Source organism: Agelaius tricolor, unplaced genomic scaffold (assembly GCF_023055355.1).
Source record: "Agelaius tricolor isolate 1412-34295 unplaced genomic scaffold, bAgeTri1.0.p SCAF_9, whole genome shotgun sequence".
In the NCBI taxonomy this organism is placed as follows: domain Eukaryota; kingdom Metazoa; phylum Chordata; class Aves; order Passeriformes; family Icteridae; genus Agelaius; species Agelaius tricolor.
The window spans coordinates 34,605,340-34,878,100 of record NW_027269269.1 but is presented as its reverse complement, the minus strand read 5'-3'; the positions used below and the strand labels follow the sequence as shown (position 1 = coordinate 34,878,100).

The window sequence follows — 272,761 nt, the reverse complement described above, 5'->3', positions numbered from 1 at the left end:
CCCAGACATCTCAAAACCCACCCAGCATGTTCCCAAGCCCCCCCAGGACATCCCAACTCCCCCCCTGGAAGCCCCAAACCCCTCCTGGTCTGCTCAAAACCTCCCCCAGGACTCCCCAAAATCCCCCAGGCCAGTTTTGGGGTGCAGCAGGTGCTTTATTACATTTGTACAACGGCGGCGCTGGGCCCCCCCCCCCCCCGGCTTTCTATCGCTTGTGCTGGGGGAAAGGGGGGGCCGGGACCCCAAAATTTGGGTTTTGGGGGAGTCAGGACCCCAAAATTGAGGTTTTGGGCAGGCCAGGACTCCAAACTCAGGTTTTGGGGGGAACCAGGACCCCAAAATTAAGGTTTTGGGGGTGGCCAAGAGTTATAAAACCGCAGAGGCTCGTTTTGGATTTAATAGGACTATTAAATACTGAACTACATGGGAAGGAAAACACACCAGATGAATTTTCGGGGGGAATGCGTGCCTTTCTAAGCCCAAAAGCATGTGGGGGAACACAATGGCCGGCCCTGCCGCCTCGCCTGGCCGAACTGCGCTGAATTACCTCCCTGCATCTGCTGGGGGGTAATTCAGTGCAGTAATTCAACTGCTCACAGGGTAATTCGGGGTAATTCAACTGCTCACAAGAGATCTGTGAAAAACGCCAATCACTTGGTTTTTTTTAAATTTTTAAAGTTTAATAGTAATAAAATGGTTATAAAATAGTAATATAATTGGAGTAATAAAAATTTGGGAAATTAGGATTTAGGACAATATGAGACAAGGAAAATAAAGAGTTACAGACAGTCCGGGTACCTCTTTCTAGGCAAAATAAGCCCGAAAAAGGACACCCGTTAACAGAGGATTAACCCTTAAAAACAACAGCCTGTTGCATATTCATACACCTCATACATGATGCATAAATTCCATTCAAACAAAGGATTCTGTCTGGTCAGTGTCAACTTCTTCCTCTGAATCCTGACGGCGTCTTCATGACTGAGCGAGGCGGGAAGAAGTTCGTTTCTTTTGATAATGGAGCAATAAATTCTCTTTCTCTGAAAGATTTAGGTGTCCTGTGGCTGCTATCTCGGTGCGGGTCCTCTCTTTAATAAAAGTATCTTACATAGCATTGTTTCTATTTTAACATTATGTTATAACCTAAAACTATATTTAACACACTACTTAAAAAAAATTAATACAGCACAACTTTCTAACATAACACATATAATATTAATTTTAATATTATAATTGCCTACCGCGGCAACGCGGGGGTGGGGCCCGAGGTGACGTCACTACAAATGCCCGGATGTTGGCTCTACGTCACACCCGGAAGCACACCGGAAGCAAGAAGCTCCAACATCATGATGGAGGGTCCCGGTACCGAGCCTAGCTATGGAGCTGCCACTGTCACACATGGAGCTGTCACACATGGAGCACTGTTACTGTCGCTGTCACTGTCACTCATGGAGCTGCCACTGTCACAGCACCGCGGCACCGACAGGCAAGGTCCAGCAGGCTGAGCAAGTCCCTACAGCCCTGCCAACAGGAGCTGCAGCCCCTTGGATGTTGCGAGCAGGAAACGCCCCCAGCTGAGGCTCAGTGACCTTCTGGATAGAGGCAAAACAGAAGGCTCCAGACTGTGGAGACACAGAAGGGGCTGAGCAGACTTCATCATCAGAGAGCTGGCAACAGGGCAGGGGAATGATTCCAGCATTCCCAGTGGTGTGAGGTAATGGGACAGTACCTGAAAAATACACAGCCTTTAATTGGCAAATCCTCTCAGAGCCACGCCAGCTAGCTGCTAAACACTGGCTGATGTTGTAAATATGCAAATATGCTTCGATTTATAACTACTGGTGAATTAACCCCATATGATGCGAAGCAGCTTGCAGAACTGCTTGGTACTCCCGTGCAATATATGATGTTCAATATATGTATAATGTTCAAATCGAGCAGGAGAACTTATGCAGAAGGTCAGGGACTAGAAAAATCAAGAGCTTCGCAGAAGGACCCATGTTTCATTCCATATTTCAAAAATTCTAAAAACTGATAACAAATGATGAAGGTAAAAATACTGAAAAGGTATCACATAAGAATTACAAAAATGTACAGTTGTTTGTTAAATATGCCTTAGAGTTCATAGTACAATATTTGTCACTGCTGTTTACATTTAATAAAATCAGAATTGTTAAGCCTATGGTATCTGATTTTACTGAAGTTATTAAGAAAGTATTACATTCCTGTCTCAGGCATGGGCTGCTGTGTATCAAAGAGATTATAGGATATATAATTTGTTAATAATATAGTAATAATTAGTAATTAATAATTATTTATATTAATAATTTGTCTCTTGGTATTCCTAATAGCCCTGCTTGCATTATTGCTAGATCAAACCTGAAGATTCAAAGAATATAACATCTTAACATTCTAGGTCCATTGACACATGCACAGAATATTAATTTACTAACTTCATAGCCAAATTTCAACCACAAAGTCTCTAACCAAGAATTTGCCACCTATCATCATTTTAAAGCCTAAAGTCACCTGTTAAAGTCAGTAACAAAATTTCTAACTCCTAACAAAAGGAAAAAAGTAGACTGCTTGCACTGTTATTCATGTTAACAAAATTTTCTTGCACTAGAATATTGTCCAAAACCAATGTTTTGTTCCTATTTTTATTTACTATGCAAAGAAAAAAGGGGGGAAGGTTGGGGTGAATGCATTCCCCCTTTTGAGTCTTAAGTAACATCATGTTCTCATGTTTCACAATGAATCATGTAACAGTACAATGATCCTGGTCACACTCAGACAAGGCATGGTGGCCACTCAGGAGGAAATCCTGCCATCCTCAATCTTGTGGAAAAGACAGTCCATGACAGCAGACATCAGGTATCTTCCTGCTATCAGGATTAATCTTGCACCCTTGACCCACAGTCCCTTGGAGATCTCTCTGCCCACACATGAACACAGTGAATGGATAAGCCAGCTCTGTGGTGCCCCTCGGGAGTCTCACCAGGAAAAACAAAACCAGAGATTTTTCAGGCATTAACCCTTGAAAGGGTGATGATGTGTGTACAAACTGATGTGAGCACCAGCACAGTGACAGGCAAAGGAAAAGGCACTGCAAGGCTTTCTAGAAGGGGTGATGTGTGAGTGAGACAGGGTTTGGTGGAGTCACTTGGCTCATGAAAGTGCCAGACTGTATGTGCACTCAAATTCTTTAGCCCTGAATGCTGGATTAACACTTCTGAAATAAACACTTTGAATTTAGGTTGTAATGAGTGTGGTAGGACATGTCCTTCCCCTCTACCACAGATAGCTGGTGCATAAAGGGATAACCTTGGCTGGAAGGCTCAGCAAGGGGTCATGTCTGGTACCAAAAGGGCTCAGACCCCAGCTAAGAATCAACACTTTAGTTTGGAGAGCAGATGTGGGAAGAGATACAAGAAATATTCTTGACTGAGTGACAGTTTTAAACTATAAAAGACAGACAAGTTATCAGAGAGACAGAAGTCTCTTACATCCTGACAAGCATTCAAGACTTCTTCCTGGAGTTTGGATGCAGATTCCATGGTTACTTTCCTGGGAATTGAGGGAAAGCATCTCGATGTGTGCCTCACCAACAATTAGATAAGAGAGATTGAATCCTAAATTATATTATTTCTTTGCTGGCTGTAAAATTAATAGGTACCTTTAACCTTATTTGCTTACTAGTAGTTTCTTTTTGTCTTTATTCCTGTTATTTTCTCTTAGTTTGATTTAAGTCTTTTCTCTGTTAGTTTTGTGTCTATTAAATAAATAATTCATCCTATAATGGACCAAACTAGTCATTATTAAAGAACTTGTGAACGAGAGTGGGTTTTGGGGTGCTGGCCACCTCAATGAAGCTACTGCCTGCTGCCAGAGACCTGGGAAAAAGGCAAGGACTTCTCTAGACCCACATCCATTAGTAACAACTGTAGCTTCACATTTCTCTTCACAGAGAAAAGCAAAGTACAATTTTCCCCAATAACGTTTCAGGGAATCACATTCTCTGAACCTCAGAGAAAGAAAACACAATTCTTATCATTTGCTGTGCCTGTGTTTGTGCCAAAGTAGAATGCAATATGGAGATTGTTTACCCAAAGTGATGGTGTTTTGCTTCCTTGGCTTATCAGGGCCAAACGCGTGTTTGTGTCTGGACTGTCGGCTGACAGTCACGAGATTCTGTGCAGGGTGTGCAGAGTGTGCAGGGTTGAGTGCTTGGCAGATTCAGTTTTAGATGTATAGAATAATATAGTATAATAAAGTAATTAATTAGCCTTCTGATATCCATGGAGTCAGATCCATCATTTTCTCCCCTCGTTGGGGCCATCCCAGCATTGCAATGAACAATGAGGACACGAGACACCTCAGGACCAAGTGCTTTGGTCAGTGCATCCACACTTATTACGTTGCATTAATTGCTAAGGTAGGCTGAGCCAGGTGTCACACCAGGTTTCTCTTCATCAAAAGCAGCAGCAGCATGAAGTTTCCAATGCATCTCAGCACTTATTCCTATCCAGAACAGCTTTTATATTTGATGGTTTCCCTGCTCCCCTGCTCTCTTTTCCAGCTGATTGAAGAGCTCTGTCTTATTCAGCCAGGAAAAAACTTGCTTTATTTTTTCAAAATTGAAACTCATGCACTTCCCAATTTCATGAAGTCCTGAGCTGGAAACAAAACAAAATGAGATTACAGATTTCAAGCTAATGAAGATCTTTGCTCACAGGCAGAGAAAAGGCTATCAATGCTTCTTGAGGTCTAATTATTTATTGTTGGAGAAGATCTGATTTTGAACCAGAGTTTCCTTCAGCTAAGTGCCATTAAAGTAGATTTTAAAAAAGCTGTTTTGGAAGAGTTTACAGTTGACATGGTCTACAGCCAGGTTGGAGGAATATAATCAGAGGAGAGTCATTAAAAAATGCATGGGTTTGTGTTAATGAAGCCAGAGTTTGTTCTTGAGTTGTGTAATAGTCTGCAACACTATAAAACTGAAGGAAACATCCATTACACATTAGCAAAATGTTGAAGACTTTATTGTGTGTATTACAAAATAGTTTAGTCAAACCATATGGAGCCATTTAAAATGCCATTTGCTAACACTGACTTACCTACACTGTGCATATATTTAGTGTTCATTATAATTTTAGAGTGAGACACATCTTTTTTTTAATAAGGTTGACTGTGAGATATAGGCCTATTTTTATAATGGCCTTTGACTTGCAACATTTCTTGAGTTCCGTAGTTAAATTTGAATTTTAAATATGAAAGTCCAAGGTAATGAGAATTTTGTGTCTTTTATAAAGCTCTATGGAGCTGCAGACCTCAAAGAGCTCTAAATTATTTAAAAATAGAAATAATAGCAACATTTTCCATCTTCACAAAAAACAAGAGAAATTGTTTGATTAGGTATTAACTGTGTTTGTGTTTTTACATACTGTAGGACTAAGACAGGGAATTTACTGGGGAAAAAGTGAATCTCTGTGATGCTTTCTGAGTCTAAAACCCTGATTTCTGTTGTCTTGGCTTCACACAAGCACCACATTTTGAACAAGTATGTATTTTAGGTATACCACATGCTGGGGAGGGTGGAGGTTGTAAGAAAATAACCTTTTTGAAAGGCAATAAAAGAAAAACAGTGGAAGTACAAGGCTGGGAACAAAATATTACCTCATCCATTCTCGTCTATTCCCCAACTCGTTCGCAGCTGCACCACCCCCCCAGCCCCTGTGCCAGCTCCAGCACAGTGAGCTCATAAGCTCTAATTTTTTTTGGAGACAAATACCATCTGGAGCCTGTGATAACTTTAAAAGTGGGGCCCCAAGAAGAAGAATTGGAATTTGTAATAGGCACAGGGGCAGAGAGAACCTGCCTGTTAAACATTCCAAAAGGTTACAGTGTGAGCAAACATATAGTGAAAGTAACAGGGGCAAAAAGAGAAAGTTTTACATTTCTGGTCATTAAAGATGTGGTAATTGAGAGAGGAAACTAAAATTTGGATGGGAGATGTCTTATTGGTCCCAGGGGCAGGTAGCAATTTATTGGGAAGAATCTTACAAGTGCAATTAAGAACAGGAGTTATATCAGAAAATGGGAAAACGACACCTAGAGTTTTAAAATTAGGCCAAGAGGATGAAGAAAAAAAAAATCAACAAAGATGTTTGGGCTGGAGAAGGAAATAGAAGAGGATTAAATATGGACCCCATAAGGGTTACGATTGAGAGAGAAGATTGTCCCATATCTGTACGTCAGTATCCTGTATCTTTAGAAGGACAGGAAGGTTTGGAGCCAGTAATAGAAGGACTAATAAAGGATGGGGCATTAGAACCTTGTATGTCTCCTCATAATATCCCTATTCCCCCAGTAAAGTCTGATGGGAGTTATAGACTAGTACAAGATTTAAGGGAGGTTAATAAAAGAACTCAGACTCACTACCCAGTGGTAAAATATCTTAGAAACTTAATAAATAAAAGTAGCTGGAAACCCAACCATGAGAAAATTGCAAGAATTTTATTCCTTCTCCCTCCCTCTTCAAAGAGGGAGATCAGAAAATTACCTAGATTATTGAAGTATTATAGATTATAGATTGAGGGGTACACACAGGTAGCAAAATTTGTGTATGAAAAAATTGACAGAAGGAGATGATATAAACAGACCAAAGAAGATATTGTTAAATTAAAAGAGTTAAGTTAAAACTAGCCTAAGTACCAGCTTTAAGCTTACCCTTGTTAGAAAAATCCTTTTTTATACATAAACACAGAAAATGGAGTAGCTCATAAAATTTTAATTCAGGAGTAAGGAAGAGTAAAAAAATATCTAGTAGCTTATATATCAAAGATGTTAGACTCATGTGTTACAACTGTTTTTATATTTCTTCCTTGTGTAATCCCCTGTTTTATTTTGCCAGCATAGTCCAGAAGATGCAAGTAGATAAGAAATATTGCTCAAGCCAAATGATTTACAAAGAATAAGAGGGGGAATTGTGAAAAATACATGTATTTTATGATTGGCTTTTCGCAAATATTAAAATGAATATTATATATGTTGTGTTAGAAAGTTGTGCTGTATTAATTTTTGTAAGTAGTGTGTTAAATATAGTTTTAGGTTATAACATAATGTTAAAATAGAAACGATGCTATGTAGGATACTTCTTTTAAAGAAAGGACTCGCAGCAAGATAGCAGCCACAGGACACCTAAATCTTTCAGAGAAAAAGAATTTATTGCTCCGTTTTCAGAAGAAATGAACTTCTTCCCGCCTCGAAGGCGCTGTTACGATTCAGAAGAAGTTGACGATGACCAGACAGAATCCTTTGTTTGAATGGAATTTATACATCATGTATGAGGTGTATGAATATGCAACAGGTTATTGTTTTTAAGGGTTAATCCTTTGTTAACGGGTGTCCTTTTTCGGGCTCGTGCTGCTGAGAAAAAGGTACCCGGACGTCCGTAACGCTTTGTATTTGTTGTGTCATATTGTCCAAATTCAAATTGTCCAAATTATTATTACTCCAATTGTATTACTATTTTTATAACCATGTTATTACTATTAAACTTTTAAAATTTTAAAAACAAGTGATTGGCGTTTTTCACAGTCAGAGTGACCTTGAGCAAGCCTCTTTTTCCCAGCCTGGCAGTTGAAGAAGGAGTTAAGAGTTTTTGTGTTCTCGTTCTCAAGGCTGTTTATTGTTTCTTATCTATAACATTATTTCTCTGACTCGCCGAGGGTGCAATCCCGTCCCGCGGTGCCCCGGGGCGGCCGCTGCTCGCCCGGGCCGGGCCGGGCGCGGTTCAAAGCGGCGCTGGCGGAGGCGCGGGCGGCCGAACCCAGTCCCGGCTCCGCGGCAGCGCTTCGGTGCCGGCCCCGTCCCGCCATGGCTTCCTTCAGTTCCCAGGGGGGTGGCACCAAGAAGGAGGAGGAGGGCAAGAACGTCCAGGTGGCGGTGCGGTGCAGGTAAGCGCGGCCGCCCTTCTCTGGCCGAGCGTTCGGGGCCGCTCCGCGGGAAGGCCCGGGAGGTGCCGCGTTGGTGCCTCCGGGCCTCGGGCGCAGACGTTCCGTGCTCGGGGCCCCGGACAGCCCGCGGGCCGGCGGGCCGAGGCCGCCGCCGTGCTGTTATGAATAAGAAGCTTGACTAGGCCAATATTCAAGCTGCAATCCATTTATTATTTAATATGATCAAGTATGAGCAATACACCGCTGGGTACAGTGGGGGAAGTTTCCCCTCCAACTGCACACCGATAGTTGAGGGTTACAGGTATTTATAGGGGTACTCATCAGCTTTTTCAGCAGTTTCTATTGCCAATTTTTTTACTCATCAACAATTTTTATTCCAAATTATTACATCACAATTCTATACACTATTGTGATCTTAGTTTCTCAGGATGTATCCCAGAAAAGGAGTATCCCAGATGGTGGCGGTCCAGTTTCCGAAAGAAGAAAGACAAATCCCATCTGATGGAGTCCAGCTCCCCAGATGTGTCCACCTTTTGATTGCAAGGACTATAAATCTAACAACAGTGATGTCCAGCTTCCTGTGGGATCTCAGCACATCGTTCCCGATGTCCAGAGATGCCAGGAGAACCCTTGGGAGTCTCGAAAATCCTGGAATGTTGCCAAGAGTGTTTGGTGGCTTGATTTTGATCCATCCACAGAAGTAGTTTGAGGACATGAGAATCACTTTAGAGTAAAAGGTGTAAAAGAGACACATTTAGAGGGTGAAATATAGACTTTAAGGTTTTTGGTACAGGGGGGTTATGGAGACAAGATGGAGGGATCAGGGCATGTCTCGTCCTTCTTCTTTCTTCTTCTTGTCCTCCATCTCCTGTGATGATGTTGGCACTTGGGGATTGGTTTATGGTGAAGGTGCACTTGCTAACATGGGTGAAAAGCATTGGGAAATAAAGATAAATATTATGTAGGTAGATTTTACTATAAAAAGACATGACCGCCCCATGGGTGGTCAGAGAGTGCCTGTGACTGCTTGCAGATCAGACCTCTGTTGGGCAGACAGAAAATTTTGTGGATAAGAAATAATAAACAATCTGAAGACCGAAAAGCTGAAGAGTCCAGACTCGTCCTTTGAAACGCGTGCCACCCAAGAACCACTCTACCCGTGTCAGGGCAGAGACAGACAGCCGGACCTGACAGCTTCCCTTTGGTCGAAACCATAAATCCTTGAGGTGATGTTCATCTTCCTTTCTCAAGCTGTTTTTCTCTGCTTCAATAAGGCATGAGATAAGCATATTTCCTTTATCTATATTCCAAAGCTATAGTTTCAAGGATACAAGTAATTCAAAAGGTTATTATTGCAGAGCTCTTTATGGATTAACTGCAAGCAAAAAGCAACATCCTTAACACCTTAATTCCAATGCTCTTAAATCAACCAGGGCTAATTGCAAACAAAAGATAGGTTCAAAGGCCTTTTTCCATGCTGTATTTTTCTCAGTTATTATTAGAATTCACAGCTTTCCCATTGTCGGCGTCCACACATTTCGCACTCACAAATACACACGTCGCCTGTTTGTACCCGACACGAAACACAGCTTTGAATTTCACGGTGCCACCGGCGCTGTGCAGCTCTGCCGGGCCGCTGTGTCCGGCGGCGGGAACCTCCTCCGGGGGATCGCTGCGTCCCCCCGGAGGGATGGCGGCCAGGGGAGCCCCCCGTACTCCTGAGGGGCCTGGGCACCGCTCTGGGAGCTGCCTGTCCCGGGCACCGCTCTGCGCCTGAGGCGGCCTCCTGTGCCTCCCGGGGAAGCGGCGCTTCCGCACAAGTAAGGCTGTTAGGAGCGATTTTTTAGAGCTTCAAAAGGCAAAAAGCTGCACTTTCCCATCTTCATTCAGCGCACACCCAGTAGGAAGCTGCGCTGCAAGCTTAAGAAGAGCTACGTACAATTAGTATCATATTCGAGACACACAAAACCCCAGGCTGACTTTTGCCCTTCTGTCAGCTCCTGTGGGAAGTCGCTAAGCTTTGACAGCTAAAAATGCTGCTACTTCCACTCTGGTATATCTGTCGCATAACTTCCTTGATGCAGACTTTACAGGGGACAAACAATGGGATGGGGGTATACTGCTGAAGTAAAAATGACCAAATGTCTTGCTTGATGAGATGAATTTGCTTTTTGGTATGAAATGATAAATTTCATCTACCATAAAATTAGGTTCTCTTTGTAATTCTGAGGTGGTTTTAAAGGATTGCTTACTAATACTAGATCTTAAATAATCTTAAAGCACTGCATATTAAAACTGTAATATTGGCAGTGCATTATGTATAGTGTTTAAATCACCTTTAGAAGTTGGGGTTTTTTTGAGCCAGACCTTCAAATATTAGTTTATGTATTATGTTTTAATGTCTTTTGTAGTCATAGTCTCAAGCTTACGAGTTCTGCTTTTACAGATGCACAATGAATATAGAAATTAAAATCAATTTAACCTTATGTTTGCAATGCAACTATAAAGCTTCTGAAAAAAATGTGGGATTGGTGAAAGTGTTGATGTACTCAAGGCTATTGCAAGAGAATGTTTATTGGAGCATTTGGATTTGAAATACTGTAAAGAGCAGCTGTTTTGTTTTTATCTCTCTTAATTGTTCTGGAATAGCTTTATCAAGTATTAATATTTATTTTAACTAAATATGATGCTCACTATGGAAGTAGCATTAGGACTGTCCACAGTGGAGTCTTCTGCTTTTGTTGTAGCTCACAGACTAATTGCTGTGTCAAGAGTTAGTTTCTAACCTCTTAAAAGTTCTTTGCCCATCCTTGCTCTTGCCCTTCGTGGAGTTTTTTGTTTTTTAATATCCTAAGTTTATTTGAGCTAGTAAATGTTTCTTCCACCTTTCTTCTGCGTCCAGTCAGATTGTCCTTATCTTATAGATACGAAGGTAGACGCAACTGTGTTCTTTGGTGTCCTGATTTGTTCCCAAAACCTGATGGGTCTGAGCATATAGCAAATCTTTTCAATCAGCATGCTTACTGAGCTTTGGTAAAACATGAATTTAGAATCTCAAAATGCATGCATTAGCGTTGTTAATATGCATCATGTGCTTCACACCTATGGGGATGAACTTGAGATCAAATGTCTCCATGGCACACCAGGCAGCTGCTTGTGTGGTGGTGATGCTGATGATCTGTACTCCTGCTCCAGCCCAGCTAAATTGCTCCCCTAATATCACAGCTGTGGGCTCTTGTGCCTCCTGCCATGGACTGGTTCAGTGTTTCATGGTTACACAGCAGAATGTGTTTCATTGTTCTGTTACTTTCAAAGTCACGAGCCCGAGGCTGTGACTTGCTCCTCTGCACAAGATTTTAGTGATCTTGTGTTGTCATCAGTCAATCTTGCACCCAAGTCCCATGGTCTGTTTAGAATCTGACACTTCAGCCTCAGTGATGCATTGAGGGAAAATGCTAGCCACAAGGTTCAGGAAACTCGAGGTGCCATGTGCTTGTGGTTTTCTTGTGTTTTGTTTTTCTTCTTTAACATGATAATTGAAAGAGTATCTGAAGTGTCTCGAGAGTCAAGATATTTTAAAAAGAGTTACAAGATTATATTTTCAAGCTGACTGCTCAGGTCACCTATATAGGTAGCATAGACATTTAGTGCAGTAGCACTACTAAATGAAGAATAAAATAGGATTTAATGCTTTTTAGGGCATTTCCATACGTTTCAGGAGAAATAGTGGCAAATGTCCCTTTAAGGAAAATAGTGTGCACCAAGTTTGAATTAACTTAGTGGTGAAACAAGATGCTCACCATAAAGTTCAAAATTTTTATTGTTGCTCTGTTAAATATTATACTATTACTTTTTACTAATCCACTTTAAATTAATGTGGATTCCCCTCCCCCCCCCCAAATCTGATGTTTTATTCAGGTGCATCAGTACCTGAAGGTTCTGGTATTGCTGCTTACTGTCCTGCAATTAGTAGGGTCTGTTGGTATTTTTGGTGCTTTAGAGTGTTTTGTTATCAGCATTTGATTCACTATTGCATTAACTTGCACATTTTAAGTGTTTTTTGGATTTTTTTTAAGGCTCTTATTTAGATAGTTGTTTGATCTGTTTAATCTTCTGCCCCCTGCAATTGAACATGTCCTGATGCCTGTTAGCTATGTGAGCATCTATATGATCTTGAAAGTGGTTCTAGGCCTGTTAAAAATATGTATATAACAAACAAAAAGCTGTGGATGCCTGAATTGTAAAACAGTGGAAAAAAGGAGAAACAGGGTAACAGATAAAGTTAAAAACTTTGGGGTTTTTTGCCCAGTTTTACTATTCTAGATTCTTAAACTGAGTGACATTACTGCTTCATCTGTTTGTGTTCCTGTTAGCAATGATTTCAATCTGATATTTCTGACTCCTGTCCTTTTAGGCCTTTTAATGCCTCAGAACTGAAAGTGAGCTCCTACGCTGTTGTGGACTGTGATCAGGCAAGAAAGGAAGTCAGTATCCGCACTGGAGGAGTGACAGATAAGTCATCAAGAAAGACATACACGTTTGATATGGTTAGTAACTGCTTGGGGACTTGCAGAAACAAGCTGGTACTTAGTGTGATGTTCTGCATTATTGTATGGCTGAATGGGATGTGTTGTCTTTGTGCCAATAAGTTTTTGGAGCTCAGGCAAAGCAGATTGATGTATACTGGGGTGTCGTGTGTCCCATTTTGGATGAAGTCATTATGGGCTACAACTGTACAGTGTTTGCGTAAGTAAACCAATAATTAGCATTAGGAAACTTTATTTGTATTTTGTTTTCTTGTTTACATTTTTATTTTTATTCTCACAGTTATGGCCAAACAGGTATTGACTGGTAAGACCTTTACACTGGAAGGGGAGCAGTCACCCAATGAAGAATATACTTGGGAAGAGGTATATTACCACTTCTGAGATTCCTCTTGTCTGTACTGTAGTTCAAAGTTGGAAACTGCAGAAAGCTAAAGAAAACCAAAAGCTGATGCCTTTCAAATTCTGAAGCTGACTTTCCTTAAATGTTTGTAGATTATCAAATAATCTCATTCCTTCCTATGAAAAGGACAATTTAACATCTTTAATGTATTGCACTCAACTCTTGGTGACCTTTATATGGAAGGTCATCTTTATTCTTATTTCTATCCAGTCAGACTGTTTAGTTGAAACTCTACACCCTAGCTCCAAATCTCTTTCAGTACATTTATAAATTAATTTTTTCTTTTTAATTTATAGGATCCACTAGCAGGTATCATATCCCGTACATTGCATCAGATATTTGAAAAACTCACAGAGAATGGGACTGAGTTTTCAGTGAAAGTCTCTCTTTTGGAAATCTGTAACGAGGAGCTTTTTGATCTTCTGAATCCTACTCCTGATGTTGGAGAAAGACTACAGCTGTTTGATGATCCTTGAAACAAGGTTAGTGCTACAAAATTTGTTGTCTTGAGGCTTTTAGGATTGTTGAGAGATGTATAATGAGCATGTATTAATTTCTGACAGAGGGGTGTAATTATTAAAGGCTTGGAACAAGTAACTGTACACAACAAAAATCAAGTTTACCAAATCCTGGAAAGGGGTGCAGCCAAAAGAATAACTGCAGCAACTTACATGAATGCATAGTCCAGGTAAAAGTCTTCCCCATTTCAGAAACCTTGTTTTGTTCTTTCTTAAAAAGAATCTTACTGAAGAAATAAGCAGATAGTGCAAACATGACATCATGTCTATCACAGTGTAGACTATCAAATGTGGGTTAGAAAGCCAGAGTTACAATATCTTCCTTACCACCTGCTGTGGGATGATTGCAATAGGTGTCTGAAGGGGTGCCATGGTTTAACCCCAGCCAGCTTCTGTAAAATTTGCAAATTAGGTTGTGGAAACTGGCGATGAGATTCTATGGCAATAAGGGCTGCTTCATATGGTTGCAGGTCATAGAATGTAATAGGAGCACCTGGGTCAGAAATAGCATTCTTTTTATTACTGCTTTCACATTCTTGAGCTGCAGATGTGAAATCTATATCACAAGTCGTACTAGAACAGTAAGGAATGTACCCTGTCTGTAGTATATTTTAATTTCAATATATACTGAGCATGTCTGTCTACTGGTGGAAGGAAATGGGTATTTTCTAGCACTGATTGGAACACAGAACTCATTTTGTCTGAGATTCCAGGGAATTTTTGAAATTAACGCGCCTCAGGTGTTGTTTTATGTATGGTCAAACTGGTGTAATTTGATATCTATGGCTTTCTATATATGGCAGCTTCCTGTAGTAAAAGCTTATTAAAGGAATAAACTCAACCTAAAATCATTATTACTATGAGAATGGTGAAACACTGGAGCATGTTGACAAGAGAAATTGTGGGTGCTCCATCCCTGGAAGTGTCCAAGGCCATGTTGGATGGGGCTTTGAGCAGCCTGGTCTAGTGGAAGGTGTCCTTGCCCATGGTAGCGGGATTGGAGCTAGATGCAACCATTCCATGATTCTATGATCTTAAACTGTATTACTAATTTTGATTGAAAAATTAATTGAACTTCTAAATTTTTAATATTGGAGTCAACTAGTTGGCTGAATTTTCTTAGCCTGCATAAGGAAAGTTATGTTCCTTAATCTCACATTCTGTGAAACTGTTCTTAGGGTAAGGATTGAAAAAAAAAATCTGCAAATCAGTTTTCCTGTGATGCTTGTGAGTTGAGAATACTCAAATGTAGGCAAAACCAAGGCATTTCTCTTGCTTTCCCTTGAAATAAGAGAAAATCTATAGGATTGAAGAAGTCAGATGTCAGCCAGTTGCCTCATCACTGGTTTTAAATACATATTCATATACGCACACACAAAATTATACTTAGCAGAATAACTTTGTGTATTGCAAATGTAATTTGTAGTTCATGGGCTAAATGTATTCTCTATAAAGAGCACAGAACTTGCAGCAGTCATATAACTACTAGATATTTGGCTTTAATGGAACATCTGAAACTGGTTTCTTTTGCAGCCGTTCCCACTCTGTGTTTTCAATCACCATCCATATGAAAGAAACAACAGTAGATGGAGAAGAACTTGTTAAAGTTGGAAAGCTAAACTTGGTAAGTATTTGAACTAAGTGTCATTGATTAACAGATTGTTGGAATTTTTAGCCATGTACTAGAATTTATTAGAGTTTTTTTCCTGATAAAGGAAAAAATTATTGTTCTCATAAAGTGGAGTATGTTTGTCACTCTGAAAAATATCAGTCCCATTTGTCACCCCAGTGTCTCCTGAAAAACTAGTAAGCTCTTTTATTTGTTCTGCAAGACTTTGGGGCAAGCATTCTTCAGGGTGATTGAGACTGAAGTGTAACCTGCCTTTCAGGTTGATCTTGCAGGAAGTGAAAACATTGGTCGATCTGGGGCTGTTGGCAAAAGAGCTCGTGAAGCTGGAAATATCAACCAATCTCTGCTGACACTTGGAAGAGTTATTACTGCTCTAGTGGAAAGAGCCCCTCATATTCCATACAGGGACTCTAAAGTCACAAGAATCCTTCAAGACTCTCTTGGAGGACAGACAAAAACATCAATAATTGCCACAATTTCACCTGCATCTGTAAATCTTGAGGTAAATTTAAAGTCTGAAAATCTATTCCTAAAATAAGTAATGATACAAAAATAGGAGTTAATTCATCAGCTTGACCTAGTGTTACATCTTTCACAAGGAAACATTGAGTACACTGGAATATGCCCATAGAGCAAAGAACATCATGAACAAGCCTGAAGTTAATCAGAAGCTAACAAAAAAAGCTCTTATTGAGGTAACTAGATATATGTCTTAAAAAATGAAGTTACAGGTTAGGCATGACTTCTTGTTAATGTAATCTTTGCTGTACAGGAGTTATGAGTAGGGGAGAAACTGTAACTAGTAGCTGTCTTTCTCTGAAATTATTTTAATTAATGAACTGATGCTTTTAAACTAAAGCTGCACTTACATAGCCACGGTCCCTGCAGATACTGGCACTGTTAATAAGACTGAAGGTGAACAGAGGGCTGTTGCTACTAGCTATGACTGTGGGGATTATATGTTTGCAATTTTGCACTTTCCCTAGAAAGTGCCTGAGTTAAAGGGAACTTGTCAGTAAGTACAAGTGAAGAGCCAGTGTAAAGTAGCTCTGCCCCTAAGGAAGCTGGGATTCCCTTTGTAAGCTGCTAAATGCAACCAAGTATGACCTTCAAATGGAAAGTTTCAGTGCTCTACATACAGCCAATGATGTGAATTTAAATGGTGCTATATTGAACTTAGAACAGATGTGTAGTGCTATGCTCTTGTGCTTATGCAAAACTACCTTTGTGAAGTATCTGTTAAGCTGAATATCAAAACCAAAATAGAAATGTTCATGTTTACATGTGGTTGTTTCTTTATGCAGGAATACACTGAAGAGATTGAGCGTCTGAAGTGAGACCTTGCTGCTGCTCGAGAGAAAAATGGAGTCCATATTTCTATTGAAACCTACGAATATGTCTGTAAAATTTTTATAAAATAATTAGCAGCAAATCTCAGATACTGATACCTATACTTATACAGAAATACTTTCAGATATATTTTTAATCCAAGAAGTTCAAGATAGTTAGGAAAACTGAACTGTTTGGTCAACTTGTTCTTTCAAAATTAATGGTTATACAGGTAAAATCTAAAAGGCTTGCAGTGAGAAATTTTTGTATGTGTGGAACTTACCATAAGCATTAGCCAGCATGCAGATTTACACATGCAGCCTTTTTTTTTCAGTGGAAGCTAATACAGGAAAGTAAACTTGATATACTTCACTTTTAATAGGGCTAGTTTGCACAGAAAGTTTACAATGGAAAATTGCCTTCAATCTTCTCTGCCTTAAGTGAAAATCACTTGCTATTCATATAGAATTTTCCAAAATTACTGAAAATGTAGTGTAAATCTTGAAACTACCTCTTACTTGACTAATTTGTTCATTTATTTTAATCCTTGCTTGAGAGCCCTTAATGGAAAGCTGACAGTCCAGGAAGAACAAATTACGGAGTATATTGCCAAATCAGTGTCATGGAGGAAGAAGTGAAAAGGGTAAGTGATATTTTTCAACTGTGGCTTAAATCTGCCAAAAAATGGAAGAAATTCATTCCTCCTGTCAAAAGGAGGAAAAAAGTTTGAAGAAAGAACAGTCAGAAGATTGTTTTTGTTGGTGGTGGTCTTAAAGTTCCCCAATTAGTCAAGAATGGAAGCTTCCTAGTCCTTGAAGTTAGGAATTTGAAATAATGTATGTGAAATTGCATGTTGCAGTACTTATTTTTAAAGCTGTTTTCATGTCTACTACTATATTTTTTTGCTGATTTTTCAGCACAAAATCTGCTTGAAAAATGGTATCATCTCAGCTGACAGGTATCTATCAGGTATCTATCTCCTTAGGAACAAAGAATAAGGGGAGAGAGGTCATGAGCTTCCTTTTAACAAATTACACAAAAATTGGAGCTCCTTGTTTAAGAGAAATGTAGATATGAATTTGCTGGTATATGTAACTCCTCCATGTAATCAGCTTTACTGGCTCTTCTCAGTCTATCTGGTTATGTGTGTTCAGTGGGATTCTTTTCCTTGTGCTGTAATGGTAGTTTGCTCTTAGGTTTTGAGAGGAGAAGCAAGCAATTATTACAGTGAGAATGGTGTTGGCTTGATATTTTCAGTGATTACAAAGACTATACAAACCTGTAGTTTAGGTTTAAGACCAGCTGAAGTTACATTGCTAGATGACAATTTGCCTCCTGTTATTGTAATGTAATGTGAGGGATGTGAAATGAGACTGTCACATTCATAAAAAGTGGTGTTACCTTTTTGATTATTGTCTTCCTGTTTAGGTCACGGAACTATTCAGAGTCAGTAAAAATGAACTTGAACAGTGTAAAACAGATTTGCAGATCAAGGAGAAAGAACTGGAAGAAACACAGAAAGATCTGCAAGAAACCAAGGTTCAGCTGGCGGAAGAAGAATATGTGGTTTCAGTTTTGGAAAATACTGAACAAGAGCTTCATGGCACAGCTAGCCAGGTTGTCACAGTTCTTGTACCTAATGTAAAACATTCCTATTTTTGGGAATTTGGTGGGCTATTGTTGCTAAAACATGATGTGAGTGAGACATGACCTGAATTTAAGATGGAAAACTAGGATTCGATTGCAGGACTTTCTCTGTGGTAGTATTGGCAGCTGACTGCTAAGCACTCTGTTTGGTCTGGAACTAACTTTCCCTCAGGCCAGTTTGTCATGGGAGTTCCAGTGCTTTGCAGTGTCTATTATCATGAGCTTTTTTGCAGAATAAGTAGTTTTCTTTAAAAATCTTGTGACTGCTCCTGCAAAACAGTAAGTCATACATACCTGAAGGACCTGGTCTAGTGGAGCATGTCCCTGCCCATGGTAGGAGGTTTGGAACTAAATGCTCTTTAATGTCCCTACCAACCCAAACCATTCTATGAACTGGGGTAGGAAAATAGCAAAAAGCTTTGAATAATGTTGTCCTGTCACCTCTGTGTTTTAGGGTATGGCTTTGATGTGTTTGTAGTTTAGTCATAATTATCAAAACACTTGAGGTAGGGAGAGAGTGTGTCCTGCTATTTAAACTGCCAGGTGATGAAACTTGTATCTTCAGGCACCATGACAATTTCTTTCTATTTGGATTCCTGTAAGATTAGGAGGGAATGCCTGGTTTTTACATGTGGCTTGTGGAGTGTTTGAGACAAATAGGTGCAGAAATTACTTATGCTCACTACAAACCAGGACTTCACTATTTTTATGAATTCTAAATTGTTTATCACAGGACTAGTACTAAAACCCTCTTGTTTTAATTCTATATTAAAGAATATATTTACTGTCAGATTGTTCAGAAAAAAGTTGAAGTGCTCAGGTGTTTTTCAGTTACTCTTCTGGGATAAATGATACCTTTATTCCTTAAATATTGGGGAAGTCATTATTAATGCTTTGATTTTAAAGCAGAAGAAATGGTCTCTAGTAGGTAACTTTTTCCCATGTTCTAAAAGCAGAAATGACATAACACCAGGGTCCAGAACAGTTGTAATTTGATGGTGTAAAGGGAAATACCTGTTTTCCTAGAGACATAACTTCTTAAACTCAGAACTGTTGTTGCCTTTCCTTATAAAATATATGCTTGACTTCTTGTTTAAAGACTTACTGAAATAACTTTTAAAATTCTAGTTACTAAGTACAGTTGAAGAAACGACAAGAGATGTGTCTGGGCTCCATGGGAAACTGGACCGTAAGAGGGCTGTTGATCAGCACAATGCTGTTGTCCAAAATACCTTTGCAGGACAAATGAATGCTTCATTCAGCAAAATACAAGATTCAATTACTGAAAACAGTTTGAAGCAGCAACAGATGCTGACATATTGCACAAATTTTATAGGTAAGTGTAATACCTGTATTAGTAGTCATCCTGTAGTAATCTCAAAGACTACTTCCTAAAATGTATCTGTTTTAGGAAAGAAATGGCTTTATTTAAGTGACATAATGATTACAGTTGCACCAGTAATGATGTGTCTGGGATGATCCACAGCCTTCCTGTTAGGGGCAATAAAGTGATGAGTAATAAAAAGAGTTCTATCTTACAGGGGAATTTTTAAAAAGTTTGTAATTCTGGATTTCTTTTGCAGGTGACCTCCTGTCTACCAGTTCTTCTAGAGCAGATATTCTTGCATCAGTTGTATCAGCATCTTTTGCCTCTCTTAAAGAATTGGTGTCTACTGAAGTTTCTCACATGTCTGAAAAAATAACACAGCATGAGAATCTATCACTTGATTGTAAAGCAGAGCTGCTGAGATTAATTGTTAGTACAGTTGCATACTCCTACTTAAATATTTGAAACCGGTTTTGATCAAAAGGGGGTCTGTAAATGCTATGCATTTTTTCTGATGCTCTTACCTGTATCTGCTTCACCACCTGACCATGACTGTCTGTCCCATGTCACCCCCACAAGCTGTAATGTACTAAATAGCATATACTGCCATAATAGAGCACATGGATTTGTACATAGTAACTTCTTACAAATGTAGATGAAGGAATAGCCATGTTCTGGTTTAATTTTTTTTCCGTCTTCCTAGGAAGAGCATGAAGCTGGATTAGGAAGAGCAGTAAATAGCTTGACACCAATGGTAGAATTCGTCTTGGGGTTAAATTGTCATTTCCAGAGTAACATGAAGATATATTCAGCTGTGGCTGACCAGGTAATGCACATGGCCTGCCTCTTTGCCTTGTGCTCTTCTCTTCTTTATTTAATTTACAGATAACATGTTCTTTGTTTTTCTGCAGTGTGTCAGAGTGTTTCCACTTCTTGTCTGGCCTTTTCCCCTTTATCTTGTCCTATGAGTTCTGTCTTTTAACTTTCTTTCAGACTTTTTTCCTCTCCTGGGTGTGGTAAATTTGCTTGTTGTCTATATTGGCACAACCACTTGCCTAAGTGCCGCAGTAGAATGGCAAAACACGGATGCTTAAATCTTTATGTAACAAATATTTGATGATACATTTAATATACTCTCCCCCTGTATTTCAGAAATCTAAAAAAAAAAAAAAGTCAACTTAGACAAGTCCTATCACTCCAAAAATCTTCTGCCTCCATACAAAACTTTTTCTATAGTCCCTTTGGTTCCTGTGGAATGTGATGCTTTATCTTGTTAACAACCATAAGTGCAAACAATACTGCACTTATTGAAGCCCTTTGCTTCAAGTTAGGGTTCTAGTCTATCTCATTATGCTAGGGAAAAATATCAGTTTCTTATAGTTACATTTTTATATCTTGATTTAAGTAAAACTTTTGTTTTTTTAAGATGGAGGACCATAAAAAGGAAATGGATACCTTCTTTGGAGATCTTTTTCTCACTCTGAAAAAAATACAGCAACCAACAGCCAGCCAGTGGCTTTGCTCAGCTCCAGCATAATTGTGACAGCTTAAAAGAAGAAGTGGAAATGACGAGGTTGGCACATAGAAAGGTATCCTTAGAGTAAGAAAACATCCTAACACCAAGGGTGATTGCTTGCTTTGATTTAAAATCTGATGTGGTAGTAAACCATTGTACTTGCTTCAGAAAAAATGTTAGGAGGACAGTAACTTGATCCTAATTCTATTCAGCTTTTGTTAGGCTTCTGTAAGTAGTTTATGTAGGAATGTAGCAAAAACCCCCTTCCCCTTGCTGTATATCAGTATATGTGCATTTACATATGTCTCCAAAAAGAAAATCTCTGTATCTTCACTCCACAAAAATTGTACCTTCTGCTTTAGAATTGCAAAACCCTGCCTTTTCTGCATTTTTAATTCAGGTATTCAAGTCTACTTTAAGACTGTTAACAAGTGCAGAATTAACAGCGAAACTTGTGATAATATTCTCGATGGAGTGCAGCTGAATGGATGTCTTCACTGCAAAGCCAGCTCGACCTGTTTGCTCAGGAGACTCAGAAGAACCTAACTGATGTACTCACAAGAAATGGAAGCCTGAAGACCACCATCGCTGCTGTGCAAGAAAATGTTCACCTGTAAGGGGCACATTCTCTTTGCTGTACACTTACACAAGATAAACTGTATATGAAGAGAACTTCAAAATTGGATGCTCTCCATCTTGATGTGCTTATAAAGCCTGCTGGGCATGGCCTGCGTGTTAGAGCTGGGTTCTGCCATAGAGTGTAGCTCACAGTTGGCCTTTCTCCAGAGTAAACAGTAGTTCTAGAAGGCTTGCCCTTGAACTTGTCTCCTGAGCATGTTGAGATAAGAAAGTACCATCTTGGGAGCAATATGCTAAGGAGTGTCCCTCAGTGTCTGACTTCAGAACATATTATAAAGGTTTAGCTTGAAGCATAAGAATGTATCTGTTGCGATATGTTTCATTCAGTTGCAGACTGTATAGCTGAGGTCTTGCTGAAGCTGTTTTTAGTTTGTGGTTAGGGTCTTTCTGTTCTCTTCTGGGTTTTTTTGGTTGGTGGGGGTTTTGTTTGTTTTTTTAGCAAACCTGCTGCAAGTGTTGTGAATTTACTAAGTAGAACAAAAATTTTATAATTAACTGGCTTGATAGAACTGTGCTATTTTGCTGGCTCTGGTTTCATATTTCTAAAAGTATACTGCGTTAAAATCTACCTTTCAAAGTCTCTAAACTCTTACAAATACGTTGTTGCAGGAAAACTACAGACTTAGTCAGCAGTACAAATTCCAATCACAGCAAATTTACTGCATCTCTGGATAATTTCTCTCAAGAGCTCAGGAGCATAAATGCTGAAAACAAGGCAATGCTGGAAGAATCCAGTGACCACTGTCAACATCTTCTCACCAATCTCAAAAATGTGTCTCAGCATACCAATACATGGGGTGAATTTACAACTGCTCAGATGGTCAACTTTACTAATCAGCACCTGTTGTCATTCGAGGATGAGAAACAGCAATTTCAGTGTTTACAAAAGGTTCTTATAGTCATTTGTAGTCTAATGGAACATCCTGAGACAAACTTTACTGCAGAATTTGTTAAGGGGAGAAGAAAGTTCTAGTCAAAACAAAACTATGATTTTTTTTTGATAGCAGACTCATGTTACTGAGCTTGAGAGGATGTAATTAGAGGAAATCAAAAGCCTAAATTAAGAGGAAGACTTTGAACTTCAAGTGCCCATAACCTCAAAATATGGTGTCATGGCTCATGCCATACAACTGACTTGTACATGCAGTCTGATGTTCTACATCATTTTGGTGGTGTTTAATTCTAAAGCTTTATCTACAGTACTGTCCTTGGGAGATGCACAGTGATCAAATGCAGGCTATTTTCTGGAGGATGCAAATGACTTTATTGGTCAGATTGAATCAATATGGGAGAAAGTATTCCTTTTAAGTATATACAGATTCTGGCCTCTTATCTAAAAGTTTCTCTCTCGTATTTTTGGGGTTTTTTTTTCATTTCCATCACAAATTTCACATCCACCCTGGTTTTATTATTGTAATAGGCAATAAAATAGGCAAATCCAATATTTTGCAAACTTTCAGAAGGAAAAACTCAACTAGAAACTTCCTTCACACAGAATATTCTGAGTTGAATCTCCAAGGATCAAGTCCAACTCTAAACTAAAAACATTTGTGGTCTCAAGACTGCTCTGTATCTGTTGCACCTGCTGAACACTTCAGGAGTTTCATTTCAACAGGAGTGGCTGAAAACACAATTGCCTTTTCTCCTACAAAGGCATAAAAGGTTCTAGTACTTGTAGGATGTTCATGTTCAGGTGAATATCCCAATTCTGTGCAGGGTTTGTGCACAGAAGCATGAGGAGTCTGGTCTGAGCCAGATGGCATCATCTTTATTCTTGTGACTAGCTTTCTAAAGTGATCATACTTTCTAAGAAACTGACTCTTCTGAAGATAGCTCTCAAAATGAGAGTGTAAAACTGGCACTGAAACTTCTCAATTTGAGCTCTCGGTTGTTTATGTCACTAACCATGCACCACATCTTAGAAAAGAGGCCATAGTCTTACCTTTCCTGTTAACTTGGTGTTTTTAGTTGGGTTGTTTTTTTGTTTCATTTTCAGAAAAATGAAGAAAACTGTGATAAAGCAATAGCAGAAATTGCTGACCACATTGGCAGCCAAAAGGCTGCTGAGGCGAAGGTGCGAAATGGCCTTCTGGATCAGATAAAGGTGGATCAGGGGAAACTTGTGGAGCAGAAGCTGGCACTTAAGGAAGAAGTACAGCATGGACTAACTCAGGTTAATGGTTTCCTGCAAGAGGATCTCAAAGTGGATGTTCCAGCAGGTATTTAATCAGGTCAGGGGCAGAATGGTCTTAAAGAAAACAACCTGAGCTCCAGAATTCATAAGTGAAGGTTGATGGGGACATAAGCTGGCAGCCTTACACCTTTAAAGATGTATGCAAAGAATGGTGTGTGAACATGGCATGATTTCTGTAGTGAGTTGATGTAAAATTGAGGATCTGAAATTAAAGCAAACACTGAAAAGTGTATCATCTTCATTAAAGGGACAGCTCCACAGAGAAAAGACTACTTCTATCCTGTCACCCTTGTGAGAACACAGCTCCGGCAGCTACTTCTGGAGCAACTGAGGCAAAAGCAACCAAATCTTGATGCTATGCTAAGCAGTGTGGGAAAGGAGATGGAGGATAATGCAAGAAAGGTATGTATACAAATGGCAAATGAGGCTCTTGAGTGAATATTTCACATCTTTGAGGTTTTTCTGGGCCCTTTTGGAGAGTTGACTGAAACCCCAGGGCTGTTACAGCCTTTGTGTTTTACAGTGTACTTGGACTCAAAAGTGCTGAGCTTTTGACAAAAAACATCTCTTAAAAAATAAGCAATGAAATTAATAATTTAGATTTCTTTCTTGTTTTTCAAAAATAGAAGTTCCATGTCTTTTATAGAACTGATCATTCTCAATACATTCCTTAAGGAAATTCAGACATTAAATACATCTTTCTGGAAAACTTCTGTTTTACGACCTGTTGGAAGAGGAAGGAGCGTTGCAAGAACCCTGTGAAAGCCTTGCTTGTGACAAATACTTAATGGATACAAATGTATATTGTCACACAAATGGTGGCATTCCTTTTTTCCAGGTAACTTCCTCAGATAAGCAAAAGAGATGTGTATTTGAGAAGAAATATTTCTGATCCATAACAGTGCTGTAGTTTCAAGTCACTTCTTACATTTCTGGGTAGTCTCACAACTTTTTCAAATCCTGTAGATAATGCTTTGTTAGGCTTGTGCTAAAGTAACAGCAGATTCTGATAGCAGTTAATAGTGGATAAAATAATGCAGATTTCTGACAAGCTGAAAACTCATCAGCAAATAATCTTCCATAAAGAAAATTGTCATAATTTGCTAGACGTGTGTTAGTGGAAAAGTTGAAAGTATAGGAGGATTTTCTTAGAGGCCTGACAGAAATACTGGCATTCTTAAGTCTTCATGGGGTTGAGTTAGCATTTTATGTATTAATTAGCTGTAAATAAGTGTTCTGCTTTTATACCTTCTTTTTATTCCAGCTCCTCTGTTTTTACTGTAATACTTCAACTAAATTAATACGTGGAAAACAAATGTACAAGCACCTTGCTCAGAGTAAAACTTACCTAATTTTCTTATGGTGCCAGGTCTAATTTAGCTAAAATATCAGCTATGTCATCAGTCTTGTGCTGTCAGAAGAGGATGGTTCTCTCCCTTGTTTCACAAAAGACAATAGTTTTATTTCAGTGCCTCTTCATTCTGTGAAGTCTTACTGCTGGGTCTTGGGCTTTTTGTTTGTTTTAACCCCACTGTTCTTCCTCTTAACTTGCAGATGCAAATTTTGGCGCCTAAAACTTAATGGGCTTGATTCTCCAATCTCTAGGTTCCATTTTCTTGCACTCTATGCCTGTTAACACTGACTAGATATTAACATAATCTTCCACAGTGGTTCAATAAATCCTTGATTAACTAAAAATCAGCCCCAAAAGTTGATCCCATAGCTGTATTGAGTAGCCTAAGCCAAGTGGGAGGGGTTTGCACAAGCCTTTCACCCTACTACATTTTCCCTGTGGAGTTGACAGGATTAGTATGAACCAACAAACTGGAATAGTCAGTGACAGCAGGCTTGCATCCACGAAATCATGCCATATTTTGTGTTCCCTGTCTTGATCCTCTTTGAAACTCTCTGCCTTGACTGTTTGGTTCCTGCTGCATGGGGACAGCCTGCTTTCCTTAGCAGCTGTATGAATTTCAGGGGCTGCTTCACATTTTCTCTTTTTCTAAAGCAGCCCTCAAAGTCGTGTTGTCCTTTGTTTGCAATGCTGGCAGCGATCTGCTGATCATTGTTCCACTGGCCCAGGTGTCTGGAGGCCACACCAAAGCCGAATAGGATGAAAAATCCTGATGCAGAACATGTCCTGGCCTCCCTGTCCGTGCCTCCTCTCCCACTAGATGGCCCCAGCACTAAAGGTTGGTCTGAGCTCAGGTGCCGGCTGCTAAACAGGACTTGGAGACGCAGCTTTTGCCAAGCTTTTCCTCAAGCATCTGTCAAAAAAAAAGGTTTCAAAATCTAATATTGAATTTATGCTTCCATATGTAGAATTCTATACTCGAGCTTCAGTAGGGGCTTGCTTTATGAGGAGCTACATTGGTGTAAAAGATGATCTAGTGCATGTCTGCATTACTGCAGGGCCACTAGACTGTCCTGGTGACCAAATTCTTGTCCTGGCCTGCTCTCTGCTCCCCACCACATGGGCATTGCCCAAAGCAGAAAGCAGCAATAATTTGCTTTGCTGTATTGTATGGTGTATGACAAGGAGAAAAGAAGGGTAAGAAAAACAAAGCAACACTTGTTTCTTGTGTGTACTCATTGTAATCACAGATCTTACCCAAAGGGAAGAAATGGCACTGTCCAGACTAATTTACTGGTAGTTTGATTTTATTCTGTGGGTACAAGAAGGGTACAAAGCCATTTCCACAGAACAATTTGCCAGGTCACACCCACACTGCCTCAAGCCAGCTGAGTGTGAGGGAGAGTTGTAGTGACTGGGGCTCTCGTGGATGGGCATGTTCTAATTAATCTAATGAGTACTGTTTGGGTTCTAGATTAATGGTTAAGTGAGACAGCTCTTGATTTAACAACAAACTTAGATGCAATGTGGGGAAGTGAAATAAGGAAAAATAAGTTTAAATGCATGTGAAATACAGGCAACAGTAAGAGGGCCACAAGAAGCACAGACAATTGAGAGTCACCAGCTTCCTCTTCAAGTGAAAAATGAGTGGTCAGGAGGAAAGTGAGGAAAGGGAAAGGAAACATCCTGCTTCCTCCTGGAATTCAGGGAGCTGCTGCATCAGATTTGTTGGGGGATGCAATGTTTATTTGAAGAGAGAAAAGAAGACTGAGCTGACTGGCTGCTATCGATGACTGCCTTTTATTTTGGGTATCAAACAATTGCATGGGGCTAGAGAGGAGTGAGGAGAAGGTGCAGGGTTGCTAGACTGCTTTTCTTTTTTTCTGTTAGGTGTCAGTCAGCATTGCAATTAGCTGTTAAAAGGGTAGAGGAAACAAGAGGAAGCCTTTAACTCTTTAGAGTGATAAAAGAAAAAAATTAATCCAGGAAGAACTGGAAAAATAAAGTTAACATTCTTTTTTCATCAAAAAGAGATTTAGGGGGAAAAAAGAAAATTCTAATGTTTGAGAGCATTAAAAACAGGAAAACAAGTATATTAGCTAACTATGTATTTTAAAATTTATGCATTTTAAACAAGTGTTTACAACCATTTGACTATTTTTTTTTCATTCCCTGTTACAAACTACTTTTTATGGTAGAGGGCAATGCTCCATAAACTGCATGCCCACCCATGCAGTTACTGTATAAAGTGATCTTCAGACAGATAAAAAGGAACAAATGCTTGGCCTAGCAGTCTCCCATCAGGGAAGAGGTTAGAAATAAGCTGCCTCTTTTATATTAGGTCTGAAAATTGTACCATTTTTCCAGCCTTTTACAGCTTTATGAGATAATTGTCAGGTTCCATGTGGCATAAAGTTAAATTTTGTAAAATAATGAAAGTTAACTGGATTGCTTTCTTTTTTTCCAAAATATTAAACCTATATAAATATTCCTTTGAATTCCTTAGTTATACTTGAAATGCTTTTGTTACTCTTGACCTGTTTATAACCTAATCATTGTACTTCAGAGAATGAAGTACAATGACCAAAACTTTGAACTTGAAAAGTGCATTTCCTTCATTAAAAATTATTAAATAAAGGAATGAAATAAACAGAAATATCACATAAAAGTACACTCAATTTTTTTCAGAGCTTCTCAGTTCTTGTCAACATATACATATATATATTAAAAAAAATAATATAATATAATATAATATAATATAATATAATATAATATAATATAATATAATATAATATAATATAATATATATAACATATATTAATATAACATTTTATTCTGAGAATGTCCAGAGCACTAAAGCTACTTTTTTATGTCATAAAGGATTTTCTTTTTATTGCCAGAGGTTAATTTAAAGATTTTTTCCCCTAATTAACATGGAAGTTTTGTGAAACAAAATAGAACAACTAGCAGGAACTAATATATACTTTTTTAGCATTTTTAGAACAGATTAAATACACTGTAAGATACTTCTCTTCCTTCATTCAAGCAATAATAATGACTGGTTCTTCTCCAAGGGCTGATTTCCCACTGTACAAGTCCAGTCTTGCTAATTCTGCTGCAATCACTTGACCTACAGTAAAGTAGTAAGATGAAGGATCAGAATCTCCATTTTCCAAAGCATACATTGAGAGTGAAAATGATGTCTAAAAAGCCACAGAAAATGAAAGGCCCAGTTAGGTCTCCATGGCCAAAAGATTCCATGGCATTTGGAAGGGTTTGTCTGGGCAAGGGAGGAAGTAGTTTTCATGCCTAGTTCTGGGTGCTCTGTCACAGGTGCTTCAAGCATACCTGCTTTGCCTACTTTGAATTACTGTGCAGCAGCTGAGCTTCACAGGAACAAGCTGTGCCTCTTTGAGGATGGAGCACTAAGCTCTGGGTTGAAGTGCAGCTGCCTCTTCCCAGCTCCTGTGTGTCCCCTGTGTGTCTGCTGAGGATACTACTCAGACACCTATTTACATCTTTGCCTATTAGTTTTGCTGTAAGGTTTTAAAGTAAACAAACAGAATATGGTTAGAGATCAAGATTCCAATTAGTATTTGTATCAGGTTTGACTCTGGTGTCATGGTTTGACTTCAAGAGAACATCTGGGCTATGGTTTAGATTCTACTCAACACTAAAACCTTCTATGTCTACACCTACAGCTTCCAACCCCAGTAATGAGATGAGGTAAATTTATGAGATGGACAAACTAAGGAAGGATTAAGAAAGAGCAGCTCTTCCAAAAAGTTAGTCAAGTCCAATGCTTAAAGTATTTGGAAGGTACTGTAATGTTTTGAATACAGATTATAGATATATACAGATTTTATACTGGCATATTTATTTTCATGTCAAGCATAACTTATTTTTTCTTTGCTTTTAGGAGAAGTAGTATAAGAAGTGGAAGTTGTGTTGTCTAACTCTCCTGACACCTGTGGCATGAACGAGCAGTGTCATTGAAATGATGAGGTCTCTGCACTCAGAGACTCGAGGCTGGCTGCTGTCTGTGACTGATGCTGCTGTGTTTTGCCAGTTGATTCTGGGCTAAGCAGTTTCCCCTGCAGGGAGACCTCAGGGGCAGGAGCAAGAAGGGGAGACATCTGCCTCAGGGAAAAATTATTCTTCCTTTCCTTTCTGCTACTTGATGAGATATTTTCATGTGCAACCATCGAGGCAGATTCTCTCAGTCTGTTATGAAAAATAAATTATTTGCCTATGAATATCATCAGCTTCAATGGACTCCAAATCCACTGCACGCGTTCTGAATTTTTCTCTAAGGTAATTCCTCCAGCTTTCTAGAGCCAATTCCACCCAAGTATTTTGGCTTCTACCTGTGAAAATGAAGCCTTTTGAAGAGTTTGTTCCCCTGAGAGTCTAACAATCCATTTTTCACGTGAGGACAGATTTCAGATCCATCCTTCTAAGCCCACTGTTAAACAACCATTAATAGTTAGCTAGATGGTTATTGTAAGCTTCTGTATTTGACTATTAACAGCAACTGCATGTGTGTGTCTGCTCCATATAGAACAAACAAATCTAGGGATTGATTTTATGATGTCAAAATGATAGAGTTTGCTAAAAAATGTAGAGTGAATGTGTAAGCTCTGGAAAACATTAACAAAAATAACTAAGTAACACTCCTTATTCATACCTAATTCCTACTGACATCAAATTTAACTGTGTGTGCTTTGGACTCACTGGAACTGTTACCGTGAAAAATCTTGCTGCACAAGTCCTCTTTGAAACATATAATATTTGTGTTCTGATTGTGCTGTTAAAAAAAAAAAATTGTCATCACCATAGTTTAGGCAGATTCTCCATTGTCTGGTGTCTTGTTATAGTCATTTATACCAACACAGAGTGGGTGTACAGTAGCCAGCAGTCTGTGTTAGCAGCATTTTAGATTCAGTTTGCACTTCCGTAAATGATTGTGCAAGATGTGAGAGGCAATCTAGCCCCTGGGAATTACAGATGGTTTTGGGCATAATCTTTATGTGTGTAGCCAACACATAAAAATATAGAGAAGTTTTAACACGTTACTGTTGCCATCACCCCAAATAAATAGAATTAAACAAGCAGCTTTCAGTCGCACTTATAGGCAGGATCCAGAATAGCTCATGTTTTGGGTGGCAGATCTATAGGAAATATGAGCCTATAAGGAACAATATATTGCTTTGTTTTTCAGAGCATTTTTCACCACATTCTCATAATGGTCAGATAAGAAAGTTTCTAACCCAAGGAAGGGTTAGAAAAGTGCATTTCAAAAAGTATTACAATTTATGTAGTTTAATAGGATGCCTCTTTGCAATTCTGAAAAAAAATTAAAATAAACTGCTCTCTTTTTTTCATAAAGCAGGTTGAGGAACAAGGCTGTTGAAAAGAAAATAAACCCCACTTCCTCAGTATTTATTTGGTTTAGGTTTGTGAGAAACAAAGCCCACTACTCTGTTAAAAGTTAAAGAAAATTTAATAAAGGACAAGAGGGGTCAAAGTCAATAAGGGAAAAAGAGCAGTGCTGGGTGCTTAGCCACAGCCAGAGGCACACCAGTGAACACAGCAACCCCCCCATACACCCTGGGCATTGCATCAGCCAACTACATATTTATACAATGGTCACACGTATTCAAACATTTTAACATGGGTCCTCCTCTGTCCTGCCTTTTTGGAGCATGTGCAGTGGCCTCAGTCAGGGTCATTTGTTACTTTTCAATACATTCAACAAGTTTCAGTTGCTTCATTGGTTAAATGTTAACAATCCAACGACGCTTCACCAACGCTGCTATTACAACACAACATTCACATTAAAAGAACTCGAAACTTTAGCAGGACTTCTTTTACAAAAGTCAGCATTATAAAACACATAGTATTCACTCTAATGAAAGCCAACACTGTAAGATATTTATCACAGGTTTGGGGTTTTTTTCTTCTCAAGGGACTCTAAAAGTCAAATGAAGGCTCTGGAGCTCAGTTGCCTTCCAGGCAGGGACCGCTGCTCGAGTTTGCTCTCATCCCGTGCAGTAGCTGGAGGGATGCAGACCTTTCTTCATAAATCCTTCTTAGAGGAACAACATATGGGGTAAATAGGATTTTGCCTGTTTCTTCCAAGCCCTCTCATCCTAATGAAATGGAAAAAAAAGATCCTGTGCTTGAAACACAGCCAGAGCTACAGCCTAAAGTAGTGTTTAGACACAGATGGAGTTGGTGTGGGACTCAAAATAACCATAATTACCACAACCTGTTTTGGACCAGCAGCAGTGTCACAGCTATTTCAAGTATCTGCTTCCTGCAGGTGCTGGTCAGCCCCTGCTGACGTGTGTCTGCCCTGTTCCAGCTAGTTTTCTTCCTCTGTCTCTCTCTTTCATTTATTTATTAATTAGCAATGTTTTAAAAGACCAATTGTCTTGGTTTTGGAGACAAATTTCTGGAGAAAAGTCCCAGGAATGAGCATTTCCTCTAAAGAGAAAAGAGCTTCAAAAACTCCCTCCCTTTTCTTCTGCCAATGAGAGAAATTGATACCAATGGGTGAAAGTGAAAAAAAAAACCCCCTAAATAAGTTTATTAACAAAAAAATAAAGGTGGGGGGAGGCGAGGGGCATGTGCCCACAATGCACAGAAAAGGATTGAATAAATGCTAGGTATGAACTCCCAGAATGCTAGATATATACTCTCCACCCAGCCACCCACACATCCCCACATCAGAACAACAACAAAAAAAAACCCCAAAAATGCCCAGGGAAGAAAATTACTTGGCCTGACCATGTGGCCTGGAAAACAAAATGACAACTGGTCCCTTTTTTCTCCAGGAAGGGGAAGAGGAGTTCATGTAGCAGCTCAGAGCGAAGCAAATGGGAAATCTGTTGAATTTCTGGTGTGGGTCCCCCCCTCACAGCAGCCAAAGTTAGTGGATTTTAATGTTCTTTCTCCTGTTGCTTCAGGTCCTCCTAGGTCTTGGGTTCAGGGCTGTCCTGCTGGCTCCCCGGACAGGCCAAAAAGGAAAACAAGCCAAGCCAAAAAGAGTTCAAGGGAACAAAAACCCAAAAAGCTGCTGGGAGGATTCCCAGTACAGCCTCCAGGCCAGGGAAAGTGTAGGGAAGAAGCTTCTTGCTTTAAGCAAGCAAAAAGCCCAATCCAACAGAAGTAACAATGCAGCGTCCCTGGTCCGCTCTGCCTGGGGAACACCAGAGAGATTGAACAGGGCCATGCCCTGCATTCCCAGGCTTCATCTTAAAGATACCCCAGCCATTTCTGGGCATAAAGCAGATGATTAGGGAATGAAGTACCATCATAAAATCACCCCAAGACACCAATCACCCTTTGACCTAGGTTGTATTCTTTCTGAAACTGCTTGGATGTTTTTCTGGAACGATCTTCCTTAGAGAAACTAGGTTACAAACACAGAACCATGGAACTGTCAGGGTTGGAAGGGACCTCTGGAGATCATCCAGTTTAACCTCCCTGGAGCAGGTGACACAGAAATGTGTCCAGGTGGGTTTGGAATATCTCCAGAGAGGGAGGACCCAGGACCTCCCTGGGCAGCCTGTTCTAGTGCTCTGCCACTTTCCATGGAAAGAAGCTCCTCCTCATGTTCAGGTGGATCTTCTTGTGTTTTAGTTTATTGCTATTACTCCTCATCTTGTCATGGAGCACCACTGAAAAGTCTGCCATGGTCTTCCTAAAGACCTAATTTGAGGTATTTTTATGTACTGATGAGATCCCCTCTCAGTCTTCTCCAGACTAAACAAGCCCAGCTCCCATGGGGTCTCCTCACAACTGATGCTGAAGACCATACATGGGAGGCACTAGTTAGGGAGACTTGCTTTCTAATTCAGTGTCCAATTTCAGCTTTAACTAAGAATCCTATTAAAGCCAGAATATTTAATTACTTCAATATAGATCTCAATACTTCTATTGGGAACCTTGAAAGATTTTGCTGTATAGTCAGCCAAATAAATTTTGCAGGACTGTAGAAAGCTGTGGGGAATATTCAGTGCTTGCTTCTTGTAGGAAGGAGGAGGAATAGATAATTGGTGGGAAGCAATGAGAGAAAAGAGCCATTGTAGCTTCACTTAATTGAGCCACTCATTTTCAAGTGATGGAAAAAGTGCAGAGAAATAGAAGCAGACAGTGTTATTTGTAACCTGTTCTTATGTGTCATTAGGCTGTTTTTATGCACGCTGCCTGGAGGCACTTGAACAGCAGCTTGCCTACTGCCCACAAAATCCATTCCTTTAAACAATAAAAATGAGCCATTTGGCCACACAGTGAAGGCCCTCAAAAATTGCTTTGGTAAATGCAGATACAATGAGGATGGAGACTTTGGAGCTGTGCAAATATCACAAGAGACCTAAAGGAAAATACAGCTGCTGTGAGGTGCTGTCTGCAGTGGCAACACAAAGCCTTGTTTGCTTTTCCTAGATAACCATGTAGTCAGAGAAACCCAGCACCATCAAGGCTGGAAAGACACCCTCAAGGTCATTTGTACAACTCTCAACCCAGCACCACCATAATCACCCCTAAACCCTGTCCCCAGCTGTTGGCTCTCCAGTCTGAGTTGGAGGCAGACACTGAGTGCAGAGCACGGCACATTTTATGGTGGCTCCACCACAATGTGCCTAAACATGTCTGAAGCTTCACCCTGCACCTGGGACTCATTAACCTGAGCAAGCCAACACAAGCCAGCCAAAGCCAGACCTCCAGCACACCCCAAGGGCTGGGGAGGCTTGGGCTGGCTCCCATCCCTGCTGGCACCACTCTCCCTTGCCAGGGACCACCACCCTCACCTCTGCTGATGAGCCTGCAGTGCAAACACTCTCTGTGTTCTGTTGAAATGGACAGGCTAGAAAACTTCTTCCATGTAACAGATCAACTCAACAGACAGGGATATTTTTATTTTATTTATTCCCCCACCCCTCCAAGAGTAATTTCCTCAGGGCTGGAGAACAGCATTTTGTTTCCAGCCCATGGCTGCATCCAGTGGCCCTGCCTGGTTTATTGCTGAGGAGGGTGATACCAAATCAATCCCACACTTAGAAGCAAGGCATGATTAGAAGCAAATCAATCAATCAATACCAAATCAATTTCACACTTAGAAGCAAGGCACTCAGCTACTGTCCTCAGTGAGCTTTTCTACTTTGTGTTTGTTCATACCTAATATAATCTTTCCACAATAAGGAGCTTGCATGGCTAGAGATAGGCAGGATGCTGCCACTTTTACCTGGGAACATCAGCTTCCAGAGTTGGAGCAGTTGTGGGAGCATTTCTCTTGAAGTTTTGGGAACTTTGTTCACACCTTGTGCTTTCCATGCATGGCACGGTGTGCATTTATTGCCTTTCTTTCAGGAGAGTGTGTGTGGAGGGAATCATAAAACCTGATCACCTAATCAGTGCATTAAACAGCAATTTATTAACAGCTCATGCACAAGTAGCAAGAGCAGCACCAGCATCTCACTGGACACATCACCCCACACCAGGAGGCTTGATTGTCTGGGAATTGGTGTTCAGAGCAATTGCATTTTTCTATAACTGAGATTGCATGGGATTATGGTATTATAAATGAAATTTGCTCTAAAGGCCACTGGTTCTCTGTATCTTATGGATTACTCCAGCTTCCTCTCAAAGGAATTTTGATAATCCCTCTTTAATGAGACTGGGCTAAATTGAATTACATCCTGCCTTCCCCCAGAAGTGGGATCATCTTCTATGACACTGGACATGTGCACAGAAGACAGTCTTATGTGTTCCTTTCTAGGTGGTACGTGTGACCTATATAACAAGACCTACACAAATAGACATAAGCTTAAACCTAAATAGTTGTAGAAGAATTTTTTTTAAGCAGCTTGGGGCCTGAAAGCCTCTGCTTATCATCACACATTATTCTGGCCCAGCCAGTTCAGTTTTAAAACTGGAGAAGGTAAATCCTCTGGGGCTATTTTGTAAGTTTTTTGTAACACACTGGTACTCCAAGGCCTGCAAATAACACCAACCACTTCCAGTGTTCTGATCCCTTGAGATGAATTCCCTTGACACAGTAGAGATGGAAGAGCAAAAGGAATAAACACTTGGTTGGTAACAGGCAATGGGAAGCTCTGAAGTTTTTCCCACTACTGATTCCAAGTAGTAGGTGCCACCCCATCATCCTGAATCCCCAGAGATGGCTTCTGAAACTCCCTGACCTGGCTGTTCCCTCCCAGGGAACATCCCTCCTGGCCAGTGTGACAGCATGGCTGTGTTCCAGGCCAGCAGGTGAATTACCTGAACAGGTGAGGTTTTGTGTAAGATCATGCATGGATGGGGAAGGACTAGTGAGTAATAGGACTGGAAACTATTATTTTCTCCTAGTTGAAGTTGGGAGTGACTCAGCCATTTGCCTGAGCTGTGCAGCTGCTCTGCAGCCAAGCCTCATCTTGCTTGCTGAGACAAAACCTGCCAGTGATGCTGAAGAAGAGGCTGCTGTGGCTTGCACACAAACTGAGTTACAAGAGGCTTTCCCTGAAGAGATCATGCTGTCTTTATTTGCTCCTAGATCTTCCTTCAGTCCTGCTTTATCTAACCCATTCACTGTAGAGAAACAGAAATTCACTTTCTTTCTCACAAATCTCACAAACACACCCCTCCAGTTTTATTCCAGAACCCATTTCCCAGTTTGAACAGAGAAGTCCTTATTTTGGACTGGGTATAAAACCTATCTTGAAGATCCCCAGGTCCACTCACCCTCTGTGGTCTCATCTCTCTTGGCAGGAGAGCCCTGTGGAGAGTTACTGTGCTCTCCCTGTGCCACAGGAGTGCTCCTGGAGGGTCAGGAGCTGAAGGAAGCTCTCAGGCAATGGAGAGAACATGCTGGGCTGGGGGTTATGTATCCCAGCTCACCAATGGCTTTGCCTTCTTCCTGCAGAAAAAAATTCCTGGTGCTGCTGTTCAACCCTCCTGGGCACTTGCTGTGAGGCAGCAGAACCAAGCTGGGTGCACTCTGGGAGGCTCCTCCTCGCCTTCACCAGCATATGGCACATTGCAAGGCACAGATCTTGCCAGAAAGCCAGCAGAGGTGTGGGGAGGAGAGGGAAGATCTTGCTGTTAAGTCATGCCAGGGGATGGCCAGGAAAGTGGGAGGTGGGTTAAGCATCCATGTCATGCTCCTCTGCATGAGCAAGGGTGGCTGGTTGGCACAGAAACGCACTACCACAACAGGGCTCCTCCAGGAATGTATTTATTTACATTAAAACACTGTTATACAAACTGAAAGTAAAAGAAAAGGAAAAAAGGAAAAGACATCTCAGAGGGTAGCTGTGCCAAAGATGGCACTTCCCACTTCCTGCCCTGTCTCACTGCTGCCTTCCTTCTGCTCCAGTCCTACTGTCAGTGCCGCAATCTCTGTAGGATCCCAGCTCTCTCTCAGGGTGAACACCCTCATATTCTGTTTAAATGGCTTTCAGAACTCTTGTTTTCTGCCTCCAAAGAAAACTCTTGCCCACACATTCTTTTCTTAATTTATTTATGTAACACAGTGTAGAAAGCTATCAATTCAATAAGCAATGGCTCTGTACAATCATCCTGCAGAGGACCCCTGTTAACTTTTGGCCAGCAGGCACTTCGTCCCCCAGAAGTGCTCACAATTAACAGGGACTCTTTTTAATAATTTTTGTAAGATCAAAAAGATACATGGAAAAGAAAATAAAGTTTACCTTTCAATGCCTAAAGTGTGCACATAAAACAGGCACAACAAAACAAATGTGTATTCTCATGATTTCTACATCACTAATACAGCAGGAGCAACAATTCGTACAATAAAATGCAGTTGCAGAGAAAAAGAATTTCAATAACTCGTCTGAAATACTTTTAAAAAATGTTGGTTTACTTTAAAATGCATAGTGATCAGAAAAAAATGCTCAGCAAAGAGAAGCAGCTAAACCCCACAGACACAGAAAGCATCCCCCATCAATTCTTAAAGCATGTTTCAACTAGGACCTAATTTTTGTCACAAATCACAAGAATAATATACAACTGGCTAAGGAGCTACATGATAAATAATTGGGAAAGAGAATCTATCCATGCACTAGTTAAATACAGCTAACCTCTTTACAGTACACAAAAAACATTCATTAATAATGTAGTGTAAAGACTGAAATGTAAAGAGAAAGAGAGAGAAAATACATTACCGATTTTATTAATTCAAGTTCAGGCATCTACTTGTGTTACAGCACAGCTGTCAAAAGGCGAGAATGAGTAAATAATAAAGCAGAGTGTTTTTCTTTCTTTCCACATTATAACTGAACACCAATGGGCAGTGAAGCAATTATTCTTCCATTCAACTCATGAGGCTGCTATGATGTCCTAGTTCTGCATCTGTTCAAAGAACTTGTATGTGGGATTTTCGTAGCCATTTTGCTGCATCTTGGAAAGGTGGCGCTCCTCTGGTGTCACTGCAGCATCGACCTGTCAGGAGAGGGGACAACTGGGGTCACATTCCTGCTTCATTCACAGCATACCCTGTGTCTTAATTTTCCTATTAAGTTGTAGTTTGTTGCTGTTGTTTTTTTTTAATTTATACATACTAGTAAGGAACTGTTATTCCTATCCTCAATATCTTTGCCTGAGAGCTCCTTAACTTCAAAATTACAGTAATTCAGAGGGAGGGGGTTTACATTTTCCTTTCTGCCTTCCTTAGCAGACACCTGTCTTTCAAACCAAGACATCCTGCAATAATGGCATGTCTACATTCAATGTCTGATCTGGGGCTTGGCCTAACAAGGTTCCTGTTTTTTCCATTATTACTAAATTCACCCGAAGGAGAGTCTCTGGTGGCACAACTGTTGGCAGCAGATATCCAGATATCCACCAGCTTGGTGGATTAATACTAAAATCTGCTTCAATTTTCTACAAAATGTAGATAGCTGAAAGCTATCACATCAAAAGCTAAAGCTGAGATTCCTGTTTGCTATTTTCTGCCTCTTGGTCCAAAATTCTGCACAGGTTGCTATCTGTGCAAATCACCCCACACTGTGGGTGATCTCCTGACCAAGTCTCTTTGGAAAGTTTCAAACCACATGGATAACCACAGTGTGGACACAAGGATGCACAAGCATAGGCTTAAGACAAAGGTTTACATAAATAATTCTTAAGACCCTTTGTAATCCCAGACAGTGGAATAAATCATGTGTGTCTCCAGCAAGAACAAAGCAAGGTTCATTTGACTCAAGATTAAATCAACATAAACTATGGACTTGATCAAGACTTCAATTTCAGTCAAAAATGTAAAATTCCAATTCTAAAAGGCAAAAATAAACAAATGTCTCAATTGCTTACTAATACAAGTACTGTCTGCAAACCAGACACTTGCACAGCAAACTAAACAGGAAGGAAAAGAGTTACATGAACCTCTTCCAGTTCTCATAATGAAGTCTTTCTACTTACAGAGATCTTATCGTAAAGCCAAGAAATAGATAAAATATTTTAAATTACTGTAAATTGACCACAAACCTCCTTGGCAGAGAAGAGAGACAGATTTTCATCTTGAAAATCTTATATAAGAGTCTTACATACTATTTGTTTCTCAAAATGATGAGTTTCAGATTAGCCATAAATCCAAAACTGTTTGTGGCAACAAAAAAATCTTGTTTAGAGAACAGAGAACAACAAAATCCTTCTCTAGGGAAAATCCTTGCAGTGCATAGCACAAGCTATGGGAGGGCCAGTCTAAACATTACAGCTAAATAAAAAAATTGGTGTATGATTTCCCAACAGTAAAACCAGATTTTTCCTCTTGCACAGTATCTTCTCATTGGCTACTGTCAAATTTCTTATAAAATGAACTTTCACATTATCAATTGATTGGTCTGAAATAGTTGCAGAAGAAAGTTTTGTGGTTTTACACCCACTTTAACATGGTTTACATTGTGCTTGCATTTACTAAATAAAGCAAATTGATTCCACACTGCTGGATGTAACAATGCCAACATAGCTAAAACCACAATTTCTTCCTTCATAAATTAATATTTATGCAGGGTGTTGACTGTGTTGCACAGGTGACACCAGTTGTGCTTGGAAGTCTTTTCTTACCTCCACAACCCCATGATGAATAGATGTGTACTGCTTCTTCTTCAGCATCACCAAAGTAATGACAATCACTGTTGCTATGACAACACCTCCCACCATTAGTCCAATGACAGCACCTTTATTTGAGCCCACATCTTCAGCAAAGAACACCTACAAAAGAAATATAAAGGAAGATAGCTACTGAAAAGCTCACTGAACATTTGACTAACCTGCCAAGCTGCCACAGCAGTATAAAGGCTGTTGAAGCATCAGTAATTAAATGGCATTGCTTCTCTTGGGAATTACTCAAACCTGGACCGCTGTGCCACAAAGCTCTGAAAGCTGGAGAGGAGCAATCTGGGACATGTATGGCCTGTGGTGCTGTGCTCAAAGGGGGACTCAGCTCCATGTTCAGCTTCACACAGGTCTTAGACAGTAGCTCCCTTTTTCCCTTGAGTAAGCAAGTCAAGCTGATTGCACGAGCGATAAGCTTGAGTGGAGCAACCCAGGAGCACACACATTTCTTTATTTTCAGAATGCTAATCATGAGTGGGGTCATACATTTACATCTGTGTGGCCTGTTTGGACTATGATGCATTTTTTCTATGAGAGTAGTGAAGGACCTGTGAACTAAGTGAAACCTGCACACACCCAGCTGGGAGAAGATCCTCACACCAAAGGAGATGAGCCAACAAAAGCTATCACTGATTTAAGTGACCACAAAGGAGTGCTTCAAGATCTTGCAGGGTAAAGAGAATAAGCTGTATCTGCATGATGTACTTCTGTGAGACCTAGGAGGTTATAGCTCTGTGAAAACCAGAGAAAATTCACTTGAATTTTATGCACTGATAAGGCAAAACAGAGGACAGCAAGATGCTTTACTGTGCATGTAATAAATCTGGCTTTTATAAGCAGGAGCAGGTATGAAGAATGGGTGATTGCCTTCATTGCCTTGTTCCATATTCAAAGGATACATAGGATTATTTCACATATGAGCATACATTACAATTCTTTTGTCTGCAGACCAATAGCAGGCTATTTTAATTACTATAATTATTATTAATATTATTGTTGTTGGTGGTGGTGTTATTATTATTATTTTAAACCAAAATGGGCAAAAATAACCGGAGAATAAATTACATTCACAGAATTGTATGACTATCACATGCTGAAAGAATAAATACTTTGACAAGTATTTAACAAAAACGTAGAGGGAAGCAAGAAACCAGCTGAGAATTATACTGAGCTGTGTAACATTTGCACTCTTTAATAAACACAACCTTTGTCAGAAAGGTATTAAAGCATGCAGCATAAATATTTATATTGTTCCTAGTCAAAAGCAAGAAATGTGTTATAACAAAGTTAAAAATTTACTAGAAAGTACAAACAATGGATAGTGTTGGCATAAACCAGTGAAAAGTAGTAATTTCTTCCATGAGTTTTACCTGCCTAGGACTGAAATTCTGTTACTGTACTATTTCAGGAGCACTGAAATGCCCCAGCTAGTATACATCTGCAAGAGAGGAAGGCCTTAAGCACTTCAAGCCATGAAAATCAACTTAATGTACAGTTCAAACATGGACCTCCATAAAGGAGAAAATAAATGCAATTTCAACCCAATTCAGAGGTCTGCATGTAAAATACAATGTGCAGCTGAATTCAAAGCAGTATCTTTAGGAGACTGTTTCAGGAAATTCTGCCATGGCATAGAATGGATGCACAGATCAAAGTGTTGTCTGCTCCCTGCTTTTGAATGAATGCTAAATGTAGAGGGGCATTGGGCAGGACATGGTGTGTGGCAGGGAAGCAAGGCCTTGTCAGCATCAGTCCAGTGTTTGCTCAGCAATACCAGAATCCCTGCTCAGCCTCAATTGAAAAGATAACCTAGAAGACAGCTGACTAATTTTTAAATAGTGGTTGTAAAGTATGTAAGAAGTATGGCAAAAACACTGTGAAAAGCCAGAAAGGTCCCATTTTAAGCATGACAGAGATTACCATGTGCAGGGACTGCAATGCCCTCCCCATCAGCCACCATGGAATGGGGAGTTCCCAGCACCAAATTCCCTGAGATGGTGTCAAACCACTTCCACACTAAAGGCTGCTGCTGAAAACTATGACAGCCAGTAACTACTGTGTCTAGCCCATGTTCCTGCAAATTCCTTCCCTTCTGCACCCTGCACAGGTTTGCTCCATTGGCATGTTTCACCCATCTGAGCTAAGCAAGTCAGACTTTCCCAAATTAGTGCTAATGCATTTTGGATTAACTCATCAAATTGGTAATTGTCAGTTCTTGGCATCAAAGGGATGGCAGAATATCCTTTCACACAGTGACTGTCTAGTTCAAATGCAAATTTGAGTCCCGTGCTAATTTTGGTTTTCAGCACTACTTAGCTTTAAAAATATATTAAGGAAAAAAAGCTTTCAACTTTAATATCAGGATATTGAAAGCCATGGAACTGAAACCTCATCACATAATATACCCTTACAAAGAAGAAACAGAACAGGATTATAGTCAACATTGCTGTCTGGGTTCTTCATTGCTTATTAAGCGACCAAAAAAAGCTTTTAGAAGATGTTTTTCTTACCTACAGTGCTTTTGGTTGTCATTTTTATGCTCTTAAGAAGCACAGTTCAAATGGGGAACAATATTTTGCTCCTACCTGCCTTTCCCCTGTTAATAATAATTTCATACACCTTAAAGAACAAAACACACAGATATAGTCAAACACAAACTAAAATTAAGGCCAGTGGGGAATCTCCTTTCATCCCAAGGAGCCATTCTTGTGAAAGGTTATGCTCCATACATACACCATTGCCATCTGTTTTGATGGGAAAGGACTATATTCCTGAAATGGTATCATTTTATTTCTTGCTGAACCATGCTATGTGTCTCAAACTCTTTTTCTTTTCTTTAAACTCAGCATTTTCCATCCTCTGTATCCCTTGTATAATACAGAGAGACTATGAGACAGATGGACTGTGGGACAAGTATTCTCCATATAAGCACATCCAGTGGCATGGCAGTGTGTCACTGTCATATTTTCTGGAAAAATCCCTTCACCAGGATTTCTTCACCTGGGAAACTGAGAAGCCTCAGAGAAAAATGAAAGCAATGATTATCTGATTGCTTCTCCTGTGTTTTGCTGCTTTGGAATGTGGTTGGAGATTGTTATCCAACAGGTGGTTGCTTGATTGGTTTCATGTGAATTGTTTTCACTTAATGACCAATCTCCATCAGGTTGTGTTGGACTCTGAGGAGTCAGTCACAAGTTTTTAATTAGTATCTTGTTAAGCCTTCTGTCTGTATCCTTTCTCTATTTAGTATAGCTTTAGTATAGTATTCTTTAACATAAAATAATAAATTAGCCTTCTAAGAACATGGAGACATGTTCATCAATTCCTCCTTCATCCTGGGGATGCCAAAAATACCACAGTAGTGCAAGGACAGGAGCTGTCAGAATTTCCTCTCATGTGAGGCTCAATGACTTTCCATCCTCTCTGCTGACATTGTTCCAGGCTTACTCTCATCGAACAGAGACGCAGAAAAATCATAATCTTTTCACATGCTAACTTTTTGTTGGTACTTTCAGTGTCCACATCACTCAAGCAAAACATGGCCATAAGTGACTCAATAGGTCAGGATTGAATCAGCATCTCAAAATGCATGCATGGAAAGCACTGCTTGGTCACTCACCAGCTTTTGATGATGAACTTCGTATCCTGAGTCATGCCGGAACTCCGCATCCATCTTCACCTCAGATATCTCTTCTGTCTTAACATTGGTCAACCCAGAACCTGCATTGCACCATAAGGACAATTCATTAAATTCAGGATTCAGATTCAGGAAGGTTCTGCTTAACCCCATTGCTGGAGAGCAGGAGGCAGCAGTGCCATTCACACGGAGGAGGTGTGATGCAATGTGAAAAGGAACTGGGAGCAAAGTGAGGTACATCTGGTGTTTCAGTCCCACTGAGGTGACACAGAATGAGGTAGTAAAGTTTCTCCTATGTTAAATGATCCTTAGTCCTCAGCAGCTATATCAGTACAGGCATTAAAGGCTTCCAGCATGAAACACTGCATGAACAAAGCTGTGAGGGACCAACAGAGGCCTCCTGAATTGGCTCACAGGCTGCACACAGATCTGCTCTGGCAGCCTCTTTAGCAATGTCATGAAAATTTGTTGTTTAGGCCAAAATCCTCCTCCTCCCTCAGCTCAGGCTGCTGTGAGGAAAAAACAAAATACTCATGGTGTGCATTAGAGAACTCCAAATATCTTATTTTCTTGCTTCCTGCGAGTCTGTACCTTTTCCACAAACATGCACAAGTTACTAAAATGTTTGTGGCGTTTACAGAGTTTTCAGATTTCATACTGCTCAGAATTAATGACTCTTCTTGTCTTCAAAGATAACTGTCTCTCTGTTAGAAACATCCAGAAAAGCAAGTGACTACAGCTAGCAATATTTTAATTGTACAGTTTACAGTCCTGCTCTCTTACAGGTGAGAAGGGGAGATGCTGCACTCATCTAGCTGGAAAGAAGGCCAAAATTTCCTCCTGGAAAATAGCATTAGGAGAATGAGTGGTGAATCCTGTATATGTCTATGAATCCTGAAGAGCTGGCTCTGGCTTAGAGAGACTGTATGGATATTCATGGAGCTGATTGTTTTCCTTCTCAGTTCCATGTACTTGACATTTGTAATTTTCGGAGGTAAAACACTGCAGAAGAATGGTGTTTATGAGATGTAATTTCCTCCCTTTACTGAATATAGTAAGAACAAACTAGTTCATATTCCTTGTTTGTGTTTATTTCAGCATTTTCTCACTCCCAATTCCTCTCTCCAAGGCTAAATTCTTAGAATCTTGCACTGAACTTAAGTTTTGATTCAGAGGAAGAACCTCTTTTAAAATTCTCAACACTACTGACTGCTCCTGTGCTCCACTGTCTCGCTGGACTCTCAATAATAATTCCTTAAGAATTCCATGTGCCAATGAGCTCCACAGCCTAAAATAGCACTCAATCCAAGAATTATTTTTTATTGCCTTCAAATGTGCAATTTCTTTTTTCATTAAGTGGTGGTTTATTTTTGAATTATGAACCAGGAAGAATATATCTTCCTTCTCTGGACTGTACAGATTATCAACTCTTTATTTTCATAGGAAAACATGCAAAGGAAAGAACAAGAATCATCCTCAGGCTGTAAAGAATTTATGGTTATTTTTTTGAAGAGTCTGACTGCCCCATAAATTTTACCTTACTTTTTTTCTTTTTAAGGAATCAAGCACTTCAACCCCTCTAATCTATTAAATTCCTGATTTTTGATGCTACACAACAGTACACAAATATATTATGACATTTATGGGAGACATTTTTAAATGTAAGAATTGTAAACTACCTAAGGAATTGCAGTCTGAAAACAATGATAGTCTGTCAAAGAAATGCAGGAGGAAGTGGAGCTGCAAGAAATAAAGCTCACGTGGTAGCTGAAAACAAGTTTAACTTTCTATCCTTGAAGTAGCTGTGGCTAGTTTTCCAAATTAAGAGCACAATTTACTCTCTTTTGTGCATCATCTCAAAGTACCCCCTACACCTGCACCAATGGGAAATGAGGAAAAGTATGTTGGAGACTGAAATGTTACGGTTTATGGCTTAAATATTTTTACAAAGGACTACCGCCTATCTTAGCAAAACCGTGTAACAAAAACTGCACCAGAGACTCCTGACTGAGGCCCTGTGCTGTAAATTGCTTTGAAGTAAGATAAAGTGACACTGTTCTCAGGTCTGGGAAGAATTTGGGAAGAATACTTTTACAGGAGGATTAAGCCCAGCACCTTCAGGGGTGGAGGCTATAGCGCCAGGCTTATCTGCTGCCAGGCTTGTGCAGACCCCTCCATCAAAGGGATGAGGAGGAGAGGTTTCCTGTGTATGGGGAAAAACCCTCTGCTTAGAGGCAGTGAACCCCCATCCTCCACTGGGCAGACTGGCCCAGCTGCAGGGCCTCTCACCCCTGGAAAGCCACATCTATGGGACATTCACAGGGGGCACAGCTGAGGGGGTGTCATGGCCCATGGGTCCCCAGACCCTGCACCAGAGCACTGCACATGATCCTGCATGATGCAACAGATCCACAGTCTTACCAGTGTCCAACTGGCCCCCCTCAGGGAGGTACCTGTGTGCTCCCACCTGCCCAAAAGTGTACTCATCTATTGGATTCTATACTTTTTGGCAGGGGACCCTCACCAGCAAGACCAAATGGAGAGAAACAAGGAGATGTCATTGGTGGTCTGCTTCTACTTAATCTGTCTCTGTCATTCTCCCTGTCCTCCCTCCTCCTACCCCCCATTTCTATTTCTTTCTCTCTTTTCTTTTCCCTTTCTTTCTCTTTGCCTCTCTTACTTTAAATGAAAGATATAATTTTTTTTTCTGTATCAACATCTAACTCCTTTTGGTTTTAATTGCATTTTGGGGATTATTGAAACATCCAGGTTTGTTCCATTTAATTCAGAGAGTTAGTTCTCTTTGCTCCTCTATGATTAGAGCAGATTGCAACAAAGGAGAACAAGGAAGCAAGGAAGCTCGACCTGTCAACCCCTTGTGCCTTTTTGGTTTTAGGATTAAAAGGGAAGGGGGGAAATTACAGTAGTGGAGTACCAGTGCAGTAGCTGGGGGGAAAGGGCTTTCCCAGGACTTTTTACTGTCCTTGGCTGCAGAGCTGAAGAGGTGGCTGCTCCCAGCTGCTCACTGCTGTCCATGGCCACACTCGCTGCCCTTGCAGATACCCTGGCAAAAGCACCACATGGAGATTCCACCAAGGCAAAGGCCTGAGGAACTGTACAACTTGACTGCTACAGCTGGCAAATCCACTGAAGCCATAAATATTGATTAGAACATATCCACACACACGTAAGATAAATCAGTGAAGAATCTGCTTGTCTTTTGTTGAGGGAAGTCCTACCTCCCAAACTCATAGAAGTCACTGGAAGAGTTAGGGATCACATGGGAAACAGGGATTCTGGTTAGAGTGAACCTGGATTTCCAAAAAGCTTTTGAGAAGGTCCCTGATCAAAGCTCTGGCACAAGCTAAGAACCAAGGATTAGAAGGGAAAGTCCTACATTACTTTCCATAACTAAGAAAAAGGAAATGAAGTGCAAATACACATCTGTTTTTCACAATGAAGGAATATTACCCGTGGGTCCCAAAAGAATCCGTGCTGTGCTGTTTGCAAAGTGATCTGGATAGGAGAGTGAATAGTGACATGACAAAGTTAACTGACAAAAAATTCAAGAAAAAAAGAGGATAGTTAAAGTAAAACCAGGTGCAAAGAACTGCAGAAGGATCTTACATATTCCAAGAGCACAATAAAAGGGAAATTATATTTTGTGTTGATATAATGCAAAGTGGTGCTTGTGGGGCTACACAGCCCTAACTACACATATAAAGACTCTAATTTAGCTCTGTTCTACCTGGGACAGAGACCTTGCAGTCACAGTGGTAACTCTATGGCACTTGGTTCAGTAGCAGTGAAAAAGGCAAAGAGAAAGGTAGGAGCAATGATGAGAAAATAGAAAACATTGTTACACCACTTGATGCATCCTCATTTTGAATCTGGCTATTTGCTCTGGTCACCTCACCTCACCCAAAGGCAGAAGAACTACAAAAGATATAATGCAGGGAGACACAGATGATCACAGGTATGCAATGGCTTTTGTACCTGAAGGACTGAAATCGTGAGTCTTCACACTAGAAGAGGCAAATGAGGTGAAACACAACAGAGTGTGTGACTGTGAATGACAAGGGGAAAGTCTACAGGAAATGGTCATTCATTCATTACTTCTCCTAAGAAATACAGGACACTAACATGGCTATGATACAGCAGATGGAAAAGTAACACAAGAAAGTGTGTGCACATATATATATATATATATATATATATATATATATATATATAAAAAATTCAGTACAATGCAAAATTGGACTGTGGAACTCACCAGCACAAATCACGACGATGTTCAAAATACAAATGAACAAATGCAAAGAAGAAAGGTTCCTTCAGGGTTATTAAACACAATGGTGAAAATACAGTTTTCAGTCCTGGAACCTATCAAATGCTAGCTGCCAAATGCTCAATAGATGTGCTGGGATATAAGGCAGAGGTGAAATCTGTACATATTCTGTTTGTACCACTGCTAGAGGTAGGAAAATGGACATGAGCACTTCTGCTTTTGACAATTCCAATCAAACAGTAGCATGGGAGCCATGCTTTCAGCATATAGCAGGGTAAAACAATGGCTTTTTGCCTTGGGATTAGGCAGAAATCTTTTTGTTTGAGCCCAGTGACCAAGACCCCACAAAAATGCCATGGAATCTGAACACAAAGTAGGACCTGATATTAGGAAGTTAATGATGCTAAGACTTACTTAAACTTATTTTTGGCAACTTGCACCAGAAAAAAGTTAGAAACAGAGAAATTTTTTTTTTTTTTAGCTGTTGCACTAACAAACCCGATAGCAACTTTTTCCTTCCTTTTAACTCCCTTAGAAGTGAGGAAAAAGACTTCAACTAGGGTAACTTCTCATCTTCTGCAAATAACTGTTATATAGTAAGGAGAAGTATGACATTGCACTGGAATCAATTAAATACCTGGTATGAGATATAAATACACCTAGGGTTACACACACCTTTCCACAATGTTATAGAATTGAGACTTTTTGTTGAAGAGATTCTCTATATTACTAGTTCATTCACTTTACTGTCCTAGTGACCACACATTTAGACTTGCATGCTAAAATCAAAGATATACTGTTCAAGGGTAGTAACTGCAGCAGGAAAAACTTCAGGGTCTTTCTCAAACTTTGATCAGAGGTGAGATGCAAACAGACAAGGGATTCCTAATACCTCTTCACCCTTGCACCGAAGACAAGCACACAAAGAACAGTTCTCTCTCTGACAAGAACTTTAATCCTGACCTCGGACAAAATAATGTTTTTTCCATTACTAATTCTAAAACACACAAGCCAAACATAAAAGCCAATATACAAGATGAAAAGTGAGAGCAACAGCCTCATTACAAATTCACAAATTATGATAATTGCTACCAGTTTTCTTTTGAATTATATACCATCTTTAGGGAGCTGCAATCCTAATCACTTCAATTTAAAAATGCTTCAATTCAGCTGAAAAATACATTAACTCACAGCTCCTTAGAAAAACTGACAAAACTCTTTTGTTATAAAAACCATGGGCTTTTTATTGATATTGCTTTTACTTAACAATATTAACTGCTTTTATATATACATGTGTACACATGCATGTCTGCACACATACATTTCCAAACATCAAAAAATGGAGAGTATGAAACTCCAATTTTTCCTTGTCCTAATGGGAAAAAAAAAATCATATGGAGTGAAAAACTACTCATATGAAATAAAAACCAAGTAGCTACTTTGAAGAACACTCTTCACTAACACTGATGAGCTCCTGTGTTTGTGTAAATATATTTCTGCTTTCAGAAGACTAAAAAAAGAGGTTACAGTGAATCCCACCAAGGATATAATGAGATGCACATCATCTACCAAATGCTTGCAATTACTTTGTCTACTGGTTACATAAACAGCTAGAAAGGTTTTGTGATATTGTTCTGCACAGACAGAAGAGTGTTAGCTGTGCCTGAGGTTACATCCAGAGTTAAAAATTAAATCTCCAAGTGAAGCACTGCTGAAACAACTAGACCTGGGTGTTCTCTACACAGAGAAAATCAAAGTAGCAGTTTGAGTGACTACAGTACTGACTGCATTCAGGAAAACATTCAGCTCCATGTCCATGAACTGTGCTTCAGTCATGACAAGAACAAGAAGAGAGTTGTTGAATCAAAGCCTGTTACACATGTGGCAGACAGCTTTATCTGGGTTAATCTTCATCAAAGATAAAAAGGGTGGAAGGGAAGGAATGCAGTCTTCGAACAAACCCCTGGAGTAGAGAGCTGCCTGTTGTAATTAGAAGTTCAACTGTTGCTTCCATATGACTCTGTTTGTAAACTAATTTTGATGAGTTTTCATATTGTAAACTCATAAAGATGAAAATGAAGACTATATACCCTTTTTTGTATGGTTAACTCAAACATCTTTGAGGGATATGCACTTTTAAGACTGCACGGAGATAAAACTTTCTGGTCTCTCCTAAGATGTCAGTGAACTGCTGGTTTACTTTTACTTCATGGATGATTATGGGGATCTCAGATTGAAAAAATCAGAAAATAAGTGCAATAAAAGTGTTATCTTTTTTACAAAAGAATCTTATTGGAATGAAGTATAAAATAATTATTTCTCAGAATACATGTGTGTAGAAATGTATAATTAAAACAAGTAAAATCTGGTTTGATAATCTTTCTGGCATGTCAATCCAGATGCTGTGCCTATGTACCTATAATTGCATTCACAGTTAGCAACGATGTCATAAAACAAACCAAAACAATCTAATGGAAAAAAATTATTATTTTTATTTTGTTTAAAGCAACTGTATTGAACTAACATCACAAAGACAGGAAAAAAAAATGTTGGCAGTTTCTGACAAGAAAATCATAAATAACTGAGCTGCTCTATGCCCTCACCTCATACAGACCACAGCATATGTGTCAATGATTCTGCAGAACAGCCATTAGGCTTATAGAGCCTCTGCATGAGGGAAAAACCCCTCAGTTATAATGTAATGTAATGAAGATAGACATGTCAGGATTTATTAGCAGAAGGGCCGAAGACACAGAAGCAGCTTTATGTGCAATGTTTCCCCAAAATAATTCAGTGTTTGCAAAAATGATCCACTGACAAAGAGCTGGAATAACACAAGAACTACCAAGTCCAAACTGTACTACATGGAACAAAGTAACATACTTAATAGCAAAAATCCTTGCATTGTGAACTATGGGCATCCTGTAAGTGATGTATTTACAGCTGTGAGTGTATAATTACAACTGCAACTCTGTAAGATATGAAAATATGATCTGTCCTGAACAGAGCATTTGCTGTTTATCACTTTGAATTACAGAAAATATGCTAATACTAAGCAATGTCCCTTCTGATAGCACATTTTTTAATCTTCACTCAATTTCCACAAATCAAAGCAGCTGAATTAATGTTAAGTAAAAGGTGCTTGCTCATGATCATCTAGAGATGTTTTTATATGTATTTTTATGTGCATTTGTCTCCGTATGTACATGTGCACACACACACACAAAGAAAAAATTACTAATAAACAGATACCCAAAATTCAGTTGCAAGAAATTAAGTGCTCATCATAAAAAAGTGACTGCTGGAGCACAGGAGAGAAGGAAACACTACTGAATAAGTTGTTACAGTGAGGTTATCAAGAAAAGAGGTACTTGTTCTATCTGAAGTTATTTGTATGGAAGTTCTCAGGCTGGACTGCAGCCTTCTAACATCTAACATCTCCTTGTATAAAGCAATTTATAAATAGCAAGAAATATGTCATAAATCTGTTATAATTTTGTGCTGTATTAAAAATAGTGCATTGATGACTACTTAATATATCTAGATATTTTTCTTCCCTCTGACCTTTTACCATCTCATTTACTTCCTTTTTTAGGAAGAAGATGATAAGAAACAGTTTTAGGCATAATTTTTATGTTTGTTTGCCCATTGTGAATTAGGAAGGGGAAGGACAGTAAGTTAAGGCAGTAGAGTCCTTGTTTAATGCCCCTGTGAATTACACACATGTTTTATCCATACTAGAAAATGGCATTCATCCAGACAATATTATTTTCCTAGGACTGATGTAGATCAGATTCCAATTCAAGCTTTAATTGTAGACAGTCAAGGTGGAGCACAACAGAGGTGGGGGTTTAGACAACTGGCATAAATTTCAACAAATGCTTTAAACTTGGTCCTTACTCATAAACTTTTCTACCCTATGAACTGGACAACTTCTGACTATTTCTGGCTTGGCTCACAGACTTCATATTTTGAAAGAGGATGATGTGGTGAAGGAAAAAGATCCCAGGTATATATAAATACAAATACTACTACCATCTAAAGACTTGTTGGACCAGATGGTCGTTGAGGTGCCCTTTCAAGCCAGTACTCTGTGAGTCTGTGACTCTGTTCTGTACTGTGACCAAATGATCTCTTGTAAGAAAATGACAAAGATGATCTGCATGATTTTGATCTGCCTGTAAGAAAAACATACTGATCATTATATGAATGATGTGTGAGCAAGAAGTAAATAAAATGGAAAAGAGAAAAAAAGGGCACATGTTTGCATGTTTGTCTTAGTCCTTTCAGAGCTCATTTTCTTCAAGAAATTCAAACAGCTACAAAACATTCATTTGTTCTACTTCAGGCTTGGAGTGTTACAGACTGACATGACACCAGTATTTCCATCCTGAAGAAGCAGGTCCCTTGAGCCAAGCAGGTAGAAGCATCAACTGGCAAGTCAGGCCCACAGAAAGGGCAAATCTTTCAGGAAACCAACAAGAAATTGGGCAATTAAAACAAAAAGTCACAAGCAGCTGGATGCATTAATCTGCAGGTCTTTCATTAATACTTTTTCACTCTACAGTAATCTACTATATTTTTAGATTTTTTTCTTCAATAATAGCCCCGAATTGTAAAAACAGACTAATCCCAGAAGGATAGTTACTGCACAAAAGGTAATCATTTTCCTTTTTCAACCTCCAATACAGAAGTTTTGTTTGTAATTAGCAAGTAAAACTGTTTTAAAGCACACACTTTTAAACTATCAGAATCCCTTCTGTACTTCACAGTCAAAATAAGCATCTATTTGCTTTCCTCTATTCCTAGTTCATGAAGATATTCAGATTGGAATAATTTCTCTGTTAAAGTGCAATTTTGTCACACAATTTGCTTTTGAATGATGATGAAAAAACACATGGACATTTATAGACAGAATCTGTATGACTAAGAAAAATTTTTTAAACCTATAAATGGTGATTAAAGACATAGGAAAGTTAAGCACAACTTTGCACTTTAGCAGAACATTGAGGAAATATCCCATGCAATTTTCACAGTAGAAAAGTTACAGCATCTGCCATCTGCCAAATTTCAAGCCACAATGGTCAGATGCTGAAATATTTTTGACCTATCCTTAGTAGTCTATTGCACACATTCACCAAGATGACTCATGATGTCATGAGGCTTATAGACTTCAGTACTACTTGCATCAACACAACCAACAAAGCACTCTAATGCACTTGACTAAAACATACAGTAATGCACTTGACTGCCACAGACACATTTAATGAAAAATCCTTTCCTTAGGATTTTTTCTCCTGAGAAGCTGAGAGGCCTCAGGAACAAAATGTAAACAATGATTATCTGCTGCTGTGGAATGCAACAGGTGCATCTTTGATTGGTCTCATGTGGTTGTTTTTAAATAAAGGCCAATCACAGTCCAGCTGTCTTGGACTCTCTGGTCAGTCACAAGATGTTATTATCGTTCCATTTTTTTTTTTTCCTTGCTAGCCTTCTGATGAAATCTTTTCTTCTATTCTTTTAGTATAGTTTTAATATAATATATATATATATCATAAAATAATAAATCAAGCCTTCTGAAACATGGAGTCAGATCCTCATCTCTTCCCTCTTCCTGGGACCCCTGTGAACACCACCACACTTGACTAAAACACACAGTTTCATTCTGAAACAAGAGAGTGGCATTGAGAGAAAATATTTTTTCTAGAGAAGGGACACTAAGGATTTCTGAGATGTGTGTCTATGTGTGAGGGAACAGAAGGGAGGAAAGAATAACCTGTGGTAATAAATATGGGCCTCGTAACAGGAAATATTTCAAGAGGACTGAAATTAAAATTGCAAATAATAATAGATTTTTAAGAAAACTGCTAGACTGAAATAGCATTACAAAATTTGGATTAAACCATATGCATGTTTCATCTGTGATATTTCTACTGCTCCTGGGGAAGAAGGTAGATAATGCAGTACTGAAGGGATTTTTTCCTGATCTCAAGATTTCTGGCATTGTAGCTCTGTACCAGTTTCCAGGATCTCTTCATGGATTGAATTAAGACTCTAAACATAAGTAAAGATGGCAGACTCCTAAAACAGTGCTAGAAGCACACTACCTTGCCAGTTCTGACACATGTCCCAGTTGCTGCAACATATGAGCTTATTTTACCTCCCACAGTAGCAATTCCTGTAGTTGCCAAACACGGGTGAGTTAAGATTTTAAAAAATTAGGAAGATGTTGTCCACAAATGCTATCTAATGGATTTTTGGAAGACAAGGTAAAGGGGAAAAGGACACAGATCAATCATTTTAATATGATCTGAAGGAAGAAAACACAATTATGATGTGACACTGAAATAATCCTGACCCTAAAATATATTCTCACTACATCAAAGAGTCAGAGAGTAGCCTCTTCTGAAATAAAAGGCTGTTTCCTCTTTTCCTCTCAATGGCTTTAACAGTTTCAGATAATTCTAAAAAAAAACCAGAGGAAAAATAACCCCAAAAGCAAAAAAAAAAAAAAAAAAAAAAGTATGAAAAGCTAAAATAATTTTTCCTTTTGGAAACTAGATTGTCCCATTTTAACTTCTCCAAACATTTGCAGCCTGACTCAACCTAGTGATCTGCTACTGCTCTGAAATCAATACAAAGACAGAGGTACCTACAGAGTAGAAACAATTACCCTGCTCTGTCCTAGAATGAAATGAATAGTTGTGTCCTCAGGCATCCTCAGGGAATCCAGAGGGATAATACCAATTTTTAGGTATTTGGAGGTAAGAAAGATAAGTACCACAGCCAAAAATATCAATTCCCCCCTGCAGTTCTGAAACTGTACGCGTTAATTCTTCATTAGTCCTGCTCACTCTACATAAAGGATTTGACATTTCTACTGTACATGGCCAAATTAGAAGTAGTGTCTGTACAGGGTACCAAGTTTACCATCTCCTGCACCTGCTGAAGTGTTATTTCTGGAAAGGATGAGACCTTTGATACAAACCAGTTCTGGGTCTGGGACCCATTCCCACTGCAGGCACACATCCCAAACACCCTCAATATGGACAGCACTCAGATGGGGATTATTTGTGAGGGAATGATGCTTCCACCATTCAGGGAATAGTATTAAATTTTGTGAGCAGGGTACAACAACAAAGCAAAGGTAAATCATTTCAGCACCAGCAGACCATATGCATGCCAGAAAAAAATACAGGTTAGGTAAAAGCCATGCAAGTCATATACCTGGTCGTGTGGTGAGTCCTCTGTCTGCAGCTGGGCGGGCATCAACGGGCTCAACTAGGCACGTGCAGAAAAGAAACAAAAAAGCAAACAAAAATAAACAAAATCCCCATAAATCACAAAGTCAAGGGCTCTTCTGTTGGGACAGTGCAGGAGAGACATACTGCATTAATAGTTACCAAAGCAACAACTAGAAAATATCCGCCTTCAGTTAATCCTGAAAGTAAAAGGAAGGGATGGGTAAGACTTCACAAGGAAAGCTTCAGCGTTGAGGCAGCATCATTTTTACATCATATTACTGCTTCAAGTCAGAAACCAGTAAGACTAAATAATTTCTGTCAATAGAACAAAACCATATTCATTACATGCAAACTTTTCCCCATTATCTGATCAAAACTGGCAGCCAGAATGGACATGATGAGTTCTTCCTGCTGCTGCTCTTTATCAATATTGACTTAAAAGCCTCCTGAATCCCTCCTTTTTCCTTTCAACAGGGATTCTTTACAGCACCATCTATAATGCTTAAAAAAAATAAAGTGCATTTTGAAAACACAATCTATATTCCTATATGTTCTGATTTGTGAACTACATATTTATCTTCCAGTTTTTGGAAGGGAAAGAAAGAAGAAACACAAATTTCTATCCAAATGTATGTCATATACAGTTCTATAAAACTCTTTTATTACCCTACTAAGGTTTTATCAGCTGAAACCTAAGTTGAAGTAGCTCACTGACACTAATAGAAAAACAGCATTTGCAAAACTTAGAGCTATTTAAGTCACTGCCAACTGCCTCAGAAAGTTCAAACATACTGGAAATGTTTATTAAAAGATTCAAATTTTTTTGGTTGTTTCTCTCTTTTGCTCCAATTGTGTTGCTTTCCTTATCTACTCAGTCTTTGACAGTGTCAAAAGAACCTAAATTCAGAAATGAAGTGTTATATTGTTCCTTAGAATTCAGAATTTTTAACATATCTTCGTATTCATTTGAATGTCTGGATTCAGCTATGAGCCTTTATCAGCAGTAAGTGAGATAACACAGGAACACAGGAAATCTGATAGACCCACAGTTTTCAATCAAGAAGAACTGCTCATCAGAAAATCACACAAGCCTGATGATACTGTTGATATGAGAAATGGAACTGCCCATCTTCTCAGGAAGCCTGTGTCACTGGCTTAGTGTTCCTGTGGGTTGGACAAACAACCCACCATGCTTGCAAGTGGGAGCCTAGGTGGCTCCCATGTCCTTTGCACATGAGATGACTGCATGAGCTCCTGTCTCTGAATAAAACCCAGTCACTCAGCTTTACACTAGCTGCAAACTAAAAGCACATCAGCACATCTGACTCACTTGTGTCTCCAGAAAGGCAGACTTTCACTGAGCTTGCAAGTCTGGTGCTGCAGAGGCACCTTCCTTCACAGCAGTTCAGAGTGGCACTAGCATAGCACGTAATTGTTTTCCTTACATGGCTCTTCCTGTGGGAAGGACTCCATAGTGTAGCAGGGGAGACTCCTCTCCCAGAGTGAACTGAAGAAAGATTCTTTTTAGAAGTGATAAACTGACTGAGAATCCCAGGTTTTGTCTCTTTGCATTGTCAGTGGGAAGGAAAGAGGGGCTGGGGGGAGGAAAGGTGTGCTAAAGGTTTATTTTAGTTCTTACCATTCTCCTTTTATGGTTTTAATAAAGTTTTCTTTATACCTTTTGAAGTTTTAAGCCTGTCTTGCCCTAAAGTCTCTTCTAAAGCTTATCTCAACCTCATGAGCTTTATTTTAACTGATTTTTTTTCTCCTCCTCTGCTCAGTTACAGCAGAGGAAGATGAGTAGATGATTTTTGTGAGTGCACTGGCGTTTGGCCTGCGGTCAAACCACTACACCTCACTGGACCACATCATCACAACAGCTAATGAAGAGGGGAAAAATTTAAACCTACCACAGCATTTATCAACAATCAAAACTCAAACATGTACTCTATGTTATTATACAAAGTACATTCATTTTGAAGCTCCAGAATTGTATTTCTCTTGAATACGCTTCCATGTGCACAGAAGTAAGACTGAAAATGCATTGTCCAAATAGACTCATGAAACTAAACTGGTAAATGTTTATTTACACTGACTGCTCAGGCTTCATGGAGGCCACACATTCCCACCTTTTCCTAATCCTAACAGATCTCAGAAAAGCAAGAGAGAACTGGTTTACTTCTCTTTTCAAAAGTAAAAGTAAAGTACATCAAAAGCTGGTACAGACCAGCAGGAGAGCAGTGCTATGTGATGCTCACCTATCAAGAACATTGTTGAAGGGAGTAACTGAACAAATCATAAGGATAACACAGTACATTTACAGGAATCTCGCTTTAGAGAAATACTAGATACAGACATTAAGGCTCCCTGTAACCTGCAAGCTAAAACACAAGGAGTACACCACAAAACCCAGTTGGTCACTGGCAAAATGCACAGAGGGCTTGGCAGTGTCAGAGCTTCACAGCTGGGGTGGGTTTGTTGGGGGTCACCTCTGAAGATGCATTTTGCATTGGTGAAGTAACAGTTTCCTGACATTTTTCATGTCCCTCTGTACAGTTCTCAGAAAATGTTTTCTTTGTTAACCTAATTTGTGTTGCAGCATGCTGGACATCTCTACAGTATATTATGTGCTGCTTCAGATCAACTCCTGTCAACATTTCCAGGGAAACTGCTTCACGGTAAAACAAGTGAGAACATACTTGCAGAAAATACTGAGTCATGTTAGACTTTCAAAGTCTATTTATTTTTAGACTGTTTTTCACTTACTAGTCAGTAAAAGCAATTCTAGGAAAATGAACTATTTGCATAAAACCTGTTCTTAAAAACATGCAGTTTACATTGGGAAAATTTCAAATGGAGTTATGAAACCTTAAGATTACATGGCAAGATATCAATCCAAAACATTATTAATATCTGTGGGTGAAACCTGGGATTAAATCGTGGCCATGGAAGGAAACAGGCATGGGAACTAATAGTAACAAGAAATGTTAGGGGGAAGGGTTGTGGTATTTTAACTTCATCAGTTCATCAGAGGGAGAAAAAAAGGAGGAGAAAAGTATGTCAATTGTTATTAACTTTTTGCTACTTCCAAACCATTTTATAAGAAGACAGAAACATAATTTTGGAAGCAAGGTAGACAAGCCTGAAGTAACACCACTATCAAAGAAGAAAACAGGCATGGAAAGTGAAGACAAATGGCACAGTCAGTCCTGGGGTTCTGGAACAACGAGGTGGGAGACAAACACAAAGGAAATAAAGCTGTGAAATTCCTCTTTGATGCTATGGACAAAGGTATAGAAATGGCCTCTAAAGAAAGAAGGTATTCTTGGCATGTTCACATCAAGAACATTGTGGTTTGGGTAGAAGATAGAGAATTATAACGGGAAACAGAAAAGACTTGAAGAGGTTTAAGTCACCAAATGATTTCCACTTCTAACTGTGCATACTCAAACAATTATAATGGTTGGCCTAACTGAACTGACTGCTGCAATAAGTTCATGACAAGTACAATATAACCCTGGTATAAAAAACCAAAACTAAACCCCAACAACTTGGAGGCATGAAAGAATAAGTGCTGCAACAAACCACATACTGCATTGAAACACACAGACCTAATAATTAAGAATGGTATTCCAGGCAGGAGAATTTTATTTCTTATTTGCTGCCATACATTTTAAAAGGAGAACCATGCTCAGTATAGTTGCCTGTGGGAATTCAGTGTCACTTTGAAGTACCTTTCATTATTAGATCCTGAGCTTAGACAGGTTTCTGAAGGAAAAATACACTTGTGTGAATAAACTATGGGTATGTCTGGGGGTACCTGTCTACCTAATAACTTCTAAACCTGGTGACTGAAATCAATAGATTTTGGAAGCTAGGAGGAAAGACATCGAAAACAATTAATCCCCACCATGTTTTATGAAAGCAGGCAAAAGGTATAGAAAACTGAAGCCCTGGATGCCTCAGCTATGGAAAAAACTGGAGCAAGGGCTGCAATTGAAAATTCCTGCAGGACAGACGTGAGCTAGACTGCGACCTGCTCCTGGCAGACAGCCTTGATACATACACTAGGGTTAGAGCAAGCTGCAGCTCGTTCCCCAGGAAAATGAGGTTCAGCCTGGCAGCCTGTGAGCCATCTGTACCCCTTGCCAGTGCCTGACGTGCTCCAGCCAGCTGCTCTCACTGCCTGGCATGCCACCTGGCTGCAAGTGTCCTTCAGACACAGCTGGAGTCCTTGTCACAGTCTCCTGCCTTCTGGTTCTTCCTGCCAGCAGGTCTGTTGAGTTTGCTCTGCCTCTGCTCTTTTACTTGGTCCCTAACTCGCAGTGCTGACTCACTGGTACTCTGATTTTAGCCTTACTCCTGACCAGCCTCTCCTCTTCCTCTCAGATCTGCTAAGTATCTGCCTCACTGACCTTTGTGCAGGTCTTTTCTTTTGCCTGATGCTAGGCTTCTCTGACTCCTTGGGACAAACTTTAATTGTAAATCTATTTCTGATTCCACTCATTTCACCTGGCACCAACACCAGACCAGGCAAATCCATGTCCCACACACCCAACTGCTCACAGTCACTCACATACTGTGCTGCAATGAGACTAACTGCATAAGGATGATCTCAGAACTCATTCTGAGGGCAGGAACAGCCTAAGCCAGTGGTTTCAAAAGACTTGAGGAGGATGTTAATGTCTGTGCAGTTTAGCTACAAATCACAGATTTGCCTGAGAAGACTTCTGCAGTTCCAGGCTCTGTATGTACTGTGGCTTGGCAGTATCAAACTTACTGATGTGATTAACTTAGCACTAGAAACAGTGCTAAGTTAAAGAAAGGAAAACAAAGGCAAGAGGAGGAACTTGAACTGACATGACTGAAATCCCTCAGGTTTCTGATTTATTGGCTCCAACACTTAAGTGAATGACCAATTCCAGATGCTATATGGATTATTCAAGTAGCATGCAGTCACTTCATTGAAGTAGTCCATGAACAACATATAATATTCCTCAGGAAAAACATTTTCACTAGCCAAGTTGTACTGACATGCATGTAGGAGCATTTCTGCAGTACATTCCAGACAACCAGTGTAGGGAGTGAAATAACATTATCTGTCTGCTAGGATTATGCTGGAACTGTAATAATTTTCATGCCAGCAAATAAAAAGCTCTACCTTAAATAAAACACTCATTTCATCATGGCACAAATCTAACAGCTTATCTATCTATCTATCTATCTATCTATCTATCTATCTAATCTATCTCCATGCAGTCATTGAGTCATTGTCATGTATCTTTTAAGACTGTTACTCATAATCTCCTAGACTTTATTATGGTTTGTTTCTGAAGGCAAGTAAGCTCAACTCTGAAATTTATTGTGTGTCTAAATTAGAGATTTGAGTCAGGACTTTCTATTCCATCAAAGAGACACAACTGACACAGCAGACCAGTTCCAAATGTTCATTTCAGAACTTCTATCCCACTTACACTTACTTACAAGAAAAATATGAATTTTCAGGGAATAATGTGAACAGAAACCACAAAGCTCAGCTCAGAAAGATCTGTGGTTTCTCCCCCTATTGTACTTACCTTCATTTTCAGTATTGGCTGGAACAGAATCAACTCCAAAGGGATGCCATGGCTGAAGGTCATCTAGGCTGAAGTCTCCATCCACTGGAAGAAGTTCAACTGTGGTCTTTGTTTCCGTCAATGAAGGCATAAGAGCATCATTTCCGTAGCTGATTCTGGGCTCGCTGATCATATTGGCCAAAACATCATCAGAGTAGTTTTGTTCTTTCTGAAGTAATTCATCTGCAAGGAAATTTCAATGCAGAAACTATATGAAAGAGCCAGCATATCTAAGGACCTATTTTCAGTGCTACTCAAGTAAGAATTCACTGTTGTGAGATTCTGTTTTTCCTACAATAAATAAAAACAGTAAGGTTTGGAATAGTCAAAACCCCATGATAAGCACTGCAGCTAAGGCATTTTTTTGAAACATCAACCACAATTGCTCAATTCTATTTCCTACACACATTTCCACTACAAAACAGATCATAGGTCTGTGCTACTATATACATTCCTTGGCTCTTCCCAACCACTTTGAGAGGAGGCACAAAACAATTCCCTTCATCTCAACGTGCTTCTGTAAGTCAACTGGTGAGAGCTCCACAGGAAGGAATGTCTTTGTAATTTTTCCTTCTTCTTAAATGCTCACTGCCAAAGCTCATCACAACTCTTAAATCCTAAATCTACACAACAGTCACTGTATTAAATTGGGTTTACTATAACACATCAAATCTGAAGAAACATTTGATTTTTTAACATAACTTCATTATAACTGAAGCAGTTCTTTGTTAAAAAGCAGTAGTAGACATCTGGTGGTAGTAGTAGTAGTAGTAGCAGGCAAATTATTTCACAAGCTACCAGCACCTAAAGCTATGCAGTACTATCTATGCTGTGGAGTTTTTTTTTTTTTTTTTCTTGAAGCAAAGGTGAGAAAAATCAAAGCACTTTTCAGTTCCATCAGGTGTACAGGACAGACAGTTCAACTCCGTGTGAAAAATAAACCCAGAGGTTGCATGTGCGCATTTTTCCTACTCCCTTCTCACATCAAAGTTCCTCTACTCTCAGCACAGAAAGGACATGGACTTGTTGGAGTGAGTCCAGGGGGCCACAGAGTTGATCAGAAGGCTGAAGTACCTCTGCTATGAAGACAGGCTGAGACACCTGGGGCTGTTCAGCCTGAAGAAGATAAAGGTCCTAGAAGACCTTACTGTGATCTTTCAGTACTTAGAGGGGGCCTATAAGAAGGAAGGGCCAAACTTGTTATCAGGGCCTTTAGCAATAGGACATGAGGTGATGGTTTTTAACTGAAGGAGAGTAAATTTACATAAGATATAAGAAAGAAATTTTTTCCAAGGAGAGTGGTGGTAGATGCCCCATACCTGGCAGCATTCAAGGCCAGGCTGGACAGAGCTCTGATCAAGCTGTTCTAGTTGAAGATGTCCTTGCTCATTGCAGAGAGGGCTGGACTAGATGATCTTTAAAGGTCCCTTCCAACCAAAACTATTCTATAATTCCATTCTTCATCCACCCTGATTCACTGACATCTGTTTTTGTAGGAAAAATATACTATTTGCAAGTATTTTGAGGGAACCTGCTGCAAAGAGCATATTCAAGCAAGAAATTGCAATGCAGACCAATAATTGCTAATAAGGCACCAATAGTGAGCAAGTGCCACAGAGTTAAATAGTTCTTAATAGGAGACTGTAGCAAGTGCCCACATGAGAACACACATGGCAGCTGATGATACAACAGCTTTTATTAGGACTGTCTCTGTGCACTTCATTAAGGACCCCCTGACTGTCACTACTTCACACCCACATCTCTACCATGTAGCAAGTCAGGGACATGAATCACCAACCACTCTGCTGCTAAACCCTTTATGCCACTCCATAGGGGCTCACCCATTTCCCAGTAATATCAGTGATGAGGGGCATCTGAGTTTCTATACACACCACAGCTCTAGAAAACCTCAGCAGAATCTTCTGAATGTTGTGTTTCTCCCAGCTTTACACCATGAAGCTTCATACCACAGAAGTACAATGGAACCATGCAGCACCCTCAGAAAGGCCCCTGACCACCTCAGGAGCATTAGAGGTGCCACTGCTTCAGTGCCTCTGTCAGTGATGATGCAGTAGGGCTCTGCTCTGGAATTCATCTCTCAAAGGCCACCTTGAGATAGCTGACAAAATTCTCTGCCACCCTATTCCCATAACACGGAATTCAGATAATCAAAAATAAAAAGAATGTTGCAACCTCAGTTCTGGGGCAAACACGGGTTCTGAATCTTACAAAATAACGTTTTAAAATAAATTTTCCAGTTTAAACAGTAATTACTTGAGCAGATGGTAAGACTAATGTGAATACAAAATTTAATTCTGTGATTGAATTTGCCCATTAAAGTGACTTACTAGGACAATATAGAAAGCCTTTGTCAATTACACTGAATTGTTTTTCTTTTCATGTTCATTTTACTGAAACCAGTACTATTTTATGACACTTACTAATCTTCAGCATTGAAGTTAAATCTGATTTTGTCTCCAAACTGCACTTACACTACTCCTTTTTCAAATTAAACCACGTCCTTTCATCAGAAGAGACAGGTGAAGTACCTCGATATTCTGAGCAGACATTATCACATGACATGTTAATTTTCATTAGATATGGATGAAAAGACTTTACAAAAAAGAGCTGGATTTTAGTGGCCTGAGGGAGGAATCTGGTGTCCATGTACCTTGCAGGGTGCCACAGATGAGAACACTACTACCATATCATCATGCACCACATCAGAGTGTTACAGTATTGAGCATCTTTGTGACCACAGACCTTTTAAGACCTGGGCATTGGAATGGTTTTGGGGCACAGCTCCCCTTGTTCCCGCTGCTCTCCCCATCCCCAGAGGATGGTGTGGGGCAACTGTAGAGACCTGGAGCTCAGGCAGTAGTGGCAGGGGATGGAGGAGCTGTGCCCCAGCCACTCCTTTGCCCTGGGCAGTGACTGTCCTGTACAACTCCTGTCCATACTCTGCTGCTGACATACTCAGTGTCACCTGCAGACAGCTCCTGCCCTTGGAAAGGGACGAATGGTGCACAGAGGGGAAGGAAGGACCTGAGCTCTGGCAGTGCAGGAGCAGCATCAGGACTGGTACAGAACTCAGGAGAGGCCACGGTGCAGGCATGGCTGTGCCTGCCAGGCTGACAGAGAGGGGTTGCAAACTCCCATCACGATACCATCATTATACCCAAATTTCTGAGGGCTGGGAGTGATCACACACAAAGTCTCTCTCAAGGCTACCCAAGTGGGAGCACATCGTTGCCAGCTCCATTGTTTTCCACCCAGCTGTGGCAGACAGCATGGAAAGGAACTGACCTGCACAATAGCTCAAGTGAGGCAGACAGATATTACAACCAGCAGATTATGATCACATCCATTTTACAAACAGGGAAACAATGGCTACATGAGTCAAGCCCATCTGACAGGATGAATCAGACACTGAATGACAGTGAGAAATTGGAAGTGCCTGGCATAGAAACTGCTGGAATCCATCACACTGAGGCAGCTGTGTCTGCACTGAGTAAATGATTCACAAACAATTGCTTCAATCGTTAAACTGCTAAAAAAAGTTTGCCTTAGGATTTCCAGTTATTGATACTACTGGCAAAGTCCAAGATCAATTTTTCAGGGCTGATTTTGTTCCAAGTATCGATGGCTACTTGAACCATCAGTTACACTAATGGAAAGCCATACATCTTTTCATTGACACAATATTTCCTCCATCTGCAGCTGCCAACTCAACTCCCCCACCGTGCAAAAGACAAATCCCTAAATAAGCAGGGAGTACAGACACAGCTAGAGGCTAGGATGTGCATTCCACATTGTTTCAGGGGATTTATTTGTACTGTGTATATCTTATCATTAGGTGGTGAATATAGACAGATCCTAGGTTGCTCCTCAAAATTTCATCTCACATCAAACCAACAGGACAAAAACATTCTGAGGATCTTCCTATAATAAATGTTTTTTTGCTTGGGTTATTATCTCCTTGTAGCATTCTGCTGAGCCTTGCCATTGAGAAAAATAAAGAGGATGGCAAATCTTTCTGTCCCTCTGAGAGCATGTGCTCAAAAGCGACCATGACCTTAGGAAGGGACCACACTCAGCTGGGACCTCAGACCTCCCACTAGCTCTGAATTTGGTGTGAGGGCACACAATTGCTGCTTCTCCTCCAGACACTCAACATTCTCCTTAAGGCACCTAAACTACTTCTTTCTCAGGATGAGTGACAGGCTCACTTCTAGTATTTTAATAAGATGCTTCTTGGACTTCTCATAGCACCTAAGCAAGTTTCACTAATTTTTGGACTCACTGCAGGCCTCCTCATGGGTCAATAGTCCTCAACAACAGCATCTAGAAAAACTGAAGTCAAATACTTTTGAGGAACTGGATAAAAGTGTAATACCAACCCAAATTACTTTCAATACTATTCTCTTATCTCACAAAGAGGCAAACGGAGCTAAAAGCAAAGAAAGAGCTGAAGAAAAGAATAAAATTTACTACAAAATCTTCTGGTAGATACTGTATTGTTAGAAGCTATTTGTCTACAATGTCCCAGGACCACAGTTCTATTTGCAAATCTTTGCAGATAGCACTGTGCTAGAAAAGATATCATGACAAATCCCAAAAAAGTTGATGGAGTCTCTGAGTGGCAAACCCATGTTATGTTAAAACCTTATCTAATTTTACTGTCACACAACACTGTTTCCAATATTGAACTCTGGGATATCCTTCCCAGCCCTTAATTGGCCCAGCTACAATGACAAGAATTTCATATGGAACAGCTTCTCTTGCTGTCCTGGAGTGCCAACAATCCATCAGCTATCTTTCAAACCATAACTTTTACTTAGTTCATAGTTTGTTTAAAATTTCAAAAAATAATTATAACATTTGTTGTGTTTTCAAGGAGCCCACCTACTAGATGAAAAGCTCTGCAATCACTATTAAGTGCCAGAACGATAGAATTTAGTTGAAAAGCATCCTTAAAATCAGCAATTGTAATTGTGGAGTTCTAAGAAACAACTTCTTAAAACAGATTAGAAATGAAGTGTACACAAAACACCTCTAATTAGGACTAGTTAAAATACCACCAAATGACATGCCATAGTTTTGACCCAACATCTAACTTGCTTTGTAAAATGTCATTTACATGGTAGAACATATATTTGATCCAACAGAGATGGGCTTGGAATCAGCTCAAATAAACTCATACAAATGCAGAGTCTTATTGCCTCACTTATCATCAGTGACCACTCAGTCTGAACTGAACATGTGTTTTTCCCAAAGTTACTTGCTTTTGGGCATGTGCTTTCAAAATGACAAAATTAAAAAGTGTCAGCAACCTCCCTGTTCTTCTTAACAGCAGAAATTACAGAGCAACTGAGTCACAGCAACAGCTTCATCTGCACTGGCACACATAACTGCCTTAATCCAGTCTGAAGGCAATTTAAATCATGCACATGTTGGATGTCACAATTAAGATTCACTAAGAACACCAACACAATAATTTATTACAGCACATGTGGGAAGAGGTAACATGTTTAGCTGCAGATTTCAATCGTATGCTTACTTTATGGGCTAATTCAATGTTATTTTCTAAAGCAGTTGCATTGATGTAATGCAGTCAGGTTTGAACTAACTTTGAGTGTCTGTATCTTGTCAGCTGTATGAATCAAAACTCTCCCAAACTGGTAAATAGGAAACAAGGCCTCCTCTGCCTTACCACAAAGAGTGAAGCTCCTCTGAATTTCAAGTATTTTGTTATTTTTAGATGTTTTGCTGAATCAAACACTGAATGATCATGATGTTGCATACTGCCATGAGTCATAATAATAACATTATCAAGCTGCAAAACACAATTCTGTGGTATTCAGCGCTGAACTAATTCATTTGTATAGTACAAATCAAATGTAATGTAGAGAGACTGATGAGAATGTTACTGAAAGTGATCTGCCTGCTGGATGGTGGAGAAGTGCCTTTGTTGCCTGCATGCTTTGAGGATGATGAAAGAGGAGTGATGTGGTGGATCACTCTTGTGAAATACTGGAAATGAGCCCAACCTTCAGTGCTCAGATCCATACTGACAGAGAAATGTGACCATACCATCAAATCCAAGTTTTCTTCTCACCTCCTCGACAGCCTGTGGAATTATGCCACAGGTCTTTTTGTCTGGAAACTCTTTCAGTGCAATGTGTCTCTCCCTCACAGCTGAAGGGAGACAGAAAGAGCAGGAACCATGGAAAAAAGCATTTCATAGTTCTTATTTTCTGTCCTTCAGAGATACCACCACTAGGTATGAGCAAGTAGCAGCCAAAACACTCCACTTTTCAGAAATTTCCTATGTGTATGAAAACCTTGTTCAATAAGTTGGAAAGTTTGCCCTTTGTAAATTCTCAGAAAATGAACATTTAATGTATCGTGAAACAGTTGACCTAAAATATTTTTTCTAGAAGTTAATAAGAGAATAAGCATCCCATAACCTTAGACAACACCTTGATGGCTAAGAAAACCTAATTTTAGAAAAAAAGAAAACTAACTTTAGAAAAAATACACATTTGAACTTGAGAATAGCTGCAATAATTAGAACCATGCTAAAAAGAACACGCTTCTACTAAATTTTCAAAAAAATTCACAGCTTTAGCACTTCCATGTCTTTCCCATTTTTTGCTCCTTCTATTTCACCACATGTAGATTTTGCTGTTTCCTGAATCACATCATAAAAACAACCCAAGTGAGTTTCCTCCTGTCGGCTGGCACATGGAATAATGTTTCAGTTAAATCTACCTGGCAGACATTTTGTCTTATATCATTAAAACCCCAAAGATATTTAACTAATATACAGAGATATTGTCCTTGTGCAGGTACATCACAGGTTTTCTGGTACAGAAGAGTCTTTAAAGCTTGGGTAATCCAATTCAGGAAAATTCAGTCTTTAAAGCTTAGGATATAAACTTATCACCAAAGAATTGATTGATTTCAAAATGACCTCAGTGTCTTTTCCTTAGGGATGGACTTCAACGCAAATTTAGTTTTGTACGCAATTCCTGAGCACTCTGAGCAAAGGTTCATGACAATTTTCACACCACTTAATGAGCCTGCTATGAAACTCATGGTCTGAAACTTTGTCTAATTTTCCTAGAAGCCTGGTATGACATTCTTTGCCTTCAGTGACAGAAGCTTTAATTACTACAGACCCATAATTATCTGACAACTACACAAACTATCTATTAACTAAAATTAAATCTCAACACATGGCTATAGCTAAGTGGACATTAATAATTTTTTTGGTATTTAACAGCCAGTCATCTGATTAATAACTGCATTTCCGCCTCACTTCAAAGCAGAGAGTATTGAAGTTTGTATCACCTCTGGGAGTTATTAAAGAGAAATGAAAGACCCTGCTCTTCCCTTTCACAAGATGCCTTTTTGTCAATTTCTGTTGTCTCTTTCCCTTCTTCTCATCCCCTCCTCATTCAATTTGGTTAAATTAGACAAGTCTCTCCAAGTAAGACATGGAAACAATCCAGTATGAAGGTAGACAAGATAATATCAAAAAACACTTGGGGAAAAAATTTAATTTACACCATAATCCAGAACATATATTGTATATCATCATCCTGATCCACAGAAGGCACTGTGACAAACTCTCCAAGTTTAAATTTAACTCCACGTTTAATTCTGAATTAACATATCATTAAGTGCTTTAAAATAGGGTGAAGAATCTAAATTAAAACAAATAAACAGCCTGACCAATTGTCACTGATATTACAGTCAGATGAAGCAGCAATCATTATTCCTGCTCAGGCTTGTGTAAAGTAGAAAAAGCCAAGTACCTTCCCTCTTAAATACCTGAAAAGGCTTATAAGTGAAACTACTCTGCAAAAAGCATTTACATGAAATATTACTACAGAATTTTATTGTCTAATTTTCTGAAAATAATTATTTACTTTATTTATTAATTATTTTTTGGTCTAATTTACTGATGAAAATAATTACATTTACTTGCCAAACTTACAGTACACAATACAATTTAAAACTACAGTAGGACCTAAAACTACCACTTTCTGACACCTGAAACAAGTCAGTTACCTATCATTTTCTACAAACACTTCTCAAGGTCAGACTGTGACTACCACAACCATTTTTGCTGTGTCATCTTGGAAGCACTCAATAATCCATAAAAAATATAAAAATCTGAACATTAAGTTGTTGCACTGATGCTGTAAGATTTTAGCTTTTGTATTTTTCATATACTGTACTGCATTAGTGTATAACTCTGAAGTCCATACAGAGTGTTAGTTAATTCTCTTCATATTTTGGTCAGACAAAGCAATCATTTTAGGCCTGAGATCCAAGGACACTATCTGCCTCAAGCCCCAAAAAGTATAAACAAAAGTGAATTTGGGCCTCAAGCCCCAAAAAGTATAAACAGAAGTGAATTGGAGGAGAGGGGAGCAAACGGGGGGAATATGACTTCATTACCTGAAGCTGTAATTGGAGGATTAACACCTGATATGCTAATAGACCAAACTTGTATCTGTCTGAAAAACTTGTGACCATCATCCATTCTGGGTGTAGTCCCTTGGGGAGGCTTCATCTGCCCTTAATGTACCTGAAGGCCCTTCATTAAATATATCTCCTTTTCTCCTTTTAACTTTGTCTGGCCTCTGTTTCTAGGTAAGCCCAAAAGAGGCATCAGCAGTTGATACCCTTGGTCAAAAGATAATACTTTTCAATTTAAATCCAAATTTACAGAACTGAATTGTGCAGTGCTTGCTCCAGATAATAAGTATTTATTAACTGCAGTTTTAGTGTTTGATAGATCAGCTATATCCTAGGTTGCCAGAGTAATCTAAAGAGATGCATTTATTAAATTTACCAAATATATCTATGAAGTGGGATGTGGCCAGTTCTGATGCCTTTTATGCTCTTTTTCATACACATGATCTAAAAGGAGGAAGCAGAACAGAGCAAGAACTGGAACCCTGCCCAGGCACCATTATTCAGAAAAATGCATTTTTCAGTGAAGTTGGGTATATGAGAATCACAGGCAGGAGAAAGCTGCATTGATGAAAGATCATTTGTAATCCCACGTGCATGGGAACTGACAGAACATTACTGCAACATCTCCATCAACCCAGCAATTCTGTTAAATCACATATCCTCTGTAATTTTTTCCTTTTTCATCCCAACAGTAACAACTTTGCCAAAGAGGAACACCACAGATACTCTTGACCATAATAAACAGCTGTGTATTTTCCCTCTGCACTTCTGAAAAGCAAGCTATGCTTCACAACAAAATTTAGTACACCATTGGCATCAGAGGCTTATTTTGCCATCCCCCTCAGGATACCTGCCCATAGTGATGCAGTTCAGACTTTAGTGTCTAAATCCCTTTGGATAACAATTCTAGAGACTGACACACTAGCTCTGTAATATATTATATATAAAACTATATTACCTTGTGCTAATATAATCAGTCTGTAACTGGTTGTCAATGGAGACTTGCAATTTGCCAGCAGGTAAGAATTAGGATGATTCCTTTGTTTCTTTCACAGTCCAAGACCTCCTGCTAGGAATCTGATCTTAGGGTGAATCACAGAGAATGACACAACTGTGTTTCCAAAACATGTTAACTGGGAAAAGAAAATCCATCATTCAACAGCACAAATGAAGCAGAAGATGTTGGAGTGTTTGTGATCCCACAATTTTGGGCTGCTTCAGTAGTCGTGGACATTATGAACTTGATTTAGGATGACATATTTATGAAAAAAAGTACACATATATTCAGTGTATCAAAAAAATCTCCAATAGCTCAGTATAATGAGATTCCTGTAAGCAGGCAACATTTTATAAAGTCAGAGCCTCCCCTCTGACTGGAGCTATGCATTTGGAAAGTGACCTGCTCTCAAACCATATCTGAAAGCTGGACAAAAATGGAAAATGGGAAAAAAAAAGAAAAAAAAAGAAAGAAAAAAAAGAATGACATCTTAAATTGGGTATGTGATGAACAAACATATGAGCTCCTTAAAGCATAACACCAGAAGCAATTATCAGGAAATACTAATGAGAAAGAAGCAGAATAGCTTCTCAGCCTAAGACTAAAAGCAGACTTAAAAAAAAGTCTTTAAAAAGAACATGTTGGTTCAGGCTTTAAAGAGAACATGTTGGTATCACCACATGCTTTATCTGCATCATCTCAAAACTGAGTGCTTGGCTTTAGACATTCACTGAAGACACAAAAGAACAGGAAATAATTCAACTGGATGTTTATGAGAAAATCTGTAGCTATAAGGTAATCCTGACCTCTAATGCTTCTTAAAATCAAATATATCCAGTATGCCAATGTAAAATAATATACACAGTCCTTTAAATGCAACATTTTCATATAATTCTAACCCTACTCCCCACAGAAACAAGGCTCTCCAAGAGAGAGAATTTCCCAGTCTATTGTATTCATGACACCAGAAAATGGCTGGTGATTAAGGAGAAAATCCTGATCAAATCCACATGTATCCAATAAAATAAGAAAAAATAGGAAAGAATACAACCCATAACTGGACAATCATTCAAAGTCTAATGCATTTTTTCCATTGTGCACAAGGTGACTGTAGATTCCTCCAGAGGGGTATGAAAAGAAGTTGTTAAGTGGACACTGTATCAGCCTCAACCTGTTGCCACTGTGAGCCCAGAGTGGTCTCATGGTCACGAACTCCCTGTGGGATCTGTAGTGAGGATGGCAACTTTCTATTGAAAGAGAAATGTCTACAAAAAATTACTTCAGGCTAAAGTAATGGAAAGGTCACAGAAAAAGGTCGTCAAGAAGGATCTATCAATGCAGGGCAGAGTGCTCTCACCATCAGCTCCTGAAAAAAAACTAAGGCAACACCTTTAAACCCCTCCTTGTTTAGGAGCAAATAGATGAATTATTTAGAGTGAAAGATTTAAATACTCACTGAAACAGCAGATGCTCAGAAAATTTAAAAATTACTTTGTTTATAATTTACAAGTCCACAATTATTATCAGTTTTCAGTTCTAACATGTGGATCATGAGACCAGATTTTTTAAAGGTGCAAGTGAAACAGAACAGCATTATTCAAACCAAAGGAAAATATTCTCTCAATAAACTTAGTCACTTCTATTAACTTTTTATTCTGACTATATTTCTGAACTGGAAAACAAGATGTCCCATATCTTTCCTTTAAGAAAAAGCCACCTCAATCCAAAGCCACCTGAAGTAATTTATCCTTTTCCCAGTATCTGTGCACCCTGGAGGAAACTGGCTCTTTTACTCACTGAAGTCATGCTCACAATATTTATGAGATGGAAAGAGGGCTTGTGCACACAAAAATCAGGATTCATGTCTTTTCTGGAGAACATTAGTGCCCATGAGAGCACACAATAGCCCATTTAGCTATAAAAAGATGGGGAGGATAGAGTACACTGCTAATGAAAGCGCTTCAGAACATCAGCGTCAGTGATGTGCATTTATATCTATTTTAATCATCTACAATTCTCCACCATTTCTTTGACAGTTAAATAAATTTGACAAAAAATAAGAGATGCTTAGAGAAAGAAAATGTTGGATTTATTTCCAGGATTTTTTTCCTTCTCTCCTACGCTGAAGCAAAGGTCATGTCTTACTAGCAGACAGAGCTGAGTCTCTTAAAAATGCTTTTTCACTGTGAGAGTGACCAAACACTGGCAATTGGCTCTGGGTGGCATTGCTTTAGCAGAGAGAATGGAGCACATGTGCTCCAGAGGTTCTGTCCAACCTCAGGCACTCTGTGCATCTGTGACATTGGCTGATTCCCTACATAAATGCCATACATCACCCAGCTCCAACAAATGGCATCTTATTATTTATGGTATTTAAAGAATTGTAAGAATATTTTATAGAGATAACAAAGTGGCAAAATGGATAGCTTAGTCAAGGCCATAGGCTTGTGATGATTAAAGAAAAAAAACACCACTTGGGAAAAAGAAAAGCTTCAGAGTGTGTGTGTATATATATATGTATATATATACATATATATATATATGTATATATATATGTATATATATATGTATATATATGTGCATATATATATATATGCATATGTATATATATATGCATATGAATTAGTCAAATGCTTTAAGAGCAAATGTCCTTGGGTGGAAAAGGTCTTAACTGCTCATCAGGCTCTCCACCTGGGCCATATGTCAATATTTAAGCATACAAAATCTATCTCAATGTTGCTGTGGAAAGTTTAATACAGAATTCATTTGCTTTTGTGGAAGGACTCTGCTATTTTTAAACACTGATGCAACAATATATATTTTGCTAGAATCCTAACAAACCATCTTTTTGACTGAATGCTATAGGCCTTCAAGGGAGAATATTAAAGATCGATAACCACTTCACAGAAAATTAAAATTTTTCTTTGAAAAGCTGAGGTTACTGGATACACATAAATGTGTCAAATCAATATGGGGAGAAAACACAGGTGTAGTTAGTGCTGGAAGTCACTTCAGCATACCTGTGCAAATACACATTCTCTGAAGGCTGCTTTTGACTACTCGTTCCAGTTGCATTACACTTATGACACAAAGGGCAGAGCAGAAGGGCAGGAACACAGGCTTGTATGATACAGTCCAGACACATTAAACAGGCTATTTAAAACTAGAAGGCAGGTTTTACAGAACCTTTGGTAAGACCTACACACTATTGTCTTACTTCCACAAACTGTTTAAAGTTTGCTGAGAATTTTCTCTGTGGTGTAGATATCAACAAATCTCAACGGAATACTTGCTGTCACAGAAAAATGTGCTGGTTTTAAAGAGATGAGGGTGGAAATTCAATACTTCTGCTTTGGCAAAGATGATGTTTTGTTGTACCCAATATTGAACACTCCCCTACACAGTCCTAGCCAAAAGCCTGGGGCAATTTAAAAATGACAATTCCACTGATCTCCAGAATGGCAGAAAGTATAAAAACTGAACAGAAATTGTCCAACTTTCCCCAGGTTTTTGCAACTACTGCAAATGCTCACTCTATTTACAGTCTGGATGAAGCACATTTGTCAACTAGTGCAAAACCCAACTGCCCTGATGATGATGACTATTCTTTATTTTTCTCTATGCCAGTTCACTGAACATGGTCTGTCTCAGTGCAGATAAATCGTGGAGTGCTAATTCATTTGCCCATGCCTCAACAACATTGTTTTTCTTTACCAGAAAAAAAATATTAAGGCATTATAAGCACTCTAATGCATGACAACATAGCATCAATCAGATGCAACCAGTATTTTTGCTCTAGTTTTAGAGGAAGACTAGAACTGGTTCCTATTAAGCAGCCTAGAGCTGCCACCTCTACAAACAAAAAGCAATTTTAAGAATTTTCTGGTCTAACACTCTCAAATTGAGTTACAAGGTAATTGCTGTTCTTACTTGATATGAACTACACCATTCTGTATGATCCCATTATTATACTCTTGTAAACCTTTAAACAAGCTTTTGACACAGTCAATGTAAGTCAACTACCCTTAATTATTCTGATACCTTGATAGCACAACCCAGCTTCAAATAAAGCTTCAGAAATCCTAAGTATTGCTTCAACATCTTTAACATCTTTGAAGGTGGAATTCTTCCCATCAGATAAATTTTAAGACAGAATGATAAGGAAGAGTTACAGACAAAAAAGACACTGAGAAGTCCCATTGCAGTCTGACAGACATTACTAATTACATATTCAAAACAGCATTTTAAGGGAGGGGAAGAAGAAAACAATCACAAAAGGAACAGCACCAAACAAGACAAGACACAGAATTTGCTTTTGCAAAGCCTCCAAGAGCATGTTTTGGTTTTGCAGTATCAGTCCCCAGATCACTCTGGTTGTGGTTTTGAACTGTCAGCCTGTGGCAAGAAACTAATACCATTAAACCTCTTAAGAAGGATACCACAGAATGATAGGAAACAGCATCCTAATTCAACTAATGGCAAGAAATGCAAAAAGGCTGTGGATTGACTACAGGTCAAAATTACAAACTAGGAATAGAGAATCAAAAATCTGTCTAATAAATGCTGAAAGACCAGAACCAGCTGAGGTAGTGCTAACTTTGCCCTCCACTCAGATAGGTATTGGGCCAGATTATTAAAGAGGAAGTGTTAAAAGAAAGGAAGTCTTCAGACATCTTGAGTCTGCAGCTGCTTCTAAAAACACTTACAAAAATCTTCAAAGGAACTTGCAAGGCAAATGTCAAGAGGCAAATGTCTCTTGTTTCAAATTTTTTCATACTAAGTTGGAGGACACAAATGTTTAAAATAGCACCTGACCCACAGTACACTATATATATCTGAAAGCAGGCACTGATTTGGGGTCAGCCTGGGTTTGCCTTCTCTTCCAGACAAGTAATGTGCATGTGGCACCCAGAAAATGCTGCAGAACAACAGGACAGGCAGAGTGGAACAGAATAATAAAATAACAACAGTTTGATTTTATTTGTCAAGGGACAGTTGAAATAATATTCTTTTACTTATTGCTCATAACTGAATGTTTCTGAGCTTAGGTACAATACTGCTGTGGTATTACTACAATGCTTAATATTTCCTCAGTGGTGGGCTAGAAAAGTTGAATCTGAGGACATCAATTTGGAAACAAGAATTAAACTGCCTGCCCACATGACTGATGCACAAAGCTCTGACGTAGTTTCTGATTCAGAGGCTATGCCTGCTGTGCCACTCTCTGCAATAAATTGCCTTTTACATAGATGGATAAGCAATCTAATCAAATAAGGATTTAAAGCAGGACGCGCTTGAAGGAACTGCTGATTTTGCTTAAAGCCTACTATTGCTTTTTCTGGGTTTCAATACATGTTAAATAGTATATGAGATTTATCAGAGAGAAAAGGTGAGTACAAATACCTAGGCAGGCAAATAATGTGCTCAGATTTCTTTTTGTGCCACTCTCCTATTCGTGGGGCATACTCCTGCCCATAAGAAACTTCATTTATCACCAAGAACTACATCAATTGCCAAGAGCAAACTCTTTTTAACACATTTGCATCACTGTCCCTTGTGAAATCATTTGCAGCCAGAATGTCAGTCTCCTACCCAAATGACCTGCTTATTCTTTCCAAGCTTTTTCAGAACAACCATGGTCAGGTGACCTCTTTCTGGAACTCTCAGACTGGCTCCTTTTCCTCTGCCCCAGCATGAACAAGAGACAGCCAGCAATATCCTTTCTCACACATCCGGAATTTGCTGCTACATTACAGTGCCTGAAACCCTTATGGGGCATTTGCACATCACACATTGGTCAAATGCTTAGGATGAAAGCCCTCACTTAAATTAAGTGCTGTTTTCTACCCTCTGGAATGCTGTGAGTCTTCCAACTACCTATATGCTCCTATGACACCCACTGTTAAAGCTGGTGGACATCAGCTGGTGATGGACACCTGCAGGTAAGGACTAAAACTCAGTTAAATTTTACCCTAAATTCCTACCATCATCTTTGCTGGACTTACAAAAATAATAAGAAAAGGCTGCTCTTAAAAGGCATAAGAGCCTGTTTTAAACACAAAAGCTGGATTTTTTATTTTGGATTTTGCACATTATAACAATGGCTGTAAGCCTGCCTTTTAAGGTAGAAACTTCAATCATGGTCTGTATTTTAAGGAAACTCCAAATGTCCAACAGCTAGACTGTGATTTATCAGATTAACTGTGCAAAAATAGGTCATAATATTTTTAGCAATAGGAAAAATAGAGTGAAAAACAGCACCACATTATCTGTAAGAAGAATTAAACCCATGGGACAAATTCATAGCAAACTGGATCTCATTTGTATTGCTGCTTACAGAGCTACTTGTTTGATTCAGGGAAAATCTACCTTTGTCAGAGCTCTGTTATCTAAAGCAAAGATTAGCCATTCCTCAAGGTAGAAACTTTTCATGAAGAACTCTACAGCAGAGTGGAACTAGAAACTAAAACTATAATAAAGAACTCTACAGCAGAGTGGAACAAGAAACTAAAACTATAATCAAGAAAGAAAATTAACTAAAACTATTTTCAACCATGTCTCCTTAGATGTAGTTTATTAGTTAGACACTCTGTGTGAGATGTTCTTACCTCATTTATTTTTCAAATTTTCTACTGACTCAGACTTTCTAAGTCAATGGTTCCAACAAAAGGTATTTAATCAAACATCTGCCTTTTTACTGAGAGTTGTAGTATTTCTTGGGAATGCTACAAAGTGAAATTTTATTAGAAGTTTACTTTCCCACAGATTTTGCAGCTGTAAAAGATGTCCTTTTCCATGGGTTTAGGAAGAGTACAGAGACTAAGAAATTCAGTAATTTCAGAAGAGAATTTGAAACAGGCTGATCAGAGTGAGAAGGCTCAGAGCTAGGAGGATACTGTATTCTTGAACACATGGGAATGAGCTCTGCAAACTTCATTAAAACCAACATGCAAAACAAAGTTTAGAGACAGTATTATCAACAAGAAGAACATTGATACTGAAAGACATTGCATTATGGAAAACTATTTTATCTAGATCTAATATTTTACCCAGAAAAGATAGTACTTTAATTTGTGTTGCTTAGGAACTCCGAATTATGAGAACTTTAATTGCTTTAAACTTTGCAATGCATTGAACAGTTTTTAGCACAGCATAAACCACAAAAAGAAAAAAAAATCAAGGTAAGGAAAAGCTGCTCAAGAGACTGCAACAAACATTTTCATTGTGATTTCTTAGCTGCTCTCAACTTATTAGGAAAGAATACCTTAGTAATTTTAGGCTCTTTTTTGCCCCTAAAAATTAGTATTACATTTGAGATTAGAAGTCAGATTCTTGTAAACGACTCAGCAGTTACTAGACTTTTGGTCTCATGCCACTCCAAAGATTCTGGAATTCTTGTTCCACTTCAGTACATAGAAAGGAGAACAAAATTTACAAGAATACCCTCAGCAACAAGCATTAACATTACCAAGAATAGAAAGAAGAAATTGAAGTTTGAAGCAAAAACCCCAAGGGAATGGTAGCAGTGCAAAAAGAAAACTAACTGAGCATCTCAAAGACCTCACAGTACTGACATCTTCTTTCTACAGAAATGATATGCTTTCAAATTATCAGTAAGATGTTGTTCCTCCCTGAATGACTCTACATCCACAGACTGAGACCGTGGATTGTGCCTAATAATTGTGGAGCACAGAAACACACAGTTAAGGACAATTACTAACCAGTTATCTTCTGGCTGCCTCCCAGTCCCTTCCACTATTTCTTGATCTCATCTCCAGCCCTCTCAAGCAGAAGCATATCTCTGTCATAACTCATACTTTGGGCAAATGAATCCACCACTATTCCCTGCCCATCCCTCCCTGTGTCTTAAATGCATCCTAATCCTTACTGCAGTGACACACCTCCCTCCCTCATGTTTTGAAGAAATCAATGACTTATTTATTCAGCTGAACCTGATTACTAGTGAAATTAATACATTAACTGCTACTTACTGCTACAACTTGTGCAAAAATGACTGTCCCATCTCTGACCTTTACATTTAACCATGTGTTATTTTTTCTAAAGACAAACATTAGCAACATGATGTCCAAAACTGAGTGCAGCTGCCTTGCTGCAATAGCAGCAAACAGCAAAGTATGAGTGCTGTACTGGAGATCTCTGTGCTGCAGCACTGCCACAGCCAAGGGCAGGAATCTGGATGGAAGGAAAGGCCATTATCCCTCACAGCTGTCTGTCATTCCAGCTCTCAGGGAAGAGGCAAACATAGGTCTGTTGCTACTGGATTCATCCACAGTCCAGCTTGGATGCTGGAAAAAATGGGAGGAGCAGAGATATCAATTTGATAACTAACCAAGAACTAAAATGCATGACTACTAGGATACTGCCAACTTGATACTTACACTTTTCTCAGATCCTTGCTTCTGCAACCAATTTTTTAGCTGTGGGATTTCCAAATGGTCTATATCATGTAAATACTTACCAGGTAAACTAAATATCCAAAGGATAGGGTTTGCCTAAATCTCATTGTCAATTGTTGCATCCCTATAGCATGGAAGGCTCCAAATGTCAATTAACATATTTCAGGGAAGACATTTACAGCAGTATGATGATGCCACTGCACAGGATATACCAAGGGTTCATTATAATTTAATTCAAAATTTAAGAATGTTGCCAGGTTTACTCCTCTATTTTTCAGCTGAGGAGTGTATCAATAGGAAAAGTGAGATGATGTATTTTTGCTTTTGGTGGTAATTTCTCATCACAGAAATATATGTCTTTTTCTACATAAGTAGTTTGCATACCAACTTCATCCTGGATCTCCTCTGCCACAGCAGGCACATTGTAGAGGAAGGAGAGAGACTGGTTCATGCGTTCGTATATCACACGTAGATGCGTCATAACCTACGGAAACAAAAGTGTTCAAAGGAGGGCAATACTATGGATAATTTGACATTATCACAAATTTCACAGATTATAGGAAGCAAGACCATTTTCACTTGTGCAGGAATAAGATTTCAATATGCCCTACATATCAAAATTGTCAAAGCTATTACAAAACTCACCTCTCTCCTACAGCTGCTGAAAAATACCATTCTAGATGCTCTTCCATAGCCACCTGAAATCCCATGGAAATGCAGTAATTTAAAGTAAGGGTTTACATTTGCTGTGGGGCAGAACATGCACACAAGCAGCTGTTGTGGCAGAAATCCACAGCTTCATTCTTCTTTCAGCAAAGTTTACATTTGCCCCTACTCATAAGTTTTCACATAACATGTAAACCAAGTGAGGCACAGTGATTGCTGCATCAAAATGTTTCAGGTGTTTGGATTTATTTATTTATTTACTTCCTGATCCAAATACTGCGAAAAGAAACAGCTCTCCAAAGAAAAAGAAAAAAAAAAAGTAGCATTTACAAATTGCAAATATTTCAGCTGCAAACATAAATATTTCTACCCAGAAGGATTACTGTACCCTCTCATTTGATTACAGCTCTATTGCCTCAAGTGCCCTCACATTGTTATGGGTTGAGTTATGACATTGTATGATACGTGCTCCCCCAGGCTACTCTTCACAAGTATCACCTTTCTTCAGTGGAAGGAGAAATTGAGGTGCATCTTAGAAGACTGACAAGATAATTAGGCCTAACAAGTAAAAGGAGTTGCAGACAGCAATTTTAGTGAAATGGCAGCATGATTTCTTCAAATCTAAATATTTATGCTATTGAACTAAATATTTTGTCTTCCATTTTTCACTGAAAAACATTTCACTAACAGAACTCTCAGGCCACATTTCCCCAGCCATCTGACCAATTCTAGACACAGAGATGCTATATCAATACTCATTCCTACAATGACATGTTAGACAATACACTGCACTTCTTGTATTTATATATAAGTTTCTATTCTTCACTATTGCTGCCACACAACCTGCACTCTGCAAAATTTCACCGATTTTTGTCATTAAATAACCCAATGGGACTTGGAAAAAAAAGTTAGAATAGATGCTTAAGACAAGGCAAAGACAATAGTCACTGCAGAAGACTTTTAGAAGTGTGCATTTCTCACTCAAGCAATTTCAAGACAGCATGATCTCAATGTACACATTTGGCTGAAACAGATGTTTGAAACTCTAATCTGCTATCCAGGGAGGTACATGGTTTTGATTTTTCTTTTTGTGATGTCTGTCAGTCAGTTCAAAAACTGGCTGGAACAGTGCCTGCCACTGAATCCTACAGAGGGAACAGCGGCAGATTCCACAGATTCCAGCACACTGTTTTTACAGCTTATCCATTGCAACTCCAATAATTAATTGCTGTTTTGAAAGCCAAATACATCTTCAATCTTGGGTGTTTTCTTTCTGCTTTCTTGCCCTCTATGATTTATGAAGACAAGATAAAAGATGTTCCAAAACATATGCATTGAGGTCTATAGTAACATTCAGCAGTTAAATGCCATGAAGGACAGTGTCTGTTTTAAAAGAACACATTAAACTTGAGTGCATCACAGTAATCACATTTATAGACATTACAAGTTCCTCTGCAATGACTATAGAAAGGTTGGTCACAATCAGATGGCTACACCACTTCTGGTTCTGCCACTTCAGCTGAGAGGCATGAAGGCTCCTCAGAACATGTCCATGACTGACTCAAGGTCCAGACAGACAAAAACCCTGTATTCAGCTCTTCTCAGAAGAAAAATCATACTTCCATTACTCTATCACTTTGTCTTCTGATGAAAACAGATTGTTTATGATTGCATTTAAAGCTGTCCATGGAAAGGAGCTGGGTATTTTATAAAAAATAGTTCGACAGAAATTTCACAATAGCTATGAACTAACACAACCTCACTAACCATCAGTGGGGATTACCTGAGATCTGATTTGGGCAGCTTTCTTTGGGTCTACCATGCGGACATGTTCAAAGTGTTTGAGAGTGTGCTGTCTGTCCTTCTGCTCAGCACGCACATACTTCTTCAGCATGTTGAATACATGACGAGGCTACGGGGAAAGAAAAAGAACAAAAAAACATCAGTTTAGAATGACACATGTTTTCATTTTTCATTTCTTGCACTGGAGATGTTTCCCAAGCCAAAAGCCCTCGGTGCTATCTTCTGAAGACAACTCTGACTACTATAAGGAAGATCTTCTCAACTGAACACCATCAGGATGCACCATTAAATAGTAGTTGTAGGCAGTAGATAATGTTCCTGAGAAGGGTGTTCAGATTTCTATGTTTCTATGAATAACCAATCCCCAGACTTGACTGCAAAACTTAAGGAAAAAAAAACAACACAATGTTCCTGCCCTGTCACTATTGCTGCACCACCAGAGGAGAAAACAGAGGAAAAGAACTACAGAGTTGAGGTACAGAACATACACATCCAAAACACACAACTGACTGAAAACCCGTAAGAAAAAAGAGACATCTGCCCAGTTTTCTGAAGTTTCTCAGCTTACATGCCAGATTTTGCAAAAATATGAAGTCTATTGCAAATAATATTAATTAGTAAAACCTAATGGATATATGCCTTCAGGCATGTAACTGAATACAAAGAAAGAAAAAGAAAGGAAAGAAGTGGCGGAAGGAAGTGGCGGAAGGACGTGGCGGAAGGAAGGAAGGAAGTGGCATGAGGAAGTGGGGGAAGGGAAGGGAAGGGAAGGGAAGGGAAGGGAAGGGAAGGGAAGGGAAGGGAAGGGAAGGGAAGGGAAGGGAAGGGAAGGGAAGGGAAGGAAAGGAAAGGAAAGGAAAGGAAAGGAAAGGAAAGGAAAGGAAAGGAAAGGAAAGGAAAGGAAAGGAAAGGAAAGGAAAGGAAAGGAAAGGAAAGGAAAGGAAAGGAAAGGAAAGGAAAGGAAAGGAAAGGAAAGGAAAGGAAAGGAAAGGAAAGGAAAGGAAAGGAAAGGAAAGGAAAGGAAAGGAAAGGAAAGGAAAGGAAAGGAAAGGAAAGGAAAGGAAAGGAAAGGAAAGGAAAGGAAAGGAAAAGGAGCTGAAGGGAACTTGAAAATATACACAGTGATGGCAGAGCACTGAAGGCTAAGACATGTATTCTTATGTACTTTCCTGCACTGCATAATAATACAGTGCCAAAACAGGAAGTGATCTCCAGCATCCAGCTAGGACACCCATCTTTAACTCTGAGATTATATGGATTCTGGAAATGCAGTCCCCCTTCTCTCCATTCCCACTTGTGGTGCTGTGCTTGTGCATCCTACCTGAAGCTGCCAAGCAGTGAGAAGGAACAGAAAGATGACCTTACTGTGCAGCAGATTAAAGAACGAACAGAAGTGATAAAGAGCCTGTCTAGGCACTGAGAATGACACAGGGAAGAAGGTATGGAAGTGATAAAAAAAGTGTCAGAAGCTCTGTGCACAGCTTTCCAAAGCAGGAAGAACTGTGGGTGAAGGTGAAGTTTTAAGAAGATTTAGATTCATGGACAAATATAGAGCACAAACTGATTTAACATTTACACAAGAGATGAATACTAAGATATGGAGTCCAAAAATTTCAGAACCTCTTCAGTTTAAGAGAAGCAACAGATTCAAAAATGTCTGAGGAAAGCAAACCAAAGGTTATTTGAAGAAGATATGTCAGACAGAAATAGAGATGTGAAGCCATATCTTGCCAGAGAATTAAACTTAGTGTCTCCATTGCCTGAGAGAAATAACTCAAAGTCCCCAATGCCAAGTACTCTCAGATGAAGTTTCAAGAAACCCTGGACAAATGCTGGAAACCGAGTAATCCTCACAACCTTGTGGGAATGGCCAAACAACTGAAATGCCAACTGTAAAGCTCTATTGAAATGAAGGCTAGAAGACCAGGAAGTTTAATAACAAGAAGAAAATTTTGAAGACAGAAAATTTAACTACCTTTCCTGATAATTCAACTTTTCTTGCCCCCAAGACACGTCCAGATAACAGGCTAGGGTTATGTTGATTAGTTAGGAATAATATGGGTACTGTGTACTCCAAAACTCTGGACTGGCTGGCAAGAAGCTTAAATCCACAGTCTCATGGCACACACTATTCAGGCAAATGCAGCAAAAAAGACACACCTGATAAGATGTGAACCTACCAATTATTTTAAGCACACACTGTAACACCGTTTGCTCCCATCCAACTTATTCCAAAGCTCCCCCTTCTCAGAAGATTCAAACACCTGTTTTTATCTACAACTGACGTTGATCGTGGCCCTTCTTACAAGCTATTATAACCATCCAGCAGATGTGCTCATGTCTTTGGGTATTTAATAGTTGTTAGCTTAAAATCCCAATTATACTGGAGAATGTTGTTGAAGTATTATTTTATATAGCTTTCCTGAGTACCTGGGGACTTGCATGCATTCAATACCTGTGGATAGGTTCACAGACAATTTATCTGGGCTACACAGACTACCTAGGGTAACAATGCACCATTAAGAACTAATGTTCTGCCTAGAACTGTAGAGAATATGCCTTGTCTCTTATTTGAAAGATGAGTCATTCTGTGGTCTTGTATATTAGATCTAAAATGCCCATAATCCAGTTTCTAGCAAGTTATATATAAACATGCAGATGTCCCTATACTGATCCTAATCTGCTATTTCAGATTTTAAGGGAGTGATGAAACAGTGCAGTTTCATTGAGCTTGGAAAATGGAAACATCACATGTAGTTTGCACGGCTAAAATCTCTCCTCTTGGAAAAAAAATAATCTCTTCTTGTGGAAATCCAAAATATTTACTACAAAGAAACCACACTAAAACCATTAGAAAACAGGTCTGTGTATTGAAAATACAATTTCCTGGCTTTGTGCCATGGAACTTCCATGGGAAATTCTAAGCTGGCTTGTCATTTTGATCAAAATTCACTCTAAATCAAAGAGGAAACTTTCACAATGCTATTTAACCTTGTCTTTAGAGAAAAATCAATCATCAGTCCCTTCCAATTACTGCTCTTGCAATGTGCAACAATTGCTTCTTTTCATTCACTATTCTGAATACCTTGTGTATCATATTCAGTACATATTTCACTCACTACATTATTAACTTGCAGGTTTCATCATGGAGAAGTACTTCATTTTAGAAACATTCAAGGAAAGTTGAACTGAATGACTGCAAACACTTACTCATAGGCAAGACAAATAAATCCCCATCCAGATACCTATTCTTTGGAGTTAAAAATGCCTTCTCATAATTTCTACTAGTTTGCAACAAAACATGTTATCTCACACATCAAAATCACAGTGCTACAATGGTGCCCAAGACTTACATTTGCCTCCTCTCTCAAGGACTCCTCTGGTGACCAAATAAAATGAAAACCATTTGAATCAATCTCATTATTTGTTTTTCACTATTTCAACTTACTGAACTTCGACAAATTAAGACAAATTTTGTTTCTGCTCACTATTTTAAAACTCTTAATTCTAGATACAACAAACCTGCCAGGGTTTAAAATGACATTTTGGAAAATGGAATTAGCTGACCACCTTTCTTGAAATCTGACTTTGTATAAAAACAGAGCTGAAATCCATGCTATTTCATAAAAAACCTACAAAATTAAGTATATGTGAAGAATTCCACAGCTGGAAATTAATGGGTTTGGAGAAGCAGAGCTGAAGGGTAGAGTATTAGAGCTGGACTGCTGTTTCCTGCTGCACAGGAGGATTTTTATCACCAATTCAGCAGCAACACTTTGGCCTGCCTCCAGCTGCATACTTCCACAGCAACCTCCTTGGACTCAGGAAATGCTTTGAGCTTCCCAAACTCTGAGACACTGAGCATGGGCCCCCCTGCAGATTCCTCTTCCCTGTCCAAACAGCCAAACCAGACTATTTTCAGCCTGCCCTGTGCTCTCTCTGTGAACAGGCACTGCTCCCAAGAATAACAGGTACCAGAGTAAGTTTTGAAGAAAAAAAAAATGGGGAAAAAAAAATCAGATTGATTAATGTACATTACAGGGTTTATCTCAACAATCCTGGTCTTCTAAGCAAGAATTTCTATTTCAGTAAAATAGTGCTGAATTAGAGGAGAAGCATTTTAAACTGATTTTAAGGATTATATGCTCATTTTAATTTATGTGCAAAGTAAAGAGGTTAATTAATTATCTTTCAAAGTTTTCCTGTATGTTTCCCTCATCTAAAGCCCTTTATTTCATCAATTTTCTTTTCTGCTTGTCTTTGTCACCCACCACCACCTTCCCACAGATAATGTGCCTCTCTGACCATCAAAGATTAGAAAGGAATACATAAATCCACAAAAATTTGACATGCACATGAAAGAGGGAATAGAAGCAAATTACAGAATCAGTCTGCTCACAGAGAATGATGGATTTGAATTCCCCTTTTTAATGTAAAAAATTAAGGGGAAAATTTCCAAATATTTTAAAAACTAGAGGCATATTGCTTCCAGATGCCACTAATCCTCCTTTCCTGTAGTAAGCCCACCAAGGATGATGAAACAATATACTATTTTGACACTGGATACTGAACAGCTGCACCTCATTTTCAAAGGCAGCAAAGTACAACAGCACAGCTAAGCTGCATCAGGAATCAAGAATGAGGATCAAATTTTGAGTTTCTGGGGAGACTGCATGACAGTGCTTCTGAGAACAGAACAAGAGTATAAATATTTGGTTTTGCTTACTTTTGTTTTCTTGTACACCTTGAAACAATTTCATCTCTGTGTGCTCCCTCTCTCCCTTGCTGCCCTGAGTGGTACTCAGAGGCACACCTCTGAAACTGCACTGGGCAATCATCCATGTAACACATGAAAAAAACCTGCAGTTAGTTTTGGATCCAATACAGGAGCTATTCACAAAGGATTCATGGACTTTTGAACCCTCCTAACTGCATGCAGCACTTCCATAAAAAACTCTAACTTCTTTTTAACATTTCAATCCAAATTCTTCCTCACAACTTTAGAGAAAGAGAATCCATCACTTAAAATATTTAGAATCTATTTTTATAGTAAACATACTAATAGCAAACCATGTAACTTGAAGCAGGCAATGAAAGGGGTTCTTAAAAATAAGTTGAGAAGTCCAGAACTCCCCACTCCCACAATTTTTCTAATAGTACTTAACAAGTTATCAGTAGGGTTATGAATTACTCTCCCAAAGATAACACAACTGCATCAAATGCACTTTTAGTTTACTAGGAAACTGCCAGAGTGAAATACAGCTAAGGTATCAAAGTTGCATTTTCCATTAAGCCCATTTTCTCCTTGGCTAGGCAGCTGAAGTTTGGATTCAGAGTGTATTCAAACTTCTGGCTCCATATCCTGCAATGCAGTTAGTTAGGATTAACTCATTAGGTCATTCAGTTATCATCAATCACTCCCCAGGTTTCACCCTCACAGAACCACTAGGTTGGAAGAGATCTTTAAGGTCATCGAGTCCAACCCATGCCCTAATACCACCTCAACTAAACCATGGCACCGGGTGCCACATCCAGTCTTTTTTTAAACCCATCCAGGGATGGTGACTCCACCACCTCCCCAGGCAGGTCATTCCAGTACTTTATCACTCTTTCTGTAAAAAACTTTTTCCGAATATCCAGCCTAAATTTCCCTTAGCTCAGCTAAAGACTGTGTCCTCTCATTCTGTCATTTGTTGCCTGGCAAAAGAGATCAAACCCCACCTGGCTGCGGCCACCTTTCAGGAAGTTGTAGAGAGTGATAAGGTCACCCCTGAGTCTCCTTTTCTCCAGGCTGAACACCCCCAGCTCCCTCAGTCCCTCCTCACAGGGTTTGTGTTCCCAGCCCCTCACCAGCCTCGTTGCCTCCTCTGGATGTGCTCAAGCATCTCAAGGTCCTTCCCAAACTGAGGGGCCAGAACTGGACACAGCCCTCAGGGTGTGGCCCCACCAGTGCCAAGGGCAGGGGAAGGATGACCTCCCTGCTCCTGCTGGCCACACTGTCCCTGACACAGGCCAGGAGCCATTGGCCTTCTTGGCCACCAGGGCACACTGCTGGCTCATGCTCATGTCAGCCAGTGCCCCCAGGTCCCTTTCTGCCTGGGCACTGTCCAGCCACTCTGTCCCCAGCCTGTAATGCTGCAGGAGGTTATTGTGATAAAAATGCAGGACTCAGCACCTGGACTTATTAAACTCCATCCCATTGGACTCTGCCCATCCATCCAATTGATCCAGGTCTCTCTGCAGAGCCCTCCTTCCTTCCAACAGATCAACAGATGTGCTCAGCTTAGTGTCATCTGCAAATTTGCCAATGAAAGACTCAATCCCCTCATCCATGTCATCAATAAAGATATTGAACAGAGCTGGTCCCAGCACAGAGCCCTGAGGGACACCCCTGCTGGCTGCCCCCAGCTGGATGTGGCACCGTTCACCAGCACTCTCTGGGCCCGGCCATCCAGCCAGTTCCTAACCCAGCACAGAGTGCTCCTGTCCCAGCCCTGGGCTGCCAGCTTTTCCAGGAGTGTGCTGTGGGAGACAGCATCAAAGCCTTGCTGAAGTCCAGGTACACAACATCCACAGCCTTTCCTGCTTCCACCAGCTGGGTCACCTGGCCACAAAAGGAGACCAGGTTGGTCAAACATGACCTACCCCTCCTAAACCCCTGCTGGCTGGGTCTGAAACCCTGCCCATCCTGTAAGTGCTGCATGATGACACTCAGTACAAACTGTTCCATAACCTTACCAGGTACTGAGATCAGACTGACTGGCCTATAATTACCAGGATCCTCCTTTGTACCCTTCTTGTGAATGGGCATCACACTGGCCAGCTTCCATTCATCTGGAACCTCCCCAGTGAGCCAGGACTGTTGGTAAAAGATGGAGAGTGGTTTCACAAGCTCATCTGCCAGCTCCCTCATCACCTTGGGATGGATCCCATCCGGTCCCATAGATTTATGAACATCCAAGCAGCTCAGCAGTTCTCAGCCTGCTTCCTCCTGGATAACAGGGGGGCTGTTCTGCTCCCTGACACCATCTACCAGCCCAGGAAGACAGTTGTCCTGAGGACAAGCTGTCTTTCCACTGAAGACAGAGGCAAAGACGGTGTTAAACACCTCCACCTTCTTTCCGTCTGCAGTCACTAAATTCCCTCCCACATCCAGTGGAGAACTGAGGATGTTCTTACCCTTCCTTTTGTCATTAATATATTTGTAAAAACATTTTTTATTATCTTTTGTAAAAGTTGCCAAAATAAGTTCTAACTGAGCTTTGGTCTCTTTAATTTTTTTTCTACATGCCTATCCTGAGGTGACTTTATGATGCTGAATTACAATTTATCCCCATTCATCTGTTTAGCCCAGAAATAAGTTTTGCACCTTTAAGACTGGTTCTGAGAATGAAGAGGGAAGGGGAGAGAAGAAATGCACAGTTTGTTTTCAGACACTGCACTCACTCCTACACATTCCTGCTCCTGGACTGTGTTGTCTGTGGATGGACAGACAGCAGGACAGAGCTCTTCTTTGTTTTTTAGATAGTTTTTAGCTAGCTAAGGCAGAGGAGTTCCCTGGACTGTAGTTTTTCTTCTTCTTGGACCTGTTCAAACCTGCTCTGGACTGAACACCAGCAGAGCACCAGCAGCTCACACCTGTGGCCCACTGGGCTGAGTCTGAGCTGCAGCATTTCCAGCACCAAAGGGACTGATAAGAGACTGAGTGAGCTGAGCTACAGCCCATGGAGGGACTTTTTGAGTTTGTCATCTCTTTTGGAGCAGCAAGAGGTTTTATTGTTTAATATTGTTCATTTTTTTGTGCAGGTGAATACTTTGCCTGTTAAATAAACAGTCTTTTTCCACTTTTCTCCAAGGAAATCTTTTCCTGCACCAGTTGGGGAGGAGCCACTTGAATCTGCTTTCTAGAGGAACCCTTTCAGAAATTCTCTCCCAAATTTGTCCTAAACCAGGACAAAGACAATTTTTGGCACCCAAAGTGTGGCTTGAGAAAGTGGAAAAAAACCTGTACTGATTGCATTTTGGTTTTACTTACTCTGTATTGGGATAAAGCAGTCAGTAACCATGTTGCTTGAATTCACAATGTCTCTCTGGGCATAGGCCTTCATGCGTCTGTGGTCTCTAGGCATTCTTGAGGTTTTCGTACCTTTCTGGTCCCTAGGCTTATTTTCTTATCCAGAGATAGCTCCAGTATTGTCCCAAATATGTAGTTTTTACAGGAGAATGGCATGGATTACAATAGCTATTGTGCTGGTCTTGGTGATAATGATTTATAGGGAGTTTACAAAGGTACTGGAGTCTGTTCAAGATATGTATGGTATACAGTTTTTTCATCCTACCCTTCATCCTAGTTCTAGTTCCAGTTCCTAGTAGTTTTGGGGATTTATTAGTAATTGCACCCAGCTTGTTAGAGGAGGAGCAGGGGATAAGGCTTTTCAGCCTTTCCTTTCCTTCTTCCCCTTTGAATCTGTTAAGTCACTTTTTGAGAATGTTCAGTTTCCCCTGAATGTTAAAGATACCACTGTCCTGGTATTTAATCTGGTAAGCATCCTCTATATGGTCTGCAGCTTCTCTAGCATGAGGGCTGAGATGCCCAAAGGAGCTGATGAGACCCCTGACCCAGAAATAGACCCAGGTGTGGAAAATCTTGAGTGGTGTGGGAAATGGGAGGAGATGGGCCAAACCCTGAAGGAATTTTCTGACCCTACAGCCTGGCACTTGCCACATGAACAAATACTGAACCCAGCTGAGGTGGGGAAATACTTGGAAGAGAAGTGCCATGATGACTAAGGAGAAAAAGATCATTGCAGTAAGCTGGGCCCTGGCCTATGCTTATCACATGCTGCTAGATACTGTAGGGCAGCAGACAGAGGCAGGGGGGCAGGCAGATAAATCAGCAGCTACCCCAGTCACTCAGGCTGCACCTAACACCCCAGCTACTCAGGCTGCAGCTAAGGCAGACAGTAAACCTAAGCCCAGAGCTAAACCAGAAAGTGAGCCTGAACCAATGGCTGCTGCTGCTACCACAAGAAGCAAGAAACACACAACCAATACTGATCAGCCAGTGGATGATGATGATCCTAGGGAAGGACTCTCAACACCAATTACTGATGTAAAATCAGAAGTCACTGCTGAGTCCTTTTCCCTGAAGGCCCTTCGTGGCCTGAGAAAATGCCCTAGGAACCTGTCGCAGACACATTTTATGAAAAATCCTTTTGCTAGGATTTTTTCTTCTGAGAAGCTGAGAGGCCTCAGAAACAAAACATAAACAATAATTACCTGCTGCTGTGGAATGCAACAGGAGCATCTTTGATTGGTCTCATGTGGTTGTTTTTAATTAATGGCCAATCACAGTCCAACTGTCTTGGACTCTCTGGTCAGCCACAAGATTTTATTATCATTCTTTTCCATTCCTTTCTAATCCTTGCAAGCCTTCTGATGAAATCCTTTCTTCTATTCTTTTAGTATAGTTTTAATATATAATTTTCTTTTAATATAATATATACCATAGAATAATAAATCAGCCTTCTGAAACATGGAGTCAAGATTCTCATCTCTTCCCTCATCCTGGGACCCCTGCGAACACCACCAGAGGAACACCCTGAAATATTTCCTGGGATACCTGACCCTCCTTCCAAAGATGATACATCCTCTTTTTATTCCTAGGTTCCTTCAAAACCTCCTCCTCTCTTTCAATAGAACTAGACAATCATCCTGCTGAATTCAAGGTCAATGTTTTCAAGTGCTTTGGCATGCACCTGATCAGCAGTTCAACACCTCAACTGTCATCAGCTACAGGGCATATAACCAAAAAATGCTGAGGCAAGGACAAGACTATCTACAAGACTGAACAAGGACTTCTTTAAGGACATTATTTTTTGAATTTTTTGAAACTGTTTGTCCCTGTTATTTTGAGATGAGTCCCTGTCTGGTAGCACTTTCAGCTAATGTTACCTCCATGCTTGCTGCCTGCTCCTTTCGGAATTATTAGATTTTGTAGGACACATATAGGACATATACTCAATATAGGATGCACTTCAGTCTTTCAAACAATACCTTCAAAACTTATTTTTACTGGACTAATGTCACCTTTCAGGCCTGGTGCTCCCTCCCTGACACAGGAAATGCATCATTAATTTAAATGTCCTGAGAGCTGATTACAAGCTACACAAGCACAAAATGCAAGTTTTTCTGGTCCCAGAGTCACTTAACATTTTTTCCCCTTAGACAGTTCTGCAGCTGAAGTTCACTTTGTGTCCTCTGCATTTCACATTTTGTCACCTGTGGAGACCTTTCTGCTGTTATGTGTGGTCCCCATCATACCCTTCAACAACCACAGATACCTGAAGAACCAGGCTTCCAGCCTGACGCACACACGGCTTGAAATCAAATAATTTTACTGGGGTACTTTTCAGACAGGATTACATTTGTACAAGGCTGAATTTCAAAGCAGGAAAGCTTGGCTCCAAAGCCAAGTGTGGAACCCTACCTTTGGTGAACTACCCAAACCCATGGTACAAGAAAGCAAACATGACCTGCAGCCAGTCCATACACTTACCTCAGTTCTGAGCCAGACTCCAGCTACTTAAAGGAAGCCACATTCCAGTTTATAACTCACTAATCCATCTCCTAATGAGTTCAAGCCTTTCACTACCCTCACTGTGGTAAGAGGTTATAACATGCAACTCACACTCAGACCAAGTAACATTCTCTATCAATTTAACATCAACTAGCTTCATTTTCCACAAATTACTACTGCAAAATACACAGAAACTCTTCCCACAACTATCCTGAAGTCACCCCTCAACACTTTTACTTAAGTGAAAGATTTTAATTTTTTTAAATTTAATTTTTACTTGGCTGACATGGTAAAAGCAAGAGAGCTTTGTACCACAGGATGGAGAAAAAAAGTTCAATTATGACAACAATGATAAGGAACTAAAAGAATGATCACTTTTCCAAATACACAGGTTTCTCCTCAGAAGGAAATTCACTGAAAATATGAAATGCAATCATGTTAGTCATATTGGTATAACTCCCTTTAAGGTCAAATTCACTAAAAGACTCAGCAGTGTAACAATGTTTTTTTCCATCTAGGAAGTGTTCAAGAAGCCAGAGATACATAAAACTGCTTTCCCCCAGTCTTTTTGCAAATTCTCTTCCTCTGGGGGTCACTGACCAGCTATTGTGGTATTGAAACAAATATCAGAGATATAAAGTCATTAAATTCTACTCAATCTGCATTCTGAATGTACATGTTTACACCCATCAAAAGCAGACAACTTTGAATTGCTAGTGTGCTAACTTCATGCCATCCAACAATCCTCACAGGATCCTTCACTAAACACTTCAAAAGTTCAACAAACAAAACAAAAAATCACTACCATCCTATCTTTAAGCTCCATGTTGTCATGATCAAGTATCATAATGTGCATTACTTGGAGATTACTTGGAGGGGACACCATTCTCCTGCAAGATCTGCTGCAATCTGAACTGCTGCAATTTCTGACAACCAAATCACTTCCAAGTTATTTGCTGAAGTATCTTTACTATGCATCTATCCACCAACAGGTATTCACATGGGGAGCTTGTGCAGGCATTGAGGCAAACTGTCTGACTGCTGTCACAGCCCTTGCACAGTGAGCTCCCGGCTCCAAAGCTGGACTGCACCTGGGCACATCTACATTTCCCCCAGGACAACTGCAATGATTTTGCCACAGCTGGCAGAGCCTGTGTATCCCACTCACCCTGGGTGGGACAGTCTGCAGGGCTGTGATGTAGTTCTCCAGAGCAATGCGCCGGCGGTCATTCAGCATGGCTTCCACCCGTGCCATGTGAGTCTCCACGAGCTGCTGTCTTTCATTTGCTGCTTCCTGCTCCAGTGATTCCACTTTCTCCTGGAAATGCTGAAAAAACCATCAATCACAACAGAAACAGAGAAGACATCAGCATAGATGGGCAAAAAGAGTAGAGAATAACATGAAATCTCCATCAAGTAGATTATTAAATTTCATCACACCCAGCTGCCCTTGTATCTTAACTGGGGCTCCAGATGGTAAGGTTGTGGTTGCATTTTCCTTTACCTGGATGACAGCTTTCTTGTCGGCCTTTGGCAAGCTCTTTGCTTGGCGCTCTGCCTCTTCCCACTCTCTCATGACCTAATGAATAAAACAAAAAGTGTGACTTTGCTGTTTTCCTCTCATGTCCCATGGCTTAGCAGCAGCCAAGCACTGCAGCTCCAGGAGTCATATTTTTACATTCCTATCCCTCCTTTTATCTCTAAATAAAAAGGCAGTTACAACATTTTATGAAGGTAGGATCCTGTTATTAAATTAAAAAAAGACAGTACTTGTGTGTCTGAACACTGTGTCAAGCTCTCACAACTCCACTGTGAGGGAACACATTAACCAGTCCTCAAGCAAGGGAAGTGGAGATCTCCATGGGTAAACACACCAACCCTTTTTCATCTCAGACAGAAAGAAAACAGATTCCATTCTTTTTGTCCAAGGGTGTAAATTTCACACCTTGAACTCATTCCAATTGAATCATGCCACCTTTTTTGGCACAATGAAAGCTTTTCATTTACTGAGACTGCATCACTGGCCTGAGTAGGGCAGATCAAAAATTACACATAATTTGTGCTAGTCCAGCTATTTGTCCAGAAACGGGTTGTAGAAACACTTCCAAGAACTGAATATGTATCTCAAGTACAACACTGTCAGAAAAATAACACAGGAGATCTTTCAATGTCATTTCTTTCAGCAATGTGAGAAGCTTCCTCTTCTTGTAATACAGAGCAGTAGTATTTTGATAGTCAAGGAGTGGGTTAATTTGTTGTCCATGAGATCTGAAACCTTTCTGCCATCTGTAGGCATCTCTCATTTCACACCTAGACAGCAAACTCCTCAGATAATACATTTTATATAGGAACAATTGTTTCCACTGAATGAAGTGCACACAAAGAGGTGACTATTTATGTGCAGCATTAGCATGCTAAGAAACCTATAAGCAATTACTCACAAAGTGCATTTCCTTTCCTTCTCAATAAAACACACACTTTCACACCATTTAATAAAAATTGCCAAGATAATTTTTTAAAAAGCTCAGAGTCCACATGGACAACTGAAATTTTACCAAGACCAATACTAAAGGCATGAGAAAAAAGATCTGCTGTGTCTCATGCTTGCAAGTTGAGCCTCCAACACTCACCTCCTGTCTCAGGCTTCCCAGTTTTCCCACACACCACACAAGACATTGCTAATCAGGCCCTTTGATGAGCAGACTGGAAAGTGCTGGTGGTGCCTAAGGGTACCTGGTTGAGCCTGTGCCTTTGAGAAAAAACAACCCACACAAACCTGGGCTCAAAGGAGACTTTTACAAGTCCCAGGCCTTAAAATGTAGTATCTCTCAGTTCTATACAGGGTTGTAGGATTACCAAGCAGGTTGAAACCTGCACTCCAGAACAACTCAATGTATGGGATTTTGTTGCCAAGTTTTAATCTTCCTTTTAACCTCAAACCCTAGAGTGTATCTCAAGACAACAGTACATCAGTTATGGTAAAACCAGATCAACTCATTGTCAGCAAAATTATTTATCTGTAAGAGATGCTGGCCTCAATAACAGCCCAAAAGAATGGAGACTTAACTTTTGGGAAACTAATAGGGTGTTGTAAACTTAATATTTTTTTGGTGAAATTTGAGAAATTGTTTTGCCTGCTTTTTGGCTTTACCAGGGGCATGGTTAGGCAGCAGTTAAAAGCAGAAACCAGAAACTAAATAGTTAGAATCACAGTCTTTATCTCACCCCACTCTTTTACTGAAACCTAAGCTGAAATTTAAGTCCCAAGAACTGTACTCCAACCAATGTAACTGTCAGCCTAAAACTGCCTCTTCAGTTTACATTATCTTCTCATCAGACAATACCCATTGATGTTTAAATTGAAGCCAAGCTCTAAGGCAGCAGGAAAACAAAATTTACAAGGAGTTGTAGCAAGGAAGCAATGACAGAGAACATGACGGGTAGTGCACTGAAGTTACAGGTCACCCCTGCCCATGCTACTATTGCAATACTTTGGCACAGGAGCTTTCACTGATTCTCTGACAAAACAGAACTAGGTGACAATAACTGACACCACAATTTAGAGCACAGTGATGTGTTCTGGAAAAAAACCATGTTAATTCTCAGAGTGCTGCTGTGTATTCAGTGTGCATTAAGCACTCAGCTCTTAATTGTGCTTAGGCCATATGACTGTGGGGGCTGAGAAAATAATTTGTGTACATCTTTCCAGAGACCTGAGATGCCACTGATGGCAGGATGTGTCAGAGACTGAAATTTTATGGTTTTGTCTATTATAGCAAAAGTACATAACAAAAACTGCACAGAAAACCATCCAAGCCCACCCTGAATGGGCCTCCTGACTGAAACCCTGAACTGTGAGTTAAACCTCCTAAGGAACAGAGATAAGAAAAGTGACACTATTGTTCAAAGCATCTGGAAGAGCATCCACTGCAGGGCCCAGGCAAGCACCTTCAGGGGTGGAGGCCACAGCCCCAGGCTTATCTGCTGCCAGGCCTGCAGAGTCCCCCACCTAAGGGGGGGAGGAGGAGGGGTTTGGGTGTATGGAGAAAAAGTCTCTGGTGAGAGGCAGTGAATGCTCATCCTCCACTGTGCAGGAGAACCCAGGGGCCCCTTCACTCAGGAAAAGCTACATCCACGTGAAGGACAGCTGAGGGGTGTCATGGCCCATCAATGGCACCCCAAAGGGGTCCCCAGACCCTGCACCAGAGCACTGCAGCATGATGCAACAGATCCACAGTGTTGCAAGGGACAGTGTCAAAGCTATCACCCTTAGGGGAGGCACCTGGGCACTCCCACCTGGCCCAAACATTTATTAATCCTGTACTTTAATTAATCCTATAATTCTAAACTTTTTGGTGCCGCCACGGCAGGGGACCCTCACCACCAAAAAGATGGGATGGAAGAGAAGAACAAGATGTCATTGGGACCTCCAGAAGGGTGATATGTTTCTACCTAACCCCTGTCACTCTCTCCTGGTCCCCTCACCCCCCATGCACAACTCTTTTTCTATTTCTTTCTTTCATCTTTCTTTCTCTTTGCCTCTTTTACTATTAAATAAAATATATCAAGTTTTTTTGGAAACAACATCGAACCTCGTTTGGTTTTAATCACATTTTTTGGGTATATTTAAAACTGTCCTGGGTCCAATCCATTTTATTCACAGAGGCTTAGTTTGCTTTGGTCTCCTGTGTTATGCCAGATCATGACAAGCCCCAAAGGAGTCCCAAGACCCTGCACCAGAGCACTGCAGGTGATCCTACATGATGATGCAACAGATCCACAGTCTTGCAAGGGACAGTGTCTAACTGGCCCCCCCAGGGAGGTTCCTCTGTGTTCCCACCTGCCCAAATGTATATTAATCCATGGGACTCTATGCTTTTCAGCAGGGGACCTCACCTCCAAGACAATCAGATAGAGAGGAACAATGAGACATCACTGGGACCCATGGAGGGTGATATGCTTCTACTTCATTTCTGTCACTCTCCCTTGTCTGCCCCCCTCTTTCTTCTTTTCTTTTCTCTTTTCTTTCTTTTCTTTTCTCTTTTCTTTTCTTTTTTTTCTTTTCTCCTCTTTCAAATAAAATACATCAATTCTTTGGCATCAACATCTAACCACTTCTGGGTTTTATCCTGTTCTAGGGAATATTTGAACCAATATTTGAGTGAATATTCAGGGTTCTTTCTGTTTTATTCACAGAGTTAGTTCTCTTGGCTCCTCTGTGATTAGAGAGGATAGCAACAGGATGTGAATTTACAGAAGGCCCAGAAATTATGGCATTAAGCCAAGTCATAAACTACAATGATGTGCTCAAGCTTGAACATTGGCCTAGATTAACAACTTTATGATTTTCTTCTTCCTCTTCTCCCTTTCTGTCTTAAAATCACATCTCTGACATCTGCCTAATTTTTTTACTCTGAAAGAGCAGTTAGGGATTTTCAGAACAAGAGTTGCCTTGCCATCTTTATCCCCCAAACTAACCCTCTGCTAATCTGCATGACAAAAATAAGCACTGTGGGTAATGTGATTAAGAGGACCTTTGGCTACACCAGGTCTGTCTCTGTCCATTTTATTTCATTAAATCTTTTAAGGCTTGGAAGGCAGGATGATAAACTGACAGCCTATACCAGCTAGTTGGGAGGGATGTAAATTAGTGGCCTCAGACTTCAGCTCTGGTGCCACAAAACTGAAAGGTTTTGGAAAAGAACCAGAATGACATGGCTGTTTGCAGAAAGAATATTCCTGTAAAGACTGCTGTGACCTGAGTGACAGATTTTTGTAACTGAGAAGACTTCAATGCTTGAGAGCATCTGTATGTGTGTGCTAACCAACTGAAGGTACAGATATCCATGGTCCATGCTACCACCAAAGTTCATCACTTCAGGGATTTGTGAGTGAGAAATAAGCCACAGTGCTACAGAGAGCCCCAAAGAGCAAGGAGGAGAAAAAATTCCTAAGTTAAACAGGTGCAGAAGAAGGCTGAACTTGGCCTCTGCACTTACAAACCTATTCTCCTCTGTTTACAGCACAGACCTATGAAAAACATACAGATGTAGGGCTCTTCAAGGGTTGGAGGCTTTGCACAGGGAAAGTAACAGCTTCTGTTTGAGATATAGGCAGCAAGCCATTTCAAAGTCAATCTTCTTCAAAACTCAGGCCTTAGAGCCTGACAGATGCTTTTTGAAATTGGGCTTCAAGGGACAGTAAGAGAGAAAGAGGCAGTATGGAAAATGTCATTCATTATTAAGAGATGCTAAGTACAAAATGTCATTATGTATTGAAGCAGCAGAATTCACTCCCATTTTTTACACTAGGGCAAAAAAGCATATCTGCAAGAGAAGAATTTATGGCAGGCATTTGGGTAAGAACAATCAGGCCAGCAGAGGTACTTGCCTGAAGGCTGGCTTAGTGAGAATGGTCACAGACGTGCCAAAAGGGCGTATGTCTTTGTCAAGGGCTTTTTTTCCACACTTAAGTCTTGACCTTTGTTCTGATAATATCATTAAACCTCTCCAAAGAGTCCTGACTACAACTGGACAGTTTTAAGGAAGGGAACAGGCTTCCCACACACTGTAGTAGAGATGGTGGAATCTAGGGAATACATGAACAGGTATTATTTACATCTTTGTTGAGGACATGAGAGCAGGAATGAGAGCAATCTCAGTTAGGTGACAGCAAGGTCAGTGGTGTGATTGACACTCTACAGGGCAGGGATGTCATTCAGAGGGACCTCCTGGACAGGCTTGAGGGGCAGGCCTGGGAAAACCACAGGTTCAAGTTCAACAGGGTCATGTGTGGGCTCCTGCACCGGGGCTGGGGCAATCCCAAAATCAGTATGGGCTGGGCAATGAATGGACTGAGAGAAGCCCTGGGAAAAGAACTTGAGTGTCCTGGTGGATGAAAAACCAAATATGAGCTAGCCATGTGTGCTCAGAGCCCAGGAAGCCCAGTGTATCCTGTATCCAAAACACCATGGACCGCAGGCTGAGGAAGGCATTCTGTCCCTCTGCTCTGCTCTGGTGAGACCCCACCTGCAGTGCTGCATCCAGCTCTGGGGCCCAACACAAGATGCACATCAACCTGCTTGAGTGGGTCTAGAAGAGGACCATAAAGATGACAAAGGATTGGAGCATCTCCTCTGAGGCCAGGGGTGAGAGATTTGGGGTTCCTGAGTCTGGAGAAGATTTCAGGGAGACCTTATAGCAGCCCTACATTGTCTAAAGGGGGCCTTCATGAAGGCAGGAGAGGGGACTTCTCAAAGTGTGTAGTGATAGGGAAGAATGGTTTTAAACTGAAAGAAAGTAGATTTCAATTCAATATTAGGAATTCTTTACTCTGAGGGTGGTGAGACCCTGGGACAGGTTCCCCAGAGAAGTTGTGGATGCCCCATCCCTGGAAATGTTCAAGGCTAGATGGGATTTTAAGCAATCTGATGTATTGGAAGGTGCCCCTGCTCATTGAGTTGGAGGGACCTAAATGATCTTTAAGGTCCCTCCAACTCAAACCATTCTGTGATTCTACAGTGTCACTGGGACTAAAAATCAGCTGAAGATGTATCCAGGACGTTAGATAACTGGCATGCAATGATCAAAAAAAAAAAAAAAATCTTGAACAAACACCAGACCTGTTCAGGCTGGTTGAGAACTGCAGTATTTTTAGATGTTTGCTTTGGAAATAAACTTCCAAGAAGCAAAACTATTCTAGGACACAAGGTATCATTAAGTTGCTATCGTAAGTATTCTACGTGCTACAATTCCAAAAATATCATAGACAGCTAAAGGAAGAGCAAATTTAAGACATGAGGATGTCATAGGATGTCTTAGGAGAGAAATGTATAAATATACTGCTCCCTTGAGTAAAGTTTGGTATCTGGTTCATCAGGCTATTTAGCAGTGACTAATTAAGTAAGGGAGCTGTACAGCCATTAACAAAATGAAAAGAGAAAGAGAAAAAGGGGAATTGTTCCAAAACAAGAAACAAGAACCATGACACCTTGGAATCAGTTAACATAACCTCTCCCTGTTTTCTTTTCAAGAACAGCAAACATTTAAAGGTTACACATGCATCAATGATTGGCTACCCCTGTTTGCATGGGAATGCAGTTTTCCTGCTATTGAGGCTGCATTATTAATTCTTGGGAAAAACTTAAAATTTTGTATGAACATAATTCTCCTTACAGTACTTCTTGTAAAATAGGGAAGTTTATAAGCCTTGTTGCTTCAGGTGTGGTGCAGAAACTTTCAGGATCTGTAGTCTAAAGAGATGGACACTTTAGAGCACAAGAGACTGAAAGAGTCTGAACCAGAGGTGCATCAGGTCACCACAGAGTCAAACTTCCCTACTAAAAGTCTTTCATGAGCTGTGAACTATGATGTGACATAACCACTGACACAATCTTGGTCTCTGCTTGTGTGAACATCTTTATACAAGAGAAAAAGGAACACAAGTTGTCAGAATTTCATAGTCAATTAAGGGAAATCTCAGAAAAAGAATATGCAGAATATTTACATTTTCCCTGATGACATGTTTTAAAGTATTTCACTTCAAGTTTAGTGATAAACTTCCCTACTCCTTAGATGATTACATTTTTCATGTCAACTAGAATGCATCTGGTTTTTTTCTTAGTTAAATGACTGTTGCAAAATAAGGTGTGCACCAAACCCAATACTATTTTTAAACTAGACTTTCTATTAAATGAAACAAATTATCTGTGTTTTGTGAACAAATCAATCTATTTCAGATTATGACATTTATGAGGATTAAAGAATTACTTGATCATATTTTCTTTTTTTTATTAGAAGAAAAATGGGCGCTTCTGCTGCTTTCTAAGCCTCCACTTTTCAGCTTTGAAAGAACTGGACTTTGAATTAAAAAAAAAGTCTGGTGCAGCTGGAAGACTTGGCTAGTGACTCTCATTTGTTACCTCTTCTTTTTACCGAGAAAATCACTGACAGCAAAGATTAACTTATTCAGCATTATTTTTAACATAACAAGTAAGAGCTCCACATTAATTTTCAGCTACATATATATTTGGATTTTATATTAAGAACATACCTGATTTTAAATAAAATGTAAAAAGCCATTTTAAAATAAATTGCCAGAAGAGGAAACCAGTGGTATTGGACATAGATGTTTATGTGAGGAAACACAGAATGGTGAACTAGCTGGCTTTTCTACTAGCATCTATCATCTTTAAAACATTTGACATGTTAACATGGAGAGGCTAGTTCAATATTGTACAAATCATAACTTAAGTTTCTAAAAATTTCCCTTCTAGATCTTCCATGAAGATCTTTCTGATCTTTAAAGCTCTGCATAGGGTCTGTGTACTTCAAAACACGTGTCCTTTAAGATGTGATTTCATAAGCAGCTTAGGCAACTTAAAGATTAATTTTTTTTAATGTACCTATCATACTTCTTTTTACCAGGGCTGACATAGGTTGTTGAACTGGCCAGAGTGTTTGACTTGTTTTTGGAGGACTGACATTGCAGGAGGGGGCAGCTGAACGGCCTCACCCCCGGTGTGCCCAGTGAGGACAAGAAGAATGGCTGGAAATGTGCTAATGAGGGCCCCAGCTCCAGTTTCAGTCAAACCTCTGAATCACACCCATCAGTTGAGAGGGTCCTCCAAAAGCTCATGGTAAAACAGAAATACACAGTTCACCCAAATACTGCCCCTAATTATGCAGCTTAACCTTTACATACTGGGATTTTGGAGAAAAACATGGAACCCAGTGAGAATCTGAAGACTATGCCAAGGAAATCTGCACAGATTACCCTTTGCTTTCAAGAAACCCACCTCAACAGCATTTTTTACAAAAAGGATGTTTCAAGGGGAACGAATGATGGGGTGGTGACTGTATTATTCACCAACCCTCTGCATGCCTAGCTAAGGCAGGGTCACTACTCTGCTAGGCAGGCTATGTGCCTTTTTTTATTCTCCAGATTCTCTCTCCATTAAATTGTCTCTATTTTCTCTGTTTAAAGAGGAGACAGATTGTTTGTGCTTCAACACTTCCCAGGCAGATGAGGAGCACCTACCTTCCTATCTATGACATGTCATATTCTCAGTATGTGGCTTGCACCAACTGGATGAGTGCTTTAGGTAAGATGAGCTGCCCAATTTATTAGGGAAGTGCCAGGCACAGCTACGGTACCAATAGGCATGGATGTATAATAAGAGCTTAATTTAATTTCATTCGCAACATTTTATTTTCATTTTTGGAATAACATTTTAGCAGAGAACTAAAGGCTAGTAATGTATCAGTAACAGACAGACACACTGAAATCCCATCAAGGGAACAAAGTTATAATGAAAAAATACAGAAAATTAGCTGCGTGGGTATATGAAGTGCATCTGAATTATACTACATTCATTTTTTGTGGATTTTTCATTCTCAAAATATATGCTTTCCTTTAAACCTCTTATATTTTTCTTTGTTGTTATTAAAGCAGAACTATGACCATTTTTATTGGCATTGCTATTATAAACCCTGTTTCTGAGAGAGTGGGTAACTCATCTCTCACTGGATTAAAACATGGGTACAGTTTCAGGCTACACAAATCTCTTTGGTTGAAGGGAAAGAAAAGGGTTGATTCAATTTGGATTTTTAGTTCAAAAGCACCAGCTTTTCCTCTTTTCTTTGACTTTAGATGCATATCATGTTACCTTGAGGCTCAAAACCATTAGATGAACATATGTGATCTTACACTACCCCCCAGGGTAAACAGAGAAAACGCTCAACACAAAGCACCTTCCCTCAGCTGCTCCAAGGGAAGGACAATTAATAGAGAAACCAAGCTCTGTACTTTGAAACATGAATAATCTCACAAGACAAACATTTTCCCACAAAGATGAGAGACATTTTTACACGTTTTTTTTTTCTTTTAATCTTTCTAGTAACTGTAGTGACTTATGATCGCAGTGGTGACACAACCATAAATGTGTCAGACAGCTGAATTCTTAGACAAGAGTCAGAAAGGCAGTAAATGATGTGTTTACAGCATTGCAAACTGGCAGAGCACTGCAACCTGGATGAAGCCTTGGGAAATAAGAAGATGAAGGATCACTTATCACTTGACAGACAAACTCACACACTTAGGAATAAACAAATCTCCCCTTACCTGAGACATTCTTTCGCGATGTTTAGCTTCAAGCCTCTCCTTGGCCTTCTGGAAATGGGCATGTTCATTCTCATCTCCAGGTGTCTCCAAGTATTTGTCAACAGCATCAGGAGTGCTAGCAGCTGTGGTAGGGACTGACGTAAAATTTGAAGGTGGAGACAGGGAGGGGAGGAAGAAGAAAAGAAGAATTTCTACTTTAGTACGGGAAAATTTTAGATGGAATAATAAAGAAGCATCTGTTCTAATCTCCACTGGAATACAGCCATCTATTTAGCCTCAGAGGAAGACACAGAAACAGGGTTTAGATGAACATGTTACACAGAGCAAGTACATAAAAATGCATCAAGATTTCTTCCCCCTCTCTTACCCCATTTTATAAACCGTGAGAAGCTCTGCAGAGTGAACAAAACAATGTTCTTGAAACAGGTTAGAAACTGCTGCCAAAAGAAAAATTCCAAGTATGAAAAAAAGCCTGGTAATGAATAAAGTGTGTTAGCCACCAAAACACCCTTTGCAAAGTTACATGCTGTGTACATAAGTTTATTTTTAAAAGATAAATTGTAACATATAAACGTGAATGCAAATCCCTTTTAAAGCACTTATGGACCTCACAGTACCTAATGAAATACCTTAAATCCTTCCCTTAGCAACAGTGTGGCTTCACAGATAGTTACTTCATTTGTAATAACTTTGATTTAAAAAATCCCTACAAAGGCTGGAAATAATCAGCGAGCTTGCACTAAAAGCCAGCCTTCCTGTTGAGTAACTAGGAGGCAGCTGTGAGAAGTGGAAAGGTTTGCATTTAGGGTAATTCAAGCAAAGTGAGCAATAGTCCCCTCACTATGCAGTATATCCAACCCCTACTTTGCAAAGACTGATTCCGTTTTCCTTTAATATGTTAGAATTTAAGTAATTGGTATGGCATCAAACAACAGGCAGCTTGAAAGAGTTTAGTGAAATTCCTCAAAAACTCCTTGGAGAGAAAAAACCCACCCAACAAAACATATCATACTCTTATTGTTCCCAATCCATTATTTTAACTAAAGGTGCTACTTGCCATCTAAACTAGGTCTAAGTTGAGTTTTCTCATATAAAATCCTCCTGAGTAAGAACTTCAAGACACATTTCCTACCCATGCACAGCTAGAACTTGGCAATTAAACCTTCCATGAATACCCTCCTTTTCACCAACCCTGACAAATACAATTTTGCTTGGCTGATATCCATTCAACATTCATCCATTAATGGCTTGGATCACACGTCTCCAAGTTCTTTGATGCACTTCTTGATTAGAAGGAGGTCCCCAAAGCAAAACCTCCTCAAGTATCTTTGCAATACTCGAGTGCAAGGTCATTCTCTTTCAACTTCTCATAAGTTTAAATATTTATGAGAGGAAAAAAACCATTACATTCTTCACATGTGGTTCAAATGAGAACAAATACAAGACAAAAGTATTTTGTCTTGAACATGACTTCTGCCAGGGTTGTAAACAAGAGTCATCAAGTTCCACAGAGTAAAAAGAACCAAAACAAAAAATGCTGTGATTAGACTCAGCAAAACAAGTCACAGCAAACATTGCCCACAGCAATACCTTATACTAATTAAATTACTTGTGTTTGAAATTAGTAGTAGTCTAAGTTTTGAATATGAAAACGTTTGCATTATTTCCTTTTTGAATCCTAAACTTCACCCACTTATTAAAAGGTCTAGTACAACATCTGTGGTTCAAAGGTTAAATAAAAGTAAAAATTTATATAGATGAAGAAACTGTGGAAACAGAAATTAGTCACTTGCATCCACTAAAGGTCGTAGTCAAAATGAACAATTTATGATATTAGAAGTCACAGTTCTTTAATGCCTTAGACACTAGAAGTTGGCATGCAACTTCAGCTGCCAAAACATTTCACTTCTTGCTAACTAGGGAGATGTCAACATCCCAAACAAACAAACAACGGATAAAGGAAATGACTGACAACAGGAGTATCTTCTTGTAAGCTGCTGCTAGTAAAAGGTACAGATCTTTATTTGCAATACAGCTCTGAAGAAAAATTAAAGTGGACAGCATCTGCCCCTTAAAAATCACTGAGATTTAGCAAGTTTGAAAGTTCACAGTGTTTAGTCTAGAGAATAAATACTATTTTTACCTAAATTCACCCAAAAAACTGTGATACTGCTCTAAATGATCAAAAGTAAAACCACATGTGTCATCATTTAAACTTCCTACTAAGTTTCAGGGTTTATGCAAGGAAGTAGGGAACTGAAAACACTGAACCCTGTTGGTTCCCTCTGCTGTGAGCCACAGAAATTCAGTACTGTCATAAAATTTAAAAAGCCCATTTATAAAAGGTCATTTTAATGATAAAAATTTTCAAAAACTGACTGTGCCACCAGAGTTCAACTGACTCCCACTTTGAATGAGGAAGAAATGAAAAAAACAGTGAATTCACTGACATCAGGCTCTGACAGCTGCTGGAGCTGCTGAGAGAGCTGTCTGAGAAATGAAGTACATTTAGGAAAATGTATTTTCCCAGCTTTTAAGTTCCCAAGTTAAAAATTAAACATTAACATAATATCAAGACAGCACTCATTTAAAAAAATAGACTTCCCGTAACTTTAAGAATGTTTATAATTCAACAATTAACAGACAAGTAAAAAAATTCGTACAATAGATTACTTTTTAGTAAAGACAGAAATCTTTCCTTTGGTAACAGCAATATGTTCCCTTATTCTTGTCAATATATACTCATTCTAAGGCCATTTAATCCAAATTAAACACCTGACAGATTCTATGACTTCAAAGAAGCCACTATGGACAGCCACACAGTAGAAGTGTGAATCATTATATTGAATGGAAACCACAGACACTACTGAACATTCTTATTAAGAATCTGTAGAGACTGAGCAGGTAATCTGACAGGCTGAAGGAATTGGTAACACCAGCCTCAAAGCCTTCTATTTCTAAGGTAATTATGTATCAATTTCTATGGAGTTGAATGATAAATGAGAAAAAAAATGACACCAGTAGCTCCTACCCTAAAGATAAATCATTTCCATCAGACCTCAGAGCACCAGTCAAATTCACTCAATATGGAGGGTGGTTTAGGGCTTTGCATGACAGGACAGACCCACCTTTCCAGAGACTTAGCAAGAAGACAGAATAAAACATACTCTTTTAAACTTTTTTTTTTTTAAGAGAAGGTCTTCAGGATATTAGTATTGAGATTTCACAGTGTATGGGTATTTGTGACAACAGAACACCCTCACATTTTGGTTGAGTCCAATTCCAATTCATTACCAGAAAATCTGACTCACATCCCACACATCCCACACTTCCACCCTTTGCCCACTATACAAGAGAATCCTAATAGTGAATCCTATTCACTATTTCATATTACTCTGTAAAATCTTACTAGTTTATCCTGAAAAGCAAACTACAGCTAGACAAAGGAAAGATGTGCTTTACTATCCATCTTTCCTCCTGACTAAGAGAGGCTTGATTTTTATTTTGTTTTAATAGGACACAAAGGAGCAAGAACAATCTGAACTTTGGAGAGAAAAGAAAGAATGGAATAAATACATTAATAATAATGAAGTGGGGAGGAGAAGGCATAAAAATCAAATACAAAGACTAAATTAAGAGTGATGGTGGGAGGAAAAAAACGACAGGAGAGAACAGGAGTGGCCTTGATGAAAACTATTCTCCACTGTTTTTCTTTTCTTCTTTAAGATTCAGGTGAAAAATGGTGTCCGTTCTACCTCCTTCAGCAACATTAGATTAGTACTAAACACAAGACATCATTTCAGTGATGAAACTTATTATATTCAGCACTTCTAATTATTTTCATGACAATTTCTATTCTGCAAAAACATGAAGAATAAGGAGAAACAGCATGGTGAGACAGAAACAGTACATGAAACTAAAAGAAAAAGTTACTTCAGGAACAGAAAATACAGGTGTATAGATGACGGTATAGAATACACTGTCATAACATTAAAAGCCACAAATAAAAATATAACTGAAATAGCTTAGAAAGTGTACCCTCATAGACTCAACTGCTGTTTGAGAAATTTCTGAAGGAAAAAAAAGGCAGAATAAAACCCCTATGGGAGATAAAAAAATCAGTTTGAGTTGTGCAAATAGAGTAAAAGAAGCTCAAATACTAAACCGAACTCATTTGTCCTTAAAGAGAAAATTACTTAGACCAAAAAATTTTGACTTCCAGAATAAACCAAGAGAATAATGGAAATGATAATAGTCTTATTGTTTTATTGAAATGAATGTGAGGAAAAAACCACCCACAGCCAGACAACAACTTCCATGAGACAAAGCAGAATCTCCTGAGAAGAAGAGAAGATAATTTACCTTCCCAAAGAGAGGCTGCAATCAGAGACAAATCGTGTTTTGGACCTCTGGAAACACCTCACCTAACACAGGAATTAATGGTTCAAAATGTTCCTCTGTCAGTAAATGCATTAGACCTCAATCCAACCTCCTGCACGGATCTCTCCCTTCACTACATCTTCTGTCTGGTTGCAGGAGCTGATCACAGTTCACAAAGTATCCTCCTCACTCCCATCATGGCAGATTCCTCCCTGTCCCTTCCCTAGAGCTTTGCCATAAACAGCTCTAGAAGACCCTAAGATTTAGAAGACCCTAAAATGCTGCTGGAGCACCAGTTCAGCAATCCTGGCTCCAGGAGTGCTCTTGCTTCTGCTCCAACAAAATACAGGTCAGCTCCTGTGCTCCATGACACACATAGTACCCCTTCATTTGTTTGTGTGCATTTTTAACCCTTCTACTTACTGGAAATGCTCCTGAAAAGGCCAGGTTTGGAAAACCTTTTACTAAACGGAGCCCTGAGATGCTGTTTGTGTTCTGCTCCTCCATGTCCTGCGAGCAGACAGGGCAGTGAGACATGTAGTCACTCTTTAATGTCTCAGGTGTAAATGTCAGGTGATGCTCTCCCAGGAGTAGGTGCTTGCAAAGCAGACTGGGGGGAGAGTGTACAAGAGGCTCTCAAAACAGAACCCATCTGATTAAACTAGCACCTAATTTATCAGCTTCAATGGTGTATGGTAGAGAAAGCCACCACTCTCAAACAGTGCAAACACCATTTTTTCAGCAAAAACAGCCATTATAACATATGGTTGAGTTAAAGTAAGTGGGAGGTGATTCACATCCATGTTCACCACAGCCCTTAGGGAAACATAAAAAAATCAAATACCATTTCTCCCCTTTTCATTGCAAACGCACACGAAGAATTCAACCAAGTAAATCTGCAAATACACATTTGGGAAAAAAAAGGTCAGAAATACTTGAGAATACACTGTTAAAAATAGGAACTATTATTTTTAGACTTACCTGATGCTTCCCTAAAGTTAGTGTTTTTTTCCTGCACATGCATTGTAGGTGCACACAGACACATGAAACATCAGTACATTTTGACAGAGAATAGAGAGAACATGGGTGTGAAAGCTCTCACCCGAGGAGGTGTTAAAGCTCTCAGCCCCCAACTCAGAGGGCACCTACAGTGCCAAGAAGTCACCCAGGTTAGCAAGAGGCCGAAGGAGGAGCGAGTGGTGAGCAGAGGTGTGGACAGACCGCGGCTGGGGTTGGTTAGTGTGAGCCCAGCGAGGCGGGCGCCGCGGAGGGCACTTACTGATGCTGCCACAGACCGCCATGCAGTATTCCTCCGAGTCAAAGTTGTTCCGGTTCCCGCCACAGCCGCCGTAAAAGAAGGGCGCGCACTTTCCTTCAGCCAGGTCAAAGTACCAGCGGGAGATCATGGCGCGGCACGGCCCGGTCTCGGCTTGCTCAGAGCACACCTCTATTCACAGGAGACCCGGAGGAACCAAGTTTAGCGTGGAAATAGCTATGTCTCAGCTTCTTCATTAGGTGTTTCTCTGTGTCCAGGAAAGGACATGCACCAAGGTGGTGCTTTGGAAGGAGATGCACCAAGGTGGTGTTGTGAGGAATAGGAAACCTTTCCCCAGGGATAATGAAGGTAAATTTTGAACTGACACAGGTTCCTGCCACAAAGTCTCCTTAGCCTGCCTACATGTTATGTTTCTAGCAAGTTTATCTGCACATTAAGAAGTGCTTGCCCTGAAAGAAATGTGGAATTTCATCTGCTTCCAGGCCAGAGGGGTACAACCACCAGCTGACTGGGGGTTTTCACAATAGCCCTGGGTGGATTCCTGTCCAAGCAGCTTACTTGGTACCTAAAAGCAAACATCTGGAAGTAGGAGATACATTTTGTCTTGTTCTTTTTTAGCTCCATAAACCCTCCCTGACCAAATTATACAAAACCAACCAACCAACCAACCAACCAAACAACTGTTAATACATTATAGTGGAAAACAAATTCACTTCAGACACCTATTTAAATGTAGCAAGTGATGAAGAAATTCCCTTTTGCAAGCCATCCAGCAAAGAAAGGGCTTTTAATTGAGTTTGAGGGCTCACATATAAAAAATTACTGCTGTAGCTTGAACCATCCATGGGAGGAAATCTCACCCCCAGTAAATATACCTACAGGAAGAAAATTAAAATAATTTATGCTTGTGAACTGCTACACAGTCTCTGCCTACATTCTGCAACACGGGGAAATCTGAGGGAAGAACCAAACCACACAAATTAAAGGAAGACAAAGCAAATTCTGCCTGCAATTTGGAGTTCAGCCAATTACACATGTAAACATATACCCTTTTAGCAATAATGTTCCAAACAGACAAAAACGGTTTTATCTTTCAACGTGCTGCACAAGTCATTTCAAATACACATAATATTAAACTAATAAACCCCTCATTTACTTTCATCCCACACACTACCTGGCAAACAAACTGCTACATTCAACTAGAGCCTTTTAAATTCTCTGCATAAATTTGAATTTTGTGGAAATCACATTCCTAAGGGTTGAAAGGTAAAAAAAAAATATCACTGCACTAGCACTGAAAATCCCCTGCATGTTCATCACCTCTCAAAATGTTGGCTGCAAAGAATCCTGCTTTTCAAGTGTCTCTCCTGGTCCATCAGCTCACTATCCTCAGAAGCACCACTGCTTACAAACAGGTTTTTATTGTCCAATTGTCACTAGCAAAACAACCTACATTTCCTTAAATATACAATACAGGTACAATTTTACATGCATTTAACTTATTCACATATTCGAACTATAAATAATGTCAAGAATCAATTTCAGGAAGCATACATTTAGTGTGAGAGAGATCCGAGAGTGTGCAACCATCAAGGATGTGCTAAAAATGCTGCACTTCTGTATGAAGACATTAGGGGGAAAAGAATACTGAGTTTTTTACTTGAAGAAAAAACAAAATAAGTATCATTAATTGCACGGCACATGAACTACAATTAATTGTATATTACCATATGATTAATTATAGATAATTTTTAGTATACAAGTAGTTCTCTTGATTTATTTTAAAACCAAATCCAGCCACGCCACCTAATTATACAGTCAAACTTTGACAAAAAGATAGCTTTGCACAGTCTTGGAAAAGCTGTCACATGTAAACTAAAAATTAATAGCGACTTCTGATATAAAACAGGCATGTATAATCAAGAGAATTTTTACTGACAGGAAATGTAATTTCTGAAAATACAAAGGTCTCAACAATTCAGCCTTTCTTATTTAATGCTGATTGTGGGCTAGCCTGTAGCCACACAGTAAGCCCCTTCTACGTTTCCCTCAAAATATTTGTTTTGCTATACAGATTGATTGGTTTTGCACTGTTTTCTGGTTGGAAGCTGCTTACAGATTTAATCTGAAATTTCCTATACGTACCTCTCCCACAGAAATAGCAACAGAGATTTGAATGTGCAAAAGCAAAGGTAATTGTCCATCAGATTGACACTGGAATTGTCTCACTGTCTCACTTATACACACAAAGATGCACTTGAACAAGTGCTCAGTAAACCACAGAGTAACTAACATATGGAAAAGAGCAAGCCAGAAGCTTTGAAGCCCACTATTGTGGCTGTTGACAGGCCCCCTGACTGACCTGTCATCCCATCAGGGGAGGGACATCCTTCCCTCCAGCCTGCACTGCCAACCCTACGGCCCTTGGTGAGACCTGCATGGTACTTGGGTCACCACAGAGAGAAATGTTCTATTGTCTTCTAATGTTTATAACCTAAATGGAGAATAAACAAGAGAGGGGGAAGTGCTCTGGTTTACTGTTTCATGACTGCTCTTTTTGAGGGAAGTGTGATGCCAGTTCAGTCTAGGAAACGTGTCACTGCGGTCATTCATCCCTGTCTGCCATTTTCTGTAGAGCTCAGAGTAGCATTCCTTCACCCCTGCTTTGGGGCAAAGGTACATTTTTAAACCAGCTTCTATTACTGGGCAATGGTCCCATCACTCCTGTTTGTGGGCCAGATACTCCTCCTGTGCCCCCCTATATCCATCACTTGTCCTTACAAGAAAAAGCCACTGCATTTGGTTCTCATCTGCAACACCTCAGCTGAGAAGATAGGGAAATGAAGTGCTGAGATGCGAATTTTAACAGGTTTTCTTGGGCTATTAATCCAAACACCGCTTCCCCTTCCTTGTGCTGCTGCCAAGTATAGCAATTAATGTCTACAGGAGGTGAACTATGGTATTTTAGCAGATATTAGGAGCAGGTAGGCAGCATGCACTGCTGTAGTGGGTGGGTTTAGCTAAATGATTCATCAAAAAATTAAAAGCTGTCTTTGCTTCATATTTTAATTCTGCTGCTGAAAACTGAGGCAAAGATGAGTTACTTTTTGCAAACATGCAATTCAGTTTTACTTGATACCACCAATAATTTGTATGCAGTACAGCATCAACAATGAGCTTTGCTTTGTTTAAGGAACTTACTCACTCTTCCTGTTACATACAGATAGAGGTATTATAAAAGAAAGGCCTTATGGAATCAGGCCTTGCTCTGCTGAATTACCAGCTGGCCTGTTACTTCTTCTAAGTGCAGCTAGCTAAGTTCCCATGTGAAGAAATCTTAAGAATAAGAATCCGTTCACATAAAAACCTATACTTATAGAAAAAAAAAAATTGCACCTGCAATAAACAAGAAATCTGTCCCCTGAGAATCAGATAAGAAGATAAGTAAACAATCCAAAATTAGGGAGATTTGATAGGCAGAATGCCAGTTACTAACCAATGAATCGAGTGGCAAGAAGACTACTAGCCATTTGGAGTAAAAACATGAGGTCTGTGAAAACTGTATAAAAATGAGTTATGTGAATAAAGAATAGGCTTTTCTGCATAAAGAAACTGAGTCCCATCTGCTTACTAATGCAATGCTTCCCCCTCCAAAGACAAACTTTTGCCTTTAGCTTCAAGAAATTGGATACAATTAAAGAGGACAAGCCTTTGCAACAACTCAGGTTCATGAACAGTTCTTTTAGAGAGTTTTCAAACCATTCTACTCCAATAGTCAAATTTCTGTCATCCTGTGTTCTAAACCACAGATGTCAATATTTCTGTTCTCCAAAACCTTAGACATGAGAAATTACTTTCGAGATAATCAGGAAAATGTAAGTCAACTTTCCCCATTCCAAGCTTCTTGTACTTATTCCAGCATGTCAGGGCAAACCCAGTTGTTTCTAACCAAGCAAGCACCACTCCCTGAAGGACAGGGCTATGGCAAAGCTTGTTGATTTCCTTTTAAATTAAATAGTTGAATACTGAAAATGAACCAGTTATATTAAACATTGGCACAGACTGTCTTATTTTTTCTTTGAAAAGCACAGACTTCAGCACCCTAGGAAATACAGTCTTTAAGTATGTGGACATTGATTTATACTGACTTTGTACAAAGTACTTCCATAAGCACTCATTTACCAAAATGCTGTAAGTAGAGCTCATTAGAATTTATGTGCAAACATCTTAGATATTTTTGATTATTACTTTTTACAGAGGGAAATATAAAATATGGTTCTGAATGTCAGTTTAAAATTTTCATTACCATTTATTTCTACTGCTACTTGAAGAAAACCAATTTCAAATCAAAGTGAAATTATAATTTCTGTATTTCAAAATCTAACTCCATGCTTTTTTTTCCCTTATGGGACTTAAATTCTTAACAACATTTTCAATTGAGAAAATGGAAATAAAACATGGACTTCTAACAGGGAGAATAATTAAAGCTACATTTACATATTTCTATTACTGTAAATATCAAGTTTATTCAATATTTTTTCAGGATTTGAATTTATTTACATCATCATGAGAACTAAGCTTATTTAATACTGGCAGTCAGCCCCAAATCTTAAATCGGAAATTAAATTTGAAGAGATCTAAGAAAAAAGGGACCAACAGGAGGAGTTAGATTACTAACTCTGACCTGTCTTGGAAGTTGGTTTCCCATGTCTAGTTTACACCTCTGAGAAACCTATTTACCTTAATGCTACAGAAGAAGGGTACCATTATGCTGACTTATAAATACTGCAAGGTCTTGATAAATATAAATATAACCATGGTAATGGAAAATATATTGTATTGACGAGCCTTTCTGTACTACCAGCCCTGCAAGTTTGAAGCTGATATAATCAAATACACACAACAAAATCATACTGAGGGTCTGAATGAGCCCATTAGCACTGGTGTGTGTTCGCTGTCCATTCAAACTGTGTCCTGAACACCTCTTAAATGAGGACCTCAAACCGTTGTTTAAGTGTATGGGACCAAATCTTTTATTTTACCACTTATATCTCGCTAAAGAACAGAGTAAGTAACCGATAAATTCAAGAGAGGCCAATAAAGTAAACCTCTGAAATGTATATCATGAGGTATATGCTCCCCTTCTTCAGGCATTAGTATATAAAACATCACAATTGGAGTAATTTTGGCTCTCATATCTTCAGGAATTGAGCTATAGTTTGAAGATATTAATATATATGCCCCTATATTAGTTCTTTGTTTTTCAAACTAGCTGAGAAAAACTAGGCAAGAGCAAATGCACAGTTTTCCTTTCAGTTGTACTCTTTGTGTTCTAAAAAGGCACAATTGTTTTTACTCAATGAATCAATCAAAAGGGAATATGTGAAGATAATTTCACTGAAACAAAACTTCCTCATTCTGAATATATGGTTGGAAGAGGCAACCAAATTTTAATTTGCGTATTCAAAGACAAGAGCTAATTTCAGAAGAGGCTTTTGGAATTAGGAGAAGACAGCTGTGAAGCTGGCACATGCACTGGGCCTAAAGTTGGTGCACAAGCCACACAATTGCTAAAATGCTTTTTTACAGAGAGAAGTTAAAAAAACCAAATTATGACTTCTCAATGCAATACTGAGGACAGTTCCTCTAAAGCTGTTAAATACCCTTAATTGTAATTTCCATCCTGTGTAATCAAGATGAAATTCTCTCTATAATGTTTATTCTTAAGCTACTGCAAGGGCATATTTAGAATATTAAAAAAAATTAATGGTATACTTGGCTAGAATACAAAGCCTTATAGTTCTGAAGCGGAACAAATATGTGAAAATATATTTTTTATTTCTTGTGCACAACAGAACTATATTTGGAACTAAAGTGCCATAAAGTTACCACTGATGGCCAGAAAGCAAACAAAAAACCCAGCCTGACTTTAAATCTAGGCTAATACAGTTTAATGAATTTATGTGTTTTAGAAAAGGTAATCTTTCCACATAACATCACAATTCTGCTAACATGGCATGACAGTGGGTATTAGGATTAGCTTGGAAGTGCATTCCAGTCTTTTTACACAGCAAAATCTTCAGAAAAAAACCCCTGCAATTAGTTACTGCTTCAGTATAATAATATGACATCTTCTCTAGGGAAACAGATTCTTGGTAATTTTTTCTGGCAGGATATATTTCAAATGAAACTACTCTCCATCTTCCAATTTACATAAAATAACACTATTAGTGTATTTAGTATTTCAGTACTTTTGCCCTCGACCCAAAAAGGTAGTACTGTATTGATCTTGATCAACAAGATCAACAGATTACAAAAAATATTTTCTCCAATTACAACATATAATAAAGTATTATATTATGGGAGAATAGCTGTGCTTTAAATTAAAATGTCTAATTAAAAGCAATAAAATGCAAATCCATTAAGTTAATTTTATCAGCTCTCATTCCTAAATTACATTAGATGATCATTCTGAATGAAGATCTCATAGCAAAAAACCCCAGTGGATTTATATGAATGTGTACTATTTATACAGCAACCAATCATGTTTTCTTGACATGAAATGCAATCACACATCATCCCTCTCCAAATAAAGCACACTGCATAGCCTTGAAGGCAAGGAAGAAGAGCAGGGAACTACTACTGCACTACAAAGATGATAACTTTTCGAAGATGAAAAGTTGCTCTGGTAAGCTGTGGATGCCCCATCCCTCAGTGTTCAAGGGCAGGATGGGCAAGCCTTGGAGCAACCTGGTCTAGAGTGAGGCATCTCTGCCCATGGCAGGGGGCTGGAACTGGATTCCAAATATTTAAGGTTCTTTCTAAACCAGGCCATTCTATGATTCTGTAAAAGTGGGGCAAAACTATGGAGTGTGGAAAAAAAAACCCAACCCAGTTAATGTAGCATACACTACTAATATTGTCACCAAATTCCCAGCTGACAGGTCTGGCAATCAGGGTTAATCTCTCTTGATTTACAATATATAGGAGGAGTCACTGAATGGATTTTAAGTCTTTCAGTTAAAAATCTTCAGCAGAAAACCACTCATGATGGATCAATGACACTAAGACCTACCATACCAACATCAGGCCACTTTCCTCTTGCTAGGAAACTGGCATATGGTCTCTCACTTGTAACTCCAGACAGTAAATACAGTCAAAATGTCACACGAAGCAGCACTACTCAGATTGTTTCCTAACTACCTAAAGAAATCCAGCTGAACTAGAGAAAGCAAAACCAACTCATAAAGGGCAATATTACACTGCTGGAGGATGCAGATGAGGCTTATGCTGCTGATTCCCCCACGTCTGTTGGCAGGTGTGCAGAGAAGCTGCCGCATGTTTTGATCCAGGCTGCTGGGCTGACCCCACTGCTCTTCTGTAAAGGGATCTGACTGAATATGATGACAGGCCTTTGATGCTGTCTCCCCACAGCACACTCCTGGAAAAGCTGGCAGCCCAGGGCTTGGACAGGAGCACTGTGTGCTGGGTTAGGAACTGGCTGGATGGCCGGGCCCAGAGAGTGCTGGTGAACGGTGCCACATCCAGCTGGGGGCAGCCAGCAGGGGTGTCCCTCAGGGCTCTGTGCTGGGACCAGCTCTGTTCAATATCTTTATTGATGACGAGGGGATTGTGTCTTTCATTAGTAAATGTGCTGATGACACTAAGCTGGGAGTGTGTGTCAATCTGTTGGAAGGAAGGAGGGCTCTGCAGAGAGACCTGGATCAGTTGGATGGATGGGCAGAGTCCAATGGGATGAAGTTCAGTAAGTGCCAAGTCCTGCATTTTGGCCACAATAACCCCCTGCAGCATTACAGGCTGGGGACAGAGTGGCTGGACAGTGCCCAGGCAGAAAGGGACCTGGGGGCACTGGCTGACATGAACATGAGCCAGCAGTGTGCCCTGGTGTCCAAGAAGGCCAATGGCTCCTGGCCAGTGTCAGGAACAGTGTGGCCAGCAGGAGCAGGGAGGTCATCCTTCCCCTGCCCTTGGCACTGGTGGGGACACACCCTGAGTGCTGTGTCCAGTTCTGGCCCCTCAGTTTGGGAAGGACCTTGAGATGCTTGAGCGCATCCAGAGGAGGCAACGAGGCTGGTGAGGGGCTGGGAACACAAACCCTGTGAGGAGGGACTGAGGGAGCTGGGGGTGTTCAGCCTGGAGAAAAGGAGACTCAGGAGTGACCTTATCACTCTCTACAACTTCCTGAAAGGTGGCTGCAGTTGGGGGGGTGTTGGTCTCTTTTGCCAGGCAACAACTGACAGAATGAGAGGTCACAGTCTTTAGCTGAGCTAAGGGAAATTTAGGCTGGATGATAGGAAAAAGTTTTTTATGGGAAGAGTGATAAAGTATTGGAATGACCTGCCTGGGGAGGTGGTGGAGTCACCATCCCTGGATGTGTTTAAAAAAAGACTGGATGTGGAACTTGGTGCCATGGTTTAGTTGAGGTGTTAGGGCATGGGTTGGACTCGATGATCTTGAAGGTCTCTTCCAACCTTGTGATTCTGTGATTCTGATGGGAAGCACTAAGCCAAAACTGCTTATTCTTTGTTGTATGCCAAGAGAGATTGGTGTATGCCAAGACTGATTTTTCTTGTCACCTCCAGTGTCCTTCTGCTGTCCTGTGCAGAAGGACAGCAGAAACAAACACCCAAACAACTGCACATGATGGGGGAAGCAGTGCTCCTGCTTGCCTCCATCACATGCTAGAAAAATCACCGGGAACCTGGATCCTCGGGAGCAGCTCTGCGACACCCGTAACACCATGGCAATGACTGCAGAAATTAAACCACTCCCTTACCTAAATCCGGGCCATCAGAGTCACCTTCCTTGCTCCACATAGAGACAAAAATCAGGAGCAGGGCTTCATAAATGAGCCATATTTTCTTCATCACAAATTCAATGCTAACCTCTCCCCATGACCAGAGGTGAAAAATGTGTATTTCACACTAATTTCACCATCTGAATCCCTGTAACCTCAGACCCACAATCGTCCGGATTTAACATCTGAAGCCCAGCAAGAGCATACCCAAAAGTTTAAACTGGGTCTGCTGCTATACACCATATGAATTCAGAGTAAAGATCATCTCTCACAAAAGGTAGGAAAGTGAATAGTGGCAAATACTGCCCTATGGAAAGTTTATTAATATTTTTGAATAAACACATAGAAATGTGGTTGCTGCAGAATGAAAATACTATCCTCCTGCCAATGGACCTTTTTCATTCTCTAGGAAAGATTAATTTCCTTTTCACTGAAAATAAGTTTGTAAGTGGTTCTATTATTACTATTTTGGTCACAATTCATTAAAATATGCACAGAAATAAAACTGCCTGAAAAATTGATTCTACAATAGCTCAAGTATCTTTAAAGTATAAAACTGCATTTACGCTTTTTAATTATTTATGGCTGATGGCAGCCATTCCACTGAATTGGAAGAGAAAGGGCTCAGTACCAGCCCACAATTAGATCCTAAATTATGGCTTTACAACAGTTGTCCATTTGAAAAGCAGCTCCTCTTAAACTGTGTTCTTTAAAGCTAAAGACATAATATTAGTTACAGCTTCATAAAACTGGGTGTAAAGGGCTGTGAAGAACATCCTAGGATGTTTTATAACTAGTGCTTGGGCAAGGCAGCCTGGAACAGAGCTCATTCCACATCAATGAAGCTCTGACACTTCAATCCTTTTAGAGAGGCTTTCAGGGTATCTCCATAGTAAAGACCACTTTTTAATACATAAGTTCTCAACAAGGTCCCTCTGCCTCTTTCATTTACAATGACACTGCCATTTACAATGACACTTGCATCAGCAAGATGGCTCACCACACAAGTTCCTATGCTGGATCTGCTGCCTGCACCAGGAGGACAGGGACCCTGTAGGAAGCTTTCTCTTGTGTGTAGGAAGGGAAGCAAAAGCAAGAATCAAGGCTATGTCATTTGGACACTTTTACTTGAATAAATAAGCAAGCACAGATAGCACACACTCTCCAGGACAGTCCCTACACCATGTGTGCCCCAGCAAGGCTGAAGGTCAGGAAGCCCAAAGGCTTCTGGCAGAACTGTGCTGAAAACTTGTATTGGTAACAGATTGTCCTCATCACACTTGAACCAATGCATATTTTCCTCACAGTCACACAAGGTGGGAAATATTAGACTTGGGAAAAACAACATGTGATCATTTCATGATCAGCAAATATATACATTTCTAAAGGGCTTCTGAAAGGTTGTTTCAATAGCTTACCTCATCTTTTATATGTTATGTTTTATATTCAGGTGATTGTATGCTACTTTCCTGAAAGCTATAAATCTTAACCTCTTTGAAACATCACCCTCAGTAAAGAAACATTTCTACCAAATTTGTCCTCATTTCCACTCATCCCAAATCTCATTAAAGTCAAGTGTACTTTTTCTTTTTTCTTTCCCTTCAATATTCATTTACCAGTGAGAACACGGCATTTTATCCCCAGGGGGTAAAAGCTCACATATGGAAATATGTTTAATTGGTTTAAAGATATAAACTCCTCCTACCCCCTCCTCACTGAAAGGGCTCTCCAACAACTGAGCAAAACACTCAATAGCTATATAAGACAGAAACACACAAGACCAACTTGCCAGCCTTAGAAAGAAACATTTGCTGGTGATTTTAGCAAAGCTTTAGTGCTCCATGTAGACTGAACAGAGAAATATAAGCAAGTAACTCTGCTTTTCCCAAAGCATCCCCTGGGGATGCTTCTGTATCCTGGTGTGATAAACTGCAGCCAGCACACTCTCCTCTGACAAACACTGGAACCAAGGCTCAAGAGGAAGGGCCACTGCCACATGCAAAATGTGGGACTCCAATCCACTGGAGTCCCAAGAATACCCAGAGGCAGGGGATAGGGAAGCATGGGGAGACAGGCCAGATATTTTCTTACTCATTTCACAATAGCCCCAATTTCTATCATTTTCCCTCTGCCTCCTGCATTTCACAACTCCTTTCTTTTCAAATGTAGTCTTTAATCTCATTTTTAATACCATCTGCAGCATTTATCAGCAAAGATGTAAGCATTGTAGAAGAATTGGGATCTATTTGACTTAGATTTACACCACACTGAACTGCATTATTAAAATAGAAAAATAAGGATAATTAATTCCAATATGCATTGTAGGAGAAATGAGGCATTTTAAAAAACTATGTTGCTATGCTGACCATGAACTAGTGTAAAACTCAAATGTTAATATGCCTCTGTTAAGATTTTAAAATGCCTCTGTTAAGAACTAAAACATATAACGAGAATTCAATTTTAGAAAAGAAGAGCTCTTTCTCACTCCATGTATTCTATTTTTTCCTATTTCTTTCTTCCCCACACATTAAAACTCATTAGTTTAGGTTCATTTTTCTGCATAGTTATTTTAAATTTGTCTAACTTTACTGAATTACTAATTCATGGAGAAACATAACAAACAAGTATCTAACAGAATCACACAAAATGACCCATCACTGATGTTAATATGAGGGACCAAACCAGCTCATGATACCTCCTGCTTGGAACTGATACTTCATATCCTTCTGAAACTCATGTGCACGATAAATCATACACACTTTCCTGTCCTATTTGCTACATAGGACAGTTGAATTTTATTTAATGCTACTTTAAAATAAAATCAACTCTTCTGTTTCTGAACAAGAAATGTTGTGAACAACACACACAACAAACACAATTCAAGGACAGACATCCCTGTAGCATCTGCGCACCAGGAGGACTGGAGGTCAGAAAATCCAAAGGGTTGTGGCAGAACTAACCCCACAGAAAATTTGTAATGGGAAAGGGAAAGGTGAGGGGATTAAACACGTAAATTACAGGAGCCAAAAAGCACAACAACACTGCAGCTTTGGGTATTTTGCTGTTTGGAACATTTTTTTGTTGTAAAGTGCAAATATGCAAAGCAGCCCCAAGCCTGATGAACTTACCTCTGACAACCTCTTCCACAGACTCTGTAGTTGTGGTGGTAGTGGTTGCAATACTGGTAGTTCTTTCAGTTGCCTCCTCATACTCTTCTCCCGTCTCTTCAATTTCATCGCCATCATCATCGTCGTCATCAGCATCTTCATCTTCCACAACAGTTAGCTCCTCATCTTCCTCTGCTTGTTCTTCTGCTGCCTTATCATCGCTAAATTAAAAAAATTATCACATGTGTCAGCAACAAAATTACTTCAAGGTCATATGAGAGAACATTTTATTTGAAATCTCTGTAAGGAAAACAGTTACCCGTTTCTTAATCTCCCTCCCTTCCCTTTAAATAGAAAAGAAAAAACCTGGGACTCTGGAATGTCCCAAAAAGTAAGAAATACTTAAGAAATGTCTGAAGAAAAAAAAAAAAGGCCAACATTAGCATCCCATATTTTGATAGCTGAATAATACTGTAAACATGCTCACTCCATTATACCATCAACCAAATTTTATTTTGAAAGATCAACTTTGCACAAAATGCACTCAGTTGATGTGAAAGAAGCAAGAAAGTTCTTAGTTCCTCAGGAACTTTTCTTCCTCTCTCAGGAGACAGCTTATCTAGAGTTTCCCTGCATGCCTTTCATGAGGGCTACCAAGTGTTGAACTGACCTCGAATTACTGACTGCAGAGTTTCTCCTTCTGCTGTTACAAGTGCTATGTGAAAGGAAAGGACACTTCCACAGGACAACAGGAGGAAATACTGAAGTTGACTAGCCAATGCATTTGGTGGATTAAACGTCAAGAATCTTCTGGGATAATTTTTAGTTCTGTTCTGAGTGATACAGACAAACAGGTCAAAAAACATATGTTCAGCTACTGCTACTGTTGCCTTCAAAATATTTCTTGAACTTAACGCTCTGTTGTCACAAGGTTTCAGGTTTGTTTCTGATCTTCTACTTGAAATTTACTACTAATGAATAAATGATCTTTAAATAGGTAAATACGTAGTGACTTTCTGTCAACTTCGAGCACAAGTGGGTGTGAATCTTTCTCATGGCATCACATATGGTTGAACAGCCTTCTAGGTGAAGTTAACAACTTCTCCAACTCATTTCAGAGACCAAGCCTTTAATATTTCATTTTATATTATGCTGCCTACTACAACTTTGAAAGCGACCTTGGCAAAACAGAAGACAGTATGATTCCTTTTTAACAGGGCATTAAGAAGTTAAAACATGCTGATAAAGTTTTCATATGCCACAAACCTGACTCTACTAGGAGTTAAGCCTCTATACAAACAAAAATGATTTCCCTGTTTCCTTCTCCCCAAAATACCTGGCCTCCAGAAACACAAGAGAGACTTCAGATAATACTGCAGCATTCCCCTGGGGAAAATCCAGGTATGTTTTATGAATAGATGTGGTTAAAGCCACCTTGCAGAAGAGTCTGCATAAAAGATGACTTGTTTCCATTTACACAGGAGAAAAAGTTAAAAATGGCCACAAACCCACTTGGTTCCTCTTTAAATTTTTCTTGATTTCTAAAAACTGGCTTGGAAATTTCACCATCTCCACTGTATCATTCATCTGCAATGACATCATTGTGTGGAAGAATACGGCAATGGAAGTATTTGAGAAAGGAGACAGGATCATCCAGATTCTGCTGGAAGCCAGCTTTACCATTGAGAAGAGCAAAGTCAGGGGACCTGCTGCAAGATCCAGCTCCTGGGAGTAAAGTGGCAAGATGGATGGCGTCAGATTCCCACTGAAGTTATCAACAGGATCACCACAATGTCTCCACCAACCAGCAAGAAGGAAACACAAGCTTTCCTAGGCACCATAGGTTTTTCAGGAATGCACATTCCTGCGTATGGCCAAATCGTGAGCCCTCTCAACCTGGTTACCCACAAGAGGAATGATTTCCACTGGGGCCCTGAGCAGCAACAAGCCTTCGCCAAGGTGAAGCAAGAGATCGTTCATGCAGCTGCCCTTGGCCCAGTCAGGACAGGACCAGAGGTGAGGAATGTGCTTTACTCTGCAGCCAGGAACATGGCTGGTCCTGGAACCTTTGGCAGCAGGTGCCTGGGGAGACTCGAGGCTGACCACTGGGATTCTGGAGCTGAAGGTACAGAGGGTCCAAAGCCAACGACACTCCCACAGAGAAGGAAATCTTGGCTGCCTATGAAGGAGTTCAAGCTGCCTCGGAGGTGACTGGCACAGAAGCACAACTCCTCCTGGGATCCCAACTACTGGTGCTGGGGTGGATGTTTATAGGAAAGGTGCCCTCTACCCACCATGCCACATGGAGCAAATGGATTGCTCTTATCACTCAGCACTCCCATGTTAAAAACCCAAATTGCCCTGGGGTTTTGGAAATAATTACACACTGGCTGGAAGGTGAAAACGTTGGTCTTACTGATAAAGAAGAGCAGAAACAAGTGACACATGCTGAAAAAGCTCTACCAACTACTGTACAACCAACTACCAGCAGAAGAAAAACTCTTTTCCCTGACAGTTCCTGTTTCATCCTAGGGATGAACCAGAAGTGAAGAGCAGCCATATGGAGCCCCACACAACAGGTTGCACAAGCTACTGAAGGAGAGGGTGGATCAAGTCAACTTGCTGAACTCAAAGCTGTTCAGTTGGCCCTGGACATTGCTTAAAGAAAGTGGCCAAAGCTCTACCTTTATACCGATCCATGGATGGTAGCCAATGCTCTGTGGGGCTGCCTGGAAAGGTGGAAAAAAGCCACTACTGGCAGCATAGAAGAAAACCAATCTGGGCTGCTGATGAGTAAGAAGACATTGCCACTTGGATAGAGACTTACCACATTATTCACCTGCCACCTGTGAAAGTCTGTCATGTAGATGCCCATGTCCCCAGGAGTTGGGCTAATAAAGAATATTGAAATGACAAGCAGACAGACCAGGCTGTGAAAATAAAGGTGTCAAAGATAGATTTAGATTTGCAACACAAAGAAGAATTATTCCTAGCTTGATGGGCCCACGATGCCTCAGATCATCAGGGCAGAAATGTAATGAAATAAGTAGGCATGAGAGGGAAGAGAAGATCTAACCATAGACAATATTTCTTAGGTTATCCATGACTGTAAGACATGTGCTGCGATCAAGCAGGCCAAGCAGGTAAAACCTCTATGGTATGGTGGGCAGTGGTCCAAATGTAAGTATAGGAAGGCCTTGCAGATTGACTATATCACACTGCCTGAAACTTGCCAAAGGAAGCGCTGTGTGCTCACAATAGCAGAAACCACCGCTGGAGGGTTGGAAACCTACCCTGTGCCTCATGCCACTGTCTGGAGCACCATCCTGGGCCTTAAAAAGCAAATCCTTTGGAAGCATGGTACCCCTGAGAGAACTGAGTCTGACAACAGGACTTATATCAAGAATAGCCTTATAAACACCTAGAGAACATAGCATTATGTGGGTGTATCCTATTCCATGTCATGCACCAGTGGCTGGGAAAGTTGAACAATGAAATGAACTTATTAAAACCATCTTGAAGGCACTGAGTAAGAGGAGCCTCAAGGACTGGGAAATTAATTTAGCAAAGGCCACATGGTCAGTGAACACCTGAAGTTCCAACAACCAAGCAGGCCCTGTCCAATCTGTGCCCTTGCAAACAACAGATGGAGATAAAGTTCCAATGGTACACAAGGAGTACACTGAAAACAACTGTTTGGGTTAATTCTGCCTCCAGCAAGGACAATCCCATCCATGGAGCTGTCTTTGCTCATGGACCAGGTTGCACCTGGTGGGTGATGCAAAAGAATGGAGGGACCTGATGCATATCTTAAGAGGACCTTATTTTAAAGGTACTACCCATGACACTGTGCCTGTATCCATATCTGCTTATAGATACGTATACAACTAAGGTAGTGCACGTATGTATATAATTTGAAAGTTTAAATTTAATGTACCATGTTGGTACAGGAAAAAATTTGGGGTGGATAATGTTGAGGGGTTAGGTTTCTTTCCTTCTGTTGCTTTTTAAGTATAGATTTTTTCCTACAAATTGCTAAGAAACGCTAACAACAGAGTACTTAAAAAAAAACCAAAAAAAAAAAGAAGTGGCCTAACTTGGGAGAAGGCATCCGATGGCACTTCTCTTATCTGAGAGTTTCTCTCTGAGAGACAGAAGATGGGGCTAAGACAACTGCTACTTCTCGCTCTTGGCTTCAGAGGAGGATGGTTGGAGCTGCTGCTTGAAAAAGCAATTGCTGCTGCGGCCAGAGCCCAGCCTGGAGCTGGTTCTTCTGCCGTGGGGTGAGCTTCTACTCGTGAGAGCAGCCACTGAGACCTTATTATCACCTTCCTCACTAAAAGAGGGACCTATCACCATCTGCTCAGGTGCCTGTGATCCTGAGCTCGCCTCTCCCTGCCCGGCTGGGAGCCTGGCTGCCACCACCACACCCCTGCTGCTTCCTCAGCACTGCTCTGACTTTGATGCTGGTGTGTAGCCCCCCACCCCCTGCCTGACATCCTGCCGGCCCAGCTTGCTGCTTCTGAGTGTCCTGCTGAGGCACCGGCATCAGCTGCCCCAGGGAGTTGATGAAGCTCTTCCACAGCAGCCGCAGGGGAATCACCGCACCCGCCCTGCCCACCGGGAGCCAGCAGCACCCCTGCCAGCTCTGACCATCACTGCGCCAAAGAGCAAAGTGACTGCAGCTGAGAAGGCTGCTGCTGGGTTTCTGGTTCTGTTTGTTGTTAATGCTGTGGTTGTTATTGTTGTTTATTTGCTTTATTATACATACTAAAAAAACCCTGCTATTCCTATTCTCATATCTTTTCCTGAGAGCCTCCTTAATTTCAAAAATTCGGAGAGAAGGGGTTTACATTTTCCATTTCAAGGGAGGCTCCTGCCTTCCTTAGCAGATACCTGCCTTTCAAACCAAGACAACAGAGAAAACCTGGAAGTTTCCAGCTTGGCCATCACTCCTAAAGACGTTCAGTTTTGGACATCAAGGACACCAAGGCTTCCAGCTAGTTCCCACACACAGGCAGGAGGGCCACCAGGCTGTGCTGAGTTGCAAGAGCAGCCAGAGCTTGCAGGTCACTTGACTGAGCTGTAGCTATTCAGGGAGAGGGCTGCAGTTATACTGAAAGGCAGCACCTACATCTGACTGTCCCCCAGGCAGACTTCAAGGTAAATTTTAATTAAAGGTGATGATAGCAACAAGGAGCTCCACTGTTTAAAAATGCTTGTGACCTCTTTGTCAGAGTTAAAAACTATTTCAGGATGAGCATGACAAGACAATTTCAAAAGCACATGTGGATTCTGCCTCTTGGCCTCATGAATAAAATGGGTACATGTATCACCAAAATGTACCCTCCCACCTTCCTCCAAGTACTGCCAACAAGTCACATTCTTTTACATCCAGACCCAGGTGGTGGTCAGATATTGGGTGGGAAGGACACCCAACTATGAGGCACTGCAGCCCAAGCTACCTCCACATCCCCTCTAATAGTGTGGCTACAACATGCAGCTGAACTTTTCTTCCCCTTGTGGAGAAGAAAACACCCTTGACAAAGCAAAAAAAAAAAAAAAAAAAAAAAAAAAAAATATATATATATATATATATATATATATATATATATATATATATATATATATATATATACACACAGTGCCTCAGGGACAACTGTTGGAGGCGAAAACACAACAGTCTGAAAAAGGGCATTTATTAACTGAATGGCTGCAATGTGCTTCCCCTACACACTGAGAACCACAAATGCAAGTATTTTAAAATTTTAATCTGATAGCTTGGGATATAAAATCTCAAAACAGATCACCCACATTTGCTGGATTCTGCTCTGTCATAGTTTTGAGAAACAAGAATATAATCATCTGCTTTTCAGCTTGTCACCTCCACCTCAAACATGTCACCTTCACTCCTTCACTTTGACTTGGGAACCCATGTGAGGTGACAAATGTAGACTTGAGTAAGCACTTTAAACAGATGTGCTTTAATAGCAGAGAATATTGGCAATTTAGCATTAGCAAAGTGTTCTCCTACCTTACACTTCCTTTCTCCTTCACAATCAGTTTAAGACTAAGGCATATATGTATCAATAGCCACACAAACATATGCTCAGATATGAATAAATATACACACACAAAATATTTTAATTATCACATACTGCCATGTAAGATTTTTTAAAAATATATACATATATATAACTAAAATTCAAGAGTATTTCTAGCTGCAATACACACAGCTTAAATGTACTTGGCTTAAGAGGCAGCAAGAAATGGGTGAGTCATTCTAAAAGAACTACCAATTACTTGGCTCTTCATCTGCAGATGAAGGACAAGTGCCCCATAGAAGGGCACTTTCATTTTCCTTTTGCAAGCACTTCTGAGGGAGGGGAGGGTAAAAAGAAATCAGTATTCGCTTGGAATTTCAGAAATGGATTGAAACTCAATTACAGCTCCCATTCCTAGAGAAGACAAAGTTCATGAAATTATTCTTGAACTCATCTCTTCAGATATTAAACTGCCTTATGAGGAAGAAAACTGACTACAATAGTAAATTAAAATGTTCAGTGAAAAACACAAAGAAGACAGAAATACAGCAGATATCTGTCTTACAAACAAGTACTCTATACCCCTGTAAGCTCTTTTATTTAAAATATTTTGGCATCTTTGATCTTGTATGTATAAGACATGTACTTTATATATAGGTGTATAAATATAATAAATATGTTACCTATATATTTAATAGATATTTAAGATAGATGGATAGATCTTTCTTGTGTGAATATATTTTTATATAATGAAAAAACCAAACATTTCCATGAGAACAAAGTCTGCACTCATTTCTTAGGATAAGAGAACATTTAAACACCCAATCAAAATCTAAATTAAATATACAGAAATGACACAGCAAAAGCCCAAAAGCAGCTTTACAAATCCTACTGAAAGGGTTATAAATTGTGACACTGACAGTTGTTAGGACTACAAATCAGAAGAAAGTCCAAAGATATCAATATGGAATATGCAAAGTTCTTTGATGTAGGCTTTTGCACCAAACAGTCTGACCATTAACTCCTGTTTATGACAGAAAATTGGAAATTACCATTGGGAAGTATTTATTTTAAACTTATTCCATTATTCACAAAGGACTCTACCTTGCAGCACTTACCAATGCTTTGTCAGGAAAGATTTAGTTGCCCACCATTATATATGTTCTCATTATTCTAGGTCTTAATGACACCTAGAATTGCATCAAATTACAGCAATTCAGTCTCTGTCCTTCATCTCTGCACTGTTCTTTGAATTGTTTCCATCTAAATTATTAGCAAGTCCAAACATAACACAATTCAGACCTATAAACTTTCTGCATTATTCACATAATTTGGTCCCCATTTATTTTCTGGTTATTTCTTGAAACCACTTGCAATCAGCCCCATGTTTAAGATTTTGTGCATTATTTATACAAAAAAGAAGTAGAAGCACTGCACTAGCACAGTGTAAAGTGATGAAAGCCTGGGGAGCACAAACAGAATTTGAACATTGATCTTAGTTTATGAAGAAAGCCATCTTTGCAAGTTGCTGACATCCAGTTGCAAGGACATGACTTGTGGTACTCTGCTCTTCCAATTGCTGTCTGACATGCTCAGGAGAGTGATATGAAAAGGCTTTAACAGCATTAGACCACTCAGTTACCACTGAGTGTTACAACAGAGTTATAACCCATGTCTGGCTCAAAATTAACCTATGTGCACAGGGCATGGGAAGGGTAAGGACAGGGATGGTATCCTCTCACCCATCACTGCCTTGCAAAGGACACCTCCAGGTTCCTTCTCAACAGCAGCAAATTAACAAATCTGTCAAAGGCTAGATACTAAAGCACATTTTCTTTTAGATCATGTTTAGAAACTAATTGTCAGCAGAAAAATGTTCTTATATCAATAACAACATATAATATAATATATAATTAGCACACAGCTAATGCCTATTATGAATGAAGACATTTCAAGAACTCCACTGGTTACGTTGGCTGATAGCTGCTGCAGTACCCCAGACTGCACGTGAAGCATCTTAGGAGTACTCCATTTGTCATTTATTTGTCAAAAAATATGAATTTAGGCATTTTTGTTATAAATATGGCAATAATTCTCGCAGAAGAAATTATAAAGGCACTAAAAAGTGTGCCTTAAAAATGTATCTTTTAACAGTAACCTTTACTGTAGAAAGCTAAAAATAAAAAGAACACCGACGTTTTCAACCACTGTAAATGCAAGTTCATGTATAAGGTGCAAAGACTCCTCTATGCCAAGGTCTTTTAGACAGATTTTTGGCATCTTAATAACAAGTTGAAGGGTACAAAGTCACTGTACCTTCCATCTGCATAGTCTGCATCTGCACCTCCCCACCAGACATCTGAATCATCATCTTCAGCATCAGCTGAATCAAGATTGTCACTTTCCTCTGCTACGGAGCAGCAGACAAACTCCACACCACGAAACTTGTCAATTCCACAGGGCAGCAGCATGCCATAGTCGTGCAGATTCATGCTCTTCTCACTACAGGACTGCAGAAAAGAGGGGGAAAAAAACCAGCAACAATATTAGCACGGAGGAAAAAATCTCACAGACCTTGAGAAAATATGAAGGGACTACATACTGCCTTGGGAAGTCAAAGCTGGTGAACTGCATCATCTCTGAAATTTGAAAGACAATTCAGAAAGATCACACTTGCATTCACTACTTTACTGTAAGCAGCTCCCTACCCTACTGCAAGCAACAAGCTCTCCTATCAGTCTTTCTCAGAACAAAAGGCTTGTCTTCTCCTATATACATGAGAACTCCTAATTTTCCTGTATAAAATCTTCACAGGCTCTGCCTCAAAAACAAAAAATATGATGACAGAATAATTATTTGATGTGTTAATCCCAATCCTGATGCATTATGCTATTGAAAACTTCGCTTCAAGGTAAATCAACATTTGAAACACCTCTTACAGTAGAAACACACTGTGTCTGGTCTGACATCACTGCCAGTACAGTATCTCCTAGCTTTGTTTGCAAAACAGTCAGCTGGGCATAATCATACCTTAAAGATACAGTGATGTGTGACAGATGAAAAAAGGAAAATGGTTCAGTGTTGCACAGTGATGATGTCCTTCCAGGCCACTGCCATTTCAAGTTTGCAAATAGTCAAAATGAACTAGAATTCCTTTGTGGAAAGGCTGGTGCCTTACATGTTTTATTAAAGTATAATTCAAACAAGAACTGAAAATTTGAAAAGCTGCTGATCCCATTTCAAATTTCATCTCCAGAAGGTGGAATAACGTACAAGCTAAGAGGATCCAAAAAAAACAGCAATCAGAAATGCTGGAAATTCATCTCAGTTTTTATTCCTAAATCTCTCTGTGGAAATCTCTCTGTGTTTTGGAAAACTCCAAAACACATTAGCAATTGTAACACTAAGTTTATTTCTATTTTCAGTAAAGCACTGTTAAATTGTAAAATCTCTGTGCCTGCAAAATGCCTTTGGCTGGTCCTTGTTTGATCAGCTCTCCTACCCTTTTCTGCTGAATTTCACATAGTGCATTCCCTGAGGCCTGTTTGATCTCTGTGGGCATCTGGCATACCAGTATCCATGATAATTACTGGATAATATCCACCCAGGATAATTATTCAAAATAAATCCTAGGCATTTAGTTCCAGTGCTAACACAGGAAAGTGGAGGAAGTAGAAAACACAGTGAGTTTGTGAGTGATTGCGAAGAAAAAAATAATGCTATGAAAGAGGGTCAATGTTCAAAGGTCAGTGGTAAATATTCAGTCATGGTCTCTATTGTGCTCTGACTCCCATTTCCTACCTTATAAAAAAATCCCAAAATGCTCCTCACTCAAACATTTGAAAGTACTGGTTTTTGTTTTCCATGTTGCTGCTATATTTTAAATCATCCTCAGAAGAGTGACACAGCTTTAAAGAAGGAAGGTAGGAAATTTTAAGACAGATGAATGTACCTCTTTAGCAACAGTATGCCAATGCAGGTGAGTTTCACACACATCCATTCTTTCCTGGTGAAGGAACTTGCACTTGTCTGGCACCAGAAGGGCATCACTCACAAACTCGCCCACTGGAAGGGAAAAGAAAAGAAATTAACACCCAAGAAATATTACTTTTACTTCCAACATCTCATCCTGTTAAACCTCTAGCTACTCCTAGCAGCTTTTGTGAATGAGTGGCAAGTTTGCAGAGAATGGAACAGTTTCTAGATGGTGCTTCAAATTATGACCATCTTTCAACTCCCCATTGGAAAGGAGCTCCAGCCTTTGATCTCATATATATTTGTTTATTAAAACCTCAGCAGAATAAAACTTGCAGGACCCATTGCAGATAGGTGTGGTGCAACATGAAGTCAGGAGTTGGCAGGTCTAATTCCAGGAAGGGGACTACAGGGGCAGAGAGGGACAACTACATTTTGCTTCTTAATAGCAGTAAGGAAGGGTATGAAGTGTTCTGAAATACTTTGGTGTTCTACATAAAAGAAATGACACCACCATCTTGTTTCACAGCAATTGAGAATATTTCCATTGATATAGTGCTAACAGCAACACAGTCAACTCAGTTATTTTTGCTGCTGCAGCCTCTTCATTGCATCCTCATTTCATCAGCCAGATGAAATTCATGTTAGCCCAGAAGGCTGATAAGCAAGTAGAGCTTATCATCCAAGAAATAAGATGATTCATGATCACCAGAATATCTGGTCAGATCAAACTGGGTGAAGAGCCTTTTTTCTCAAGGACATAACTGACCAAAGAGATTGTGCCATCTTCAACAGCAGAACAAAAATTTATTTACATGCTTAGAAAATGAACACTGCTCACAGCACCAGTACTCAGAAACTCATGTGCTAAGTAACATGATTTATTTAAATCATTTATTAATGATTTAACTAAAATCATTGTAATTCTGTACAATTCTGATGTTGCAAATTAATAACCCCAAACCTTCTCAAAGATATTTTTTAAAGGGAAAATTACATAGTACTTTAGAGAAGTGTATATACTGAACATATACTAAATTGTGAAAGCACATGACTCAGCTGGCATAAATCAGCTCCCTAAAGCCCACTTGTCTGTCACCTACAAAAAACTACAGTCTGTGCTACAGGAAAGAATCAAGATGGTCCAATGGCTATTAGGATGCAATAACAGGTTAATTGATCAAAATTAAATGACTACAAGTTTACTGTTGAGTAGTCATCTCAGAGAGCTGATGAAGTGGCCGGCCCCTAAGGCTTACAATTAAAAAGTCAGTTTTAAAAATAATCAACACCAATACATAGGAAAAAAGCAGAATTCAACAAACAAACCTTTGTTATATGCCACAACAAGATGTGTATTTCACACTAAATTCCTCGCTCTATTTCAGTACCTTTGATCTGAAGCCCTAAAGTCAATTAGTCAACTAGGAAATAGCAACTAGTTTCTGTAACTTAGTTAACTAGGGGAAAAAAAGTTATTTTTATGCTTCCCTAGCACACTTTAATGCCTGCAAATTAACAGAAGCATTTTCTACAAGTGTCCAAAATTACCTTGCAAAATTGAGTAAGTACACTTTCTGGTAACCCTGAATACAAAATTTGCATTTTCATTTAACAAAGTCTCAGTTCCCAGCAGTGTCACACACAAATCCTGCAGTGAAAGTCGCACAAATTTGCAGCTTTTTGGAGACCAGTCTGGCATATACCTGAACTTTCCCAGGACATAAGTAATTGACAACTATTAAAGCTTTAATTTAGTCAAGTGCCTGAGCAGTGGACAAGCACACAGAGGCTTTGCTGAAGACTTAAGAGTATGATGATTTCATGCAGAACTGCATTGTGCTGCAGCTGGGGAGGAATAACCCTGGCCACCATCACAGGCTGGGGGCCAACCTACTGAAGAGCAGCTCTGCAGAGAAGCACCTCAGGGTCCTGCTGGACAACAAGCTGTCCCTGAGCCAACAGTGCCCTGGAGACCAAGAAGGCCAGTGGGATCCTGGGATGCATTGGGAAGAACATTGCCAGCAGGTGAGAGGAGGTGATCCTGCTCCTCTATTCAGCCCTGGTGAGGCACATCTGGAGTGCTGTGTTCAGTTTTGGGCTCCTCAGGGCAAGAGAGACATGGAGCTCCTGGAGTGGGTCCAGTGCAGGTTACAGAGATGAGGAAGGGGCTGGAGCTTCTCTCTTGTGAGGAAAGGCAGAGGGAGCTGGGGCTGTTCAGCCTCGAGAAGAGACAAGTGAGGGGGAACTTCATCAGTGTCTGTCAGTGCCTGCAGGGAGGGGTCAGAGCAGGGACCAGGCTCTGCTCAGTGCTGCCCAGCAATGGGACAAGAGGCCACAGGAAGAAACGGATGCACAGGAAGTTCCACCTGAACATGAGGAAGAGCTTCTTTCCTGTGCACTGACCAGGCACTGGAACAGATCACACAGAGGGTGTGCAATCTCCCTCACTAGAGATATTCCAGAACCACATGGATGCAATCCTGTGCCGTGTGCTCTGGGATGATCCTGTGCTTGAGCAGGGAGGTTGAAGCAGATGGCCCTCTGTGGTCCATTCTAAACTGACCCACTCCATGATTCTGTGAAAAGTAACACAATTGGATGTACCACCGAGTTACATCCACCAAATGGAAGATGGAAAGCTGTATGTCCAAAGTTCTGGGCAAGGCAGTTTGGGCTGCAGTGTCATTAAAAGTATGCATGAGTGTGCAATAATTTAAAATAAAGCACATTAATTTTTGAGCATCTAATTATATCAACCAACTCATAACAATAAACTACAGAAATAGTAGATGTTCAGATGTCAGTGAAGATACAGTGTTAGGTTTGACTAGCACACAGAAAATGTGCATTGCTTTATAGAATCATATTGCTTGAAAATAAGGCAACAGCATCCTCACAGTAACCCAAATTCTCATTTCAGATGAGGCTCCATGTTGCAAACAATTGCTGAATTTCACAGCATCCAACGGAACAAGCCCTCCTCTGTCTTTTCGAAGGAACAGAGGACGTGGGGAGAAGGATGGCTGCTCATGGTAATACTCCTTCAATATAAAGAATTATAGTAAATTAGGTGTGTGAAAATCTAGGCAATAGCAATCACTTGCAACTTTACATATGATTTCTATTGCCTTCAATTCTATTTTTATTACAAATAAAATTTAACTCTATCCATTATTTAGACATACACAGAGCTAATGTTCTAGAAACCTTTTTCATTCCTTTCATGATAATTACTACTGAAGTTTAAATGCAAAGCTTTAAACTTCTGTTCTATTTTTTTGTTGCTTTTTAAAATAAATTAATGTTCAAGTAGCAGTTTGACAAACTCAACTGAAGTAATTTGACAACTGCAATGTTTAATTTGCTTAGAGTAATCTAATAGAAACATAAATCCATCAGAAAGAAGCACTTCTAGCACTTTAGCCTTGCAGGCAAGCTTTAGCCTGTATTGTTCCTGTACTTGTTCAACTTTCAGTTATGCTGAGTCATAAGATTTCTAGGATTCTTTGCTTTTTTGAGTGAGTAACCCACAGATTACACTGGGAAAACAAGCACATATGAAGGGAGAGCAATCCTGCACATCTGAAGAGAGGGTCTAAAAATAAGTAAAAACTGCAATACTACTTTTCTTTGCCCGTGCATACCACGACAGAGAGAGCTATGCATTACACATTTCTTTGACCGATGGAGCAACCCTGACCAGTGCTGGTTGTAATTGCTACCATCAGCTGATGGAATTGCCAAATTCAACTCCAATTATTTTTAATTCCAACACAGCAATATACTGACTTTGCATCATATTGGGCTGGTCCTCAACACCCTGCTTGTTTTGCTTAAGCAGGATCAGCACTTCCCTAGGTGGCAGCGCTGCCTTAAAAGCCTCCCTGGCCTCAAGCTGTCCCCTTGTCCTTACCAGCACCTTGCCCCTGATCCCCCAGCAAGTCAGGGTAAACCCTGACCAGACCATGGATGGGGGGGGCTTGCAAAATTTGTACCAACCACAAAGCATTGGTATCATTACCACCAACACCACTACCTCTGCCTGCCTTATATTTATAACTATTTCACAGTACTTTTCTGCCTTCTTCAGCATCTCCTGTATTTTGATTACAGCTGGAAGTGTGTCCTGTGCAGAGGTACTCTAATAATAAACCATGATGGCACCATTTTTCTGTTGATGAGTTTATAAATCCATACATTCTCTCAGGTAATCCAACACACCAGTGTTACAGCTACTTCTGTTCCAGTAGCTGCTCACCCACTTTTGCAGGGAAGGGCTGGTTAAAGCCAGACCCTGCTGGCTAATGGGTGTCTGGCCATCTGGAGAAAACAGCCCTAAGGGTGAATTCTGAGCAGAGGTTGTGTTACCACATTAAAACTCACCATCATGTGCCCATCGCTCATTTAGCTGAAGGCTGCCAACATCCTGCAAAGTGGTTCTTGCTTAACTTTCCACTTTTAACTGCACATCACCACAATATGTATTGTGTCAACATGGTAAGTCACATTTTAATTTAGTTTTAGAAATATCATCTTTGCCCCCATAACGCCAGTAACCCCCCTCCTGATGTCCAGTTGTCCATTGTGTTTGTAGCAGGCTTCTTTTATTGCCCCATACTGGTGTATCACAACAGGTTACCAGCTCACATTGTTCAAAACCAGTTTTGCCGGATATTATAATGCTACATTTTAATATTAAGTAACTTTATTTCAATCAAGGACATTCTATCATCTGAAAAATACTCTTGGGACAACAATGGATATTTTGCTGTAAGACCAGAAGTTCTGGTCCAGAAATTTCATTTTTCAATACAGCAAATACTAAGAATATTATTAAGAATCAACCTCTAACAAAATAATTGGAATTATAGTTAAGGCTACCATTGACACAATCTTTAAAATCTTCTGTCTTGGTTTAAAAGACAGGTGTCTGCCAAGGAAGGCAGCTACATTCCTGGGATGGAAAATATGAACCCCTTCCCTCCAAATTATTGTAACTTTGAAATTTCAGGGCTATCGGGCAAAGATATGGGAAAAGGAGTAACAGTTCGTTACTAGTGTATATATGTATAGCAAGACAGACAAACAGCAGCAATGGCAGGAACAAGAAACTAACCCAGAAACCCAATAAACAATAAAACAATAAACATTAAAACAATAAACAATAAAACCCCCTTCTCCCAGCTGTCGGGTGCTTTCCCTTGGGTGCAGTTCCGGTCACGGCCAGCAGGGGCGCTGGTGGCTCCCGGCCGGGCAGGGCAGGTGCGATGATTCCCCCGCGCCTGCAGGGGGCGCTGTGGGGTGCGCTCCGCCACCTCTGCGCATGGCAATGGCAGCTCCAGCAGAGGGAGAGCAAGGAAAGGGCCTTCCTTTCCAGGGAAAAGGCCCTTCCTTTCCAGGGAAAAGGCCCTTCCTTCCCAGGGAAAAGGCCCTTCCTTTGCAAACTGTCAGGCAGCAGTCAGTTTCAGGGCCACTCTGCATGGCACAATGGACTATGGCAGAACCTCGGAGCAGCAGGCTGGAACAGCAGAGGTGAGCGCACCCAGGGTGGCAAAACAAAGTGTAGCAAAGACTCCAAAGCTGTGACAGGAGCTGGGGGCTCTGGGAGGACATGGAGGACATGGAGTTTAAGTGTAGCAAAAGCCCAAAGCTGCAGCAGGAACAGCAGAGCTGGGCAATGGCAGACAGGCTTCTGCAAGCAGCTGGGAGACGCTTCCTCCAGAGAGGGGGAGGGAGCCAGGCCCTGTTCCCTGTGAGGCCGCGTCTTGAAAAGGTCCCAGTTCAGCTGCTGCTCCTGCAAGCAAAGGCTCACCCAGAAGAAGTAGTGAAGGACAAAAACGGCAGTGGCAGTGAATGCCCTGGGCAGCAAAACCACAACTGACTCCACTCCGATCCAGAGAGCCAAACAGGGAGAGGGGACTGAGCCCGCCCAACCCCTGACCCCCAGCCAGAATCTCATGGTATCTCTGCACTTTCCAAGGGAAAGTCCCCCAGCTACCAAGCTCACTCCTCAGCTAAGAGACTGCAACCAACTGCACCTTCTATCCCATGGCCACATCTTTTTTCTCTTAAGTACTCATTGTTGCAATCTCTTAGGCAACAAATGGGAGAAAATTTCCGAGCGAAATAAAAGGAAAAAAATCCTGACCTCCAACATCTTCTCTAGGAAGAAAAAGGTTCAGCAAGTCCACATGCTCCTAACAAGATGATTGCCCTCTCTGTATAATGGAAGGTATCAAAGCAAAGTAGTACAAAATAAAAAGCACTGTGTGAGATATGGTCCTGATCAGCAGATTTTCCAGCCACTCCATAAACTAGATGAAAAGTGAAGATCCCACCAATACTGAAGAGGAAAAAAAGCAAAGATAAGATGATAAAGGTAATAAAAGAAAACCCAATACAAAACCAAACACCTTCTAGCAGATGGCTGGGCTCCAAACCAAAAATTAAGCATGTTCAGATAAGTACTTTCAAACAAAGCCTGTTTTAAATTTTGCATGAAGAGGCAGTGCACATGCTGAGGGTCTGGGGCTCAAGGCTTCATTTTCATGTCACCAATGAGAACAAAGGCCTTACTAAAACAAATTTACAAGCTCAAGTGCCTGCACAGTACATATTTGAGAACATTCAGAGAAATGTGTCTCTTCCCTGTGACTTTGTATAGATTATCCAGAGCCATCCCACACTTGGCATGATGCCAGCCAAGAAACAGATCAACCCTCTTCCTGTATTGCTGTCCTGGAGCTTTGCTCTGCCCTGCTCCCCAGCTCCATCACCTCTTGTGCTCACACAGCCACATTTCTTTGGTACGTATTATGTTATGCATATAGTACTACATCTATTTAAGCAGATACATAGCTTTGGGAATTTTTACTAAGTGTCATGTTTACCTAAATCTTTATGTTTTCTCATTTATAACATTGGTAATTAAAAGTAAGCTGGAATGAGAGAGCAAGCCAAATGCACTGGCCTGAAGTTCAAGGAAACAATGCTTTCTTGGAAATGATTTTTCTTCTCTTCAGAAGTCCAGAAAAGCAGAGAAGATGCAAAGCACCTAGATACTTTAAATTGTTTCAGTAAAATGGCTTAGCAAGCACAATTATCTAGCAATAAAATGAACCAGCCATAGTGCTCTTCACTGTATTAAACTCGGTACCTATAGATGAAGAGGCTGTGACAGTCAAAATGTGATTTGAAGGAGAGTTTGCTGCTGTGCCCAGCCCCCAGCATGGCTGTCCTCTGAACTTGGGCATGACACATGTTAAGGCATACACTTAAGGATCTTCATTCTAGTTTGAAGGATTTAAACAGCCTATAGTAAACAAAGGATTTGTAGAGTTCTTCAATTTCAAATTTATTTTTAAATGGAAGTTACAGGCCTCTCCACAAACCCATCCATCAGCCAACATGAATGCAAGGTAGTGCTGATAAAGTGTGCCTCTGCCCCAGCAGCCTGAAACAGCTGTATTTTTCTGATGAGAAGAGGCTTAACTCCTGCCCATAACACTGCCTCCAAAAACAGCTCTGTAGCAAAACTGCTCCCACTCCCTCATTTTATCTGTAGCCTGTAACATGAATTTCAGTTAGAGACCCACAGCAATGCAGACCCGAATTAGAAGGGCAGGAGCAGAAGTGACAGCATGACCTGCACATCCACCTCTGGTGCATAGAGTGGGAATATCTGCAACTCTTCTGTCTTCCAGGGGCTTGGCCAAAACTGTGGTGGTGAAACAGCAAGGCCAAAGGCCTACAAACAGAATCCTGACTCAAGCCATGAGAAAGCTGACAGCTCTTTGTGAGAAGAGAGTTCTGCAGCAGTGAAAAACAACTTGTTTTCCTTGAGAAAAACTTTAAGACTCTGGAAAACAACCTGCTTTCCTTGAGAAAGAGCTCTAGGGCTGTGATAAACACTAGCCATCTGTATAAACTCTTTCTACACTGTTAGATAGAAAAATGAAAACTATCTCTCACAAACAACTTTTTCTGCACACACACACTGTGAACAACTGAGTGAACAATTAATACAGGGTAACAACTTGTTACTGACCAACTGGGGATAGACAGGGGATGTTCTTTAAAAACCTTATAAATAGACACATGTGAAATAAACCAGGATCAATCTTTTTCTTCTTTGCACCATAAAAGCGTGTCCTGCATCTTTCATTATTGAGTACCACAGTGACACAAAACCAACACTAATCTCAATATTTACCCTTCATCCTTGAAGTACCAAGAATTTTTTTTTCCACAACTATAGTTAGAGGGTAGAGGGGAGTGCTATTGTTCTATTCCTTAGCAGGCATAGTACCAACCCATCACACATAGCAAAAAATACACTCTGATACAATGACTCTCAAGCAAAATACCTCCACTGTTCTAGGATACAAAAGGCAATTATTTGGGATTAGTAAAGCCCTCCTATTAGATTAAGAACTGACTGATAATTCTAATTGTACTATACGGTATCATCTTGACGCTCTTAGAATGGTGCTATGAAATCATGGCAATTAAGGTACTTTCCACAAACACTGAGATGGCACACAACATGCAACATGCTTAGGACACAAGATCAAGGTAAAGGGAACCCTTCTGGAATGGACTCATTGACATCTAAATATCTACATGTGCACCACAAGGAGCTTCAGTGTTGATATATCACATGATCTACTGTGATTTTTGGCAGCCCCAAATACCTCACACAACCCTAGAGTCAAAGGGCTAAAATCCTTTAGGTACAATCCATCAAAGTACATTTGACTGGACTAAAACAATGAACTATGTATGTAGAAATATACATATAACTAATTCGTGGTGCGTACTATGTCTTCATTTTCATAGGGTACCATACATTAAAAAAGGCTATTTCTCAAACCTTCTTCCTCCTTCCTCTGTAGTTCTTCCATCAGAGACATAAATGGAATTTCAGCTCATTTTGCTATTTTGCTGCCTGACTGAATTTTCTGATATAATTGTCTTACTTCCCAGATAGAACACAAGATCAGATTTGATGCATTATGCCACGAGCAGATATATGTGTTTACATGCAAGAAGATTCAAATGCACATGACCACACACTGGCATCTTTAGAAACAAAGCAAATAAACATTCTTCAAAAGTCCACAGCACCTCAACAGTTTATTGCAATTTTAAATTAATTTACTTCTCTCGTCGTTTTTACTTGTTTCCCAAATCTTTGAGGAACAATTTTGCTGTGAGTTCAGTAAGATGCCTTTTCTGTCCCTTTATTGCTCAGTAATGCAACATCAAAGAGCTGTGCTAAAGCCCATTACCATAGCATCATGCCACTTGGATTCCTGCTCCTGCCCCACCTTCCTTAAAGGCCTACAAAGTAAAAAACCACCATTCCAGAAGTTATCACTGTGACCAGCAACAAAGGTCACCTCAAAAAAGGCTTCCTGAGGGATTTTCCCTTCACTTTTCTTCCTCTAGGTAGCCACCGCTCATGCTAGCAAACTTGCTTGCTCAAATCAAGAGTTTGCCTCTCAAACACCATTTACCAAGAAACAGGCCCAGAAGCAGGCTGCAAAATTCACCTTGGGAAGATGACAAATTTCTGGACTGAGTTACTCTCCCTTCTAATTCCTTGGCACATGTTACATCTGCAAATGCTTGTCCCACAAATGAGAATCTGTTGCAAGCACAACCCCTTCCCCCACAATTACACAATCCTGCCTAATTTATTGGAATTCTTGAGTTAGAAAACAGCAGGAATAACGAAGTCTGGATGGCCTTACTCCATCCTGCCTCAGTCACAGAGCTTTTACATGATTCTGCCCAAGTAAAACCCTTTTATTCTCCTCCCACACTGCACTTAATTGCTTAATGCTTCTTCCCCTCTCTTTGTACAGCCCCAGCAGACTCTTCAGATCCACTTTTTCCTTTCCACTCCATTCTAGCAGTAATTCTGCCTGACAAATCTGTAAGAGAACATGCTCAGCTGCTCTGGAAGGCTGCTAAACACATCGGTGACTGAAGCATAGCTGCTTACAGTGGTAAAAAAGATTATAAAGTGAAGGATGCTGTGAGTGGATACTTGCTGCAGAGTAATAAATGGCAAGTTTTGGTGTTTTTTCAAGTAGGGAGGTTGGTTTTTTGAGATTCCAGGTCCCACCCTAAACTGACAGCAGCATGTCTGGCTAAAACAGGTCTACTGCAGTGCTATAAATAAAGCCAGCCATAAGAAGCTGGAAGGTGCTGAAAGCCAAGGTAAGTTAGAAAAGACTGCTTGATCCAGAATAAGAGGGAATTAACTGGGCTACTCAAATGGGAGGGCAGATTAACCAAATAACTACTGGAAATTATTTGATCTTCAGAAAAGTCAGTAAAATTCACATAAAAGAATAAGCCTGAAAAAAGAACAGTACCAGAAAACTCTAAGGAACAGATCTGAAACATTAAAGCAGTGACATGGGAAAACAAAAAACTGCTCTGGGGCTTTGCAAAGTTTACAAGCTATCAAATTGACAATTACCTGACAAAACAACACTTTGCTCTATGCAAAGCAAAGCCTTTACCCATCTCTTAGGAAGAATGACAGTGTGGTCTGGCAGCTCAGCCAGGATGGGACAGCTTGGGGGAAAGAGGAGAGCCTATTTGCACATGTAACTCAAGGAAGACAAAAGCAGTAGCCACGCAGACTGAATGCAATATCACAATCAGCATTCAGCCAGCAACACTTTTTAGAAAGAAAATACTATTTCCTAGAAACAGACAACTAATAAACACTGCCATTTCTTCATGTTAGGACAGTTCTGAATGATTAGTATTAGAGTATTTAAGTATTAGAGCAATAGAGAATTTGAAACTTGTCTATGGCTACCAGTTTTCAAAAAAACACCTTCATGGTTAGCAGTTTTAAGTTATCTGATTTATAAACCAGATTAAAATACAAGGTTTAAAGCCAAACCTGACTGATTTACATATTCTAAGACACAGAATCTGAGGGAGTTTTTCCTGATGCCTGGAAAATGCAGAAGCTGCAACCACATTGCAAGAAAGATGCTTTGGGGAATTACAGGCTGCCTCACTTCAGTTTCTGGGAAAATCATTAACCAAGTTCTACTGAAAGCCATTTCTGGGCACATGGGGATGATGATGATGATTAGCAACAGCCAAAACAGATCTAATCAAGGTAAATTGTGCTTGATCAACCTAACTTGCCTTCTAGGATGAAACAGCAAACTTGATGAGTTAAGAACAGAGCAGTAGATACCACCCAACTTAACTTTAGCAAGGTATGCAACACCATCTCCCTCTTGCAACATCTTTGTATCCAAGTTGGAATCTTATGGTTTTCATGGATGCAGTCCTAGTTGGGTAAATGTTGGGGTTGGGTTTTTTTCAGTTTTTTCCTTATTATTACTGTGTTGCTAAGAGGCACTGATGGCTGGGTACTTGAGATGGGCGGGGAGGGGAAACTCTTTTGGTTTTTGGGAGTTTCTCTCAGGGGGGCAGACATACCTCAAGAATGGGGGCAGGTTAAAAGAGATGGGGTTGGGGGCAACCAGAACTGCAACAAAGGGGAATGTGCCACAGCCAAAAAAGGCCGGGACTGGATTCCTGGTTCTGTTTGTTGATAATGCCGTAGTTGTTGTTGTTTATTTTATCATACATACTAGTAAAGATCTGTTATTCCTGTTCCCATATCTTTTTGCCTGAGAGCCCCTTAATTTCAAAATTCTAATCATTTGGAGGGAGGAGGTTTATATTCTCCATTCCAAGGGAGACTTTTCTGCCTTCCCTAGCAGACACCTGTCTTGTAAACCAAGACAGTGAAAAACTGTGCTCTGGAGCTCTATGTGTAATGGCTCCTGGCCGTACTGTACTCACAGCTATACTCTGCCTGGAAGGAAGTGAAAATACCACACCTCAAGGCTTCTTTTTGGCATTGGTTTTGTTTAGCATATTCCATCAATGAGGAGAAGACAGGCTGCCTAATGAGGAGGACAGTATATTCTGGGTATGCAAATTTTTGGACCCCCTCCAGGTATTAAAAAATAGTTTCTAAAAGAAGCACAATGTAAATACAACCTCTGGCTTCTATCATTAAACACAACAAGAGAGGAAAGGGGACTGGATTCTGTTCACCAGGACTCTAACTCTTCTATCTTCAAGGGTAGGATGTCAAAGTTATAACTGTTACTAATGATGGGGCTGAATTGCTCTGAATAACTAAGAAACAAAAGCTCTGTATTGTCACTAACCCTCCCATGAGTGCACTCAATAATACAGAAGTCCCTGTAACATACTTTCTGCATTCAAGGAAAGTCAGCAATTTCTGTGAATGTGCAATGCTACATAAATATTTTATATAAATATTACTATCTACAAAAAACTCACCCTCTTTATAATAAAACTGTTTCTCTCCAGTTCGCGTTGTAAGAATTAACTCAGTGAACACAACAGTAGTTATCAAGAGAAGATGTTACCTGGTAGAAGATGTTCATATTTTATCAAGTTATTAATTCCAACCTGTTTCATTTTTTTCTCTTTGCTGTAAATGAGTCATTATGGACAAAAGCCAAGTCAGAATTAACAGGTAAGATCATGTTCTGTTGAGAGCTGAATCCTGACCTTAATGAATCATATAAACAATATGTTCCATGCAAATACTGAGTGACATATAATAATATTTGCTACTTGCATGGAAATTATGCTCAGAAACACTTCATAGTGTCATAGTCTAATCCCCAGTATCAGAATGAAGTTTTTTTTTTTAAATTCAAGTATCTTGTATCACATCAACAGATAAAAAATAATTGAGAGAGTAAATAGATTTTAGAGTAAGGTGAGCAACAGTAAGGAATACATCAAACTCTACAAGAACACTAAATATATCATATTGTAGGCCTACAAAAAGGATGACTAAATAAGAGGAAATAAACCAAGGTAAACCACTGGAGTGGAACATTTTGTAATGTATCTAAAAGGTCTACAAAAACTTATTTTTATAATTAAATCCTTTGCAGATTTCTGCCCCTAGTCAAAAGGGTCTAGTTGAACCATCACTGAAAAAAATGTAATGCCAAAGCATCTATCCCAAATGCGTAATACAAAACAAGAATGATATTAAGGAAGATCAGAGCATTACATATTCTTACATACATATTTGACAATATGTATATGAGCTGAAATGTATCTTATGAGTTTCCACACAGAAAACATTAGGCTAACAGAAGTTAGCTGAAGTGGGCACTGCTCAGGAGAACCCAAATTCCATTTGGAGAGTTGCACACAACACAGGGAAACAAAGAGCTTTAAATAACAGGTTAGCAAATCAAGAGCAAAAACTTTTTAAAGAGCAGATGAAAATTGGCATTATGCTGTGCCATTCCTCTGACATCAGCAACAATGCAGCATTGCAGATAAGCCTCTAATGGCATTAATAACTGAAAGTGGAGAACAAATATTGCTGGCTGGGGCTTATGTACAAATTACCAACGGGACAGGACTGCTGTGGAACATGCCTTGAGCTGTTTTATTTTCCAGTATCAGTTTCATTATGTGGTTATGACAATGGGAAGATGCCAGCAGCTCACATCCCAGGCAGCAGACCGAGAATTCAATGTTACAACTTACTTTATACATTTTTTGACTCATCACACAAAGCAAAAGCACACTGACAGTAGTTCCATCCAACCACTATAGCACACGTACCTTTGGTTAAAACAACGCTTGCTTATTTCAAATACAATACCTGCTTGTAAGCCTTAAAACACAATGCACAGAGCTCCATTATTAAGCTTAGAACTTTTTAATATCTTGCTAGATAAACTTTTCTGTAGCTTAGAGAGTTATTCTAGACAAGCATTAATACACAGACCATTGTTCTATTTGTCCTTACTTTTCTACTTTTACGTAATTTTTCTGCTGACCTATCTCATGGCTACTGCTTAGCTCTAATCACAGTTCTGCTGTCTCTGATGCCTGCCTTTTTCAGCTTTCCCAAAACCCTCTGATTTTATGAATTCCCACAATCAGACACAAAATGTGCCCCACTGCAACATCTATTGGTGGTGCTGCCTCTTCCTCCCATGTGCCTCTGCCCTAATTGCCCAGGAAGCTGAACTACTCTCTCAATGCTCCTCTTAAAAGTCACGTAGAGGAGACACCTTGCCAACAAACTCATGCTCAAGCAAGACTGGCCCAACAGGACAGCAAGAAGCCTTGATTGCTTTTGAGGTCAAATTGCTACCATGAAAAACTTCACCTATTAAAGGTGATAAAGATGATGAGGGGACTGAAGCATCTTCCTTATGAGAACCCTCAGAAAGACTGAGGGATCTGGGACTGTTCAGCCTCATAAGGAGATGACTGAGAAGGGATCTCATCAGTGTCTGTCAGTGCCTGCAGGGAGGGGTCAGAGTAGGGACCAGGCTCTGCTCAGTGGTGCCCAGCAATGGGGCAAGAGGACACAGGAAGAAACAGATGCACAGGAAGTTCCACCTGAACATGAGGAAGAGCTTCTTTCCTGTGCAGTGACCAAGCACTGGAACAGATCACACAGAGAGGGTGTGGAGTCTCCCTCACTAGAGACATTCCAGAACCATCTGGATACAACCCTGTACAATGTACTCTGGCAAATGCCTGAGCTGGGAGGTTGGACCAGAGGATCCACTATAGTCCCTTTTAACCTCAACCAGTCTGTAATTCTGTATGTAGTATTTAATTATTTAAATAAGAAGTTTGTTTGGACTGTCATGGTTAAAAAGTCTTTTTAAAATATATTGCCTAAGCTTCAGACAACAGCTGCCAAAACAGATATTCAGGTACTTTATTGCAGCATAGCCCTTCCTGCTCAGAAAGAAATCTGAACTTGCCATGTCAGACAAGAGAGTCAAACAAATTGATGTTCCAGTTCAGCAAAACAAACACTTTCCCTTCTAGCAGTACTTAAAAAAAACCCTCTTTGCCAAATGAAAGGCCACACCAGTGAGTTCTTCAAGTTTTCACCAAAGGTGCTATTGTATCCCATTTCACCCTCAGCTACAGTTGTCATGTGATAAAAAAAAAATCTTGAGAATAAGGAAATTCTATGGCAGAGAGACAGATGGAAAAAAAGGGTAGTTCGAGATATCAGTACCACAATAAGGTACCATCTACCAAGACCCAAATTTTAAGAGGAATTTTTGGGCATTCCACATCTCCTAGAGTGGTACACAGGCCAAAACACAAATAAGACACTTCAGATTTTCTCTTGTTACATGCAGTTGACAACAACAGGATTTTTGGCCAATGAGCAGTATCATAGACACCTTCCTTACAAGCCATATTGCTGGAAGAAGGGAGAGGGACAAACAGGAAGAGGTGGCACCTCGAAGCACTTGGGATGACATGAAAGGCATCCTCCCAGTTCTCCAACATGGACACAATACAGTGCAGGCTATGTTAGTGAACATTTCACCTCAGAGCTGTAGCTCTGATAACATGCAAAATCCTGTTGTAAACTGGTTCTGTTTTAACAGACCAGATAACAAAACCATACACAAGCAATTGCTCATACATAATAAAATGGCATAAAAGCTTAATTTGAAATTACGCCTTCCATTCTTATTAGAATATAAAAGTTTATCTTGAAACAGCCTGACATAAGAGACATTTCGAGGGAAGTTACATTTGTGAAAAATTGATATAAAACACTACAGCTGCCTATCATTTCAGAGAATTTCACAAAAAAGAAAGATGCATGGGAATTCAGTATTACTCCTTTATGACATGTCAAATTAACTTAGGGTATCATTGTTACTTAATAAAGGAGAACAAATGAAGCAGTAAAAAGGTTCTGGATAGGCTACAGAAAAACATTAGATTAAGATTCAATTAGATATTCATTCTAAAATCCTTGCTTCCCAGACTAACTGAAACAAAGTAACATATAAAATGTTTCTTATTTACAGAATGGAGCACAAGGACATGTGGAGGGAAAGTTCACACTGTAACTAGAATGAAGTTTAACTTTTTTTTTTTGCCAAAATCTGAAACATGAAAGACTGGTTACTTCAGTTTTGTACACTAACAGTGCAACATTCGTCGTGATTTACACATGCTATGTCTTCTATATTCAAAATCAACCCTGGATTTCAGACATAAAATCCAAGAGAACTAGAGAAAATCCCACACTGTGTAGCCAAATATTTAATGGATCATTGATGAGCCTGGGAGCTTGCATTTTTGATTAACTGCGAAATAAATTTCAAAAGCTTCCTTTTCAGCCATAGGAAGCTGTGTCAGGGGAGGTTTAGGTCAGATACTGGGAAGTGGTTTTTCACCCAGAGGGCTGGGCCCTCAAATGGGCTCCCCAGGGCAGTTGTCACAGCACCAAGGTGACAGAGCTCAAGTGTTTTGTTGGGCACATGGTGGGATTGTTTGGGCTGTTTTGTGCAGGGTCAGGAATTGGACTCAGTGATCCTGATGGGCCCTTTCCAATTCAGGATATTTATGATTATAGGGCAACACATAAAATCTCTGTTGGGTGGATCCAGACAACTGTGGTTACAGGAGCTCATGATAAATAGTTAGTAATCTTCCAACGGATTAAGAGCATTCACATGCCAAAGATAATGACTTGACAAAACAACATATTCAGAAATCATGCCCTAGGTTAAACTATAATAAAAAGGAATAAAAACATATCACATGTAAGACCAACTCAATTAGGAACAGCTAAAACTAAATGAAAACCAGCCTCCTTCAAAGCATGGAGGCTCAAACTTCCTAAGAAGACACTGTTTATGTATTCACCTGAGTACCTTCTAGAAAAAGAAGTAAAAGCTAATATTACTACACAGCCAATATTATTTTACCAAAATTAACTTTGATATCAAGTAGTTAAGATTCAATTTTCTGTTGACCTAGTTGCAATGACCTAATAGAAAAACGGGGTAATTTAAATATTTTATACATCAAGAACTCACTAACAAAGCCACTGGGAGTTAAAGATCAAATACCATAATGCATAAAGTAAATTATTTACAATAATCATGACCTTCATTCATTATTCCTAATACGGTTTTTTGCTATTCTTCAGTATTTTAAACTGAACAATTATGAAACATTTTTAATGGCTGGGTTAAGTACATCAGCTTGGCTACAAAACTAAAAACTCTTAAAATACAACCCTTACCTATCAATTCTGTGGTTTTTAGGTACATTCAAACTCACTAGAAAAAAAACAACTGAAAGTCAGGAGGATAAGAAAAAAGATTACTACTAAAGTTGTTTTTCTTTTTTGAAGCACATTCATATGTTCTACTAAAACTGAAGGACTTTGTATTAGCTTAAGTTTCACATATTTAACTGGAACAAATTCCCCTTTAAGCTCCCTAAGTTATAATTAAGAAAGTTTCCATGTGATTCTGAACATACTGAAACACCCTAATATTACTTCTCAACTTGAAGGTCAGTAAGAAACTTCAAAAAGTCAGAATAAAGCTTAAATCAAAACAATGCAGAACTGCTTATACATGCATTAATATAGATGCAGTCGCTCATCAGGAAAGACTACACTGCCAACAGTAAAACAGCAATCCTTCAAAAGCTAACAGAGTATTAAAGCTATTGGGTTTATTTTGTTAACAAGGAGGCTCTGGGTATCATTAAAGGTATGAAACCTCACGTTGTCCATTCCCAGCACCAGCAGTATTCCTATGAAATGACAAGCTGGGATTCCAGGGCTGATATGATCTATGTATAAACAGATCAAATCTAGGAAGTTAAAAGCCAAGCTGGCTGTGGACAACTGCTCTGCAGAACCAGATTTTTCCTTTCCATCATTTTGTGACTCCCCTACACAGGCATTTTTCCTCCCCTTTAGCCCAATGAAGGCAGAAGTAGAGAAGAGCAGAGTACAGTCCTTTTCAAATAAACCAATGCAAGTCTTCTCATGGAGAATAAATAAATAAATGCAAGCATAGGATTAAACAAAACCACCCAAACATTGCCATCAAATGCTTGCTTTAGTAAATGAATGCATTCCCACGGCTGGGTACCACCACTGTTCTTTCTACAGCTTCCTGTGACAGTAGGGATGAGTAACCCACGGAACCTTGAGACACAGCCTGTGCTAACAGGCAAAGACTGGCAGGCAGATGATGGTGGTAGGAGGGAAACAAGAGCTTGCTCTGGAGGGGACAGAACAGCTACCCATCAGCAGTTCCCTACCTTCCTGGGGCCTAGCTGGTGGCTCCTTAGAACATCCACTTCCATCCCAACCACTTATCCCCTGCCTGACCTTCACACAGGTTTCCGAGCACAAAAATTTTACACACAGTCAAAATGGTTCCTTAAAAAACACACACTGCTGTTCCACTTGTTTTGGCAGAAGACCTGGACAGAGGGATGGTAGTGTTAGCGTTCAAAAACACAATCACATATGCAATTATATGTAGTGCTTTTTATTTAAGAGCTCTGGGAATCAGGGTAGTTTTCCACCCAAAATTTCTGACCATATATTCAAGGTGAATGTGTTTTATACTCTATTGTTATATAACTTTCATGTTAATTATTAAACTTATATTGTTCTATTGTATACACAGATTTCAGCTAAACATAGCCCCCCTTTAAATTTCCAACATAGTTTCTCATGATTCTTCTTATGGTTATATAATAATTATATTTAATTACTAAACAATCATCACATCTAACAATTATATCTTTTATCATACTGCTTACACAGGTGCAGTGATCTGAGAAAACACAAAGCCTAATATTTTCAAAGACTATTTTTAACATTTCCCAGGGCTTTACTATCAGTAGCTGTAAGTCTACTCAGCTCTCAGTTTTCAGTGCTGTTGGCAAACCACATGGCCAATTTTAAAGACCTTCAAGAGAAGTAAACTTAAAAAACCCAAAAAAAAAAAAAAAAAAAAAAAAAAAACCCAACAAAAAAAACCTCAACCCTGAAGAAATCACAGCCAAAAAAATGTTATTGAATGTATGAATTGATGGAATTTGGAATGGATAGAATTCTGTTTAAAAAAACCCAAAACACCAAATACACCTATTGTGTTTGCTGGGAATGTCCTGATGAAGGCAGGAATGATGAATCTGACTCCATGTTCTCAGAAGGCTCATTTATTATTTTATAATACTATATTATATTAAAGAATACTATACTATACTAAAGAATACAGAAAGGATACTTACTAAATGCAAAAAGATAATAATGAAAACTCGTGACTCTTTCCAGAGTCTTGACACAGCTTGGCCCCAATTGGCCAAAGAGTCAAAACAACTCACACCAGAATCCAATCAAACAATCACCTGTGGGTAAATAATCTCCAAACACATTCCAAATGAGCAAAACACAGGAGAATCAAATGAAATAAGAAATGTTTTCCTTTTGTCTGAGGCTTCTCAGCTTCCCAGGAGAAAAATCCTGGGCAAAGGGATTTTATCAGAGAATGTGAATGCCACATACACCTGCCTGAGAAAGTTCATGAGTTACTGTTGTTACTCATCCCATGACAAGAATATTAAAAATAAAGATTGTGCATAACCATTCTCAACTTATATTTTCCATTGCAGAAGGTTTTTGGAAGAAAGTTAGTGCCCACAGTTCAACACAAAATGCCTTCTTGCTACACAGCCATTCTTAGTATCAATCACAAGTGTAAACTTTCATGTAAAAGACAGAGGAACCTAAAGGGAATTTCTTATTGCACAACAAAGATGCCTGTGCTTGTGAGCAAGGGAGACTGGAAGTGTTGAAAGATGTTTGACCTTCAACTGCCAGTTCAACTTGCAAAGATTTTGGATGTTTACACAAGCATGAAGAATTCTTTCCCCAGGCACCACAATCTATCCAGCAGGAAGGTGGCTGATATTGTCTCATCACAGCCCTGCAGCCCTGGAATCCCAGCTTGTCATTTCATGGTTACACTGCTGAGTCTGCAACGGGCCAAAGTGAGGCCATTCCTCTTCTTCATCCTGACTATGTCAGTAATGGAGTCTGATGAATGAACGTGCTAGAACTAAGCGACTTCCAGTACTTGCAACACAGCCCTGTAATGCTGCCATTCTTCCCCTTGCCAGTATGGACAACTTATCCTTTGAGAGCAGATAAACACTGAGGCACTGCACTGTCACATCCCAAGTACCACCTTTATCTTTGCCTGAAGGGCAATGTGCCCTAAACGAGAAATCCTTGACTGAAAATTAACCAAGCTCTTTCCTACACTTACTGAAGGTCAAGGTTACAGGTGAGCTCTCTGACACAAACCTTCCCCAAAGCCCAGGCTATCCACCAAAGATGAGAACGCAAGAACATATTTATAAACAATAAACAGTCTCTCCAGCTCCTTAAGCACTTCCCCTGGGGTGCAGTTCCGGTGCCAGCCGGCAGGGGCGCTGGCAGGCTCCCGGTGGGTGGGCACGGCAGGTGCAGTGATTCCCTGCGGCTGCAGGGGGCGCTGCGGTGCGAGCCTGGAGAGCGCGCAGTTCATGGCGGCTTGGCCGGGACAAGGCGGGATGGGAAAAAGACTCGCTTTGCAGAGCCCCGGGGTGAGATGTAAACTTTAAGGAATTTAGGGATTTTAGAGGAGCTGAGGTTTTAGTTAGAGATAAGCTTTATTAGAGTTAATCAGAATAAATGGGTAGGCCTTGATGAAGTTAAGAGTTAGTAGTTAACTAACAACTGATTGCTTGTCAACATAACGTTTGGTTAGCTGGGTTTATAATGAAGAATATAGAAACTGATAAATAGTTTTTAGGAACATAAGACAATTACAGGCCTCCTCTGTTCTGAAACTAATTGAAGATGGGAATGGGAATTCTACCAAGGGTTCATTTGTCATATTTGCTTTGAAAAAGTAGAAAGGTCAGAATGAGGAAGACGACTTCATTTACTTCCTCATTTTGGGACCCCTCCCCATGAAGGGGACAACCGACCCATTTCAAGGAACAAACTACACATGCTTAATAGCTTTTGAAGGAATTACCATACGAAGCGGGGAATAGGATGTACCAAAGTTATGAATATGCATTTGTATTTTGGGTATTCAACACTTGTATAGATAAAAGAACTCTGTAATCACCTGTAAATTGCGGTGTGTATTTGGGAGGATCCCACGTGCTGCCCCACGTTGCAATAAACACACACTTTCTAACTATAAACTGTTAGAGTCTTTGTCTGTCACAGTTGGATATCAGTACTAGATCAATATCCATATTTTTAATAAATTAGGGGCATCTGATCGATGGCAGTGCTCCAGCATGACCCTTGGATCTAGCAAGCTGGAATGGCATGAATGAGCAAAATCTGAGGTGTATCAGAAAGTCCGGAGCTGTAGCTGGAACCACAGGGGCATCCCGGCAGGCAGGGTGTGCGGGGTCTACAGGGCAACAGAAAAACCCCAGCAGGGCTGAAGGAACAGCCCGGTTTCCCAAACACAGCAAAGAGAGGCTCCCTTGAGGAAGGGAGGTAGGGGGGAGAAGGGGCTTGGGGTCCTGGGGTTTCCTCTGAGGCACCCCAGCAGATGGTGAAGGGTCCCCTGTTTGGTGAGGTATGGTGTTGTGGGAATTCATAAAATTACAGGGGTTTGAGAAAGCTGCAAAAGGTCAGAGACAGTAGAACTGTGATTAGAGCTAAGTAGTAGCCATGAGATAGGTCAGTAGAAAAATTATTTTAAAAGTAGAAAAGTAAGGACAAATAGAATAATGGTTTGTGTATTAACGCTTGTCTAGCAAGCGCTGGTCTGCTGCCTGGGATGTGAGCTGATGGCATCTTCCCATTTTCATAACCATGTAATGAGACTGATGCTGGAAAATAAAACAGCTCAAAGCACATTCCACAGCAGCCCTGTCCTGTCTGTGATTTGCACATAGCCCCTGGCTGGCAACTGGTGTTAATAAGGTCCCAGTACAAGAGCTGCTCTTATGAGCAGAGCTCCACTCACCATAGAAGAAACCATGCTGGAACAGATTGATCTCATCACTTCCAGGAAGGATCATAGAGCCCTTATCTGCTTGCTCAGGTAGCATCAAGTGAGGTGTGAAATAAGATGACAATAGATGCATGGCAGAGCTGATGAAGAGCTGGGAAATGGACGCAAACAAAACTGGCTTGGATAGCAGATGCTGACAGGAAGAAGAGAATGTGCTGAGAGGAAAAGGCAGATGTCAAGGTAAGAAGAGGATTACTCAGAAGGAAAGGAGAGGTGAAGAAACATCGTTGCCTAGGAGACTTGAGTGGAATAGTGATGGTCAAGACACTGGCATCTGGTAAGCCGAAGAATAGACAAGGCTGGAAAATCTGGAGCAAGTGGCTCTGTAGGAAGAGCCAGACGGGGGCAGCACCCTCAGAGATAAAGAAAGGCAGGAGAGCAGCAGGTTAGAAGGGAAAGGAGTAACTAGTCTGATGGCAAGCACTTTGATATGGCAGAGGAAGCCACATAAGCGTGACAATGTCTATCTTAGTCCACGAAACATTTTAGCTCAAGTGGTCAAAAGCAGGTCAGCAGTGCATCACAAAAGGGCACAGGGTGTATGCAGAAGAGCATGCAGCAGTACTTCCCCAAGACCCTGTTTCACCACAACTTCTACAGACTCAAGACCAGGGTCCCTAACACCTTATGAGTCATCTTGTAATGAACTGCTGGGTTTTGAAACTTTATAGACTCTCAGCATCCAAAAGACACCGTGGTGGCAGATGAATGAGGAGCTTACATACACATTGTGCAACAAAATTTATAGCCTTTCAATTACTTGTTTTGCTTGAAACCTGAAGCCTGCAAGTTTTACTTGATAATCTGAGGTCTTCTCATGAAGTGCAGGGCGAATGACCATTCCTCATCCATCCTCTCCAAGCTACTCATGACTTTGCAAAGCGCTATCAGATCTTCCAGTCATCTTCTTTTCTAGAAAGGAAAGATCTAATCTACTGTGTCATTTCTTTTATGGGAGCCATGTTGTATGTACTTCAAGCACTCCTCATCACTCAACTCTTCAGCTTCCACTCTACACTTCTGAAAACAACCAGAACTGCACAGAACGTTCACAAGTACAAGAAAGTCCACAGCTGACACAGTGGTGCAGTTATGTTCTATGCCTTGTTCCCCATTCCTTTCCTAATAATCCCTATAACTGTTGGGTTTTGGCACTAATGAACATACTTTTCACAGAACTATTAATCCCCAAGGTCTCAATCCTGGGAAGTTTGAAGCTAATCACAGTCTCACCATATACACGAACATAAGATTATTGCATTTTGGGATTCTCCAAAGAACACTACCTTTTACTACATTAATTTTTGCTTCCATTTTACTTCCAGTCACTCTGTATCAAACACACTTCTGGAATTCCTCGTAATTTGCCTTTATTAACTCGACCTTGAATAACTTAGTATCCTCATCAGATGGGTCACTGAACAACTTACCCTTTTTTACATATCACACATACTTTGAACATCACTGGCACAGGAACTGATCCCTTGAGATTCTGTTGATGACCTTTCTCTAGTTTGAGAGTGGACCTTTAATTCCTGGCTTTTCTTATCTTTATTTAGCCATGAAGAGCTTTCTCTTTCATACCATGGTAGATTAAATTCTTTAATAGCTTTTGGTAGTGGACCTTGTTAAATATCTTCTAAAAAATCAAAGGAGGCACACTATCCATTTGTTTAGATACTCTTAAAAAAAAAAAAACAACACTCTTGCTCAGTTATCATACTCACTGACAAGTCCAATATTCCTGGATGTTCAGCATATCAAAAAAGCATCCCTTCCTCCCAGACAGGCTTACTGAACTGTATTTCCAGAATATTCCCTAGCACCTTTTAGAAATACCCAGTGAGTCCCATCACTGACTGTCCCTCTGCAGTTAACTGCATCAAATCTACTGGCAGCATTCTGTTCTACTCCAAAACCAGAATGTATTTAGCATGAGAATTTACAGCTACTTTCAGTTAGGTGAGAATTTTTTTAAAGATGCTACACATGTAGACCAATTTCATGACCAAATGGTAAGAGGGATGCTTCCTTTCTGTTCCTCTCCCCATCCTTCCTTCCTAAGATGCTAAAACAAACAACACACTAATTAGCAGGATGCTCCCACTACAAAATTAAGTTCTTTAGGTTGAAGGAAAGTACAAAAAAACCAAAAAAAAGGATCAGTCACCTGTGTGGCACTACAAAGATATTTGGATAAAAACTTCCTGCTCTGTTTCAAAACCTGGATGTGCACAATGAACAAGCACAGAACTTACACAGCAGGTTCATGCATGACTCACAGGCTCTGTGTGTGTGAATGCACCCATCTATGAAAACCAAAGGTACATGTTTCATAAAGACTCCTTGGGTACATACACTCACATACACACTGAGACTGTTTCAAGCATTTTACAATTTGGAGCCCAGCTATCAACAGATACTTATGGTTTTTAAGCTTCTCTCCAGCTTCCAAATAGAAATTAAGGATGACACCCCTCTCCCTTATGACATTTATGAAATGAAACCTATGATCTCTGAAGTGTTTGGGTAATATTAGGGAAACTTCAGAGAGGAAAATTAGTTCTTTGGGCAGGATCTGAGTGGTGAACAGTAACTTGGGCGTGGGAGAGGCTGGACCAGGAAAGAAACACAGAATAGCTCATTCAAGCACCCACAGTGGAACAGCGCAGGCAGACAGACCAGCCTCACAATCACAGCCTCCCTGGAACCCTCTGCACAGAAAGGGTCAAACTATGATCAGAGAGGCACCTTAACTTCCCCTTTTTCCCATTTTTTGAGCTCTTTTTAACCTTACTAATAGTCTTTTAGCACTAACTTTTTCAGGGTGACTGTTTTTATATAAAGCACTGCAGAAAAAGCAGGAACACCTGATTTAATCCCTGATACCTCATCCTGGGCAGAGTTACAAGTGACAGAAAACTCAGTCCAACTAGCTTTAGTCATCATTCAAGAAGGAAAACTGATTTTCCTTCTTAAGCTCCTTGTGATCACTTCCTGTTGCTGAAGTGTATACACTACTTGTTTTGGTTTCCTTAGTCCATTCTAAAGAGACAAATAAGCATATTGTTTTCAATCCTTACCTATAAGACATTATTCTCCTACTTTAGGAGTAGATCTGCAGAGCTGTGATGTTCGAGATTTCAAGACGTTTTTGTGTTGCGGCCTGTCCTTATTAAAACCTTACTGCAACCACCAAACAAATAAAACATATGTACAGCCCAAGAATGCACAGAAATACACATGTTCAAAATTCTTTCTTCTTCTGGTCTTACTAGACAAAACTTAGATATTTTACATTAGTCATATATAAAAGTACATTCTGATATTCAGCAGAACGTTGATTTTGTTTTTTCTCTGCACTTCAGTGTTTCTATGCCTTCAGCTACAATCTGGCTAACGCAACAGCTGAACCAATTTTTGGCTCAAGTGAAGAGGTGGAATTATCCAGAAACAGAGTTGTAACTGCCTGAGGAAGTTTTTGTGCTGCTGGAGGGTGATCTTATTCAGGATTTCTCTGCCAGCTCCCTACCTCATTGTCAAGCTGATAGGATTTTGTCCCCTGAAACATGCCAAAGGCCACTTTAAATGGTTTATACAGGCCTGCTTTGAAAAGAAAATACTTGAAATGACACAGTTATAAACCATGAGGCAATAGATCTTCTTAGAATTATAATAAAACAATAACAAATTTATTGGTTATGTGAGAAACTGCTCACTTTTAAAAATTTTAAAGGTTTATTAAACTTTAACAAAAAATATTACAAAAGACTGAAAAAGGAAAAACTGTAGCTCTGTGAGCCCTGCCCCCCATGACTATCAGCCTCCTGCTCCCCTACAAAATGGATGCTCTACCTTTTAAACTTCCCTAAGTTTTATCAGTCAACTCCTGCTCTGCTGTCTATTGGTGGAGATTTTATCAAAATATCTAAATGCCCTGACTACTGAGGCTGTTACAAGGGGGAGGGGAAAGGGGACTGTGGGGGACATATTACAATAACATCACTATACATCTTAACATACACATAATATCTATCTCTCTAATTGTGAGAGCCAACCATTACATTACTCATCTAGAACAGATTATCTGAATGATCAGTGACTCCTCTGCTTCCTGTCAGCTAGTGCTGCCAGAAAAACTAGACATGTTGTAGTTGTGTAGGCTGGAACTAAGGGAATTTTTTTTTTATTTTAGGAACAGTGTGGTGTGAGGCTTGTCTGCATCACTCACACGGCTGACTGAAGACTGAGGCAAGCTGGAGGTGAAAAGCTAAACTAACAGGGACAGAAAAATTCTGGGACAATTATTTAACGTCTTTCTGTTAATTTGGCACTGCATGGAAAAGCCAGTGCAAAGTGTTTCCAACTACTCAGAGGAGAATTTGTATTGCCAATGCAATGCAAACAGGTGCAATGTGAGTTCAGAGGGGGTAAAACCAGCAAGTTTTGCCATGTATACAAATATATACAGGCACTTCACATTCTTGTGTGAAAAAATTCCACCATTAAAACAGCAAGTAATTTTAGAAAAACTACCACTAGAAGAACTGCCAATTACATATATCTCTATTTAAATTATTCATTCCAGGCATCACCGTGGTGTTTTCTTTGATATAATTGGCTAGGCATGCATATCAAAACTTGAGTGTACCTTTTCTTCTGACATCAGGTTGAAGGTTAGGAGTTTTCCTTTTTTTGTCCTTTCTCTCAAGCAATGTAGCAATTTTGTCCCATTTGTTGCCTAAGAGACTATAAAGACCAGTACTTAAGAGGCAAAAGATGTGGTTGGGAAGGGGAGAAGGGGGGAAGAGTGCAGCTGGCCTTTCTCTTAGCTGGAGAAGGTTTTATCTTTGGAAGGGTAGATGTTATAGATGGATAATGAGATGACTGGCTCTCGCAATTAAAAGATAACTATTGTGTGAATATCAAGAGAAGCTTTAGTGATGTATAGTTATGTTATTGTAGTTTGGATGTCCTCTGTTCTCCCCACAGTTCCTTTTCCCCCCTGTATTGCTGCCATCAGACAGCCTGGGCTGTCTAGGACAGGTACAAAGAAGGCTGCACATGTGTCCCTGGCATGGGGCAGTGGGGAATGGAAAAGCTCAGGGGGTTGCTCAGGGGGTGCAGCACGGCAACACCTGACCCCCAATCAAGTCACAGGAGAGCAATCTCCACTGATAAATGGCAAAGAAGAGCTGAGTGACAGACTCTGGGAGGGCTGGGCTGGCTGATGCAACCCCCAGGGGTATAAAAGACTGAGCATCCATCCTGAAGATGAACTGGCCATGTGGTATCCACGAGGGGCAGTTCCCAGCACTGCAGCTTTTTCCTTATGTAGTCCTATGTTGTATTTTTGTTAAGGTTTAATAAACCTTTCTAAATTTTCAAAGTGAGCAGTTGTTTCTCACATAAAGATAATGTAAGATTTTGGCTGGGGGGGTCAGGTACTGGGCTCAAGCTCCTCGCTCTCTCGGGATCAGAAGGGAACAGTCAAGTTGTTGCTACCATGGGGAGAATTCGCTGCTACCGATGAGTCCAACTCTTTAGTGCTTCTTCCTTACCCTGGGTGAGCCTTTATTCCTAAGAGTGACTGTTGAACTGGGACCTTATTAACACCCCTTTTCGCACTGGAAAGGACCCTCATCATCTGCTCAGGGGAAAAACCGGGACTCCAAACCCTTTCCCAGAAGGCATCTCCCAGCTGCCTGTGGCGTTGCTTGCAAAAACCCAGCTGCAGCTGCCCAGCCCCACTGTTTTCTGCCACTGCCTCAGGCTTTTTTGCAACACGTTAAATCAACATCAGGTGCCCAACAGGACACCCCAGGGTTCTTGACAGGGCTGTGAGTTTCTGCTACATTTTGTTTGTCACCCATGTGTGCCCACCTCAGCCATTCCAGCTCCGAGGTTCCTGCTACTGCCCATTTTGCCATCTGGAAGGGCACAGGGATTGGCTTCCTGAGGTGAGTTTGTACAGGAATCCCCTTTCCTCTCTCTCCCTCCAGCCTGCCCTCCATTACCGCATGGAGGAGTGGCCGAGCTCACGCCACAGCGCCCCCTGCAGGCGCGGGGGAATCATCGCACCCGCCCTGCCCGGCCGGGAGCCACCAGCGCCCCTGCTGGCCGTGACCGGAACTGCAGCCAAGGGGAGAGCGCTCGACGGCCGAGAGACAACGGCTGGTACTGATTTTATGGGTTTTGTTTGCTGCTGCTGCTTGCTTGTTTGGCTTGTTATACATATGGATCTACACATAAGTAAAGAACTGCTATTTATTTTCCAATATCTTTGCCTGAAAGCCCCGTAACTTCAAAGTTATAATACTTTGGAGGGAAGGGGTTCATATTCCAAGGGAGGTTCCCACCTTCTTTGGCAGACACCTATCTTTCAAACCAAGATACTTCAACAAGATGATAACTTTACAAACTGCTAGAGTAATAAAGCATGAAAAGCTTAAAAATATTTTCAAAGACTTTTTTTTTAAAAAAAAAACAGGTGCAGAAGCCAGTTTTTCACTATATAACCAAGCAGCAACATGTACTTTTCATATAACCTAATGTGCTGAGGTGACTTTATGATGCTGGTATCCCCATTCACCTGTTTAGCCCAGAAATAAGTTTTGCACCTTTAAGATTGCTTCTGAGAGTGAAGAGGGGAGGAGGGAGAAGAGTGCACAGTTTGTTTTCAGAAATTGCACTCACTACTCCACATCCTGCTCCTCGACTGTGTTGTCTGTGGATGGACAGACAGCAGGACAGAGCTCTCCTTTACTCTTAATTAGTTTTTAGCTAACTGAGGCAGAGAAGTTCCCTGGACTGTGGTTTTTATTTTTATTTGGGCCTGTTCAAACCTGCTCTGGACTGAACACCAGCAGAGCACCAGCAGCTCACACCTGTGGCCCACTGGGCCAGGCCTTGGCCATGGCATTTCCAGCACCAGAGGGACTGATAAGAGACTGAGTGAGCTGAGCTACAGCCCACAAAAGGGACTTTCTGAGGCTGTCATCTCTTTTGGAGGGCAAGAGGTTTTATTGTTAAGTATTGTTCATTTTTTTGTGTTGGTAAATGCTGTCTTTGCTTGTTAAATTAACAGGTTTTTTTCCACTTTTCTCCAAGGAAATATTTTCCCAAACTAGTTGGGGGAAGGGCCACTTGAATCTGCTTTCTAGAGGAACCCCTTTGGAGGTTCTCTCCCAAATTTGCCCCAAACCAGGACACCTCATCTACTTGTTTATGAACCAACATTCTGACTGACAGAGGCTGTATACATAATGAGATTCCAACACACCTGGATCCTTCCAACACTGTGAATGCAGTGTTTAGCAGCATACATTAATGGGATAATGAGGCAGAGCCACTCCTGATCATGCACTTCACACAGCACAGTTAATCTGTAATTCCCCCCTCGCCACACCTTGCTATATCCTGTATGCCATGCCCACATAATAATCCACAAACACCCACATAACTGAGCTTCTCATCTCTATCCAGGGTTCAGGATGTATTCCACCAACACAAAATGAAATGTCATCTATTCAGAAACTCATAGCCACACATTTATCCAAGATATTAAAAGAATCACATCTCTGGGACAAGGATGCCTGCTCCCACACCCAGCAAGGAACATGGAGCGAACTGCTTCATTTCATGGGCCACACTGCACAAATTAACCAGCTGCTTTTCCTCAGCAACCAGTGAAGAGAGGAGACAGTGCAAACTAGAAATGCTTATTGCCCATACTGCCCCAACAGAAATCCTGTCCTCCTGCTGTGACCACCAGCAAGGCTCCCACCAACACTTACATGGCCAGGTTGGTGGCCATGGTGTTCTCCCAAAAACAGTTTCTGTAAAGCAAAGAAGAAATCATTGGTTTCTTGACACTGTCTGCAGCAACCCTGCAAGGTGTGCCACACAGCAAGCGGCGCAGGCACTAGGGTGGCACACACACCTCATACCAGGAGAAGGGAGTTCTGCAGATCTTCACTCTTCCACCAGCACATCCCACAGCTCCTCATCTTTGCTGTGTACCCACACACATTTGTGGCTCTATGTCAAGCACCACAGTCCTCACTTAAACAACGTAATTTAACTCTTGAAGATTAGATCCAATTAGAGCATTTTTAGGGAATATTTCTGTGGTCAATGCAAAGACACGTGGCTGACTCAAATAAGGGGCTTTCATTTTGTCTTGTTTAAACCACTGTTTTTATGCTTTAGTTGCATTCTCTTAAGAAAATATGAAGCTGTGTAACCTAGTAAATCTGATGGATGTTACTGCAATACACAGCTAATACAAAGAACTGCTGTAACTACTGCCCTGCACAAGTCTCAAAGAGAAAAAACTCCTGGAGCAAGCAAGGGCTGTAGTGAAATGGGGTCTACACATTTGAAAGCTTTGGCTGAAGATTATGATGCAAGCAGACTGTACATCAAAGATGATCTGGGCTGAAAGCAGCCAGATTTCTGTCACTTGCTGTTTCTCAACTGTGAAAAATACTGTCAAGATGGAAGAAATTACTGGGCTAGTAGGTATGCTCAGAGCAATGCAAAATTAAGACTCAACCCTGCAATCAGCTGCCCACTGACAAACTTTCTGTTGGTATCTTAATTCTTACCAGATGGATTTAACAGTGGTCTAGGGCAAAGGTCCATCTGCACTAAAATTACAGAGGAATGGGCACAGGCAATGCCCAACTTCTGACAACGTCCACTAACAGCTACCACACTAAGAATAGCTGAGGCACACACAGAGCTGACAAGCAAGATGCAGCTTTTCAGAAAATTAACTTTTCATACTGAAGAAGTACTAGGAGGAGAGAAAAAAATTTTAAAAGCTCTCTGGACTCCTTAGTTCTGTACAAAAACATGATTTAAGAGAAAGTATTCCAAGACAGACATAGTACACAACAAATAGAGGGCTGGTTGATGAAGAAATTGCAGATTATGGCTACTGCCACCATTTTCCTCCAGAGGAAGTAATTATGTATCCATCTATCCCCCAGCAGACCCTTGGGAACATCAGTATCTAAGATTTATTCTAGTCAGGGTCAAAAAATGAATGTCAGCATGTGAAAATCGTAACAAACACAATATGTCAGACACAACTAGATAAGCTTCAATTACAAGGAAATCAGAAAAAAATAGTGTATGTGGGGATTTTAAAATAAAAATAGAGGGCTAAGGGCTAATAATAATGAAGAGCTTAAACATCTTTAAAATTTTTGCAACTAAACCTTGCTACCTAAGATAGCAACCATACACCTTGCAATGATTTTTCTTTCAAAACTGCAACTCAGGGAAGGCACCTTAGAAGTCCAAGTCCAGTTCCTCACTCCTGCAAGGAGCTGCATATTGTCCTGTCCACAAATTTATGAGCTTCCTTCCATGTGATTAGACTTCTTACTCCTTAACCAGATGATTGTTAGAGCTCCTTATGCTTGCAGATACTTCCTTATAATTACAGACTACATGTATTCATAGCCAATTTATATTCATTTGCTCTTAAGATGACATTGTCATTTTGCTTAAATTAGGCTGTAAGACCTCCAGGGCTGTGACCAAATCTACATAAGGATAGAGAGTCCTGAACCTAAGAGTTCCCTTTCCTTAATTTAGAGCTTTGCTTGTGGTGACAATAAAATAAATAATAAAATTTAGTTTTTATAGTTCCACTAGCCTGATGTTCTTCGACTGTATCTCTAATTAGTGCAAGCACGCTCTCCTGGAGTCTGATGAAACATATTGTGATGTGTTCTATGTGAGACTGCAGCTCTGCCTCATCTCTGACAAGTTGCTCATCTGGCTTTAGACATACATTAAGACTACAAGCTGATATTTCTCTCCTGACTATAAAAAACTAAAGAAAACACAGCAACAAATGGGTAAAAGAGCACGTCCCTTTTAGCAGTAAAGCTTGTGGTGGAACCAACCAACTCAACTCATATCTGGAAAAAGACAGAAGCCAGCAGGTTCCTTCCCAGAGTCGGAATCTGTAATTCCTAGAGGCAGGTTCTTCTCCTCTCCAAAAGTCTTGAATTTGGGTTCTCCTGGAGGACTTTTGCTCAGAATAAACTAGTCCTGCAGAGCCTCAGTAGCATCAACAATGATATACTGCAGGTTTAGAAACACTGATTTTACATCTGTACAAACAAACATCAGATCTAGAAACTTTGCCAAGCAAAAAAATTTCCCTGATACTTATCACAGATTTTAGACATCTGCTGTTTTGGCACTTTTGACCACACAAGGTAGCATTTCTGCTAGTTCCTCTTCAGTCCCAGCTTTGCTAAGGGCAGATTGTGCCCTGTGTTTTACCTACTCTACACAAATGAACAAAATTTCTAGAAACATTGCATCTTTTAAAAAATTTCTTTCATTATTTGTTTCATGGAATAACTGGTCTGAGTTGGCTTCTATGCCTTTTAGCTGTCCTGGCTTACTAGAACAGCAAGTTCTAACTCTGAACTCCAGCATTTATCACAGTTCAAATGGCAATGGTAAAACAACATACTTAAATATGGAACAATATAAAGAAAATGTCGTGCCTAGAATGTTAATGAAAATGGCAAATCAACAATTCTGTTTCCTAACGCAGACAAAAGTAAAGGTTAGCAAAAAAAAAACGAGGGCCCAAACATCCCTTTTAATTGATTTAAAGCACCAAGGACATAGGAGAGAACAGCAAGCAACTGCTACAAAAATAACATTGAAGGATAAAATGGGGGAATGTATAAAGTATCTTTTGTTTTGCTTCAACAAATACAGATTCCCACAGTCTTTCATGATAAGAGTCCAAGTACTAGATATTCAAAAATTAACATGAAAAAATAAGGGTTTAATTAGGGAAGAGCAGAAGTACTTTCTTTCTAGATAATGCTGTTCCAAAGGACTGAACAACTGGACAAAACTCCCTTCAGAAAACACAATAATACTGAGGTATAGAAGGCATTTATGTAGGTTCTCTATCTTTCTCATGAAGAGACCGAAAACAATAGAGCAGGAAAAAACAGACTAAAACTGAGTCACTCACCCAGACATCTGTAGGGAACCACGATATGTGGATGACCATTGCACTGCTTCCATCCCCTCTTGCACCAGTTCTGTATTGTAACTGGCTGGTTGGCTTCCACAACATTGGTGATTTGCAATTCAGGGTACACCTAGCATTAAAATGGGAGAAAAAGACAAATGTTATCAGAAGTATGTACTCTGGGTCACTGTAACACATTTGTAACAGCACAATATTCATCTTCTCTCTTCTCCCTCTTCTGCTGTGTAAAATATTTATGTCATGGTATGACTGTGTGCATCTATCTGGAAAGCTAGTATGTCTGTTCATCAGTAAAAATATGCAGCTGCCAGTTCAGAAAAATTATGGTGGTAACTGCTGATTGTCAAAACTGCCAAAACTGCTGATTGTCAAAAAATTGCCCAGTTATATTTGACTAAGTTAAAGATCAGCTAATCATAGGTTAAATACCTTCTCCTCCATGTCTAGGCAAAACTCCATATACACGGCATATTCTCCATACAACTAAACTTAATAGTATGCATGCCTTTATGTTCATCTAAACCATTTTAACAAACATCATAATTCCTGCATGCTGCAGTCTGCCTAGTAATAAAAGTCTGTTGAAAAAGTTATTCATATTTGGGTCTACATTATCAATTTCTAAATTGCTGAGATCAAAATTCTCTCTGCTTTAACACCACAATACACTTCTACACCCACAACCATCACACCAGCAAATCTGTTGATGAATTTATTGGCAAACCACAACTTTGGCTTTTTATCCCACCCCCCCTTTTCTATGCTAACAAAGCCTATAGCCCTCACTTTACATTTTTCAAATTGGCAGTCTACCAGCCCTAACATGAAACTCAGAAGGTACTAATTTTCCTTTGCCTTTCCTCAAGCAGTCCTTACCAACTTCCAGCTGTGTGAGATCTGAGGATTTAAGTGCTCTGAAAACTACTGTCTACTCATATCTACCAATGGAAAAGAAAAACAGAAATAGGAACAAGTCTGAAGTAAACTGGAGATGGTCCAAAAACATCCTGCAGAGAAGTAACATAACTCCAAAAAAAGAAAACTAGGTTAAGATGGGGTAAATTCTGAGTCCAAAACTGGTGCTTGGAAAAGTACTCTAAGAATCTTGACAGCCCCGCCTCAAGTAAAAAAGATTTGTCTCAATCATGGATCTCCACTGAGGTCATGGCATCTGAGAGACAGCACCTCCTGGCACTCTCCTGATTGAAGGTTTAAAAGATAATGATGGCAAAAATGAAGAAAGCAGCTTGAGCTAAAGCCTTGAACTTTAAAAGATGCTAACAAATGACAGTACAGCCTTGTCAAATTTGAGATCAGTGGTCTTTAAATCAATGTGGCCTGGTCCATACACATGGGAACAACCAGAAAGCAATCAAAGCATAACTGGAAATACTTTCTTACTTTTAATTAAGAGACATGAAGGGGCTGTTACAATTTTAAACTTGAACTGTATTAACAGCTTAATGCACAAAACAAGGGCAGATGCAGTAACAATGCCACAGAAATGACTACAGAAAGAAACACTGCCTACTAAACAACGCACTTTATGCTAAAGAGCTTGAATATCAATCCTGCCTTCTATTCAAAAATAAAATTTATTAATCAGATACTTCTTTCCTTGTGCAAATCCTTCATAGAATACCATCACCACTAGGTCAGATGTGACATACACACACGTGATCAGGGTCCAAGAAGAAAAAAGTTTTTATTCTGCATGTTGTTCAGCTTATATACTCTTAACAAACCGTAATCTTAAGTCATTAACTACATCACAATAACTTATTCTATTCATTGGTGCAAAGCAATTAGCATCAATATAACTGGCAAAAGTTCCACAGAAATTTAATAAGGCACGTTTACACATCTACTTAGGCACGTAGTCTGGCTTACAAAAATTTTCATGTATCTTTTCTAATCTGTTCCCATGCTGGCAGCCTTATCTTCTTCCTTGCTATGGATACACTCGAAAATCATCAATTGTTATTTCTTCTATTAACTCAGCTTTGCTTGCAGGCCAGCAGTCAAGCCCCTCCATAGAACACATCTGTCAGATCTTTGCCAATTTCAACAGCACCCTCAGCTCACTACAACTGATGGCTGAAGAAATACAGAGGCTGAAGGTGCAGCCGGGGATGTTAACCCAGCACACAAGATACAGAGACCTCAAGAAAGCCCACAGGCAGAACTACAAAGTGTGAAAGTTTCCTACACTTTGAAGACTGAAGCTTTACTTTCTTTCTTTTGTCAGCAGGTGGCCAAGGCTGATGGTCATCATCCACATTACCTACACTGCCCATTTTCACACTGCTTGCATAAAGTGGCTCCAGAGGAACTTGCTGCTCCCCCTGCTCCATCAGTGCTTCAAATACTGAACTCTCCACTGAAACAGCAGGTTCAGGGAAAGCCTTTGCACATGCTCATGATCCCTGTAACAGCACTGCCAAAATGGATTAGTAGGAAACTTCACCCTTTAACTGCTGTGTAAATATTACCCTGCAAGGCTCCATAGCTGTCTCAAGACAGCTAACATGCATGATGCAAGAGGAAGATTTGTTCTTCTTTGGGTACTTCCATTAGCATTGCTATGCTGAACTCTTCCAGTTCATGCCTCTACAAATGTCACACTCATGTAATTAGAACCCATGGTTAGATAATACTGGGTGCTGTCACAAGCCATGTGCTTGATATATCAGTGTCCACTGACATGTTCTTATCAGGGACCCCAGGGTTAAGTGTCACCTGCCATTGGCAGTGGAAATAAATGCCTTAAATGAAGACAACTAAGGAAATTTCAAAATTGATAGACTGGAATGTTTAAAAAAGGAAATTAAGATGAAAAAGGCCATTTATTTACCCACATGAATGTGTACATAGCTTTAAAGTGACAGAAGATAGAATTCTGAGCCACAAGAACGAAGATACACTTAGTTGTTTTCCTGAGATGAATTTCTAAAGGGTAAGAGTGCATTATTACCATAGGGCCTCAATGAAAGAGTAATATTAGTTGGAAAAATAAGTTCATATATTATTTTTATTTTTACTATTACCCAAAACCACTATTTTAACTGCTAGTTAGTAAAGGGGACCAAATGCTAAGTAGTTAGCAGTATTTGTCAGAAGTACACAAGGACAATGAAATACAAACAAACCTCTTTTTTTGTTACTACATCAATTACTAAACTCCTAATTTCCACTGACAGCTCACACAAAGCCCAGTCCACCCTTTAGGAGAGAAAAGAGGCTTTGAATTTCATTAACAATGGGTTAATGCCAGTGTATGTGCCAAGGAGAACTCTCCTCACTAGACTTATATAATGCATTTGCTCTGAATTGAAGTGGGACCTACTTAGTGGCACAGAAAAATGAGCCTCATATTTATTTATAGTGTCCCTAATGAGCTCCTTCTACAGTGTCAGTGTAAAGCAGAGCTAGAAAGTTGCCAGATAACCAAACTTTCAACATTATAACTTGATATAGAGAAGTTCCATTAATTCATCTTAAAAGAAACAGTGGAGAAAACAGATGAATGTAATCTAGAAAATTTAACTGGCAATCAAGAGTTACAGCTACATCTTCATTTACTTCCATTTTCATTAGCAAGTCTCCTTATATACTAACTGCAGAAAAAAAAATCTAAAAAGCCACTCAGACTATTCAGAATTTAATATAATCTTGCTAAAACTCATGTTTACCATTACCAGCTTTGATGCCACATAGATTTAGGACTAAAATGTAGACATCCTTAATAAAAGGAGATAAAATGGGATGAGAAAGCTTTTGGGTTGAGATAAGAGAGAAAATATTTACCAATTACTATCATAGGCAAGAGAGATTCAACTTGGGGAAAATATTTTTAATTCCCAATTAAAAGAATTAAAAAGGAGACATAATGAGCCAAACACTGATCACTTCTCTCTGACCAGTAGGAACAGCATGAAGCTGAGTCAAGGAAGGTTTAGATTGGGTATTGGGAAAAATACATTGGGTATTCCCTGTCCACTTTAAGCACAACTACCCAGATGGTAGTTGGGCACTGAAACAGGCTATTTCTATTCCTTTCTAAAGTATACACAGAATCTAAAAAGTTTCTGCTTTCCAGAATTTTGCATTGATGAGCTGAAGAGCAGCAACAAGCAGACATGCTACATTCATTTCCAACTGTCTGCATATCCATGAAGAGGAAACAGGATAATAATTTCTGTATGTCCATGCAGTGTTTCTGCAAGCTTTCCAACCTACAACTTGGGAAGCAGCAACAATGCAGAGTCCCAAATTAGCAGCAGCAGGTGGGGTGTCACATGAGTAGCCATGACACAAGCACCATCAACCCTAAAAGAAAAGTCCTGTTCTCAGTCTTGCAGTCTGTGTCCAGAAAATAGACAGCTATAAGCAGAATAAAGTTACTAAATGTCTCATGTAGCATATCCTAATTTACTCCTGGTTTTTAAAACTATTCTACATTACAGTAGCTCCATGGCTTTCCCTGTGGCAGCCCCCTGCCCAGGAACCATCACCCCCTCTGATCCAGAGCACTCCCATCACCAGCAGAACACCTTTCCTTCTCTTCCACATCTCTGTGGCTTCAGCTGTGTCCTGTCACGTCTAACCAGACTCAGCCACTTGCTCCTGGCTTTTTCAGCCATCAGGCCCTTCTGCACACCAAAGGAAGGCTACAGGGGTAGCTGAAGCGGGCACCCAAACTTCTTCTGTCACTCTCTATAACCCAAGCAAAGCCTTCACTTGCTCAAAGAGAATTATGAGAGTCAAACCCAGCATTAGCAGCATTGGAGCCATTTTGAAATTCTCTGCCATGAGCCAACATGAGAAATAGCAAGGAAACCAAGAAGGAACAGCTCTGCCCCTGTACCACAAGTTCCAGGCATCTACTGCTGCAGGTTAATCAGTATAACATCTCAGGTATTTGCACTAATTTCTAGCAGCCACTTGGGAAGAGTGTATGCATACACCCTTTTAACCCCACAGTTTTAAAGAAAAAGTTTAACAGTAATCAATTCCTAAGCTAAAACCCACACCAAATTACTTAGGATAAATAAATAATCCCAGGTTGAATGTCTTCCAAACCAGCCAGGGAATTTTTCTATTAATTAAATCCTGAGGACAAATTTCCAGAGACACACTACTTTGTATCTTCAGCACATCAGCTTGTATCCATCCATAACATCATTTCAAGTTTAATAGCTCCAGCCTCTAGCTGGAGTCAATCCTCAGCCTCACCTAGAGGTTTCACATATTACTCTTTTAACTACTTCTTTAGGCCCATCTAATAAATCACCCTTCTTTCCAACATCTTAGCTGCTTCACTGTTACACACAGAGTCGCTCTTCAAGAGTTTCCTGCCACAAAACTCACCCAGATTTCAATTCCTTTCACCCCAACTCCTGCCTCTCCAGTCCACTCATCCTGGCATTTTTTCAATTCTCCTTTCAAATCCCTCTGCACACTCAGAGACTCTTAAGTTCCATGCTAAGACACAAAATGCTGTCCTCTTTTCTTTAGTCCTCTTCCTTTTTGTCTCTAGGCATGCAAAGTCGGCAAACATTTCAACACTCCAACTAGTTTCCTTCTTTACTGATCTTATCCTATGGAAAAGAAAGCAAAGCAAAACTAAACACGCAGGTGTGAGTGTATGGGTAAGAGTGAGATGGCAGATGATGAACCTTTGAGGCACTAGCCACAGATCAGGTAGAGATGGGATCAGAGATCAAAATGTTGCTGCAATTTTTACTCCTGGTCATGACAACAAGCACTTAGTGCTTTTCTCTGTGAGCAGAGTACATACAACATCCTGATACATCATTCCAACTGCCTTGGGTATTGAGAGTGCTAGAAACACGAGCTGGTTTTAGTGCAGTGACCAATTGGGTTGGTTCACCCAATAAAGCTTCCTACAGACATGATCTCTTCTCTTAAAATTCCCTAATGTGCTTTTACCTGGAATTTCATGCAAGACTGCCACTTCCCCTGTAATTCAAGTGTTCAGAAAGGCTGCCAGCCATGAGGCAGCTGGCTCAACCCTAATCCATGCACTGGACTCCATAAATTGAACCCTCTCAGTTGGCTTTCTCCCCACTTTTTTTTCTGCACATGGGGAAGGCAGAAGCCTATGAAAGCAGAAATAAGGATGCAAGGTCAAACATATCTGTCTCACTGCCTTTCAAGTACTTGATTTTATAGCACAAATGTCTCTGTGCAGTAAGAAAACCAAAACTTGAGCCTTGCCAAGAATTTTCTGTTTACCACATCAGGTTTTCTAAAGCCTCTCTTGTGTAATTGTAGAGGATATCCAGCTTTTCATACTGTAAAACCTCAGAGTAAACAGGGCTGGGCTTATAGTCTCTTCTAAGGTGCTTCCCTGTCCACTTTAAGCACAGCAAGCACTTCTACTTCTCCATAGGCAAAGTATTTTATTCACAGTCAACGAAGTCTACTTTGTCATGTCACAACTACCCTGTTCACACATTTGCTCTCCTTGGGTTGAAACCTCATCTGCCTCCTACTCTACAGCATCTACAGAAGCAACTAACAGTTTGGGGTTTGCGGCGTTGGTGGTTTTTTGCATTTTTTTTTGGTTCTGTGCTTCCAATTTTTAATAAAATTTCTGCATGAATAAGTTTAAATATTCGAGCAGCGAGACAGAATAATACCTAATCAAGCCAATTGGGTATTTTTATCTCTAATTAATATATTTTGTGCAAAGGACAAGGACTATTGTCCTCCCAGAAAGGGGATGGAGGGGAAGGAGGAAAAGCAGACAAAAGTAATTTAAAAACAATAATAAAAATCAACAATAATAAAAATCTCCTCATTTAGGCATGATACAATATTTTATCCATCCACTTCCCTCTCTAAGGGTGTGATAGGTTAATCTGGCTTTCAGCAGGGGTGAAGAAAAAACCACAGATGCTGCTTCTGGAGGAGAAGCTCCTCAAAAATTCTATTCTGTCCAGCAGAGCCAATCCCTAAAGGCTCTGACGACTGAGATATTGGCTGGCCCAATATGAACCACGTGACTAGCAGTGAGAGTCATGGGGAACAATTCCCCAGTGCAGAGCCCAGACAGGATCAACTTTTCAGTTCTGCAGAACTCTATAAAAACTTTTCAACTGATAGAACTTGAGAACAAACGAGCCTACAGACACCAATTCTCTCCTGATTCAGAGAAAAGGAAAAGGTGAAGACATGCGAGGAAATCAACATGGCAACGCTAAGGTCAGTGCAAAAGACAGAGGGGGAAGAGGAGGTGCTCTGAGCGTCAGAGCTGAAACTCTGCTGTAAGCCATGGTGAGGACTATAATACAACAAACTGTTTCCCTGTAATTCATGAAGTGCATGGGGGAATGCAAAATTCACTTACAGCCCATGAGAAAAAGGTGCTCACACTGGAGCGGGTGGAAGTTATGAAGCTGTGATCTGGTGAGAGTCTTGAACAGAGAGAGAGAAAGAACCTTCACTTCCAGAGATAGAGGAAGAGGACCTTTGCTTTTATACTAGAACAGCTCATCCCTGAGAGACTGCACCCCATGAACAAAATGGCTCACAAGAAAACAGTTGTAGGAAGACTGCTTTGCCCATGGGAAGGATCCACACTGCAGCTGGTTCAGGCAGGACTGCTACTTGTGAAAATTAAAGTTGGAAAACCACACTGGAAAAGTGTTGTCATCTTATTGCAAAAGTTCCATACCTTCTTGGTGAGTTCTCATGGGCAGCTCCTCACAGCACTGACTCCTCCTTCTTCACAGCACAGCCCACAAACTCCAACTCCCTTCTCACCCAGCTAACCCACTCTTTCATAGCACTCATTCTCAATGGACACAGCTGTGGCCTGTTATGGGCAGGCCTGTTCCTAATCTTAGGTAATTAGTACAGCTGCAACTCCTCAGGGGTGAGATTGATTATCTTGAGCACTAGCTTTATTTTCTTACATTCTATCTCCCCACAGAAAAGTTCACAAAGAACTGTGTCCCGTGGGAAGGACCCCATGGCATAGCAAAAGACATTCCTCTCCCTAAATGAAGATTTCTTTTTTTAGAAGTGACAAACTGACTAAAAACCCATATTTTGCCTCCCTCCGCTGAAAGTGAGAAGGAAAAAAGGGCTAGCAGAGGGAAAAGGTGTTCTAAAGGTGTACTTTAGTTCTCATTACTCTCTTTTAATTCCCTTTTTTTTTCCTTTATACCTTTTAAAGTTTAGAGGCTGTTTTGCCCTAAAGTGTTTCTTCCCAATGCTTACCTCAACTCATGAGCCCCTTTGATATTTTCTTTCCCCCTCAAAAAAATGAATAATTTTTTTATTAAAATAAATGAAAAAAAAAATTTATTCATTCTTCTTTGCTGCTCAACAACAGCAACGGAGAATGAATAAATTATTTTTTCATGAGTCCACTGGCGTTTGGCCAGCATCAAACCCATGACAAAGGGTTGCCTCAGGCACTGTGGCACCAAATCAAGGAAGGTGGGACAGTGTAAGCAGCCAGAGAGCCTGGGTCTGGTTTCCTGGCTCTCCTGCAGGCTGCCATCCCTCCAACAGCACACACAGTCTGTTGAAGGAAGGTGAGGCATAGTGCTCTCCTGACAGGAGCTCCTCAGTCACACATCAGTACAGGAAATGCCAGTGATCCACATAAGACAACGAATACACAAGGAAGATGCTTAAGCAAAATTATTTTGGTTATTGCACCAGCATCCTGGGGACTGCAATAAAGGCTCAGCTGCCTGATGCGGATCTGCAAAAGCAATGCTTACTATTCTTTGAAAAAAGCAAATATGAGAAGAAAAAAATAAAAAGAAGGGGGAAATAAACCCAAAAAAACTCCACAACAAACCCCCAAGGAGCTAAACAACATCTGACCTTTCTTTTTGTGGTATTATCATAATGAAGATGAAATGCTGCATTTCACCTTAAGCATGATACATTTCAAAAAGGGCTGGCAGGGAAAGAAGCAGATTTTATGCCAGCAGTTTCTGCATAAGGATGAGGTACCATTCTGGAGGCATGAAATAAAGAATGTAACCACTTTGTAAAAGTCACTACATGCACAAAGTTATTATTTCATTATCCCCAGCATTTCAAAGAAAACATTAATGAAAGTGGGCTATAATATGCATATTTTAAATCATCCAATTACCTACCTGAATTACTTTCACAAACCTTACTGAAAGGAACTTCCCACCTTTCTATAGAACAGAAAAAATATGTGGCTGAGTTGTTGATTATGTTTGTTGAGGAAATCACAGTCAAAATTAATCTAAGCTGTAGCAGAAAATCTGTGAAAATATACCAGGAAAAACCTAATTGCTCTCTATTGAAGTATTTCCAAATTCTACTTTTTACAAAATTATGTACTTGATGTCAAAGTTGTCTTTGAGGCCATGCAAAAACTGTCACAAAGCAAGAGGCCCATTATGATTTTTCATATTCTAATTAATTTATGCTTTCTTGAGTTAACTGCAAATATAGCCAAAGGGTAATTTATTAATCTAAGAATCTAGATCCATTTGTATGTATGCCCTAAGAGACAAACAAGGCTGTGATTTCCTTTTTCATGAAATCAACTTCAGGCTCTAGTACCAAAAATGTGAAGTGGTATTACAAAGTCATTTTCTAAAACAGTGGTTGTACCCCATCATCTAGGACAGAAGAAAACCATGCATGGTTTAGTCCAGCAGTGAAAGCTATACAGGAAAAGTTGGGGAAGTCTGCTAATTAAAATGCACTACCTAATATTCTGAAATATAAGTTGACCTCAAAAGGAGAAAAAAAAAAAAAAAAAGAAAAGAAAAAAAAAAAGAGGGAAAACTAGAAATGGAATGCAAGAATGAAGAACAGAGCTATAGGGAGTATTTCCATCATGTCCTTCAATCAAGATACCTACAAGCAGTTACCTGAGCAGCTGTAAGATGACACTGCATTTTTCTTTCTTTATAAATCAACCAGCAATGTTTTTTTCATGATTATTGCTCTTGTGAATGAGATACACATTATACAGACTATAGTTTTTACACTGAGAATATTTAGTGTCAGGAAAAAGATAAGATAAAAAATTTCCTTTCTAAAGAAAAAAAATCAATCCTTCCTTGACAAACATTTAGAAACATATTTTTCTCCAATTCTTTCTCATATTTTTTTTTTTTGTCCAGAATAATCAGAATTGCCTCACCATTGCCTTGCACAGATAACAATTCAGCCTGAAAACTGCCCTCTTAGGACACACACAAGCACAAGGTCTGTAATGGCAGACTGAGTAGGCCCTAAACCTGAAACAGAAGCACACATGAAGCATCTCCCAGGGCAATTATACTGTTTAACACTCACTACACACTCTTTTTTTGTGAAATACACTTTTTCTTTTTTCTGAATGGAAAACAAGCAGCAAAGTTCCCCTCTGTTGCTGCACTACTGCATCAGACCCACCCCCCTTGGTTTATTTTCCAGCAGTGAGAACAGGCTCACAGTTCACCTTTGCACTTTCTCAGCAATCCCCACTACTCACAGGGTCCAAGCTGTGCACAGAGCACAGCAGAAGTTAGGGGCCAAAGTTTTTGGGTCACTTTTTCCACTTACAGGTAAGAAACACTGCTGTAGAGATGGCTACTGAACTTAGTACACATAAGGAAGGAGAAAGGTTCTGACAGAAGCTCTCAACAACAAACTCACAAACATCAAGTCTTCTGTGCAATAAGTTGCCAGTCACTGGGCTGCCTATAGGCATCTTTGCACTTACCAGAAGCACCTCAGAAGCCTGCAAATCTAAGAACATCCTCTCTTAGTGCTCCATTCCCCACCAAAAAAGAAGCTGAACATTTTCTTGCCAGCTTTCTTCCTCCAGCAGTATGCTCCCACACAGATGGCAAAACGTTTTTTGAAACTTGGTACTGCATGCTCCACTGAAGTCAGTAGAAACCCTATGATGCCTTAGGATTTAGCTTTCATATTTTTCAGATCCTGTACTGCTTTAGTGTATAACTCTAAGACTCCATAGCCTATCAGCTACTGTTCTCCCATTTTATTCTGACAAAACAATTTCTCTCTAGGCCTGAAACTCAAGGACACCTTACTGTCTCAGGGCCAAAAAAAGTAACAACAGTGAATTTAGGGATGGAGTGGGGGCACAAACTTGGAGTAAATTACTTCATTATCCAAAGCTGTAATTGGAGAATTCACCCCTGATATATAAAATGGACCAAACTTTTATCTGTATGAAAAACTCGTGAACATCTTCCATCCTGGGCGTAACTTCTCAGAGGCTTCTGACTGCTCAAGTTGTACCTATTGAGGGCCTTTAATAAATACCCACTTTTATTCTCTTTATCTTGTCTAGCCTCTGTTCTAGGTAGCCACTCTAAGGCATCATCTGGTACCAATTTCTCTAACAGAAAGATTAAATACAACTCCAAGAAAACTTGAAATATGAAAAATTAGTTTCCTCCTTCCTCAAAAGGCCAGTCCCAAAAGGATTAGGATGGCTGCCAAATGGAGAAACCACTCCAGATTGCTCCCAGTGACTCAACTGACCACAGAGATGTCAATCCCAAGAGAACACTCTTGGGGTGCAACGAAGTCCAATCATATCCCACAAAACTTCAACACCAATATATTTAAGATATCATTCTCAGAAATGGGATATTAATTTCCAACTGCTCAAAGGCACAGTGAGCAAAGGAAATATCAGAATAAACTGAAATCCAAGTAAATTATGAATATTCTGAGATGTACTGATCCTGAATTTCAAAGGACAGAGTAAGGACTGTAACCCTGCATCTGCTTTCCAATATAAAACACTGTGAAGCTGCAACATCCCATGAACATGTCCATGCATCTTGCCAGTAGATATCCCAGCCTGCAGCTGGGATATCACAGCATCATCAACATGGCCATTTCCTCAAAATCCAGAGACAACTTTAATATTAAAAATAATTATGATAATTTATTGCATGTGTCTTTTTTTTTACTGGCAAGGCTGGCAAACAACACATTTAAATTCATATGATCTTTGGCACCCTTTCTCCAACAAGAATTAAGTTCACTGAATTGGACTGAAGTAAACATAAATAAATCAAATATGACCATTCAAATCAAGGACTCCTGGACTGAAAGGATTTAGAAATTGCTGAAAAAACCAGCCAAGAAATCCTTAACATTCCATACTGCTTTGGCTCATCCTGGGAGAGAAACTACTTCTTGCCTCTCAGAACTGCACCTACACTTCTCTTGAAACTTTCAGAAACAAACAAAAAAAGGCAGATCAAAATTTTAAATGCTCTTATCTTCAGGATTATGTTTTGATGCAATCTTTTACTGTGCTCAGTGGCTTAGCAGTTCCTGTTGTTTAGTTGGGTAACTGAGATAAGCTTTACTTTAGCACTTAGGAAAGTTAAACATTAACCTAGAATGAAATTCCTTCTCCAAAGATTAATCTAAGCAGCAAGTCAATGTAAGGATTGCAGAGATTTCTGTTTATAATTTCCAGCACAGTGCAAGCCTTTGGCACCACTCTGTTGCTGAAGCTGAGTGAAAAACACCAGGCTGATCCTTTGACAGTCTGACACCCCAATCAACCAGAAATCCTGCCACAGCTACACAACGTGATAAATTATTTTGCAAATATCAAATCCATTTGTGCTATGAAAAAGGCAGTATTTTAGTTTGCCAAGCAGCAACAAAGAATCCTTATCTTAGAAACCAGCAGGTGATACTGATGCTTCTCCTGTAACTCCAGCTGCCAAAACCCTGGCAGAAACCAAAGCTACAGCAAAATCAGCAGCAATTGGGATTCTGCATTTGGGATGGAGGGTCCATATGCTTTTTCTCCAAATCTTTATGGCAGGTCTGTGGAATCTGTGGAACTGTTCAGCAACTGACCCAAAAAAACTAAATTTCAGATCAGATAATCACTACAAGGATACTGAATCACATAAAATTTCTCAGTCTTTCATTCACCTTTCGATTCTCCTCTGTCCTTCCTGCTGTCATCACGCTGCCTAACACCAACCTTTTCCACATTTCTTTATTTTCACCTGCCTCTCATTTTCTGCACAGATTCTGGTATTTTTGAATACATTTGCTCTCTGCTTATGTTTTCTGCTGCTAAAATGAAACTGTGGATCCACATTTTCATCTCTGATTACCATGTAGTCTACTCTTCATTACAGACTTGATTTGATATCTGTCTTTTTCACCTAATAATATTGGGACTTTCTCTATTGCCTGAGAAAGCTTGCTGGCAGAATTCAGAGATAAACAGCATGTGTTCTTCTGAAAACACATAGAACCAAGTGGCAGAAAGATGTAGTGCTTTTAGAAATATCTAAAAAGGTTCTCTTCACAGGCTGTTCAAAGACCACAGCAAAGCCACCCTCTGGTCAGTTGTCATGAGAAGAAGTCCTGCCCTCACACCTCCTCCAACACTACCAATCCAGCTCATCTGAGGAGAGGATCAAAGAGGAAACTCATCCTTTTTCTGTTTGCTGGGGTTTGCTTTGTGCCATTTCAGCTCCCTAAACTTCCTTGCTGCAAGATCAGACATCTACTAAAATTTAGCGGAGAAGAAATGAGGAGGAAGGAGAGAAGAAAACTGACTGTTTCTTCAACAGCATGTACTGCTTAAGCTCAATGCTTGTGCCAAACCACTGTGTAGCATCTCTCCTGCTAAGAAACTCTTAAAATATCAGCTTGCAAAATCTGACCATCTCAGATCTGGCTACAGATCCTAAGCTACAACAGCTCAAAATGTACAAGCTGAAAGTCTGCAAAAGCAGGATTATTCAGGAATTTCAAGCCTGGCTGAAAATGGGAGACTCCTCAGTCCCCTATGTTACTCCAAACCAGAGCAATGTCTTGGTTAAAGGAACAAAATTGCTAGGAACACATCATACTCAAGAGTGGCTCCAAAATACTAGAAGTCATCTTCCAGATTTAAACAAGTAATTGTCTGTTAGCATATCCACAGATGTGCTGTCAGCAATAGCTTAAAATTAGCTTCTATGACAATCACCTCTAAAATACTTAAAAAAATACACGTTAACTTATATGGTATTACAAGTTTAGCTTTAATAAGACTATTCTAATCAAATCCTCTTAGAGTCCTTATTTAGAATAATAAATGCAATTCCTGTTTCTTAGCTGAAACTTTTTTTTTTCTTCTGTCCAGTGGAGTGTACAGACTGGTGAAATTGTGTGGGAACTTGGAAAAGCAACATTACCTGCAAAACTTTACAGATGTTTGAGGAAACACTCATCAAAATAATTTTTTTTTTAAGTTTGTAATTGGCTCAAACAAGGAAAGAAAAAAATATTAAAGGATCTTTAGAGTGCCTTAAAACCTTAGAATCTGGATTTACAAGAAAGCCATTTATTCACCACAGCTCTGGCAGAGATGTCTTCCCAGGCCAAGTGGAAACAAGTAATGAAGGGACAAATCAGATGTTTTATAAATGCCTAATTATTACTGTTCTTCAACAAAACATGGGACTTGGGATAAGAATTAAAAAAATAAATTGCACTGGCTTGGAAACATTGTGTGGTTTCTTCACACAGCTGGAATGGACATCTTAAATATCATTACATTCCCATGGGATTAGTACTTTCCAAACCTACAATCATACTTACAGAAAAACTATGTGGGTAAAACAAACATTACATTGGATAATATTGGATAATATTTCCTTACATCCAGCATTCATGTTTCAATATTCATGTCTGGGCAGAAGAAAAAAAATTAAACACAATATTGTCATTACTGCTCAAATAAGTGTTCTTATTTTCTGTTCATATATGCAACAGCTATTGGCACTCACAAAATACAAAGCTAATGTTTAAGAGATACTGTGATGCATCTTCTAAACACTACAGTGCCTTTCTAGTAGAAGCTCCTATCTCAGCTCAAGAGAAGGAAGAGTTTCCCTTTCCATACAAGAATTCAGAACAATTTGGAACAGTCTTAGGAACTTAAATGCAATGTTGGTTTTGGCTTCAGCACTAAGCCAGATACCTGTTGTGAGTTGATACCTGTTGTGGGTGCCTGGCATCTAGCCAGATGCCAGGCACCCACAAAAGCCACTCACTCACTCCCCTTGGCTGCTGCACAGAGGGAAGAAGTTTTAACAAAGGGTTCATGGGTTGAGATAAGGTCTGGGAGAGAGATCACTCATTAGATACCATCACAGGCAAAACAGGTTCAGCTTTGAGATAAAAGGTGAATTTATTACTAATGAAATCAGAGCAGGATAATAAGAAGTAAAATAAGCCCTTAAAAACACCTTCCCCCCTACTCCTCCCTCCTTCTACCCAGAAGGCAGGGAATAGGGGTTGTGGTCAATTCATCACCCATGGCTTTTCACACTGCTCTGGGAGAGGAGCTGTTCCCAAACTGCACCATGGGGTCCATCCCATGGGAGAGTTCTCCACTAACTTCTCCAATGTGAGTCCATCTCTCAAACAACAACTCTCTGTGAACTGCTGTAACGTGAGTCCATCCCATGGAAAGAGTCCTCCCAAAACTGCTGAGGTGTGGGTCACTCTTCCATGGGGTACAGTCCCTCAAGGACAGGCTGCTCTGGCATGGGAACAGGACCCCTCTCTCCAAGGGTCTCCCACAGTTTCACAGCCTCCTCCCAGGTATCCACCCGCTCCAGTGGGGGCTTCTCCATGGGCTGCATGGAATCTCTACATCCCCGTGGATCTCCAAGGGGAGACAGCTGTTCCACCATGATCCTCACCCCAGCCTGCAAAGGAATTTCAGCTCCAGCCCCTGAAGCACCTCCTCCCCATCCTTCTCCAGTGACCTTGGTGTCTGCACAGCTGTTTGTCTCACATATTCTCAACTCTGCTCTTCTCTGACTGGAATTAAAACTGTGCCACAAACTTTGTTTTCCTTTCTCCTTAAATAAGTTATAACAGAAGCATTATCACCACTGCTAATTGGCCCAGCAGCATGTCCATCTTTGGAATCATCAGGGATTGGCTCTGCCAGACATGGTAGAAGCTTCTTGCAGCGTCTCATGGAAGCCACCTCTGTGCCCCCACCCACTACCAAAAACCAGGCCATGCAAAACCAATGCAATGCCTGTTCCAGATGTTTGCAAGGCAAGATGTTTTCCATTACCATCTGTATGGCCGTTGTCTTTTGTCAAGTGGGCAGTTTGCCTTATGTCTCTGAGTGATCACAATCACTCTTCCCTTGGGAGGGGACATCTGCTGATAACAGACTATTGAATGTCACTGCATGACACTATATGAACTATAACATCCCACTGGGAGATGCTCTGCCCAGAGGGAGGGGCCAAGCATTCCTACCCAGATATAATCCAGAGGTTCTGAAACACCATCATGGCTTCTCCACTGGATTTCCCAGAGGAACAGCAACTGCCTCTTCCACTGGATCTTCAGAGGAAGAATACATCCTTTTCTACACGATCCCCTGCTCCAGCAGAATCACACCTGACACTCCAGGAGGACTGCAGCCACATTTCCCAACTGGACTGCTACCAACACCCTGACCCACAGTGTGTCAGGTTGGGTTCTGACTCTGTCAGTGTTGTTCTAGTGTACTGCATTGTTTTGTTTTATCCTTTTATTTTCTTCCCTATTACAGAACTGTTATTTCCTGCTCCCATATTTTTGCCTGAGAGCCCCTTAATTTAAAATTCATAGCAATTTGGAGGGGTGGGGAGGGTTTACATTCTCCACTTGAGGGGAGGCTCCTGCCTTCCTTAGCAGGCACCTATCTTTCAAAACCAAGACAATGCCTTAAGAATTCTAAAAAAATAATCTAAAAATCAAAAATCCTCACCTTTCAAACTTTTCTGTTAGTAATTTGAAGTAACATCCCTCCAGTGAAAACCTTGTCCCACTCAAGTAAAAAAAAAATGAACAGCTAAAATTCTGTTTAAACCATTAAAAACATCCTGTATACACTTATAAGGAGAAAAGGTGGATAAAAACATTATTAATTGGACAGATATTCTGAAACCTTTCCATGATTATAATTAATTCACCACTATCTAGAACAATTTTTTGTAAGGAACACACATCTATAAAAAAAGATTATCAGTGGGATTTTTTATTAGCCAGAGGCATACAGTATTTGGAAGGCACTCAGTACAGTGCTACATAATCATTTTAATTGGATAAAGGTTAACTGGATGATAATGCTGATGTATGAATTAGGAAATAGAAAGCAGCAGTTTAAAACTGCTTGGGAAAAAAAGGAATGTCCCAGAAATCAAGAAATACTTCCCCCATCCAACCTGGGGCCATTGCCCTGCTATGAATTCAAGCAAACATACTTCCTGACAGCTTCAAAGCTATGGAAGGAGAGAAATTATCTTTCCTTTTTTTTTTTTTTCGTTTGCCTGTAGAACCAGCAACAAACTCTGTGAGTTCTTCCTTGCCAAGAGACCTCTGAACACAAACCCATTTCATGATCCAATCAGTGCTCCTACTACAAGCTTCATACACTGGTATGAGGAAGCAATCACCACTGTAGCCAGTATTTTTTGATTTCCATATCTTTCAAAGTAGATGGACAACAGTGAAATGGGAAAGGAAAAAAAAAAAAAGAAAAAAAGAAGCTTGCCTCCACGAAAAACCCCAAAACCAAATCAGAAGCCAGTAACAACACTTCCACCACAAGAAAAAGCAAGGTAAGAAGATAATAACAAGGTAAAACAATAACGAGCTATAGCACAGGAAAGCTATAAAGCCACCCAAAAGGGATGGGGACAATAAAAAAAAATATGGAACATGACACAAAGTTTACTAGCTATTCATACACATACAATCATGGACAGAGATTTGTGGAAGACCAGAAGGAGGTGTAGCCCCTGTATACTCAAAACCAGTCAACCACCCAAACCCTGCAGGCAGGCTTCCAGGTCTCAGGAGCACCCTTCCCAGGAGGCATCACTCACCCATCTGCAGAGGTACACTTGCAGATGCTGGGGCTGTGGGTTCAGTGCCTTGAACTGGACACAAGTCTGACATTGCCAGGGCACAATTCCTGCATTATTCCCTCTCTTGCCCATTTACTGCTAAAATCTCTCCAAGAGTCACTTCTAGCAAAGAAGTTGGATCAAGGAACTGACCTATTTCTGAAAACATTCCCCTAAGAATAAAAACTGCATCACAGTGGAAAGTGCCAGGAGTTCAAGAGGACCCAGACTGATCTTGAATAAAAGTGGGATAGATCTGTGCCAGAATGAAGCATCCATGTAAACATGGTCTCAAAAGGTGGATGACAAAAATCACAGAATTGCCTGGGTTGGAAGGTACCTTAAAGATCATCTTGTTCCAACCTCACTGGCCTTGGACACATCCAGGGATGGGACAGTCACAGTTTCTCTGGGCAACCTGTGCCAGTGCCTCAGCACCCTCAGATGTCTAATATAAATTTACTCTGTCGGTTTGGAGCCACTCCCTCTTATCCTGTTACTACACACTCTTGCAAATCGTTTCTCTATCCTCTTCAAAATGGCTGAAACATAACAGCTGTATATTTATAATAGATTTTTCTTAGGGTAACCATCACACTTTATGCCTATTATGTCTTAGGTTTATTATTTATTAAAGGAACAGCTGCTACCAGTCCATCTCAGAGTTACTCAGTGAAAGACTGGGAGATGTGTGTGTAAAGAAAATGGCAGACCATATATGATGAGAAGTCTGTATGCAAGACAAAAAAAGAGAATGTGAAATGCAGCAGTAAATGTCAGCTGTGCTGTGCCCACCAGGATACCATGGATATGGGAAATGCAAAGTCTCTACAGACCACATCCAACACTACACAGCCCTCTCAGAAGCATCTCAGGTTCAGGAGTTGGGTCAGTTGAGCTTTGCTCCTTTGGCTGGGCATGCTGAGCATCTAGTGCAAGTGTGCCTGGTCTTTTTGTAACCTGAGGGAGCAAAGCAAAGCACAGAACACAGATTGCTGAGGATAATGAAGAGCTTTTTCTCAAGCACATGCCAAGTGATTGTCTGCTAGCTCAGCTATGAACCAAACAAGGTAAGACAAGACAGCTTCCCTGCATACAGCCATTGCATTTGAGTCTTTTAGAAGACAGAATAAACTACTCTACTCTTGGCACAAACATTATCCTGATGGAACCCATTGATTAATCTTGTCCATCATATCTGTGGAATTAAAAATTAATCTACAGGAAAATGCAGCATTGCAGTTTCATTAAATTCTGCAGTACATGCTTACCTAAAATATTTATTTATGCAGACAATCCTCATTCCTTTTCAACCTTTTCCCTCCCTCAGCCTCAAAGCAGAAGCAGTCTTTGAAATAGTATTTTTTTCATTTCATTTCTTTTTAAGACATACAAAAAAAAATCAGTACAGGGAAAAACAAGAGGGAAGATTTTTTTATTATCAGCAAAAGAAAGACAGGAATCATCTTGCAACATATGCTCCAAGTTTTATTAGTCACTTAATTTGAAATATATTTCCATGGTAGACTACAGTCAGGGCTAAAAATCCAAGCCTTCTTTCTCAAGTAGGTGAGTATACTAAGGTTTAACTGCAGGATAAATATACCATCAGTATAATCCTTTATTTCCAAGCAAGTCAAATTTAAGCACTGGCATAAAGTAAACTAGTTCAACCTTTGCTGTGGATGAAAAGTTAAATAAAACCTAAGACCTCAATAATCAATGCAAAAAGTGCTAAGATACCATTGAGTCAAACTTTTAGGCATGACTGTATACATATCAGAATGTATTTCAACACTCATTTCTGTTGAAAATGTCATTTGTTTTTAAGGACATTCTGTGCTGCCAAAAATCCGTGTTTCCCATTTCATTAAATGGATCATTTTCTTCAGAGCAAAATTTATGGACTCTTTAGACTGCTGAATTTCAAGTAGTGCAGGTTTAAAATTAATTTTCACCTTCAATACTGTGGCAATTTGCTTTGAGAAACTAGAAAGGGCACATTATGCAGCCTAGATAAAAACAACAATTTCTATTACAGTGAAAATGACAAGGTGGAGAGAAACCATTATCAAAGCAGTAAGACCATTGTCATTGTGTCTCAAATTTTCAATAAAAACCAGGCCAAACAATTTTTCTCTGTTCAAAAACCTTGTCATCCCTGGCAGTTTAACAAACTCTTTAGCAGGAAGACAAAGACTAGAGGGAGGGAATTGCTGCCATCAGTGCTGCCTGAAGTGGGCCCCAGGACAAGAAGCACAGTAGGATTATCAGATATGGTGACAAGAGGAAGCTAAGCAAGTAAATAAAAAAGAGATGGGCCAGACATTTGGTGGCCCATCTACAAAACAGGGGACATCTGGGGATTTTGGGGTGAGATAATGTCAAAGCTTTAGTATGGTCATACCCCAGCTTGTACTGGGCCTGCCAAAAGTGGTTTTTGGGTTTCACAAGTAACATACCTAAATACATGGCACAAAATGCCATGTATTTAGGTATGTTACTTGTGAAACCCAGGGGATTTGAGAAAATGACAAGATAACAATTTCTGGAAGCATTATGGTTAGAGATCAGAAATGTCAACAGTGTTCTGTCAACAGTTCTAATTAATTACCTATAACAGGAATTGACCCTACTATTTCCTGCTCCATGTTACACAAAGATAACAGTGAGGAATGTAGTAACATGTATTTATAATTTTGTTATTTCTGGGGAGGATTTTTGTAAGAAATACACACTGGCCACAAAATGGTCACGCATCCCAGTGATGTTTAAAAAAGAAAGTGGACACATGTAATGGCTTCACAAAAGAAATCAAGCAGTCATGAGATGCCAAGTGTAACACCTTCCAAAGCCAACATTCACTTTACATTTGAAAGCTGCTCTGGGCATCTAGCTAAAGATTGCAAAGCAAGCCAGCTGCTGATTACAAAATGCATTAGACCTCCAAACTCACAGGTTTTATTTCATCATCACAATATCTAGACCCAAACTTACTTTATTATAGTTGTGGTTTGGTCTTCCAGGAAAGGAAAAAAAACAAACAGTTACATGTATACTTAAAATGGAATTAGGCATCTCCAAATGAAACTAAGTGGGGGGAAAAAACATGCATTAGACAAAATAATTTTTTGCCAGCTGTGACTGTTTTACAATTCATTTTGGACAGGGAGTTCAACACAGATGGTAAAAAAATTTCAGTCCTTCAAACAACTCATGTATGCTAACTACTAGACATAAAATTCTGCACATAGTAGCTGCTCAAAACTGCTAATATAATAAACATACACCAGTATCTTCCATCTGAACACTCTTTCCCTTCAAACAGGGAATGAAGCACACCTAAATTAACTTCCTACTCTGCATATTCAGTAACTCTGAAAGCACCCTTTGGCAACGGGCAGGCTCCAGATGGGTTTCATGAACAGTCTGGAAGCCAGGAGCTGATTGACCTGCAAAAGCACCTTCCCATGACAATAACATGCAGATGGGGGCAAGGGTTTTCCCAAAATTCCCCTGAAACAGCTGGTACTACAGTGTCAGCAACAGGACTCACTGACCAGTGGCTTGATCTGAAGTATCATCTAGGTCACTCCACATCTTAAGGATTCTGGCACACAGAACTGTAAACCATCCAAATTTACATCAGTGCCCCATTGTTCTAGCATCTGCAGCACTTGCACTTCATAGCTGTTTGCAGATCAGGCCCATGCAGATTTACTTCCCAGTAACAGGTACAATCCATACAGCAGCATGCTAACTGGTTTGACATGAAAAGAAACCACTAATAAATTGCACTTATTTATACAGCATTTCATTCCACCCAAGAAAGTTTCATTTTGTGATACTTAAAAACAAACCAACAAGAGAATTCACCAGCTTACACTGAACACAAGAAAACATGGAAATATGCTTCCAGTACCACTTCCTATGAGTTCAGTGTTAAACTGAAGTCAAGGAAGCTTGGGAGGCAGCATTCAAGTATCTTCCACGTCCTTTCAAAATAAGCAATCTACTGTCTGAGCTTTGCCATATTTAAACTGTGTGATGTGTTGTCCAAATACGTATTCTGACAGATGCACTGAGCTCCCACTCAGAAAAAGTAAAGCAAAACCAAGCAACATTAATCTTTAAAACACGTAGGTGGTTCTGCTTATTCCCTGTTCTTCCCTTCCTGTTCTGCAATGCTCCTCTACTGCTAGTTCCTGCATCAAAACTTCAAAAGCCAAGCTGGCAGTGGACCACAAGAGGAAAGAATGAGAATCTCAAGGTTCACAGTACATTTCTGCAGGAGAAATACAAGTCCTTCTATAGTCTGTGCACCTCCTAGACCTGTGCTCTGCCCACTACTCAGACATCTAGCCTTGCATTGTCAAAAAAAGCTCTTTTTTTAAAAGAGTTAACAAGGAGGCAGAGGAACACATCTACTTGTAAGTATTGATGAAAGGAGAGGGTATTTTTTATTTTTTGAAAAATACCTTCAAGAGCCAGAGAATACATGAAGTATCTTTTTTTTTTTTTTATTAACAGTGAGTAGAGTTTCCTTATATATTAAATTTGTATTATTTTAGAGCCAAGGAGCCACAGAGCAAGATCACTGCACTTGCACATTGGGTTTCCACCCAAATAGCTCCTTTTGGTATGTCCCTTCTGGTCTTTCCCAGGCTGGAGGAAGAACTGGGTGCATGGGCTAACTCTACAGGTTTTACAGAGGAGTGCATCTCCCCTTACAGTGCAGTCATTATCACAATGCCTGGAACAGTGCTCACAAGAGATCTGCAACAAAAACCATATGGAAGGATTTCTCAATAGAAGAAAAATGGAAAATCCAAGTCTTCCCCTTGCTTGATGTGATTTCAAGGTTCTGTTTGGATCTGGGTAAAAACCCCAGTTCCTCAGCAGATGGTACAAAGAGCTGCTGCTACAGCAAGAGTGAAGAACCAAGAAAGCTGCCACAGAGCCAGGGAACATGAAGGCAGATGCAGGAAGAGTACCTGCCCACTGGATTAGCAGAGCATTATACTCAGCCTCTACCTAGAGCAAGAAGTAAAGCCCACAGGAAGAAGCAATCCTTCTTTGGGGGGACATAAATAGCATTAAAGGAGAGAAAAGAAAGGAAGGAAAAGATCGTATTTAGCAAAAGCAATCAAAAAGGAGATTTTTACTTGCGTACTATTCCAACACAAGAGGTACCACAACTCAACCTTGCTGCTTATTGCTTCCTGCTAATGGGAAAATGCAAATTTGTCCTATTCCCTGACAGCAAGTACCATCTTGCAGCCAAGCTAAACAGCAGAAAGCAAGGAAAATACTAGGTATATTTGGAATATCAACCACAATAACAAGGAGTTGCCCAAAGCTAAGAAGCCAGTTTGAGCTGCATTTACTAGCAATCTTCTACAAAGTAATTTCTTTGGTAGGAGCAGGTGCTGTTATCCAACTCTTCCGTTTCTCTTGTTAGGGTCATAGGCAAGTTTAATAGCAAACATTAAATAATATTTGCTATAAAATATTATTTAATATTTTAATAGAAAATATTAAATAATATTAAATAATAGCAAAGCATCAGTGCCATTCCCTAGCCAAAGCCCAACATGCCACAGAGCTGGTCAAAGGCGTGTGAGGAAGGAGAGAGGACCATGGGCAAGAGTTGTACAGAACAGGAAGCTTTTTTCCCATGCTGCTGAGTTGTATCAGCTTCCATGTGGCTTTTTGTTTTAAATTGCTGTCAGCAGATCTGAATTTCCTAATATTTGCTATCCATTTCTGAATTTATTACCAGCATTCAAAAACCTGGGGCTCACATGAATCCACCCTACCCCATAACACCTGCTGGCAGTGACCCCATTGCTGCCACATGCTCTTGCACCCCAGACCACCTTGTCCCTTCTCCATCAGCAGCCTGCAGCAGCTGCACTGTGCATCTCAAGGGGGTGTTTATGTGATTTTTAACCCAATCATTGTAGTGAAACATTATTAGCCTTCCTAAAATACCATATAAGCAGTTGTACTTCACAATAAATTCGGATTCTTTGACCATCACACCAAATCCCTGTGTCTCTCTCTCTTCATTGCCGATACTTGGCAAACAATTTTTTTCCTTAGGGAGTCAAAATTTTTCTTATTAGTCTCTTTGTCATTTAACAATCTATGTCTATTACCTTCTGACTGCTTTTGCTTACCTCTTCCCTTTACTTTTGAAAGGGCTTTTTTTTTAAATGCCACCCCAAATTTCAAAATCACCCAACAGTCAGTTGAGAGTCACACCCTGAAACCTTGTTCCAGAATCCTTCCCTGCCTGCAGCATTTGTGGTTGAATCCCCAACCTACTGAGATACTCATGCCTTAAAAGCTCCCAAACTTCCCAGTCTTACTTCCATAATTCACATATTAATTTCTGTAACTTCAGATAGACTTACTACCTCTTTAGTCACTGATGCATTTTTACTTACTGATGGTCTTTTCTTTTCTAATTCCTTTCCTCACCCTCAATCATTTCATTATGCATAAATCAACTTTCTTTAGATAACCAAAGAAGACAACAGAAAACCAGAGGAAATCTTTGAAACAGTAATAGTAGGATAGGTTACGGTAGGCTAGGTATTTTTGTTAGTGATAAACAAAAATATGAATTTCACAAAGCAATTTTCTTAGTAAAGAGTCAAAGCTACTGAAGAAGAATCCATTTCAATTGCCATTACAATATCACCCTTAAAGTGAATATTTTCCCCAAATGCAATAAAAACCGAATAAAACACTGCAAAACTTAGAAAGAACAATCAGTGAGTGAAAGGACGGGGATGAAGATGCCGAGAGAGCAAAGATCTGAAAAATAAAATGATCTTGCTTTCTAAAGAAATAGTTTCACAGGAACTGGTTTGACATTTAGGAAACAAAGCAGTTACTGCTATGGAAATATGCAATAGCCCTCACTTAAAAAAAAAAAAAAAAAAAGGAAAAAAAAAAGGTGGCATAGTAAATGTAAGAACTAAGGCAACTTAAAGCATGCCCTTTTGTTCCACTGCATGAAATAACACATTTTCTTTACAAATTGTCACACACTGCTACAAGGTTATTGTACTATCACATTGGGAGACAAAATAAAATTAGATCCAAATGTTCTTAGTATCTAAGCAAGTGGGTAAGAAGTTTCTGCTCTCAAATATGAAATCAGTGATTGTGACTTCATCTGTAGGGGAAGCTTTTCTATTAAGAAACTGTGAATGGTTCTGTGTGCAGCAGAGGCCATTAACTCTGGACTGCAAAAGTGCATTTCAGTATCATGGCAGAACAACAGAAGTCATGTTACAGCTGACCTTTCCAAATCAGCGCAAAAAGCCCAAGGGCATTTTAAATAATGAATTGCCACCTCAGCTTTATTCAAAACACTTTATAAGAAAGAAGTTTTTGCACACATACTATACAAAAACTATCCCCCAGGGGTAGAAGAGAGAGAAAATTTTCCAACAGTTCCAGTGACTCCCTCAGCAACCAATTCCTGAAGCTGTTTAAACAGGTGCTGGAGAGAATCTCTTCAGAAAGGACAAGAAGGCAATGGAGCAAAAGAGGGAAGATTCCCTACAGACTGAGCTCTCCAGCACATGGCTGCACTTATGCTTTTGAAAGAGCAAAAAAAATAACTACAGTAATTCCCGAGACAGCACTTACTTCCTGGCAGTACTGAAGAATTCCTTCTTTTGTCCCAATGCAGGTCTTGGTGCCAGAGGGGTCTGATTCCCACTTTCCATTCTGCACATTCATATGCATGTTGAGTTTGCCACAGAACATGGCAATCTGAGGTTCTGCCAGCAGCCCTGCATTTCCATCAGCAGGCACCTGGAAGGAGAAGAAAAGTTTTAATCTCACAGTTGACATTTCAGTCCAACCAAAGCAGCAACAGGTCAAGCAAGTCTGAGACAAACTCATTCATCTATTGCAGCAAAGACCAAAATTTTTTATTCAGGGAGATGTGAGAAATATAAATGGGGTATTCATAGAAATCCAGATCAGAACAGTATTAATTTTAAAGCTTAACTGTCACAATGGGCCCCTGGCCCAGTAATAATTAGCATTGACTCCATTATTCACAGAAGGCTGATCAATCTCTTTATTATATTATTATTAAGAAACCCAATGCTTTTGTAGACAGTTATGATACACCTAGACCTAATTGGTCCACCAATCCAAACACCATCACCATTGGCTAATTAAGAAACCACCCTTGGGTAAACAAATCTCTATAACGCATTCCACATTTTCACAATAACAGGTGCAGCAGGTGAAGATAAGAATTGTTCCTCATTCTTTTCTCTGATCTTCTCACAGCCTCTCCCAGAAACACCTGGGAAAGTTATGTGTTGCTCTCTGTGACCAGAGAGCTGCTGCCACACCTAACCAAACTGTTTTGTGGCCCAAAACTGTCTTACTAACTTGGGCTAAACATGGGACAATGAGCACAGTTGGAGCACAGTTACAGAAGTTTAATTTCCCAAATATAGCTGTTATAATGTGGGGGAGGGGTTTACTAGCAACTAATGGAAAAGTAAACATGACTTCTGTTTTAGCATGAGTTTCCTAAAAACCTCACAGTGCATCCTTTTCCAGGCCCCTTGGAAGCACACTGCCTCTATTTTATCATGTCTTATGAAGATGGCAGGTTAAAATCAGCTTCCACCAAAGCTTTTCTTGGATTGAACTTCAAAATGCAGAGGGGCTGGGGAGGTATCAAAATGGCTCTGCTGAAGGTTTAGCTGACAACCAAGAATTACAGAATACCACCTCCCCAACAAGCATTAAAATACCAGGCTCAAGACAGATGCTCCTCCTCTTGAACCACAGACACTGCCCATGACACCAAACCAAGCACTGCTGGGGCACACAGCCAGACATCAAAGGCACCCTCAGCACAGGTTTAAATCTCTCCCATGGTACCACAGCACTGAAGACAACCCCTGAAGGTATGAGGTGAAAGGACTAGCTTTTTGTTTTACATCTGAGGAACATGACACAAAGAGAAACCTCCTCTCTGGGTTAGGGACCTCAAGAGACAAGTCTACAGCTCTCCACTGCCCCTCACACTCCAAAGGCCATTTGGTTGTATTCAAGGTGCAGCAGAGTATTAATTTTTGTTTAAATATCTATTTTTACCCTTTAATCTCTTAGCTTGAAGGTTTCTCAAGAGGAAAATTAAAAGCATTTTAAAAATTCACAAGAAAGAAAAGAAACAGAATTATAGCATCATAGGAGATATGCAAACCCAGGATATTAGTTTGACTTTTTGTTTAAACACAAGAAAGATTTCATGAATTTTATATGCCTATAGCACTAAAAAAACCCCCGAAGTCCACATAAGAAACACTGTGAGAGTGATGATCTAACTATCCACTGGATTTGCACTGAAAGTGAAAATGTCAAAATCAAACCAAAGCTTTGTTTGGGGGTTTTTTAAGAGAAAAGAGAGAACATTTCTTGTCCTGTTTTCATAAGATGTTATGAATTGTTATTGCAATTCAGCTCAATTTCTCTTCTCCTGTGCAACAAGCACATTCTGTACAACTGAAGAGCCAACTATCACTGTTGTTCCACTGGGTAATTAGAGAATTTTCCAGTAAGTGGGATGACACCTTGTCTTGGCTTGCCTTAATCAGGAAAACTAATCACATGCTTACTCCTTCTAATACCTACAGAAACTTTGGAGAGCAACTCAAATGTAACACAACTATAACAATCTGCAAAATAGCCTCCAAGTTAATTATTTTATTTTTCTTTATACATGCAACATAACCCTATTAAAATTTCAATAAAAATAGACATGAGTCATTCTACAGGTGATGTATGGATGAGAACTCTACATTCCCAGTCTGCTCCCTTCAATTGAGATCTTTAGTAAATTAATCAAGCACACAGTAGTCCCACTGTGGCAGATTTTAGATTTTTTTACTCAAAATCATAAATCAAAACAAAAGTATTTAGATCGTAGAATCAAAGATTCATTTAGGCTGAATAAGACTTTAATATTGAGTCCAACTGTAAACCTAACACTGCCAAGTTTAACCAAAATAAAAGCCAAAAATGAAAGCTAAAATTTAGCTAACTAATTTCAAGGGATCTCTATATGGTGCAAGTTCCTGATAACATAAAATCTCATTAAATATTACTCATTTTAAGAAACATCAAACAGTGGTTTGATCACAAAGGGGACTGAACATTGGTATTTTGGGGGAAATGTAGCACTTTCTGTAAAACGCATACACTTATGAAGATTAAATACTCAAAAAAAAGCAGGAGACTAAAACATTAATAAAACTTACACAGTGATAAGTGATTTGTCCCACACATACTATCATAACATTTTAAATATGTGAATGAATTAATCACTGGTCACATCAAGGGTATATCCAGCTAAAATATGTGAGCTGGTGATGAATTTTATGCATCATTAAAGTTTTCTTCATAACCAATGGTTTAATTCATTTACATTCATTCCATCACAAGAAAAAAATATCAGCATTACAATGCAATTAAATAATCTAGAGCCGCCATCTACACTGATAAGCAGCTTCTATAGAAGAATGCTCAGTAACATAAAGCTACAGTCCAGTTTGTTACAACAACACCTGTAGTGGCAAATCTCTCCTTGACTAATCCTAGAGCTCTTAGGCAGACTAGTCTCCCAAAGAATAACTCATGGGACATAAACATAATTACATTAACAGCAACTATTTACTTTATTAGTATTCTGCAAAAGCAAAAACTCAAAGCACATTAATGGAACTGTAACACATCATATTTTTTCTTGTTTGCCTATGTCTGTGAGCTAGCAGTATGGCTTTTTTCCCTACTTCTTAGCAAATCATTAAATAACAGATCAATCAGCACAGCATCTCAAGGTAACTTCAAATGTTATGCTCAGGTCTTGTCAGTTTTCAAAGACCAAGTAAGAACACTACTCATCACTTCCACAAGACATCTGTAATATGATTTTTGTAATGTGAACTACATAAATTTGAAAAATGGCATGTACAGGACTCTGAAAAAATTATCTCAATTGATGGTACACTATTTAGATCTCTATATTAGTCTACTATGTCACAAGACATTCAAGCATCAGCTTTTTGATATAGAAAATAAAATTATTGATTTTTACAAGTGTGAGGGCACAAGTTCTGAAAGAAAGGTACCATGGCTGTGGTAATGCTCAATGCTCACAACAGGTTCTCTCTTATAGAATTCCAGCATATCAGAGGTCTTGTGTTTCAGTTTCAAGACTCATTTTACCTCCAGTTGAGTGCATGTCCTGGTTTAGGGCAAATGTGGGAGAAAACCTCCAAAAGGGGCCCCCCCAGAAAGCAAACCCACACGGCACCGCCCCCCCAAACCAGTTTGGGAAGAATTTCCTCAGAGAGAAGTGGAACAAACCTGTTTATATAAGAGGCAAAGCACTCCCCAGCACAAAAAGAACAATACCAGATGACAAAACTCATTCACTGCTCTGAAGAGAGGACAAATTCAGGAACTCTCTCCTGTGGGTGCTCACTCTGTTATCAATCCCTCTGGCACTGGGAAAGGCTGCTGCCCAGAGCAATCCCCACTGGTCACAAAGTGCAAGCTCTTGGTGCTCCCCAGCTCCCAGAGCAGGTTAGAACAGTTCCAAGAAAAGGGTAAGAAAAACAGTCCAAGGAAAACTTCTCTGCCTCAGCTAGCTAAACTAACTAAAAAACAGCAAAGCACCATGTTCTGCCCCATCTGTGCCCAGACACCACAGGGGAGGACTGAGAGCAGGTTGATAACAAACTCTGTGTTTCTTCTTCTCCCTGCTTTCACTCTCAGAGCCAGTCTTGAAGGCACAGAATATAATATCCAGCATAAACAGAACACACAAATGGGGATACAAGCATCATAACATCACCCTAGGACAGTGCACCTTCCTGCACCATCCTCTGACACATTTCCTTCTTACAAGCAGATAAGTTATGAAGTGCTTAAAATATTGTTTTAAAGAAAACAATTTCAAAATACCTTTCAAGGATAGGCTTTCAGTATTTTGCATACTCTCACGGGTGGGGATACTAGAGAAAAGCAAATCTAACCAACACTAAAGACTGAAATCAGAAGACAACGCCGTACAATGAAGCCCACTGGGTATGTAACTGCTTTGGATATGGAAAGAAGAGGGATATAATTCAACTGCTTTCTCCTCAGATTGGTCAACAACAAGGTCAGTCTTAGCAAGGCCACCTGAATGGCATCATTTAATTGCTGGAACCTGATGTCATAAAGTAGGTGTTTCATAGTATTTTTCCGTTTGTTTTTAGAGAAAATAGTAACTACATGTATTTATTTCATGTCAAAATGTTGAATGACATACAATACAGAAAAAAATAAGAAATCATGTAAGCATTAGGAGACTAAAATGTAGGGAATCTGTTTCCTTTCCATGCTAAGAGGTAGTAGAGATGCCTTTGCTTTCCTGTCTTTCAGGCCTGGCAATTTAACACATTTATTTGAGGAGAGATGCACATCCACATGGCATGCTGGATGCCATTTATACTATTTCTGAGACACTCAAACAGGATTTTGATAGCAGAGTACAGAGGACTGAAAGAAGTTTATGCAATTGCAAAACTATAAGGAATACATTATGTGTGGAGTTTTTTAGCTCACTGCCATTCCATCATAATATCAAAAAGCCTCTTCCTGTCAAACACTATCATTATTTAAGACAGAAAGCATAGCCCTCTCCCTGCCTCCACTCTCTCTGTCATTGCAGTTACCAAGACAATCAGTATATTTGTTAATTGCACTTCATAATCCCTACTTAACCAACAAGTGTCGGCTTCTTTCACAATTCAGATTATATTCAGAAAACACAGGCTGCAAGGTTTTACCCTCAAGAGGTTTTCCATCAACAAACCAAAGTAACACCACCTCAGATAGCTCTGCTATTAACTTATAATTAAGAACTACAAGAGAATATGGAAATAAGCCTCAGATCTTCTATGTGCTGTTATTAACCATTGAAACATCTAAAGCCATTCCCCAGAAGTCCCTCAGTCAGCTTCTGTGATTTATATTGCTTTATTCTGCAAATACTAACCTGAAGCCACTTTTATAAACATTCAAAGTGTACTTAATGTGCAATAAATACTTAATTTGCAGTTACTTTCAAGGAGAGGACATTCAGTAGCAACCTCCATAACTACAACTTGCTCAAGAACAACTGTCCTCCTTAGTTTATGAGATGACTAAAATAATCCCTCCCTAATTTTAATGTTTAATGCTAACACCAGTTCAAATCCCCAACCAAGAAGTCAGTGACTACAGTTTTAAGGTTTAACAACAGTAAAACTGGTTCAAATAATGTGGACAATTAAGCATATCCAATCATAACATATCACCCTTCCAACCCTTGGCTGTGCTTCCTCCAAACTTTTATACCATATTCGGGTTGAAACCTGAGGTTTCTCATTAACTAAAGCAGCACCAATTTGCATACATAGCAGTTTACTTCCTCTATGACAATTAACAAAAGAAAACAAATTTTGCTTTTGAAGTGAGGCCACTCATACCCTTTTTCCTATAAGGAACAGAAGTAAAAATAGAATGAAAGGACAAAAATAGAATAAAAGGATTCTCTGCTTGCCTTACACATTCAGTGAGCAAAACATAATACAGAGACTTGTTATTCCCAGTGGAAAGACCAGGGGTTTTTTTCACTGAACTGTCTGGTCTGCTGTACCCTACAAGTGAAGATTGTTGCTCAGCTCTTGAAGTCTATGGTTCAAACTGGGCAAATGCCATGCAAATCCAGGCTTATATCACTGGACACAAATCCATGCTTTCTTGCCCATCAGTTAGCCATCAACTTTGGCAGACTGTAATCTGTTACACTCTGCTCTAGACATCTTATTTAAGCCATAAAGTATTTCTCCTCCTGGCTTTGTTAAGGATTTTCTCAGAACACAAATACTTTAAAGACTATTTGTATTTAAAAACCTGCACATGTAGATTCACAATGAAGAAAATCTCCTTTCTTAAAAATGCAATCAGGACAAAAAGAAAAATTAAAAACTAAGCCACCTTAATTAGAAAAGGAGGAAATATCAAATTATTGTCTTGTCATAATTTTAGGATATCTGTCAAAACCAAGGAAAATTTTCCATCTCCTCACTTTTCTTTAGAGATGAAAAAGGCTAAGAGGTTGTCAAAATCAACATGAATAACCTAGAAACAGTGTTTTATTGTATAATGCTTGCATAGAAACAGCAGCAGCAATTACTGTTGTCAACAGTGTATAGAAATAGGTCAGAAAATCATTCTACTGATTATGCAGTCAAATTGCTCAGTACAGTTGCTCCAACTGGAAGACAAACATTTAGCACAAACAGTCACAGAAAGAACCACCTTCCTAACCTGCAAAAACCCTGTGAACATCCATATCTAATTTACAAAAAGCCATAATCCAAAATTTGGTTGAGAAACAGGCTCCATCAAAAAGCAGCTGGAAAAGAAGTTGATTTGGCCTGACTATAACCTATGTAACCCAACTGCAAATATCTGTCTGCCTGGCCTGCTTCATAAACAGTGATGTCAAAATGCATCATAACAGTGCAATACCCACATCTCCACAGCAGCTCAAGGATAACTAACTGCTCACCAAATCAATTAAAAGCAAGTTTTCCCTCATGCCTGCAGAAGAAAATATAATATTCTCAAAAGTATCTTCTGGCAGCCAACCATTCTCCTCACCCACACCCTTTACAAGGTCCTGAGAAATAGGTTGTATTTATTCCATACATATCAGTTTTAGTGCTTCCCTCAGGTCACATTCCATCCAAGTACTTGCAGAACAACACCCCAACCCAGCCCTGGGCATTTGTTTACCCTGAAATCAAGTATTAAAATCAAACCAAAGAACATATCAGGACTAAGCTCTAAGTTCACAAGGCTATCTTGTGGAGCAACAGTGAAGTGAGTGCTCCCCTCCCCAAAGATCTGAGTGAACCAGCAACCAAATGTATATGAGATATTCATAAGATTTGAGCAGAAGAGTCTGTATAAACAGCTGACCTCCATGTGCATGTGTGAACACACACAAGAGCAAAGGCATTTCCCTCCCTGGAATCACTAGGAAGCAATGAGGCAAATCCAAAGAGCAGCAGAAGCCTAGCACCTGTGCAGAACCTGTCTAGCATATCCTGCACACATTTCCAATGCTCCTGTGAGAGTGACTAAAAATTAAAATTTAGCTACAAAAATCAACATCTCTGAATGTCATCATAAATGTGAGGAGTTATCACAGGGGAGTATCCCACCAAATCAGAGAAGGTAGATCTTTGCATCAGCTACATAAACATAACAAAAACACATTCCTCTGTAAGTGCAGTGTCAAGAGCTTCTTACCTACCATCACCACTACCACCAACACGTCTGCTTCCAAAAAAAAACCCAAAAAACCACAAACTCTAAAAACCATACTTCCACAACCTCCAATTTGAGTGTCTTAATTTAAGAAGATGTGAAGGTGCTTGAATGCATCCAGAGGAGAGCAACACAGCTGATGAAAAGGCTTTAAAAAGGAATGACATCCCACAAGAAAAGCCCAGAGTCCTCAGGTTTATCTAGCTGGATGGAAGGAGGCTGAGGAGTAACCTTCTTGCTCCCCACCGCTGCCTGAGGAGGGAATCTTCTCTGTGGGATCCAGTCATGGCATGCATGAGAATGGTTCAACCCTGTGCCAGGCTCAGACTGGACATTAGGAAGCATTTTTAACCAATAAGATAGTCAAACACTGGAACAGGCTTCCTGGAGAGGTTAGCAATGCCACAAGACTGTCAGTAGCAACTGGGCAATGCCCTTAGTAACAGGCTGTAACTTGGTCAGGCAGCTGGACTAGATGACCACCATAGCTCCCTTCCAACTGAAACAGAGCATTCCATTCTAGCCTCTATACCACCATGGTCACAACCAGACCAGGAGTGCCAGCAGTTTGCTATGGGTGATGATGTGCACCACCATGGGCAGGAGGATAATGGGAGGAGCAGGGACAACCTTCACCCAAGCAGATCTTCTCTGGAGTTACCTTCAGAGTCCATACCAAAATTTACAGACTTTGAAGTTATCCATTGATAGAACAGGAACTGAAAACCCTCACAGCTAACAGGTATCCCCAGCCTGCAGGTACCAACACACAGTTTAGTCACAGTCTTTTATAAAAACTGCCATTTTGGGGGGAAGAAAAACTATAACATGTAGGCACACAGTTTGTGGAAATTGGGAGTGGGGCTGTGGCCAAGCCTCATCCCTAATGGGCCACAGCTGTGCAGGACAGGTGAGCAGTACTGAAGGTAATGAGACATGGAGTGCCAAGGTGCCCTGACCAACCACCAAAGGGTACAGGGGGCACACAGGTGTAATGCTCTGTAAGATGAAGGGTATAACAGGTTGTACTGAAGACCAATAAAGTGCTGATGCTTGAGGCCTTCTTTGGTATCAGTCATACCTCCACCTTCAATAACAAACAGCATGACCAAAATTACCCAAGACTAGAAAGAATTTCAGGAAGCATTAAATCTAGTGCAGCACCAACTAAACATTAACATAGGGTATGAGGAGGTAGAGGGAGTGGAATAACATCAAGATTTTATGAGCTGAATAAAAAGTGCATTAAGAAAGGCTTAAAAAAACAAACAACCTAATCTTGCTCCCAAGCTCTTCATTTAGATTTTGAAACAGTCTTTGGTCATTTACATGGCTATATGTGCTGACTAATAGCAGTAGGGTAAACAAGAAAAGGACAAATCCTGTCAAAATTAATGATCTTTTATTCATCTAGAAAAATAGGAAATAAAAAAAGATGAAATTCAGCAAGTGTGCAAGTTTGAAAAAGAAGTGTTTAATGATACCAATAAATATGACAAGTGTTATGGTTTCTTTTGGTACATCTACACATACAGGAATGCTAATGATACTGCATTTAAATTTCATCATCTGCAGGGTTTCACTATTCCAAAACAAACATAAGACTCTGCTTTACAGGGCAAATCAAAGTTTTGCACTGAAATAAATCACTATAAACCATCTAATTCCAGCATTGTGTTTTCTATTTCAATGTTCAAAGCCACTATCACTTAAATAAATATAGGAAGTAGAAGAAAAATAAGAGTGGATTCCACAGCAATGCAATAGATCACAGAAGTACTCCAAGCTCAGTAATAATTTCTAGGGTCCTATCATATCCATGAAACTCAGTGCTGTAAAACTAAAACTACAAGGTGAAAGCAAATACTTAAAAAAGACCTAACTTCTAGTTTGCATTTACATTAAAGCACTTTTTTTTGGTGGTGCAATTTTTATATTTTAAGCCTATTTCACTGCACATGTACCTTGGAAGGATGTGAAAAGGAAAATTACTATATGCAGTGTAGCAATGAGGGATAAAGACAGACAGACTCCTTTTTAGCAGTCATAAAGAGAAATTGTTTATTGCAAAAAACCAGGCTTTTTAATGCTCTGAAATTCAGCAAAACAAGCATGCATTGGCTGCCTGCCACTGCAGGTGTTGCTGCTCACATGACCTTCTAGCCAACCACCTTGTTGACCACCCAGTGTGTCCCCAAGCAATCACTGCCCCACGCACGAGGTGACCACACCCTAGTTATACAATTTGTTCTCTGGTAATAGAACCTGTTTCCTACCTCACTGTTAATTGAGCCTTTCCCAGAGTCCTTTCTGCTGAGCAAGAGTGAACAGAGGTGAACAGGATTTAACAATGGTGAAAAAGGCCTGTATTCTGTTAGGCTTTTCTCATCTCCCACAATGCAGAACCAAACTCAATAATATGGAACAATTCTGTCTGTCAATAATATGGAATATTCTGTCTGTCCAGTGAAAAATTGAAGAACAATCCTAGTTCAATTAACTTGATAGAGAGTTTAACATTTGAGCAATGTCAGCTTCTCAAACAAACTTTATCCCTCAAATGTCAATGCTCAGTAATTTATTGACTTGTTTTTCATTTGAAGTAGCTGATAACTGTAAGATAGCCTAGCATCTCGTTCATTACATTTCCACTTCTGTGCTGGTTTTGCATTGGAGCCATTCACGGAAGTGATGGAAGTGATGTTCTAAGAGAAGTTCCTGGCAGTTTCCTCGTGTCTGACAAAAAGACCAATCCATAATTAGCTTTGAGAATTGACAATCTGTTAATCACTGAGAAAGCTGAGCACGCCTCCATGCATACACATGTTGAAGATGGAAAAACCCCAGGGGAGGTATCTTTTCCTTCTGGCCTGGAAGCTTGTAACAAGCCCTGTCCTGGCGGGCCTGGGCTGGGCAGGCTCTGCCATGGGGCCAGGCCCCATCAGCTGCCGGGCAGGGGCCAGAGGGGTCACCGGCCCCCAGAGTGCTGCAGCTGAGCCCCAGCCTGGCTGCTGAGATCCTAGCCACCCCCCAGTGTAGCCACTGAAGAAACCTCCACTGTAAAACACTTCTGGCCTCGAGCTACGAGCCCAGCCAGGGTCACATGGCCATCTGCAGGCCCTGGGTGATATATTAATTCTTTCAGTGCACAGATGAGACTTGTAGACCTTCAAACATCCCTCAGGTGAGAGAAAAAGGCAAAGTGAAGATACGTAGAGGAACAACATAAAGACACCAGGGTCAGAGAAGAAAGAGTTAAGTCCCAGGTGGGAGGGATGAGGAGATGCCTTTTGTTTTGGGCTGAAATCCTCTTGTAAAGCTATGGAGAAGAATAATATTCCTACTGTAGGAAGACAACACTAGATGACTGAAGTAATTAAATCTACAGAATTATTACTGCAGTGCAGCAACTATACAATGCATTTGTAAGCTTCTCCAAGAAAGAATGGAAGCTGAAACCAACCTGCTCAGAGCATTTTTCCTGTGTTCCAATCTGGAAAAAAGCTTTCTCTACCTGAGCAAAATTCACCACAGTCAAAAGAGCTGTAATTTTCCTTGTGAAACAGAACCTCCACCCTGCATCAACTGGATTTCAAAGGAAGCTCTTAGATGGCTTTTTTATTCTCAGTATTACTTGCATACAGTTCTTTATGTGCCTTTGATACAGAGGCACCATCTACACTGCTAAAACAATTCTTCCACAGACTGCATCACTTATGTTATTCTCCAAATTATGCAGGCTAGAATCATTCTCTGCTGCCATTGGTCTGAGCCACAAACATCTGAACAAAGCCATGTGAGAAGTCTGATGTAATACACCAGTTTTAACATGAGGTGTTTCAGCTATTTTGCACTATGACTGCACTCCACGTGTATGCCAAAGGTCCCTCTCATCTTCCTTTTGATGTAGACTATTCTTTGCTCAAGTGGCAAGTCTGTGACTCAGTCTGCTCTGCAAGCCATCTGACTAGTTGGGTTACTAGAATTAATATTATATTTAGAAAAAAAAAATCATTTCCTAATTTCATTCCATAAACAATGTGAAGATGAATTAAGAAAATATTTCTGGCATTTGCTGACTTTAACCACCAAGTGTTTGGCATGATGAGGACTTGATGACTGCTACAACGAGGAACATTCCCAGAAGATCCTTCCTGAAATATTTATGCTGCTCAAGATGCCAAGACATCTCTAATTAGACAAACCTTTTTTTGGCACACAAAAATACCACTATAAGCAAGCCAGAAGGAACTAATCTGTCAACAGCAGGATTAAATAACATAACACATTACCTGGATTACTTTCAAGTCATATAAAAAAGCTGGACAGAGTCAAATAGATGGTTGACAGACTTAATTCATTTTGAGTTGAAGGTACAGTTCTTCAATCCTTCCTCTATAAAAATCTATGAATTTTATCTCTCCACAACAGAACTGTGATGAGGGAATGAATACAGCATTACCAGATACCCCATGCTGAAACAGATCCTGCCCTGTATCTGTTTCTAGGGTACTTAAATTACCTGTTACTAAAAAAAAAAACAAACAAAAAACCAAACAAAACCACCCCACCCAAACTTCACTGTCCCACTAGATGCAAGCTATTTTCATATCACTGTACACCCAGTTGCTGATTTTCGAGCAGCTACTCCATGTCCTTGAGGTTTTTCATAATAATAATTTCAAAAGAAAGTCTGGTCTTCAACCTCTGATGCTGTGCACTCTGTTATGGACTCCACTCCCAGGATCTCCAACATAAAGCCATTTCTCCATCTCTCTGCTTTCTTAGACAGCTTATTTATTTCATCCACCAAACCAAAGACAAGACCATCATTATTGCATACATAAAACATTAATAAACATTTAATAAAGAAAAACACCTTCAGAAGTGCTTAGCAGGAAAAGGCAGAAGATTCCTCAGTTTAGGGAAGAATAAAAATATTCCTTCTATCTTTCAATTGGGCATATTTCAGGTTTCAACTCTACAGTTTGAATTCTGCATGTTCTTTTACTGATTAAATGCTACTGTGCATGACATTCATACAACTGTGCTAATGCTCAAAACCAAGAACCTTTTCCTTTTCAAGATCTATGAACAAGAAACAAAAATAAGGAAAAAAACCAAGCAAATGAAGACACAGTGAAGCCCTCAGAAACAACCCAGCAGCTTCGTTCAGCAGACTGGGCAACAGTAACACACAACGAGCCCCAGCACCAATTCTCCCTTCGGCAGGGATCACACACCAGGTACGTGACGTACATACATACACAGCCCTCTGCACAATCATGATCAACTAACAAAAACATTATTACTAGAAACAATGAGCCAAAGAGGTACAGGTTTGACCATGTATTGACCAGTTATTCTATGGAACGCAACTCTTCAGCTCAAAAAGCTAAGCAAAAGTACTGAAAATTGGATGTGAAGGAATTCAGTCAGCCTCAAATAAAATAAACCTCTAATGACAACAATCAGAAAGATAGTTATGGCCTATATATTTCCAAAAATCCATTATTAAAGAGATTCAAGAAAACAACAGGGGAAAAAAAGCAACTAGTATCCAGGAAGCAGTATGGGACGAGATGAAAAAAATGTCCAAACCCCTCTTGCCAATACATGAAGGCCACCCTACAGAAGTACACTAATTTTTCCAATACATATATTTGAATTTTCAAACCCTACCTCTGGTATCTTACAGCAACTGCTCCCTTTAAAGACACAGCCTACATCTGAACTCTTCTGCAGATGGTCTTTAGCAAAAGCTTTACTGATTTCAATATTTGGAATGTTAACCAAATAGACAGTAGAGTACCCTGTATATGTTCTCACTCTTTCTTATTTAGAAGGTATACTCCCACCATGAGTTCTGGATTTCTGATCTTATTGAATGCTACGGAATACTCCAGCTGTTGGTTAGGTCTGGGAGCCAGGGAAACTAGAATCTGTCAATCCAAAAACTTTCTTCCACTGTGGTAGTCCTACAGTAATTTTCTAATAATACAGAAATAGGTACCACATGCAAGTTTAGTTATGCAAAACATTGAAACACAAGAAAAACTGTGCTTGAAAACTCTTGCTCATCTATGGGAAGACATGTTGTTATTATGGTTGCCAGAACCTTACACAAACACCTCTCATTCAGACAAGGATAGAGAAAGCAATTGATTGAAGAGGTGAACCTGAAGCCAAAAATTCAGAGTTTGAGTTTCTGGCTTTTTCAACTATACCAAGACCTCAGAGTCCTCTTCCAGGTCCACCCACTAACAGCAGCTCCTCTGTCTCTACAACAGTGATAGCAGAATAGACACATTCACACACATTTGGTTTGAAAGCTCATGAGAAGTACTGCATTCAAATGCAGCATCCTTAAAGACTATATTTCAAATTCACATTAATTGAATTTAACAGATTTTCATGAAAGAGACTAAGATGAGCTTGGAGGCAACTTTCAGATCTTCAAAAGATAAAGATAAATTAGATTATCCATTGTTAACTATTACAGCCAGGTCCAAATAAGATGACATAATAAAGATCAAGTGCTGTTGCCTTACCAGTAAGTACACACAGATCATTAAGCATAAAAAAAACACCAAAGCATTATCTCTCTGCTAAGGAGAAACCCTCCAGGTTTTTTAATCATGTTGGAACCTCATACTTGAAAAGTGAGCACTTTTTGTCTTAAATAGCTCCATTGTATTTAGAACATGTAAATCCTTCAAACAGTGAGTTACTTTGTTGGTTTTTTTTTTTTCATTTGTCTTTTAAATGAATGATCTGGAAGATTAAAACATCATCTTGCTTTTGACAGTTGTCAGCTAGAGCATCCTGATAAACCATCATCACAAAAGAGAAAACAGTACTATGGTTTTCCACCTCCCACTTGTTGCTTTATTGAGCTGTAATAAGAATGAATTATACCATGAAAGATGTCACACACGCTACGACAATGGAAGGAAAAAATTTTTATTTGGCTCCTGAGCCTGGTGCTCTACTACAGAAAATCCCACTGAACACTAATGATGCCTTGAGCAGAGAGTACAAGGAAGCCCTATTTCCAAACACTAATAGAGAAACAATGGCTGTCAACTTTTATTTAAGACTAGCTACGTAACAGTGTGCAGTGAAAGCAGAAATAACATGCATTTTATTTCACTTGATGCAACATCCAGGACTATAAGCAGGGATGCTGACCCCGACAGGGAATTTCACCAGAGTACTAAATGTAGAGCACAAACTCTCTACACAAGCTGCCCACAATCCAAACACCACAGAGCAGCAACATAACAGTTTATATCTCCTCCAATTCTCCACACAGATATGTCTGCAGATATTAAGAAGTACTTACAAACCACATTGGCAAAAGTTGCCCCAAGCTGCAACAAAGCCTCTTCTATGGATGTTTCTTCCTCTTCTGAAAGAATGTGCTCTCTGAAAGATGCCCACATTAATTTTCACACTCAGGGCAAGAAACTTTTAAACCCAAGATGTCTTACACAGCTAGGCTTCATTTCAGCTGTTGTACTGAGAGATTGAAAGACACAGTACCACTGAAAATATAGTGCCAAATACAGGCCACATCAGTAACTACCTTAATAACTGTTCTTATTCCATGTATTAGCTAAGGTAATCCAAGGCAACCAACACCTGCCTTCTATTCCCACCTTCACAAGACTCCCTTCATGTTCCACTTCCATTTACAACCCTTTTCTGCTGCTGAAAAAGCAGAAAAATGAGCAGCCATTCTCAGCAGCCACAATAACTTGGACAGGATTCCTTGAGGCACAGCAAAAGTAAGAAAATAGTAAAAAGATGGAAAAGATACCACAGAGATGAGAAGTCCATGTAGGGATGACTCCATCTTCATGGGAGCCTTGAGACCATCTCAAGCACTCCCTTCAAAACAGAAAGAGACTAGAAATTACTTAGCACTTTCAACCCAAGACAGGTGAAAAGGCCAGAGATCTACGCTGGAGCTTACATCGAGGTGGCAACAACCACCTTCCAGCAAGAGACAGACTTCTCAGTGAGCTATAAGCAGGCTGCCTTGCCCCAGCTGGTCCCTTCTTGTCCACAAGCTCATGAACGTGGTCACAGTTCCCAGCATTTGCCAAGATGTCAAGAGGGTTCAGCTTAAAACAGCACAGCAGCAGTGCTGGGCTCCAGAGGCTCTGGAAACCCTCAAGAGAAGATGAAGCAATTCCCTAATTTGTGCCTAGCCTAGGCTTAGCCAAGGTAAGTGTTCTTCATCACACAGTCTGGAGTGGTGAGGCTCTTCCACACAATGCAGAACCCCAAACTGAGATGTATTCAAAAGAAAGCAATTCTCAGTATTAGATTCACAGTGTATACCTCACATATCAAGGGGACTTTACTAATAGTGTACTTCCATATCAGCAAATCACTCACAACCATAATATTTTGAAAACTGAGTATTATTAAGAGTTCCTCAACTCATTCCAACTGGTAACAGAGTTCTTCCTTTTGATAACAGAGCCATAGGTCATCCTTACCCTCTGCAGTCAGCCAGTGTACATTATGTGGTTCTTCCTTTTGTTAACATAATAGGGAATACCATCCATTAACACCAGCACTCTTTTTGCTAGCATTGTAGAACCATAAGGAACCAAAGAGTATCATGAGAAACACACATACTTATTTTCTAGCTTTATGTAGCAACAGGAAATTAAGAAATTGCTGAAACTTAGTATCAAATCCATACTAACAATGAGCTCATCCCAGGCACCTAAAGAGTAAATTGTCACAAAGGCATTTTTCTTCCTCTAACCATCCCTTACTTTGGCAAACATCTGTTCACCTTACTAATTTACAAATGCAAACTACTGAGACAATTTTAGTACTATTCTGCAAGAATTCCTCAGCTTTTAACAGGGGAACACAGTTACTGTTTTTCTTTCACATTCACAGTGAATTAGATCCATACCCATGCTTTTCACCATGCTGGTAAATCTTCAGAATATGTTTGCCTGACAAGTTTAGAGTCTACAACATACATCTCTGGCAACATTATAGAGAAGAATAAATTAAATGCAGATTTGTTTTAAATGTCAAGCCATCAGTTTGTAGCCTTTTCAAACAAATGAGGGAGTGAAAGTATTTTTCCTAGTGCTTGCAAGGTTTCAAGGTGGTCATGTCATCAGACAGTTCAGCCTGTTCTCACAGGACTTGCAAAACTCTCTTCCTCACACAGATACTACATGCTGTCTCTAGCTCAGAGAACCTTCTGAGATATTAGCTATCTACCCACTGTGATTCAAAACATTTTATTAGAATCCATCAAATTTAATTAGCCTGATGTTGGGGTTTGGTTTTTTTTTTCTTTCTTCTGACTTGAGAATTTTTTTCCCACATAAGTTGCTAGGAAACTAACTACTGGGTACTTATGGATACTTAAGAAAGAGAAAAGAAAGTGACTGAAGTCTGGAGAGGAAAGTAAGCTTGTTAAAAATAACCAGAGCTTTTACCCAACATTGGCTTCACTTCACTCCAAACACACCACGGAGGAAGCTAGGAACTTTAGAGACTGAAAAATCTGAAGAAAACCAAACTTCTGTAGCTCTGTATTTGGGGATATGGAAGTATTGTTACTGTGCTATCTGTATATTAAGCTGCTTACAAAGTCCACCAGAAAAAAAAAAAAAAAAAAAAAATCAAAGTTATGATGCAATTTCCTATTACTAAAATTTGATGAGAGACTCATTTGAGAGTTAATAGCAAATTTTTAGAAAAGCAAACACCAAATCAACTCTGTTTACCAAATACCTTCTTCAGGCCACCATTGAGCACTCCTTCTCTCATTCTTTATTCTACTGAAAACAGCACATGGCTACAAAACCTGCACTGTCCCAGCTGCCATTCAGTCTTCCATGAATTGCAGATCTCCAGCACAATACAAAAACACTTAAGAATTTATTCTTGAAAAGGATCAGTGTTACATGCATAATGTTTTCACTCTGAGCCTGCACAGGCAATTTGTTTAGTACATTATAATGTAAAAAAATGGACACGTGCAAATGCAAGGTAACAAATTCTTCCTCTTCTTTTGCCCAGGACAGCTCACAAGGGATGGAAACCAGAGCCTTCTAACACAACAGGACATCTCTTTCCTTGACATTAGTAAAATGGGACAAGCTGTAACTGAAATACACCCTACAACAATAGGTCCCTTCAGAAGAAACTAATTCTGTTTTTTCTGAGAGAACAAATGCAGTAAAGAAGAGGGTGACAAGAATAAGGGGATGCCAAAGGAGGACAAGGACTCCCACCTCTTTCACCTATATTAGCCCACACCACCTGCAAACCTTACCCAGACAGTTCTGCTGACACTTGAAAGGTGGAAATATAAGATTAAAGCATCGCAGAAAACATTTGCTTCTACATTCAGTGAAAGCAGAAATAACATGCATTTTATTTCACTTGATGTGACATCCAAGCACTATAAGCTGGGACACTGACTCCTGACAGGGAATTTGACCAGAGTACTAAATGTAGAGCACAAACTCTACACAAGCTGCCCACAATCCAAACACCACAGAGCAGCTACATTCAGTTTTGGAAACTGAATACTACATTTGGTTTTGGAAAATATTTGCAAAGACAGTTCCAAAGTAAATGCCTACCAAGTTTCAAGGAACACAAAAACAAATTAAAGAATGCAAAGCAGTACTACACCAATAAAAATCAGTACTTAGGCTGTCTACAAAATCTATCTCTGAATTCTGAGCAAATGAGAAGTAAACAAAAGGAACCTTTTATTTTTCCTGCACAAAAAAAGACTGCAATACTGTATATTTGGTATACTCTGGTACAGCAATGACAACTCCATTTCATACACCAATTACATCCACTAGGGAATACAAACCTCTAAGCCAGTTTGCCAAGGACACAATTTAAATAGTAAAATAGAGATTTATTTTCTCACAAACAAAACACACAGTAAATTCAAGATAGTGTCTCGCAAAGACCCACAGGTGAAATGTGAAATGCTCCTCACCCAATTAGATCAAGGCACTGGAGAGGAACATCCTCACTTCCCCCAAGCAGAATGATGCTTCCCTGTGAAACCCATTACCACTGAAGCTACAGATACTGCTTATAAACCACAATACTCATAAGACAGACCAACACCAAGAGGATGTTCTGATGATTTCTTGTTTTGAAAAACAATGTAGATTACTAGAGAATCCCAGGGAATGTCAGTTTCTGAAAGTCAATACAGTGAAGAACTGGGCCACCAACCCAGGCTCAGAGCCTGGCCTTCCTTCTACCAGCACAGTGAAGGGCCAAGATAACGCTTGATAATTCAAGACAACCCAAGATAATTCTGAACTACCACATAAACCTAAATGAAACATAACTGAAGTGCACATGCATATGGATCACATAGGGTTTAATTTTTTAACAGAAATGTTAACCCTTTTTCTAATTCGCCATTCAGTTTATCACAAACAAATTACAAAAATCAGATAAATAAACTTGTGTATGGTCAGGAAAGCACCAAAACACTCAAGGTAAGCTACAGAATGTGAATGTAACAAGATCACAGAGTGCAACATTTGATCTGGGTCACATTGAGGCCAAATGGATTCAGAGGAATTCACAAGCACCCAAACTGGCAGCACATGACATTGAACAGCCCCAGCACAGGAACACACAGCAGGAGCCTGTGTGAAACCTGTTTGTCAGCAACAATGACAAACAGCCATGGTCTAATTATCACCAACTGGCAATGAGGACAATATGCAGGAGAAAAAAGTATGCACTGATTAATATGCACATTCCAAGTTTATTTTGCTACAGAAGAGGGGATGTGTGGAAAATCAATTAAATCCACCCATTTAATGTAAGGATAGGCTTCCAGACAGTAACAGAACTAACTGGCTGCAGCATCATCCCTTAACACACCGGCATAAGATGGAAGTGCTTATAGAATCTCAAAATCATTTAGGTTGGAAAAGTCCCTCAAAACCATTAAGTCCAACCATGCCCCCAGAACTGCCAAGTTTACCACTGAATTATGCCCCCAAGTGCTGCATCTACCTACATATGTTCTTGTTTCAGTCAGGACAGGATTTATTTTTTACAGTAGCCAGGAAGAGGGCATGGCCAGACTACTGTTATTTGATATCATCTCACATCCAGGAATAGTCTGGTACTGTTTCACTTTCCGCATAAATCATTTATCTTATACCTGTTGTTACTAATATTGCTGCTGTTACTGTTTATTTTTCTTATCTTATTGGTCTTTCCAGTAAACTGTTCTTCTCTCAACAGTGATTTTCACTTTTTTGTGCCTCCAACTCTCAACTCCAGCCCAGAACAAGAAGGCGGGGGAAGGTGGAGGTGGGGAGCCAGTGAACTGTGTCTGGTTTGGGAGAGCCTTGATGGGAACACTAAACTGGGGAATATAATTCCTAAAGCACAACAAAAGATCTTTTAAATCCTTCCAGGGATGGTGCCTCCACCACTGCCCTGAACAGTCTGTTCCAGTGCTTGGCAGCCCCTTCAGTGAAGAAATTTTCCTACATCCAATCTAAACATCCCCTGGTGCAACTTGAGGCCATTTTCTCACCCACCTTCATACATTTCCCCCTTGCTGAAGGTCCATTATCCATTAAGGTTTATTATACTTCTGAAAACATAGCTTGCTCTCTGCAAAAGTAAAGCCTGCTGTTCACATGTGAGCTGCCCTATCCAGCTGTTCCTCTTCATATCCTTAACTCTGAAACCTTTCCTTGCTTCTAAGGCCCTGACACACAGCAGAGCCCTGTCTTGTGACATCTCTGTCAGCCTGACTTATTTGCAATTACAGGTAAGCCAGAGTATCTCTTCCAGCTATTAAAATGACTGAGGACGACGTGGTGGCAATCAGTGCTGCAGTGGCTGGAGAAGTGCATGTACTGTACACAGTCACTGCTTCTCTAAGTACATTCAGCTTCCAGATATGCAAAATGCATAGTCAGCATAGTATTTGCTTCAATTATACATCGTTATTTATTTTATCTGCAGGACCAGATTTGTAACTGGCATTCATTTAATTTCACTGTTTTAAAATATACACCATTGGTTAACTCAATAGATAATCAGCAAAGAAATACTCTGCACTGAGAGAACAGTGTCCCACATAATGCACTTTTATTCCTTATTCCCAGCAGACTAAAAAGTGAAGCTCCCCAGGTAACCAAGAAAAAATGAGCATACCAGTGAAACATCAAACCAGGACTATCACCTATATGACAATAACTGACCACAGTTTTCTCTTTATGCATTGCATACCTTGATTATTTTTGCACTTCCAAGAATCACATTGGGAAATAGCTACAGCAGTAGCTGAAAGAAGACAATGCAGTTCTGTCTAAACCTCTCCTTCCAAGATTGTAAATTTTTTTATGTAATGCTAAAGAACACTTATAATACAGGGCCATAAGTGAGCTGCTCACTAAAAGTTTTTGAAATTACTGAAACTACAATAGTTATATTTCTTCTTAATTATTATTTTAATTAAACAAATCTAAGAGAAAATAATAGCTGCGAACTCTTAACAGACTGTTAAAGAAAAACATAAGAATAGTTGAGTAACATTTAAATTAGACTGATAAAAATTCTGAAAAATACATGATGCTAGGTCATTAGCCTTTCTGCAAGTCACCTGAGTATTTAACCATAAATTAATTATAAATAGGTGTTTCTGATAAAAAAATTATTAAGAACTACCTCAACTCAAGCATAACATCTGAACTCTGCTGCTAAACCTAACTGTATTATTCTTAGGAAGAAACAAAGGATGAAAGCTGAAAAATAATTCAGATGCTCAGTGAAGAAGAATGAACAGCATAGTACTGGATAATAAAGTAACTTATCAGCATTACAACTTTCAGCAAAAGAGCATGAAAATACAGATACATTCTTTGAAATCTTTACTGACCTATATACAAGTGTCAGAGTGGGTTCTATTTCTTTTCTAGTTGTGTAACATTGTAATTTTCTAGAGATGGTTTTGTTTGTTTGGTTTATCACCACGAGCTGGAGTGTTCAACCCTACACATGCACTGTCACTACTGTGATTTTGCCTGATGCCAGGGTGCTGACATCACACTTGCTTGTGCAGACACAACCAAAGAAAATAAAGTCAGAACTCAGTACTGCCCAACCTGCTACACTCCATCTTTCATTCTGTTACTCTAAACTTCAGCATAATATTAGTGGGATGAATTTAATATAATATTTATTAAAAGGGAAGACAACCCCAAGCTAATATTTTCTACCCAAGCAAATACAAATTCAGAGGTACTAATGAACCCTGTCCATCTGACTCTCTCCTCAGACAGGCACTATACAGCTAATCATAAGTAGCATTAGTTATCTTTAACATGCACACACAACACACAAGTACACACAATCTGCTACCTCAACAGCCTGCAATGCCAGTTCAGACTTGTATTTCACCTCTTTCATATTTACACTCTATGATCATTACCCCTTTTAGCAAGGGTCATTTTGACATCTATAAAGCTGTATCTTCACCAAAAACAAATCACACAAGAAAATTTGACCTACGCTCCATGTCTGAAGTAATAATTTCTCCGACTTTCATTAGATTCTAAGTACTCAGCACCTACGAATAAAAAAAACAAAACAAAAAAACAGAAACGAAAACCCAACCAAAATCACACACACAGGTTAGGCATCAATCTTTGCCAGCTATAGACTACATTCAACCATTGTACACAAACCACATCCTTAAAACACCACTTCACAGCCAGAACAGAATGCAATAAGTACCCCAAAACAGGCAACTGTTCTTTGTTCTTGCACTGCTCCTTTAAGCAACAGACAGTCTCAAAGGCCCTGAGGCTCAGAAAGGATGCCTGGGGAGCCTGGGTTCCACACACACTGCCCAGCTTAGCACATTTTGTTGGTTCGAACAGCAGATGTGACCATCCCAAATTACACAAAGGAGTCACTAAGTAAGAGATGTGGATTGCTTTAGTCAGTCTTCCCCAAATGGCTGCATACCATTCTCCCCTATAAAAAGGGGAGTGATGAAAAAAAACAAACCTGAAAATCAACACTCTCCTCAAGCTGAACTTCTTTGCAAACACTATTTATTTCCTCACCCCTTTATTTGGGGCCTTAGCACAAGGCCAGAGATGTCTAACCACAGGTTCTGACCATGGTGACAGCATACCCAGTGCCTTTATTGGACAGGTAACACTGAGAAACAGGAGAGCCAGCACCTCCTTACAATAACCAACCCATCAAAAAGAAATTTACAAAGGAGTTTGATACTCACATTTTTCTTTTAGCACTCACTGTAACATTTCTGACTACAGCGTTGCAGGTACACCACCTTAGAATCCCTACAAGCTGTCAAGCATTGGCCCTCCCACCACCTCTGCAGCTACAACTGCATTAGAAGTGGAGAGGACATGCAAAGCAGAACTATTTCCACCAGTCCTCAGTGAGCTTCATTTCCAATCAGGATTAGTCCAGTTATGTGCCATTGGCACCTGTGAGAGGGCAGCATGTTTTGGATGCATTCCTAGAGAACATTATCTAGTTGAGTTCCACTGTGGAAGATGTCATTCCAAGCATTCTGCAGTACAGCTAAAGCCCAGCACACCAGCCCAACAGCACCTTCTCCTCACACATGCTTGTGATTTGAATATAAGTGCCAGTATAGGCACAGCATAAAGCAACTAACTTTAATCAAAAGGAAACACCAAATCCTAGAATCATCAAAGTTCAACTACTGTCTGCACAGAACAACCCAAATAAGGCCATGTGCCTAAGAACATTATCCAAATGCTTCTTGAACTCTGGCACCCTTGGGGAAATGACCACTTTCTTGGCGAGTGTGTTCCAATGCCCAACCACGTCTGGGTGAAAAACCTTTTCTTAATATCCAAATGAAACTTCCCTTGAAACTCCATCCATTCCCTTGGGCCCTGTCACTGGTCACCGTAGAGAAGTGATCTTCTCCTCCTGAGGAAGCTGGTGACTGCAGTGAGGCCTCTGCTCAGTCTCTTCTTCTCCAGGCTGGCCAGATCAAGTGCCCTCAGCTGTTTCTCAAATGGTTTCCTCTCCAGGCCCCCCACCATCTTCACAGGCCTCCTTTAGATTCTCTCAAACAGCTTTAGATCTTTCTTATATTGGGGTGCCCAAAGCTGAACACAGAACTCAAGGCAAGACTGCAAGAGTTTCAAACCAAAGCACTGAACCAATCGTCCCCGTACCACAACATTGACCCATCTATCCTCTATGGTCACTGTGCTGTCTTCCCCTTTCAAGGCTTCGTTGTGATGTTTTCCCCTTCAAAGCTTAACAGGCTTTTTCACTGGTATTTATCAACTGATAGCAGCACATGCCACACAGCCAAACAAGGCTCAGCATGACTGCTTCCAGTTCACCTTCCAAGAGGTTCTAAAAACAGGTGTACAAAATGTACATCCTAGCCTAGAAAGGCTGTGCTTTTTTTAAGCGGGTCTTTTTTCCTCATTTACTTTGGCAGTTACTAGAAATAACCTATTAGTTACTAGAAATAACCACTGACCTATTGAACCTGCTGGCAGACTGATTATCACTGACTTGAAGCATTAACTCATTCAGAACGGGTATCAGTTCCAGGACAGAGGGGGGTATATCTCTCAAAGCCATAACTGTTCAAAACAAGTGCCTCACTTCATAAAGGTATGGGCAAAGCTGGCAAAAAGATGTGGTTAATAGGAGAACTGTAGTGACTTCCTGTCACCACAGGCCCCCAGCCAGGTAATAATTAGCATTGACTCCATGATTGCAGAAGGCTGATCAACTGCTTTATTCTATTATATTACACTATTCTATACTTATTAAGAGACTCATAACCCTTACAGACACTCTGATACAGCTTTGACCTAATTGGTCCATCCATCCAAACACCATCCAGTATCCAATTAAGAAATTATCCTTTGGTAAACAAATCAACATAACACATTCCACCTGTGCACAACAACAGGTGCAGCAAGTGGAGGTAAGAAATGTTTCTCATTCTTTTCTCTGATCTTCTCACAGCCTTCCCCAGGAAAATGTCTGGGAAAGTTATGTGTTGCTCTCTGTGGCCAGAGCTGCTGCCACAATTTCCCCAGGAGACAAGGGCATCAACACACACTTGCTCCCCCCCATTCTAAAAGATCATCTCAAGAGCTAAATTTCATTCAGAGAAAATGGTTTCCTTCTGACATCTCAGAAAAATCATCTGTGTAGGACCTTCTGTATGCTTGCACACTGAGAAAAGAAAACAACAACCCAGGTCAAAACACACCCACATGCAATTATAAACCAAAACTTAAAGGAGGATGGCAAACACCATCCAAGCAGAGGATTTGGAGGAGGTGCTTCTGGAAGAGAACCATCACATGTAGCTGAACCCTGTGTCTGGCACTGCAGCTTCAAGCATGAGTGAAGGAGGGTGGCAGAGACCAACATGCAGAGGTGGGGGGTACAGCAGTGATGGGGTAGAGGACTCACTAAGCACAAGACCAAATATGTGTCTGTAAGACTTTCCACCATCAAAGCCAATGGGGGCACTTAAGAAGCATCACCTTACCTGGGATTAATCATCGCAAGCAAAGCGTGTAATTTTAATTCACCTTTCTTATCGCCTCCCATCATTAACTGGGAAGAGAGAAATCCACACAGAGACATGGGTGTGTCTGCTAAGCCAACATTCATAAAGTATTTGATGTATGCATACCTTCAAGTACAACTGGGCTACATATTTCAAACAGTTTCAGGCAACCAAACCCATTTCCTAACTCACAATTAGTTCTGCAGATAACTCCAACTATTGAATGTGTCAGTGGCAGGAAGGTGTTAGGGATTCATGTAGTATATGGATCTAACAACCTACATGCAGAAAAACAAACAAATAAAAAAACCCCAGTAACCACCACCATTACACAAAAGCATATATTTTTATTAAAAAGAAATAAATCTGTATGTATACTAAATGTTTCTTCACACAAGTCATAATATACCTTGCATTAGCAAGGAAACCAACTACAAAACGAAAAGGTTTACTGAAAATTGAGGGGACACTGAGATGAAGCACTCTTATGCTAAATGACAATCTCTCTTTCGTTAACACTGCATTTTTAGCTATGTCAAAAAAAAAATTCAAACATTCCTGTGGTATGCTCTAAGTGAGCACTTTCCTAAGAACCACAGCTGTGTGTTGTGAGTGCCAGTGATCTAGCAATTATGGTAAGCATTTCTGAGTACCTAACAAAAACAACACAAGCTGCAGAACTGCATTATTGACTTCAAGCACAAATTTATAACCATATTGTACATAAACCTGCTAATACCTAAAGTAAAAAGACCAACGGTTACTATTCCAGGCACCAAAAAATGGGAGACTCAGTATGGGATGTTGTCATCTTATCACAAGCGTTCCATACTGTTGTCTCATATCACAAAAGTTCCATACCTTCTCAGTGTTTCTTGTGGGCTGCTCCTCAGAGCACTGACTCTTTCTTCTTCACAAGGCAGCCACTGACTCCAGTTCCCTTCTCACCCAGCCACCCCACTCTTTTACAGCACTCTTCTTCTCAATGGTTACAGCTGTGGCCTGTTAAAAGTCAGGCCTGTTCCTAATCTTTGATTATTGGCCCAGCTGCAACTCCTTAGGGGTAAGATTACTTACTACACTATCTTTATTCTCTTATATTCTATCCCCCTACATGGGAAGTTTCAAGAATACTTTTCAAGTATATTGAAGAGGGAGCTACCAAGGGTTCTGTAAAAATAAAAAGAGAAACATAAACACACACAAAACCACTCCAAAAAAAAACAAAAACCAAAAACAACCCAAGAACCACACCCACCCAAGAAAAAAAAAAAAAAAAAAGCCCACCAAAATTTCATGGTTGGTGGTTTTTTAATTAAGAAACTAAGCATCATTTGAGGTCTGAGACAATAAATAACAGAGGAAACAGAAAGTTTCCAAGCAGACTAAAACAAACCACCAGTACAAATCTGAACAATTATATTTAAAAAGACACGTATAATTTTAGTAGCTTAACTCTGCTTAGTTTAACTCCTATTTCACTTCTACATTCTTTTAATCTTCTGGCCTTGATACTCCCTTAATGACTAAAATGAAACCTTCTCTGAAAAGTGAAGACATACTGAAAGACATACTTGTGTAGTCAGAATTCCCCATATGGTGTTAGTGACACCCACCTCATCCCTACCTACAATTTAAATAAAGTCTACAAAGTAACACAGAAACAATAAACATTATTTTCAAGGAACAGCTCCAGAAAGCTGTGACCTCCCCAATTCCATAAAGGAAAAGATAAAATTCATACACAGCACAGCATCTCCTATAGACTTCAAGATCTACATCCAAGAAGGCAGGCAGGGCACTACTGCCTGCATGCTCTTCTTACCCCAGGTGCACCTTCTCCTTTCAAAGCACAAGCAGAACAACAAGGGGAATGTGGCCCACTAAATTCAAAGCTTTCTATGTTTTTGACACCATGCCAATTTAGATGCCATTAAGTGATCTGGCTGCAGAGGTCTGAAAATACTGAGACACTTTCCAGTGGAATTTTTACATGCTTTTTTATGATATGTTGTTAGATTGCAGGTAGGGGGGTGAGGGGCAAGGAGACAAAGACACAACTCACCCCCAGACGTCGGTGTGGCAACAGAGAGATTTCTTTTCCATGTCCCATCCCCTTATAAAAAGGGCATTTTAAAAGACCTGGTCTAGATATTCTCATTGGTCTGAACTCCACTCCTGCCCCCTCAGGACCTGGCCAGTGAAATGTTTGCAGCTCCAGAAGGGATCTGATTGGGAGAAGCCCCTGTCAGTCAATCCTGGGGCTTGGTATTTGATATCCACTAACAATATGTAATTGAGGTCACGGGAACAGTTGACTCAACATTCTCCCCCTTTCTTTTCTGAATACTTTGACTCAAAAAAAACCATACCAGTTTCTAGATTTCTGTACCACCTGACTTAGGAAGAAAACTTGGTATTCTATGACATATACTGTTCATCGAAATAAAGCCAAAGGATGAATCTGCAAGGTAGATATGCCCAAAATCTATAGGGTTTTTAATTAGGAAATGCTAAACCACATAAAGATTTATTTGTAATTATAGGGCTTTCTCTCTATTCTTCCCCTGGATTCCTACAAGAGAATCACTAGCTTTCCAAAGACACTCAGTAAGTCAGTAAGTTGTTTATTGCCCCTTCCCATCAACTTGGGAAAACTATTCAAATCTGGTTCTTACAACACCTGCCACAGAGCAGCAAGTAAAATCTACCATTTTCCTACCCTCAAAGAACACCTTCAGACAGACCAGCAATTTGACTCCTGACATGACCAAAAGCAGTCTCTGAGTGACAGAAAACAGAGTCAAGAGTCAAAAGTCACAAAAACCAGTGACACAATGTTTCTCAAAGATGGCTAGAGTGAGAAGTGTGGGTGGAAGTGGTGCTTCTTTGGGGTGTTGACGGGTGTTTTTGTTTTTTTTTTTTCTTAAGTGAACCTTATATTGCATTGCTGCTCCTTAAATAAGAATTACAACTGTTAGAGCACGATAAAAGAAGCTGAACACCAAAAAAGACAACACTGAAATGAAAACAAATCTCACAAGACTTATGAGTTTACTGACTGCACAATAAGTGAGAACAGGATTTTTCATTGGTGTAGAAGACACAAGCCCCTCTGGAGCTGGTTTGATGGATCCTGGCAACCCACCAGCCCAGAGAGGCAGGAGAATCTCAGGGGAGCAGCACCAGAACCACAGAGCTTGGCAATGGGACAGAGATCCTGGGAGGTCTCCCCACCCACACTTCTGCAAAGGGCAAAATAAAAGCAAGAATTCAAAGCAAATCTTAAGACTCTGGACAAGCACAATGCAAACAGAACAAATGATACTCTGATGGAGTGGTGCCGACACCCAATTACTTCTGTTTCCTTTCAGCCCCCCCGGACAAGCTTATACCTTGCCAGAAGCCTAATTCCAGGGAAAGAGTAGGGGCATCTCATGGCAGCCAAGGGAACGGTATCACACCAAAATTTAACTTGCAGATTTATCTGGAACTATTCTCTGGAATTAAAAAGTTTAAAAATTACTTAAAAGTAAGTAATGGATAAACATTAAGCCTGGGCTCCAGCTTAAACACTGTATTCCCCAAAGGCTCCTGTGGCCTTGTACACCAGCCTCAGCTGTCACAGGAACACAGGAGCTATTGCTCCTAACCACATTATTTCATGATCTTCCTCACAAGGGTTTTTTTTCTCTGCAGACTCAGTCATCAAAAAATGAGAAGATGCAAAAATGCATTAAATACTCCTCATCTCTCGATGTGAACCAATTTCTTTTCCTTCTTGAAAATTTCTGTTTTGAAGAGCCAAGGAGCAGGGCTGAATGCATGGAGCAAAGACAACCATAAGCAGATACAGTGCAAACTTGCTCAGCACTACCCAACAGCTTCCAGGATCTTTAGTTTTTCACCAGTCCTGCTGAAACAAAATCTTTCAAACGGTTCAAAAAACTTATCACTCACTTTTTATCACAATTCAACACCAAGAAAAAACACTTTCCAAGTGGCTCCTTTATTAGTTCTGCAAATTTGATTGCACTTTTATCTGTGAAATCCCAAACTACAATAACCAGTTTTTCAAAGAAAACACTTGATCACAACAGGCTTAAAAGATAAAACCATCAAGTTTAAGGCTTAATTATGTTTTGATAACAGCAAATCTCATATCCTGAAATCAATAACAAAATAATTTCTATTGTATTTGCAGCCAGTCTTTTTGTCTACAAAATATGGTATGACCACACACTAGTGTATTCCCCTCAGGGTGTGTGGTTAAGGCATTGAGAGTATTGGGAGTAGCCAGTGCAAAGAGAATTCAAATTCCATAATTAGAACAGAGAAATTTAATCTAACCCCTTTCACAGGTTATTATTACATTTCTCTTGTTTACAATGATGAAGCCATCTTGAATTTACTTCCTTGGAAAATTAGTTCTGCAGTCCTCACATCTGAAGGCAAAACAATCTATTTATCTTTTCAGCTTTTCCCAAGCCTCTACTGATAAAAACATGTCCCCAGTTTCCATCTGCAAAGCCTTTCAGATAGGATACTTGGCATGTCTTTCCTTGCCTGGTACTTCTTCTTTGAGGAGGCAAATAAGGCACTTTTCAGAGTCTTCATTTTGATAAATTAGATTGTTCTTCACACCTGGTTTAACCTCCAGAGTTGGAATTTTTTTTTTTTGGTTTTAAATGACTTCTATCCATCAGAGAACCAACTGCTGCACCAGCTCTCCCTTCCCTATACCCTTCTCAGAGAGGATGGCATACTCCCAACATAGGATCCAGGCCCCAACATCCCCTCTTAAAAAGGAGGCAGTCACTTGACTGATTATCAGACTCATGTCAAACACCAGTTTTACACCAACAACAGAAAACTCAAGGCTTCCATCCACTACTGTTGAGCCTCACAAGTCAACAGCACTTTGTAAGTCACATTTTCTCTCACAGCTCATAAAAGGAGTACATAACAGCTTTTTGTTACTTCAAAGTTTTCTTTCAAGTGACAGATTAACTAAAACTTTATTCATCTTATCAGTCAAGAGATACAATTTCCTTAAAACACATTACAAACATTTATGCATGCACTGATATTCAAGCATGTCCAGCCTCACTCAAATAAAAGTGGATGTTTCAGATGAGACAAGCAACCTAAGCCAGTCCCAGTTTTTACAGCCTGAGCGTTGACATCCAGTTTCTTGCCACTACCCACGGCAGTTCTGTACACAGTTTAGCGTTTGTATTACAGCTACTGCCTCAGTTTTGGAGACAAATTTCAGGAGAAAACGCCCTGGAATGAGCATTTCCTCTAAGGAGAAAGGGCATCAATAACTGATATCCATTTTCTTCTGACAATAAGAGAAATGGATATCAGGGGATGAAAGTGGAAAAAAAGTAGAACTGTTTATTAACAAAGCAAGATACCTGCAAAACACCGGGGGAAAAAAATAACTGAACCATACACTTCACCCATACCTCACTGCATGGCCAGAAGGCAAAGATGGCAGCTGCCCTTCTTCGCCTCCGGGGAGGGAGGAGAAAAAAAGAGTTTACACAGCAGCGGGGAACCTGTCAGATTTCTGGTGTGGGTCTTCTCCTCACAGCAGGCAAAGTTGGTGGAGTTTAATGTTCTTCATTAAACCTGTTGGTTCAGCTCCTCAGAGGTCTTGGGTTCAGGGTGGTCCCCTCACTGGCTACCCAGAGGGGCCGGAAAGAAAAGCCAAGCCAAAACCAGTTCAACCAAGCCAAAACCAGTTCAGAGAAAAAAAAACAAAAATACCCAAAATACAAATTAAAACAAACAAACAAACAAAAAAACCCCAAAACCAAACAAAAAAAAAAAAACCACACTGAGGGGACTTCCCAGTACAGCCTCCAGGCTGTCTGGAGCACACCAGAGAGAGAGAGAGCGATTGAACACAGCCTGTGCCTGCATTCCCACGCTCCAGCCCTGCCCCCAGTTCATCTCAGATACCACAGCCATTTCTGGGCATAAAGCAGATGATTAGGGAATAAGATACCATCATAAAATCATCCCAAGAAAGTTATGGATTAATCTAAAGGTGTTTGACTGTGGCGGTTTCAGTTCAAAACTGGGGAGAAACACCAATTTTGTGTAGTGGTTTTGGTTTGCCAATTTGAGATTTCCCAGCCAACGCACCAATTAATGTGGTGCTGGCCAAATGCCAATGCACCCACTAGCATATACTTACTCATTTCCTGGGGTGAGATAAGAAGGAGAAAGGAAAAGCAGGAAGAAGGCAAAGCAGGGTCAAAACTTAAAAGGACATAAAGAAAGCTTTATTAACAGTTACTAAAAAAAAAAAAAAAAAAAAAAAAAAAAAAAAAAAAAAAGAGAAACAGAAAAGAATTTTAAGAACACTTTGCCTCCCACTACAACCTTTTCTTTCCCACTCACAGTGCACAGAAACAATTCAGTCAGTTTATCACTTCTAGAATAGTCTTTCTGCGGTTCACTTACAGGAGAGGAGTCCCCTCCTCATCCCTCCCATCTGGGACTTGACTTCTTCACCAACCTCGGTGTCTTTATGTTGCTTCTCGACATGCCTGCACTTTGTCCTTTTCTCTCACTCGAGGGCGGATTGAAGCACTGAAAGAGTTGATATCTTGCCCAGGGCTTGCAGACGCTCAGGTGGCCCCGGCCAGGCACAGCGGCTTGCGGTGGGAGCTGTGCGGGCTGGGCTGGGCTGGGGCGATGCCTGGGATCTCAGCGGCCAGGCCAGGGCTCAGCACCAGGCCAGAGCTCAGCAGCCAGAGCTCAGCAGCCAGGCCAGGGCTCAGCAGCCAGAGCTCAGCAGTCAGAGCTCAGCAGCCAGGCCAGAGCTCAGCAGCCGAGCCAGGGCTCAGCAGCCAGAGCTCAGCACCAGGCCAGAGCTCAGCAGCCAGAGCTCAGCAGCCAGAGCTCAGCAGCCAGGGCTCAGCAGCCAGGCCAGAGCTCAGCAGCCAGAGCTCAGCAGCCAGAGCTCAGCAGCCAGGCCAGGGCTCAGCAGCCAGACCAGGGCTCAGCAGCCAGGGCTCAGCAGCCAGGCCAGAGCTCAGCAGCCGAGCCAGGGCTCAGCAGCCAGAGCTCAGCACCAGGCCAGAGCTCAGCAGCCAGAGCTCAGCAGCCAGAGCTCAGCAGCCAGAGCTCAGCAGCCAGGGCTCAGCAGCCAGGCCAGAGCTCAGCAGCCAGAGCTCAGCAGCCAGGCCAGGGCTCACCATCAGGCCAGGGCTCAGCAGCCAGGCCAGAGCTCAGCACCAGCCCAGAGTTCAGCACCAGCCCAGAGCTCAGCAGCCAGCCCCTGGGTAGGGGGACCGATGGCTTCTCCTCCCCTGCCTGGTGGCTGTGGGTGAACCCCAATGGCAGCAGAATCTTGGCCAAGCCGGCCGGGCCCTGTCTGCTCCTGGGGCCTGTTGGAGCCCGGCTCAGCGGCGGGCAGGGCTCAGCAGCAGCAGCAGCAGCAGCCCGGGGTCAGCAGCCACGGCACAGCCCAGCCTTGGTCCTGCGGCCTCCCCTGCCCTGCCCTGCCCTGCCCTGCCCGCCAGCCCATGGGCACAGCCAGCCCATGGGCACAGCCTGCCCGGGCCGAGCCGGCCCAGCCGAGACAGCAGGGCCGGGCTGGCCGAGTTACCTGCTCTCAGGCCAGAAAGACAAGGCTGAATTCCCAGGATTTTTCATTTTTAACATGGGAGTTCACAAAGGTGTATCAGCTTTCTCAGTGGTTTAACAGATTGTCAATTCTCAGAGCTAATTACTGATAGTTTTTTTTTTTTTTTGTCAGACATGGAGAAAACTGCTAGCAGCTTCTCTTTGCATCACCCCCATGAGTGTCTCCCATGTAAAACCACCACAATGACAAACCTAAGTCTCATTTAACTGTGTTTTTAGGAATAGTTTAGACTGATTTCAAAGTAAAATGCTCTGATTTAATTTATCCTGCTATTCATCAGCAATTACGCTTTTCTTTCCAAGCTCAGCTCTCCACTGGATTTTCTTGCAAACATTTTCAGAAAAGCATCAGTTCCTCTGACCAAATGAACACCTCCTGAACTGGATCAGGGATGTTTTGAAGACAGCCAGGGCAAGCCAGCAATCCTCCTTCCCTTACGGCACAACAGGAACGGCATCTGCCCCTCTCCCACTCACCCATCTAATCTTGGCCATTCACCAAAGAAAACCCATGCAGGCAAGTGCTGACTTTTGTCAGAAAGATTGCTTCAGCCTGGATTCCAAGGAGGCTGGCAGGGAAAGGTGAGTCAGTCACTCCACCTACACTGCTCAGAGACGTGACCACGACTAGGAAGAACACTTTGCACATGAAAAAGGAGAAAGTGGCTTTTCAGATGCTATGGCTGGCTGAAAAAAGGAAAAAAATCCTGACAACTTATATTACCACTGTGAGAATAAAAGAAGACTATGCCAAAGTAGAAACTAATCTGGACAAAAGTGAAAGAAATTGCCAGTGTTTAGGTCTCCTCAGAAGCCTTCACAATCCTCTCATTCATGTTTGTGTTTTGGGCCTCTTACTTGGTCTTTTAGGCTTTGTAATTCCCCTTCTAATCCTTCTGCATAAAATTTAAATATTAAATTTTAATTTGGGGTTTTTTTTGTTGTTTCATTTTGTTTTGTCTTTTGTTAAAATGAAGTAAAGCTGACATCCTCATGATAAATCTGCATGTTGGGATTACAAATTGTCCTCTGCAAATTGCTGGCAATCAAGCACTAGGAGAAAAGTAACACTGAAAGAAAGATAATTTGGAGTTCCAAAATTAGTTTAAAAAGCTTGTTTTTAAACAACTTCAGCATCATCATCCTTTTAAGACGTAATGGAACTCAGGACAAAATTGGCAAAAGAAAACAATGAAATCATGATACTGCAAGATGAGTCATTACAAGCAATTTTATTCCACTTCATAATTAAGAGAACTGGGCAGAGGACAGACAAGGCACACACAGCAGAACTGCAAAAAAGAATCAAACGAACTTCAAAACAACTCACCAGCTTAATGCATGTGACAAGTCCATATGCTCACTCATACTATGCATGTACAAACCCCACACGTTTGCATACTGGAAGCATTCAACAATTAGACAACAATCCATCAACATTTAGTACATTTAAGTTTACAACACCTTTAAAGAAAAACAAAAGAAAACACCCAAAATAATGAATGCTTTTTTAAAGCCACAACCTTTTTATTGTATTTTCTTTCCTTTCTCAGTTTACCTTCCCCTAATAATGTTGTATTTTCCACTGTTTATATAAACAAATATGTACACATTATATGGGATGTATACTAAAGAGAAGTTTTTCCAAGGAAAAAAACCAAAACAACTAGAAGCCATGACTTAGTTCATGAGGAGCTTTAAAAATAACTACTATGAAATCAAACCTTTAACAACAACAACTTAAAAAAAATCTACCTCCCCTTGTTTTCAGATAAGGCACAGAGATCAAATAACTTGTAGTTACATTTGAATGATGGGAAAGCAGAATGCAATAATTCTATCAGTTCAGGATTCTGTATTTCAGATCCAAAACTGCAGCTACAAATAAATTTATATAACTAAGCATAGACAAGAGAACAACTTAGCCATTAGTTGTTTGTCACAAAACTGTATTATGGTATCTGACCAGGGGGAAAAACTCTCCCCTTTCCAGAGACTGTAACTTGGAGAAAAATCTATTTAACAGGGTTAAATCTTCAGAACGAGCAATCTCTACTTTAAACTTGTGCTGATAAGGTAAGAGAAGGTTTGCTACAGGCACAAAGACAATGCAATAGTATGACATGGAGATTGGAAACAACTCCAGAATCCTGGCCCATCTCTATGTTTTTTTAATGTGTGTGTCCATTGGACACTAATTCTAACTGTTGGAGGTGGATGAGGCAGCAATTTTCACTTTCACCACAAGTTAACGGTATACTTCAACTCTACTGGAATCAATTAAATGTATTACCTAAATTTAAGCTGTATTCCTGTTTCATAGTTTCAGAAACCTTCAAGTCCAGTATTAACACAGTTCCACAAAAATATAAGAAATTTCCCAACCTCCCCCCATCTTGAACACCTATTAAACATGTGCTTTCTTTGATTAATTGTAATCCAAACAGATTTTGTAAATCACATAAACTGTCATACTGGATCACTGTGGTAGCCTCCTCTGAAAAGGAACCACTTCTAAACGTTTTTACGAACAGGCAAAACCAGTTTTGCCCCATTCCTGTCATATGTTACCTGCTGTGCTTGAATAGGTAAACTCTGCTCTGGGAAATTATGAGACCAGATGAAGAACAGAATGTTCCTATTTGGATTAACTCCAAATGGGTCAGTGGGAACTGAGTGGAGTCATCCATCCCTAAATGTACTTCCTTGGAGATTTCTGCCTTTTTGCAGTGACTTGACACTAAGCTTTAACAACCATACACTCAAGAGGAGTGATACATGAAAAAACTTTCATGCCCTGCTGCAAGTCACCAGAGGGAGGCAAAGGAGCCAACACCTTAATTAAATGTTATTGCACAAACTTCCATAAATGTGGTTTTGGAGGTTGCTCTCTTCCCCAAAGAAGCTGCCTGCTCTTTTAGATGAACCAGCCCGACTGCTTGTGGCCAGTTTCCAACTCAGGCCTCTGAAATGTCTGCTACAAGATTACCACCTACCAAAAAATGTCCACCTCATTCCTTTCAGCACAGCACAAATTGTAAAACCAGCCTAGAGAGGGGTCACAGAGCACCTACAGAGTGGTGGCCACTGGAGAAGCAGCTCTTTGCAGCCAGGTCCTGAGTGAGCTCAGTTGCCAACCAGTGGTAAATTACTGTCTGGAAAGAACAGCTAGACCGCAAAACCACAAAGCACCCTGGCCCATGAGCTCCTCTGTTTAAAGCCTGGCTGTCCCATGGTAGTTACATTTGAATGATATACAGATTCATACAGTAATGTTAAATGTAACACATTATATATGCAAATATGTTCAGGGGTTAAAAATATTTGCATACATTATCTTGATACATAAGGTGTTTTAATTCATGGAATGACATCACTTGGACAGAAGCTTTATTTCTTTTGGAAAGCCTCAATCTATACTTACTTAGCATTTAATATTCAATCCCCAAGAGAGGATGAAGTTCTCCTGAACGTGCTGGGAGGACTATCAAGAAAACAAAGCCACAAGTCCTGCTCCCCAGATGTACAAGTCAGAGCACTCACAAAGTTGTTAGACTGGGGTCTCCAGTAAAGAAACCAGCAACACCCACACCTACTGCTCAGCCCTGTTTCTGTTAATCAATGCAGGGCAAGAAACCTGCAGCACACAACCATAGAACAGTGGTGTCCTTACTGTCAGTAGCTGCTGTAAGGTTTTCCACCCTTCTAAAAAACGTGACTTATTTGAACATGTTTACTTTCACACTCCACAACATGCTTGTCACCTGGAAAGCATGTTTTGCAAGCTACTTCACTGATTACAACCTTAGAGCGTACTGGCACTTACACTAATTTCCCTCACATGAAATTTCTGGTTTGTAATTACCTGAATCATTGTTTTGCTAGAAAAGACAGAATCAAAACAATCCTATATCCTCCAAACAGCAAGGAGCTTGAGGTGAGGAATTCATATATATAGATACAGATATATGCAAACATACTAATTTGCTGTAATTCAAATTGATGTCCTTTAAGAGAGGCCATTATCCACATCTATTTTGTTTCTCTTTTGTTCTATGAGTAAACTGTCATGTGGAAAGATAGATAAATATTTTTGGTGACTGGAGACATCTGGAGAGCTTTGGAATCTACATCAAGATTTAATAATCAGGTAGCTCTCTAACAGTTTTTTGGTCCAAATGAAGAAAAAACCCCTAGGTTTCAGAAGCAATATCACATTAAAATCAAGGGCAGAAACGTGACTTATTTAGGGCTTAAGACTCAAAACCACACAGCCATTTCTTGCTGATATTCTCAGCTAGCTCATATCTCCAAAGAGGGCAGAAAATGTGTTTTCAAAACCTCAGCTATAGGTTGAAGGAGAATTAATGGAAGGCAGGCAGACTCCAGAACAGGTTGTGAGAATGAGGACTCATCAGACTGCATTCAGCTTTAAGCAAAAAACAGATCTGAGTAAAAGTTTAACTTCTCTTAAGAGTCCTTTGACTCCAAATTATTCCAGGCTCAAGCCTGCTATCAACATTGCTCCTGGCATTCCTCAGCCTGGCAGCAACTGTTGTAAACTCTCATCACAAGAGCACGTTCTAAGAGCTAGCCAAGCTTACATAAAGTCTTCATTCGGTACCTTTCAATTTGCTTTACGTTTAATCTTCTTATGCCACAGGAATTTTTTCAAAGTCCCCGGAATTTAAATCCAATAAAACACAGCTCTAGACTTACTTGTTAAAACCACACCAGACATCTCACCTAACAACTTCAATAAACCTATTATGATATATAAACCAAATTACATTTTTATCAGCAGCAGTCTTAATCTCTTAATTGCCTCGATGTAAGGAGGTATGTAAATGTCTGCTGGTTTAATACACTCTATGCACTAATAAAATACAGATGTATACATACAGTAATGTTAAATGTAACACATTATACATGCAAATACATTCAGGGGTTAAATTTATTTGCATACATTATCTTGATGCATAAGGAGCTTTAATGCATTATGTGTATGTGTTGGCAATGGAGAGAGACAGGGAAGGCTGATTTGGTGATCAGAATCCAATTTTATTGTGGAATACAAACACTTATATACTATTTCAGGGAGACTACTAACGTGTACTACAGTGATTAGGTTAAAATCACATACACAAACTTATGCATATCACAACATCTCCTGCTTGCAGAGTTTAATGAGATTTGCTTTTTCTGATAAACCGGTCTGATTGAATCTTCTTGCAATCTAGGTCTAATTTTCAAAGTTCCATTTGCTTTTGCCAAGGCATCCTGTTATCAAATCTCTTATGCTAACCAGGTCCAAAGATCATCATCTGTCTTGTGTCTCCTAATATCCCAACATCTCCCCCTTTCCTCTCAACCAAAAATACTCTTTCAACGGCCTTATTAATTAATCTCTGCATACACTGAAAGGTATCACGATTAATACAATTATTATCAAAATTACCGCATACATACCTATCCTAAAAATAATCTTTTAGTTAAAAACTCCAGCCACTAAAAGGTTCAGGCTTGATCTTTATAAACTAAAAACATTCCCAATGGCAGCTACATTACTGGATTTAGAAAGGCTGCCAAAAGTGTAATTGTACCAAAAGGTTTGATTCTCATACACAGGGTAAATAGGGGAAACATTTTATGACTGATTCCTTCCCATGAATTCAAAATTAACACAAAAATCCAATTTCACAGAACCCAAGAATTCTAATTTTTGGGGTTCCACCAAGGGTGCTTCAGGAGAGCAAGGGATACAATTTGATATGATGTGGTTTGCTTTCAAAAACTTTTAGTGTAAATATTAGTGTAAAATTATGGAGGAGATCTATTCCCCCTAATTTTTTGTGTAAATATCAGTGTAAAGTTCTGGAAGAGCTATATTCCCCCCTAATTTTTTGTTTTTTAATAACATGTGTGTGTTTCTTATTATGAACCTGAAGGTAACATAAGAGCATAACAATACATAATAAAACAATAAACTTATACTAAGTAAAAATAAATCAGATAATAGATACAATTAGTAGCATGTGAAAAATAAAATGGTGATTTAAAACAATTTAAATCAATTTCTTAGATATTGCATTATTACTTAGAGTCTGTAGTAATTGGCAAACTTTATTTTTTAAAATGAAGGTTTGGAAAATCATTTCCAGGTAAGATTTCCAAGTTCACCTTAAAAGGAGGTTTAGGTATTACAAGTCCAAATTTGGTAAGTCAAAATTACTTGAATATAATTTTGGTGCAGAAAATTTTTTCTACTAGTTAAGGCCAGGACGTGGCCAGGGTCCAGGCTTTTAACTGGAAGAGTTAAATATATTTTAGAAACCTCTTAGTAGTAGTAATTAGTTAGAATTCGTTAGAAATTACTTAGTAACTAGTTAGAAAACTAATATATGTCTTATAAATAGCTATACAACAGTAAGTGAAGGTTTGTAAAGTAAATGGCTTTCTCATTCATTGTTAGTTAGTCAATGGTACCATAGAGAAATAGCAAATGAATAAAGTAATGCTTGTTATAAAAAGCCAGTGAATTCACATCATAAGATTAACAACATAACCAAGGTTACTAATATATCAGTAGAAACTGTCTTAAGAAATTGAAGTATATTTTCCTAGACATTTATGCATATATAACAATAAAGTAAAAAAGTAAGCATTAAATAATTCATAACTAATAATGGTCATAATATGGAACTGTTTCTCATTCTTCAGTATTACTTATAAAAAATAAAATAGCAAAAAACGTTCTTATTTCTATAACAAAATTGCGTTATCTTGTAATTTAAATGAGCACATTTTGACAAAAATTCATTCAGACTTTACGTCATTCACTTGTATAGCAAAGGAATTATAACTCAAACAGGTATACTTCAACAAAACTTAAAATCAACTTCACTAAAGCTTAACCTTAATAAAGTACCTCTAAAAGAATTTAAAGTTAGCATCACTGAGACTAAAAAAAATCAATCTTAACAAGAATTAGCTTATTTAAAACCTATTATTACAAAACAGTTACTGAAAATTTGTCATATAACAGTTAAACAAAAATAAACAACATGCAAGTAAACAACTGTACTGAAATCTTTGCAATAGAATTACCTTGTTAGAACTATGGGTAAAAAGCAAGCACTTAATAAAGCTGACAGTGGAGTTAAGTCTCAAAAAACCACTACAGATAAAGTTCACAGTTTGTCTTGAATGCAAGCTAAAGAATCTTGAATTTAAAATTTATCTAATTCCTCTTAATGAACTATGTAGTTTTGCTATTTTACTAATATGTAAACAGACACCACCTGTATACCAAGACCTTTGAATTTTTCTAATAACAATCCTGTTAAAAATCACAAGTTACTAAAATTACAAGGTAAATCTCAACACTGGCTGGTGCCAGGCAGGGCCACAACCCCTGCAGCAGCTTTAAAGATTGCTTGTAGGACAGATTTAAGTTTGGCTTAGTAAGAGTAATGATATAAACACTGAAGGCTAAATCAAAAAAAGATTTAGTTTGATAGTACTAAATAGCTGTATATATGCTTTTGTTGTGAAAAATTCACAACAAAATATATTGTTACTAAAAGGCAAGTAACTGGAAAGTATAACCTGCTTGACCAGGGCTAGGTGTCCCTCAGGGCTTTAGATCTGTATCAAGTGACCCTTTGGTAGCTGCTGCTCCTTCCAATGCTTGAAAGCACCTGGGGCACTTCAGCCAGGGACCATTGTGGGGGTGTCGAGTGTCCCAAATGACTCCTGGACAAAATCTGAATGCATAAAAATTCCCCACTGTGTTAACAAATCCCTCCCCGACAAAACTAGGGGGACAGACAGCACCAAACGTTTAACTGTGGAGGATTTGCCCATCAGGCCCCGTTATTTGCAGCAAGTGTTGGCTTTGCCTGCTTTAGCTCCTTCCACCCATGGGGGTGAGTCCCTGAGTCGATAATGGTCAATCACTGGGCTATTGGCTCCTTGAGATAACAGTCACACCGGCTCCCTGATCAATGACTCCTCTTAGGAGCATCTCATCCTTTCAGACTCACTTTGCATTGGCATGTCCGATGCTCAGATGTAATACAGCTGTGTCCATAAAATCTGTGGAACACCTGCGGAACCAAAACCCCCATCCCCCTGTATCGGGCATGCAGACAGGGGTGCTACAGGAAAGGGTATAAGCTGAGCTATATTGCCCTGGCCAGGACTGCACAGGGCAGCTGGGGAATCCATGCTGTGAGTCAGAGTCAATAGCTCCAGGGAGAACAAACAAAGTATGCGTACGCTGTCCAGGTGGTCCGAAAACTCCTGTGGGAATCAAATGAACCGATGAATCAAGCAGCATTACTGTGTTGGAGGTTGCCAGGTCCATTCCTGCACTGGGGTGGCTGGTCAGTGATGGTCCTGCCAAGGCTGCCTGCGGTCTGGTGAAGGCTGCTTGCGGCGGCGGCTGGGCTGAGGTTTGCTGGGCTGAGGCTTGCGGTGGTACACTCTGAGGCTGGGGAATCTGTGTCTTCTCGTGGTGCCACTCCGTGCTTCTGCTCCGGTTTCCCGATATTGGACGACCTTCAAAATCATACTTGGACCGACACTGATTACGGCACAGAGGGCAAATACCCAGAGTTTTGGATCTGGCTTCCCCCTTTTCGAAACAATCCTTTTTCAAATGCCCAGATTTTCCACAAGTTTGGGAGTCCCCCTCCTTAAGGGCCTTTTTCTTTAGTTGCATCCATTTTTCACGAGAGTCAGGAGGGAATGGATCAGTCTCATAATCTGAGCCTATTGGCCCTGGATCGAAGGGCTTCCCCTCCGCGCTGCTAGAGTTGCAGTCAGCAGTCAGCGATATACACTGCTAAAGACCACTAGAAAGGATGCCTTCCTCTCTTTGCTCTGGGCAGAGGCGAGGTTGATGGCTGTGGCTGCTCTTCAGTATGAGAGGTATCAGTTTCAAGCGGGCAGGGAGAGTCAAAGTGAGGATAGTCAGAGCAGGGTAGGAGGCTGGCAGCATCCGGCCACTCTCGCTTTTTTAACATCTTAATAAGTATTCTCCAGGACAGGAGTAAAAGTGACTTAAGGTCCTCCGTTAGGATGGGAGAGTCATGCTCGTCCAGAAGGGCAAGCATGGTTTCATGTCAATGTGACAGCCTGGTCAGAGAGTGAGAAAACCAGATAAGGTTTTTCACAGCCAATTTGTGAGACTTTAGGGATTTGTAGAGAAACGATGCTAGCTTGTTATTATAAACAACCTGAAGGTGGTGTTTTCCTAATCTCTGTTTTCCTTTTTTCTCAAAGATTGTTTACAAGAAAGGTGTTTTTGTTAATTAGCCAATCAGGTGAAATGGATTGACTAATTGACCAATCTGTTCTGTCTGTATTGGAACAGTCTATAAAAAGAGAGAATTTTCCCAGTAAAGCTGCTGCTGTGCAAACCAGCCTTCCAGCGAGTCTGTGCCGTTTCCCACTCCACAGCGACAGTTTCATAGACATCTCTCTCTTTGGGCATTTCTTTCCCATTCCTTTAGTTCCCCTGGCTCACCTGTCAGTCACAGCACCCAGGAGATTGTGGGCCCAGATGCGATTCTCTCACTGTCACGATCAGTTCCAGGGACTCCCCAGCCAGGCTGGTTCATTCCCTCGCATGGAAGTACCAATTGTTGGCGATGGAGAGAGACAGGGAAGACTGATTCGGTGATCAGAATCCAATTTTATTGTGGGATACAAACAGGTATATACTATTTCAGGGAGACTACTAATGTGTACTACAGTGATTAGGCTAAAATCACATACACAAACTTATACATATCACAACATCTCTTGCTTGCAGAGTTTAATGGAATTTTCTTTTTCCAGTAAACCTGTCTGATTGGATCTTCTTGCAATCTAGGTCTAATTTTCAAAGTTTTGTTTGCTTTTGCCAAGGCATCCTGTTATCAAATCTCTTATGCTAACCAGGTCCAAAGTCCATTGTGTGTCTTGTGTCCCCTAATATTCCAACAAGTATACATACACGTGCATATATATAGATATATATATATATATGGACATTTGTGAAATATAATTTTTATTTATTAAACCAAAACACAAACTTTTCAGCTTTTGGTTATTGCATACCTTTTTTTGGAAGATGTCAAAATTACATCATTCAGAGTATTCAGGACTAAGGATGTCAGTTAAGCCTAGAGAATTCCAACACAGGTGAACCAACCAAACAGTGGATGGGGCAGGCTACCCAGAGAGGTGGCACAGGCTCTGTCCTTAGAGCTCCATTTTCAAGACTCACTGCAGAAAGCCCCATGCAGCCTGATCTGCTTTGGGCACAGGGTCAGACCAGAGACCTCCTTCAGGTGATGCTATCTACCAACTTCTTGGCCAAGCCTCCACACCCAACAGCTTGTGTTAATTATTTTACTGAGTCACTAAAAATAATTATTCTACTCAGAGAAACAGCTGTCAATTTCTCAAGCAATTAGAGAAGTTACTATACTCTTCAGCTATTTTGCTAAGCTTTGTTTTGGAAAAGAACTACTAATTAAAAGAAATTGTCATACCTTTTCTTCACAAAACTTATAGATCAAACTGTTTATTATCCTTCACAGTTTACTAAATTCGTGCAAATCTCAAGTCGTGAAGAACCAAAGGAGATCCATGCTTCTTGTGGATTTGCCCTAAAATTCAGCACTGATCAATTAAAAATGAGTAAGGGACATGGCTTACATCTGTCACACAAACAGCTCATGGGGGAAAAAAATTAAAATTTAAAAGCATGAAGATCTTGTCAGCTTCCTCAGGTTTTCATGCACGATTCGTGAAGAAGCGCAGCGGTTGATCGTGTTTTTTCCACAGAAAAGGCATCTGAAGATCATGCAAGCCTCAAAATTGTCTGTTAATCATTAATCAAACAAAAGACCAATGAGAAAGCAAAGGAGAAGCTTCCTTTCTTTACTCTCTCATTTGTTCACCTGACTGCCAAGGATCCTGATGATCCCCAGAGAGCCTGCTCTATGTACCCACTCAGCCACCCACCCCCTGTCAGCATCTTAAATAAAAGTGCAAAAGGGTTCCTGCAACAAATGCAAACTTTTGCCAGGGAAATTTGGGAACAGAATCGACAGAAAGAGGAACTGAAAGTCTGTAATAGAAGCAAAGTAAAGCCATTGCTCCCCCTCCCACATTTAAATGTCATTTCTTGAAAGATCTACTAGGAAACTAAACAATGAAGAAACAAATATTTGGAGTCTTCTCCTAAAAACAAACAGAAAAACCCCAAAATAACAAAAATAAGGGTAATAACATTACCCAGTTTAAAGAAAAACACTGTCAAGAAACATCCTTGTTGTCTTTTTTCTGAGGGTCAGCTTATGAGATACTGATACCTCAACAATTTCATTTCAGTCCGCTGGTAAAGGAGTCTTGCTTAGAAACAGGGAGTAAAATAGGCATAGCAGAAACCTCAGCGTGCTAACGAGAGGAAATTATTTATAAACTGAGATCATTGACACAAATTCATGAGGATAGTTACTGTCTGTTGCATTTTTCTACTAAAACCAGACAATTACTGAAAAAGATTAAATGCAAGAACAGCTACTGCAGAATATGGCAGTTTCACAAATCATGACAACTCTCAGCCAATGAGAATGATTCACATGAGGGTCAGAAAGTAATATGCTAAGCAACCATGGCATCACCAGGACATCACTACAGAATATTTTCTTTTAGGATGCTAAATCATTATTAATCTACCTGTAATTTTGGAAAGGAATTCTTCATGTGTAAAATAGAGAGAATTTGTTTTGGTCCTGTTTTCTCTTCCTCATACCACTTCCCAAAGCAAAAGTACACTACAAAGCAAAGTACAGATTCTTTGCTGCATTCCAGAAAATACTTGTTAAAATAGTAGGAAAAACATTTCATTTCAGAAAAGAGATCTAGAGAAAATCTAATTCAAACATAAAAATTTCATCCTTTAGCATAAAAAGGTAGTTCAAGAGCAGAACATGCACATAACACCATTTCTATTATATGAAATATTTAGTGTTATAAAAACAAGTGGCTTGCTAAAACAACAACCTTACAGAATCACGACTGACAAATACCTTACTACAAGATCACCAGATGTTAAAACCTACTTCCTCATCAAACATAAAGAAAAGGAATAAATGTCAAGCCTCAAACATTCACATGGAACGACAGAAGACAGAAAGCTTCTGCAGAAACATCAGTGCCCATTTCAGTAAATGTTTCCAGACAGAGGATGTCTCTCAAAATTCTGGCCATCACTAAGGCAGACACCATCACAGAAATCCCTGAGCATACACATTCAGTCCTCCTGAACAGTTCTGGTACAAAATTCAAGCCTCCTTTCTTCCAGCACCTTCGCAGTGCCAACACCTACACACCTATCATTAAGGTCAGGGCTACAAAGAGCCAACAGAAAAGTCCATCCTTCCATGGTCTATCTTGACGCATGGTGTCAATCATAAAATCTCATTTTTTACTTAAGCTACACACCCAAGGCAGACATTTCCTTCTGTTGCATTCAGACAAGAAATGGTTGAAAGAAGCTCCTTAACTCCAACGAGTGCTATAACTGGAAGCTTTAAACATCTGAGCATCTGCAGAACTGCTCAAATTGATACATCCTGCTCAATGTTGGCAAGATCATGCCTCCAAGCAAGAGCCTGTGGCTGGCAGCCCTGGCTGCAGGGACGGAGGGGACTGGTATGAAGCTGTCTCCTCTTATTCATGGCGTACTGGGGTCCCTCCCGGGAAGAGCACCAGAGCCATAGACCTGCATCCCCATGCCCTGGGGAAGCGGGGCGGGCACCGCGAGCATCCCTCTCTGCCATCAAGCTAAATATTGTGCACCACCTCACCCCACCCAGTCCTTGACCCCCCCCAGGAGAAGGGGAATTGACACAGGAGAAGGACAGAAGCCGAAGTCTTCAGGCCGAAGTATGGCAAGCCGGGAGCGAAGGAGACCTCGAGGTGACTCACCCCTCCCACACCTTCTTTTTTGAGATCTGCCGGGGGGAGGGGGGGGGCGGGAGAAGAACGACACCCAGTCGTGCTAACTCCTCCTCTGGGATCCAAGCTTTCAGCCGGCCCACCCCGCAGCCACTGCGGTGCGGCACACCCCCGGACGGGCGGGCCCGGGGGACCCCCAGCCCCCGCCCGACCCCGAGGGAGTGACCCGCGGAGGTGCCGCCCGGCCGGGGCGGGCGGAGCCACCCCGGGGAAGGAAGGAAAGAGGGCGGGCAGGGGCGGAGGGGCGCGGGCTGTCGGCGCCTCCTCTCTGCTGCACTGCAGAGGCGCCATCTTCCCGCGCCTCCGGCCCGCGGGGGGGCTCGGGCCGGCCCCGACCACCGCCCCCCCGGGCACCGCCTTCCCGCGGGGCCACTGCACCAGCCGCCGGGGAGCTCTGGCCGCCGTCCGCACACCTGCGCCGCCCAAGGCCCGGTCCCCCCCATGGGAGCATACCACCGGCTCCGCAGCCCGGTTTCGCTTCCCTCGCGGGGAGACGCCCTCGCTTCCCCCGCTCGCAGCCTGGCTGCTCGCCCTGGCCCCCGCCCCACCGGGGTACGCCACGGGGCCATCCGCCTGCGGCGTGCCTGCTCCTGGGGAAAGTTCCCCTTCCCGAGCCCCCGGCGGAGCCAACCCCAAGACAGAACCGGTGCCCCTGGCGTAGGGGGCAGCGCCCCGGCAGCCAGACACGCGCAGCGGGGCTGGGGGTGCCAGCCCCGGGAGCTCCCAGCCCCGCTCCCTCCCCGAGACCTCCACCACCCCCGGCTCGCCGCTCCTATTGTTCGGCGGCAGCTAGGGATGGAACACCCCTAGGAAAGCAACGCTCGCCTGCCCCGCCGCGGCCAAGCCCACGCCGCGGGGGCGGCTGCGGACAGACAAAGCTTCGGAGAAGGGGTAGAGGGTGGCGGGGAAGCCCCCGCCCGCTGCTTCCTGCCCCACTTACCTCTAGAGCCCGGGCGGCGCCGGCGGCCAGCAGCAGGACGGCTAAGTGGGGCAGCATCGCGGCGGCTGGGAGCGGGGAGGAAGGAGGGGAAGGAGGGATGCCGTCCGGCGAGACGCGACGGGGTCCGACTGTAAATCCTCGAGGCCGTGCCGCTGCCGAGGAAAACGACTGATGTGCGGCGGCTCCGGCAGCGGCGCGGCGGGGCCGGTCAGCTGATGGCCCGGCCCGCCCCCGAGCGGGCGGTGCGGCCGCCCGGCCTGCGGGGACCCCTGGCGGCGGCGCCCGGGCGGTGCGGCCGTGGCTCGGGGCGGGCGGACCGGCTCTACCTGCGCTCGGTGGGTCTCCGAGGCAGCTCCCGTGCCCTCCTCGGCCGCTCGGGTACCACCTGCCACCTTCCCCGCACTGCCTGTCCGCCGCCCGCGTCTGCAAGGGACCGGGAGGGCTCCATGCGCGGTCCCCCCTCGCTGAGACACTGCGTTCAGAAACGCAACCCCCACCTTTGCAAGGTGCTCAAAAAAACACTCAAATCTAAACGTGTTGTGTGGTTTAAAGGCTCTTTAACGCATTCTGCCTTTGCTAGCAAGGTTGCACACCAGGCCGGGATCTCCTGTTCCTGTCGAGGTGCAGGTGATGAGTCAGCACAGCCGTTTCACATATGACACACCACACACACCATTGATAACAAAGATATGCAGGAACATCAGAAGAGCTGGGACTTAGGGCAGATGAACAAGGAAGAAATCAAATTAAATTGTAGGACTTAATCAAATACCATCAAATCAGGAGGCCATCATAATCTCACCGTCTCACCCTCTGAACTGTTACGATTGGTATAATAAACCTTTAAGAAGAACTTGAAAGTGAATATTAGGAGCTTCATGTTGAAACAGCTGCTATTATAGCCAAAATTCAGTGTGACAGAGCCTGACCCATTCTGCCACTGATGTGTAAACTCTGTGGCAGGATTTCTGCTCCCACTAAGGCTCCCAAGACAGCAGCTGATAGATCCACCCAGTAACGGGGACCTGCAGCCAGGCCATGTGAGGGGCAGGTGATGGAAATCTGGAGCATGAGTCTGATGAGGAGCAGCTGGAGGAACCTGAGGTGTTCAGCCTTTAAAAAAAGGAGCTTCAGAAGAGATTTTCTCACTTTCTATAACTACCTAAGGGGAGGTTGCAGAGAGGTAGGGTCACTCTCTTCCCCCCATCATAAGTGATAGGATAAGGGGAAATGGCCTCAAATTGCAACAGAGGAGATCTAGGCTGGATCAGGCTTCCCAGGGAACTGATGGACTCATGAACCCTGGAGATTTTTAAAAGGGGTATGGCACCTTGTGACACTTTAGGGACGTGGTTCATTGATGGACTTGGTAGTGCTGGGTTATTGGTTGGACTTGATGATCTTAGGATTCTTTTCCAACCTAACTGATTCTGTGATCTGATTCTATGACACTCCCTTGGTGTATGGCTCACTACAGAAGCCCAGTGTTGTGCTCACTGCCTCTCACACTCATCTTCCCATGAAGTCACAACTGCAATCCACTGAGATTCTTGGACAAAGTTATGTTCCAGATGTGGAAGGATGCTTTGCAGGTGAATCCAGGTTGCCTGCCAGGTGGGCTGCAACATGCAGTGAGGGACTGGAGTGCATTTCACCCCTACAGCCAGGCCTTAGAAGAGTGTTCTCATACAAACATGAATCTTCTCACACAAGCTTATGAACTGGCAATGTATGGTGGCTTTTGGGAATTTCTTGAGTCACACTTGATGAATTTAACAGATCTCTGACAGGCAGATAACAGCTGAGCTTCTGGAACACACCAGTGACACAACTGTACATTGAAATTAGTTAAATGGCAGGCTTAGCTGTAATAATTTAACACCGTTTTCTGCATTTTAGGATAATGATCACATGGCTCTGAGGGGTTTCATAGGATTTGCTGTGCAGATTTTCTAACCAGTTGGCTTCTAAGCTCAGGCATTGGAAAAGCAACTCCATGGCTGCAAATAAGCAACATCCTGTTAAAGCTTATAGAGGTCAGTCAAAAACAATTCTTCCCTGAAACAATGGAGGCAGTCAGAAGGAAGCTCTTTGCAAGTTTCTGGGGAAAAAAAAAAAAAAGGGGACAGATGGAAAATTAAAATAGATTCATGTAGCTCTTTTATTATAGGCTAGCTTGGTACCTCTCTGTAATCACTTCCTCCTAGTTCTAAAATCAAAGACTATTTCAACTGCTGCTTCTCTGGATCAGCCAAGCCTGCTTTTTTTGTCACAATGGGAGTGCAGGAAGGCTGGAAGCTCCTGTTGCCTTTGGCTAGGAGTGAGGCAGACCCATGGGATTGCAAACATTCAAGGAAAGCAGAAAAGACTCAAGTGACAAGATGGGGAAAAGTCAAAGGGACCAGGAGACCTCTATGAAATAGGTATTTCCATTTAGAGCAACTAAACACCAGTGGAAATATCCAAAATACAGTGACAATGTTTGCTTAATATTTCATGAAATTACCCACTGAAAAGTCAGAGGTAAAGACATTTTTGAAAGCTGTTCATAAGGTCTACAAAATTTGGAGATGACCTGCTGATAGAGAAAAGAACAAGGACTGTGTCCTATTTTCCATTCTATCATTTTCAGGATCTGTACAGAAGGTCCAATACACTTTTTTCCATTCTTTCTCTACTTGTTATTTTAGTATAGAAATATATTCTTACCAGACCTCAGAAGCTGTCATAGCTGAAGTGCAACAAAGCCCACTACTGCCTCACAGCAGAGCCAACAATGGAAACCATCTTTCTGGAGAAGAAGGAAGCACAGGTTGGATCACAAAATGATAGGGTTTACATTTAAATTTAATACAATGCAAACAATTCCAAACTATACCCAGATGTGACTTTGCCTTTAACTCCTGAGCTTTTTTTTATTCAATCTTAATTTGCTAACTTTCCAGAGAGAAGCAAACATGCATGTCATGGTTTGGTTTTTTTTGGGTTTTTTTTTTTTTTTGGCCACTTCTGTGCTCTCCACTTCTGTGCTCTGCCTGTGTATTTTTTTTTTTTTTTCACAAATCATATCTAATATTATCTTACAGCCTTGTCATTTCAATATATTATGTATATGCAAACATTGTTCAGCCATTTCATTTCTCATTAAATACTCATGGAGCAAGTGGACCTTAACCACAGATGCTGATACTACTCTACAATAGGTAATAAACCACCTCAGACTGCTTCATAACCTAATGAATTAGAGAGCAGAACTTGTCTGTGATTTCTGAAGAGGGACAGGCAGTCTGTAGCTGGGACACAATTACAACATTGCCAGATATCTCTGAATATGAACAAGTAGTTCTACATAATGCCTGACATTTACCTGCCATTCATTGAATTTCTGATGCCCAAGGCTTGTTTCATTCACACCAACAAAACAGAAATTATTACTGCATTTGTCAGCTTTATATTGTTTGTATGAGAGATACTTCCTCAGATTATTTTGGAACAACGCTGCAGCTAGTGCTTTCATGGAGACGATGTCTCCATTTGTTCTCATCTCTGAGAAGAGGGCTCTGAGTTGGCAAACTTGATTTTTTGGTCCAGTCTTCAATGCTGACTCACTGTCTACTTCTGAAATTGTTTCACTTCAGTGCTCTCCATTTTCTTTGCAGGGGATAATACTGTTTGCCTGGTTTTTTGATACACATATAGAACAGATGAAAGAACTAGGGTTAATATTTCTGAATGAACCTATGGAAGCTAAGAAGTCAGATCCTTCTGAGCTGACCCCTTCTGTATTAGTCCCAGTTAAGGAATTTTTCTGTACTCTGAAAACTAGTACAGAAAAAATTACTGTGCTGGTTTGAAAGTAAACCAGAGGGAGAAATGAACCCCACACAATTACTTTGAGAGACATTTCAGGTTTGAGTTACAATTTAATAGAGAGATTATAATAAATGCAATGATACACAAAAACTGGCTTAAACCCACAAAGTCAGAGTAAACCTGGCACCCTGTTGGTCAGGGTGGTGGTCACAGCTCTATCAAGTGATGGATGCAGTCCTGTGGAAGTGATGGTTGCAGTTGAAAGCAGCCATCCTGTGGAAGTCCTGGTTTTTCTCTGGATCCATCCAGTGGTGGTGCTGATATCATCCCAAGTCCCCAATTATATATGATGAGGCTCAGGTGGGAATGTTCAGTACCTCCCCCAGGGTGGGGAAATTTACGATGGAATTATGTAATCATGTGAGTCAGAGGATATTTTTGTGAGTTCTTGATGTTCTAAGTCTTTAGAGTGCTGCCCTTTATGATGGTGCAGTTGAACCATCGTGGCTCATTAGTTGAGATGACCCCCTCAGGATGGATGTAACTATGCTGGTGCTTCCCTGGAGGGAGTTATCATGGCTGAGTCATTGAAGACAAAGAAACACTTCCCTGCCTCGAAGGGTTTGCCTCTTATTTAGCACCCAGCTTGTGGCTTGAGGGGTTGGAAATACAACCTGGGCAGGTGCTACAAACCAGCCATCATTAACAGTTTGTCAGAAATGGTGTAGTAATACAGAGTTTGGTTACACCCCACATTGACACTCTCCAGTAATGCAGAACAGTGACCAAATTTATTTCAGACAGCTCCAGGAGGAATTTGTGTTTTCAAATGCACAACACAAATTTTAATGGAAAATCATTTGGATTTATGCTACAACTTGAACCACTGCAGGTATAACTAATCTGTTCACTATCATGCAAGTGTCCTCTAGAGACACTTTTTTTTTCTTTGGAGTCAGCCTGCAGCCCTTAGCAAAAGACTGTCTAAATATTAATCCAAAATAAGAAAAGAAAGACTGTCTAAATATTAATCCAAAATAAGAAAAGAGAGATTGTACATAATCAACCCTACACAAGTACGTGCTGATAGCCACACCAATAGGTGCAGATATGATTTTAAATAGTGAACAGTTGGTCATTGTCTGAATTCTGCAAAGAATCTTAACCTTTGGCTTTTACAGATGCAGTACACAGTTAAGCAGCCAGTAGCCAGAGACCTTCTCAAATGCAGATGATTTGTTCTGTATAGCACAGTAGTATTAGGCATTGATGATATCTGCTGGAGCAGCTACAAATGGCAAAGCAAAGTGAATCATGAAATCACAGTCCAAATCCCAGGCATGTTCAGCCAAGTAAATGAAATGGACATGGGAACAACAGTAATTGCTCCAGTGATTAGGATGTGAATATACATGGGCATCACTCCATATCAATCAAATATGGTGCTATACTGGCTTCTCCTTCTGACATAAGCTATTGTGTTTGCTGATCGTGTCAATAAAGAGGAAATCTTTAGAGTATCTGCTTCTTCAATTGATTCTGAACACCTGATTTTATTTACCTAATTACTACATTATGCAAATATTATAGCAGAATCAGAGTTTAATATCTATTCCTTTTTTTTCCGCACTGCATGCACAGAATCTTCCTAGATATTTTTGGCCTCTGCTTGTGTGGTTTATTTACTAGTAAAGTACTGCAGGTGCAGGCTTTCTGCAGCTGTTTTAACTCAGCATCCTATATGCAAACCACTCAATACTAACATGCTTCTACCAGAAAATAAAAAAGCCACCCTACAGTAAACCAAGCCAATTTCTTTTCAAGCAAGTCATGTTTGGCATTGCTTACAGAAAAATGAGCATTTCTGAATTATTAAAGCAAATCTTGAGAGCATCTAACTCCAAGGGAACCCCAGAGCACATGACACTTAGACATTTGCTCTCATCTTGAGGAGGCTGGAAAACTGGCTGAGGAAAGGCTTGCTGCACTCCCTTGGAGGACCAGCCCCTAAAACCATCACCTCTGTAGCTGCGGTGAGCTAAAAGATTGCCCCCACAACGCTTTGCTTCTCTGTGTTGATTCTTTGTAACCCATTGGTCCTTCCCCTTGGCTCTGCCCCCATGCCCTCACCCTATTCCTTCCAGTGTTCGGCCCTGCCCCTCGCTATTCCTGTATAAACCCCTGTTTTCCCTCTGACTCTCGGAGCTCTTATCCCTGGCACCCTTCACAGAGTGCCCCTGCTCACAATAAAGGCTTGTTCTCTGTGGATCACCATACAAGGCTCTTGTCTCTTGCCTACGCATCTCCTGAGAGTGGATCTGCACTCATCACACGTGGGTTGTGCCTGTGCACCCCCAGGAGAGCGGGTTCTTTTCAGGACACTTCTCTCAAGGAAGGTTGGGGCACCCCCAAAGACTCTGCCTACTGTGACACCCTCTAATTGAAAGTCATGATGTGCTTTTTGCATTTGCAGTTATGGAAGCCACCAGATGAGACAATTACGGTCCTCTCGGCATCTTTCCAGCAGCCTGTTCTACTGTGATTTGTCTTCCCAGATAAAATAGTATTGCAGTTTCTGGTGTGAATATCCCAAATTAGTAACGCTTAACAAAAATAGAGGCAACCTACATTGTCTTTGATTTCTCTCAATATCTGAGTGCACTAGTAAGCTTTTTAATACTATTTAAAAATCATTAAGTAATTTTTTTTTACTATCAAAGATTTACTTTGTTGTTTTATCCTTTCTTGTGATTCCCGATGTTATAGATGAATAATGTGATGGTTAACTCTCACAATTAAGGGGTGAATATCACGTACATGTTGAGAGAAGTTTTGCAGATGTATGGTTATGTTTCCCCTCCCCCTTGCATTGTTATCAGGGGATGGCCTTAGTAATTGGGGCATCTGGGAAGGTCGGCTTGTTCCTATGGCAACACCTGACCTCCAATCAAGGTGTAAGAAAGTGATCTCCAGCACTGGACAGCGAGGAAGGAGTCAATTAACAAGACTTTGGGAGAGGTTAGAGGTATAGAAGGTGGAGCATCCATTTTGTAGACGAGCACATGGTGGTTGATTTGCTCCTGGCGCTGTATTTTTCCTTATTCAACCATCTGTTGTATTTTGATAAGGTCTTTAACCTTTTAAAATTTTAAAAGTGAGCATTGTTTCTCACACCGCAATACTTAACCCAACGTTCCACAGACACAGCTCTCAAGGTTTGTCCCAGTTGCCTCCAAGAGATCTAGCTCCTATGTAGCTTTGCTCAGAGCTGTCCTGCTGTCATCTGTCTTGCCCAGACCCCCAAACCAGGAATCCACAAATATTCCTCTCAGCTTTAGACTCTTGTCTTTAAATACTTTCATAGTCTGAGATAGAACCTGTTAATACACACCTAATTTTTCTTATAGACTTTGTACAAGAGTGCTGCCAATAAATTAACCAACTCTACTTGAAACCTGTAAAGTTATTAAAGGAAAATTTTGTTACTTTTGAATCAGCTTCCACCTCTTCTGGGCCTCAGAAGCCTTCCATGGATGCCTGAATAGACCTCAAGATAAAAAAGAGCTCTCTATCTGGCCAAAGGAAGCTGTCTGTACAAAGTCAGACACTGTACTTTGTTTCCACGCTGTCTTGGAACAGAAATAAAAATAAGGAAATTAATCAGATGGTTATGTATGTATACATATATAAACACAAAATATTTCTTAGATTCTGAGTTCAGTTTACTGAAGACACTTGTACAGAAGGAGAGAATATACTGCTATTTTGATTCTTTCAGCATCATATCTCAGACCATAAAACACCTGCTTAATTGCCAACACATCAGGTTGGGATGCTCAAAGACTAATCCTCTCACCTGTTCCTAGGAATACAATGCTTGACTCAATTTTGAAAGACCCAGCTAGATTGCAATAGACATTAAATAAATAAATTCAAAAACAGTAGCACCCCCTATATGATACAGAGAATCTGTTTGTCAAGGAACTTCAAGAAAGGCATTCCCATTCTTCAACCCCCCTACAGGACACTTATCACATGATTTAGCCTTTACTCAAATGTCTGTGAAGAAAAAACCAGTAGTTTTCTGAAGGCCATGAAAATCTGAAGTAGTCAACAGAGACTCTTCAGAGGAAGTAAGTCTGAGACCTTTACATTATGAAATGACAAATTCATCTGGAACACAACTCCACCAAAATTCAGCAGGTGACAAGAAGGTCTCTTGAGCCATAAGCCTGCTCTTCAAACGTGGACAAAAACCACCCAACTCAATAAATTGTTGCATGGGTTCAATTATTTCAGCAGCAGTGAGGTATGTAGGTGCCACAACTTTCTGTCTCTTCACTCCCAGTACAGCTGCTTGAATGACTATAGGCATTGCCTGAAAGCCTCTGGTTCCAGAGGAGTACAGTGGCAGCTATAAATGGTGATGCTGCTGTAGCCCCATGTGCTCACTCTGTACACAACTGAGGCTTTCACTCTGACAATTGCCATCACCCTCCACAGCAATGGTATGTCTGCATTCCCAGTGCTGAGCTGCAGCAGCATTTGAGGTGGGAGGAGCAGGAGGCAGAGGCTAAAGTGTGCATCTGTAACTCTCTTAGCATGCTGTTTGTAAAGTCACATTAGGAGACTGAAAGAGTGCCATGGGGCAGCCTGTGCAGTGTTTGTATATGTGAGGCTGTTATTAAAGGGCAAACAAAATGGAAAGAAAAATAATCCTCCCTTCATTTCTACTGCAAAATTCTGGTAGGTTTTTTCCAACTGAAGATCTACAGTTCAAGCCAAGTGGTAGACCTGAAAATAAAAGAAACATACTTGTTTTAAATTAAAAGTACTGCTTCTTGTTGGCTTTCTATATTTCAAAATGCTATAGAGATTGCAAATGCCTCGCATCATTATCAACCTGAAGCAAATTTATATTGCAAAACAAAATATAAGAAGGCAGAAGGAAGAGGAGGAGAAGGAAGCCTCAGAATATTGCAGCATTTGCTGAGTCCTATGGACCCTCCCCACAGCCATCATTAACATTTGCCAGGCGAGCTGACTCAGTGTACTCAGAAATTCACATGCAAATATGGAACATGAGGCATTTTCTCATCTTTAAGCTGGTGCTCAAAGAATGAGCTCAAAATAATGTGCCTGGCCTTATATATACACACATTAGAAAGTACAGATCAGATCACTTGGTGAGACAGTTGGTACTGTTCTTGGACAAGGACTCATATAATCTCATGGAACCCTCAAAAATGGGCTGTAGGGTAGCAATCAGGATTTTGGAATCATTGACTGTTACCCCAAAGAATAGTGCATAGTGCAGTAATGCAGATTAGGCGATCATCAAAATGTAAATGAGCTCTTCTAAGAGAATAATTTCTGTAGAGTCTCGTAGTAAGACTAAAACCATTGATGAGGACATGAGCATAGTAAAGAAGCTTCACAACAGCACAGGAACAGACATCTAGAAATCACAACCATCTTTTATAAAATACAGTATTAGAAGCAGGAAAGTTTGATCACAAGCACATAAATCAGTGACTGCAGAAGCTTTGTAATGGATGGTTTTGGATGGGAAAAAGGGGGATGGGAAGTAGCAATGAAGAACCACAGCCTGCTCTGTATACAAAAACAGTGCCATCCGTAGAGCCTCCATGTTTTGTAATCACCCTGCAATCTCTCTCAGCACAAGGGTTTTAAAATATTTGTTCAAGTTGATTTGGCATGCATCTGCCTCATTCTTTTACACAGAAAATAATTGGACATACTGTTTTCTGACTTACAGCAGAGACACAAAAATATACTGAAAGCAGGAGAGTAGGTGAAATTTCCTTCTTGCTTGGCAGGATTTGTGAGACAAATGGTAGGCACAAGGTTGGTTGCACCAAAAAAGGCTCTAAAACTAGACTCTGCATACTAGTAAGCTAAGGTCAGGCTCCTGTCATCAGATCTCCTGTCTGATGAGTGTGTACAGGGTGCAGAGGGCTTGTACACACTCTATGCTCAGCCTCAGTGGCCAACAGGGCAGGAGGGCTGCAAGCTGGGACACCACACCCAGCACCTGTGCAGCTCGAGGGGTGTTCCTTCAGGCACCCAGTAGTGGGAATGTCGAGATATTCATCATAACAGAGATGCTGACATTATTCTTTGCATTTTTAACAAGCTACTAGTGAAACATTATAAGTGATACAGTGTGGAGGCCCGTGAGCCTGCTGGGGAGAGGGGGATGGTGATGCCCTGGAGAGACGCAAGTTAGGCTCTGGGCATTCCTCAGAGCTCAGGGTGAGGAAAGAAGCTTCCCCCATGGTGTTCTGCAACACTGTGTTAGTTTGTCCCAGTTGCGTCCTGCCCACTGGCCCATTGGCCTTCCCTACCCCTTATATGTTCACACTCCAGTGAGTTTTCCTTTCCCTGTCTTGCCATTGGTTTGTATAACCCTGCCCATCCACCCTGGCACTCCCTATTGGTCCCTTCCCTGTGGTACCGCCCCTTTGCCCTCAGACCATTGGATCCCTGATGCTCTTCTCCACCCCCTCTTTTCCTGTATTTATACGCTGGACCCTGCTTTGTCTTTGGGCCCAGGCCTCCTTCAGCCTCAGCTGGAATAAGGCAGGTTGGAATTCCATGCCTGGACCCCCACGTGTCTTCACTGCCGAGCTGCTGCGGGTGTGTGTGTGCTGCTGCTCTCCTGGCCCCTACCTGTTGGTGCAAGACACTCTCAGGGAAGGTTGTGTCTAACACCACCACAGACCACAACCACGCAGCTGCTTTTACATCAGCACAGAATTATGCAGAGTTAATGAGGATCACTGTCATGTCAGACATTTCAAGAATCATCCACTTTTTCCAAAATATCAACATGGTGCTGTAGAGGGAACATATTCTGACGCCTGCTTATGAAAGCCTATTGCTGTACAAAACAGATTTCCCTGGCTCTAGGTGCAGTTTATCGTGAGCTACTGCACTACAGAATCACAGAGCAAGCCAGATCAAGCTGTAAAAGCCAACATCCACTTAAATCTCGCTAAGTTCTATTTTGAAAACCAATTTGTTTGAAGTTGACTTCATTTCATTTAAAGCCAACAGACTCTGAAATCACTAAGGTTATTTCAGATATATCACCTGATATATTTTGCATATGCATTCATTGCCCCAAGTTGAGTCTAAATTTTTTTTCAAATTTAAAAAAAACCCAAACTACCACGTTTTTGAAAATTGTCAGAAGGTTATATAGCACAACTGAGGTCACAAATATATCTGTCATTTTCTCATTTTGGAATATAGTAAATTCAAGAAAACAGTTTTTGAAAAAAAATGGAACAGACACATTCTTATGGCTGAGAAAATTAATGAAAAATTAGCAGCATCTCTAAGTATAATGTACAAATATTTCTAACATAATAGCTGTACATTATGCCTACTAAACTATGGCTATAAAACTAAATATATTAAAAACAATAGAAAGATATAAATACTGGTGTTCAGCCTCTAAAGTCTCAAAGGAAAAAAGAAAAAGATGGAAATTAGGCAGATAAATCCAGCATTAGTAGGTGCAATACCAAAGTTGTTCTATTTGACTTCTTATGCTTTTTACACCAAATGTAGTACAGCTGTTAGTGTCACACTGTTAAACTATTCCTTCCCCCTCCTCCTGGCACTTAAATATCATATCTATACCCAGAAATTATTTCTATACCTAACAATATGAAATATATATATATATCATATACACTTACATAAATATATATAGCATGATACACTCACTGTGGTGTATTTTATAGCTATGTAGCTCTGTTAAGGCAGTTATTGATGTCACTATATGTCTAGGTGAGAAAAACAACCTGGACTCCTATTAATCATGTGAGATGCTGGAAGCAAACTACTAGCATTGCACGGCACTGGTGAGATTCAAAACTGACTGAACCATCACTGACCTTATGAAAAAATTTAAGAAAGCAACTAATTTATTGCTCTTTTTACATGAACCCATGATGATCCATGTCTCATTGTGATCAACAAAAGCAGATACCACACAGGATTTGAAAGCAACAATTCTACAATCTCCAGTTCACATCAAGAAGTACTGAAGATATTCTGGTGCAGTTCCATAGCCATTTAAACCACCCAACATCTGCTCTGGTGAACTTTGTGCAATCATCTCAAACTATGCTTCAATTGCTCATTGTAGGCTCAACCTATGCTCAAATTATCATGGAACTCACTATTCACACCAGCAGTAGGAAAGAGATGTTAAAAACCAGTGTGCTTGAATTATAAAAATACATGTCTATGTACACATAGATATTGACATAGAATATAGATATATAGATATAAATGAGAATTACCATCATCATAAGGATGATTTTTCTGTTCTTGCATAACTGCATCATATACTGTTTCAGTCAGATGTTAAAAGTACCCTACTCAAACAAGAATTATCTAAATTGTTTCCAATTCCTGCTCTCAAAAAAAGAAAAGAGGAAAATTTTTTAAAAAAGAAAGGAGTTATGTATAGCAGCAAGGGTGTGAAAAGCTGGTATGTTTCCAGTGCATTTCAGGTAAACATGCCACAGCAGCAGCTTGAATTAAGCAGTGGTATCTATAGGAAGTATTTGATTTATTCTCTGTCTTTGTGCAAACATTAAGTAGAAAACAAAGACTGAAAATATGGTGACATTTTATAATAAATGTGTTGAATTAATTTCTTCAGGATTGTATCTGGGTAGCATTTAGTTAAAATGATGCTTAAATTGTGCTTTTCAAAACTGTTCAGGGTTGACATGGTTCTACTCCCAAGTAAAAATCAGTAGGAGTTTTACTGCTCACTTCTACAGAATATGAGCCAATGCTGAACATTCTGAAAATAGCTTTCCATCTGTATATCTATGTAAATGAATAGGCACTGTTAGTAGAAATAGGAATAGAAAAGATCAGGCTTTTAATTTTAAAAGTTGGAGTTAAATATAGTTACTCTACTAGAAAACAAAAACCCAAGAAAATCTCAGGCAAACTTTAATACTTTTTGCTTTCATTTGTGGCAGGAATGGATGGAAAACAGCTCCATTGCCTCAGGTGACACAGCTCCAGGTTTTCTAAGGTCATTAGACATCACCAACTCTTAAGTAATGGAATTTCACACTTCTAGTGTGCAGATGAGGACTGAGCCATCTCTGAGTTAGTCCCAGGCAGTCCACCACTGCTAAAAGAAATAAATTTATCAGCCAACACCATAAAAAACATAATGTTCTAAATTTAGTAGAAGTAGAAATCAACTTCCCATTTTCCCTAAGACAACCTTTTCTTCTCCCATTAAATGTGGTCCTTTCTTTGAAGGAACAACCCTTTGTGACAAGCAAACATCTGTTGGCTCTGAACCAACAGAACATTTACAGTAATCGATATTTAACACATGAATAATCGTACTGACTACAGGGAGGCTGCTGGTGTGCCTCAAACAGCCTTACTTTAGTACTTTGTACACTCACAGCCTGACTACTGCAGAAGTTAGCAAAGTTCATGGCAAGATCTGGGAATACTGCTTTTTGGTATTTTAAGCCTGCTCAGTTTTGGTTCCTTCAGGTGTTTCTGACCTCACTGCACTTCCAGAGGCCTTTAATTACTGAAGGATCATCTTGCATTCTTGCTCCATTGTGCACTCCTGTGGACAAGAGATCTAGGGGGCCAGAAGACAAGCTGATATAAAAGGTCAGGAGCCTTATCAGCTGCAAATTTAGCTCTTGGATTCTTGAAGGCTCAGTTTTGAGCAGCAGTGCAGTGTGGGAAGAAGGACTTATGTGACACTGCTCTTGGGAAGTAGGTAGAGATTTATTCAAACTTTCAAACTCATTAAAGTCTAGTATGTGTTAAGACTTTTTTTTTTTAGTTAGAGGTTTGAAATCTTTGATGTATTTTGTTATATTATCCAATTTAGATTTAAGTACATCCTTTATTGACCAAAGTGCCAACCAAAGTGGCACCTCCAGTGTTACTTGATTTTTCTTCTTTTCTTTAAATTGGTTTTTTTTTCATAGCTTATCTTCCTATGGCAGTCAGAACTTGATGACTGTACCTTCTGAGCATCTTGGGCTGTATTTATGTTCTCAGAAAATCAGTAAAGCTTATTCAAAAATCCAGGTCTTCAGAATAGAGCTAGTTTTGTAACAGGGATTTTTTTTTGCTTTGCTTTTTACATGTTGTAAAAAAACGTAAAAAAAAAATAGAGAGCCAATAATGCTGTTAGCTTATTGCTAGCAATTCTATCTAATACCAAAGTACAGAAAGTCTCACATCTAGCACTTCATGTGGAATATTTTCCCCTGTGATCAGTCTAAAGTTGACTTAAGTCAGATTGAAACTATCCTAGTTGAAACTCCAGAACAGACAACTTCTTCCAATGATAAGGAAATATGAGAGCAAGATATGAATATTGATGCAGTTTTGAGGCTGACTTTCCACAGAATATTTTGTCAAGTTCAAGAACTTGTCCTTTAACCCAGTATATCTTAAAAGTTACCTCAGTGCTCCTCAAGGCTGGAGTAGAACTCTGTGGTCCTGCTTCATTCTCAGAGCATTCTGCTGCATGAGCAACCCTGTGTTTAGGCAGGAGACACAGATCTCAGGGGCTGCTCTGAATTTGTTAATGGAGATTTTTCAGAGGATGGTAAGACTTTATTCCAAGTGCAAGGAGAATTTCTTTTACCCTGACTTCATTACTGTATAGCAACCAGTAGCTCATTCACACACAAAAATCATTCCTAAAATCCCCACAGTGCTTGCACGGTTTGCAGCTTGCAGAAATAATGACATTTTGTGTTTGTCATTTATCTAAAGGAAAATAGTATAAAAGAACAGCAGACGAGAAGAAAAAGGCATTTTTTACTAAAGGTTGGTTGTTTCCTCTCAGAAGTGTCACTGGAACAAGAAGGGGATGTGTTTCCTGACCCCTGATGACTAGGAAGTAGTGCTATGTAAAGCCTCTCCATCACAAATCAAGTAGTTTATCGATGCCTGACATTTCTGGCCATATCGTCAAGGGCTTTTCTGTCTTTTTCTGGGCATTCTTTCCTAATGTCTCCTATAATGTGCAGTAAGTTATGAGCAGAGATTGGAACTACTGCATAACTAGATCTACAATACAATCTTTTATTGAGTCAGGATGAAATTTAATAGAAGCTCTGTGCTTTCAATCTCTTGCCAAAAACTACAATTTAAGTAAATTGTGTTAGGAATTAAGTCATCATGTCATATAATAATTGAAAGTGGCTGATTATGTTTTGTACTATAAAGAGCTGTGGATCATCATAGCAGGAGATTCAAGATCTTTTTCAGAAATATAAAAAAACCCCAACACAATCCTGTCTGAAATACTGACTTCTAAACATAGCTTTTCAAGTAAGAAAATATTGGGGTATATCTTTATAGTCTCAAGTCCACATGAATCTCAATATTCAAAAAGAAAAGGAGTTTATGAACCTGATTAAACCTTTCCTTTTCCAGAACACCATATTTGAAGACCATCTTGTACCAAAATTTCCTAAAATTAAAAAAAAAAAAAAAAAATCCCCAAACCCCACATAAGACAACATAAATACAACAAGCAAAATATCCACTACCAAAAATTACCCAAGCACATACAGTTAAAATCAAAGAAAGTTAATGTTGGCATGAACCAGTCAATATCACAAAAAGATATGACAGATTCATGCCAATAAATTGGTTGTGACAAATGAATTTTATGGGCCCTGGCAGTTCTGTTGACCCAGACATTGTCGCAGGCATAACAAACTGAAGATATTATCTCTCACTGTTATTGAGATATCATGATTTAGGACAGACTGAGTTCACAGTGAAGCAAGTGCTGTGCTGAGCTAAATAACAGAAGTAAACAGAGAAACAGAATCAAGCTAAGAAGAGTGAATAGATTTCATAACTAATAAATCTTTTGAAATCAGTGCTTTGAACAGCTACTCACCTTCAGTCAGTTGTATCTAACTTTGGAAATAATATTTTGCTGGGACGATAAAAGTTGGACATCTAAAAATAAATAAAAAACAAACACTGTTCAGAAAAAGAATGAGGTTTTGTTAATACAAGTGAAAATGGCAACATAAAGCACTGTGGAATAACTTTGTTTTTCCACTTTTGGCATTTGTAGCCGCATCCAAAGATACGCTGCAACGTTTCTGGTTGTTGAGATACCACAGAGCAAATCATCACCAGTAATTTTGGTGTGGAAGACTGGAGAAAAATAGAAGATTGCCAAGTCAATCAAAAGAATATCATCTCAGGGTTTTGATTCAGGAAAGCATATAAGAAAGTGAATAACTCCATGCACTTGAGTAAACCCACTGAAAAGAACAGCATCTGCTCACAATCTGTGAGGAACCAATTTAATTTTGAAATAATAATGCTCAACATTGTTTAGTTTTATTTCTTGAACTGTCGGTTATGAATCTGGTATTTGATTTTGAATGGAAAAGTACCAGACGGGCTGCACATGCCTTGGCAGCAGCAGCACATGGCAGCACCTGCATGGAGAAGGGCTCTGTTGCCAGGCAACCCCTGCGGGAAATAGAGAAGGGATCCATCCCGGGGGGGATTGCACCGGCAGCCTATCAGCAGAGGGAGGATCTCCTCCTCCAATGGACTCTGAGCTACTTCCCCTAGAGGCGGGCTAACTCCTGCCGCTGGGGGAGGACCCTCCAGGTTACCCAATAATCTTCCTCTCTTCTTCTGGGGTGCAAATTGAACAGATAAAAATGAACCCCAGATATGAAACTGCCGAATAAATGTGCATGCAATGCATTATTACAGATATATATTGTTGTCTCCAATTCAAACCCAGGGTGCAATTACAGAGAGAAGAAAGAATACTATTGTTGTTCGAAGGGAATTTCCAGCCAAGGACCAAGTTTTCAATGACTCATGACTTCCTTTCACCAGTATTATGCTATTTCTCTTGGGACTGATTGTGCAAGGTATTGCTACTAAAATGTAGTTGTTTAATAGTCCCTTTTTGGTTTTGTTTAGCTGAGGCTAACCTTTCTTAGAAGAAAAAGGTACATTTCCACTCAATATTACAATCAAAGGTGAGGTGGTACATGTTTTTATACCTATACAGTAAATATTGTTTGTTAGGCAACAGAAACTTGTATTTTAGAGACTTCAGGCTTATGTTTCAGCTAGAGATAGATGCTTGTCCAAGCTTTCCAAAACAATCCCCAGCAATCTTTCATACCCACAAGCAGTATTTTAAAGAACAGATTGTTTATCTGTATGATGGATATGTTCTGCCCTTTGATGAGAACAAATCAATACCATTGCTAATCAATGATGATCTCCAGGGTACAGGTACTGATTTCTTTCTGCAGAGGTTTTTGTTGGCTCCATTGGCTTCTACGGAACAGAGCAGCTACGAGAGTTCTGCAAATCCATTTAGTTGGAAGATTCATTATAAAATAGCAATAGAAACGAAGAAATTTATTTCCTTCTTCTCTCCCAGCTCAATCAAAGAACAGCCAAAATACAGCAAACACTTTTGAGAAAATTAGATTATATCATTTCAGATCACTTTTCTCTATAAATCATCTTGAACCTCAATAGACATGGACATGAAAATCTTTCTGAATTTTCATGGACAATAAAGTGCTGCAAAGAAATTTTGTGCCCAATTTCAGCAGATCTGTTTCAGTTTTGTACAGATCATTCATCCTTATACACACAACTTTGGCTAAGTGACCATGTATGATTCTATCTTAGAAGTTTAATAGAGTTCCTGTTGCCGGAGCTTGGGAGATGCATCACAGTAATTTGCAAGGGTAGATGGACAGTGAGCTGAATCTGCTCAGAAACACTGATTCATTTTTGCACAAGCAAAACAAAGCCAAACTCCAGCCTCTTCTAAACATTGAGATGTCCTGGTGCATCCCAGCTCTCTGCCATGCAGCGTGGACAGGCACAGCACTGGCATCCCTGTAAAATACCTACCAACCAGAGGATGCTTTGGTTTTAAACCTTCCTTGGAGATTTTAAACCTTTCTCTCTGCCTGAGCAAGGACTGGTAGACATGATCTGGCAGATGTCTGCCAGCTCAGGCTCCTCCAGTGTACAGGACAAGCACAACAGCGATACTGCACACAGCTTCCCAGTCTCCTCTTAAACACAGCAATGCCACTGGAATGCTTGCAGAGCTGAATCCAGATGCTTTGGCAAAATCCCTCTGCCAAATGGAGATAACCTCATTAGCCAACCTGCTGGAGGGGTTTCTGCACTGGTTTGAGGCGGAATTAGACTGAAGCCCTTTTAGTTTTCAAAAAGAATAAGGTTCAAGTGCTCTGATAAGGTAAGGGAGAAGTGACCAATTAGTTCATCAGTTTTCCTTACAAAGTTCTGGACATTCAGTTTGTAAAATCATAGTCTAAAAGTACACATCAAGCAAGTTCAGTTCCTCTGTAGACAAAGCTGAAGCAGTAGGACATACAGGACATACTGAATCAGGCCTGTTCTGGGGTTTTACCTGAAATCACACACTTACTAGTCTGTTGTAGTAGGGAGAAATACGAAAGATTATTCACTGTCAACAAAGACTGGAAACAACCACTGTAAGAACAGTGCAGGTGGTTTGTAAGGGTTTATCAAGTAATGCTGTCTTATGTAAAAGTGTCCTCCAGCATCAGCAGGAAACTGTGGGATGTCTTTCTGCCTGGCTTGAAGGACTAGTTTTGTAGTACTATCCTGTGCTGGTGCTTTTAAATTTAAATCACATGCAAAGCTGAGTGCTCTCTGATGATTAAGAGAATTTCCTTTTGAGTTCATAAGTTCATTTCATTCCAGAACAGGAAGCTGTTCTATTTACTTGTTTAATACAACAGCAGCATGATGAGCAGAACAGCTTTCTAGCTAAAAATGGAAAGGTTCAGAGAATAGCACTTTTCCTGAATGCCTGATATGGCTCATATACCAAACAGCCCTGCACAGAGATGCTGGAGATGGTTCAGACCTTCAAACTGTAAAACTGTGTTAACTCAGATGAGTCTCAAATTTTATTACTACAGATAAAACATACAATTTAATTAAACATGCACCTATAAAATGTTAGCTTCAGTTAACCCTCAGCTTTATTTTAATACAACCTACCCAGGTAACTATTACAAAAAACATCGTGTAAAGAATTAATAGCTTTTAAGTCTTAAAACACCTTGGAGCTATGTAGTTTTCTCAATTTATAAAAGCTCCAATCTGGAGCTTAGTCTCTGCTAATATCATCACTTAACCCTTCATGTTCTATGCTCTTTGTCACTTGTCTATGCCATGTATGTTTAGACCCTCGATTAGATCTATTACCAGAGATGTTTTCTGTATAATAAATGGAAGTGAATTTCAACCTGTATGCCTCCAAACCCAAAAATCCAAACAAGGCTGGATTTTAAACAAGGGAGGTACAATATTTAAAGAACACACATCAAGTGTTACAGTCAGAACATTAAGAGCAATGAAGCCAATGAAAGTAAATATTAGTCTGGTTTTTGCATAGGTTAATATTTGAAAATCAAAGGAATTGAGCCACAGGACATTATTTTCCTGTGTGTAACTAGATGCCTCAAGGATTCATCTTTTACCTTGGAACCCAGTGATTTTTTTTAATTAATCAACAGAGTTGGAGTAGGGTGTTTTTCATCCTGATGCTGATATGACTTACCAGCTTTGTTGTCAAAATCTAAAGCATTGCTGTTTTGCAAACATATATTTGCATCCATTTAGCAAGGTCAAGAGACTTGATCTTAACCTAGGGTAAAAAAAAAGAAGAAAATGAAAATGCTACAGTTGTTTTGACTTAAATTAAGTGACTTGTCCAAGATACTATTCCAAGTACCTGTACTATTACCCATCTACCAAACACTGAAAGTACTTTTCCTGAAAACAAGAAGCATAGACTTCCTTTCTCCAAGACACTGGTTTTTTTGGATAGGGTAGTCTGAGACTATCCTCTTTCCAGATCCTCATTCTTCAGCTTTTTCTCCTCAAAAAAAACAATATTTAAATTACAATAAATAATATTGGAAGGTGGGGGGTTTTTTCAAGTAAACAAGTTAGTCCAAATAAGTGGTTTATGGCTTTTTTGCCAATGGAATAATGCTGATTGACTCAAAGGATACCTCATCAAATATTTTTCTCATCAGCAGTCCCTCAGACTTCCAGTTAATGAACATGTTTAATTAAGTTTATCAGAATCAGACAATACAGTTTATATGATAAGAGAGATTACTGCATTAATGAAAACATTTTAATTGGCATTTGACAGATATTAAAGGAAACTCATTCCAAGGCTGTGTTTCTGTCCCGTAGAAGGACCAGTCATTAAATTATCTGCCATCAATATGATAGCAAGAAAAATCTATATGTTTACAACACAGGAACTCATCATTTCTTAACCATTACCTTGAAGGCACATCACAGTTTTTTTCCCAATCAAAATAAATGGCCAATTTTGAAAGTCATGTCCAGAACAATTTAAAAAAAAATTAAAACCCCCCATTTTTTTTCACAAGCAAAAAAAAAAAAAAAAACAAAAAAAACAAAACCACCAAAACAACAAAAAAGAGGGTTTCCACTGAATTTTGGTTGGTGAAAAAATTTTTAGACAAAACCTGATTTCTTTCAGCATTTTATCAGTATTTAATTTCAAACTTGTGAAAACAGCTTTTATTGATTTACCTTCCCTCTGGTGTGCCTTACAAACCAATCATCCCCATCCAAGCACAGGGACACAATCGTAGGATTGGATAAAATCAGTGTTTTTCCTGCCCTCTGCTGCCATTTCACACCAGGCCCTCCTGATCCACCACTTTCCTAGGTGATGTGGGAATTAAAACTGGCTGGGATGAAGGGCAGATAGAGATTTTTCCACCCAAACAGAAAACAAATTGTTAGAATGATCCCAAAGGAGAAAAGAAATCCGTAAGAGAAGCAATTTTTTCTCCCTATGTGTTCCACATGGGGAAACAACATTTTCAGCCAGTTCAGTCCTGGCGTGTGTATATTTAGAAATAAACTCAGTTCTTAGAGACCACTGACCCTCAAGAGCTTCAGTTTTAGGCTAGAGAGGTAGTAAGACACATTACCTAGGGACAGGTAGAACCTGCAATGATCACAACCACTTTAATGAAAACAAATGTCTTATACTGCATTTAAATGGGCTGAAAGAGTTTTTACTCCTAAATTTGGCTTAGGCTTTGGTTTGAATATCAACAATATTCGAAAGTTATTTAATTATAACACAACTTAGCAATTTTGGTTTTTATAACTGCAGTTTGAAAATGAAAGACAGACTTATGCTTCATGTGTTTAGAGAAGGACTAACACTGAAGTCTTCTCCAAATCTTGCTTCTAGAAAAGGGCCAAACTTGTTCTGGGTTCCTGGTGTACATGGCTTGTGTCCATCCTTATTTATGCAACACCTGACTGACATTTTTTGTTTGTTTTGCAAAGAACAGACTAAATCCTATTTCCTTTTGGATGGAACAGAATCAGCAAGAGAGGGACTGCATTTTCTGAAAGCTATAGCATAAAATTCACAAAGTACTCCATAAAAAAATTTATTGTGATCTCAACAGCTCTGTATTTGCTGTAGAATTGTTTTTGCTTTTTCCTATTTTCATCTCCCTGCTTTCTCTTAGAAGAGTAACTAGGATGCTGCTTGAAGGCTATTATTTTTATCAAGATTTCCTAGAAGTCTGGCATTCACAGAAGCCCTAACAAGGTCATATTCAAAGAATCTTACCTCTCTCTGCTACCCCTTTTATATACGTATTTGGCATTTCATAGCATGAACAGACAGATCATCAGCAAGGTATTTTAAAACTTATTCTAAGAAAATGTCCAAGAATGTAAGACCTTTCTAGCAACATCTCTGTTTGGCTGTGCAAAACTAGTTTTATTTTCAGTTGGACAGTGGGAGCAGCAAAAAGTTGCATGCAGACATAAAGAAGATAAAATTTAAGAACTTGAAGTATTTTCTTTTTGGGAATGAAAATCTTCCACGGTACATTTCATTTCATTCAAAATATGCCACTTGACTCTGTTGGAATCCCTAGACATCCAAGCTTGTTACCACTGACTCTGTATTACCCAGAAGCACAGGGTTAGATAATTCAGAGGGAAATTTGTTGTACTGGAGGGAAAGGCAACACTACTATTCCCTTGAGGTCTGTTGACTTAGATCATTTTTCTATTTCTACCCTTCCCTCCTCCTACCCACCCTGAGCAAACTATTTTGATTTAACCATAATGCACAGCTCATTTGGGGTAACAAAAGACCAAGATTTCACCAAATATATTCTTCTCAGCATCTCCTGAAGAGAGTGCCCAAGAGGGGCCTCCAAAAAATGTGACGGCTTAACAGCTGGCCTGAAGGCCTCACAGACACAAGCAACCCCAACCTTAACTTGATCAGCCTGTACCCATGAAAGAAAAGAAGTGACTTCTTTGGGGAGAAGGGCACTGAAGGGCAGAGGGACTGAGCTGCAGAGAACAGACCTTGCCAATCTTTGGCGAGCACATATGCAGGCAGCTGTTGGTCAGTGAACTGCTGGTAACAGGTTACTTGCCAACAGGGATCAAGCAGGTGATTTTTGATAACCACATAAATGGGAGTTGTGAAAAATAAGGTTTTGCTGTCGCCACATGAACCTTGGAGTGTTGTGTCGTGCTGTTTGGGATTTTGAGCCTTTTTAAAATATTATGGTATTTGGGAAAAAAAAAATCCACTGTAAGAAGGGTTAACATCATGATAAAATAATTCTTTTTGGTGTTGTTTTATGGAATTCTTCTTCTCTTCAGCCTTATGAGCACTGCTGGAAAAGCTGAATTATGATTTTGTTATTTTCCAGTTCCTCAGTGTTTTCCCTTTTCCCCAGAGTCCTATTATTTGCAATCAATATCCATGAGAGAAAATCCTCAGTAAAGCTTACACTGAGAACATGCAGGTTTGACACCTGCAAGGCTTTCCACAGGTATCACTTCCTCCTGCTGAGCTAGGGACGGAGACATAGTCAGTGGAAAGATTAATGTTCCAAGAGATTTTTTTTTTAAAGGAATAAGGTAAGAGATTGGCACACATTTTGTATCTGTTTTGGTTTAATAGTTAAGGTAAACCAAACAAAGGCTTATGGCACCATATGCTAAAAATAAATAAATTAGCATTAACAAAACAATACAATTTCTACTGGAAAAGCATATCCATTGCTATCACTGCATTTTATGCATGCAGATACAGACAGATCTCATCAGTGGCTGAAGCCATGCTGTGTCAAAGACTAAAATATTTCTTTTGTTAGATTCCAGGGATGTAGCAAAGGCAAGTTTTTCTGGGAAGTTATTTTATAACATCTTATAATGAAGGTAAGAGGTTCCCTTTTCTGTGCTCCTACTAATAATGCTTTAGAAGGATTAAATCGTCTGTAACTCAAACACTGAGCTATGCTGTGAGTTTGATGGCGAACCTGGCTCCAAATGTGGTGGTTTTGTATCTCAATATGACAGGGTCATATTTGTAACTCTAGCTTTAGGATTTCACAGCATTGTCATTGTTCTGCCATTAAAGAGAAGCTGTGGGTTTCCAGATGTCTGACAGCCATTTGAAAGTCAATTTGCCATTGTTAATGCCTATTTCACTAGAGTTGCTCCTCACAGTATTTAGCAAAAGGGACAGCAACCAATGTGAGGCACAGCATTCTCAGTGGCCCATGAAAGGGAAGCGAAGGGGAGCTTCACAGGTTGTTACCAGCATTGTTATGTTATAATGTTATCCTGCATTTCCACTTGGCAGGATGTGGACACACACAGATGAATTCATTTGTATGTGGGGCAAAAATCACTGAGAGCTGGACTGGCTTAAGACTCCCTGGAAGAACATAAAAATAAATTGGTGCCCTTGATTTATCCCTAAGACTTATTTAGTTGTTTCACTTATTGTATTTCAACACTTCCACATTATTCTCCGTACTGGTGTTCAGCCACTCCCATCTACTACACTTTATCTTTTAGGGATGAATTGAAACAACATCTCTGCCTCTTGCCCTGCCAGTAAAATAAAACCACAAAGTAAAAAAAAATATTTAAAAGCAGTTATAACTGAGCTTTACCTATCATGTGCTTTCTGTTCTGCAAGAAGACACTGCCATTGCCAAGGCTGGGGTAACACCGTATTCACTTTCTTTTATGATAAGAATTCATGCTTGTAAAATTTACCACAAGATCCATTTTGCTTCTTGCCAAAGGAATACACTCCATTATACAAGCTGGCTTTTATTTTAGGCTCTATTTCTTGTTTACACAGTATGAAGTAAACTTAAAATGGAAAAGTATAACTGGATGTAATGATTCTGCTGAGCTTGGTAGAGAGGCCAAAAAAGGTCTACAGTAAGAAGCAAGGATTGACCAAGTCACTTCAGAAAGTCAAAGAGATGATTATGAACAAGTTATTCTAGTTTTAAATTGTCCTTCAGTCTCTTTCCAGGCCATGTTTGGCTATTCAGTGTTTGATTTTCACACACAACCAAGTGCATTATCTATATTTTGTGCCTTTTAACATCACCCACTCAGCCCATGTAGGACACCATGTAACACCAGCGCAGAAGAGAAGACAAGATAATTCTGCATCTCAAGAGAAGAATGTGGGAGACGAGAAATCCGGTTCACTCCTGCTCCCCAGAAGGCCCTCTGGGAAAGGTTCAGCTAACAGAGAGGTAAAAACCAGGTGATGTAGGCAGGGAACAGGTTGTATGGCTGGCACCTATTGCCCGGTGGGTGAGCCAGTGATTGGTTGAGGAGACTCACGGGCATCATGTGATCAGAGAGCTGATTGGGTAAAGGCACGCACAAACAGCGACACTGCAGCGCCAGGCAGCCAGTGAGTGCTTCTTTGGGTCACCTTTAGAACAGAAAAAGGCCCAGTTTGTTGCAACAAACGCTCTTTTTCAGAGCAAGGAAAGAGGTCCCTCTGGTTTTGTTCCCCATTCCTACAAAGACTGTCTCAAAGCAGTTCCACATCTGCAACAGGAGCAAGGAAGCTCTTGCAGGAGCATCTGGAAACTGAGCAGTGAGCTTTCTCCTGAGGAAAATGAGGATCCAGTTGTACAAATGGTAGAGAGCTGTATGCTGGGGAAACAGAAAGTTCTGCACAACCTGTGACTCAGACTGGCACTACCCAAAATCTGCATCACTGTTCCGACATCCACAACGGATGGGAAGCCAGCAAAAAACTACCACAGATGCTGTCTGTAGTCAGAGATGACAAACTGAATCATGATTTTAAAGGGTTAAGATTTTAGCTGAGGGTTAGAACAAATTCATCCTGAAGTTAGGTATACCAGTGATAGGTTAATGATTATTAGATGCTAAAGCTAATTGTTATATTATGAGCTTATTTCTAGAAAGAAGTGGAGCAAGTGAACCATTAGAGGAACATATTAAAACCAGTAGAACAATGGCCAACACCTGGACTCTGTGTTAATCCATCATGAAGCACAGGGCCTTGGATCATGCTAGAGGGTCACAGAGACCTGATGAAGACCTTCCTGACTTCATCCCTGGGACTACTGACCCAATTTGAGACCATCGGCCCAACTCAAGAGAAGAATTGCACAAACGTGAAGGACTAATAACTTCATTTTAATACAAAGTGGGGGTGGGAGGTGCTGGGGTTATGCATATGTATTATTTTGGGAAATAAATAGAAGGCAAAGAACCTTTGCCTTTGTGTGGTGAGGTGACACATTTTGGGGATGACATCCCCCCCGTGCCACCGGCTGGTGTAATAAACATAATTATTTTCTAACTTTAACTAGTTAGAGGGTCTTTGTCCACGATCCTCAGCTTTAGTGATTCAAAGTAAGATTAAAAAATTTAAATTTTGAATTAAACCTGTGGCTAGTTTGAAGAAAGATTCACATTTGTCTTCAATATTTTATAGAAGCGCTCATATCTCAAGAGGCCTTTGGGTTGTTTGAAGACTTTTCATTAATCTTTCTATAGCTTCTCCTGTTAAACATTAATAATCCCAGCTCTGGCTACATGTGAGCACAAGAATACCAACCTAGCCAACAAAAGATTTTCATGGGTAGGAGCTGCACTGACTGATTTTTTCTTACTGAAATTGGGATTTGGGGGCAAATGCTGGCTATAAGACTAAAAAAAATGCTGGATGTGTTTAGGAAATATGGTGTTTCATTTAACCATGAAACAGCCAAGAAAGAGCCAGTGTTATTTTACAGTACTTTATCCCAGAATTCACAGAAATGCAATGTTTAAGACTGATGCCTTCTGCTATATATGTGAAACCTTTTTCAGAAAAGAGGCCCAGTTATTTTAAAGAGACTGTACAAAGCAAAGACTGGCCATAAGAGCTCTCGGTTCCTTGGGCTCTTTGTTTAAAACAAGGTTTACAGTATAAAGCAAAAATACAAAAATGCCTATGTTTGGAGAACAACTTCAGGGAGGACAGGGAACAGCAGGATTACTTCTAATATTGTTCCTTCTTTATATGTCTCTTCAAAAATGTAGTAAATAAAATCTCTAGTAAAGATATCCTATATAATTTCTCTTTCTTAAGCAGCCAAAGGAACCATTTTGTGTCATCACTTCCCAGATTTTCAACATTCCTTGGTAAGTAAGTTGAGACAAGGAAAGATTCTTACCATGATCCTACTCTTTTGGGTTCCAAATAATTTATCACATAATCATTTCTGGCTGAAAAAAAAACCCCAAAAACTAGATGTTGAAATGAAATAATTTTGAATATAGCATGGTAAATATAAATACACACTTTGATCACTAGCTGACACAATGGATTGTCTCTCTGAGTATAATTTGGATATTAGACTTATTTATGCTCACTCACTCTCAGGCCTATAAGAAGTTAAGCGACTTAATATAATTAGCTTCCAAAATGGAATTTCCTGAATCAGACAAGACAGGAAAAAATGAGGAAACAAAGTTTTCTTTACTACTGAATACTACAAATCCTGTGTGTCATTTTGGCTACGAGAATCTGAGTTTTGTCTTGTTTTAATTTATGGCACAAAACAGAAGTCACATAAACACTGTCTTTCTCTTCAGATGACAGTTCAAGTGACAGAGTTTGAGCAGCTCAGGTTTAGATCTGGTTTATCGGAAAATATTTCACACAGTACATCAGCTCTACCACAGGCATTGTACAGAGACTGAAGGCTGTCAGAGTCAAGGTTCCTGAGCTGCTCTAACCAGGTCCATGTCCTCTGGATCCACAGAGATAAATCTGAGACCTGGCTTTTAGACCTGGTTTAGTGTGAGCCAGGATCTTGTTGTCTGCCTGCCTTTCCACAGAGGGGCCAAGAGCCTGGCTGTCCCTGTGTCCCCAAGAAAGCAATCTTCTCTTCACAAAAAGACTGACAAATTAAAGTGTAAGATTCAACTTGATGAAATTTCAGAGAGTCCAGACACAAAATTTTTTAATGTTAAGAAAGCTAAAAGTCTTTCCAGACTGATAATCAGAAGAAAAAAAACCCCAAAAAACAACAAAACAAGAAGAACATCATTAACTATAGCCACTTCCATTGGCAGCACTGCTATTAATTCATGTTGCCAAAACATGACACTGCAGTCATTAAAAAGCTGCAAACACAGCTTCAGTGCAGGCAGGCAATGCCCCATTCAGCTGAGTTTTTAGTGGTTTAACCTTCATGCAGCATAAACATACAACTGAACCATTAAGTGATGCTCAGGTTAATAAGGATCTAAAAGAGAAGGAAGAAGTTGGCTTCTTTCCTAGTTTTATGGGGAAGACAGCCTTTGGCATGGAAAGGATGGGGCAGACCTACACTGGGAAGTAATTTAGCTGTGGGGACATCAGCTGAGACACACAGGTCAGGGATGAGGAAGGACATTTTGTCTTCCTTTGAAGACAACAGATAAAACTAGCAGGAACACAAACTTTTGGAATCCCAGGAAAGAAAGATTTATGCAAATATAAGCCATGTTTTACTTAGAATTAAGCTTCTGTAGTTATTTACTCCCTGCTTAAACTGTATAAAGAATTATGCCAATTAAATAAAATCCACTGTAATGCAAAATTTTCCTGTCACAGTATTTTCTCTGGGGGCTGCTTGTGGCAGGAGCATTTCAGGTACTTGCACACTTAAAAAAAATTATTTATTCTTCATTCCTGTCTCAGCAATCTTCAGTTGAGGGCAAGTGGGAGGTCAAGGGTACATGGATGCATAATGATCACAAATTTCCAGGAAGGCATCACCTTTATTGCTTTTTCTGGGGAAGGCAGAAAACAACCCTTCATTTTTACCAAGCCAGATATAATTATTGCAGTTCTATTTGTACAGTTTTATTGGAAATTCTTATGAAAATCTCAGTAGGAAGGAGAAGAAAAGATGGCCTTTCACCAAAAGCTAGTAGAACCTGAAAAAAACTGCATAAAAAGGAATGCACTGTTCAAGAGAAGTCTGCAAGCTGGCCTCCCACCTCTTTGAGCCTAATTTGGTGGCAGAGAAACAGAAAAATAGTGGTCCTTGAAAACTCAAAAGAGTTCAGATGATGACACCAGTTCTGCCTACCTTCCACAATTTCAGACTTCTTGGTAAGAACATCCTCCTTGGAAATGATCTCCCATGGAATTTATGCCAACCTGCTTGGCCAAGTGACCTGCCTGTGGGTGGGACACATCTCAGCAGCATTACCTCCCTCCAACCTCTCCACCAACCAAAAACCAGGCCGTGCAAAACCAACACACAATCTTATGGAGAAATGCCATCCCTGCCAGGGAACTGAAGCTTGGCAAAGATTAGTTGTTGGAAATCACAGCTGTAGCAGAGTTATGAGCAAAGGCAAATCACATCCCAGGTGATTGCCCTATTCATTCAACTATCCTATTAACAATCATATATTTGGTGAGGAAAATGAGGGTAAAATATTGAGGGAAGGCGATAGTAATAGAAAGAAAGGGACCGTGGAAAAGAAAGATTTATCATCAATTTTACTGTGTAAAATTTTACTGATTTTACTGTGTAACCAGGCAATTGCTTTCCATTTTACCTGCTTGAAAGTCTCCCCTGATGCATAGCTAAATTGGCATTTGGTGCACATTTTCATAATTTATTACTGCTGCAGTAAATGGGAGTTATTTGGGAATGGGAAGTGCTACTTGATGAGGGAGAAACACCTGATACAGAGGACAGTGAGATAAAAACCTCTGGTTACTGGTTTGAAAACATGTCCTGTAAATAGGTTAAACACTGATCCCTGGGCAGCTGCTTCTGAACAGTGTGAGCATAGGTAGCTCCAGGCCCTGCTAAACTCAAACTGAGGCTCTGGGACTCAGATTTCTGTTCTAGGGAAACAGCTCACAGTTTCAGGCATGTAGGTTTCAAAAACTCAGGCCAACTCAAATAGAACACACGCACAAAAAAAACCAAAACAGAAAAGAGGAAAATAACTGGCCATCCTGCAAAGTGAACTAGAGCCACAGTCCCTTGTGTATCTCATAAATGGGGTTATCAACAGACACCTTTGAAACTCAAAAAAAAAAAAAAAAGCTGTGTTTAAATAGCTATATTAATTATACTTTTTATATATTTTTATATATATAATAACTAATTAGACTGTTCCTGCTCCCATTTTAACCAAGTTTTCTTTTGCAATAAACCCCAAAAATATAGACATTTAACTACCATCTTCCAAGACAACACTATTATAATATAGAAAAAGCAGATTTAGAGAGCTAATAATAATGTATAACCTATGCTTTCTTGAGCAAAAAGAATAACTTCATAGTATATTGCTCACAATAAAGAGTAAGTTTCCAATTTTGTGCTGCAGTATTAATTACTGAGGTGAGAGTATTAAAGCAATCATGTGAGATTAAGATTCTTCTGAATCACAGAGAAGATAGAACACATCTCCTGAATAAACAAATTATTTTACAGGCAGTAAAATGAGCAGGAAATCTTCAGTGATGCCTGCCTCTAACAGTTCTCCATATGACTCCTTGTGTGCAGGCCCAGGGGAGAACAACTGATGGCAGAATGATTATTTCAACTTCCCATTTTATTATTCTGCAGCCTTTCCTGGAGCAAGGGGATATTAACTATTCCATCTCTCCTCTGTGCTGCAGAGTAATTAGGCTTCACATCACCATGTAATACAAATGTAATTAATAATTTTTTATTGCAAAAGCGTATTTGATCTGAAATGCTGAGAAATTGTATGCTGAAGAGAAAGGACTTAGTGTTTTACTGCTGGGGGAATGATACATTTCAAATAATTGATATAAAATAATCATCAAGAAAGCAATGCAATAACCATGGGTTCTCATAGATGAAAGACCAAGGTGAGAGTATTTACACCAATTTTGGTGGATTGTGCCATTTTCCTGTGCAGATCAGGAGAGAGCCCTCAACAGGGTAGCACAAGCCAGTGTTCCCAGAGCTGGGCCATTCCGCTCTTTGGCTAACACTGCCATGTTTCTTTAACACAGAAACATTTTGCCCATAATGGAAACAGTTTGTGAAGGCCCTAGGCTCTGGAGGAATTTGCTGCAGGCTGCCTCAAGAAAGTTGTTTTCTCTGGGGTGGCAAAAAAATTCACGTCCATAGTGCTGACAGTCTTCATGTGCCTTCCCAAGCCCCTCCTGAAGCCACCAACAGCCCAGTAGTGACTCCACCTTCATGCCTTTGAATGCCTCAACCTTGACTTAATACTCTAGTCTGCTGAGGAGAGCAAGGAATGGATCAGAAATCCTCAGAGGGGTCATGTTGCTGAGGCATGATCTATGTAGGATGGGTAACCAGGAGAATTACTGGTCTTGGAGCAATGGCCCAGCACCAGGGTAAGAGCAGGTGGGAGAGATGAAGGAGCTCTCTGAGGATGGGGTGTGGGAGCAGAGACACCATCAGGAGTAGAAGCAGGCAGGCAGCCCCAGCTCTAATGCCAGAGAGAAGTGTTGATCCCAGAGCTATTGTGGATCAGGGCTAAGGAGATCATCACCACACTACCAGCCAACTCTCACACCAAAAACTTTTGTCCTTGTGGGTGTAGTCAAGGAAAGCTTCATTAGCAGTTTGTTTCTAAGAATCCCTGCTATCCTAGAAACATTACAAGGAATCAATATTTAAAAAAAATTTAAGAAGAAGGTTCTGAAATATTAACTTTCTCTTCAAAATGCAGAGAGGGGATAAAACTTCATGTTTACGTGGCATTTACAGAAATATCTCTCCTTTTCATTAGCTGAAGAACGCTTTGTTTTGCCAGGCTCTGCAGAGATCCTGAAAAGCACCATTATTCTTAGGTGACAAGAATAGGGTCAAGCATGAGAGAAACTCCTCATCCTCTGAATTTTAGAAGTGCTTTTTTTCAAGTCATGGAGCTAACTGTTCCTCCTAGAAAGATTAGTAAAATAAACACACTGGGTTTTTATTCAGATCTGGGAGGCAGACTGTGCTGTACAGCATCTGTTCCTTGTCCTGCAAAAGGCACTCTTTCCATTCCCTTGTGGTGAGCAAGGCCTGCCCGTGTCCTCTAAAAACACAGAGCTTCTGCTAGGAACTTCTGTTTAGCCCTGGTGTTTCTCCAAAGTTTCATACAACAGAGAAAAAGCTGCTGCCTAAAGGCAACGACACAAGATTTTGCTCTTTAGAAAACACCAGCTAATAAAAATGTAAGTACTCCTTGAAATATGTTAAGAGAACATTCTTGTTATTAAGAAAAATTGATATAAACTGTATTATAATTATATTTAAATCCTTATATTATGCTTGCTGTGGTGCCTTAACTTGTGTTTGGGGACAAGATCTCATCTGTCATATCAAATCAAAGCCACTGGAGGCTGAGCTGGCTCTGGAAGAAGAGATCATAGAATCAGAGAATAGCCTGGGTTGGAATGGACCTTAAAGATTATCTAGTTCAAATAGCCATGTGAATTTGAACTGCAAACAAGACACATACCTCTCCAGAGGAACATAGGGATCCTACCTACTCTGGTACTTGCCTTTTGCCCTGGCACCACTGACCCTCACCAACCTCCTCACAGCACTGGGAATGGGGAACTTACACACACAAAAAAAGCAGCAACAAATTGCTGTGACAACAAATACAGTCCTTTGTTTCTGAAATTCTGTGAGAGCTCCTAGTTATTTTTTCACTGTTTTCACTAGAAGAGCTAAACAATGTTTAAGGCAATGAATCATAGAATAACCTGGGTTGGAAGTGACGTTAAAGCTCATCTTGTTTCAATCCCCCTGCCATGGGCAGGGACACTTTCCACCAGACTAGGTTGCTCCTAATATCTGATCTAAACCTACTGTTTGTCAGTTTGAAGCTGTTCCCCCTTGCCTTGTCACCCCAGCCCTTGTAAATAATAGTGTCTCTCCATCTTCTTTTCAGCTCCCTTCAGGTACTGGAAGGCCACAATCAGGTCACCCCAAAGCCTTCTCTTCTCCAGGCTGAACAATCCAAATTCTCCCAGCCATTCTTCATACAAGAAGTGTTCCATCCCTCTGATCTGCCTGGTGGCCTCCTCTAGACTGGCTCCAACAGATTCATGTCCTTCCTATGCTAGGACCTCAAAGCTCTCCTTTGATTTATAACTGCTAGTGAATTAACACCCTATGATATGAAGCAATATGCTCCACATACTCCAGTGAAATATATATGAATATATGCTCCATACTCCATAGTCCAGTGCAATATATGATGTTTGAATCAGCCTGGAGGTCTTACACAGAAAACCAGGGACTGCAAAATTCAAGAGTTTTGCAGCAGGACCCATGTTTTGAGGCATGGATATGCATATGTTTCAACAGACACGGGAATGCATGAGGTACCTGCCAGATGTGTGTTATAGACAACTTAGGCAAATTAATTACACTGTCTCAAAAGTTTACCATCTAGAGATTGTAGAGCTGACCATTTTGATGTCCTAACAGTTCCCAAAGCTGGATGCAGATGCTCAGAGCTGTGTCCATTCCTTTCAGGCTCCACCTATGCTGTCACCTTACTCTGCAGGAGAGCAAGGACAGGCAGAGCTGCTGCTAAAGGTCGGCCTGCACTCCCCTTTCTTACCTGTGGGGCATTGAAGAAGCAAATGGCAGAGACTTAATTGCCTTTTTAAATTGCAAAGGTTGAAAATACCAGCTCATCAAATTGATATAAAATGAATAGGTATATTTCTGAAGATTTTTTTTATTCAGTAGATCCCACTTTGTTTAACCCAACTTCATCATGCTTGATTCTAGGCCAGAATTATTGTTTGGTTGCAGACATAACCAATCACAGTTGTCCTATTTCATTTATGAAAACTCTCACCAAGTATCATAACATATCTCTCACCGTAACTCTTGTCTGAAGTATCAAGATCAAAAAGACTCTTTATTACCCCTGGACAGAGAAGTGCTCTAAAACATCAGTGAATCTTGAGCTCCAACTAGTGGGATGCTTTGTTTTCTCTCATTTCCCATAAAGCCAAGATCTAAGCTCTCAATCAGCCTCTTTTATTTTCCTTATTTGTGTCAGAAGGAACCCCATCCCAGCTTACCACTCCTGAAGACCAGGCTTCAAAAGGAACTGGCTTCAGCAGCTAGAGAGAGAACAAACATAGGTTGGGCTCCTGATCTTTTTTAAATATTCATGACAGGTGTGGAAGGTATGGGAACATCAGGATGCACTCTTCTGGCTTCAAAGATAAGCATCAATAAACTTTCATGTGTATGTTGTGACTTTTCCCAGGATTCCTGATCAACGGGTCAATATTGACTTTCTGAAAGATTCCAATCCTTGGGACTCTCAGCATTCCCTCTCTGCATCACACCACCAGTCAGTTTGCCTGCAAGTTCACTCACAGAAGCTAACCAGAAATTAGGCTCAACTATGAACACCAGCAACCAAAGGGGAATGTGGATTTTAACTTTAGATTCTTCAGTGGCAGTCAGTATTGACTCTTGCCAACCCTGTCTCACTGTCCCCCATTCATTTTGCCATCCTATGGGTGCCACACACCAACCTAGCAGAACCAGGGAGCAGCCATTGGTACAGTGGGGAAGACTCATGGCTGGGGAGAGGGAGACCACTCCAGTAGGGAAGGCTTCCTCAACTGCCCTAGTTTGATTGTATCACATAGCAAGACCTGCTGAAAACTTCGTTTCATTCTCACAGTCTCCCAGATACATCAGGAACCATTTATAACTCACTACAGCCTCTTGAAGATGAAAGTGAATATACTGCAATGGCATAGCTGTGGCAGGTATCTTACACAAAGGTCCAGAATCTGTTGCTAAGAAGCCTCTTACGTTTTATCTCAAGGTTCATTATGTGCACACCGCTATCAGCTGATTTCCCAAGCGTGAATCAGAGGCCTGATACCCCAGCCTCCACTTCAGGGAAAGAGCATCACCAAACAAGGAACGATGCAGCACATATGTATGTAGGTTCATTACTAAACCTCAATAATTTAGCTCATAGGGTCTCAGATAAGGCTTAATAGTTGAGACTGCTCTACGACAGCACTTCTTTGATGAATGCCTGTGTCTTGGGGATGGTTTATTATCCTATCCCATTTTTGGGGTCTTTGATCTGTTTTGTTTTGTGCCCAGGGGCGGTGGCTGTCCCTGCCCCACGCCCCATCCATCCTCCCTGGCTCCAGGGCTGTGGCAATGGAGGGCAGCTGAGCCACAGCTTCCAGGGGGAGCTGGGGTGGGGCGAGAGGCAGGAGAGGCAGGGCAGGCTCGCTCTCTCTGCTCTGCCGCTTCGACCAGACTCATACAGCTGGTACCTCTGACCGGGGATCCTGCTGGTTCTGTGGGATTTGCCTGCTTCTTTTGGTTTGGTTTTGGTTGTTTTTGGTTTTTGTTTGCTTTGGCACTGTGACTCTGTGACTGAGCTTGCCAGCTGGGCTTCCTTTGCAAATCTGCTGTTGGGAAGCCCAGACCCAGTGCGTGCTCTGCCATGACCCTGCTCCAGTGTGGGGTTCCTCTCATAGGAGAAACTTCTCCAACTTGAGTTTTACCATGGGACACAGTTCTTAATCAACTGCTCCAGTGTGGGTCCCTGCTTAAGTATGAACATCCCATGGAGTCACAGCCACCTTCACAAATCCCCCTGCACAGGCATGGGATCCTCCAGGGGCTACAGGTGGATCTCCGCTCCATCATGGACTTCAGTGGTCTACAAAGGCACAGCTGCCTAACCATGGGCTCCAGGGGGATCTCAGCTCTGGTGCCTGGACACGAAAGCTGGCCCTTTTCTGTGGCAAACAAAATTCACCAGCTCAGGTTCCCAATAGCAGATTACAGGAGAGTTTTGGCACTGTCAAACCAGCTGAAGTTGGCACTGGTGCCAGCTTGGTTCTAGGAGGCATCCTGCACAATACGAAATTCCAGCAGGCAGCTGGCCACTCCGGGACACAGGCCCCTGAAAACCACTGCCAGCCAGTTTCCCAGGGAAACAAAACTCCCCATCCCAGGTTCCTGGTGTCAGTTTGCAGGAGGCACTTGGCACTATCAAAGCAGCTTCAGTTGGCACTGATGGCAGCTAGTGGAGGGGATGCCTCCTGCACAATGTGGAATTCCAGTAGGCAGCTGGCCACGATGGGCCACAGGATCCTGAACACCAGCGCTGGCCCTTTTCCCTGGGGAACAAATCTCACCAGCCCAGGTTCCTGGTGTCAGTTTGCAGAAGGCATTTGGCACTATCAAAGCAGCTCGAGTGGGCAGTGGTGGCAGCTGGGGTCTGGGAGACATCCTGCACATTGCAGAATTCCAGCACTCAGCCTGCCATTTTTGGCCACAGGCCCCTGAACACCAATGCCAGCCTTTTTCCCCGGGAAACAAAACAAGGCAGTAAATCCAGGCCTGGGATATGGCTGATTCCATGGAAAAAGCTGTGGAGGAAGCCATGTTGTTTTTTGAGGCAGTTTTTTGTTCCCCTCAGGACACATATTGCAGCTGCGGTGTGCCTGGAGCTCTGGGCTTTGTGGTTTTAAAAACCCCAATGCTAGGTGTAACCCTAAACCTTGGCAGTAAACGCAGCTTTGGGCAAAGGCTGTTTCCAAGGAAAAGGCTGCGGTGGAAGCCACATTGTGGCAGTTTTGCGTTGCCCTTGGGATACATTTTGCAGCTGCAGTGTGCCTGGAGCTCTGGGCTTTGTGGTTTTCAGTACCCTAGCAAACGATCGGCCACTCAGGGCCACAGACCCCTGAACAACAACACCCTTTTCCATGGGAAACAAAACTCAGCAGCCCAGGTTCCTGGTGTCTGGTTTTACTGTCCTGGATTTCTCCATTATAAAGCTGCCAGCATCTGACCCTAGCCACAATGGGTGACCCTAGCCACTCTGCTCCTAGAACTCTCAGCCTTCAGACCAGCAATGTCTTACCCAATCCACTCGGTTACCAATGGCCCTTTTCAAATGCATTCCACTGCAGTCCTAAAACTCCGCATTTTCATTGAGCATCCCCTCTGATCCTGACCATAACAATGCTCCAAAATATCCTGAAATAGTGTTGTCCTCTTACCTCAAAAGCTCCATACCTTCTCAGCGATTTCTCATGTGCAGCTCCTCACAGCACTGACTCCTTCTTCTTCACAGCACAGCCAACAAACTCCATCTCTCCTCACCCAGCTAACCCACTCTTTTGTAGCACTCTTCTTATTGGACACAGCTGTGGCCTATTAAGGGCAGGCCTGTTCCTAATCTTTGGTGATTAGTACAGCTGCAACTCCTCAGGTGGGAGACTACCTTCTGCACTATCTTTATTTTCTCACATTCTATCCATCCACAAAATAGCCTTTAAAAACCCCTTACAATACACTGAAAGGCCAAAAATGTCCTAAGAAACCTTCAAGAATCCCCTATATATATCCTTAAAAGTTGTGGAAAAAATCCTGAAAAAAAATTTGCTAAGTCTCCAAGCCCTACCTGTTGCTCTCTAACCCTCAGATGTCTTCCCTACCTTTTTGCAGTGGATCTTGTCCTCTGAGAGTTCTGTCGTTGTCCTGGTATGAGGATTGCTGTCTTGTCCCACCAGGAGGGTTCCTGTCTGGTCTCACTGTTAGGGTTGCTGTGTTGTGCTGCTCTTGGGGGAAAAGGCTGTTGTTAGGGTGGCTGGTTAGGGCTGGGCTAAGGGGTGGTGCAGCTGTACCATAACTTGCCTCCTAAGCTGTACCCTGTAGGCCTGATTTCCACTGGACTCTCCAGCCCTCAAGCCCTCTCCCTTTACCCCTCAGGCTCTGTCTGTCACCCTCAAGCCCCCACTATGCCCCTCAGCTCCTGTGTGTCACCCTTAGTCCCTCTCCTTTGCCCCTCAGTCCCCAGCTTCTCGGTGTCACCCTCCAGCTGCCGCTCCACCCTCAGCCTCTCTGTGTGTCACCCACTGTCCCCTTTCCCTGTTCCTCCCTCAGTTCCCAGCCTCTGCCACCCTCAAGCCCCCACAGTGCTCCTCAGCCTCTGTCGTGCCCTGAAAGGACCCTAAAAAAACCCCTATCAGTTCCCCCCAAAAGCTCTAGTTTTCAAAGTGTCCAAAACTCCCCACAAAAACCTAAAAATAGCCTCAGAATACACTAAAAATATCCTACTTTTAAAAAGCCCCTAAAACACCCCTAAAAATCCCCAAAGAACCTTTTAAAAAATCTCTAAATAGT

The 272,761-nt window shown here is 40.3% G+C and overlaps 1 protein-coding gene and 1 pseudogene across 4 annotated transcripts; one reads left to right on the top strand and one right to left on the bottom strand.

Moving 5' to 3' along the window:
- Positions 1–12,784: 12,784 nt before the first annotated feature.
- LOC139593240 (kinesin-like protein KIF11) lies at positions 12,785–24,182 on the top strand (annotated as a pseudogene).
- A 12,097-nt stretch (positions 24,183–36,279) lies between these two features.
- Positions 36,280–235,516, bottom strand: APP (amyloid beta precursor protein). 4 transcript variants are annotated; one of them, XM_071433649.1, is made up of 17 exons: positions 235,281–235,515; positions 188,281–188,448; positions 162,644–162,773; positions 129,633–129,745; positions 127,997–128,190; positions 119,658–119,857; positions 107,715–107,882; positions 102,056–102,189; positions 92,439–92,513; positions 92,103–92,261; positions 80,336–80,464; positions 78,271–78,370; positions 59,941–60,162; positions 54,348–54,401; positions 42,815–42,915; positions 39,145–39,291; positions 36,280–37,521 (listed from the first exon to the last, which is right to left on the bottom strand). In XM_071433649.1, exons 1-17 carry the CDS (start codon positions 235,335–235,337, stop codon positions 37,420–37,422), a joined length of 2,253 nt encoding a protein of 750 aa, XP_071289750.1. In that variant the 5' UTR covers positions 235,338–235,515; the 3' UTR covers positions 36,280–37,419. The 4 variants fall into 4 exon arrangements, with proteins under 4 accessions (XP_071289750.1, XP_071289751.1, XP_071289752.1 ...); XM_071433650.1 differs by lacking the exon at positions 54,348–54,401 and having other exon boundaries at positions 235,281–235,516; XM_071433651.1 differs by lacking the exon at positions 107,715–107,882 and having other exon boundaries at positions 235,281–235,513.
- Positions 235,517–272,761: the final 37,245 nt, after the last annotated feature.

Bases quoted from the DNA above. Each gene is read 5' to 3' on its own strand.
- APP (XM_071433649.1), bottom strand. From the start codon at position 235,337: ATGCTGCCCCACTTAGCCGTCCTGCTGCTGGCCGCCGGCGCCGCCCGG. The intron at 129,746-162,643 runs GTGAGTGACTCA...TTTCCCTTCCAG, and splicing joins GGTTCCCTACAGATGTCTGG to TGGGCGAGTTTGTGAGTGAT. The intron at 102,190-107,714 runs GTAAGTGCCCTC...ATTTTACGTCAG, and splicing joins GGCGGTCTGTGGCAGCATCA to TCCCTACCACAGCTGCTAGC.